Source organism: Diadema setosum, chromosome 21, assembly GCF_964275005.1.
Source record: "Diadema setosum chromosome 21, eeDiaSeto1, whole genome shotgun sequence".
NCBI lineage: Eukaryota > Metazoa > Echinodermata > Echinoidea > Diadematoida > Diadematidae > Diadema > Diadema setosum.
In genome coordinates, this window is record NC_092705.1 from 22,120,980 (window position 1) to 22,408,479 (window position 287,500).

Consider the following 287,500-nt stretch of genomic DNA (forward strand, 5'->3'; position numbering starts at 1 on the left):
ACATGATGATGACGAGGACAAAATGACAATGTTTATTGTGTTCACACAAAAATTCCATGCTCTGTGAGCTGAAAAAAAAAAAATTCGGCTCGCTCGCTGCGCTCGCTCGCCAAAATTTTTATAAAAAAGAAGGTAAGAACAAAACATGATGATGACAAGATTACAGTGTCTATTGTGTTCACACATGTAATTTTATATTTAGCAGGCAAAATGTTTCACGGAGCAGCGGCTGCAATATCTTTCGTTCTGAAGCGATCGCCAATTGGATCAAAAGAAGGCGCCACGGTTTCGAACATACGGGGGGGGGGGCGCAAAAAAAAACCCGAATCAAACGAAATAATAACAAGACGTAATGATGACGCGGAATATACAAATTTCGGCTCACTCGCTCGTACTAATTTAGAGTATTTTTTCAAGGTCCTCGGTTTGTTGGTATAAATCGTTATCTATAAGGCCGTCACTATATCTTGATATTGTAAGACTTAATAAGCAAAAAATGACAAGAGTTTCATGATTTGTAAACTGAAATACAAAAATTTTCGGCTCGCTCGCTGCGCTCGCTCGCCAAAATTTGTATAAAAAAAGAGAAGAAGATAAGAACAAAACGTGACGATGACGCGGACAAAATGATAATGTCTATTGTGTTCACTCATGTCATTTATATTCAGCAGGAAAGTGTTACACGGAGCAGCGACTGCAATTTCATTCGTTCTGAAGCGATGGCCGATTTTATCAAAAGAGGACGCCAACAGTTTAGAACATACGGGGGAGGGGGGCGCAAAAAAAAAGATAAAAAAACGTAATGATGACGCAGAAATATACAAATTTCGGCTCACTCGCTCGTACTAATTTAGAGTATTTTTTCAAGTCCTCACTTTGTTGGTATAAATCGTTATCAATAAGGTCGTCACTATAATTGTGAGATTTAATAAGCAAAAATGACAAGAATTCCATGTTTTGTAAGCTGAAATACAACACTTTTTCGGCTCGCTCGCTGCGCTCGCTCTCCAAAATTTATATAAAAAAAAGATGAGAACAATACGTGATGATGACGAGGACATATACAATTTTCAGCTCACTCGCGCGTACTAATTTAGAGTATTTTTGAAAGTCCTCACTTTCTTGGTATAAATCGTATCTATAAGGCCGTCACTATATCTTGATTAGAATTGTAAGATTTGGTAAGCAAAAAATGACAAGAATTCCATGTTTTGTAAGCTGAAATACAAAGATTTTCGGCTCGCTCGCTGCGCTCGCTCGCCAAAATCTATCAAAATTCATTACATTTAAATCACCCTCAAAAGATCCCTTTTAAGTGCTTGAAAAAGCATCATGTGGACTTTATTAAAGTCCCTACCGGGATGGGGTTGGGGTTGAACACTTTTTCAGAAATTAGGGCGCAATTTTCGTGCTTGCCCCGGGCGCCGTTTTCCCTAGATACGCCACTATTGCTGACAGTATATAATTTGTCGTTTCACACTGTCATTCCATAATCCATGTAAGGAAAACTTACATGTTACTCAATGACTGCGTTGTTGAATGTATCACATTCCGTTATGTATTGTAGTCCCATTATTGCGCACGCACACACGCACATGCATACACACCGTCAAAATTACTTTCCACAAGGTGCCCACCCCCAATGTTTCGACCCACCGTACGCCACTTTACATATATATACACACACACACACACACACACACACCACACACACACACATATATATATATATATATATATATATATATTATATATAGATGTGTGTGTGTGTGTGTGTGTGTGTGTGTGTATGTGTATATTGTGTAACATTATGTATGGTCTATCGTGAGCCCCCTCCAATATTGCCCCCCCCCCCCAATCCAAACTGCTTCCGGCGCGCTGCCCACTGGTTCCTTTTTTCCGACATGTTTGTTAATTTCAATAACAGATCAGCAGTTGCGGATCTTAACAAATTTTCATTTGTAGAGGGAGACAAACTGAAGAAACTCAAACCTGGGTACATCCCTCGTGTTGCTATACTCTTACAAATCCCACTGAAAAATATAAATACAACAAACGTAATATTCAGAGTAAGAATGGAAATAATTACTCTCTTTACCATCATATTGAAAAGAAAAGAAAATGACGCTGCGGAACACGTGAGCAGTCCCTTTAAGGTTGCAAAATCATACAAATTAATGTCATGTGTGAGGCTAAAATAAACTGTAATACACAACCAAACTTAAAGAGAGAATATAATAGAAATAATCGAATAAATAAAATGGAGAAAATTAAAGAAAGGTAGAATTCACTGTTACAGCTAGGTCACGTTTGCTCGCGATAATCCAGCGGTTTGCTTCCTAAAATGGCCGCTGTAGGGCTCCATGGCTTGCTACACTGTTTACGTATCTCTACACTCCATAAGATGGCCAACTCACGGTCGAAAAGTGAAACGCTGGGAGGAGTGCGCCAACTAGCGTTCAGCGGGGATAGACTTCGGCGGGTGAAGTTTTCAGGCCATGTACTGTGATGCCTGAGCATGCACTTTCGCGATACTAAATGTTTGTGTGAGACCAAGACAGGCTATTAAAGACAAGAAAGAAGGAATTTTCTGTAGATCTAGAGAATCATGAGTAAATATAGGATTGGTGCAGTGCAATAGCTACACCAAACCATCAACAGGTTCATCATTATTTCGATTTACAATTTCCAAGTTGGGTTGTATGTAGGTTCTCTTACTCTTATTATACAGACTATACAGTATACTAGCAGCCTAGTAGCACCGACGTAGCCGGGTTAGGTGGGGGGGGGGGGTATGGAGGAGAGTTCCCCCCCCCCCCCCACACACACACACACAGGGAGAACTTTTTGCACTTTGATGTTGTAAAACGGTGCAATTTGATGCATTTTTGGGCCCACTTTTGCGTGTTTTATCAACTTAAGGCGGTCCCACTGGTTTAAGTAAGGTAGCAGAATTTTGAAATAGATTATAGTCCTATTATTGAAAAATTTGCCCCAAATATGTTATCATTAAATAATTTCTAGTATTACGATGAATATCATGAACGCTGTCTGTTCAGTATCGACACAGAAAAAGCATGAAAACGAGGGTGTAGGAGAGGGGTATATCTCCTCCAACAGGAAGATGTTTTTGCATTTTCAGACCTGAAATTCAGCGATCTGGTGCAAAACCTTTGATGAAATACTTAAAATGTTTTTCCAGAGAAAAAAGAAAATTAATAAATGATGCAAGTAAATAAGGCGCTTTTTCCAGGGAAGTGTTAAAAGCTAAATCACGAAATTTGGCTCTTATTCCGCGTGTGCATCATCACTGTGTATTAGATGGGCGAGGGTGTGGGAAGGGGTGCCCCCTCCTACATCCGACGGAGATTTTGCGTTTAAGAGTGAAATAAAGTGATCTGGGCACAATTCTTTGTGTGTGAAAAATTGCCATGGAGGGGACTAAGCAATGGGAATGTGGCAAGATACGTCTCCCATATTCGAGGGAGCTTTTTCATTTTTAGAACTGAAATTCAACGATCTGGGCCCCGTTGCAAGAAAGTTGCAATCAATTGCAAATAATTGCTAATTTTGAAACAACCATTCTGATTGGCTCAGCAGGCCCGTAGCCAGGATTTTCAAGGGGGGGGGGGTGCGGTCACTAAAAAACGGACCTTCGGTACCAATACCAATGATGACACACACACACACACACACACACATACACACACACAATTATTGTATATATATATAATATATATATATATATATATATATATATATATATTCTTTGGACGACCGAACTACAAAGTTGTATAAGAATTTGCGAGCGAAGCGCGCCGCAATTGTGAATTTGACTGTTTTAATGACCTTTTAAAGTCTCGAGGAAATTGTATTTTTGTCTGTTGCATGCAATCACGTTACGGTATTTCATCTAGGAAATAGTAAAAACTCATTTTGCCAGGAGTTGCAAAGTTTAATTGTGTTCGAGACTCTGCGCGCGTAGCGCGCCGCAAAATTGAGAATAGTGATTTTTCCTGGTGTTGTTTTAACTTTATTTTTTCTATTGTATACCCGCGTTAGCAGGCATGAAGCCTGGTATGCGAGTTTGTCAAAAACGAAAATAAATAAGAAATTTTTTAAAACAAAATGAATTGTAAATGTGAACCATTTATATTTTGCATCCTTGTGGTAGGATATTTCCAGCATTTCCGAACTTTCAAATAATCATGTTAGATTTAATGATATTAAAGGTAGTAGATCCGATTCGCAAACATCTCCAATATCAGTCAAATGTCATATTAACCATCATGCTAAGTTATCTTTGTGAAATTTGGAGGTCAGGAAATTCAAAAATTAAACATCCGTTAGCCATTGGAAGAAGTTGAGTGCAAATTCAGACCTCAGGCTTAGTGCTCAGATGTTTTCCTATTTGATTTGATCTGTCTTACTGTGCACACTAAGATACATACTGGAATGGTTATTTCTTATTTATTAAATTATAGTAGCATATTGGTTACTAGCTGTCTCTAGGCATTTTCGAATTTGGGCTGCAAAGAGATCCACTACCTTAAGTTAGAAGAGAGATAAGAAATAATGATAAAATAAACAAACAAAAAAGAATGAGTTTCTTTTGTAATACTATCTGACAAACTTTTTACTTTACCATTTTACTTCATAGCTCAGCACTTTCCATTCTCTCTCATACCCTCTTACCCATTACATTTAAATGAAATACAACTAAAATGAGTTTGCGTGCCTGCATAATACTCTTTGGAAGTTATAAGTGAAAATGTTCTTAGGTTTAGGCTCACTTTAAAATGAGAACCCATAGAACTGTCACAACATGAGAAAATGTATAAGTAATAATCAACACTACATTTCCGAATTGGCCTGCAAAGAAATCCGCTACCTGTAAGTTAGAAAAGAGATTAGTAAATAATGATAAAATAACCAACAAAAAAGAATGAGTTTCTACCGCCGTATCCAGAACAGAGCCTGAAACGGTGCAGGCTCAAGAAATCGTTTGTACTATAATACGTCTTGAAGTACTGTGTGATACTGTTGACTCAGACTTGTACAAAGCTGTAAGTGAGAATTGTATTCCAATCCGACTCATTATCTGACATAATTTATGAAATATATCAATAAAGAATGTAGATTAAATAACGATGCGTCACAATGTTCGACTAACGCTCTCACAATGCTATCATACATAGGGTTTTTCACTGACTGTTTTTACTCCGGAGCTCTTTCAATATTCAGGCTTTTGTAATACTATCTGACAAACTTTTTACTTTACCATTTTACTTCCTAGCTCAGCACTTTCCATTCTCTCTCATACGATTTGATTGGAGCATGCATTCATAATGGAAAATAGTTGATATAATAATCTATCCCCAGGCATTATCATGCCAACATGTACTTATATATACATGTACTATATCTTTGTGAGACGTAGATATAAATGTCTCAGGTTTTCGATTATAGTAATTTCGAGGAAATTTCTTTAATTTTTATCATATATGTAAACTTGAGGCTATTAGATTTTCATCCACTTACCTCTGTTCCTGTGAAAAATGCAAGTGTCAACCTCAATGTCATCCACGAATCGCACGTACTCGGGCGGCCAGTGGAAAAAAAAAAAAAAAAAACACCGGTCACACGCGCCAAGGGCCATGGCATGCAGTGCCATATAATAATAGCTGCACAAATTGATACATAACATTTGTGTTTGTGTGCATGGGGACGATCCGATGGTTCATACAACAAAAGGGTTTCGTACAATTATTTTTAACATTGTTTAACGTACTCTTCCACATTTACGTAGCATATAATGTGTCTTTATATTTATTTGGATTGTTATCTTGAGAATTGCTAAAAAAACCGTTATTATGAAAAAGTGGACCTTTCAGAATTTGGGGGGGGGGGGTGCGTACGCACCCGACGCACCCCCCCCCCCCCCCCCCCCCCCTGGCTACGGGCCTGCTCAGGGTCTGCCCTATTAAGAAGACATGCATGCAACAATGATTTTGATTGGCCAGTGACAATCAGTTGCAAACGCAAAGTTTCTAGCAACGGGGCCCTGGCGCACACTATCTTTTGCTGGAATATCTGGAATTGTCAATCAGGGAAGTGTAGCAAGTAGGCCTATGTGGAAGGAGACAAAGGAGGAGGATGTGGGAGGGGATAAGCCTTATTCCACCTCCTATCAACACGAGGGAGACTAATTGCAGTTCAACGTTCTGGTGCACACATTTTGTTGCATTTGGAACACTGTCAATGTTCAAAGTGTGGCCACAGAGTGGGGGGGGGGGGGTGGATGATTAATGATAGTCATCATCACAACAATCACGATTACAAACCCTTAACCGGACTGACGCAACAGTTTGGGGGTGGGGGCTTGGGAGCTTGGTGGGGGCTGCCCCCTTTATTTTATCTATTTATTTATCTTTTTTGGCAGAAGAGAAAGGGATTGAATGTTTGCATCCCCGACATTTTTTTTTTTTGCATTAAATATAAGATGGGAGGGAAGTGGCAGCAAAAAATGTGAAGACTCTTCGTTCCTTTTTTGTTCTTTTTTTTTTTTTTTTTTGCTTGTCAGCTGACTTTCGGTAGAAAATTGCACGTCAAAAATATCAAGACCTTTTTGTTGCTGTTTCGCTTTTCTTTTTAAACGTTTTCGTTTTGAAAAACGATTTTGACACCGCGACCTCACTTTTAAAAACATAGCCTCGCCCTGCATAATGCAAAAATGAAATCAATAAAATAGTAATGTGATATTCATTTCTGTGTATGTAATAATTTCCTTATACCTCCTGCGTTTCTAAATTTTATTGATTTAAGTCAATTAAAGCAATCATCCCGAGGGGCATTGTTCAGTTTAATCGATGGTGGGTGGGCCAAAACATAAAAAAAAAAAAAAAAAAAATCTGTGCGAGAGAGCGGACTGACCGATCGGAGGGCGAAGGGAATGGAAGGGACAAGGGAGTCCATCCGTTTTCACGATTGGGGGAGGGGAACTTAGAGTTGAAATATGTGTACGAGGGTGTGGGAGAGGGGCCTCCCACGCTAGGAAGATATTGTATTTTTAGACCTGAAATTCAGCGATCTGGTGTACACTTTTGGTGAAATGTTGGATTTTTTTCTATGAAAAAGTAAGAAAAAGAAATATTCACAGATAATTGAATGACGTGCTTAAAGGGACTGTACAGTTCTGGTTGAGGTGGGGATTCATGTTTTGAACATTCCTAAGTGAGATAATGAAAACCCTCTTTTGAAATATGAAAGAGCATGTAATTTTAAGAAGGATTCAACGTTTATTTGATGAAAATTGGTTTTCAAATGGCTGAGATATCCCAAAAAGTGCTAATAATAAAAGGTAACATGCCACAACTTTATTAGGATCTCTTTGTTTCACCTTGTTTTTGGATATCTCAGCCATTTCAAAACCGATTTTCATCCAATAAACTTTTGATACCCCTTAGAACTGCATGCTCTTTGACATCTCATAGAGTGGTTTCTGAATAATTATTATCTCTCAAAACGTTAAAAGCTAAATCCTCACCTCGACCAGAACTGTACACACCCTTTAATCTCGTATCTCGTACCAGGGAAGTGACACCTCCCTGCTCGTACCGGCCTACTAATGATACGTGGAAGTTGTCAGGGGAAGGGGGACGGTGTGGGGATTAGGGGGTATAGCCCCCTCCCTAACGGAACCTTTGCATTTTACGATTGACATAGAATGATGCGCACTTTTTTGGAATCATTCGGAAAATAATATTGTCAATCCCAAAAGTACTCACAGAGTATAAATCAATGGATAACCGACAGCGATAGAGCGGGGGAATGGTAAATTAAACGAGGATTAGGGAACTTTTACATTCAATAGAATTGAAGTCATGGATCTGATGCAAACTTAAATGAATGAAACATTTTGGAATCTGTCAATCTAAATGTGCAAGGAAAAGGACTGAAGTGTAGCGGGGGAGGATGAGAGGGGGATACCCCCCGGCCCACGCTGGAGAGATTTTGCTATTTTAGAATTGAAATTTAACGATCTGATGCACATTTTGAGTGAAATATTGAAAAATTATAATCTTAATAAGAGGTTGAAAGGGAGCGGCTTCATGCACATGCTTACAGTAGGGCCCTATACACGCAATTTTTCACCCCCCCCCCCCCGCCTTCCATATCCCCGGTCCAAATCTTGGGGGGGGGGGGGGGGGAGGGCGACTGCCTCCATTCCCCCCCCCCCCCCTTGGCTACGCCGGTGCCTTTATATAATAGTCAAATAATTCACTCTACTTGTCAAGTATTCAGTTAAATAAAGAACCTATAATGTATAACTCTGAATCAATGTTGTGTATTGCCATAATTTTATTATGGATGTTTCAATCATGAAAATCCAAATACGCAGAATTCCAGTTTATATCGAAGCTAAATGCAGTGTTGAATAACAGTCCCTGTTATGCATGTCTTGCCTGAATGATCCGGGGAAAGTTGTGAAAGCTCTCTAGAGAACTTTTGATCGAATTAAATAATGTTATAGTCATGATGATAAGCTGTGATATTATTACCTGCTAAAGGTCTGGGTTTTTTTTTGTGTTCCTAAATATAAATATTTTTCTTTTAAAGAAAATGGCGAGAAATCAAAGTGAACGTGTATTGTGTCTAAGAAACGTATGTAATTAGAAATTTTAACCTACAAGAGGTACCCGTAAGAATATGTTTTAACTCCTTTTTTGTCATGTCAAACCTTTATCTTTAAAATATGATATGCCTTATAAGAATTGTAGCATGATTTTCAAGCGAGGTTATAGCATTGCTACAAAAATTTAACATTTAAGCGAACATGTGAAGTTGACAAAAATTCTTGCCATTTTCCTAAAGAGAGAAAAAAAAAACCTTCATATTTACAGAGAAAATAATATGATATAACAGTGGATTCTTTTGACTAGTTTTCACTCCAGAAATGTATAATTTCATTCACATAAAGAAGTAATGATTTGAAAGTAAGAGCGCTGAAAAGGCCTATAATAAAATTAAAAAAAAAAAATCCTAGGCTCACAAGCCTGCCAGACGTCTTCTGACCACTGGAAGTAGATCGATTTCAGTGCTTCCGACCCAGGTTCGATTATCCCCGCTCACCGCTAGAGAGCAGCAGCCACTTGCGTTTCACCAGCGGCCGTGTAAAATCGGGAGAGTTGACCATCAAAGTGTACGATGGCGAGATCGAGAGTAGATTCTCTTCGTTTGGCGCACTTCTACGCTCTTTGGTGGACACAGCTGATCATGATCTTGACATCTAACGTTAGGTGCTAGTAGATAAAGGCGTCTGTATTTCACCTCAACCTCTGCCCAGTTAACTTAGCTACTGCACATGTAAGTACCCAAATCTGACTGGATAGCTGGAGATGATTTTTGTGTTTTGTTTATTATCAGTTTGTTATATTAAATGTGTTTTGACCAGTTTTCGTCCATTAGAACTGAGAAGACACCACATTATAGTCAACGCGTGGGACTACCCACCTGTATTACTTCGGTAGCTCCATCATCCATGCTCCTGAATATTTCCGTGTAACATTTTTGTTGTTAGGACTTGGCTTAGTGTTACAGGCCTATAGAAAGTAGCGTTTGAACAGGATGTTTATGTCACGTCAGAGACTGAATGAAAAAAAGAAAATACTAGTATATTGGTTGTACCCGACAAACGTACAACTGTAACTAAATTGTAATGTGGACCGATGTGATGACGTGATGTAGGATACTTAATACCGTAGGCCCTATGTACTAGGAATGGAACTGACTACGGGACCTAGTGTTGTTGAAGCTTCCTTAATTAAATCTATGTTAGATTCTGATAATTTCAAAGATTTACATTTATTGGATACATAGTCATTCATTGGAGCGGGGAGAAATTCAAAACCTCTGCTCCTCAACGCACATATATATAAAGCAACGAAGTTGAAGTTAAATTCTATTAATTATGTTGAGACCGAAATACTACACAAGTCCTCTTTTTAGGTAAAACTAAAATACTTCCGTATCAAATGTGACGTGATGTGACGTGTCGTGACGTGACGTGACGTGACTCATGGTCCCTGCTCCTGCTATAATCAAATCTTTTTTTCTTTTTTTTCTTTTTTTTTTTACTTCTCTTTTTCTTTCTTTCTTTCTTTCTTCCTCTCTCTCTCTCTCTCTTTGTTGTTATTGTTTTTGTTGTAAGGGTCTTTAATTTTGTTATTATAACTAAGGCTTTTCTAACGTAAAGAATACAGCTTCATTTATGGCTTTAATACTAAAGGAGGTGATGCCTGATGGGCAATCAAATAGCTAAGTTCATTTTTGTACATTACAATTTTACTAATGTTTCCTTCTATTGATGATTGTAGCAAAGGGAAAGGTAATCCAATATAATTGAGTAACTGTTGTGATAAGAGTTCCTCTTTGCTCTTGTACCCCCTGCAACCCACCCCCATGCAGCACCCCCCCCCCCCCCCAAAAAAAAAGAAGAAGAAAAGAGGCAAAAAAACAAGACAAAACAAAAACCTCTCTTGTTAGATCTGTATGATATGTATTTACAATGTAAGTATAATTTAGACCCACGTACACAAACAGTCTATTTTACATCATGCATGGCTGGAAATGCTTGTAATACTTCAAACCATGTGGTTCTTATTATGGTGAAAAAGTAAAAAATATGCCTTGGTCTATGCTGCATTCTGGATGCCTGGGTTAAGGATTGAGTAAATGATATTTCTTTATGATGCTCCCCCTGAAATGCCAAGTGTCAATTTTATTCGACCTGATCAAAAGTGTTGCCCTCATTTGGAATGTTGGAATTAACCTAATATTATGCACAATGTAGTTCTTTTTTTTTTTTGGGGGGGGGGGGCTACTAAAGTAACTCTTTTCCAAGAAAGAATATTTTTATATCACATGTTTGCAACAATAACATGCTCATGTCATCCCTCTTCCCTTTCAGTCATATGCACAGACAGGACGGTGGAGGTGTTGTCATAGTAACCATGAAGAGGGCATCCAGCGGAGGGGATGGTTGTCCAGTCAAGAAGAAAGGTCACTGGAGTCTCGGCCTACTGGACTCCATGAATGACCCTGCTCTACAGATCTTCTCAGACGAAGAGGTTGTGGTCATCAAAGACAAATATCCAAAGGTACTGGTCAGTAGTGGGTGTGTATGACAGTGTACAGTCACTGCTTCAGCTTGTGGTGTCTTTGTTATATTAATGGTTAAACTTTGATATAAACTTAGCTGTAAAATGTTTTGCAAATAAGTCAAGGAGCATTCCATGCATTTTATTATTATCATTGATATTATGATTATTATTATTATGCTGCCTTCATCAAAAGATCCTTGAAAAAAATATTGTCATAATATCACTGGAAAATATCACTGGAATTTGTGAGAAAAATCGAAAAGCATTTATTAATTGTGTCTTGGCAAAGCAGGAATCAACTTTGAGCCAGCAGCTGCCAAAAGACCATTAAGACTGAAAAAAAAAAAAAAAAAATATGACAAAAGATGGCAATGATGTACTGTTGCTTTAGTCTGTTGCCAGTAGGTATACAAACGCTGCACACTGGCACTGGTCTAATGGTCCAGGACTATTGGACCAGAAACTTTTTTTCAGGAAAGGACCAGTAAAAGATTGAAAAACTGGGTTCTTACTGGTCCAACAGACAGTGGGACCAGTAGTCCCACAAGGGACTAGGACAAATGGGTTAGTGTGCAGCCCTGGGTATACTCCATTATTCCATGCATCAACTACTGTAAAATGAGGAATGTTTGTGTGCATTTTAATTTTGCAAATTTCGCAAGAGCAAAGATTCACGAAATCAAAATGCATGCGAAAGTTCTTGTCTGCACTATACGCATTGAATGTTAGAAAAATACAGTTCGTTCCAAGTCGCGAAAATTTCAAGCCACAAAAATATTGTTTTACAGTAGTTTGTCTATACAATTTTACTATGTTTGTTTCCCTTCAAAGATGCAAAATTATGTACATGCATTTTGAATGAATTTGTGGGTTTTTTTTTTTTTCCGGGTGGGGGGAGTTGCAAAATTTGAGTTACGTTGTAGGTGTGTAATTTTCACATTTTTTGAAGTAAGCAACTAGATTTTGGTATTGTTTCTTTTTTCTTCTTTTTTTTTTTTAGTGTGCATTGACTTGCATAGTTTGACAGCCCTAGGCAAAGCCACAAATGACTACTGTAAAACAATCAATGTTCGCATGCATTTTAATTTCGCGAATTTTGTGAGCGCCAAGATTCACGAAATTTAAATGCACACAAAATTTCAGTCTACACTGTACATGCATGCATTGAACGCCAGTGGCAATTCGCGAAAATTTCATGCCACAAAAAAGGCAGTTGCCTCCAATTCACAATTCATGTGCCGCGAATATAATGTTTTACAGTATTTGGTGGCAAGGGATTCGTAAATTAGAGAATTAGAGGGTAGGCCCTGCCTGGGACTGGTGGGTAGGCGTAGGGTTGGAAATGGATGTTCCAGGATTGATAAACTGGATGGATTTGACCATCAAAGATCTCTTTACAACAAGAAGAAATAGGGTTTGAGGGATTGTAGAGTTGACAATGCCGTGTTTACATTCACTTTGTTTGCAGGCTCGTCACCATTTTCTCGTGCTGCCCCGGAAGAAGATAAGCAGTCTTAAGGCCCTCAAGTCTGAAGATCTACCCCTCCTCAAGCACATGCATCGAGTTGGCAAGACGATCATCACAGAGTGAGGCAGCGCCCCCCCCCCCCCAAAAAAAAAAAAAAAGAAAAGAAAAGAAAAGTAAAGAAATAAAAAGAAACAAATGACTCGCGGAACAGCCCTAAATCAGAAATCGCGCCGAAGCCTTTTCTTTTTTTTTTCTATTCTTTTTTTTGCTTGTCAAGTGATGGACCCTGGAAGTGGCATGAGAAACGAAAAGATTGCACGGGGGAGCCTTTTTTTTTTCTTTTTTTTTTTCTTTGCTTCTCAGCTGATTGAACCCAGAAGTGGTCCAATTTTTCTCATTCTGAACCCCCCATAAAAATCCTAGTTATGGGCATGTGAGGCATGACACTTTTGACTTGGCAGCAAAACTTGCTCTTTTCACCTCGGCTGAGATGACTTATTTCCCAAGAAAATGTATAATACAAAATGTACAACAAATGCTGAAGTGATCAAAAGATTTGTGTGTGTGTGTGTGTGTGTGTGTGTTTGACAAGAATTCATTTTGTAATCTAATGTTTCTGTAGGAAGCTTTGCAGTGTTGTCTTGACTATACACTCTTTGTTGAAAGGGTGGTTGATGTTTTGAAAACTTGCATTATGAAAATGTGAAATATTACACATGCGCGTTGTTGATTTTTTTCTCTCTTCTTTTTTGTATGGATTTATTCAGCTCTACAGGTGAGAAGAAACTGGATTTCAAGCTTGGCTATCATGCTATTCCTAGTATGAGGTGAGAGCAAGTATAAACTATGATTATGGTCGTTAGTGTTGTTCTTTTTCTTTGTCCTTCCTGCCTTATCCTTGTCATCTTCTGTTTCTACTTCCACCTCCTTTTCATCCTCCTCTTCGTCATCAATTTTTTTTTCTCTTTCTTTCTTTCTTGTTTCTCACAATGTGTCATTCCTGAGGATCTCAAAAGAATCTGACTTGTTGAACAATGGACATTGAGAAATTACTTAAAAACTTAAAGCTATGATTTCTTGATGACCACACAGATAAATGAAGTGATGCAAGTGGGAGGTAACATGTTCAACCCTGGAAATAATAAGAGAAAAGACCAATAACTTGCTCATAAGTCCTCATTAGGCGGAGCAAATCATTTGGGTTCTCGCAAAACGGTCACTGTTACTCCTTTTAATATGTGAAACATGATTATAGCAGTATTGCTGCGCTCTTAACTGGAGAAGTGTCTTTTTGACCTCTGCCAAGGAGGTTATGTTTTTATAGGCATTGGCTTGTTTTTCTTGTTTATTTGTCAGTTTGCAAGATAACTCAAAAAGTTGCCGACAGATTTTGATGAAACTTCGATGAAATGTTGATAATGGTACAAAGAGCAGATGATTAAATTGTGGTAGTGATTGAAGAAATTTTATGAATTTTTGAAGGACATTTTTATCTTTTGGCAAATAGGGTCAATGAACTTAGGAGTTCAAGCAGCGCATACTTGAGGTTTGCATACACGCACTGAAGCTCATGCTCTGCTCAAGGCGCCGCGCAGCATGCAGGAAGCTGATGAGGTAAACAAAGACTTCTTTATCATTTGGGAAATTGAGCGATTTTCAGCATGCGTGTATTGGTGAAAATGAGCTGCTTGGCGGAGGTCTTTGCTCTCCTCGTTGGCCATGGGGTTGAAGGTCAAATGTCAAGTGAAAATTCTAGAATTTAATTCTTTTCTCCACATCTTGGAAATGGCTCAAGGTATCTTCATGAAACTTAATGCATATGCTTGTACTGCCTGACAATGATTCTTTTGAAAATGTTGGGTTCATGGGGGTCAAAAGTCAGGTTAAAATGCTAAAATTCTACTATTTAGTGCTAGAATTACACAATTTTTTCATACCTCGCAAATTACTCAATGCATAGACTTAAATAAACTACAGTTCGACCTCGATTATCCGGCCATGTCGGGACTAGCGCTCATCCGGATAAGCGAATTGGCCGGATATGGGAGACACAATGTTAATGTAGCTGCCGTCCAAGCTGCTGTCCCAGTGCACTGGCAGCTAGGCAGGTAGCGTACCCCGCAAACGGTGGTGTAATCTATGCTAGCCTGTGCAAAATTGTAGTCCCGTCTTCACAAAAATAAAGTATACCTTAATGTGAAAATCATACGTTTTAGCTTGTTAGATATTGAGAAACCTATCATGCATATCTCATGAAATTAGTGAAATAGATCCATGAAAAGATGTTAAAGTCACTGTTTTTTCTCAATTTTTGGATGAAAAAAAAAAAGTCCTTCACTGCGTGAATGCGTCCGGATAATAGAGATTTGCGGATAAAAGGAGGCCGGATAATCGAGGTCGAACTGTATGTATAAACATACATTGCTGTACAGTGATTTTGTTGGGAAAGATTTGGGCCATGGGTCAATGGTCAAGTGAAAATGTTAAAAATTAACGTTTTCCTCATACTTTGAAAATCTATTACTCAAAGTATTGTCATGAAAATTGGGTGTTACCTGTTATTACCTGTAGTGATTATTTTACGAAAGTTGTAGGCCAGGGGTCAAAGGGCAAGAATCAAAAGTCTAGTGAAAATTCTCAAATTCCTGATTACTTGCTTCTCTGAAACAAGTTTGCCATCCAAATGAAATCTGGTTCAAGGAATGTATAGTGCCACCAAACTTTCAAACATGTCGTTTCTTTTTCGTGCCAGTCATATGAAACTGTTAACACACATTGTCGAGATACCCTATAGACCTGTTGGAAGAATAATGTGAGATGGCAGAGGCATACCTGTCACCATATTGACATGTCTAGTTTGAAAATGTTGTTTCTTTCTTGTTTCTTCACCACAACAGCCACTTGCACCTGCACGCAATATCCCAAGACTTTGATTCACCGTGCCTGAAGACAAAGAAACACTGGAACTCCTTTACTACTGATTACTTTGTAGAATCAGGGGGTAAGTTGGTCTAGCTTTTCCCTGGGTAGAAATATACTTGTCCAAACTAGCTGTCTTTGTTGTCATATATGCAACACAAATGTATCCCTTGGGCCGACATGAAATCCCCCCTGTATGTCATTTCCAAGGTTCGAAATTGGCAATGGTCCGCTGGCCATTGGCCACCCAAAATCACGTCGGACTAGCTAAAAATCATAAAATTCTGAAGTTACTAGTCCATCTGGCTAGCCAAAATATTGCTTCAGTGTCAAAATTGATTCTAAGTAGTCCGCCTGGCTAGTTAAAAAAAAAAAAAGTTAAGTGCAACCCCTGATTTCATTACAGGGATGGAACCTCATTCATGTGGGATCTAGGAGTGAAAACATTGTAGCCAAAATCAAAAGATGGCCAGATTTTGCCATAGCACGCTTCCATGGCAATCTGAGTGAAATCCAGTGAGAAGTGTAGACAATAGAATGTATACAAGAAATGTATTTTTGCAGCTAGTATACATTTGAACACAGGGGGCTGCATCACCAAAAACTGTACCAATCTAGACTGACCCACATTGACCAACCAAATGCCGTTCTATCTCACATTGATGGACATGATGTACCGATACTCTACAGATGAACAAGCTATGTATTGGTTTGTTGGAGATTTCCTAGGCGTGGATTGCTAGTTAAAAACTAGTCAGTCTTGAGTCTAATACACATTTGGATCTCAAAGAAATAGATCACAATTTGACCTGGGGTTCTTGGAAAAGTCTGTGATTGTTGATTGCTCATTGGCTCACTCAACGGAAAAGATCATCTATAAGAAATTTTTACAATACCCTCATTTCTGCTGCCTAAAATGCAGAGTGCTGGTTGAAAGGTACATGGCACCTTCTAACATAACATATGACATTGATTGGTATGATACACGTATAGTCAAGCATAGCTTTGACTATTCCTTATTGACTACCGGTATACATGTATAGCACCATTTTCACATGACATTGTCTTTTTCATCTCTCTGCAAAATGGCATGAAATGATATCTTCACAGAGATTACTTGCAAGTCGTGGATTTATGACCCTTTAATCACAGAACCCTAAAAATATATTTTTAAAATCTTGTGACCAATGATGAGGTTGTGAAAGGAGATTTTCAACTTGCTCAAAAATGGCATGCAAGTAGACATCAAATTGGATGCTCCTGACACATGAGAATATATGGGGGTGAACATGTGAGAATTTTTGATTTGAGAAAAGAGACTTTGACATTTTTGGATGGTACAAGTGTACAGGAAGTTAGTTTTTGATGTGTGTGAAAGAAGTGGATTTAAAGCTCTGAGGTAGGCCCTGTCTGTAGTAAAGGGAGTATCAGATTATTATAAGACTTGATAAACTCATCAACAACATTATAGCCATGATCATGTCAAAGCATTCAATCCATTTACTGACTGTTAAAGGAATGGTACAGTTTTGGTTGAGATGGGGCTTGAGGTTTCTAGCTTTTTTGATGATGATTTTTTTGAAATAATGAAACCTCTTATTAGATATGAAAGAGCAGTTATGATTTTCAGAGGAATTCAAAGTTTATTTGATGAAAATTGGTTTTGAAATAGCTGAGATATCCCAGACAAAGCAATCCTGGGAAAAGGTGGGACCTACCTTTTATTAGGAGCACTTTGTTTTACTTTGTTTTTGGATATCTCGGCCATTACAAAACCGATTTTCATCAAATGTAAATTGAATTCCATTTAAAATTTTATGCTTTTTAGCATTTCATAAAGTGGCTTCTAAGTATCTCGCAAAAAAAAAAGTAAAAAAAAGTTAAAAGCTGAATTATCACATCAACCAATGCTATACTATCCCTGGGATAGGACATAAAATGGAGGTCCCATGTATGAGAGAGTAACAACTCATGCACGTAAAAGATCCTGCTTCATTCATTCATCGCAAAGAGCAGGGTGTTTAACCCGGTGAAGTGGTCCCACCTCACATCCAACTGGATCCCATGGAAGACCAGCTTAACGTAGCTGAATATGAGCTATCCAGCCATCTTCTCAGATGGAAAAGAACAAACAATGAAACAAACAAACAAACCCATCCCTTTAATTAAGTTTGTGAGGGTTTTCGTTCACACTTTGCCAAGTTGACAGATATATGTATTTCAAGCCAACTGGGAAATCAACCAACGTGACCAACATGCAGCTGTCATAGAGTATGGTTTGATATATTTGTACATTGTACTGTATTCTACTTTATGCAGAAATAATGGAGCAGCTGGAGAAAGAAGGCCGAGTTGACACGTCGGGCAAGAAAGGAGAAGAACTTCTAAAATCATCTCTTAGGTAAGACCAAAGTTACGTGAAGTTTTAGCATGAAAGTGTTTAAGTGACAAACTAGCCTATAATCTAGGCAGAGGATGCTGCTATTGTATTTGCTGTTACGCTATATGTCTGATGTGACAGGACTCTTTGCTAACCATACATCTAAGACAAACAGTGGAAGTAATTGTTTCCTTATTATCAGCTATGAATCGGCCGTTTTTGTATGAAAAACTGCCACCGATTCATAGTCGATAATAAGAAAAGAACGACTATTAAAGGTATTAGCCCACATTTGTAAACCTGCAGCAATTGGTCTCATAGTCAGCATGGAGTTTGGGTATGATTGCAGTAACACCTGTGCAAAATTTCGTTCCAATTAGTCCATTACTTTCATAAAAATAAATGAAAATGCACCGTAATCCGTATGCATGCGTATAACGCTCGCTAGCTCCGGTCCACGTACGTGTTACATGTACAATGTACGTAGCTATAGCCCGAGCTCGTAATTCGATTTTGGGTCGGGTTGACCCGGTTTGAAAATTGATTTTAAAACGATGATTTTCTCTCTTTTATCGAATGGTATAGACAAAGAGCGACAGGTGAGGTATGTTACTGTTATAACTTGTACTTGAAGTCATATTGGACCTGTTTAATGCAGTTTTGATTTTCGTGGGTTTGCAAATGTGGGCTAGTACCTTTAAAAGCAAGACGAGTGGATACAGTGTAGGCCGTGAATGCTTCAGGCACATTCACTGTTTGTAGTCTCACCACATCAATTAGCAAAGACAATTGTCTTGCCACATCAGATATTTTAGCATAACAGTAAAGACTGTAGCTGTATCCTCCGCCTAGATTATAGGCAAGTGGCAAACAAGCCTTTTACTTCTAGTGATGTTTCTCTCTCTCTCTCTCTCTCTACCATGGCAAATTTATCACAACACTGCAGTCATTTTTTTTTTTTTTGCATTGTGACAAGTAGGTCATGACAATCAGGTCATTTCTTATACTGCAAGTATCTGATCATGACCTTTACCCTTGTCATTTACTATTGGATTTTTAAATTTTTCCAAACAAGTACATGTAGATTATTATGTTGCTACAAAACCAGTCAATACATGTACTTCTCCCAAACCAACTATATTACTGTGGAACAAGTAAGCTTACTTCCAGAGAGCTAAGACGAAAACATATTTTCTTTATTCAATGCTTTAAGATTGCAATGATAATCAGTTGGTGTTTCGTGTTGCTGGTTTTTTTTTATTACCCATGAAGCATTTCTGCCTGAAGACCTTTTTAGAATAAGACCTAAAGAGGAGAAAAAAGGGGGGTGGAGACTTTTGGATGCATGTATGAAGTTAACAGTTTTGTGGCCATGTAATGTCTGTGGCTCAGTGGTAGACAGAACTTACAGCAAAGGTTATAGATTTAGATTGCATGCTGGCTCCTGTTCTTTCTCTTTCCCTCTCTTTCACATTTTTCGGTCTCTTAATAAGTGCACACCCTTCTGCCAAATAATCCTTCTTTACTCAGTTTTGACTTTGATAGCTGAACAAGGTAGACTCTTCAGCTTAGAAATGGTATATTGTCAAATGTGAGAACTGGTACCAATCTAATGCACATTGTACTTGTAGTGATTTAAAAGTTCTAAGGGGAATACACTGTGTATTTAGAGATCTAATGATAAAATTCTTTTGACTGACGTGTTGCCTTATGTTTCCAAATTTTGAGAGGACATAGATAAAAGAAAGTTGTTAACATCTGTTTATGCAAGTGGAGGTGAAGTGCATGTATATGATGGATTCCTTACTGCTCTCTTTAATATATGTGTTTGTTTATTTTTCTTCCCCTCCCCCCCCCCCCCCAACCAGGTGCCATATTTGCAAAGCAGACATGGCCAACATGCCAAAGCTCAAGGCACACATTGTCAAACACATCAAGACATGACAGAGGTACCCATTGCCAAACTTGACTCTCTCAGTCCCATAGGCAAGAATCTGTGTCGGTGTCAACACGGACCTTGCTTTTCAGCTCTCTGAGGAGTGAGGTAGATTGTGAGAACTATGTGGATGGTGACAGTTAAAGGTCCCATTTTCTTCTCTTTTTCTCTAAAATTATTCAATTTGCCAAGTCAAAGTAATGAATCATGGATCTACCATTTGTTGTTTTTCTGTAAAACTGTTACCTTAGTGCAGTATTTGCAATACATGTATGAGAGTCTCAAAGGAAAACATCAAAAAGTTGCCATCCCATGCAGAAGATTGTTTGTTAATGACCTCCATTGTTTTTCACCAAGTGGATGATATTACAAGTGATGTTAAAAAAATGGCATGGTTCATATTAATTGCGTGTATCATTTTCCAAATTGATTCATTTATTAAATTTTTTATCATCATCTGAGCAAAGAAATCAAGCAAGGGGAGGCAAGGAGAGCGTTGTCTTGTCTGTAAAGGTGGAGGAGGTGGAGCAATAGAGTTAACAATTCATCTCCACCTTGCCCTATAAAACAAGTGGACTGATTAGCAAGCGCACAATTAGACAGAAAGATCCGTCTGTCCGGAGGAGTCTTTTATTTTTTTTTGGGCGTTATCGCTCTCCTCCGTAGACAGACGGAAGGTTGTTCCATACCTCGCTGTATTGAAGCGCTTTTGTCTCATTGGATCTGGAGAATTGGGTGAGGTACCTCATCCTGCTCGATCGCGTCAAATTCACAGCCCTAGATCGGCAAATTTAAAGTTGTATAGCAAAATCAACATTTCAAGAATGCATTGCACTCACCAGGTGATTGAAATACCCAAGACTTGGTTGAAATTTTCATGACAAAAGACGCAACTACCAGCCCGTCGATACGGTCATAAGTATATCAGCTCTTCAACATATGAATCGCATTAGCCAATCACATGCGATGTACAGCTAGCGAACGGCGATGTTGCGATATGCATACAAATTTCTGCGATCTAACCTACAGTGTAGTTACTGTGAGTATTTCGATTGCACAATGTAAGAAAGTTACCCCAAATATTGCTGCATAAGGTGTCAAGTCATGTCAAACTTGTTTTTTGAATGTAAAAAAAAAGAGTTGTATGAAATTGGGTTTTTTGGTAACGTTTGGTCTGTGCGTGACCGCTGTTAGAGCATCAATACAGGAGCCAGTAGGATAGCCTCTGTGTAGGAGGGGATTCCGTGAAGCCAGACGCAGTCTCCGTGGAACATATCCCCGACGACCAGATACAGACTGATCTTTCGGTCAAGTGCACAATGTGCAGCAGATGCTGCTGCAATATGAGTTATAATTACAATAGATATGTCCTTTTTGCTTGGATGGGATTTGACTGCCAAATGAGCCAAAGTATTGCCGTGTTTATCATCTCGCTCATCACTGCAGAAGAAATTCTCGAATAAATGACTCTAATGTATCATTTGTGAGAGGTCTTCTGACTTTCCAGATATGAACTATGCTTTTGCCGAAATGTTTGTAGTCATACAGATATGTACAACCTACAGTACTTGTAATTCAATGGTCATGTGCTGAGGTGTTCAGAGTGAGGTAAAGCTAAAGAAGGAAAAAATGCCAAGAAATGGCGCAACTCTAACTGTAGAAGTGTGGATTCTACAGTCTGCATTATAAAATGTGAAAGAGCTCAAACTCATTGTGTTCAGTATGTCGTGAAATAAGAGTACTCAGTTTCCCATGTCTTTAAACTTGTGAGCTCGTACAGATTTGTTTCAACTCATTTTGTATCTGTGCCCTTTTGGTACATCAGTGTGCATCCAAGTACTTCTGCTTTCCCATGAAAACAGCGACACCTCGCTAGCAGCCATGAGATTTTTTATTTCTCTTGTACATAAGGATGGTCGGTCACAAAACAAAGCAAACAAACAATCAAAAAAAAATGGCTGATGTACTCGGATGGTGAGACCGACTGGTCAGTCACCGTGTTTGTTTTTTTTGTTGTTTTTTTTTTTTTCCGGCCTTGGCAGACAGGGTGATTGATAATTTAATGGTACAGTGCACTCTCATTGTAACTGGGCGTCGCCTGTTCAAGCATTTGCCTCTTGTGTATACTGTATTATGGTGTCATATTTCATTGCAATAAAATCTGACTTCATACAAGTTATTGGGATGTTGGATATCTTGCAATATCCAGCAGTATTGCTATACATTGTATAAATGATGATTAGATTGCTCATTAATGTCAAGTGACAAAGCTGACAAAGTGATAAAGTTATTGTATGTGCCATAGTCTGCAATGCATTCAGATCACGTGTAGTTTTAGATACTGTTCCTTTCGTGATGCTTAAAATCATACAGTGTTGTTTATTCATATTTGTTTTCTTACTTTTTTTTTGGGGGGGGGGGTGGTGGGTGGTGGTGTCTCACCAGCTTGGTAAGATCACATTCAACCTTTGAAAGTAAGAATGATTATGTAATTTGAGGGTGGACAGTTTGATTTTAAGCCGCTGTTGTAGATCCTAGTGTGAAAATGGAGAAACTTACACAGATAAGGCAACAACAACAACACAAAATTATTTATGCTTAATTTAGATCTTGACAGAAGTAGTACATTGTACTTCCCTACTGGTGTTCTCCTTATCAGAAACATTTCTATCACCCCCCCCCCCACATGTAGTTCATGTTATTTTGTGTTTTCTTATGATACATTGTTACTGCTACACCCTACAAATTTGCAAGAAAGATACAAAACATTTGTTCCTCATCCATCGTTTTGTGATAAGCAAGTATTAGTTATACATGTATTGTTATGTGTTAATTGCCAATAAATTGGTCAGTTTATTTTTTATTCTCTTTTGCTATACGTGTAGTCCTTTGTGCCAATGTTTACCACAGAAGACCAACTCCGTTCATCACTATTATGTACAGTACCTTTCTTGGTGCAAGTAAGCTTGAGCGACATGGGGATGAATGTCTATACAGTGTCACCGAAAGTGTGAGGCAATTCACAAAAAGACAGTCTAAACAAGATTTGATTGCTGGGGTACTCAGATCCTATAGTTAGATTTTTAGATATTTTTAATTCAATACTGTATCTTCAGTCATATTATTTCAACACTGAATTTGATGTTTAAGAATTGAAAAGAAAATACATCAACATGATGACAATTTGTAGAAAAATTAATTTTGAGAACAACATATTCTTTGAATGTGTGTGAATTGCAATGGATTCCAAATGGGCACTTCATAAAAGTACCAAAAAACAAACAAACAAACGTAACAGACAAAACAATTTCATTACTGTAGTCATTTTACTGACCCCAGTGAAATGTTGAGACCAAAGCATTGCTTAAAGAGAGAGAGATAATGTGGGTAATGACATTTTATCCAAGAGTGTATATTATATCAGGCAGGTTAGTAGGACTCGAATCCATGATCTCTTGCTTAGGAGCCTGGAGCCATAACCACGACACCACATTACTCCCACAGACCTGATTACTCTCCCAGTCTACAGAGTATTCCCAAACAGACCTATGTATAATGACAGACAGCACACGCAAACAAGATTTACTCTAACGTTTCTGTAGATAATGCTTTATTTGGAAGACGATCAACGTGGAAGAGCTACAAGTAAAAGTACTTGTATAATCACAGCGAAGAGGATTACCAGTCATACTACATTCTAAATTCAATCACATCACATGTTACGGAAACGAGTCAATCTACTTTGTAGGTGTAATTTTTTCTGACGGAAAATGATTCACAATAAATAATTATTTCATTAGAACAATACTTCATATTGAACTGGCAAAACATGGCAATATAAGAACAATGGAATGAAGGACATGGAACAGAACTACCAAAAAACAAACAAACAAACTAACATGGAGCACGTCTTTACTACATACAACAGTGAGGGTTTTTACAAAAAATACTCAGAAAGTCCAGTCTATAAAGTAACAGATTGTACGTCGCATTGCAGCTCTCGCATCTATCTTTTTTCATCTTTTTCTATAAATCTTTTTTTTTTTTTTGGATGGTCTGTAGACAGCATTAAATTTGCACAGAATAACCACAACGGCCAACATGAGTTAGAAAAAACAGGACGAACACACAATTCAAGAGACGGAAGGAAATAATATTTGCGCGCTCAGGTACACACGCACACATACCCAAAGAAGAAGATTACAAATTGTATAATAAGTAGCCTTCATTGAAGACTTACGTTTTTAACCAATAGGCAAGGAAAGGAAAAGAAAGGGTTATCACAAAAGTGCATTACAACTGGATTATTTTCAGCATTTAATACTCATTAGAGTGGTACTACAGTGCACCCCCGTTATAACGAAATTCCTGCTACAACGAAATAAAAATTAGGGCCGCAACCTTTTCCTCTGTATTATTATTATTATGTTGTTGTTGTTGTTGTTGTTGTTGTTGTTGTTGTTGTTGTTGTTGTTGTTGTTGTTGTTGTTGTTGTTGTTGTTGTTGTTGTTGTTGTTGTTGTTGTTGTTGTTGTTGTTGTTGTTGTTGTTGTTGTTGTTGTTGTTGTTGTTGTTGTTGTTGTTGTTGTTGTTGTTGTTGTTGTTGTCAACTGGAAGACCAAACTTACGAGAAAGGATCGTCAGAGTACATCATACGCCGCGCGGAAGACATGAACATTAACCACAATTAAGAGCTAATCAAGCCGTTTGTGATAGATCCTGCTACACATCAATATATTACATAACACCAACTTTTTTTTTCCATCGTAACCACTAAATACAATGTATAGGTACGTACACTCGAGACTTTCAACAGGGAAAATGTTTGCGAGAACGTCGAAATCGAGCGCTAATGATTTAACTGCTACTGTACATGGACACTAACCCTAAAACGGTTGGGGGGGGGGGGGGGTTGATTCAACCCTCCCCGGCCACAGAACAGCTCAAAAAGCTCGACCTGGTTAGGGTTAAAGCTATTATAGTGTCAGCAGGAAAAAACGTAACAAAACAAGAACGAACATGAACACGTAGACATAAAATCGATAACCAGCGGATATTTTGATCTGTAATACAGCGATACATGTAAACGAAAATATGCACCAGACTCGGTCGGATTTTCAATCGTCTTTAAGTGAAGTTGTCAAAGTGAGAATATCAAAACAGAGTGCTAATGACTTTCATACCGCTTAATACAAAGTTCTTTTAAACTGCCAGAGAAAAATATAAATAAAACGAGAAAAAAAAAAATGGACACGCAGACAAAACACCAATTTACAAAGGATATTGTAATGAATTGGTAATCGAAAATACAGTATTATGATGTTTGTCGACAACTGCTCACTCACAGGCACTCCGTATTCCATAAGCATTCATTTTTACACAATGGAAATATTAACACAATACGGAATATAAAATTCATCGTACTGTAGTTGAAAAAGCGACGAAAGGATCTGGAATTCTTGTGTCACAGTGGATAAAACCATTTACTTTCAGTAATAAGGTTTGTGGTTCGAGTCCTCTAACAGCAGCGATTGTGCTCGTACAAGCAAAGGTCATGTACTTAATACTCTCACTGCCTAATATACAGTGCACTTCGAACACAGTGCTATCATAACGAAGTTTCGGTTACAACGAAGTAAAATTCAGGGCCCAAAATTATCATCTAGATATCTTTATACACTTTATTTCTTCGGATCTAACGAAATTTCGATTTAACGAAAGAAAACTGCCGGTCCCGAGGACTTCGTTTTAACGAAAGCCGCCCGTCTTTATAGTCCTTACCAAGAAGAGAATTTCTTCGGTCCTGAGGTTGATTGCTTAGAGGCATTTACAGAATCGTAACGGTCATAATATGTGAACACACATAATTCAAATCCTAATCACGATGTTAACAAAGATACACATATAAAATATGTCGGTGGGCACATATCAATGCTGCATAATCGTCAAAGCGACTAACAAATGGCACATAACTCAAGAAATAATGAAAGTCGTTCTCGCTGTCAATTTACCTGTCATGTGCTTTCAAGAATTAGTAGTGGACAATTTCATGTGGTACGGTGAGCGGCACATGAAGAAACGAGGGATGTAACTGTTACAATGTAACATTGTAAATCGATCTACATAGCACAACGTGTTTCCATTCTGTCGAGAGGAGCAAGTATAGGTGGTTTTTTTTTTTTCTCGCTTATAGAATTCCTATCAGTATTTTTTTTTTTCCGGACTTTGCAGTCCTGCTGCTTTTTACTGTATAATGAAATACACACACTGATAAACACCAAGCAGTATTTGTGCTAAACAAAAATCAAAGCTATCTTTATGCTCTCTTGCGTGCGATTGTATACAACTTGTCCAGCAAGTACGACAATCGACAATAGTTGTTTGTCAAGCCCTTTTTTTCTTATACGATGTACACTATATGCTTCAAGAAAGTGCCTTGCATTTTAATCTTTATCTCTCAGTTCTCCTGCTATCGGTTTTTTTTTTCAGTGTGATCTCTACAAATAGAAAAGCATAAGGCTGTACAGCTTTAAGCGTAACGCCAAAATTATAAAAGAAAGAAAGTACAATGTATAGTGGTGTGTTTGTGGGTTTCGAGCTGTGTCTAATTGCAGCATCATACAGTACATACAAGGCGAAGATAGAAAATCATCACGTGGTCACCCAGATGGTTAGAAGAAAGCCCACCAGAGCTCCGGTGGCACTCAGGACGCGCATGGCGGTTAGCGAGGACTGTTTCTGCCGGAAGTGGATCACGAGGCCGACCTGAGGAAAAGAGATTAATAATAAAAACAGATAATATAGTAGTAATATTAGATAATGATAAATAGTAATATAATAGATGAGAGAAGAGACGCAATGGAGCCGTCCAACATCAGACACGAGAGTACACAGACATATAGAAGGCAAATTCCGATGCATTCATCACAGAGTGCTGACGAGTGTACAAGTGGACTCGGGATAGGCAGTTTTCTTTCGTTATCCTACACATATCAAAATTTCGTTATAACCGAACAAACAAACAATAAAAATACATAGAGAGGAAAATGTTGCAGCCTGAATTTTTACTTCGTTGTTACCAGTATTTCGTTATAACCATGTTCGTTGTAACGGGAGTGCACTGTATCGAAATATCGTTGTAACCGAACAAAATAGAATAAACAATATAATATTGTATTATACATAGAGTGGAGAATTTTGCGGCCTGAATTTTTAGTTCGTTGTAGCCGGAATTTCGTTATAACCATGTTCGTTATAACGGGAGTGCACTGTTATTGTACAAAAATACAGTCAGCCTCGCGTAAGTCGAATCTGAAGGGACCAAGGAAAATCCTTCGACTTACCCGGTACGTATAGTTCGACTTACGTTCAGTTCGACTAACACAATAAACTTAACACACGTTCATATCAATACTGGGTGGCATTATTATCGTTATTTTTTCTTTGATTTAGTTTCACCGTTTCTTAAAAGAGCTTTTCAAACCAGAGGTATCCAACCCTGTCCGGTAAGAAGCTCCACGAATGTTGCCTCGACGTTATCAAGGTATGTTTTGCCAGATTCTACCCTAGGCTTCTCAGGACATTTTTTTACCCCGACATTACCGCGACAATGTCGCCCCGACAACCATCGTTATTGACACTCTCGAGGTGTTATATTGCAGGGCGCTGCCAGTACCGACTGGAATTACATGCCAACACACAGTGTCTTGAATGCCAAGACGCCGAACTGCAATCGGATCGGATAGCGAGACATAACCTCACATTTTCGTTTGTACTTTCTGTCTGTATTTCCTTCTTCCTTTCTTCGTCCTTCCACCTGTAATTCTTCCTTTATTTCTCTCTTCATTCCATCCTTCTTTGCTTGTTTTCTTTCCGCCTCTATCTTTCCACCCTGTCTCTCTATCTTTCTTACATTCCTTCTATCCTTCTTCCTGACAACACTCACCCAGCCACCCTGATCGATGATCCAGCTCACCAGGCGTTTCCTCACAAACTTTTGCATCGCCTCTACCACCGTATTGGCCTTGCTTTGGTGGCCTTGCTTCACACACTCGACGATGAGGGCGCCAGTCAGCGTAAAGAGAGCCACAATCTTGGCCCATGTGATTCCTTGAAACCAGACCCGCGAAGGAGATGGTTAGAGAAAGAAAAAGAGGTATATTGGGAGTAAGAGATACATTATAGAGGGAGAAAATCGGAGAGAGAGAGGGGGGGGGGGGTGTGATAACGAATGAATAGAATTCAACAAACATCATAAGTTTCAATCGTGCACTGAAAGCAAAAAAAAAAAAAAGAAGGATAAAGAAAAAGAAAGTAATGGTATAGGCCTAACAGAGGATTTGGCAATCACTAGTCTTTGAATAAGACTCAAGAAATTGGTCTGTCGGGCACATCCTTCTTTTCCCATCGCTGTAGAACAGAACAATCTGAATGAGTGAATCTCATTGAATCTCATCGAATCTCAAGAAACGGTCTTTGTGAAGTGTGCAGCAAACTGATCCATTTAACTCGCAAAATAAACCACAAATCTTCTGCATATAATCATTACGAGAGTAAGAGAAGTATAATTTCATCCTCGTTTGAGTTATCGTGGAGATCAACCAAATTCCTAAACTATGAACATCATACTGCTATTACCAATGTTCATTTTTGGGGAGGAACGTCTGTGATCTACCACATCCTTGCTAGGCCTTTACGTCTTACAAATACGAATTGTAAAAACCTTTGTGAAACATCTCGGTGCAACTGTCATGAAGACATTTTGAACGTTGGCCGGGGACTGAAAGTTGAGTTGGAGCTGGTCCGTAATGTCCTCGTAGAGATACGGGAAACACTTCTCAAATTCCATGGCAACCTTGATCAGCTGCTTGGAGACATCGGACGGACCCCGTCCCGGTCCGGAGCCGCGGCCTTTCGTGGGGACGGCCGCCTCCTCGGTCTCGTCCCGGACTCGCAGTAGATCAAGCCGGTGCTTGCTTATCTGGCCCGGCTTGTCGTAGATATCCCTGGACAGCAGTTTGTGTTTCTTGAGCTTAGCGTACACATAGTCCCTGCAGATCACTTTGGTCTGGTTAACAATAACTTCCTCAGTCGGCCGGTCGTACAGGAGCCGCCGGCTGCGGATGCACATGTGCTCGTTCAGGCCGCGTGCCCGCGTGCATGAGGCGGTGGGTAGACTGCTTGACCCCGAATGAGAGGTCGTGCAGGTGGTCGCGACAGACGTCGATGAAGCCCGTCCTCACCCGCGTAAAGAAGTCCGCCTGGTTGTATTCCATCGACCTGTCACCTGCGTAGCTGCTGCGAATGAACCAACAAAAGCATAACAAACATGAAAACAAGGAAACCAAGAGGCGTAGCGATCACATTACTTGTAAGTATCGCACGTTCAGAGAGTCCACAATTTCTTGCTATTGATATTTAATATAATTATGAACATAGCAATGGGGGAGGGAGGGTGAGGTCCTCCAGGGATCATGGTGTCCAATTGTATACATTGTGACACATCGGCGATAGTATGGCCTACCTGCTAAGCTCGTAGAAATTTTGACAACGCGTTTTCAAAGAGAAGATCAAAAATGAGAAAACTGGCTCCGAATTTGGTGCCGATACCAAGGGGGTCACACCTACAGATCTGCCATTTGACAAACTTGAAAAAAAAAAAAAACACTTATTGATGTATGTACTCGGGCCTTTCCGGTTTACATAGAGGACGATTTTTTGAAAGGTTCTCTAATTTGGGGGCTCTGTGGTACCCAAGGGGTAACACGGTGACCATTTGTACAAATTATATACGATCAGGGCCCCGTTTTATCAAAAGATAAAATCGATTTTAAATTTCCTTACCGCACTGGCTGCCATAGACTTACAGTTGAAATCAACTACATATCAATTTAATTCTTCCTAAAACAAGGCACAACACTGGTGCTAATATACTTGTGAAGTTTGGCTACAAATATGACAATGCCTTTTCAAGAAGATGACAATGTGGACATTAGCCCCACTTTGGTGTCCGAAGTGGTTAGAAACGATCGCCCTTGGTTTACATTATTTCATTTCTATACTCCGCACTGTAGATCGCATTGTCCGGAGACTTTAATCGTGTTCTCTTAGTTCTATATGACGGGAATTAATTGTATAGATTATAACTTTGTTTTATCAACAAATAAACGTGACATTAGTGGTGGGCTATAAATGGGTGATGTTTCAAAATCCTAGGGTCCCTGCTTATTTGAAGCAGCTTATCGTACTGAGCATTTTGACATCTTTCATTAAGAAATCGGTTGAAAAATGAGATGGAGTCGGCCAAAAAACTGATTTGGGGGGGGGGCCCAAAATTACTGTCGCGCGTCGGTCAAAATATACACCCTGTAGTAAAAAATAATAAATTCGCTATCCAAAGGAGTATGAAGATGATTTAAGTGTCCAGATATATGTTTTTGAGGTCAAGGAATTGATTGCAAATGTCAGAAACCCTTAATATACTATAGAAAGCATTCAAATTCTCAAATTTTGCTTTTTTTTTTGGGGGGGGGGGGGTGTAGGGCTAAGGTTCCGGGCCCATCTCCGGTATTCAGTCACCTAACCTGCACTTTGTCATCTTCCAATTGTCACAGATTTATAAATTTAATGATAATGATGTATAGACAACAGTAGAATTGAGGTCAAGAAACTGATTGCAAATGTGTTTTGAAGCCGTAATTTCCTGTAGAGAGCATTCAAATTTTCTCTTTTTTTTTTGGGGGGGGGGGGTGGTAGTGGTGGGGTAGACTCTAAGTTTCATTGTATTTTCTGTCCATAAATGACCCATCTCAAATGTGTACAGATTATGATCACAAGTTGCAAAGAAAATAATTCAACATTAATTTCCCTGATAATATCAAAGGGAGAGTGGACATCCCTTTTTGTTAACTTCAGCAGAGTTTCAGCAGTGGACTATCTTTCCGTCTTCATCCTCTATCACATGCCAACATGAAAATAGGCAGAACATCACAATGTTGTAGGTTGAACAACTACACAGGCTTTCAGAAGCTGATAACAGATTCTATTTCAAAGAATCTCCACACTGAAGAATCTGTTGCAGTAACCGAATTCTGTGGACTTGTTTTCCCTACATATGCCACTGTTTCTCAGCATGGAGAAGGCAACTCAAGTAGAACCTGTTCAAATTCTTCCACAACTTCACAGAGATCTAGCAGCTTAGAAAGTGAATACTCTGACAGGGTTTCATGTGACCTTCTAGTTATTTCAACCAGAAGAACCAACATTAGCTGTTGAGAAACATCTCCTACATTACAGTACGTACAAATGCTGTGGCTGTGTTGCATTGCAACAAGGTCGCGAATATAGATTTGGGGCGCAGTTTGATCTTACACCACATGTAACATCTCTTGATACTCTAAATGATGAGGAGCTTGAAGATCTACTAACTAACAATTTGGATTGCGAGAGAGATCTTGCAAAGTTTGACTAGCTGGCAGCAAGATCCGCATCCTGCTCATGTATTCAACTGGAGTGTCATACGGAAGGCACACTTTTCAATATAGGGGATTTCCAAGCATGATCTCACTTCTACAAACTTAAAGGTCCAGTTTACCTTGGGAGCAGTGATTTCAAAATGTTCAAGATATCACATTTGATGCATATGTGTAGGTCTGTTGCATCATAAAACATCCTACCATATGAAGTATTGGCAATAAACCTAAAATATAAGGAGATATCAGTGATTTTTCTCAATAAACCGTAACTGTACACGGTTTAGTCTGGAAACATTTTAATTATAACTATTGTTCACATTTTGTGTATTTAACAACACTTAACATCGGTTATACGGATTCAAATTTCGACAGTGGTGTTTCTATCCCTAACTCACATTTTAGAACTATTTTAAAGCACTAATGCTTTCATCTGCAAATGGTAAATTATGCCTTTAACTAGATTTCAGTAACAGACCTGAAAATCATCTGACTCTCATTCCTACAATACTTCAGAGTAAGCCACAATCCGTGCATTGCCGGACATGCCCATGGAAGAGGATATGCAACTGATTCTGAACATCACTGAGGTTCAACAAGCGCCTTCAAAGTCGAAGTTGCAAGTGACGCTGCTGAACCAGATATTGTGGTCAATGAATTGAACCTTGTGCCTAATAATGTCAGACAGTGGTACCTCAGCTTATGCAAAAATGACAATGGAAAGGGCACATACATACACGTGTAGTAGAACATCTTAAAGTGTTGTGACCCTGACAATGGGTTACGTTGGAGATTATACCCAAAGCGACATGACACACAGACTGTAAATGTCTTGCAAATTATACCTGTTGCATGGGACCATGGGACCTTAGAAGTGTACCAAGATATTTGTGGTTCACAATTACCACACAATAATTTTGTTGATGCCCTGTTCCAATCATTCTATTGAGTAGAGAGGAGAATAATCACATCATTATGGCAAGCAGGGATATGCAAGTTTGTTAATGAATGGAACTTAAATACAGTATTTTTTTATACCAGTATGTGGTGTCTTAGTGTAACTGTTGAAGTTGTGAAAGCAGTGTTTTAAAAGATTTTTTCATTTTTCAAAATTTGGATTGCTTGAAAGAGCATAACGTACCCTTCCTATATTTACTAGTGTTTCTATCATAATTTTCATCACATAAGCCTGTGACTATGAAATTTTGGAAGATGGCAAAGTGCATACGTTGGGTGACTGGAATACCAGAAATGGGCCGAAATTTAGCCCTATGCCCCCCCCCCCCCCAAAAAAAAAGCAAAATTTGAGAATTTGAATGCTTTCTATAGTATATTAAGGGTTTTTGACATTTGCAATCAATTTCTTGACCTCAAAAACATATATCTGGACACTTAAATCACCTTCATACTCTTTTGGATAGTGAATTTATTATTTTTTCACTATATTTTGACCGACGCGCGACAGTAATTTTGCCCCCCCCCCCCCCCCCAAATCAGTTTTTTGGCCGACTCCATCTCATTTTTCAACCGATTTCTTAGTGAAAGGTGTCAAAATGCTCAGTACGATAAGCTGCTTCACATAAGCAGGGACCCTAAGGATTTTGAAACATGACCCTTTTTTACCCCCTGTATAGCCCACCACTAGTGACATTGCAAGAATCAAGAGAAACCCCCCCCCCCCCCCCCACAAAAAGGGGGGGGGGAATACATCTGCTCACAATTTGCTCCCGAGAGGTACAGATTCGTCCTCATTTTGGTATGGCAAAAAAAAAAAACACAGTTTTCAAACTACCGTAAAGGTCTATACCGTATGCCCTACTCCCCCCCCCCAAAAAAAAAAAAAAAATACAACGTGATCCTCCGTGGCAGCGATAACTTTATAAGTACGTGTAGTAAATCAATCCAAATACAGTTTCAGGGCATGGATGAAACTATAACTTATTACCCACATCGTAAAAAAAAAAAAATAAATAAATAAAAAATGATTTGCTTCAGCGGTCAAAGAGAAATGAGGATCTTTGTAAAGCATATCAGAAATCACTTCCCTCCAAGTTTTGTCCATTGTAGTTCCAAGAGCATCCAGTGCCAAACTTGGACGAAACGGACCCATGACATGCTTTACAACAATCTATATTTCTCTGTGACCTATTCACCAAATTGCATGGGATTTTCTGCAAAGTATAGGTAAGATGTTAAATCTTTAGACCCTGAAATAGCATTCAGACAGTTTAATCATATTGTAAGTTATCATAGAGGAAATCGCTTGTATTTTTCTCTTTTTTTTGGGGGGGGGGGCATAATTATAAATACTAAACTACTGTACTAGTATTTAACTCCCACTGCGGAGAAGTACTATGCTTATACGCTTAAACTGACATCGCTATAATATGCATGCCTCGTTATTTCAGAAACTTGTTTGCCCGAGTTTCTAGTTTCTCCCATCATCAATCGGGGCGTAACTTTTGGTGGACACGTCCACATACCAAAAGCGCAGTCAGATTGAAATGAACTTGGTTTGTTTGTCGCTCGTTTACCGGGCAAGCACTCGGGGTGAACAAGTTTGTTTTCAAATCATTGTACCATCATTCCGGCACTGAGCAAACAAAATACGGGAGTCATCAAGTGGTCGGCATTTCTCTGTTGTCATGCATATAGCTTTAGAGATACTGCATAGAGTTGTATTATTTAATATCATTGGCAGCAACGCAAAAGGGCATAAAGAGAAACCCATGACCGACGATAAAAGTAACAGAAAGACAACCTGATAGGTAAAAAACATAGAAACGTACAACTTCAAAAATGATTATCCCTCTTGTTTTACTGTTTTATATCAAGGAGGTTATAGGCGCCGGCTCGCCTATGTACCTCCTTGATATAATACTACAGTTTATACCACCCGGTCCGGCAGCGTACTGATCCAGATCCAGATCCATATCCATATCCAGATATATCACTAAGCTACACCGAAACAATTGCATAAAAATTGTACAATACAAACTACGAAACAAAAGCTATAGCCATGCTCTTTTGTTCAATAAAAAAGAATAACAAATAATTGAAAAATAAAACCCAATAATTTAGTATTAAGTATTTAGATGATAGTTTAATTCTGCGCTCATCAATGATTCCTTGTTATTAATATCATTATTAGATCATTATTTATTATTATTATTATCATTATTATTATACTATATAATAACATACTGTATTATATTCACTATATACATGTACTATTGTAACTATAGATTTCCATTCATTCATTCATTCATTCATTTATAAATGTCTTTCCCTTATGATTAAAGTACATTTGTATCTAGACTGATTACAATTAGCCCAAAGCAAAGAAAAAAGGAAAAAAAAAGTGCAAGCTCGCCTTGATAAGGTTGGAATAACTCGTTGAAAATCCTTTGCATATTGAAACTCAGGTACACACTCTTCGTTTTTTAGTAATCTTTATTTGACTTATATTATTTCATACAACAAAAAACATTCATCTTGAATGTATATTACACAATCTACAATCAGCAATGTATGAATAAATAAAAATTAAAAACACACACACGCACACGCACACACACACACACACACACACGTGTATTTTATATGTGGTTGGGCTGCTGAAACCCACGTCAAAGCAGATCAGAGAAGAGCGCCTAAATACACGAAGCCTTTTTTTTTTTGACAGCATAATAGATAATTTATTGATTTCGTATATTCTTGTAAAGGTTTCTAGTTCGTGTCGTGTCATAAGGAGTCAGGGTGTTTAACATATGTTACTGACTGTACAGATTAGGGAAAGTTCGTGTTAGTTACACCAAGGAGTCTAGTACAGTGTACCTCCTTGGTTGCACTACGCTGTACTCTGAGTGGTGTATATGTGTAGCGTGCTTCCCTATCGAAACTCAATTTCGATACAGCAGCTTCGGAGGATTTGAACCGTACATTACATACACTGACACACGGCAAATTGAAGACCGTATGCCGGCGGTATTGGTTTAGAAACTACATCATGTGCAGAAAAGGTATGCCAATCTGCGTTGGATTTCCGGGTAAAGTGAATTGCATGGAGTTGGCGTAAACTTCATTAGTTTGCGGTGGTCAAAATATTCAAGCTTGCGAAGATATGCCCATACCTTCGCAGGGCAGGGGTAAGAGAATATCGGCAAACTTAGTACAAGAACACGCCATGCACTACTCACCATTGCTGAAACTTCAAGGAATACAGTTTAAGCTAACACGAGTCAAAATGATTTTGATGAGAAACACGGTCACGCCATAGTTGAGACACCGGTGGTCTGTTTCAATCAACGGCGTGAAGTCCTATACAGCCGATGTAGGCCTGTTGGAATCTCAGTTTTGTTTTTGCCGCACGCAAGGAATAGTTGGTGTACTTCGTGTGTTGCTCCAACAACGACTCATATTTTCACACACAATTACAAGGGTCATCCCGTCGTCCCCGTGAAAGAGAACCACACGGAACCCACTGACTCGTCCGCAGCGCGCTCTCAGCGAATTAGCGGGAAGTAAGTAAGCCGATCGGTGGTGGTGTTTGGTTCCAAAGAGTATTATTATGGTTGGCTCGTAGAGTAGTGTGGGTGTATAGCGCGGACGTAAAGTTTGTACATTGCGACGTGTACCAGCAACCTTGCGAACACAACATGCTGAGATATTGCCAGCATATCCACCGATCTTTCTTCCGTGTTTATCTTTTGAAAGCTATTATAGTCTATCCGCAGCTCAAGTGACATGACTGCAGGCCTCCTGACACCCAGCGGAGTGTATAGCGAACTACGACTATGAAACAGACGCCATACTGTACTAGTTAATAAGACAGGACAAAAAGATAAAAACAGAATAAAACCAAACCAAAAAAGAACTAGACTTGGAATTTGTCAACACTGACAAATTAGGTGATCCGATCTGTTCGTAAATCAACGATTTGAGTCTCCTGATCCCAATAGGCATGACCATACAGGTTTCATCTGTGTTTAGTGGACATTGGCCGAGTGATGTTTGGATTCTCATTTAGAAAAAGTAGTCAGACCTGACATCTATGGTACACAATTCCGTATACACTAACGAAAATACAGAATGAAGTATATTTGACCTTTGACCCCAATTTGCACAGACAAGATGGCATCTGAGCAAAAAGTGGTTATTTTGTGAAATGATCCTTGTAACATGGTCTTTACGTGTGCAAAATATGGGAAAGGTAGGACATGTATTCACCAAGATACAGGATGATACATTTATGACCTTTGACCCTAATTTACATACCCAAGATGACGTCTGATCAAGGAGTTATTATTTTATGAAATAATGTACGTGACATGAACTAAACATGTGCAAAATATGGGAGTGATAAGGTCTGTTTTTCTTGAGTTATTGTAAAGAAAGTTGCAGAAAGAAAGAAGTATCTCAATACATCGAAGATAAGCTTTAATTTCAACCACGTTTTTTGACGTGATCCCGACATCGTATGAAAAATGGAGGGCACACTTTCGATAGCCCAAAGTCTCAGCTACAACATATTAAAATCTGGGAGAAATTCACCGAAGCATAAGTGAGCTAGTGCTCGATAAAGACAATCATGTCAATTTTCACATCTACAAAAATTCCCTCCCATAGAGATAACACGTCATAACGAAGATAAAGAAAGAAGTACATATGACCTTTGACCCCACTTTGCACAGCCAAGATGGCATCTGAGCAAAAAGTGGTTATTTTGTGAAATGATCCTTGTAACATGGTCTTTACGTGTGCAAAATATGGAAAAGATAAGACATGTATTCACCAAGATACAAGATGATACATTTATGACCTTTGACCCTAATTTACATACCCAAGATGACGTCCGATCAAGTAGTTGTTATTTTATGAAATAGTGTACGTGACATGAACTAAACATGTGCAAAATATGGGGATGATACGGGGTGTTTTACTTGAGTTATTGCAAAGAAAGTTGCAGAAAGAAAGGAATATGAAAATACATGGAAGATAAGCTTTAATTTCAACCAAGTTTTTGGGCATGATGCCGACTCCGTATGAAAAAACGAAGGGCACACTAACGATAGCCCAAAGTCTCAGCTACAACATACTACAATATGGGATAAATTCACCGAAGCATAAGTGAGCTAGTGCTCGATAAAGATAGTCATGTCAGTTTTCATTTCCAGAAAAACTGCACTCCCATAGAGATAACACGTAAACTGGTCAAATTTAACAATGTTACTTTTAATCCCTTTTTACGAGGTGATGCCGTCATCCAATCAAATTGTTGTTATTATATATCTGAAAGACCATTTAATAAGCTACAACATATTGAAATTTGGACGAAAATCAACTAAAGAATAAGTGAGATATGCTTGAATGAACTTGAAATTTGATGACGTCATTTTGAAAATTTACTTTTTTAACTTTATTAAGAAATTTGATATATTTTAATCATTTTTCCAGCATTGCCAACCCATGAAATGACATGTACAACTCATCAGCTTTCAGAATATGTAAAGAAAATGGGGGGTCACCGTCCATCCTGACGAGTAAAATCGGATTCAAAATTGGCGGGTTTTTTGCATTGTTGCACTGTATATCGCCATTGACGCGCGCGCGGAATTTCAACTTTGACGGGCCCGTATGACGTCATATTGAGTCGGATCGACTTGAAACTTGGTAGAAATATTCCTTGACATTTTACGCATCCGATAAGTGTGAAAAAACGGGGAATTTCTATTGCGTATGAGCTGTACGTGCGTATATATGCGCACGCGTACGCGTCCGTCCAATTTTTTCAATTTTTCAAAAAATGCTCCAAATGGTCTGAAACGTGTGCAAAAAAAATTTGAGCTCGATTTGAGCATACAAATATTTTAACGCGCGCGTACGCGCACGTTTTAAGAGAAAATATGAATTTTGAGAATATGAGTAAAATGCGCATAACTTGAAATGTATGTGACGTAAATTTCATTGAAAAATTCCATTCCATTAATGAGATATGAATGAAAATGTGTTTTCATATAATGACGTCATAGTGACGTCACGGTCGACTGATCACAGTGATACATAAAATTTGTCGTCTTTGGGACATGATACATATATGGTATGAGTTTGAAATTGATACTCTGAGAACTTTTTGAGTAAGTAGATACACAACTTTTGTCCAGAAATAAGAAGAAGAACCAACAAAGAATCCGTACAAATACAGAAGGTGATCCGAGAGGATACTCGGATCACCTAATAAAACAAACAACCAAACAAAGCATAACAGAAAAGAAACATCATTATATTGTCTGAGAGCTTTTAAAGTTCTGAGTGCAAAATCCGCCCATAAAAAAAATGACACGAAGGGTGATAATTATGTCGAACTGTACCATGCAATAGTCATAGTCTTTTTCTTCTAGTACAAATTTCAGGTACTTCGTTTAAATTAAGGCTTAGTTGTTGCTGCTAATGGGTGTGTGTGTGTGTGGGGGGGGGGGGTATTTTGACAGTGTATTTATTATCTGACATAATTTCACCTGGCTGATATAACTTTGAATTCTCTTTTCAATGTCGTTGCACTATTCAATATATTCTACCATGGACCTACCACACACACACAAAGTGTGAACCCCTCGGAATAGACCAATTCGTTTTTGGTAGTGTAATTAGGTGATCCGAGTATCCTCTCGGATCACCTTCTGTATCTGTACGGATTCTTTGGGTGTTCTTCTTTTTCTTCTTCTTTATTTCTCCTCAAAAGTTGTGTATCGATTAGCTCAGAAAGTGCTCTTCCTATCAATTTCAAATTTATACCATATATGTATCATGTCCCAAAGACGACAAATTTTATAAAATCAGAGTGATCAGTCGACCGTGACGTCACTATGACGTCATAATATGAAAACACATTTTCATTCATATCTCATTAATGGAATAGAATTTTGCAATGAAATTTACGTCACATACATTTCAACTTATGCGCATTTTACTCATATTCTCAGAATTCATATTTATCTTAAAACGCGCGCGTACGCGCGAGTTGAAATATTTGTATGCTCAGATCGAGCTCAAAATTTTTTTGCACACGTTTCAGATCATTTGGAGCATTTTTTGAAAAATTGAAAAAATTGGACGGACGCGTACGCGCGCACACATATACGCACGCACAGCTCATGTGCAATAGAAATTTCCCGTTTTTTCACACTTATCGGATGCCTGAAATGTCAGGGAATATTTCTACCAAGTTTCAAGTCAATCCGACTCAATATGACGTCATACGGGCCCGTCAAAGTCGAAATTCCGCGCGCGCGTCAATGGCGATATACAGTGCAACTATGCCAAAAAACCGCCAATTTTCAATCCGATTTTACTCGTTAGGATGGACGGTGACCCCCCATTTTCTTTACATATTTTAAAAGCTGATGAGTTGAACATGTCATTTCATGGGTTGGCAATGCTGAAAAACTGATTACAAGATATCGAATTTCTTACTAAAGTAAAAAAAAGTAAATTTTCAAAATGACGTCATCAAATTTCAATTTCACTCAAGCGTATCTCACTTATTCTTTTGTTTATTTTCATCCAAATTTCAATATGTTGTAGCTTATTAAATGTTCTTTCATTCATATAATAACAACATTTTGATTGAATGACGGCATCACCTCGTAAAAAGGGATTGAAAGTAACATTGTTAAATTTGACCAGTTTACGTGTTATCTCTATGGGAGTGCAGTTTTTCTGGAAATGAAAACTGACATGACTATCTTTATCGAGCACTAGCTCACTTATGCTTCGGTGAATTTCTCCCATATTTTAGTATGTTGTAGCTGAGACTTTGGGCTATCGTAATGTGCCCTTCGTTTTTTCATACGGAGTCGGCATCACGTCCAAAAACATGGTTGAAATTAAAGCTTATCTTCGATGTATTGAAATATTTCTTTCTTTCTGCAACTTTCTTTGCAATAACTCAAGAAAAACATACCCTATCACCACCATATTTTGCACATGTTTAGTTCATGTCACGTACATTATTTCATAAAATAACAACTACTTTATCAGACGCTATCTTGGGTATGTAAATTAGGGTCAAAGGTCATAAATGTTTCATCCTGTATCTTGGTAAATACATGTCCTATCTCTCCCATATTTTGCACACGTAAAGACCATGTTACAAGGATCATTTCACAAAATAACTACTTTTTGCTCAGATGCCATCTTCTCTGTGCAAAGTGGGGTCAAAGGTCATATGTACTTCTTTCTTTATCTTCGTTGTGACGTGCTATGTCTATGGGAGGGGATTTCTCTAGATGTGAAAATTGACGTGATTGTCTTTATCGAGCACTAACTCACTTATCCTTCGGTGAATTCCTTCCAGATTTTAATATGTTGTAGCTGAAACTTTGCGCTATCGTACGCGTGCCCTTTGTCTTCAAATGGTGTCGGGATCACGTCCAAAAACGTGGTTGAAATTAAAGCTTATCTTCGATATATTTTCGTATGTCTTTCTTTTTCCAACTTTCTTTGCAATAACTCAAGAAAAACAGCCCCTATGACCCCCATATTTTGCACATATTTAGTTCATGTTACGTACATTATTTCATAAAATAAAAACTACTTGATCAGACACCATCTTGTGTATGTAAATTAGGGTCAAAGGTCATAAATGTTTCATCCTGTATCTTGGTGAATACATGTCTTATCTTTCCCATATTTTGCACACGCAAAGACCATGTTACAAGAATCATTTCACAAAATAACCACTTTTTGCTCAGATGCCATCTTGGGGGTGCAAAGTGGGGTCAATGGTCAAATATACTTCATTCTGTATCTTCGATAGTGAATACGGAATTCGGTACCTAAGATGGCAGGTCTGACTCCCTTTTCTAAATGAGAATCCAAATATCACACGGCCAATGTCTCTAAACACAGGTGAAACCTATATGGTCATGCCTATTGCGATCAGGACTCGAATCATTGATTAAAAAAAAAAAATCGGATCACCTAATTTGTCAGTCTTGACAAATTCCGAGTCTAGTTTCTAACTGGGGGCTTCGAGCGTGCCTAGCAAGAGATAATTTATGCACTGACGCATAGCAACGCACCTGGCTCATTGCATATAGCCCACTGAAGTGCTTTTGTAAATTCTTTGGAAGCCCCCACCCCCTCAGTATGGCCACCATAAGTTACAGTTCTCTGAAGTCAGATTCATAGAAAATACCAAGTGCCGTTATCGCTGGAATTTGACACTGTCACTCCGATTGATCGATTATCAGGCGGTTAAAGACTTCGTACAGAAGAGAATTCACAATTGCCATCAATTTACCCCACAAATATGTTTTGGGTTCAGTGGATGTATACGATGTAAGCAAGAACTTATTAAGCAGGAGGGGTGAGGTTGAGATGTGAATTTTCGTCTTCCTCTGCAGATGCAATTTGTAAGATCGCCACTGCTGATCTATATTGTCGGGGAAAAGGGACCCACGGGAGAGAGACAAATTGAAGACATTCGCGATATCCATGGTTTTGCATTAAAAGTAATAGTCATCTATCTATCACACACAGTCATCTTCAAGCATTATGTGATACGACTGTTTAAGGGAAAATTCGGACTGGGTAAGAGTTAGTCTTATAAGAAGGAGTAAAATTCTTTGTGCAAAACAGCGAAAATGTGATCAAAATCGGATAAAGATTAAAGAAGTAAAGAAATGGTGAAGTTGTGCTAATTTTTCACAAAATAAAACAATTGAAAAAAAACTGAATTATACAAATGTGTGTCATCGCTGCACAGCTTGGATATACCTTTTTTTTAAATTTTGCATTATTTATTATTTTTTCTTTGTTCAAACGCAATTATGCTCCAGTCTAATATCCTAGTAGACCAATATACTTTTATCTGCCTGATCATTGTTTTAAAGTTATTCATTCAAAAATAATATTATGTTTACACTATAAAGGCAGAATGCTATTTTTTCTGACATAATGGAAAATTGTGAGGTGTTGACGTCATCAGCTCATGCTTTTGCATATTCATATCAACTTTTTCGAGAAATGTTTTTACAAACATTAGCGAATGACTACTTTACGATTTCATAACTTCGTCTATTGCATCCGATTCTGATTACATTTTCAGTGTTACTCTTTCTTCTCAGACCATCTTTCATCTGGTCCGGAATTCCCGTCACAGGCGACCACTGGTTACCTTTTTTTTTTTTTTTCCTCTTTATTTTGCTTTACTGATGTTGTTGTTGTTTTGTGTGTGTGTGTGTGTCTTTTTATTGTTTGTTTGTTTGTTTGTTTTGCTTTTGGTGTGACCCTCCCCCTTCCCCCAACCCTCAACCCCCTCCCCCATTCAGTGTCAAGTGTCAGTGAGTGTGGCGCAGTCTTGTGATACAGTCCCGATAGTCTGCTGCTAAAGGGGCTTTTCAGACGATTTTCATAATTTCACATCATGTAGTACATAAATCAACGGCTCCATGTATATAGATTTATGGAATTTATTGTGGTCCTTGAGCAGAGAATCAATACTATGAAAAGCCTAAAACAAATCACACTGAACAATGATGATGACATAGTAGGCTCACATATTTCAGAAATGTAGCAGTGTAATTCAACTACAATACCGCTTGCTTGCGAGTACACCTGTGTATAATCTATGCATGCCTTCTTTTGTTCTGCTTCCTTGAGGCCAGCTCATGCATTCTTCTGTTGAGACTGCCATGCCATCATCCTTGTTCATTGCAATTTGTTGTAATAATTTGGAAAACATTCTTATTTTTCATCCCAATCAATATAGACTCTGAAACTCTATACTCAGTGGCCCGAATTCTCAAAGGTGGAATAACTTTATTACACCGCTTATTCCGCCGATTTATTACGCCTCTTATGCAAATCAGGCCCTCGTGACGTAAAATGACGCGATTTATTCCCCAGAATCTATTCTCAAAGGTGGAATAACTTATTCCCCGGAATAACTATTCCGCGGAATAGTTATTCCAGCTTTGAGAATTCGGGCCAGTATAACTAATTTATACTTGTTCAAAGTGTATAGGTCCCCGTAAAAGGTATTGCTTACCACTGGCATCAGTGATTTAAATAATGTTGGAGTTGTCATATTATTTGATGCATATGTGTAGTTTGGTAATGTGTCACAGAATATCCTACCATGAAGAATTTTTATCATTATTTTTCTTGATAAACCATAATTGTAGACGTTTTACTCTAGAGAAATTTTGTGAAAACTATTGTTCACATTTTGTGTATTAATAAAAAAAAATGATGATTAAAGTTTCTACATTGGATGTATCTATCCCTAAGTCACATTTTAGGACTATTTTAAATCACTAAATCTGAATTTTTGTTTCCGCTGCAAGTGGTAAATAATGCCTTTAACAAGTAATATTGTGAGACCTGTATTGGACCAGTCAAGAGGAATAGACCATTTCGGTATAATTTATTTAGATTCCATGTGCACGATTTGTTCACATAAGTTGCCCTTAAAAACAATATAGCTTGCAGGAGGCTTACCCTACATAATATTATTAGCAACAACTCAGCGAGTTCCTGCCTATGGAACAGAATGGGAGGGAACATGCGAATGAAATGCTTCATTCTATACATCCGTAAATTGTAATGCATGTACAGTATAGAAACAGGTCAATTGATTCAGAATTAGTTTATGTAAGAGCGCCATCTAGTGCTGAAGCTTCGTTCGAAATATTTCTCATACAGGCAGTACAGTAACTCGTGTCTGTAGTGTAAGATAGCTGTATTATCCTAATACAATGTATTCAGTAAATATCATTCCTATTTATAGGACGACGTCCTAAAAAGTATTAACAACATTAATTCTCATTTACCCGTTTTTAAACAAAATAATGATTTATGATGGCAGATATAGTAAGTATGCACATTTTTATAATGAGTGTGTAGGGCCTACGTGTCTGTTTGTTTGTTTCATTGTGTGTGTTTATGCGCAGCTGTTGTAGGAAACAGACTCTGAATCTTGTCATTTCTTTTTAGTGAGTGTTCTGGAACGCAAAGGTCTCGACATTTAGACCGCTTTTGTGTTATTTATTGTTGTTCACCAAACCTATAACCTACATTTCCTTTAAGTTTTCTGAATCGGGTGTAACTTTTTTGTTTTTTGTTTTGAAAGAAAATATCCACATAATATTATAAGACAACTAACCTTCGCAATTTGCCGACTTATGAAATAAAAAAAAAATGGCGTATTTTAAGAATACCTTATCGAAGCCTGGTTATCAAACGAGTTCCACCATTGATGAAGAATACAGGCTAAAATATCTGCATTTTTTTCCGTATCAGACATGTTTATTATCACTGATCTCTATTTCACTCAAAGACTAAAACATACTATGATACAAAGAAGTAGACATTGAACCTCATGTAAGTTGACTAACACCACAAACCTATTGTTACTCGTATAGTGCTTGTATAATATATATATTTATATGTATATATATAATATATATATATTTGATATGTATCATTATAAACACACGTAAATCTTTCGTATAAAATCACACTTTCATTCGTAGCAAATATGTAATATTCATCACAAATCAGTATGACAAGACATATATAACAATAGCATAAAAATTTACAGAAATATCACATGAAAACGGGATCGGAGACACATCAAAATATAAAAACCAATCTGACGTGGCCTAAACGAAGTTTGATTTATATTCAAATCTACATCGAAAATGTGGTTATATCGATAGAATACTCATATTTTATCATACGTATATAAATATTACAATTTTATGGTGAAAATAGCGGATACAAAATGTAACAACATTTCATTTCGTATAACAACATTGTGGATGATCACACAATCTACACAGTACATCGATCACCGACAATGTTACAGTATTATCGTCTATTTCCATGTCGGAAGGGCAACATCGAATTTAAACATAAACACATGCACGGTTATCATTATTTGTTACACTACATAGTAATTAAGCAATCCGTCACAATTTGACACTGAAATACAGCTTCTAAATTGTCATATTGCTGTGGTTTTACGAAATGTCAGGTCATGAAGAAAGGAAAATATAGTTGGTACGGAATTGATGATTTGTATGTACATTATTCATGTATATTTGATTATTAGCATGCTTGTTGATTCATGAAATGAAAATTGAATAATAATCAATGTAACACTACCGCGGGTACACACATAAGCTTCTCCATGGTGAAGTGAAATACGAACTCATCCGATGATAGTGTTATCGAAGGAATCAGAGTCAAAGACAAGCCGAATTAGATCAACGTATAAATGGCATTTTGAAGGTTTCATTTTCAATTCTCCACTATGGACACGCGACTAGGCATTGTGCAGTATGTTTTGATAAAGATAACGTTTTGAACTTCGGAACCGCAATGTAGACTAAACAGACTAAACATTCTTTAAACACTATAACGCGCATTAAACTTTCAACAGAAAATCTTCTAAACCTTTAAACAGAGTTAGCTGTTTGTCGAGAAACTTCTGTTTAGTTTCTTTAAGCATGGATTTATGAACTGATTCAAATTACGACGCAATCCATTTACTTGAAGAAAAACACCTTTCTAAAACTCCAAACCCCAGGACTCTTTACCGTGTTTACTCTATCTAAACGTTTAGAGAGCGAGAGGGGAAATGGGGATCATTTTACAGGGTAAACGTTTTTGTATCAATTTATTGTATGCGATCTGCAATATTGATCCAGTCAGCAATCTTCATTAAAGTTGATTAAGAAGGGCATAAACACTGTCAATATTAACTATATCCTCTTCTGAAATTAAAGAAAAAAAAAAGAATGGTGGCTAATAATGATGACAGAAGCCGTTTAAGATGGTTGTTATCCCGAGAGTAATAAGCAGAAAACTATTGATGCGGACCGTTCTGGGGGAGCCAATAAAGATTCTGGGATCCTGATGTCCGGTGCCTCTTACGAGCAAGCATACTTACGAGTCATGTTTTTTTGAAACAAGCCTCATCACGATCAAACGTAATTTAACCCGTTGACTCAGGGAGATATGGATGGCTCATTCAGTACCCGTACTCAATGGGTGAACAGGGAAATCTCCACTAGAAAAGCAGGTAATCTATAATTTTGCTACATAGAATCAAGGAGGTTAGCGGCGGCTAACACCGAGCCCCGCCCACCACAGGTGTCATGTGGTCGGAGTTCTTAAATAGGTCCACAGCTCCATGACCTTGTCACTGACACATGGTTCTCTCTATAAGAGAAATCTTCTCAACTTGACAAAAGACTGTATAAGGTCGATCACTATTCAAAACTTCGTCCTGTAACTTCTTGATCACAAGCGTATAATCTTTTCACCTGAAAGCGACCCTGAACAAAGCAGTCACAACACTTCGCAGATCAAATAAACACGCGATCGATGCCATTCCAACATGTGCACACCCAGTTATTGTGACGTCATCTGCAAAGGAGGCTGATCCTGTCTCTGTTTGCTTTTTCGTTGTACTGTATTTCTTGCGGTATATCGTACAAAGTAACGGAGTATTCATTTTTGTTTACTTTGAGTATACCACGGTATACTATAAACATCAATATAGCATACTAAAAAATCGAAATATGAAATTACATCAACTCGATCACTTTGTACTGGTAGATGTTCAATATATGAAAAAAGGTAACATAATATTCATGAAATAGAAAATACACGCACAATTCTCATTTTCTGTCGTAGATGATGAACCCAAGAACATACTATGTGGATTTATCCATAATCCAGCAACGTCTCCCCTGGTTCACTCACTCTGCACATTGTCGTCAACGTTTCAACGGTTCATACCAAAGAATTATTGCTCGAAATATTAAAGAATAAAGCGATAAGGACTACCATTGCTTCACCTACAATTCGTTTGTTTCTTTTCCCCTGCCGAAGAGAGCGACTTGAGGATAAACCGGCATCGACGATTACGTAATAATCATGCTTACATACAGAACTATTACACTCCTGCTCCGAACAGTTAAAAAATGTTACACTGAAAAGTACAAATCGATAATAATGATTCTCAAAGATTTGAAGACTCGTTCATAGACACTCATTCAGAAGTACAATCACATATTGACAAGTTGATGTTTTGCTCCGTCCATTTTCCCCCCTCAGTAAATACGAATAAAAAGTGTACGTAGGCCACTGTCCTACACGTCTTCACTTTCGTTCAATCTGCAGCGCTCATCTCCTTGCCATAATCATTCTTCAACTTAGTGTTCCATCTGTCCCTCCCTTTCTCTTCTCTTCTTATACTCACTTTCCGTCTATCTCTCTCTCTCTCTCTCTAACACTTTTCCGCTTCTCTCTCTCTTTCTCTCCCTTCTCAAGCAGCCTTTGTCAAACACGTCAAAGTTGATAACTGTAAACGTTACCAACAATAATCTTGCACTCTACCGTTTCTTTCCTTTTTTTTCTGTGAAGTCCTGGAATTAACCATTTCATTAATGAAATGTTAGAATGTACCAAAATGTACCACTATGTCAAAAATATCAATACCACGTTGTTGTACAGAACAGCTTCGATAACAGACAATGCGATGCTATCAATAATATCGTTTCTCTTCATACATATACTTTTCTCTCTCGCTCTCTTTGTTTAGAAAAAAAAAATCAAAATTCTGTCTGTTATTGCTAGCGTGATTTGCATGTTCTGGCAGGACTTGTTAATGCAGCTAACTCCACGTCAAAAAGTTTGCAAAAAGAAAAGAAAGAAATAATAGATCCAGTCGCCTCCCAACGCCCAGAAGAGTTTTCTACCTCCATGCCGTGTTGTTCTACAAGAACTTCTTGTCCTCTGTAACTTGTCGGCATACCGCGGATGAAACCGGGGCAAATCCACCCTTCATGGGTAGGCGTTGCTTTCGTTTATAACGGAGAATCATAAATGTTTTTGTCTGATATAAGGACAAAAATAAAAACTTCTAAACTAAGATAAGCGAGGACGCAGTAAGAATGTTAATTCCTGCATGTCAAGGGCCTCTTACGATATATAACTGAATACATTCATAGATGAGTACAACTCATTTAATTCTCTCACAAATGTCATGTCACCTCAAATAGTATAAAGTGCACAAGCAGTGTCCTTTCTCGATAGGAATGAGAGAAAACAGTTCCGTGTACCGGGTGTCAAAATGTCATCAAACCTTTTCCCAGTCGTTGGTACACGCAAGAACACTCAAGTGTGAACAGACTTTCAAGAACTGTCGCGATTTCCCGCGCACTTTTTTCAGTTAGGTTTCTTAACGAGTGACTCGAGAATCCAAACGTACGAACTAACCGCCGTCGAATCGACTACAATAATTCGTTCGCATCCGTATCCATGGTTTTTTTTTCACAGGAACACCAGCCTTATTCAATGTGGCCGCTTGCTGGTTCGTTTGTCGTAACCAGGAAAGTGTATAGAGCAGTTCGACTAGTGAGAAAGTTGTCTGCTACTTTGTCGTATATTGTCGGGTCCTTTCTCATTTTTCCTCATCGACCTACACACGCCGCATCCTTGTTGTTGACGTAGTGCGCGAATTCAGCCTTCCAGTTCACCATATGCTCTGTGTACCATTGCTTAAACTCTTCTTTCCAAACTTTTTCCGACTCCTTGATGTCACCTGCAGAGAAATATGAATAACAAAAATGGAAAAAAATGTTGATAACATGTTGGGATGGACTAAGCCTTGTATGGCCAAGGCTCTCTCTATATATCTGTATATGGTGGTGAGCGAATGGAGGCGAAAGAAGCGAGCTCAGATAAATTGGACATGTTGCTCTTGGCTGGGCTCGCTTCGCTCGCCCGTTATAGCCATCATACAGCAAGAGGGTCTTGACAAAAGGCTAGGATGGACTGAGATGTACAAAGTTGGAAAGAAGACCTTTTGAAATTCGATGCCACGTGGATTGTTTGAATTGTTAAAATGAGATGTTCGGAATTGAAAGTCTGCAGTACATGCAGTAAAATTGATAACACATAAACGATAATCAAGATGAAGATGAGATAATGAAGCTGGTGAAAGTGTTATTGATAATGATACTGATAAGAGTAATAACAATGGTAATGACAGAAATGACAATTTAATAATGATTAATGATAGTGACAAACATAAATGCTGACTTGGTTCGATTCACCAATAATATCCTCTGTAGCGTCGAAAGGCCCTGACATTAAGATTATTTAAGGATTACTAAGGACCGATGTTTACCCTTGGCTCAAGGGGGAAGGGGCACTGTGAGTAAAGCGTTTTGATTCAAGAGGGATTCGAACTCGGCATTTCCCGATTAAGAATTCACTCTTTTTTCTTTTTCTTTTTTCATTGAGTTTTTATTAATCAAGTTAAGAGGATTACAAAAACATCACAACAAAATTCGAGATAATAAAAATACTACTAATAATAAATGATAATAAAATATTGTAAAAAATCAAAGCAAAGTAGCATAGAATAGAGTCAATAAAAGTGTTGTACATATAAGACTTCACTCTTCATACTCTGTCTACTTACAGGGAAATTTCCCTTCAATATATTTGTGGATTCAATATGTACAGAACGATTAGTTAAAAAAAAATCATTGAAAGTTTGACGAAAATCATGCAATACGTTCAAATGACATCAATCTTTACAATGGAACTCTACAACAATTTGTGATGAAACAATTTATATAGAAAAATGATTAAGAAAACATTTCACTATTGTCAATATCTAATGACAAGTACCCATTCCTTTGACTTGTAATTGATATTGTGTTTTCTTTTTCTCTTCATACCTTCTATAGAAGAGCGGGTGAAAACTCTTGCGGTATACAAATCAGTTTGCGAAATGGATATAGAAAGATTCCCGTCATAATATAGTGAGGTCGGATACAACGAAAAACCAATTTCAAATAAGCTTTTTTTAGGTGGGTCCCCACTAACCTCCATGTGTGAACCTATGATGATTCAAAATTTATTGCGAGATTAATTTCGGGAAAAAACAAACAAACAAACAAACAAACAAACAAACAAACAATTAACATTGAACAAGATCAAGGGGCTCAACGCACTTTTTTTTTTCTCAAAATTTAACAAATTGTAAAAATGTAACAGAATGTCTGATTTTCCTATCAAGTCTTACTGAATGCTTCGCTAATCTCTCTGCACTTAAGTTAATCCACTTTCATGCTTATAGGGAAATATCTTCACAGATCGAGAGATTCTGTTAATACGTTATCCTATACCTGTCTGTGTTTCAAGTTGGGGCAAGTAGTCCCTCCAGAAAGCGCATTTATCGACTCGGGGACCTCGCCCCGTCTTCGGGTTGCCTCGGACCAATTCCTCGGTGAGTTCGATGAAAGCCTGGTTTTCCGTTTCGTACAGCGGCCAATCCCCGTCCGGGTCATTTTCGGTCTTTTTGTTAGGATTGCTGTCGAGGTATAAAGGGGAAAAATGACATGGATTAAACAGATACGTATTGCGATAAAGTCAAAATTTATTGTCAGAAAACAAGAAGATACAAGAACACTTACGATGTAGTTGCTACAAGGAAATTTGAATAAAAAACCCCAAAGGTTTGAGGAAATTTAAATAAAAACCTCAAAGGTTTGATACTTGCTCAATCTTTATTTTCCATGTGCAAACAGAGAATTGATTTGAACATGATTTTGTGAAATAGATTACGTAACAAAACTGGGGAAAGAACCGACCTTCCCGCTATCTCAAATAATTGTCTAATCAAAATAATCATTCTCCGTCTTCATCCTCTTCTTCTTTTTCCTCATTATCTTCATTATTTTCATAATTAGCTTCCATCATTATCATCTTGATTTCTCCTCTTTTACTCCTCTTCTTTGTGTAGGCTTTTCTCCTTTTTTCGCTTCTTCATCTACCTTCATTCTTCTTCTGTCCATTTTCGTTGTCGTTGTTCAGCTATCCTTTCAAGTTAGCGCACCCACCCGTGATTAGAAGACCGGATTTTCACCGTTTGACACGACCTGACTGACACGATCATTAGATGAGGATTATCAATCAGATTTTTTCTTAATCCATCCTAAATCGAAATCCCTGGGTAACCATATCATTAACTTCAATTGACAAATATGTTTTCCTTGTTGAGGTGTTCGAGGTCGGTTGCCCGTATTTGAGCAAGACTCAAACAAACACGCATCCACAAAATACTAATGATTATACTCCGACATATTGATATAAAGAAGGACCTTTAATACGCGATTTTCGAGGGGAATAGTGATCTCCTTGTGAAACAAACAAAAGACGAGCTGAAGTCGGGATTGGGGGCATCCCTAAGTCGTGGAGTGGATGACAGAGAAGCCCTAGGAATATTTTAGCCTCCCAGGGGCGTTTGTATACGTGGAGAACGAACTCTCTCATTATCTTCGAGACTGCAACCTGTCGGAGGCGCTAGTATTGTGTCGGACTTAATATGGCGTCCTCAAAACACCAGTCCTCAGTCCTCTCTCTCTCCCTCTCTCGCACCGCTACCCCCTCCCCTATTCTCATCTGACGCCCCTCACCCTATCTGTCTCTCCCTCCCTTTGATTTTCTCCTATTTTCCGGTCTTCGGTTTTTGCTTTTTCTCTCTGTATTCTCACTCCGCCTTCCCCATCTCTCCCTTTTTGATAAACACACACACACACACATACACACAAGTTTCTCTTTCTCCCTCATCTGTCCCTTCCCCTCATATTCTCCCTCCATCTTAATGGACCCTCCCTTTTTCATTTGGAATACGAGCTGATTCTTTCATCACATGGATGAACCGTACTTAAGACCAATCGAACAGGGGAGGTCTTCCATCGACTCTGTGTTTACTATAGGTGCAGCCCTGCGCTTTATCGAGGGATGCAGACGACACTTACCCACGTTCAACTCGAGTGTCGTCGTCCCCCCCCCCCCCCCTCCCCCTACCCACAACCTCCCTCCCAGATCACGGACGATACCTCTTCTTGTTATACATGCAGACACGGGCGAATATACAAAAAGTGCGAGAAATGAGACTTCATCCCGTACACATTATCGAAGGTGTCAGTGAGCAATTAGTGAGAAAGGAACAATTAACAGCGATGGCCGCTAATGAATAATTTCATGTAATTACATGCTCATTGCTTGACGTGTACATATTAGAACTCTTTCTCTTTTCTACGATGTGATTACATAATCAATTTTCGTATTAGATTCTGTATTAGTAGGGACTTCCAATCGTCTTTGTGCAGTTGTAGTAGCTGAATCAATAAGAGGGGGGTCAATCTCCATTGTCTTTCATATTCTCCCAGGTACCAAGGAATCTTCAAAGTTGGTAAAGGATTTTGATGGAGTTAGGCTAGATGAAGTCTCGTCCCTTGCCTCCAGTTGCGATGAGATTTCGCTCCCTCCCCCCCCCCCCCCAGAAAAAAAAAAAAACCCTACTACGTACACTACGAAAAAACGCGATCCTTTCTCGTCCAAGGGACGCAGATCGATTTCCTACGTGAAACGGCTGTCCCAGTGATGATAACATCCCACAATCCCTTCCACAAATACTGCTCGGTATAGGTCCAAAACTCACTCAAAGGCTGGAAGTTGTCCGATTCACTGTAAAAATATAGAAAACGGAGGTCTTCTCCTCCTTTCTTCCAAATTTCCACTTAAAGGTTTCCGTGGAGGAAAATCAAGAGAAATGTGTTTTGACGCTAAAAATTCTCGACTTTAGCTTAGTAACTTCCGATGGAGGAACTCGCATGAGGTAAAAAAAAAACAAACAAACAAATAATGCCTCAAACAAACAATTTATTGGCTTTGTAGCCAAACATCCTTGTACTGTTTACCTAACAGTAATGATTGACCGTTCTTCTCAATACTGCGTACGTTTTATAGATCTAAATGGAACCTTACCGGTATGCCGCCCTTATGATGTCATTCAAGGTCCTGACCAATCATATTGGTAGGATATTGAAGAATTTTTATTTTGTTTGTTTCATTTCAATCTGGGAAGATGGCTGGATAACCCATATCCAGCTACTGCACTAGCTGGTCTTAGGGTCCAAATGGATGTGAGACCGGACTACTTCACCAGGTTTTGCACCCTGTTCTTTGTGATGAATGAATACGGCGGAATCTTTTACGTGTATGAGTTGTGATTTTTTCACACATGGGACCTCTGCAATCTTATGTCCTACCCGAGGGCGAGAGTGTTTGGCTCTTATCAGAGGGGGCCGTATGATTACGCACACCAGTGCTCAGTTAGACTCTGGAATCATCAATCCCGGGTACTACCCTTTGCATCTGAAGACAGACACGCTACTGGTGGAGCCGAAATCTTCGACTGCAGCTTGAAAGGATTCCGTACCATTTTGAATTAATTGTTCAATGACTCCTTTCCTCGGTAGGCTGTAAAATGTCTCTCTTATCCTTTACTCCGCATCAGAACATACCTAGGACCTCCCTTCCTCATCTTTACGGCAACTTTGCACCTTTAAGACCAGCGAGCACTTTTAAAGGTACAACTTTGCACCTTTCTGGTCTGAAAGGTGCAAAATAGCACCCGTACAGGAGTTACAATGGTGTCCAACGTTGAGGTGCAAAGTTGAACCTATTTTTCTTAGAGTGGTATACTATGACACACAAGCCATTACAACACACTAAATAAACAAGTGTTATGTAACGATCCACGCTCGTTAGGAGTAAGCTACGTTTTTCCCATGACTCACCCTGTTTTTGCGAAGTTCGCCCAGTAGGTCATGATCTTTCGACTTAGCTCTACCTCAGCGTCCGTGTAACCACGCTCCGGGATGAGAGGCATGCCGAAGATGTAAAGGATCTCATCTCCATGGAGTACCCCCATCCACTCTGGCCACGGAGAGGTCGAATCTCTCTCGAGAAACCTATAGTAGTAGACTGGATTATTGGCTTGGGCGTACGCATAGGCCAGATCCACCGTGGAGCAGGTGAAAAGGTAATCGCCTGTTGCGTAATCAACAGCGTCCCGGAGTATTTCGGGATCGTCCGGCGCTAACCAATCCGTGTAGTAAAATGCTATCGCGTCCTGTCCAAAACTGTTCACGTGGGAAAAGGAGTACTGAAGGGCATTGCGATATTCGTCTCTGTTGAGTAAACTCTCCTCGTCTTTGTTATACCCCGGCACCTCATAGATCATGAAGAAAAAGCCCTCGTTCAAATTGCTCCCGAGCAGGATTTCGGTGGACTTAAAGGACTGCCTCTCCAGAGATGTTCTTGGAATCTCTGGGATAAAGGTGCCGTCTACGACGGGTACGAATGAGAACTCGCAGTATCCGTCTGTCACGAATTGGGCGTTTAGAATGTCCAAATCCTGCCTGGTCCGGAGACAAGCGATCATATCCTTGATGGACAACTCATTGCCGTTGGCCCCCTCGTCGCAGTTGCAACCTTGTGCTAGGAGTTTTCCCCTGCGGATGCCTTCTGCTTCCGTTACCGTGGCCCAGGGGGCAGTGGCTCCCGAGCTTTGCATGATGGCCCTTTGGAACAAGTTTTGGCTGGACGGAGACAGCAAGTGGAGGGCCACACTAGCGGCGCCGGCACTCTCGCCGAAGATCGTCACCTTTCTGGGGTCCCCGCCGAACATCTGGATGTTGTCTTGCACCCACTGCATGGCCAAGGCCTGGTCGAGCAAACCTTGGTTCCCCGGTGCGTCTTCATGGCCCACTGCAAGAAATCCTAGGGCGCCAATGCGGTAATTCATGGACACAACCACGACGTTCTGTTCAGCGGCAAGGTAACGACCGTCATAGACGTCTAACGATGAGACACCGGAGAGATAAGCGCCACCGTATATCCAAACCATGACTGTAGCTGATTGTGGTCGCGGGTACGGAGTCCAGACATTCAGGTTTAAGCAGTCCTCGTTGAGTTTGACCGGAGAATTCCACATTTCTGTCCCTCTGAAGCCCTCGAAAATTTTATCAGGCAAATGCATGCATCCGTAACCAAAGTAAGTAGCGTTAAATGTATGGTCCCATCGTTGCTTCGGCACAGGGGGTTTAAACCTCAGTGGTCCCATAGGCGGCTCGGCGTACGGAATGCCCAGGAAAGCGTCGACATATACATCTGACGCGCCTACGGTTGTAGCTACCATTCGCTTACCCAAGACCCGCCCGGTTACGGTGGTTACGTTCAAGTCAGGTTCTTGGGACGTCGTCCGCCCGATGAAGAGCAACGCAGCGATGAGAAAGACTTCCGGTAACATGATGATGGTTTGGAGTAACAAGATGCATACACCTGCAGTGTGAATAAAATAGAAAATACACGGGATTAATCAGCGCGTCGGTTTTAATTAATGCACTCTTACAAAGGTACAATCACCGTATCTCACTCATGATCAATATGCTCTACTTACCATGGAAATGATTGTGATCTTAATAATTATTGGGGTGATGTAGAGGTGATAAGTGCTATGTAAAAATATGTTTCTTCCAGTGCACATTGACGCTACCGCAGTATCACGAGCTCTACAAGAACATTACATCGTTACTAATACCATTACTATCATCACTACTACTATTATTGTTATCTAATCATGGGGTACTCTTCATAATGCCCTCGTCTTCATCATAATATTTCTTGAAATTTCTTGTGTAGTGTTCTCTACCATTTCCAATTACCTGACATGTCTTCTTTTTTTTTCAACAATACATTGTACCCGGGCATGCAGAATAACATCCAAATGCTAAAGAATTTTCTCTTAACATCCCCCTAATTTTTGGAAACAAGAAAAACAAAATAAATACATAGATGGCAGAAGAGGACCAGACGTTTATCATAAAGACTGAACTTCGTTTCTTAAAACATTGCCTTTCCATGCGGACGTGTCTACGGACTTTTGATCACCTTTTATCGTCACAATTTATGCTCGCCTTCAACCATGATTCAAGGTTCCCTCCTCTGTAATAAATGCCCACTATCTACGAGAAATAGCAACTGTATGACTATCGGTAGGATGTAGATGGTATGACCATTTTCTTTTTCTATTTACGAAAACCAGTCGATGACTCCTTTGCCGTCATGCATGATTTTCAAACGCTTACTTTGTAAATTTATTTGCTGGATCTATCCCTTGTTCACGGCTCAAGCCTGAGTCATTACTATCCCCATTACCCGTTGCCATGGTCACCCCAAACGCTCCCGGGATGCCTCGGTGTGGATTCAAGAAAAGGTGTATTGTGAGGAGTAAATTGGTCCTCACGGCGGGATAACATACCCGATGGCTGGGATAAGAACGACTTTAACAGGGGCAGCTTACTAATGTTACTGCAGTACCTTTCTTTCCCTTTCTCTCTCTCTCTCTCTCTCTTTTGTCAATCCAAGACCACTGCCTTCTGCCAACCTTATCAATATTCATCGGAATCGAAAACTATAACGCAACGGACTTCAATCTGTTCATTTCGCTCACACTGTTGAATGGGCAGTTGTCTTTGTTCGCAGATAATGCTTCCCTCGTGTCTAGGAAAAGAACTCTGTTTTGTTTTATGACATATTTCTGCAACTTTCTTATCTTCTGTCCGATTGAAATGAAACTTCTGCCGTTCTGCTTGAATGATTGTAACCATTGCTTAATGTCATCCAAAATTGGGGGGGGGGGGGGGGGAGGGCGAATAAAATGCACCAAATAAGTCGCAGTATAATATAAGGCCCAGTCATCGGTGCAGTGATTTAATCTGAAACTTTACGGGCAGTAAGGCCCGGAGTAGATGGATGGTCGAAATTTATGGAACACAATAGTCGTGGTTAACTTCCAAAGTAGTACTAAAATAGATGAGAACAGGTAACTTTCACCTGTGTAGTTTCTATGTACAACCATGGAGGTATTGATATTTCTTTGGTAAAATATAGAAACCTTACTTCACGGCTTAAAAACACCCTCCATAAATGATTATCATATAAGCCAAATAAAGCAAAACAAGATAGCTCTAAACTTTATCGCAATTAATTGAAGAGACTTTCGCCTAGAACAATTAAAACAAAAGCTTTCATGTATTATTTTTTATGGCCATACGAAGCGGGTATTCTATGACTTGAAACAAATTCATTATAAGTGGGCGAATTACTGAACTGTACCACTTTGAATAGAACATCATCATTCTGATTTACACGGTGCCTATTAGTGGAAACGTATGCTGTTTGATTTCAGCAAGATCAGATTCCCCCACAAAGACACAACACCTTAAAGAACGAAAACATAAAATGAAAACAATCAAAGTGGAAGATTTAATTCCAGAAAGCACTAATAACTCATGTTTGATGGAGGTAATTGGTCAGTTTTACCACGGGAGAGGAAATTTAGTGGTGCTAGCGCATTATCTATAAATACACAAACAATCATTCAATTACAGATGCATGAAAGAAACGCGAAGAACAGAGTTTGCGGGGCATTTCATACCATTGTTTGTGGTTATAGCCATCTATTCTGAAGAATGTTGATGGTGGGATCCGCTATAATGATCACAAAGGAGAAAGAGTAAAAGTGGTTTACATTGACTCAAAAAGATCGATAGCATTGAGCCCGTGGATGGAGTTAAAAGAAGATGCGTGTCTATATTGTGATAAATGAAGTTCAGCCATTGTACAAATTCGTCCGGCCACAGATCGATTCCAAACAATGGAGCGGATTCGGAAGGACTTTATTTGACAGATAAGGGGAAGCCGCGAGTGTGGGAAAATTAGGAGAAAGACGTCTGAAAAAAAAAAAACAGCATCCCGACAAAGAAAGAAGTAAGAAAGATGACACACACAGTCTTCTCGGTAGGGCATATAGCTTTGAACTGAATGTGAAAAACGGTGGTCGGTAAAAGAGACTTTAATTTTGACACATTGGCTAGACACCCACGCTTATCTTGCAAGACGAAATACCAAGCTGAATTGAAAGAACACTATAGTTACTTCTCTGGATGGACTTGGAGGGTAGTAAATTGTTTTTATTCATATCATCAATTTCACTCGAAAAGCTTTCATTGTCAACAGAACTGGTGCGCGACAATACAATGCGAAGTAGTACAAGCTCTTTTAGGCCTATTACCTTAATGACGTCGGCGAGCGGATTATGTAGGGGCCGCGAGAGGTGCGAAAAAGTAGGCTTTGATATAACTAAGTTTTCTTTCCGCGGAACTAACCATTTCGCGCCTAATTATACAGACGCCGTAGAGTGCGGGAAATAAATGTATGTCATACAGGAAATGGCGGGGGCCGGAACCGGCTGCCTGCTTTCATGCATTGATGTCTGGGTGATTGCAATAGGGAAATATTCCTTGGTGAACGTACAACGTGAACCTGTAATACGAATTCATTTGGACAAGAAGTAGAATGCTGTTTCTTTTTTTCCTTCTTTTATACTTCCCATGGAGTGGAAGGCCACCTGTTCTCTTCCAGCAATGGTCCTTATTTTTTGAATATACACCATGGTCTTAACTTAAATTCAGTACAAATTTTCAACGTACAGCCGCGCACTCCCGTTATAACGAACACGGATATAACAAAATGTTCGTTACAACAAAGTAAAAGTTCAGAAAGCATTTACTTACCTTACTGTATGTTCGGTTATAACGTAATTTCAGTACCACGAAAAAAAAAAAAAAACCCTCCATATAGTCCCGAAGACTTCGTTATTATATAACGGGAGTGCATTGTATCAGCAGAATGCGTGATATGTAAGCTTGGTCACATGCACGACGTCTTTACACCATTTTACAAAGTAAAGGGAACTGTGGGAGATATGGGGCAATTCACCTCACATTGATAAATCTGTGTTGACATTGTTATAAACGTGGCATAAAGCTGCAAATCACCTAAAACCAATAATTTCGGGGTCAAAATATATCACGAACATGCATGGCCGCGTTGAGTTTTCACAATGTATATACACACACCGTATGGCTGCAGGAATATGCATTTTAACATTAATGTGTGTGTCTTTGTGTTTGTGAGCGTGTGCGTGTGTAGAACCTCAATAAGTTATCGTTATTCGGGAACAAATGGCTGCCAGTTGAAATCATCACGGAAAGATCACTAAACAAAACAAAATGGAGATGACAAACGGAATCACTATCCAATATTGTTCTGAGAATAAAGCAAGGGAAAAAATGATTTCAAGATCACAGTCACACACGCCAAGAGACATATCCAACAAGGGTCATCAGTAACGACTCGTGGGCAGAGAGATCGCCCGGTGGATTCATGCCGACTTCGCAGTTGGTCAACGTACTTCATATAGCCATTTCTTACCTATTTAAAGGAGACCAAATGCAGTCGGATCATGCACAGTCCAGTGTCATCCAGTGTTGTCCACTTGCAGAAATTATTCCAATCCGTTTTGACGGGTCACTCGTAGGCAATTATTCTAAACAGTAGCCATATTCTATAGAATATGCAGTTTATTATAGGCTATTACGATATAGCTGCTGGGTTGTGCGGGCTGTGCGGGAGAGTGGGCGTGCGCGAACGCCGCTAAACTTTCCCAACGCAGACGCCGAGTGAAGGGGGATCAACGAGTCTGCAAAGACGCAGGAAGCCACTGAAAACATAACGGTCCAGGTGAGTTCTACGAGTGCCGCCAACAACAATAGGGGAATTTAGCCTTCCCGCTTCGGCGACGGCCCATTCACGTCGCATTATCGAACGTCAAACGTGAGGTGAAATGGGCATTGTAAAAGAGAGGGAGGGAAAAAAAAGGAAAGAAGGATAACATAAGAGAGAGAGAGGGGGGGGGGTTGAGAGACTGAGGGATGGGGCAGAGTAGAGGGGAGAAAGGGATGGAGAGAGGTTAGACAAGGTTGGGGTGACTGTTAGTGGTATCAAACTGAAGTCAACTCCATACCGCGTCTTGACAATAATGGTCTAGCTTATTCTTACTATAACTGTCAGCGCTGAACATAAGCATTTCATGATTTCTCGAGCCTCAATTGATAAGATGAGAATTTGAAAGAAATTCTTTCTAAAATTCCATGATGACAATAAAGAATATGATGATGACGATGATGATGATAATAATTGCAATAATAATAAAAACAACAATAATGATAATAATTATACAGATGATGAAAGAAAGATATTTTTCAGAGGGGTGAAGGTTCAGGTGTGAGTTTATTCGCTTTGTCTCTCTCTGTCTCCCTTAGCAGTTGCGATCTTTACAAATTTAATTTGTAGATGGAGACAAATTGAAGAAACTCACACCTGAAGATGATAGTTGTTAGAATAATGATAATGATACCAACAACAACTAAGAGAGAGAGAGGGAAAGAGAGCCTTGAGATGTGGACGTTATGTCCAGACAAGGGACGTGACGTTTCCTTGAATAAAATTCAATTCAATTCAATTCAATTCAATTCAATTCTGATAAATTCAATTAAATTCAATTCAATTCAATTCAAATTTCATTTCCCAATATCACATTTTTGTTGTGGATACAAGTTCGAGGAAAACAAAACGTACAATGCATTACAACTTTGTAAAAAATGAAGCTATTTGTCGAAAATAATTGTGTTGTTGAAAAAAAAAAAGAGGCCCACGTAAAAAAGACAACCTTGTAAAAATGTGGGCCACTCAAATGAAGCTTTCTATATAAGAAGGCCAGAGCGCGCAGAATGTTTCTATCCGTCAAACCGAGCCGTCCTCAAGCGCACAGACGTTTCACATCGTGTCGTGCCGTGCCACAAAAGCTGTCCGTATACGCAAACTGGGCCTGAAGTGTCGCATTGAGTGCGTATACAATATGCATGACGATCACGGTTAAAATGAGTAAATTTTGATAAATGTCTTTTTTCACAAAAGGAATTGTCACAGGTCCTTCTATATCTATAACGTCTAATACGGCAACAATATTTACCTGACTATACTTGAGATATGTACACGAAAACAAGTAATATGATTCGTAGCCAGATGCTGAGTTAGTGCTATCAAAAAAGAACATTTCATTTTTCAAATCTAGGTAGATTAGCGTGCCGTCTAATAATTACATGTCATGAATTTTGACTTGAGAAATTATTTCGTATCATATAACACTGATCAATTTAGGCTATCATCAAACAATAATGCAGTGATGTGAGCAATCATGGCAATACCCAAAACGAACGTTCGATATGAATTCATTTTCCCCAATGTAAATAGGCAAGGTAGGAGATGTAAATTTAAAGGTAATGTACTTATAATAAAAATTCGAGAACAGAGAAAAAGAGACAGTTCTTCTTATCTAGGATGGCGGGAATTAAACTACCATTTTGTGTTGTCAGGAATAGCTTATTGTTACCTTTTTTATGGGGAAGAGCATGTAATAAAACGACTTTGTATGAAAGATTGAGCCATACAAGACTGGCGTATATCGGTAACAGTGATTTCCTCAGATTTTAAGGATCGGAGAATCGGATGATACAAACACAGAAGAATGATTAGATTAATGCGATTTAGCCGATTTCTTTGCAAAATATTTCTGCAGATCCAAATGGCGGAGCAACAGAGTCTGGACCAGAACTAATTCTTTTTGGGAACGACGGTAATTTTCCAGATCGACTGATGGGCGCCGTTTCGTTCGAGTAATACGCCGTAAATAAGTGATCAAAGAAACACCCAATCAGCTTACACTTTCAAGCTGTTTTTGAGATAGGTCCAGTCGTTACAAGGTATACCAACGTGTCAAATTAGGACGGCATGCAGCGAGGTTTAGATTCGTTGCTTATTATGCTTTGCGATAATAATGGCAAGCATAATGTTGTACTTTCTTGAATGAAACTGACTTGCCAAATTAAAACTACGCTGGATGCCACCTTTGGGCAACTCCTTTTCCTCCTCCGTAACTATGGTAACGAATCCTACACCAAGATAAATCTGTATCAAACTAAATGTGTAGTGCATGTAGTATTAAATGGAACTAGTCTCCAGAAAAAAAAAAAAGAAAACTGGTGTATACACCAGCGTAAGAACGCTCTGCAGATGTAAGATTCCTAACTATATTCCAGGTTAAAAAAAAGTACAAATTTTCTTTTTGATCTTCAAATTGTGAAAACCCGACTTTTCTTCTCAACTGTATATACTCCTGTTATTCCTGATCAGTCCATTTTCGATATTTCATACAAGCTGATAAGTTTGTTATTGTTTTCATTGATGTGTTTTGGGTATGTACGTTTTATGTATTGATTTGTTTTCCGTGTTGTCTAACAAAATGCCAAATAAAGCACGATGACAACAGTGTTCCTTTGCTCAGCATTAGAGAGATAAGATCTGAAGACTAGAGACGAGACAGTCGGATGGCCAACCGAACCGTGACATCGCACCAAACAGATATGAAAGAAACCACCGAAGCCCAATTGATGCAAGATTCCACAAGACCCGGTAAAGGAGCCTTGAGATTTGCTAGTGCTGTAAACCACGGATTCACTCTGAAAATTGTTCTCTTCTTCGACGAGAGCTCCAATCTCTTGAAGAGGATTACGTCTTCCAAAGCCGCTACTGTTGCTTCAGGGTTTTCCTCGAATAGTTTCGTTTACATGCCTTTACATTCCAAAGTGCAGACGTTCAAAAACTCGTACAGTGTCTGATGGCATGGGCAGAGTAGACCTTTCATATCTGGTATATCATCAGAACGCTTAGAAGCAAGACTATTATGATTAAAGAGCTCAAGAGTTCTCAAAGGTTTGGTTAGGATCGCGTGCAATTGAAATAATGCATGTGGGAAGCAAGTGATGTCACAATAAGCCTTCTTTAACCCACTGATCACTATGAAAATGCTTTGCCCCCGTATACAATAGGGAATTCCAATCTCTCGGAGGTAACTGGTTAATTGTGCTAAACTGCCATCGGCAACTATGCATGCGCAGGGTGAAGATACATGGCATTGTTGCAGTCGTTGTTCACTCTTCAAACATTGTGTGCCATTCATGATGTCCGGTAGCTTCTTCTTCCTGACAGCTGATGATACGGAAAGGAGAAGGTGTACGAACTCGAGACAATCGTGCGATTTACCTACCGCCAGTCGCCTATGTGTCACGATACGCGCGCCAATTTGTTTGAGCCTCCTTAAAGGGACTACATCACTAAAACAGCCAAAGAATTATGAATATGTGCAATGCATTTTGTAATCACTTTTCTACCATAAATCCTTCAGGTAATTTGTATGCGCCCACAAAAAAACAAAAAACAAAAACAAAAACAAAACAACAAACAAAACTTCCATAACGAAGATTACGGCCATTTTTCAATCCCTGGTAAAGTACTTTAGAATGCACCTTCCCCTAGACTGGGAATAATTTGTATGTTTACCTGCAACACATTTTGTTAATCGAAATGACACTTTACCAGTGATTGACAGATAATGTCACTAGCGGAATCTTAGTTCGGAAGTTTGGTTGTTGTTGTTGTTGTTGTTATTATTGTTTGTGGGCCTATCCAAGTAATCTGGAGAAAAATAGTGGATGTAATTATCAGGAAATACATGGCATATAATAATTTAGCAGTATTCTTTTTTGGCCACATAATGATTACAATATGAATCAACACAAGTCAACATAATATATATCTGCATTACATAGTCCCTTTAAGGTCTTTTTCATGCAGCTGTAAACAGTGATGTTGACAATCAATAAAGTATTCTCCCTCCTCAACCAAAATCGTCTACATCTGATCAAGCGGATTTTCTTCACATTCATGACTTTTGTCCCGATCTGCTTCAGTATCTTTGGACACAGTGACAGAACTCGGATTATAAGCTCTGTATGCATGCTGCATTTGTGTGTGAAATTTGTGCACGTTTGACTAATTGGCACAGAAAGTGTTAATAACAGAATCCTCTTCAGATGTAAATATCATTGAATCGCTCACCATGGCCTTGTATGACGTCACAATGGCATGTAAAGATGTTATAAGGTCATTTAGTGACATCGCAAGAGGCATCAAGATACAGTCCACAGGAAATGGAGCCTCTTCAAGTCTGTGTGCCCCCGATGTGCTGACCTGAAGAACAAGACGAGTACGTGAACTAAATCGTATAGTAATCGATAATCGATAATCGGAAGTGAGTAAACTCTGTCGGTAGCGCGTCTGCTTCATGATCCAAAGGACCCCGGTTCGATTCCCGGGTCCCACTGAGCAATGTTGTGTGTAATCATACCGTCCCCTCTACTAAGAGGCAAAACATTCTGTCCCTTGGATAGGACATAAAATCGAGGTCCCGAGTGTGAGAGAGTCACAACTCATGCACATAAAAGATCCCGCTTCATTATTCATCGCAAACTGAAAGTGATGTGGTCCCGCCTTACATCAAACTGGACGCCATGGAAGATCAGCTATTGCAGCTGAATATGGGCTATCCAGCCATCTTCTCAGATGGAAATGAAGCAAACAAACAATCACTATTCCAACACCTTTTCCGAACGCTATCAGGAGACACACGCATATTTTGATTCTTCATTCACCAAGTGCCGTCGGTCTTGTTCATAGACCTCTGAGGATCATTGCTGGTAATACATTCCATAATGCATTCACAGTGTTCTCTGTCATATCACACTACAACCCTTCACGTGGAAAGTGTAAAAATCGGGATTTCTTCGGATATGGTTAATAGCATCAATTTTGAAGGGAATGTCTTGTATGCGGAGAGCATGCAATAGCCATACATTATAAGGGCGACGATCCCTCAAATTGAATGATGCAAATACACATTAATGGTTAGATATTGATTGAGGGTGACATAGGTGGATGTTGGATAGAAAGCAAAATACATCTGTATCTGCCTTCACAAAACTAAAACAGTTAAGCTTGACAGTACATTCAAGGTCGAGAGAGGGCTTCCTCATATTCGCCACTTCCCAGTGTTACATCAATGACCAAACATGCCAAAAGTAACACTTGAACGCAGGGACGTAAAATTATTATTATGAGTGAAAACATTACGAATTCGAGAAACGCGAAGTAACCATTCGCCCAGGTACAGTGTGGTAGTCAGGGGCGAACGACTGTCAGAGAGAAAAAAAAAAATGATGCGGTTCTTTCAAAGACCCGGATAAAAAAGAAAACAAAGATGCGATGTGAGAATACCAGGACGTACTTAGAGGGGTCTCCTGAAACACTCGTAGTAAATTCTAGGCGCGCTGTGTCAAAACCAAGATCTTACCACTAGATACTAGTGTTTATTTCAGGCTTTACTGGAAAAGAAAAATGGTAACTGATAAGGGGACATCTTGTCCCAAATCGTCTTTCTCCCCCCCCCCCCCATCTCTTTCCCTCTTTCCCTCTCTCTCTCTCTCTCTCTATCTATCTATCTCTCTATCTCACTTCCATGTCAGATACTAATATATGTATATATATATATATATATATATATATATATATATATATATATATATATATATATATTCATATATCAGAGATAAATGAAATATATGCGTGAGTACATTAATAAGAAAGTAAACTTATTCTTTTATCTGACTGGTATAGTTCAGTCATGATTGTAGCAATAATCAATTTAATACTCTGTTACTCGGAAATATAAAAAAACAACAACACACATGCTATTGAGAGCATTCGGTTCTATGCTGCAGAAAGCGTGATATTTCATCCTTAAATTGTGGCAATCAATAATGAATCTCAAGTCATATAACTACCATGTAACACGATAACTTCAAGTACTCAAGAAATAATCCCTATAGGTTGAATGGCCATTCATTCACGTCATTCGAATGTTCGATAGAAATGGACACCTTCTAACACACAGCGCTCGCATCATTGTACTAAAATACTCCACGCACTCTCTCAAACAGAAGAGAAAATGGTTGACGAAAATATGCATACCTAACTCTGAAGCCGATTTCTAGCAGCCTTCTTTACCCTGATTGGTACTATACATCCGTGGATGATAAACAAGTAGCACGCACTTACAATTTCAATCCACAGAATAAGATCATGTTCCAAGTCTTGTAAATAGGACGGGAACATCAATGGTCGTCAGAACTTCTTTCCTAAACCGGCAAGAATTAAAGAGAGGTTTGTTCCAAGAGCTTTCATTATGACAATTCAGCCTTTCTTCTAAATCACAGTCCAATCTATGACCTTGCAGTGCTTGCTACGGACCAGGTACCAATCATATCGACAATACAAAGTACATGGAACGCATAATGTACACACACAAGAAATGGTGAGTGTTGATATACACAACGCCAATTCGAAGTCACGTGATCGGCGTCAAACAGCTTCCAGCAGCGTCGCTCGTTGTAGTATAGCGCTATGTCGTCTGCCCTTGTAATTCAATGGTCATGTTGTGTTAAACGTTCCATGACCCTGTGTATTCTGGTCTTCATTGTTATTTCACACAGCTTCACAATACTTCGGTAGACCGAGACTGTAACCTGCAACAGAAGAACTCTTTTCGTAAATTTGTTTTCTTTAAAAAAAATAAAGTTATAATTTCATACACTCCCACACACAAACACACTTTTTCCCGATAATCTTTCGCGATTTCAATATGATTACTTTCATCTTGAATCTATGATTATCATACCACAACTTTCAGTCACACAGACACAGACACAGACACAGACACACAGACAGACAAACAGACACACGCACACCCCATACGGACACGCATACACACACACACACATGATACATTTATGCAAATGCCAATCGTCCATTTCACATTTATATCTTTACCTTTTTGTTACAGATAAATTACATTTACCTTCACCAAGACAAACGGAGAAAGATATATAGAAAGAAAGAAAAGAGAGAAAGAGAAAGAAAGACCTAAACATATATTTAAAGAGAGAAAATGACAGAAGGGATAGGTGAGTGAAACAGCTGGAAGCAGAAGTGTTCTAGTAGCTAACATAAAAGAAGAGAATGAAAAAAAAGTAGCATCTTTACTACAGCGTGAGCGAAAAGATGAAACTGGATTTGGCGGCGTTTGCACACAGCATGCCTTTCACACGCGCGAAAGATTCTGTCACATCGTATATATAACAAGAACGCTGCTGATCACAATGAATCGAAAGAGTCTTATTGACAATAAATCGCTTGCGGCTGACTGGCTGACTAACATTCTGCAGGAGAGCAGGACTTCAATCAGCCTCACCCTCCTTGGCTCAATATTTACCTGTTTACTTACCGAGAAGACCTGGAACTCCGATCCACTCGTATCCATTGTTCCCATTTTTACCCTTTCGTGTTCATTGATCTCTCAATGTTCTTGATATATTATTTGGTCAGTACATACTGGTGTGCGACCAAAACATTTTCTACTTGATCGATAACTCCGAGACACCAAACTATTTTGTGTTTCATGATAATCTGTATCTTTTTTTTTTAAATTTCAATAAATGATATAACATTCATCTTGAATGTATATACAAAAAAATAAATACTGTCAATAAGATTATTGAAATATGCACACACACAAGTAATACACACACATGCACACACATATGCACACGCACACGTTTTCCGATAATCTTTATTTGATTTTGATACTGATCATTTATCATGAATGTATGCAACAAAATACGATCAATACAATCATTGAGACATAAACACACACACACACACACACACACACACACACAAACAAACAAACAAACAAACATCTAAACACTTTCAGGACAACTTCTGCTATGATTCTGCTACAACGATAGTTACCTAAATGTTACACCACAGTTTAGGGGGAATAAAGTGAGAGCTAATAAAAACATTTTTTTTTTGGTATAATCTTACAGGTTTATATCTGAAGGGTTTTGTGGCGAGAACTAATCCGAGTAAAATCTACTACACTTATGCTGCGAAATGATTGTTAATGGTTTGTTAATGATTGGTTTCTATCAAACAGATGACGGTCACATTTTGAAGTTCATGTCTGTTGGTTGGTTTTTCTGAAATCGACTTGCCGCAGAGAGAGTCTATTGCTATTATAGCTGATTTTACATACTACCGAGGTGAATGTTTCAGACTACACATTCTGACTGGACGCTGAACTGTACCTTTGTCCGTCGACAACTTTGATACCTCTATTGATCGAATGTAACTAGCGCCATCTTTCGCTAATGTCTATTACCTTTCTCGCACGCGCGACACCATGTCCTTTTGACCAGCGCCAGTTCACCGGAGATGCTAGCCACTTGAAATTTCTCTCCAAAAAGACAAGAAATCTTCATGTTTCATGCGATAGCTCCCCGACCGACCGACCGACCACCACCACCACCATCACCACCACCACCAACAACGACGACGACGACGACGACGAAAACAACAACAACCGAACAAAACAAAACAAAATAAAACCTCATCGCACATGCGTCCTTGTTATCTGACTGTGCAGCTTCTCATTTCTCCTAAAAAAAACCAACAAAACAAAACAAAAAAAAAAACCCAGCAATAATGACAACAACAAACAAGAGACCCAGGGGTCTCGCGCTCCCCTGAGTATCGCAAGTTTGGTGAAAATGCATTACGGCATTTTCAAGAAAAAGATGATAGTGTACAATTTGGGCCCCATTAGGACCCCTCCCCACCCCCCTCCCCTGGGTCCCAAGGGGGGGGGGGGGACCCCTGATTCCGCCATGAACAAACTTGAAACTAACAGTCTTTAATGTATAAACTCATAGTATTAAGAAGATTTTTTTTTTTTTTAAAGATTCCTTAACTTTGGGGGATTTGGGCCCTCTGGGGGACCCCAGGTGAGGTATGGTACCCACTTGAACAAATTGAGATCCTATCCCCCTAGGGATGCTTCCTGCCAAGTTTGGTGAAAATCGGTCAAGGGGTTCCCAAGAAGAAGATGAAAATGTAAAAAGTTTACGCACGACGCACGACGCACGACGGACGCCGGACGAAGAGCGATCGCAATAGCTCGCTTGAGCCTATGGCTCAGGTGAGCTAAAAACGTATACATCTTTGAGAAAAAACAACAACAAACAAATCCAGCAAAAGAAGATCCTAAAGGGACGTTACATTCCTCCCCCCCCCCCCCCCATATCGACCTATACTTTGACCAACCGTTTTTTTTCTTTCAATTTCCATCAACCGCCGATTTTAAGGGCTTAATTTTCAGTCTAATGAGTTATCTGCGTTTACTGATTTACGTTTATATCACGATTGAAGAAGTAGATATGACTGGCTTCAAGTCGTTTTAAGGTATAACGATGTGTCAGCACCATGATATTATGATTGTGATCGTTAATACTATTATACTAATATCCACACTTTAAGTCATGGACACTTTTCTTCACAGAGACATTCTATATACTCCTCGATCTTCTCCCGTTCACGTGTACAGATCAGGAGTTGGGTACAAGCCTAGAGATGAATGGATCTGTAATTAGACTGGTGGGGAATCAGGCAATGTCCTCTGACGTAAAGGCAACGGTTAAAGGAGACCTCCGGATGATTTTCAGACTTTTACATATGACCAACTATAAATTGGTTGTACTGGGTACGGAGTTTCAGAATTTGAAGTGTGTTGGGATGAGGAATAAGAATGTTTTAAAAATTTTTAACAAATCACAAATGAACAAGGAAGATGACATGGCAGCCTCAGAGGCTCAAGTGAGCAGAACAAAAGAAGAAAGCATGCATAAATTCTACACAGGTGAACTTGTCAAGAACGTGCTTTGTAATGGTATTACACTGCTACATTTCTGAAATATGTGAGGCTCCTATGTCACATCATCCTTGTTCAGTGTAATTTGTTTTGGGTTTGTTTTTTTTTTTCAGAATACTGATTTCGCTACTCAAGGACCACAAACAATTCTACAAATCTATACACGGAGCTGTTGAATTACGTACTACATGATGTGAAATTATGAAAATTGTCTGGAATGCGCCCCTTTAAGTTTTCGTAGCTCAAGACATAGCAAGCCGTGTGACACGAGCGTATTGTACTGGCTGACAACTTGATTCCGAAATGGGTCATTGCGTTTCGCTGCAATATCCATATCCCTTTCAGCGTGCGTCTCGATAGCTGCGCTGTGCAAGCTATATCCCATAACAGTGTATATATTTATTCATAAGAAGAGAGTTTGGGAAGAAGCGGAGCAAACGTGGTTAGTGACAAAGTCCGTATTTCGATTTCCGCTTCTCTTGTGTACCCAGTAATACATCATGGACTTCGTTTTGTTTGCCCATGTGTAAAAAGAGCGGTATTACATGCTTGAATTTTGATATTCATCTTATTGAATCCCCTGCCACTTTTCCCAAATTTTTAATGTGCTGTTTTTATTTGATCTTTTTTGTTTGTTTGTTTGTTTGTTTGTTTGCTCATTTGATTGTTTGTTTGTTTGTTTGTTTGTTTGTTTTTTTTGGGGGGGGGGTGTAAATGTATTTTAAGACTTCTACCATACATAGGCATCCTTTTCCTTCGATGAAATTTCCTGGTCCAATCTATTGCGTCAGTGCGTATATACGTCATTTTGCACTAAAATACCTGTACGTTTCAGCCATTAAAGCCACTGTTTACCATTAGGAACAGTGAAAAAAAAAAAAGGTTCGAATTCTCACATTTAATGCATAATATGTATAGTTCAGCTGTATCACAAATCATCCTGCCATATTAAAGGAGATATCACTAATTTTCTCAATAAACCATTACTGCAGAGGATTTATTATATAAACGATTGTAACAAAACTATTGTTCACATTTTGCATGTTTAAGAAACATAACATTGATTACACTAACATTTCTGCAATGGTTGTTTCTATCACTATCTCTCATTTTAGGGTTAGAACTATTTTGAAGCTCTAAAGCTGTTGGGTTTGTTTTTTTTTTCAGATGGTAAATAGTGGCTTTAATTCCCTGCCCACCCCACCCCAAAAAACCCCACCTGTAATCAACCATCAAACAATACCAACAAACACAGATCAGACCGTGATGATGTAAATGAGTTTCAATACACCATTTATTCAAATCATGAAATACGAAGCGCGAAAAGGAGAGGGAAACGTAGATATTCCATAATCTCACATGATAATCTGCCCAAAACCAATCCCAACCCTCCAAGAAAAACAAAAACAAAAACAAAACGAAACATAAATCTTCCATAGCTTGCATAGCTGGACATCCTGTAATAACGAGCCTATTATGGAGTGAGTTTCCGCTATTAACCTTTCTCGGTGGTGCACTGCAACCCTCTACGGTGCAGCGATCCGGAAAATCAAAGTTGCATCTATTTGGCAGAATCGGTCCATTAGTCAGTCCCGAACATTCAATGTATTACATTTCCTTTTTCTCTTTCTCTCTCACGATAATTACAAACAACAAGGATGGAATAATCTCACTGCACAGAATGATATAAGGCTTCTGAAACTATCGTACTGTCAGTCAAATAATGACGAAGGAGAGGTAAAACAACAACAACAACATCAACAATAACAACATCATCAACAACAACAGCAACAACAACAGCAACAACAGCAACAACTTCAGAATGTGGTATGATTATATAGTTTCAATCTGATCGACCTGTTCTTCAAATTCTGAATATTACTTTGAATCTCAAATTTTGTTTGCAACCAGTGAATTCCACTGTAATAAAGTATGGTATCATCTTATTACTTCCAAGAGAGAGAGAGAGAGAGAGAGAAAAATCGCCTTTAGAACATAGGAACATAACAATCACTGTAGTGAGAGGCATCATTTAGAATGCGTCAGAGTGATGAAAACAAAGGGTGGAGATACAAACTGGATTCATTAGATAATATTTACTCAAACAAATACACAAACAAATAAAGTATTTCATCATCATTGCAAGCGCATTGCTGCCGCAACCCCAAGCCAGCTATATGGTGATCGCTGGGTATCAGTTACCCTTCATTTGCATAGATGCCTTTGACCCAATTTATTATGCCCGACCTTCTTGGAGACATGAAGTGGCGGGGAGAAGACAAAGTAGGAGAAGATCAGTGGCTGCCACTTGCCCCTGTTTGGGATGCTGACTTTACACCAGACACACTACTTAACACCATTTCACTGACACCGGATAGCACCGGCGTACTCGCGAGCGAAAAGTTCGCATCATATCACTTAGATTCATTTTTCCCCCTTGAGAGTTGTCCCCTTCAATCTCAGCTGATGTTACCATCCATTCCGTGAGAAATTCAGAAACCATTTAACTTTCCTACGAATCTACGTGTGTCCGCTAGAAGGCCGTTGCGTGTCATACATGTATGTTACGTGACGCTTAATCTACAACGACCGTGTGATGCGGTATAAGCCTGATATGAAATCGAATGATATGGCAAGTAAACTCGACCTTCCAAATGAAGGTTGTTGATTGTATGAAAAACACCTTTTGGCATGTCCCTATATTTTCTAGGGGTGATGCTCGTTATTTTGAACGTTCGTTAATCCGAAAACGAAACAAGGCTCGTTATTCTGCTGCACACAAATTCCTGGTGCCCGTCATGTTCGTTAATTCGGAAAAAGAGTTCGTCTCATCTGAACATTGTGCCGTTATCCTAAAGGTTTGTTATTGTGCAGGTTCGTTAATCCGCAAATGAAAAGACAGTGCGTAAACCTATACTAACGAATCTTCGGAATTACGAACCTTTGTTAGATTAACGAACCTTCAAATAATGAACAGTATTTCATTTTCGGATTAAACAAACCTTCGGAATTACGGACTTTCGGAATAATGAACTGTAACCTTTTCTCTGGGACCTTTATGATGCCTGACAGAGAAAATAATGTCAGTACAAATTGTACGATCTTTGGTAAGCGTCGTGTAAAATGTTGCAGCTACGACAACCGACAGCACGGACTCACGGTTTAACACCATAAAAACCAAAACAAGCAAGCAAACTTGTTAGCAAACAAGCAAGCAAGCAAACAAACAAACAAATAATAATTGTCCAAGATTGTTATCCAGTGATGGACTTTCACGGGGGGAAAAATAAGAGTGTGTTGGCGAGGAATACTGAGCTGTCCAACGTCCGGCGACGGAGAGAAACTAAATAATTCTCATCATGCCCGTCATCGAGTCAACGCGCATACTAAAGTTCTCAAATTCCCCGACATTTATATTGCTCCAAAGATGTGTGTTAAGGCTGCAAGATTGGCGTCACCGGATATCACACATATCCGCGCGTGGTAGCTTGTTAATATTATTTTGGTCAGAGGCGCAAAATGGGTCACGAGAAAGCGCCACAACACTTTAGTATTTAAAGTATATGAAGATAACAACGATGTAAATATACATGTCTTCATTAACAATTCAATTTCCAAACAATGATATATCCGCAAATTATTATCCATCACATTACTGCTGGTCGTGTAGAAAAGCAGACTTGTGAAAAGAAGGGCATTTCAATTTTGCTGACTAGCCATATAAGAGATAATGTGACAAACGAAAGTACATAATTTTTTTTTCTTTTTTAACTTTTTAAGGCAGCCGTAAATACTAAACATGATAAGATTCTCTTTCTGGTTTCTTAATGAGAAATATGTCTTTATGGCGTATTAAGACGAATCTAGGTGCCTATAATTATATTAAGAAGTGTACACAGTCCACCAAAATCTTGCCCAAACGTCCACAAGAACTTTCCAGGCCTGCAATATCTCTAAGAAAATGACCGCACATATATCATCGTGTAGGAGAGGATTTACGATGATTATTTCACAACTCTCCTCGATCCATCCGCGCTCTTTAAAGAATTCGGTCAAAGCCAATCCTTCTGGCTAACAAGATGTCCTCTGCATCTTATGTACACAGCGGCATGTGGATACCCGGGTCCCATTACTGCCAGCGAGCGCGAACTTCCCGCTTATTTCCATACCACCAAACTCTCTACTTCCGCAGCTGGTGCGACGCTGGGGAATGTGTGGGTATGCATTATATGCATGACATGGCAGCTCTGTGTGTATCTACACACTACATACACACGCACGCACACACCCTTGCACCCATACGCTTACACGCCGTTCCACTGCTTGCGGGTGATTTTTTCTTTCTTTGTCCTCATAAAGGACAAGTTCACATTCATATGGATTGAGTGAATGCAGCAATACTCAGTATAACACATCAGTGAAAGTTTGAGGAAAATCAGACAATCCGTTCAAAAGTTATGACTTTTTAAAGTTTCCGCGAAGTCACTGCTGGATGAGGAGACTACTACAGCTTGTGATGTCACATGGGCAGAACGATGTAAGGAAGGAGGATTTTTACAAAATATATTTAAAAACACACACACACACACACACATTCCCTCGACTTGTCACGCTGACATAATATGCTAAAGATAATATGATTCTCCCCTGCCTTCTGAAAGAGGCAAGTCAATTGCTCTCTCATTATGCCAGAAAAGTGAAAAATATGTTGAATTGTCTTTATATTTTCTTTATATCGTTCTACACATGTGACATCGCAAGCTGTATTAGTCTTCTCATCCAGCGACGGCAGTACTGCGACTTTAAAGATTCTCAACTTTTGAATGGATTGTGCGATTTTCCTCAAACTTACACCAGTGTGTCCTATCAATACTGCTGCATTCTCTCTGTTCACATTATATCGGTGAACTTGTCCTTTAAGTCCTAACTCTTTGCTAATTTGCAGAGGGTTGTATGTAAATACGAACAGGAGTGGAGGCAGATTGAAGTCATAGTTTAGCAAGAAGGGTTAACCATACCGTCAGCTAAACATTATTATAGATTATTTCTGCATAAGAAAAAACAAGAACCTTCGTGTTTATATTTCTGGCAAGGTTATTTGGATCTACCGTGGGATTTCGATTGGAAAAAGGTGTTGCAATATAAGTTTCGTCAGATTAATGATAATAGAATAAATCACTTTAATTCTAAGCTTTTTCATCGAATATTGCCCAGTAAAGACAATTTGTTCAAATGGGAAATTTTGAATGATGATTTGTGTATCATATGTAATTGTAAAGAAACCACTTGTCATTTTTTGCTGAAATGCAAAAAAAAAAATATATATATATATATCAAAATGTATTGGAAAGTGATTTCGGTTTTAATTCGAAATATTTTCGATCTTGTAATTGATATCAACGAAAAAGTTATTATTCTCGGATATGATATAGGAAACAAAAAGATGAAATGAGTAAACTTTTGAATTATGCCCAATTCATTGTCTACAGGAATTACGTCAGAGAACGCAATGAAAAAAACAAATGCTTATAGGGGCTGTATAGTACTGGTTGAGGTGGGGATTCATGTTTTTCACATTCCTAAGTGAGATAATGAGAAACCCCTTATGATATATGAAAGAGCATGTAATTTTAAGAAGGATTCAACGTTTATTTGATGAAAATTGGTTTTCAAATGGCTGAGATATCCAAAAAAGTGATAATAATAAAAGACTACAGGCCACCTTGGAACTTTATTAGGATCTCTTTGTTTCACCATGTTTTTGGATATCTCGGCCACTTCAAAACCGATTTTCATTAAATAAACTTTTGATACCCCTTAGAATTGCATGCTCTTTGACATCTCATAGAGTGGTTTCTGAATATCTCGCAAAACGTTAAAAGCTAAATCCTCACCTCGACCAGAACTGTACACACCCTTTAAATGTATACCATTTAGTAGAAGATTTGAAAGCGGAATTAAGATTTTATATCAGTTTGAAGTACAACCAAACAAGATTTGATGATATTGGATTAAAAGAATACGTAACTACTTTGGTTGGTATCACTGATGTACCCTTTTAATGATTTTTTCCGTCAAATTGGTTATGTTGAGTGCCTTTTGAAAACTTGTGGATAAAGTGATTGTAAATATGTGAAGTTATGTGGAAAGTAAAATACCTTAGATGAGGAAAATAGAAAAAAAAATATTCTCATCTTTTAGCGCCACACAAGACAGAATTTCATTATTGCAAAACTTCTGCTTCATGGAATTACCTTACAGAAAACACAGAGTTTTTGAAGAGTATCGTGTGCAGGAAATATGGGCAAATGTATAAGGCCATCCACAACGTGAAGCTGTATTAAAAGCAGTCCACATCAAATGCGGTGGGAGGGCCCGGGCCACAGTGCCTTTAACCACCAAAAGGGCCTCTCTTTTCCAATAACACAATCATTTTGAACATTAGTTTTGCACGTATGTATATATATATATATATATATATATATATATATATATATATATATATAAAATAAATGTATATATATATATATATGTGTGTGTGTGTGTGTGTGTGTGTGTGTGCGCGCGCTAATCAAATAATGGAATAATGGGAATAAAATCTCATTTGAATTTGAAAAATACAATATACACAATCCATCATCAAGAACTGATTGATTATACACCCGGAAGCAACTGTACGGGATCATTCGATTCGATTAAACGGACTTCTTGAAAATCTGTTTTGGTTAGTTGAGATCATTGAAATACCAGATGCTTTGAAAAAAGACGCAACACATCAGCCATTCCTCAAAAGCACGACAGTGCCTTGGTAGTCGTCTGTCATGCCACTCTCCTCTATCGGCGGCATCCCTTCCAAACTTCGATAACGTCTGCTCACTGTAACAGTAGGTCGCCATTCGGTGAACCCCCTTTTACAGGTCTCTCTCTTTTCTTCCTTCGCAGTCTGCTTGTCATGAGCATGATAAAGGGAAACATCGCACTGACATACCCAGTGACATAATGTTCCCGTATTGACTGAACCTGCTCGGCTGGTTTGGAGACCTCAAAGGGAAAAGATTCGAATTTTGAAAACGGTAGACACAAGGAAATCTACTTGTCGGTCGTTGCCCCAGTCCGGGAGATTTCCGTCCAGGCCTTATCCATATATAACTCTGTCATCACTCTTTATTGGGAAAACCACTAAGCGTTATCAAATAGGTGATCGTATGCAAGATGTGGCATCTTCAAGTATGAAATCAAAAGCATTTATTTATCTATTCTGAGAGGGGAGAGATACCAGGCTTACAGGTGAGGTAACCGCAGAACATTTATAGAACGTTTCCCCTATTTTTTTGTTTTTGTTTTTGTTTTAAGGAATCCATAATGGAACAGGTGGCACAGCCTTTTTTCGGGGGGGGGGGGGTAAATCACTGTCTTATCCTATCTGGTTAAGTGCATGTATGAGATAGCTGCAGAACCAAAGAGGAGGAATGGAGGAAGTATACGAACAGACCCAGTCCCACTCGAAGCAGTCATGATTCTGTGACGTCACGCCCGAAGATAAAGTCGCCATATCTAAACATGTGATCCACCCTTTTAACATTAATCTCGCGGGGCCCGGCCGGTTTGCACATCGGTCTCGGAAGCGGAACGCGTATATCTCGAAAGCCGATAAGAGGAACAGAAGAACTGTGCCGGGAACGCCGCCTCGTAACCTGTCGTGTTCCTTGTGTGACGTCAATATATATATTGCATCCAGTGTAAACACTGAACAGTCCTCCATATTCTGGGTTTTGCAAATTGCTTTAAGGATCTTTACAGATGGAACACGGCAAATAGACACAAAGACAGAGAAAGAGAGAGGGAGAGGGAGAGATTTAGTATGGATGAACCAGGGAGATAGAGGGAGAGATAGACAAAGAGCGAGATATCAAAGCGAGAGAAAACACGACAGAAATATACTTTCCAGATATGATTGCATCGTGAAAATGTCTTCCGGTAATTGATGGACTAAATAAGCGATCGCAGTCAGAGAGCCTCAGGGCCCATTTCACACAGGTCACAAAGTCACGGAGGACATGAACTACCAGGAAGATGCAAACAAGGTGATGGAAAAAATATAGAACACAAAATGATACGACGTTTACTGAAAAAATGTATATAGAAAAGGGTTTCAGGTGAAATGAAGGACGGATATACAGTTATAGAAAAAGTAAACAATATTGAACAAAATGAACAAGAAGAACAAAAAAAAAAGAAGGAAAAAAGACGCAGAAAGGGAAAAGAATTTATGAAGGGGGAATTCTTAGAGTCCGAAAAGTTAAAGGGATGGTATAGCTTTGGTTGGGATGGGGATTCACATTTAAGATGTTTGCAAGATGATTAAAAACCACCTATATGTATATGAAATATTCTGAGAGGAACTGAAAGTTTATTTGATGCACCATTTGATGTAAATCGGTTTTCAAATGGTTGAGATATCAAAAAACAAAGATGCTTTAACCACCTTTTATTAGGACCAATTTTTTTTTACTTTGTTTTTGGATATCTCAGCCATTTCAAAACCGAATTTCACCAAATAAACTTTTAATTTCTCGTAGAATAAAAAATTGTATGATCTTTCATGGAGTGGTTTATAATTATCTTGTAAGAAGTTAAAGCCTGAATCCACATCTCAACCAAACTACACCGTCCCTTTAATATTCATACTATCGAAGATCTTCCGTACTTGACGTGGCTACTATGTCTGACAAACGTTCTCCCCTCTGGAAGACCTCAATGTTTAACTTTACCATCATTTGCATTCTTGCCGGGGCAGCACTTATAGAGAAAGGGGCACCGCTCACCACATGCCAGAGCATCAGGGCGAGTCGGCGATGGCGAGTAGGCCGATGACAGGCCGAGTTTGTTCTGCGTGTTAGTGTTACGCTTACATTGGCACGTAACACACCAGACAAATCTATCGTAGATTGCGAAGTGCCTTCCCGGAAAGGTTCCCCCGACTACCACCTTACCTCGTATATGTCGTGGGACCTTCGTGCGTTTGTGACACGCTGACAATTTGATCTTATTTACTTACATCGAGTCTAATACGATGATAACACAAGATGTTGATATTAGTTCCCCGTCTGTATACATCTCTCTCTCCCTCTATCTCTCATTTTTTCTCTCTCTCTTTCACTCTATCTTCCTGTCCCCCCCCCCCTCCCCCCGCTCGATCTCTCTCTCTTAAACAAGAACAAACATGCCAAAGGCTTATGGCGGAGGTGGCAGCCGTGTTTTAGATGTAACATCGAAGTTGCTTGTGTAAACTCTGCCCTCTTCGAGCAAAGTTTGATATCAAGCCTAGATTTATAGCAAAACACTTGAGTAAAATTTAATATTTGGGTCCTTTCTAATCTTTTTGAATCTTTGAAGAGACGATAGTGACGTAGATATCAGTCCTAAACTTTCATTTACTGGTTTGGCCTTTCCCAAAAATAAACTCAAAACAACAGATTTTGGAAAAAGATTAATCACATTCGAGTTAGGGAGGGGACAAAAATTACTAGCAGATACAATAATATATCTTATACAATGGGTCATATTCATAAAATTTCATTGCAGAAGCTAACCAGAAACTCATACTGTAAAAGACGGAGTTCTGTGCCCTTTGCATAGGGGCGGTCCTTCCTAATTTATCCACGGACTAAGTAGAGAGACTTGTGAAACACTCCGTGAAAGTTTGAAGGAAAATTAGAAAATCCGTTCAAAGTTAGGACTATTCAACATAATGCGTTCAAGATTTGGTAATTCCATGTGCTGCCTTTCATACGTGAGAACTGCAAATTCTTGAAATTACACTAGAAACAGAATCATTGAAAAGAAAACTCTACAAAAGAACTTTGCATATTTTTTTTGACTGAATGTATGACTATTGCCAACCATGTTAACCATAGCTATCGATGGAGTGTTTCATAGCACTGATACTGTTATCATCACCATGAAATCATTTCGTGCTGATTTCATTGCCAATTTTTTTTTACTTGTAATATCAACATCTCTCACGAATTGACAAAAAAAAAAAAAAACTTGTGAGAGCACACAAGGGCACAGACGGGGAAACTGATACAAACAGACCAGGTGTAATAAAGACAAGACCCAAAAAAAAGAAGAGAGAAATGATACATCAAAAACCTTGACCACACGACAGAGTTTTGATGGTCGACCAAGCCTGGTCATAACGCCTGTTTTGCGGTAACCTGTCAAGGTAGGGCTCTTTTTTGTTCAATTAAATAGTATCTTTATTGACACGAACACATGGTCACCGTAACGTCCCGATCCCAGGCACGCGTTAAACTCCACATGACCCTTTGACCTAACGTTATCATTAGCAGAGGAAATGAATAATTACTTGTAAAGAGCAAACACGAGTCCAACACAATTATAATAGACCGTCAGTCACAAGCAAATCAAACACAGAAAACGTGATAAAGCAGGCCACTTGGCTTAGTGCAAAACAATGAAGAGAAAGTGCATTTGAGTTGACATTCTGAAGCAGTTGCCTACGAGTTTGTGAAATTTCTCGTTAAGGACTTTGATCGTAACATTGCAGTCTCATCGCAGACGATGAAGGCAATAGATTACAGCAAGGAGGTGAGGGGAAACTTTACTCATATATAGCAACATAACAAAGTTTGAAGAACGTTCTTCACATTTTTGTTTCTCATGAACACTTTCAATCACCTTACTGCCTCTCTCTCTCTCTCTCTATCTCTGCCTCTCTATCAATCCATCCATCAGTCAATCAAGCTATCTATCTATCTATCTATCTATCTATCTGTCTATCTACACAGTTCATCCAGTTTCATTTATGTATACTTGTACATTATATATTATAACAGTATATTGACCTTGACCTTATCTTTCAACATACACACACACACACACATATATATATATATATATATATATATATATATATTCATGTATATTCATATGTAGTAAACAAATCGCTGTAAGTTTGTCGAGTAAAATGAAACGTCTATACTTTTAATTGTGTTGGCCATGGCTCCGTGGTTTGTTTCAAGGAGCCTAAAAGGTGCAAATAGTCGGCCTACTACAGTATACAAAGCGAGCTTAGGAATCATAGTCCACGCTCATCATAGGTATCACCGTATTGAAAGCCGGTCAGGGCATCCATGACTAACTCGTTTGTTCGGGTTTTTTTTTTTTTTTTTTTTTTCGTTTCAGCCTTCATTCGAGAAATATCAATATAGACGCGGTAAATTGGATTTTGATAGAATCACAAACCTCTCAGGCAGATTCTAGATCACTACCATACACGATGCAGAGTAAACGATATAATTCTGTTTCATTGTCTGAAGAGATAACAACTGCGCAATATAGTACGATTTGCAAAATCATATCCCTCTCCTTCTCTTTTCTATTTCTCTTTCTCTATCTATCTCTCCCTCCCTCTCTTTCTTTCTTTCTTTCTTTCTTTCTTTCTTTCTTTCTTTCTTTCTATTTTCTGTGAAGGAGATTATTTTGACAGGAAAAAAACCCTATTTCATGCACAAGCAAATGACGATGTGCCTCTATGTTTGCCCAGTCATTTTGCTGAACGACATATTCCCGTTTACGCAAAACATAATACTGCCAGAATTTGAAAGATGGAAACTACGAAGAATACATTTCCGAGTTTGTACTTTACCATATAGGGACAGGTATGAAGGAGTTGTTTCATTGTTGATATCTTTGCGATCTTTACTTGCATATGTGACCCACTACAACAAAAGGATCCTAAAGTCGCTGATGGGCGAGCCAAGCATGGCCCAGAAAAAAATTGCTATTTTCTGGCCTTTCCTTTGATCATTTAGCTTCGAAATTTCGGCAGATGATAGAAGATACATTAGACTACAAAATTATGTAAAAACAGAAATCCGAACGTTTTGACAGATTTTGGTGTTCTGACTTCAAACATGATTTTCTTGGCTCACCCGTCAGCGACTTTAGGATCCTTTTGTTGTAGCGGGTCACATATAGCTTGCCAATATAATCTTACGCGTCGTTTCATGATTGTTTGAGACGACAAGCAATAGAATACAGCAACAACTCGTCCATTCAGTTCATGATTGTCCTAATAGTCTTTGCAACTGAACAGACCAAGAAATGGTTCTGCAAGTCGTTAAAAAAGACAGGAAAAAGGGAATGAAAGAAAATGAAAAAGAATAAAAAGTGGGAAATTCACTTATCGTTTAAATGTGTTCGGACCAACTAGATTTGCACAATGGAAAACCTCGTGAATGGCCTTTAATTGAGAACTCTGACGTCATAGCCAGGTGGCTACCTGGCGGTAATTGCAGAAATGGAGGGAGCGACCACATGGCAAAACACGGGGGCTCTCCCGAAAGCAGACATCATTACTGGCGTATACGAGGGTGGCTCGAATCTTCCTGCGGGAGAGAAATGCGAGAGCTTCTATCTGTTTGTAACAAAATTTTGCCACGAGAATCAAACATGTTTCTTGAACGTTCCTTTTTATCCAATTGAGTCTATGAGAGATCATTCATGCACCTTTAATTACGGAGTATACATTCATTGCGTTTATTTTCACAATCTTTTTGGAGAAATTTTGGATGTTAATGGCATAGACTTTATTCTCTTTCTCGCTTTTAAACTGTAAACGTTAGCCTGTGCTAAAATATGGCACATGCGAGCATGACACGAAATTCTGAATCTCTACGCTATATACCAGTATTCGGGGCAGTAAATGAGGGCTTCCACATTTTATAAAGAGCGGGGCAAGGCAAGTACGGGAGGGACCTGGGTATTGTCAATTTCCTACTTCCTGCCGTTGCGATACTCTGCCAACAGTGTGTCCAGTATCTGACACAGCAGGGGGACACAGACTCCTCCTCCCCCCCCCCCCCCTTTAGAGTCATTGTCATAGCGCCTGTTAAGAAACATCTCACGTAAAGGCAGTCGTGCATATTACGATCATCGCGCTCTCCGCTGTGGATGTGACCACAACAATAATTCACCTAGGCAGTTAGTCGCCAAGTTTCTTTGCTCCTGAAAGCAAGTCTGAAGGAAGGCTGTACGCAGCTTCAGAAGGGAGGATGGTGAGAGCTAGACACGCGACCGCTGCAAAGAAAAAGTGACTCACAGAATGATACCAACTTAAAATGACACACAGACAACTTCGCTAGCTCCTACTATGCCTCAGAGCCAACATCCGCGTTTGCAAAAAGTTGTTGAAAAGATAAAATCCTATGACTCAGTAAACAAATATGGATAATCACATCAATTGAAGAAATACAGGCTATTGCCTACAGTTTGTACATTTCAAATGCTCGAGATATACACTGTATTCGAGTTTGCACGAATCATCAGTCACGAAAACTATAATTCGCTTGAATCAAAATCGGTCAGGAGTATTAATTCTGGTGTTCCAACGCGATCTTGTGCATTATTAAGCAATAAAATTGAGAGCTAATAGATAGGGCGCAAAAATCAACGCAGTGCGTGTAGAAATACTGTTCCATAAGTGGGAAAGAAAATATTCGATATGGGGCTGTTAGCATTTGCCCACGAAAGTTTGCTATACAAGTAAAACATCACAGCTATTATAGCTACCTTCTTCGACATGATTGTATATACCTGAAGTATACGCACGTATTTTTCGTCTGTTTGTTTGGTTGTTTGTCTGTTTGTTTGTTGAATTGATTAGTTCGGGAAGGTATCGCTTTCAGTGAAGCAAGGAAGAGTCTAAAGCTTGTTCAGCAAAACGATAGTTGAAAGGTGGGTCTCCCCTTATCAAAAATAAAGCTCGTCACTTTTCTCCGAAAAAAAAAAAAAGCTTTCGAATTCCGAAAACGACACTCGGCTCTTAAAGGGCCCCTGAAATCCAAATGCACGTTGATTTGTGTTGATGTATGATACCCTCAACATCACTTTTGCGGTGAAACGAATATCTAGAAACATTCCATATATTTTTAACGATTTTTTTTTCTTCTATTTTTCTTCAGATTACTTGGGAACGCCCACAAAAAATCCTTCCAAACCAATCAATATTAATATTCTTGAGATGACCTCATCTGTCAATCATTGCTAAAGTACTGAAATGTTTAACAAAAGACATTGGAATGCACCTTCCCCTCGACTCAGTATAACTTGCGTGTTCCCTCGCCATGTCTTTTGTTAGTCACATTAATATGACAGAAACATGCAAGTTAAGCTGAGTCGACAGGAAGGTGCATTCCAATGTCTTTTGTTAAACATTTTAGTACTTTAGCAATGATTGACAGATGAGGTCATCTCAAGAATATTAATATTGATTGGTTTGGAAGGATTTTTTGTGGGCGTTCCCAAGTAATCTGAAGAAAAATAGAAGAAAAAATCGTTAAAAATATATGGAATGTTTCTAGATATTCGTTTCACCGCAAAAGTGATGTTTAGGGTGTCATAAATCAACACAAATCAACGTGCATTTGGATTTCAGGGCCCCTTTAATTCTACTAGCTGCGATCATTTTACACCTATAATACGTATAGTATGGCAGGAAGGAAACGTTGCTGACACTGTATTGCTGACACTATATCAAGCTGTACCCTAAAGAAGTTTGTCTTCTGCCGGCTCTCTGAGTCTTCAAGTAAAACAACAATTGATTTTTGGGGCAACAACAACAACAAAAAGAAAAAGAAGCATGGATATGAAACATTATGACAACGAGATTGTGATGGCTATAAAATACGGTGATATTTCGTAGAAACGGAATCTACTCACCACAAAATTAATCGCCTGAAGACGGCTTGATGGTGATGAGTGGACACTATCCAGCGACTGGTCGGTGTGTTGACATCAGGTGTAGATGATACGCCAGGGGCGAATTGAAACTGGATGAGGGTCCCGGCGCACTATTCCTACGGCCGTAATCCACACGACTTTTGCTGCTTCATGGAATGGCTTCCTGATATCGTCCTCTGCTTACTCGCCCGGTAGTCTCAAAACGAGGTCGCGACTTTAGCGTCGAACAAGGAGCACGGAGACGCGAAGTGCCCTGCAATTTCAACAAAACGAAGGACAGATTTGTGGTAAAGCTCATGAATCATGGTTGACCGGGGTGAATACGTTCAAGAAGGGTTAATCAAGCTCTCTATCGCGTGATATATACGTTTGATGATATCTGCAAACCAAGCTTACTTTTAACCAGAAAGATAAAATTGGGTTAGGTATTCCATGTCAACAGTCATAGCCAATAATCCGACTAGAAAATTGCCTCGGCTGGCAGCTCCTTCTTCATTTCCTCAATTGCTTCTTCTTCTTCTCATCTTACTCTCCTCTCTCCCTCTCTGACTGTCTGTCTGTCTGTCTCTCTCTCTCTTTCTCTCTCTCTCTCTCTTCATCTCTCTATCCATCTCTATCTCTTGCACCATTGCAATTTGTACACACCTTGAAATGCATCCCGTTCTCCAGACAAATTTTTTCTACAATTATTTTTCTTCAAAAGATAGTTCTGCCTAATTGTCGCTCCATCGAATTACGTGTCTACCCCCCCCCCCCCTCCCCCCCGGTTTCTCTTTCTGTCTTCTATATCCCTCTCTCTTCTCACTAGCAACTGCACTCCTATACTCCCCAAATCGCAGTGGTTGGGTTGTAGACGACAGACAGGGCCCCCGGGGGCAGCCGATGGGGGTACACTTGACGACGTCTTTCGGTGAATTCAGCCCCTGTGACACCAGGGCAGGCGATCTTCGAGGAGAAACACAAGCCTGGAAATCGGAGAGATTGGGAGAGGGAGGTCCCCTGCAATTCCGGGAATTTGCCTGATCGTCTGTCTTCCTCAAGACATGCACTTTTCCCGCCACTTTTCCCCTTTCCTCCACCCCTATTACTGGATTGCCCTATTAGTCCAGGTGGATGAACTACGATCCGAATTGGCCTCAGTTTGCGTTCATGCAGTGCGCGCATCGTCCCGTGCCACCACCTTGCAGGTATACAGTATACCTACAGTGCGCGCCCGTCTGAGACTTTCAAAAAACCGTCGGGGAAATAATTCGCATTTGAGCATGGTAGTGTCAGATTGTCACCTCGCTACTAACAACGACGACGACGACGACGACGACAACAACAAGAACAACAACAACAACATCATCATCACCATCACAATTATTATCATCATCAACAACAAGAACAACAAGAACAACATCAACATCAACAACAACAACAACGACCAGGGGCCCGTTTCATAAAACTTGTCATCAGTGACAACTGCCACATTTCTGTGACAAATTTGCTCTCAGCCAATCAGATGCAAGGATTTCAGTAGCTTGTCACATCTATGACAATTTGTCACTGATGACAAGTTTTATGAAACGGGCCCCCAGAACAACAACAACAACAACAACAACAACAACAACAACAACTCGATATTTATGAACAATATCGATATCGTAAAGACTTGAGGAGAGATTTCAAGTCTGGCGGCACTGAACCAGATTTTTGTCTTCCGGGTAAACAAACAACAAATTCTTGTAGTTTTTCAGAACTTGATTTTCTTGTCGAACAGCGTATACAATGAGAAGGTATTTTTCTGTCATGACCATAATGACCTGATGTCGTTTCAAAACAATGTAAGTGGTGAAGAGAGTCGTAATCAAATCATTATCAAGAGCCTGTGTTGCATTTGATTTCATTGTTATTCTCAGGCCTTGGTCCTAGAGAGTTGAGACATTTTGACTGTAAACAACTGATAGTTTTAATCTTGACGAGAATTATTGAAACTGGCTGTAAAATTGATATTACGGCTTTTTGGCAATATGCAGTTGTGAAACCATGCCTGGTGATAACGTTTAAAGACCCGGTAGTGTGGAGAGTGGAAAGGCTGGCCCAGGGCCCTGTTTCATAAAGCTGTTCGTAAAGTTACGAATGACTTACGAGTGACTGGTGATCAGTTCTTGTGCTGAATTATGGAAATTCTGGTAAGTATAGCACATCAGAACTGATCACCAGTCGCTCGTAAGTTGTTCGTAACTTTACGAACAGCTTTATGAAACACCCCCAGATCTGATATATTCAAGAATCCCAGAAATAAACTGCGCACAGCTTTATCACTGATCTCTATGTAAGTACACACACACTACGACAGTCGAAAAATCTTGACTCGGAGTCGATCGTTGCTAATGAATGTAAGCTTCGATGCACATTATTCGCTGACGGGCTCTAATCGTGGTCTTTGAATGTAGCATGGTGGGCAGCGAATTATATCGATTCATGAATCCCCACCAATTGCCAACGGTACCGTTTCTTTAAACGGCAGTAATGCCTTTCACAATACTATAAGGATTAACATGATGAGGGCAAGTATGTAAAAGCAAGAAATGTATTTCAAGGGAAGGACAATCTTACGATGATATACGCGATATTTTCTTTTCTTTTCTTTACTGTTATTTTGGTTTTGCATTGGCCTATGTTAATGTGTTTTCTATTTTTCTTGTATAAATAGCACCAATGCCCTTAGATATACCCGTATAGAGGACCACATAAATGCAATGATTATTATAATTATCATTATCATTATCAACATCATCATCATCATCATCATTATCATCATCATCATCATTATCAAAACCACCACAAATATTTCTGCTTCAAGAGTATATGGACGGGGGCATTTGACAAAATACGCTCTATATGTCCTCTTCCGAACAGTGTTTAGTTTTTAGCAGTGATACTAGAACTGAAAGCGAATGCTTGAAGGCGCTGGAGCGTTTTTGCAAACATTATTTGACTATATCTCATCCACATAAGGAAATAAGTTGCATTCGTATGTTTATTTTCTCTGTGAAAGTATTCTGCTTTTTTTTTAACAACTCCTTTCATGAAGCTGAGAGAACAGTAACAGTATGTGACCGACAAAAAAATGTCTTCCCAGTTTCATACAAGAAGAAGTCATTCCCAGTAAAAAAAAAAAAAGTAATAAAAAATAAAAAGATACACAGTTGAAAACAGTAAGAGAAAACAGCAAACTATATTCTTTAGGCACTTCTATCTATGATTGTACAACGATTTTAACAATGAAATTGAAATGGCTTCTAAAATGAAAGGCATTGGTCATTGTTAGCAGTGACAGACCTCGATTTTCAAGTATTCCAAGAAATGGGTTTAAGTTTATTCTTTTACATCATACAAGCAACGCTAATTAGCTGATTAAGACGTCAGTCACCACCATCATATCACATCATATTATATCATATATCATATCATATATCATATCATATCATATCACATCATATCATATCATACCATATCACATCATATCATATCATATCACATCATATCATATCATATCATATCATATCATATCATATCATATCATATCATATCATATCATATCATATCATACCATATCATATCATGTGAAATCATATCATATCTATTCTATCTTATCTTATCCTATCATATCATAATATCATCATATCATATCGTATATTTGATCATGACTGCGTAGGGTATATTACAACTTTGTCACTCTCACTGTGGAAACGATTAATAGCATACGAGTTTCACGAGTAACAGAATGATCAGGCAGCAATTTCGTCGACATTATTAAAGGAACTAATGATCTGGCGGATTCGTTTTAAAATGGCATATTTTGATACGTGGAGCCCATAGTTATGTAATGTATGTTATAAATCAAGATTAGATGAGAGTTATACATGTTATATGTGCGGAATACTCTCTAAAAAAATCGAGTGGAAATATTCACTCTTGAAGGAGTGAATACAAAAAAAAAGAATGAATTTAGAGTGAAATTGGAGTGAATCTTTAGTGAATCCAATGTTCATTTTCACTCGTTTAAGAGTGACCTCAGGGATCACTCCAAAATCTTCGAGTGATCCCTGAGGTCACTCCAAAATGAGTGAAAATGAACATTTTCACTCAAAATTCACTCCAATTTCACCCTAAATTCACTCTTGTTTGTATTCACTCCTTCAAGAGTGAATATTTTCACTCGATTTTTTTAGAGAATAAGTAAGATTGATTACGAAAAAAACCAACAAACAAACAAACACTCACACACACACAAACACACACAATGATGTCTCCTTCCTTCTGCCGTAGAAAAGTTACTTGCCCTTTAACGTTCCCACCCCTCGACCAGTACACGAAGAAAAGAAAAATATCCGATGGGAGATATCAGCGGAAGTCATGGCAAAAACAAATTGAACATACGTTCCTACTAAGTGGAAGTTAGGTTCAATCTGTCGAATTACCGCCGTCTTGTCTGTACCCACATCATGTAGTGAATCAAGACACCAAATAAAATCAAAGGCAACTCTCGTCTCTTATGCACGTCACGTATACATACACACATATACGCACTTTACACACACGCACACACACACACACATGTAGTCTACAAGACATACATTGTATGCATGATGTCTACACATACTCCGATAAGCACACACATGAATATATCATACACATAAACCTAACACACACACACACATATATATACATACACTTGTAAAGCAAAATACATAAAGACATAATATACACAAAAATATACACATAAATGCAGACTTGCATGAATACATAATATACCAAAAGTTGACATCATATACAGTATACCTTTAATAGAATGGCCTGGGAGCGATAGTACACACTGCAATATTATCCACGTATGCGTCCAATTTTGCCGTCCCTTTTCTTGTAAACATCTACATGAATTCTCAGTTCACCGTCAGCGTGACTTCATCACTTTTTCTCCCCAAAGATCTGGTGTTTTCTAGAGATGAAAACACACCATTCATTCTTCCCGGGCAGTTAAAGGTATACCTCGCTGACAATCTAGCAGCGCTCGCAGTGTTGTACATTCATAGTTCGTCGCCTTGCTACTGGTGTTTCACTCCGACATTCAGCTGCGGCGCATAACTCTAAGCATAGCGCACACGGTTTCGACGACTCACGCGCGGACACGTCCGTGAGATGACGAACCGCGCAAAATGCTTTTTAACTCGAAGGTTAGGATCTCTCGCGCAATATTCCTCGTCCAGTCTAGCGGGGCTACCACTGTGCCAGGGGCACTGAGAGGGCAGCGTTTACTAGTATGCGTAACGTTGACGTCATATCACAGCGCACCCACCCCGCAGTACAACCATCACCTACTTGTATACTGCTTCGTTTACAATTAGGCCTACTTTTTTGACTATCACGACTGTTGCTGTCGCTATACTCCTTACAAATACATTATACTGTCTACTTTACTTATAGTTCGTTTATGGCTATCCGATGTTCTTCTTTTTATATAACAAATATCGCACCCTGATATCCTCTCATTAGGTAAATCATGAATAATCATCATCAGATATTTTCCATTCAAGACCATATATTACTCCAATGATGTTAGCCATGCAGTGCGAGATTTCAAAGAGAACAAAAAAAAAATGCTTCGAAGCAGCTAATACCATCGTTACTATTTTCGCTACTGTGAGAACCATGACACTCCGCGTAATGGCCATGTCCCTATCATTACTGTCATCTCCAGACTATCATCATCATCATCATCATCATCATCATCATCATCATCATCATCATCATTATCATCATCATCATCATCATTATCATGAAAATCATCGTAATCGTGGCAGTAGGTTCATATGTCATATGTATAGAGGACATCACACTTTGCTAGATTCTTTGTAGAGAGCTTTTCCACCCTAATCTGCACTAAATTCCTTGAAAGATGTCTGGAATTGAAATAGCCGTCACGGGGGCATCCGAAATGATATGGGCGGGGCATCATATTCGCCCCTTGGCCGTACCAATATCCTTGTTATACTCTATCCCCATAGCCCTTAAACTTAACAGACATATACATGTCCATTTTGGCAACAAAAACGAACGGGAAGATTTTGTCTGTGATCGTGACAGACACACAGGGTAAACGTACATGATGTATTTGTCATGAATAAGAAAGATATATGGCACAACAGTCTGTAATTTTAAAGTACTTCATGAGCGGGTAATCAATTCCTGCATTATCATAGGGCATCAAAACGTTTCAGTTGAGAAGTAGAGATTCCCCTTCTATCTTGCCCGTGAAATATGATCATGTGTGTGTGTGTGTGTGTGTGTGTGTGTGTGTGTGTTTGTGTGTGTTTCATGGCTAATAATCCTACACTCAATCCGATCATGTTATAATTGCTCGTGACTGGATGTATCATTACGGGGACATTGTGTTTTCTGTTGCTATTTTGTACGAGTATTTTTGCTGTTGCTGCTTTACTCGGCGAACCAAGACCAATGGCTCCTAACCTCTCCTCACCGCTCTGCGCTGCGAGCCTAGGAATCTCAGCTGCAATCGACCTATGCATTAGACTGTAGCGAACGATTCCAAACCAGCGTCCGCCTGTCCGCACTCACTCAGCGTATCAAAGTTCGCGTCGCGGATTCCTTTCGGCCCGGCACGCCACGGATGTTTTGGAAGGCAATCAGAACTACGCATCGGTCTGCCGGACGGGTGACGAACTGATCGCGGAATAATTACGGCTATCATTAGACGTGATATATTGGGGTCCTCTAAATGACAAAAGTTCAAGTGTGGTAGAGCGCCTTGCCAAATCACTGCTGTCTAGTTAGCCGTCTTATTTTTGGCTAGACAGATCCGATGAACCGGGGTGGGTATAGGAGGGTAAGGCATGCAGGTATTGGAATCAGACCCCCCCCCCCCCATTGCAACATATCTCCGCTGAATTCCAGTCTCCTGTAACACTTGATCGCAGTCCTTTAAATCCAACCAAGGAGCTTAGCTCCTTGATCCAACCAGACGTTCATTTAACGATATTTATGATAATGGCATTATGTTCGTCCATTGTTTTGAAAGGTACAAGTGACCTTTCATAGAACAGACCAGAACACTTTTGGAAGTGAAGATGAGAGATTATACCAAAGATAGATAACAAGGATACAAAGTAAACTAGTAAAAGTGGCAAGTACCCATCGCAGTTCATGTTTCTTTAAGTGTGACTCCAAGGTCTAGGAAATAAGTGTATTCTCTTAAAAGTTTATGGAGTTGTATTTTTTTCTTCTGTTAATGACTCGGCAGTAGGAATAATATCGGAACGTGAGTGTTACCATGATCCGTGAGTCTTTCCAATCATAGACTACGTTCTCATGGTTGACTCCCCCCCCCCCCCCCACACACACACACACACATCCCCACACCCCACCCTTCCCCATATTTTCTTTCCTGGCCGGGGCCCAACTCAGACAGCTTCCCTCTTCTTCGACCAGCCATGGAGAAAAGTATGACGACAAGGGGCCGATGACGGGTGGAAAGACATCCGATAAGTGTACACGTCATTGTGGCGCTCCTACAAATGGGCATCCAAGGACGCGCGAGAGACCGTGATGTAGCGAGTGGCGCTATACTGTATTATACGAGATACCACAGATGAACATGCCTTGGTCGCGCACCGCAGCTTCGCAAAATATGTCGATGCTATACCGAGGAAAGTGTAGAGGCTGAAAATGGGACTACCGCCACTCATCATTTGAAGTATAAAGGGCAGGAATGCCAGTAGAAGTATTGGCACAGACGGGGCTAACACGGGTGGAATGTAGACAGCAAGATGGAAATACGATTCTAATTGGGCTGAGGCAAATATCGCTCGTAATTACCACTGAGGAGCCTTTGAAGACTTAAGCTAAAGTGTGTGTTTTTGTCTGTTTGTTTCATTGTTCGCCATGTATTGCAAACTTTTTCGATAGTTACGTCATCATAAGATGTACAATTTTAGAACTCTTTCATTTTGATACAACGAGAGTTGAGGAAATATAGGTTAACATGTTCCCTAAAACAAGGGTTTCTTTTTACTTCACTACGGTTCCTGAATAAAACTATGTAGATTTATTCTAGCTCGAAATCTGCAAGGGAAAAGTGTTTTTTGAAAATTCTTAGTTGCTATCTTATTTCTTTTTCTTTTTAAATCGTTTAAGGATTGAATCCTACATCGCTTAAATTACATTTTGAAAGAACTGCTCTAGAAAGTTAACATATGCTGTTAGGAGAAGTACTTGAAAAGGTTGACCAATCTCTTTAAGAGCTGTATCCTTAGGAAAACATTCTTTAAGGAAACTTTTGCAGTGGTTCCGACAAGGATGATGCAGCAAATCTGTATAAAGATATATTGTAAAAAAGTTCTAAAAATACGTAAGTGTCTTTGAGTGAGGTCCATCATTGTTACCACGACAATTAGCTAAACTTGCGGAACTGATTTTATTTGCATCATATCACTGCTTGTTATGGTACTTTTTTCTCTTACTTTCTCCCCCTTATGACTTTCTACTTCATTTTCTTTGCCCTTACCGCAAGCTCTTTTTACTGAGTAATTTTACTTACTTTTTTATACAGATTATCAATCTCTCCATTGCTATACGCATTCCTTCCTATGTCTGTTTGTATGTAAGTCATTCTGTCTTTCTGTTGTCAGTCTGTCTGACTGTCTGTCGGTCTGTCGGTCTCCTTTTCTATCTTGTATATTTACGTATATATATTCTACTAATTATTAAACCTTTCGGAGCCCCGTCATACTCCTGGATAGCTCGACCCACGTGGGCCGCGGGTAGGCCCCTTGATTTGATGGGATGACATGGCGGCCGCTGATTGAAAGCGAAGGGTGTGACGTCATCCTGGATAGAGCACGTGTTTCTTGGGTCATCGCAGGGTGGATCCTATATACCCCGCGACCGACTCGCGAGTTATGCCTTGATGGCTGGGACTCGCATCCCATCAATCTCCGCCGGACTTTAAAGCAGCCGTCGCACACTTTGCACCATAACTAAAGGACAAACTTTTAATCTTGCGAGGAATTTCAATACGGCCGGCACAGTTTCTTTCTACCCGTAACTGTCGCGATGTCACATTGGCGTCACGACTCGTAAAATCTAAAGCCATCTCATTCTTCTTCTTTTTTTTTTCTAAGGAGGATAGAGGCATATTGGGAAGAGATAGTCAATGTCAATCTTTACATCAATCTTTAATAGCCAGTCTTTGCCATTCAGAAGAAGAAAGAAAAACGTGAATGTGATTTTATATTCAGATGAACACGAAAGGATACATCAACCTGTGTGCCTATATGCGGAACAACCTCATCATCATTATTCTAATCAATATAAATGTGCTGGGGGAGAGCTGCAAGTCAGATTCGTGGCATATGAAACAAGATATAACATTTTTGTAGGTCGATTGCTTAAAGCTTTTCGTCAGTGGTAGGCATTTTCTTTGTGTACATGATTGATACTACTCCACGTTAACTTTATTTGCTTCAATTCCATCACATATGAGCATAAGCTGACCAAGAGCTTCAGTTTTCTCCCCCAAATCAAGACTTTTATGAGAAAGGTTACTATAACACAATAAGTTACCAAAAATGAGAAAGAGAAAAACGTAGGCATCTACAATGACAAAAAAAAAATCGTTCCCCTTCACTGTACTTTTCTGTATACAGTCTGTAGTCGTCGCTCATCCTTTAAATGATAACTATAGAAAATTGATTTCCATTAAAAAGCCAAGAGAGCGAGAGAGGGGAGGGGGGAATAAACTTTAGAACGACAAAAACAATACTCTTTCAATCGATTACTCATCTTGCGATACAAATAAAACTCATTCCTCAAATTGAAAGGAAAGAAAAGAGTGATGTCCTCTTCTCTGTGCCTTGTAAACTTCAACAAAATCTTTATGTATCGTGAAAGTATGCTTTATAGTTGGATGATTCGTGAAGTTACCAGAGAACGTTGATCGAAGAAAACGACTGGTAATTTCGCATAGTGGAAACCGAATCATCGATCCCTACCAATCATTACGTGTGGAATGCCTTCAATATGAAATGATTTGAAACTAGCATTGCCACTGTGCTCGAGGATATAAGGAGACTGAGTAAATATTCATTCGTGATGTGTGCGGCCGTAAGAGATATCACACATGTCGTGATTAAATTGAATCAAACGGCGAAGTTTCTTTACGCGGTTTAACGAGATAAATTTACCCTGTTACACGCCACTCCGAGGCGAGCGCCGAGGCGCTGCGGGTCCGCTACCTTCCCCCTGCTGCACAATCAGTTAACTGATAACGCCACGGATTGGGTTCGCGACATTTCCGCTAGTCGACAACGGACGAAAGATGGCGACGGTTTTGTTGTTTCTTATTCTTCTTTTCAGGCAAGACTTTCTGACAGATTGCGTGTGTCTAGCTTTACAACAGCCAAACCTGGTTTTGACACGGGCGAGCACGTGGCAGCGTGTCATGCTATTCTCGTCAAAGCTGACCTTTTGTAAGCGGTATTAGTAATCACTCCAGCTTGGGAACCCCAATCACTTACTCGCACTCACACACGTACACACAGACACACACGCACTCACAAACATAAACGCACATACAGACTCTCTCTCACACGACGCACTGATCATACACATACTGTTACGCACACACACACATCACACACACACACACACACACACACACATCACACACACACACACACACACACACACATACGCGTCATTTTTTATGGTGGAAACCGATGACCTGTTTTACCCATAAGAATTTTACTACAAAACCGAGGACCTGCGTGTCAGTAGGTCTCTTGTCAACCAAGGACTCATTCGTATATTACCATCCAACCGAGGACTTATTACAAAAATACTAACAAACATGTACCCTACGTGCAAAAGCATGCAAAAGCAGACCGTTTGAAATGGTCTGCGTACCGAGGACGTCCTCGGCTCTCTGTGTGTCCTCGGTTTAAATGTAAATTTCGTATGTGTGTCCTCGTTTTACACCATGGGTAATAGTGCACACACACGCAAGCTGGCCACTCAGAAAAGAGACAAAAACTCAAACAATGATAATATGCATGTAGGGTTCTGTGAGTGATACATATCGCACACACACGCACACACATTCACACAAAAATACTGACATACTAGTATGTTCGCAACATACACACAGTCATACACAAACACACACAAATACACGTAAACACGCAATCACATACAAACACACCAGCACAAGAAAAACAACAACGCCGCTTAATAATCCGAATGTTGGTCACACTTTACACAAACACACACATACCGCATCGCATAAATGTCACAACAGTTGCTGGTAATTATACATTCCATACGTACAGACATACATGCACACACAAACGCGCATTTACACAAACATCTGCACACACACGTATGATATTACATATTATTCTAATACATCACTAGTCAACTCAGCCTGTGCTTCAGAACACATGGCCACTGATGTCAAGAAAGTTTGGACGTGATATGGTATGAGCGCCAAAATAGGACTCCTTGTCGAAAGCAGAGTACATGTATAATCTAAAGTCATTTCCTATTCGCGCTGAGGAGAAAGATATCCCCCAACATTGTTTTTAACATGTTGTTACTTTTGATGATTTCCCTCTCATAGATTGTCCTTATGCCTATAAAATGAAGTGCATCGACTTATAGAATATCAGAAAACATAAACGCTCTCAAAGTTTAAGAAACTCTGTAAGGCAATACAAACCAATGCACACATCACACACATACGCACCAAAACGAAGTCATATACACGATATAGGCACTATACTCACTATCCACGCTCTGACGAGAATCGGTGTGCCGCCATACAAGAACTAAGTGTAGTTTCAACGAAGTACCCGTACCCTGTGCCGCCGATCGGTGTTTTTTATTTTATTCTTAACGAAGCATAGCTCTGATCAACTAAATCAAGAAATGATTACCAGCTGAAATAAGCACTGGCAACGATTAAGATCGAGATCGTCATTCATAAAAAAAGGTCTATATAATTATATTTAAAACAAAATCCGTCCTCAAAGGTCAAACATTAGACGTGTTAGAACATACAAGAAGACAGTTGATAGATATATAGCAGTGGGCGTGAGGAGGGTTCGGGAAGACCACGAATGAGAACCCGAGTGGGCTAAAGACCAGCCACCCGACATACCATGGCACTGATACTATCGAGTGAAACTAATCCACCGATCTAAATTAAGTTCTCCCATATCACGTCATACCTATCCGTCTTCGATAGCTCGTTAAAGTCACACAACGGAGAGAAAAAAAAAACAACAAATAAAAATCGAACAAGATGTACTTATCATCAGTAAGAGTTCGTATGCGAGCATACACTTTTCTGGAGCTGTTTAAACAACAACAAAATCCCTCTTTCCTTCGGCTTATAGAACATGGTAGATGTAACGATGGTCATCAAAAGATACTGAGATGCAGTGGCAGTTAGTACTATATAAAAGCAGGCACAATCGGTATATGAATGGATAGATTAAATGAGATTCCAATGCACAATAGTGTATATAAATGCAACAAACACATACACACACACACACACACACACACACACTAAAATAGTTAAACAGTTTCATGTCAGATGATTGGAAAGATATGTATCTCCCATCGAGATGTTTGTAATTATGTGCCACCAAGGAAAAACGATTTAACAACTTTGCGAATATATTTTCGATGGTTCAAAAGAGCTCTCCTATCTATACTTCACCATGATATGTAATTTATTCAATAAACTCTATGCAAACAGAGAGGCCATTCGATTGAAAAAAAAAAACACCCCACAAATTCCCTTCTTGCAACGTTTTACATGTCATCCCTCCCCCTCACCCCCACCCCCAAAAAGAGAGAGAGATACCGAGCTGAAAAAAAAAAAAAAAAACAACATCATGCGACTATGGCATAATCATAATATTTCTACGGATGTTAATGTCGTGTCTTTTGTGTTTAAAAATGAAATGCCAATTAAAGTGTATGTGTAATTGACAGATATCGACTATAGTTTGAAAAATCCATTTCTTTATCTTCGATTATCTCTTTGGCGTTAGTTTCATTTCTTCAGTCGATGGGTCTTGGACACAGGTGACGTCAGAGACACGTGACACAGGCAGCTCATTATAGAGCTTCTAAGACAGGACTTCATGTTAAGTATCTCACTGATGATTAGATAATCGCATCTCATATCGTGTGTGTCATAATGACTCCTATCTCGTGGATATACATTCTAGACCTTAGTAACTATCACGCCTGAGTATAAACTTGGCTCAAGGCTTACGTTGAGTTATTCGGGGCAGGCAGCGGGTTGCCTAAAGCATGCAACAGAGTGAGCTCTTACGAGTGACCTCTGGTTGACCGCCTGACGAAATTAAGTGTAATTGCGCCCTCCTGCTTTTATTACTGTTCACGTTTATCTGCGAGAATTTGCCAGCTCCACGGTTACGCATTAGAAAACTACCACTAAATGCACATCAGCACAGCGTTACAAACACCGCTCTACACTAAAGGTATGTGTGTCTTGGGCGATAGGTGAAAGTACGTCGTTGACAGGGCAGAGTAGGGTGTTAGCTTGGTAAAAGCTAGAGGTCATAAAGAGTCATAGTGCTGTTTCTCTAACCAATCCTTTCGTTTTTCTGTAGCTAGATAAGTAGGCCTACTCTATGTCCTTACGATGACAAATCTGCATTATAGCTTACATGTATATAACCACGCCAAAATAACACACGCATACCAGCATCTATACACGAAAGCAGAAGTAGCTAGAAAGACAGATATATATCAATAGATCGATAAACAGTATATATGAAAAACCAAAACGGCAAATTCAGGAAACTCCTTCCTGCCGGAGGAGCTCGCAAGTCATAACTGTACATGCAGGTAGTCGCACTCTTCGTCAGCGGCCAGGGTGCGAAAAAGATGTAAAATTAAATCCGTTTCTGAAGCAAACGGACAAAATACGTTATATATATACGTTATATATATATATATATATATATATATATATATATATATATATATATATATATATATATATCATTAAACACATATGTTTTTATGTACAACAGAAAAAGAGAGAAAGAGAAAGATAAATAAAATGCACAGATAGATTAAATAGAGATAATAACGATAGATAGATAGACAGGAAGTTAGTCAAACAGTAATAGCATGTTTTGTAGACCAATCATTGCATACAAACTGACCATCGGTAAATTAACACACTTCAGTCCCTTTTTTTAACCCTTGTTCTTGTTTTTGAAAGTTTCCTCCCCCGCTATCAAATAGCTCTACCACTTCATCACGTTCCGTCCACTGCTTATACAACATACAATATGACATTCGAGCGGCGTGTATATATAACCGAGGCATAAACATCATCCTTTGTCCGCTGACTGTGAAACGCGGACTTCGGCGGCTATTTTTGTAAGCAAAACCAAAATGGTTCATTATGATGTCATTACAGAATGTCGTTTTTACCACGTCATAATGGAGTAAGGGACAGAGTGCCGGGCAGTTCAAAGTCAATTTGCTGAGGTAGCTTAAACAAGATGCGACACAAACAGACATAAAGGGAGAGTAAAAGAGATATAGAGAATGCCAGACGTATATAGAATAGAACAGAAAAGAATAGAATAGGATGACATAAACATACATTATAGTAAAATAGAATATAGAGAAAGCAAAAGAGAGAGAGAGAGAGAAAAAGAGATGGACTGACAGATAGTAAGAGGGAGAGAGATAGGGAAGGAAAGAGAGAGAGAGAAGAAGAAATCTATTATATTCACAAAGGTCGAAACGTAAATGGTATATAGAATTAATCGCACATTTTGGACAATTTGATTACACAGAATTTCAACCTCATACGTGGTGCATACAATCTGATTATATGAGAGTTCAACCTCATACTCGGTTCACAGACATGAAGACACTTATTTCTTTTTTCCTGCGGAGGGAGGGGGGGGGGGGAGAGGGGGAGCAGTATAAAATACAATTTATTTTTGGAAGGTCTTCTAATCAATTATGTCGTGAATGCTATTTGCGTGTGCTCCAGAGGCAGCATTTGTTAGTATAACAGAAGAGCTGATGATGACTTATTTTCGCTGTCATTCCTCATTTGTATTTGCCCTTGCTTTCCGTCGTGTATGAATCGGGGGTAGATCCAGGAATTTCGTAAGGGGGGGGGGGGGGGGAGAAGGGGGTGGGCAAAGCAGTTCATATTTCTGGTGCCACTTCCGGGTTTAATCAGCTGACAAGCAAGAAAAAAAAAAAGGCCTTAGCCGGTATTTTCTATAGTACCACTTCCGGGGTTAATGCCTGACAAACAAACAAAAACAAAAGGTTTAAGCGCAATTTTCTGGTGCCACTACAATCGGCTGACAAGGGTCGTCTTGAGATTTCATGCATATTTTTCTTTTAAAAAGAAATAAAGTGTGTGTGTGTGGGGGGGGGGGTTCTCATCCTGTTCCCCTTTCATTTTTCCCCTTTTATTTGTTTTATCCACACACACACAAAAAAAGAAAATTAAAGGGGGAGGCGCGCGCCCATTGCGCCCCCGGATCCGCCACTGTGAATTAAATCTAATGCAATAAGAGAATGAATATATCATACGCATACCTTCTTTTTTTTTCTACTCCACCCTCGGCTGTATAGCAACCCCACTGCGTTTTCACCGGCGCCTTTTCCTCCAAGAGAGCGAGAAATTGAGAAACCGCATCCGCGCACTTGCGAGATGTCAAGCACGTTATTCACAGAATGTCGGCAGATCCCGCTATCTTTGGAGTCTTATAAAGACCCTGTCGTGTCCGGTGAGAATGTCGCATCTGGGTGATGTATATCTATGGTTATCTATACATAGCGAGGTCTAGGCCTTCGCGAATGCAATTATTATGGATTAATATTTATTCTATCCTTTTAAGCCGAGGTTTTTTTTTTCTTTCTTAATCTCGATAGGGTGATCAGCTGGTGATGCAATGCAAGAGAGCACATAATATTATGTGAGTACATGATGTCACTAAAGTTCATTCTAGCACATTCCCATTACTGCACAAAATACACATTGATTAATACTATGGATCAACAACACTGCAGCTCCATGTTAATACACACATACTTTGTATATGCACTTATACTAAAAGTATAACAAACATCCAATAGACAAGCATAAATACATAACATCGTCCAAACTTAAGTATTTCAGATTATATGCTCTCTACTTTCTACCTCAAGTACACTCACACTCAAACACGGCATACACAGGGACAAGCAGACAGACAGACAAAACACACACACACACACACGTTACATAATGCCATTATATATATATATATATATATATATATATATATATATATATATATATATATATATAGATATACATATATTTATATACATACATATTTATTTATTTATGATTATATGCGTCTGTTTGTTCATATTATATTCCTTGAATATTCATATACATCCACATACACACACACCCATATACATATATATTTATACACATGTACTCATAATTATGTAAATGTTTAAATTAACGTGTATATATAAAAACATACAGAACTCGTGAAGAGGCTGTGAAAAAGAAAGCTTCAAAAACACCGAGATTTTAGACAAACTCGAGTTTTTGGGTTAACATCTTCAGAATCTTCTGCACTCTCATCGGATGTGTAAATAAACGAGGACTTGAGCCATTTTTTCCCTGTCATAACGTGTCATAGCTACATGTGGTTCGTCATACTTCGCGCGCACGCCATCCTTTGCGCGCGCGTCATTGTGGTCTTAGCTGCACGTGACCGGAGCAGTTTTTTTTTTTTTCTTTCGTTCTTTCTTTCTTGGCTGCCCTTGGAGCGTTTCGCCGCTCAGCGGATATGACGGGGTGGACTACCACGTGACGTCACTGCCGTAGTCCACGTGTCAACATTCACATGCTTATCAGTCAAGGTAGGATTAGTATATCCTCATTTACTGGAGAAACAGCGATAACTGTCTCAAATCTCTTTGGCCTTCCAATAACATACATCGGGAACGTGACTGTTAATGCCAGTTTGTATAGATAGAGAAGCAGGTTAGGCATTACATTTTTCACCAGGAACACGTTCGCAATAACAATTCTTCCTACCTAGCAAAACTTGATAATTTCTTTTTGTTTTCTATCTTTTTTTTTTCTCTCTCTCTTTGATCAGAACCTTTAACACTTTTCCGAAGTCTTAAAGCTCGTGTGTACTTTTTGCAATCCTAAAAATTCGATTAGATTCATAAGCTGATAAAAAATTGTCAGAGGCAGGTGTAATTCAAACCTTTCCTCGGAATAATAAATCTGAAAACTTCTTTATGATGGAGGGAGGAAGCTATGGATTTCCAGTGAATTTATTCTGAATTATTCTGATTTTTCTCTTTTTTTCTTTGGAGGTGTGTCACTCAAGATTTCATACACGATTTTTGGAGACATTATTCTTGAAACATGCAAAATTTCTTGGCGTCTGTAAAAGGGGTGTAATGACCTGTAATTCTAGATAGTAAACAAATTTTACACAGAAGACTATTTCACAGGGCTGGATCATCTCTGCCCATTCACAGAAAATCAGCTAAAACAATGCCGGTTTGGTTTTAGTGCACCGTCAATCTTCACGTTTATATCTTTTTTCCCTTTTGTGTATACGTATGTTTGGGTGCAAGTGTGCACAGGATTAATGGCGTCAGAGGCATCGTCATCCTATGAAAAAGCTGCCATGAAATAACTTTGTTTCTATTGCACTAATAGAGAAAAGTGGTATTATGCTTATATGATTAGCTCTTCCTTGATTGAATCTAACTCTGATCAACATGAGTTCTTGTCCATTAATCCAATTCTATATTCTATCTATACCAACATCATACATATCAGTCAAAAGGAACATCCTTTGTAAAAAATTTCTCGTCAAATAAGGAATTAATTGCACATGATTCAGACTAAATGAACATCGTGTATAGGGGAGTCGAAACCCTCATATTACGCTGAAGTTCACTTGAGGTAATTTGTACGTGCTCTGAGGTTATTCTAATACTAATATATCTTCAGGCTCCATCCAGCAGTGATGTGAGTTAATGTTCTCACATGCGACGCCGGTTCAGCAGCTTGGCACGGACGCGGTTATTAGGAGATCACCGAGGCGACGCGAAGAGTGATTCGACATCTACCGCAGATCACCCCCCTGTGCTCGTTATGTGACGGTAGCTTCACGTTCATCAATTCTTGCCTAACAGCACCCTGGTTTTGCCCTACTAGCACACTCCCGCGATATTGGTCCCTGGGGAGGATGGGGGGGGGGGGGGAAGGGATTACCACAGTTGGTTGATACTCGCAGTAAGCCCACCATATCAGGGACAATACACGCGGGGACTTCATAATCAATGCAGCTGGTGCAATCGTCATTTTATTACAAGGGTGTATTCATGCTGCTCTGAAAGAAGGAGGGGAAAAAGACAGCTGCATATCACCCTCTTTTGTTTACTTCGTGCAGTGCCCTGACTGTCCAGAGCTGTAAGATTTTGTGAACGTTCGTCCCTCCGAGGCATCAGTTTGCATGGCCTGGGACTGGCGGACGGCACTTCCCAATCTGGGTCACACAATATCCCCCCGAGTCGCGGGGCGCCCGCGATATGTTGACACTTAGGGCCGCTCTCGGGCGACGAAGAAGTCAGCCGGGTTTGACCGTTTGAAGACACCGTAGAACCCGGTGCAGACCTGGGGAAACTCCCCGCAATTTGCACAGTGAAGGACCGAACCTCGCGCCTGCTTTTCATGAACAAACGAGATTTGCATTCGCCACGAGAGGTTTATTTGTCGTCTCGTGTCACAAGATAAACGGCGTCGCCACTTTAGTGTGTTTACAACAAGGTCGATTTCGCTTTTCCGCCGCCACGGTCGAATGTCCTTGAAAGCGCTGTTCACTATATATAGACACACGGGGACCAGCGATTTCAGCTTACAGTGAATCCCTAAACACCTGCATAGCTCATTAGACAAACCATCTCTGGTGCAACAAGAATAGACAGGCAAGACCAAGTGAAATCAATCAAAGCCTACATCCTAGTCTTCTTGTCAATCCGACCTGTCTACCAAGCCATCCGATATCGTGGGAGGAGGTGGGGGGGGGGGGGGGGGGCGGAGAGGAGGGGGAGGAGGAGGGGGTCAGAGCGACAAGAAGGTAACCTGTGTCCTACTTTGATATCCTCTCAGCACTTGGAAACAGCAACATGGGACTTCATGATGTTAAGACAGGAGAGGGGTTTAGGGCCCTCAATTTCAGTATTGTTCAGTGACACTTACTCTCTGAAACAAAACGAGTTCATAAAAAGGTGTTCTCTGCTAATGATGTCACTTTTTTTTATAAACCGTTCAATATCATTGATATTAATGTTATCTTTATTACCACAATAGATAAAATAATATCTTTTCAGTGCATAATAAAAGGGCAAGATATACGTAGGGCTTACACATAGGTAGGCCTATATCTGTTTGAGCATTTTGTTATGTTGCGTGGGTACGAACGCGAAGGTAGTGTGTGTCGTTGTATGTATGCGCGTGTGCAGTGGCGGATCCAGAGAGGACCGCACCGGACGCACCCCCCCCCCCCATTTATTTTATTTTTTTGTTGAAACAAAAGAAATAAAAAGAAAAAATGGGGAGGGGTGCGTGCACCCCTCCCCCCTTTAATTTTGTAAACGCGCCCCCTCTTTACGGTATTCCTGAATCCGCCCCTGGTGTGTGTGTGTGTGTACATGTGTGTGTGCGTCTAGGTGTGTGTTTGTGTGTGTGTGTATTAAAAAGTGTGCGCGCGTGTGTGTGTGTGTGTGTGCGTGTGTGCGTGCATAAGTGAGTTCTAAGACTTCCTTCCCGTAATAGGGATAAATGCATTATATATTCATTTAAATATTCTTCCTCTGGTTACTATGCCTATAATATGAAGAAATATTAGCTTGATGCTATTAACAGTAACAACGAAAACACTACCAATGATTTTTGATAACAATGATGGTAAATCTAATTCCAATGATACATTCCAGTGCATAGACTTATTGGCGTGTACGATGTAGAATAAGTACGTCTTGCCGGTCCGATGGAGGTATTCATTGAGGATAGATTACAAATGATTTGTTGATTTTTTTTTTTCTTCCCAGCAAATTCAATTCGGCCACCATGTGTGACGGCCCTATTAATTCTCAAGGTTTAGAATAGTCTGGAGTAATAAGAATATTCAATCATAACCTGAACCCAAAACTGAGCTACTTGCACGGCGACGAATAAATGAATTGCCCCGTTGAGCTGAGGACATCCCGTGGAGTCGGGTTATATCGTGAATCGTAATGATTAATGTTCCAAACGGGGAGCAATCAGAATCCCCTGACAATTTTTTTTTTTCATTTTTATCATCATTCCTGTAATACAGAGGTGACTAGGCTCTACTGCTCCCTTATCGATAGGAAATTGTATTGTATTGTGCAGTGCATTGAATGTTTTGTGTAAGGATCAGTCTTTCATGTAATCTCATTTGAATATGCAGAAGTCACATTGTACTTAACTTTATTTCTATGTAAATGTCATATAATATTGTATACCTTCGTCAGAAATTAAATAAAATGAAATGAATGAATGTGATTTCGAGTACAAATTTTACACGGCTATACAGACTAAAAAGAAAAGGTGATAAGAGAAAGTTTTGTGAGATTTGACTCAACTCCCTCCCCCTCATCCCATCCTTTACGATTATTCCTCCAGTCTTCCCTATTAAAGATTGTAATCAAATTATATCCAACAGAGTCGGTATATTCGCTGTCAGGTGCAAGTATAACTCTTGCAGTCTTTGATACACACATTTTGCTGAGAACTCAAGATGGTGATAAAAGAAAGACGGACTCAAACAGTTTAGTAAGACTTCACTTATGTATTCTCCTGACCACCACCCCTCCTTTTTACCCCATCTCCTCCTCAACCCCGTCTTCACCAACTCTCCCCTGGGTTATATATTCCAGTGATGATGTGATAAAGTGTTGAGTAATGGGCTTTACACGGGGTAATACCTTATAGTCTGGTCGCCACGTGAGATCCGAGCAGGAGGCCCAGTTGGTATAGATTAGTCTCACTCCAATGACCAAGATGCATATTATCTTGAGGCAGTGAGACCGACCTCAACTCCAACCTCCTCCCTTCTCTCCCTTCCATTTCTCCATCTTTTTTTCACACATGTATCAATTCTGATACAACGGAGCTGGAATCTGACGATCATGCACATCAGAAACTACAACAATAAAGAATGACGAATACGGAGAAATCAAAAGCAGACGTTTGTTCTATTCTACAGAAAGTCAATATCATTTGCAATTTTCTCAGTTGTGGTGGATTTATGCATAAACCTATTAAAACATCATCTACACTAAACGCAAACTACTAAAAAATAGCAATCCAAGCCTGCAAATGAGGCTACTTTGTCACGACATTATTTTCTCAATATCTTTCCAGTTCTTTCCAGAACTCTCAGAGCCCAAAAACGACTAGCGCCCTCACAAAATATCGCACTCCGTTTTGGCGCCAAAAATACATTAGATCACCTTTAAAACGAATAGAAATTAATCAACCGAAAAAAACACAGGAAAGACAGAGGAAAGATAGTGTTTGAGCCTCTTCGCTTGCACAAGAAAAGTCTATCATCACGTCATCATACTACAAAACTAAATCTATTCATTGTCTGAAAATAATTATCAATATCTCAGGACTATTCATACATATTGAAAGAGTAGACCAGAAGACCTGCGGGAACCATCTGATCAACATCAAATTGGAAAGCTGTTAAAGGGACATTCCAGACAATTTTCATAATTTCACATCATGTAGTACATAAATCGACAGCTCCATGTATAGATTTGTAGAATCTATTGTGGTCCTTGAGCAGTGAAACCAATACTCTGAAAAACATTAAACAGATTACACTGAACAATGTTGATGACATAGCAGGCTCACATAATACTTGTAATATTTCAGAAATGTAGCCGTGTTAAATTCCATCACAATACCATTTGCTTAACAAGTTAACCTATGTATAATCTATGCATGCCTTCTTCTTTTGTTCTGCTTCCTTGAGCGCCAACTCGCGCATTCCCATGGTGAGGCTGCCATGTCATCATCCTTGTTCATTGTAATTTGTTATAGATTTTGAAAACAACCTTATTCCTTATCCCAATCACAATTAATTCTGACACTCTGTACTCAGTATAACAAATTTATAGTTGTTCAAATTTAAAAGTGTGAAAATCATCCTTAGGTTCCCTTTAAAGAGGTAAGTCAAACTGATAATGAGTTTATGTGAAGGAAAGCAGAAAAAATAAAGGAACAGGATAATGAAAGTTTAGGCAAATTCTGAAAAAAAAAGAAGAAAGTTAGCATTTTTAAAAAGTTGTAATCATCAAGCCCAAATTGGCAACTCCTGATGCAGTATGTCAGCTCACCTTCCATTTTCCCTAGCGCTGTAAAAAATAAATAAATAAATAAATAAATAAATAAATATATTTGTTATTGATGACGGAATATATTTTCTGCATGCGTCAGGGAACGTGTATAAAATAAAACTTAAAACGATTGTACAAAGGCATACGTTTAAATGGAAACTTACTCGATGGAAAAGTTCTTATTCTATTATGACAGAGCAAAATACTTGAGCTCGCATGTGGCATCACGGAATTGTCTGTCTGTGTTTGAGTTATCAGAACTATCAAAAAAAATTATTAATTTCTCAGTTTTGATCGGAATTTCTTTAAAAATATCACCGTCATGATCTTCTAATTTTTCTGCATTTGTTCACACTTTTCAAGGTGGAAATCCCCTTTTAAATGTTGACTAACGGAAAGGTTTAAATACTGCTCGTTATTCACCTGCTCGTATACTTTTGTGCATATCAACTTCAGTCTGGAAGAGATAGGGGTGTGGGTGTGTGTGTGTGGGGGGGGGGTTCTTTCTGCTCCGGGTATGTGTATAAGTGAAGAGGATGACGCAGTTCAGTGTATTCTTCGTGCGTGTGTGTGTTGATTATAGATTATGAGCAACGCGCGCGACCTTTTGGGTGAATTAACGCGTCACAACAAGACGAACGTCACAACGCCGTTTGATTGAATACCTAGCCAGTGTGTTCGGCTAAACATCATTTAACCCTCTCTGTATCACTGATTTGAATGTGCACAGATTTCACACACATCCTAAGGGACAGGAACTTAATATGGCACACATAGGGTTAAAGATGGTGGTAGCACCGTGGTATTACAGAGAACCAAACTTTGGGTTCCATTGTTGGGTTCGAATCCTGACCTAATCTTGTAAAGAGAAATGTTTTACGCACAATCCCCCTTTTCACCCACATGAAGCGATTCACTTCCTTGCCCATGCTTGGGTGGTGATAATAGCAGTCTCATAAAGGAGCGCAATAAATGAAGCCCAAAGAAGCTGAAGGTAGGGAACATTAAAGACCATTGGGAAGATGTTCTCAACTGAAAGGGACAGATTAAAAGAACAAGGATGAAACAATGGTTTGGAAGAACGGAAACTCCCTTTCAGACAAGGCACGCTCGGTCTCTATTTTTTTTTTTTGTCTCCTTTCCCTTTAACGTGGCTTTCATTCAATTACAATATAATTTTATCGATTAATTCATATTTACCATCAAGCCATTTTCTAACCCTACACTGTAAAAACATCGGTGTTAGATTTAACACCATGGGTGTAAAATCTAACACCGATCAATCTTCAATAGAGGACCACACCCACAGGTGTAGAAAATGTATTGTGACGGTGTTAAAAAGTATTCACCTGGCACTTCGTGGTGTTAATTTGACACTGTAGCTGGTGATATTTTTGACACTGCGCTAGAGTTAATTCATTAATGACACCGCATGGTGTTGATTTGATATTTAGTGGTGTTAATTTCAATGGTATAACACCCGTCCAGCTTCAATAGGAGACCACACCAACTGGTGTTACTGTGGTGTAAATTTGTTTACACATTTTTTTTTCAAAAATCAAGTACTTTATCGGAAAGTTCTTCATCGTCTTGTTGAAGTTCAGAATTAACAAGAAATTCAGTAACTAAGAAACTATCAAAAAAACAATTTTATATTTTGAAATGACACCCGGAGGTGTTAATCTAACACCATGAATGAGCACCGGAATTTTAACACCAGCTCGGTGTTTCATATTTAACACCGGACTTTTTGCAGTGTAATGAAAATATTCTCTACGATACAATAATTAATCTTATCAACTACGCATGAGGGCCAGAGATAGAGAAAGAAGACAAATAAAACGAAAGAACAGGAAAAAGAGTAGGGACAGTAGACCTATATTGTGCATAGAGAGAGCTGAGGGAGGTAGGAGAGGGAGAGGGAGATGGGGAGAGAAAATAGCTACTACAGAATGAAGGGTGGGGGAGGAGAGAGATCAACTCCACCGTTTCGTTCTGTTCCAACTATCTCTTTTTTTCCCCTTAGTTGCATCTTGGTGAACCAACGACCTACATCAGCTGAGCCAATTTCGAAAACGTGAGTGCGCCATCATGCGGTCACGTTGCTTTCCTTTCGACATTTTTGACGTGATATGTGCGCGGGTGTGATGACTTACTGTATTAGTACTGCTCCCCACAAAACATCTACACATGCAAAATTAACGACATCGAATCATTCGGTATTACCCACACTAGTGGAAGTGGCATTTATTGGTCATGGCCGCTGACGTCATAAATGCGGTAAAATTCTGTTAATCTGACATCAGTTCGCCTCTACTCATTTGCATTGTCGTTCCTGTCTGGTGGCAGCTACGTGCACACTGATCCAACGCACATGCACAAACATACCTAAACGCGGTTTGCGTATTTTTCTCGCAACAAAGCGGTGTTGACAGGATTGTTTACACGGAGCATTCGTATAGGTTTCCCTGAATGTAACACACATGTGACGACCAGAAATGAAAAGAAAAACACTTGACGGAATATAGTATCTGTATCGCTTTAAACGAACCTAATGCAATACTAGTAGATAGTACTCTCGCCCCGCTCTCAATTATTAACATCAAAGGCATACAGGCTGAATATCGTATACCTTACCTAGCTTTCTCTACTCTATCTTCTCCCTTACTCTCTCTAAGTACTACATAGATGTGCGCAGATTTGATTATATTCGAGCATCTTGCTTTCAAAGTTGAAATTTAAACTTATAAATTCATCAACTCATCATTATGAGGATATACGTTCGATCATACTAAATCATGCACAACACACATGTCACTCTTTGACGGTCAGTGATAGCCGAACGTGTCTTTCATGAGTATTTCTACAACAGGCACCCCTAATATCGGAGGCCAAAATATTGATTCCCCCCCCCCCCTCCTTTCTGACACCTCCCAATCGTCACCCCATTGAGATTTGATGACTCCTCGCGCTGATTCCACCTGTTGCTTCTTCGTAATCTCATTGACCCTATTCGGATTACAATGGGACTGGGGTGCGAGAAATTGAGCCAATAGCTAGTGGTCACGCCAACCATAATGACGGATCGCGCACTTAATCCTAATCATAACGTAAGAGATCATAACGTTAGATATTTCCAGGCTGATAGGCCTGAGAGGCTGTTAATGTCAGAGAGAGAGAGGAAAGAAAGGCTCAGTGATAAGACGAGGGTAGGTGGTTTGAACCAAATTCATTCGTTTGGCACACATTGATTTGTTTAGCAAAAGTTGCCAATATTTCTCTGATTGGTTTTGAGTTGTTTAAACAGAAATACACATAAGGGGCTTTTTGTATGACTTTCACATTGCATTTTGATAGTAATCTTTGGATATAAGTTCACGATTGCAATGATGATAAGTATTACATCAAATAAATACGTGATATGTTCGGCGATATCTTTTGTTTAAAACACTTTTTCGAAGTTGCAACTGGAATAATTCTATATCATTTAGGACTTGTTTTGACGTTGTTTTTGACGATTTGGGGTAACACTGCTTGTAATAAATCATGGTATATTGTAGAGACTATACGCTATAGAAGAACCCAAGAAATAGTCTTCGCTCGATACAAGTAAAAGCACGTGATAATTTTTGGCAAGACTGGACGGGAGTCTAACGATGAAACCGTTCCAACAGTTCCAACGAATGATATACAAAAATGTGCACTTGTCCTACTTCTCATGATGAACGTATGTCGTTAGATAAAGCCAAGTGAAGTTAAGGGTCTGGATGACTTTCTACGTGACCCCTGTACATGTATTCCGCCAAATTGGATCACCGCTTCTCGAATTCAGCGGACGGTAACTTAGGTTTGGAGCCCCGCGTTTGGGGGGAAGTCAAGGTAATGAAGAGTCCTTTTTTTCTTTTTCTTTTTCTTTTTACTATATTGCCAGCTGGACCTAATCAAAAGTAGGGCGGAAAACATCTGAACTGGAGGTCTGTCTCGAAATGAGTTATGAATCATGGGTGACATAAAACAAACAGCTGAGTGTGTAAATGGGACGAAAGGATGGAAGGGGGGTGTAGGGGGGTAGGGGTAGGGGTAATAGGGAAGAAGACGTACTGAACAAAGTCGGTCTCTGTCTATCGGCAGGGTCACCATGGACATGTTTGTCGATGTAACCCGTTTCACCCATCATCAGCTCTTGTCATCTGTCATAAATATGAATATAATACATGTATACGATAAAAACCTATCTAAAGCGACCACCTGCCGTATGCGACCACTAAACACACTCAAAGAGAAAAGCCATATTAACGAACGTGACTGTAGCGACCACTTGTCTATAACGGCCACTTTTTTCGTCTCCCTTGGAGTGGCCGCTATAGACAGGATTGACAGTATAATATATATATATATATATATATATATATATATATATATATATATATATATATATATATATATATATATATGTATATACATATAAAATATATAATATATATTATATACGTATATATATATAATATACATAATATATATGTGTGTGCATGTGTACATTAATTGTCGTTTGTTTGTGTTTGTCTAATTTATTTTTCTTTCTATCCCTGAACTGACATGTTCGATATGAAAAGGCATACGATTATTCAGGTGAAAAAAGGAATGATGTCGCAAACACGAGAAGAAAAAAAAAGACATCAGACATCCACAGCATTTCAAAAGACTGAAAGGTCTAGCATGGGCTCATAGTCATCCAACAGTAGATTAAGTACAGAATAGAATACTGACGGAATTAAATAAATATATAGAGATGAATATGAACCACTGAATTATCCTCCGATCCCCCAATCCTCCAATTTCTTAACCCACGTGTCGTTACAGAACATCATGAATGAGCGATCAAGATATGAAACGATTAGCAAATCTATATGAGTTTAGATAACTGACGTGCGCAGCACCACAACATAACGTTTAATAAGGTAATGATAAAATTGTACTATCAGATGGGTGTGAAAAAATGTAGAAAACCTCCATTCCCTCACGCGCGTATAACATTGCTTATTCACAAGACTACGCGCACACTTTGCTTTAGTATTCACAACCACTTGTGACAGTGTACGAAGCAAATGACTCGAAATGTCACGTACACTTTGTGACAACGCCGGCGATGAAGCGCCACACACGGGGAAAAGACGGGAGAAAAAAAGAACAAACTTGCCTACCTGATTGTAAATGAACGACGCAAGGCCATTAACACGCATTCCCGCTAGCGTTCCTCCTTCACTCTCCGTTACATTTTCTGCTCGTCTCTGTATACTAAGGTGAAACACTCCTCTCTTTTTACATTTTGGTTGGGGGAAAAAAATCCCGAGAGTACCTCACGATGGCGAGCCCATGTTGACATTTTCTATTTCCCTCGTATTTTCTTGCATTTGCAAACATTCGCTCTCACGCCAACGTCCCGCTCTTTTTGTCATCCAAACGCGAATGAGATTATGCGCTGCGGTGGAATCTGCGATCCCCGCTACTCACCGGGTTTGTTACACTGATATGATGCTCGTCTTTGATACAAAGACTCCCTTTGTGGGGGGAGATGGACCTTTACCACGCTAACATGCGTGGGAAGTATGTTTTGTGTGAATGTTAACACGGTGTAAGAAAGATGGCAGAGCTTCTGAATGGAAACTTATATCGTGTCTTTCATGGGAGACAGATGGCGAGGTAGGATGGATAACACGAAGGCTGTCACGAAAGCACGAAACTGAATTCAGAAGATGACTTTGAAAATACGACCTGGCGGAAGATGAAAAGGGAGATGACCTCATGGAGGAAAAGAAGACTATGAGATTTTAAATGATGGCGATGATGAAGAAAAGACAAAGAGGATGATAACGAATTAAGACGTATTGCGATGATGGTGAAGATGACGATGATGATAATGATGATGATGATGACGATGATGACGATGATGACGATGATGAAGATGACGATGATGATGATGATGATGATGACGACGATGACGACGATGATGACGATGATGACGATGAAGACGATGATGAAGATGACGATGATGATGAAGACGACGATGGTGACGATGATGACGATGATGACAATGGTGATGATGATGATGATGAAGATGACGATGATGACGATGATGACGATGATAATTATGATGATGATAATGATTATGATGATGGTGATGATGATGAAGAAGAGGAAAAAGAGAATATATTACTTAAGAATGATACACGAGGAAGAGGAGTGTAGTGAGAAGAAGATGGAGAGGGGAGAAGAGAAAATAGAAGGTCATGGAGGTTAAAACTTAGCATAGGTTGGAGCTCAGGTAGGCCACCCTTCCTTCCCCCTCCCCCCCCCCCAAAAAAAAAAAAAAAAATGGAACCAAGGCAAAATTATGAGGAAGAAATACTATTAACTCTTCAGCAGTATAGAGGGAACCAGAAAACAGAAGAATTGAAACTTGGTGATGATAAAAGGCATCTTCAGGCTCTCGACTACCCAATGAAATTGGGTTTAAAGGGATGGTATAATAGTATTGGTTGCTGCCCTACGTGCCTATGGCATAATGGGCAGTAAGTAAGTAAGTAAGTAAGTAATAGTATTGGTTAAGGTGAGGATTCAGCTTTTAACGTTTTGCGAGATATCTAGAAATCACCTATATGAAATGTTAGAGATCATACAGTTCTAAGGGGATTTGGAAGTTTATTTGTGATGAAAATCGGTTTTGAAATGACTTAGATATCCAGAAACAAGGTGAAAAAAGAGATCCGATTAAAAGTCGTGGACTGTCACATTCTTTTATGATCGCTTTTTTTTGGGGGGGGGGGATATTTCAGTTATTTCAGGACCAATTTTCATCAAATAAACTGTGAATTCCTCTATAAGAATTACATGTTCTTTCATATTTCATATTAGGTTTCTCATTATCTCGCAAACACGCACAAACACACACACAGAAAAAGTTGGAAACCTGCAGCTACATTTAAACCAACACTGAATACATCCATCTAAGGATCAGCATAAGAGTCAGAGTGGGAAAAGTAGTTTGTGTGTGTGTGTGTGTGTGTTAAAACCACTTTTGTCTGAAATCCCGCTGCCAGTATTATGCAGTTCAGTCGCATGAATATCCACAAACACTGCACTCACGTGTTCTTTTTATACATCCGAGTCGAGAGGTTAGCATCTTGTACGAGGCATTAGAGATTTCGAATCAAGGATTCAGAAGTCATTATCCCAAAGTATTATCCACTACATTATACTACAGTCCTCCCCAATCTTGACTTTGTAATGTGAACATGGCTGGAAACTTCAAGTATAAAACAAGCAAGCTATGGCGCGAAGAAGATGTCGCGAATACAAGTATAGCATTAAAATGATAATTCTCGACCAGATAGGTCTGGAAAGAAAGACTCAGATTTTACAAGTACAACAGTAAAACTTTGATCAAAATTATATCAATATTAGGGAAATAATGAAATTGTGAAGTTTTCCTAATTTGGGCCAAACGGTTCTGGAACAGTAAATACGTGATTATATTTACTCTCTCTCCTTTTTATATAGGTACGCTCTTTAGTAAGTTCCTCCCACTCGTTAGAAAATTTTGTCTAATGACATAGACATTTGTCTTTTTTTTTTCTTTGTTATGTCATATCAAACGTCATGTATACAATCATATTGCATCCATTAGGTTCGTAAATTTGCTCGCTTTAAAACTGGTAAACTCTGCTTATAAATTGATTTTCCTAATCTGAAAGCGCCTTCATATAGGTCTGGTACAAGGATGCTGAACGATCAGTGGGCAATGGGTCAGAAAAAGCGTGGATTTGTTCACTACCTACAGTGGCCCATGCACTCGTTCTACTGGAGGTATATTACTGTGTACGGGATCTTAAAGGTATTGTTTACAATTGGGAGCAGTGATTTTAAAAAAGAATATTCAAGTTATCACATTTGATGCATAAGTGTACGTCAGTTGTATCATAAAATATCCTACCATATAAAAAATTTTGCAATAAAGCCTAAAATATAAGGAGATATCACAATTTTTCTCACAAAACCACAACTGTAACGGTTTAGTGTATAGAAACAATATTATTGTTCACATTTTGCATATTAAATAATACTTAACATTGATTATAATGATTTAAATTTTTACATTTTGTTGTTTGTACCTCTAACTCGCATTTTAGAACCATTTTGAAGCACTAAAGCTGGGTTTTTGTTTCATCTGCAAATGGTAAATAATGCCTTTAACGTTTGTGTTGTTCATCTATATCTCGGTATGGGTAGCTTTATGCGTTTATGCGCATTCATGTAAACAGTTAAGTGGCGATGTATAATTTTGTTTCAATTCCAAGTATGTAGCGGTGAAATAAGCTGCAAAATAGGAATATGCCCAGTCGGGCGTTCCGTCAACTCTGTTATAAAAACACAACGATTTCATTCCATCGATATCCAAGCCAAAATATTCATTCCAAGTATTGATGGATGAATTATCACTTTGGAATGTGATGGCAGAGATAGAGAAAGGAGAGAGAGAGAGGGGGGTGGGGTGAGGAGAGCTGTTGTTTAACAATCCCATTCTACAGTATCGATTCAATGACAGATGATTGCTAGGATGGGGGCGTTGTGAAACGTCCCCTAATTATCACCAGTAATCTATTATCCTACTTTCACCATATCGACGCTGTTTCGCACCTGCATGCTTATGAAGCCACAAGCGCGGGCAAAAACAATAAGTGGCTCTACATGTATCAGCATCAATAAAACAAACAGGAGCAACTAAAGCACAGAAACAACGTAACAATGACAACCGGCTTATATCGCTATACAAATGGCGAATATTATGTATCTTTGTTAGAATACCTTTCACAGCTTTAAGGCGGTTGGAATGAAACCAAACTATCCATGTCGATGGAGTGGATGGAGCAATATTAATAGAACACCTCCCTGAAGTTTGATGAAAATCTGACAATTCGTTAACAAGTTATGGATTTTCAAAATTTTGGTGCAGTCATCCCTTGATGAAAAGACTATTACAGTCTGCGACGTCACGTATGTTCAAGGATTATATGTATAAAGATAACAGAAGAAGAATTCCACAAAATTCTTTTTTTTTTGAAGCGTAGAGTACACATTTTCCTCGACTTGGTGCTGACATGATTATCGTCATTCCCCCTGCCACTTTCTGAAAGAGGTAAGTCAAGTGCTATTTCACTTTATTCTAGAAAGGTGAAAATAAAATGGGTGAATTTTCTTTCATGTTCTCATATCGTTGTCCAAACATGACGACACAAAGCGTCACGCTTTATTTCCTCATTTTACATATTCATATATCTACATATATATCGGTTTCATTCTCCTTTAATTTACTGGATGATTTCCGCTAGCGTATTACACCAAAGTGTATCGTACAGTGAGGGTTAGCCTATGATGTGAGCTGCAAACATAAACTTATGCACCCCCCCCCCCCCCCAGCACACATGCACAAAGAATGCATAAAAACCGTAGCGTCAAATAAGAAAAATAAATCAAAGGAAAACAGATTGAAAAAAAAATGGTCAGTATACATCTATTAAGGTGTAGGGCCTATAGTATGAAAGTAAAGTCGAGAGCCCACTGTAACACAAGGCTTGTGGTTACTGTAGATTCCAACGGAAGTATTCATGATTACCTTATTAAGAATATAGATACAATACAAGGGAGAATAGAAGGACACGCATATTTGACCCATGCTAAAAATTTCAGTTCAGTAAAACTTGTTTCTCCATTTTTCTATTTCCGTATTTTTTCCCTTATAAAAGGACCAAATATAGAGTTGCGAGGAAAATGACAAATTTAAGTGACGAGCGCTGGAGGAGGATAATTTTTACCCCCTCCCTTGTATCCCCTGCCCTCGGGTACTGACGGGCGTAGTAACGAGTGACTGTCCGGTCACGGCGTACAGGTGGCACAAGGCCTCGCTGAGCTTACAGCCATATACGTAGTCCGTCCACTAATGTAAGTCAAATTGGGCAAAGGGTAATTGTACAAGGCACCAGTCATATTCAATCAGGCGCTCAGTTGCCGATTGGACGGAGGACCTGGCGGGGTAGCAAATGAGTAAAAGGGGGGGGGGGGAGCAGTAGAAGCCCCCATGCAGTACTTCGGGGTAGCAAACTGAATAATTTCAAGTTTTGCTGTTACTTGATTTTTCCTGTTTTTGCCTGTGTGTTTGTAGGATGTGGGTTGTTTTCTGTTTTGCTTGTTTGTATGTTTGCTTGTGTATTTTTTGTTATTTTTCATATTTTTTGACATATCAGTTTTCGATTACCGAGAGATAAATAGTAATTAGGTATTGATGTCGAATAAACGGACGTTGTAGTACGTGTACTCCTCTATTATATATGTAATTGGGGAAGGAGAGCGATCTACGTATAGTTAATACCTGTACTTTCATTCAATCTGTACAGAAGGAGATGGGTTAAAGTTTGCCGATTTGAGAGAGCGACGGAGACTTTGCTTAACTCTGTTGCCAGTCTAAGAATCAGTCAACGATATAGCGATTAAATGGTTTAAATTCTGCGACCAAAACAAATATGTTATGCATGAACAAGAAAGCAATAATGTTATCACAAGATTTCATAAGCATATCCCTTGTCCGTATAGGTTGGAATAATGATAATGTACCATCTCGCTAACTTACGCTAACTTACGCTAAATAAGATTTTTAACATTCATCTAGCATAATGATCACGTATACGTCTGACTGTTTTGCTCGATTTTTTTTTTCGGTTGAGTTGAAGTTGTACTTGCTCCGTAATCATGGCTTGAAACAAGCATTAGTTCAAACAAGAGTCGTTCTCAAATTTCATGAATCCTTTCCTTGGGGGATTTCAAAAGCATTGGTTCTATATGACATTTTGGTAATGTTAATGAAATAAAGGAAGAAAGAAAGAAAGAATAGATGAAAGATAAAAGATGATCCTATTATTGATCGGAAAACACCAGCTATGCCATACCCGTATTCATCTAATGCTGGTCTTTTGATAATTGTGATTCTTTGGGAGGTACGGAAAATAACATGGCTTGTCAAGACATCCACCCGTGGGCAATCATTGCTACTCACTTGTAGTGCCCAGGAGAACGATGACATGGATTGTTATAATACTTCTAATGGTATGTAAAGACTCGATACAGATTGCATTTTGAGAAACAAACCCCAGTACAAATCAGATCATAAGTGACTTTTCATAACGCCCACAAGTGCCAAAAAGCTCCCTTCTAAATCTCACAATTCATTGTAGCCCACATGCTCATCATTGTGTTAGTATTTGGTATCCATGTTGGTCGCTTTTTCACAAAGCTAAATTTAGCAACATTTTGCGTTAATATTCACACATGATTCTTTTATCCTGCAATCCCGTGATGAAGATGGAAGTTATTTTCATTGCTCACTAAATTATTTGATTCCATTCCAGGCTAGTCATTTCGATAATGGATGCTCCGCAACAAAAAAGAAGTGAAGTTAATCGCATGATGTGCAGGGACCTGGGGAGGGGAAGTATTTGAAATGCGTAGAAAATATCTTTTACAAATGGGTTTCAATCATTTTTTTTTAATGTGATGGATAACTGGTAGATGACACAATACGTGATATGTAACAAAGAATGAAAGAGATCATGTGGCTTGGTGACTGGATTTCAGTCAACCGACTGCTGCCAGAGGCTCATGTTCTCATAATACCATAAAAGCGAATGTGTATACTGATAATTACATCAGATTTTACTTAACGTGTGATTTTTTCAAGATATATTAATTTGTTGACCTAACGAAAGTATTAGAACGGTTGTTGTACGATGTCTTTTTCGGAGATCCTTAAAGTACAGCATTTCATATTAACTGAGGGAGGGTATAGTCTTGAGCGATGTAAATGGTTTGGTTAGCTTTGGCTTTATTTCTGTATTTATCTTTCTCCAAGTAAAGTGACAAATTAATTTACATTGATACAAAGTATGTAAAAATAAAGTGAGACGTGCAAATCAGTACAGTCTGTACAGGATTTGTTAATTTCGTATCAACACTATGACATACATGAAAATAGCAAAATTATAATGCATAATCATGATGCAAGAGAGAAAACACTGGGACCGTCATCATAAGCAAAGCTTGATGAGGCCCTACCATATACATTTACATTATTCTACTTTATTTCTATTTTTATAACAAATAACACTTCAATGAAAATTTGCGGGAAACCGAAGTGATAACTGAGATCATGATTTCACTTTTTTAACGGATTTGTTCGTTTGTTTGTTTTGTTTTGTTTTGTTTTGTTTTGGTTTTTTTTTATTTATTCACCGTAAAATCATAAAAATAACAATGATTCAATACAACTGGGATGTATCACTGAAGGAAAACGAATGGATTGCCCTGCTCAGCTCGACCTTCGTGGCTGTGCTGGTCTTCCGAGGGGTCCAACTTCACATGAAAAATTACAATAGTCGAAACTTCATACAGTAAAACTAATTATGCACACACTTACTTACACATAATAATATGATACGAACAAAAAAAAATTGATACATCAGTACAAAATCAACTAAAACAACATTACAAAAAAAAAAAACGCTTGTGAAAATGGTACCCCCCCCCAATACCGACTACCAATATACCTTCCCCCACCCTCAGCCCTCCCCATATAACATAATCATTAACATAATACAGAGATACGTGATCATTATCATAACATCCAGTGTAACACATAATTATTTATTGCTTTCTTATAAGGAATTATACGATGATGAAGATATTATATCCAAGGAAACAGTATTGCACATTTCGGTGGTTGCCTTCAACCCAAACGATCATTCTTCTTTTTTTTTTTTTTGACTGACACACATACAAACACACACACACACGTTCTTTTTTTTTTTTTACTAGGGCCTTGTCGTAGACTTTTGTTCCTATCAGTCAAGCTTTCCATGGCTCACTATCTCCCTTTAAGAGGGAGTGGCAGGGGTCCTATATACGGACACCATCCGTTTTCTCCCTAGACGTTTCCGCCTCTCATACCTGTCAAAGCGATGATCGACGTGCCGAAGATGAATAGATCGACGTTTACATTTTCATCTCCAGGTTTTGATCTACCAAGGATGTCCTTGATTCTTAAGAAAGTCAAATCTTTCCATCTATCTCTCTCACTCTCTCTCTCTCTCTCTCTCTCTCTCTCTCTCTCTCTATATATATATATATATATATATATATATATATATATATATATATATATTGCTATTGTTCTCTCAGTATCAACACTTGAGAAAGGGCGGCGAGACGCTCGAAAATTTGTGTGAAGAAATAAACCGTTGGTGAATACAGCATGAACTTTGTTGCAGCTTTGTTACTTATAATAATAATATGATATATATCTATACAGTATATATACTATATAGATATATATCACATTATGATATCATAGCTATAGCGACACAGAAAGAAAGAAAAAAAAGAAAGATAGGCAGGAAAAGTGAGTACAGACGCTATTGAAACCTTAACCTGCATTTGAATTTGGAGAATTTGGCAGGCACCATAAACATCTTTTCAAGTGAGGTATTTTTCGAAACTGTATAGCATGCAGTATATTAAGAATGAATTGAAGTCTTCGGATATGTCTGACATGCCACAGGCAGTAAGTGATGATCTGACTTGGTCTGCGCACACTCGCTCCTGTTCATTGTGTATTCACTTGTTTCCGGTCCCATTGATTGAGTAGGCTTGATTACGCGAGGTGAACGGAAGGAGGAGGGTTGGGACTAATGATTTCAAATATCGATAATTGTGACGGGGGTATTGAAGACGCCCTCTTCTGCGAAATTTCAACATTTTTAATATGCCAATTCGGAGTTGCGTTCCATACGCTTGGGCAGAGAGAGTGGACAAATGAGAAACACGACAGATTGAAACACAAAGTTGTATTAAGTTATGTCACAGACAACGCTTGGACGGTTTCTTTGTGTTGCAGTGAAAGAATATTTGCTAAACATTCAAAAAAAAGTTGGACTGTGTATGTGGGTCACATCTGTTTTGCAACTGCTTTCTTTAGAGGGTTTGCGAAATATAAGAAGCTCCCAAAAACTATCAAATTATTACTGGAGACTAACATAAAGACTGAAGCAAAAAAACAACTTAAGAACACAATTAACAATGGCGTTTGGAGTTTGCTTAAAATTTTGAACTGAGATTACAACGTACTATGACATAGTACAAAATCGCACTGTACTAGTAACTCGAGATTTGATTTGATTTGATTTGACTGATTGATTCCTTGTATGGCATATCACTTTACAATTCCTTATTTGATTTTCAGCAATATCATCAAACAAAATACTAGTATATCCGTAGGCCCCTATATGGTATATTACACACAATGGCTTTTCCTACAATTTCAACAATTTTCATTACATATACGTATGTGACATAATTACATGCGTTATAAATTACCACACAGGGCGGTTGCTATAAGCTAAAAGCTTGACTCTTTGGTAACCGATGATACATGACATTTATACAATAAACAAGGGGGTCCAACATGATCGATTGCGTTCAGTGGCACAGTGTTGAATATGGATTGACACATGTATGTATAAGCTGTGTGAAAAGGTAAGATATAGAGGAATAGAGTGAGAGAGGTAGATATAGATGGATAGATAGATCAGATAAATACAGTAGTATAGATAGATACAGATCAATTAGATAGATGATAGATAGATAGATAGATAGATAGATAGATAGATAGATAGACAGATAGATGGATGGATGGATAGATGGATAGATAGATCGATATATAGATAGATACATACAGATCAATTAGATAGAGGATAGATAGATAGATAGATAGATAGATAGATAGATAGATAGAAAGATAGATAGATAGATAGATAAGATAGATAAAAAGATTAGATAAAGACAGAGGGTAGATAGAGAGGGAGAGAGAGGGCATATAAAGACAGAATGCACATCTCAGGGCGCCACTTATCGATTGAATGCCTTTACTCGAGTTACAGGCACGCCGCGCGAATTATACAAGCCAGCTCTGTCGACTCACACCTTCGCAGCGATAAACATTGCTCTGTACACAGCGAGTTGGCGTCATATTCGCTTTGGCATACATGTATACACCTGTTCTGTACATAATCAGTCACTTTTGACAAATGTAGGGAGGAGATGGGGGAGAGAAGCCAGGAGGATTGGGGAGAGAGGGAGAAGAGATAAAGAGGGTGGGGTGGAGGTAGGGAGAGTCGGAGAGAGAGAGGAGACGGAGTGGTAGAATATAGACATTTTTTTTTTTAAAGTGGCAGAAACGTACAAAGTCATGACGAGGTGATATATATATTCGGAGACACGAGTATTGGTAGTCTTACAGTGAACTTTAATAAAAGATTAACCAGATCAATTACATGACATGTGCTTATTTATCTACCTATGTGCATAAACATGTGCAATTTACCTACCTATCTATCTACCTGCCTATCTATCTATCTATCTATCTATCTATCTATCTATCTATCTATCTATCTATCTATCTATCTATCTACCTACCTACCTACCTACCTATCTATGTATCTATTTTTTTTCTCTCTCTCTTTATCTATTTGAATAGATATATATTTCTTCTTCTGAACATTTTTTTTTCAGATCAAACACAAGGGAAGAAGGAGTAAAATGAACAGACTTTTGACAGGGATAAGGCATTCAGTGGTATTGAAGAGCTCAATGACAATTCATAGAAATGCACGCATGAAGTATATATCAAAGAAACGGGAATTCATTTTTTCTCCTCATACCCCTCGTCTTTTTGCCGTCTGTTACGCGACCCCAATGCCGCGACCCGTGCTAACTAGGTGTAGGCGCACTGGGCCGACCGAAAGCTGGTGGTATTGATCTGGGGTAAATTAATTAAGGCTATACTTAAAACAGGGAGAACTATATGAATGCACACGTCCACACTGAGCCAGTATTGATCAGTTTGACATGGTGGCAACCTCGGAAGGCTGGGCTCATTAACGAACGTGGTTTATTGAACTGAAAGGCAAAGAATGTGATGCGTGTATGTGTGTGTGTGTCTGCGTGTATATGTACGTGTGTGTGCATGTGTGTGTTTAATAAATAAACGTTTGAGCCATCCTTTGCGCAATCGTGCAATGTCCGTTAATGTATTGGGCATAAATTCCCCAACGAATTGCTTAAAGACCACATTACCCTTTATGAAATCGATACTTTAAGTTGGTGTACATCGCGAAATTGCCAAAATTAGGTGTATTTGCTGATATCTTGTGATTTCCCCCGCAAACGCATATCTATGTAGTTTTATTTCAATAAAGTTGCTATGGACATGTTTGAAGTGAGTGGTCTTTGAACAACAGCCAGTTTCACAAACGATTATTGTCCATCAATGTTCACAGTGCATATTGCTACTTAAAGTTGATTACTTCAGTACTCATAACAATGTATCTTTACTATAAGGTTTCAGTTATTGTTGTTTACTCTGTTCAATTCATATTGTCTTGTTTACATTATATCTGTCACTGTAAAGAAAGTGAGATGTCTGTTCTTGTCAAAGGAAAATGGAAATAAATTTGAACTTAAACTTAAACTAATGATATACTCACAGCAGGAAATGCGTAAATAAGCATCCATGTGATGGAGGTTATACGCGAACATTATGGGGAAAAGGGAATGGGGTGGGATGTGAATGTATCTGTGGGCACGCTGGTACTGCAGTCATGGCAGTGGAACACCTTTGACAATTATTACATCAGTTATGCAAGGGATGTTCTATTCTAGAAGGTTCCATGGTCGGTCCACCAATGTTATCACTAGTTTTCCTCTTTTCCTGTTGATTCATTTCCACTTACTTTTGAGCGTTATCATGTTCAGAATAAACTTCAGAATAAACGCAAAGAGGCGATTTTATAGCACAACAAGGAAATGATATATTGTTATAAAAATAGGGCATGTAAGATTATTATTATCACCATGGTCGACCACACTAAATACCCATTCTAAAATGCAAATGCTTCACAGTACGCACGCAAACATGCAATAATCTTTGAAATAAGAACATTTTGTCGTGGTGCGTGTTTATATGTTGATCGTTATAATTTTGTTGGTGCCTTTTCCTAGATAACTGCGCAAACACACGCATATAAACTTTCATATTGTTCAAAAGTCACTTTTTGTTGTATACATTTTTACTCAAAAAAAATAGATAAAATGAAATGTAATATAGGAGGCCTACTTCGGTATGTATCATATTATATATATATATATATATATATATATATATATATATATATATAAAGGAGGCCTACTTCGGTATGTATCATATTATATATATATATATATATATATATATATATATATATATATATATATATATATATTGTATATACATCATATACCTGACTATACTATACAATGTGCTTGTATAAATTCGAGTGGATGGAACCGTAAGTTTGAAAATGAGCTGTTTTGAACATGGAAAATAAATTGAATTTAGACCATCACATTCACGGCTAGGTATGAGCCTAGCCTTGACATTTCGTTTGCAGAATTAAGACACAGGTTTTGAATATTTCTTGGAGCCGAGAGAGATGGTGGGGGAGGGGTGGAGAGAAGAGAAAAAAATCTAACAGCAGAGACAGTCAGTGAGAGAGAGGGGGTGGGGTAGAGGGAGAGTGTCCATTTCGCAAATAATTTGCACTTTGCCACTTCTTCGTCATCCCCAAAGTAGGTCAGTTAAAACGGCGAGTCTGAATACGCAAATGTAATTACGGCGCCCCGTCACCCACCGTACTACTGGAGAGAGCTGCCGTCGAGCGTGTTTTGCATGGTCTAATTTCCGATTCTTGCCGGACGGTTGTGCACGTTTCCGAGTCATACAGGAATTACGCTAAGCGCAAACTTCCCCCACTCCACAACTCCCCATGAGTGAGGCTCAGCCCAAAGTCTGGTAATTCTCATGTCAAGCCAAATCTACGACTACTTTCACACCCATCTCATACCCAAAACTGACCAAATAAAGAAAAAAAAGATGAAAAGAAATTAGCTTCATGACCCTAAAGATTCCTCTTATGTGACTGCTAAACGAGCCGTCCTATCAAAATAAGACGAAATGAAAAGAAAATGAATATAGAAATGGACATTATGTTTGCAAAATAATTCCTTACATTATGTAGAGCGTTTTTCGAAGCCCCAAACTGTTGATGTCACACTACTGTCAATCACAGTACGTCCCTCTCCAAACAGATCTTTGGAAATGAGATTGACTTTGCTCTGCAATATTTTTTTATTGTCAACGGGTTTTGACCATTATGGTTTCCAAGGGTATAGTAGCTACCTCTCCCTCGAATCTTTCTGTTTCCGCCATAAGTATTTCAGACAAGTTTGTGTTGTACAATAGTTCGTGAAAATGTCTCCTGAAAATGAGTTTATTGATTCTTTCAACTCTTGTTTGATTCACTCCATCTCGCTCAATGCCTCCTCCGTTCTCTGAAAGACAAATAACAATTATTAAGCCATCTGACAAAGTTAAAACAATGAACTTGACGTTTTAACCACGAACGTATGATACACAGTGTTCACCGTATGAACCATGAGCTGGAAATACGCAATGCTCCTCTAAACGTTGGCCAGTCCATTTCTGTTACAGAACCACACGATGTTGGGAACAAATGTACATTACGATATACCTTTAATCCTTTCCGGCTCACTTCTTCAAAATGTCATCGGTATTGCAAGTAAACATGCGGATGATGGTAGCGACGGAGTCAACTTTGCATACAGTGCACTCCCGTTACAACGAACACGGTTATAACGAAATGCCGGTTACAACGAAGTAAAAATTCAGGCCGCAGAATCATCCGCTCTTTGTTCTTTATTGTTTATTTGTTCGTTTACAGCGAAATTGCAATATAACGAAAAAACTGCTGGTCCCGAAGACTTCGTTATAACGGGAGTCCATTGTATCTGATTAAAGTATCCGTGTGCAGTCCATCTGTGGCGGTTATACCAAGTCTGACTCGCTCCTGCGAAAAATCGAAGAAAATCGCACGCGTGGGGTGGCGGTATCCCTCGAACCGAGTGTGATCTTTCTCAAGACTTCATACTTCGAATGCCTCTATTTACCAGATACTGCAATCCCGCCCTACCAGATGTGCACTATCACCACAGCCTAGTTTAGTTTTCTTTGCCCACTTCACTCTGTAGCTATGTCAAGATCACTGTACCATGGTATTGCTGGAACGCTGTGGTATAAAATAGGGATGAGATTGTGAGTTCGAGACCTAGGAGTGCGCTCATCTGCGGATAAGATGTTTTACCTACAGACCTATGACTGTTATTGTTGTTGGGTTTCTTAAGGGATGGTACAGTTTTGGTTGAGTAAAGACTTCAGGTTCCCATCGTTTTTTGATGATGATTTTTAGAGACAGTGAGAAACCTCTTATGAAATCTGTAAGAGCATATAATTCTAAGAAGAATTCAAAGTTTATTCCGTGAAAATTGCTTTTGAAATGACTGAGATGTCCAGAACAAGGCGATCCTAATAAAAAAAAAAGTGGAACCCACCTTTCACTATAGGATTGCTGTATCTTACTTTGTTTTGGATATCTAAGCCATTTCACAACCGATTTTTCATCAAATAAACTTTGAATTCCTCTTAGAATTATATGTTCTTGAATATTTCATTAGTGGTTTCTAAGTATCTCGCAAAAAGCTGAGATAAGGTGTTGATGATGCTAAAGGCCTCTTCAGGAGAGCATATCCAAGGTTGAAGAGGATCATATACTGGGAAGAAAGCACCAAAACTTTTAATCGTCAATAAGATAATAGTCATCATCATCATCATCATCATCATCATCATCATCATCATCATCATCGACATCCATTATCATTACCATTACTATCTTCCTGTACAAGGTTTCATTGTCTTCTATAATATATTTTATGTGACATATGGGTTAGGAAATAAATGCGAGATATCTGTCCTGGGGGTGTTTCATAAAGCTGTTCCGTAAAGTTACGAACAACTTACAAGCGACCGGTGATCAGTTCTTGTGCTGAATTATGGAAATTCTGATATGTATAGTACATCAGAACTGATCACCAATCGCTCGTAAGTTGTTCGTAACTTTACGAACAGCTTTATGAAACAGGGCCCTTGTCTTGTATGAAGAAGATACTAAAACTGTCTGACTGTGTTATGGTCAGGACCGGTCTTACACGGTACATCGTTTGTATCATACTTTTGTGTTCAAACCATAATGTTGGCAAGTAACACTTTAACATGCATCCACACGGTTGATTTCCATTTACACGCACTCACACACACACACACACACACACACACACACACACACACACACACACACACGCACACACACAATTCATATAATATCGCTATTCATATAAAACCATAATTATGTGCTGATGTATTAGATAGCCACGGAGGTAGGAAGCCTTCAGTCTTCCTGTTGCATGGCAACGCCTTTCCTACCACTCGCATCATCTGCATCCATCTCATCTCGCATCCATCCATTTGTTTTCTCAATGACACATCATCTTCTCTCAAAGAAAATTTACACTTATTTTCCATCAGTACGTCCCGTTCGTCTTCACAGACGCCATGTTTACAAAAAAACAAATATAGCACAGATTAAAGTAAAATAAAATGAAAAAAAAAAAACTGTAACTAAACCACGTGTAGAAAGCAGTTACGATCTCTCAAAAGTATGGCAAGAAGAGAAAAAATGCAAAGAAGTAAATCTTGTATAGGTGCAATGTTTTGGATTAGTTTATGAAACTGCCACAAAACAATCGTATAGCCAGTTTGTTGAGATAACTAAAAGGCTGCCGTAGATATTATCATTATTTTTGAGGAGGGTGATAAAAGAGTTGTTTACTGAATACATCAATTAATTTTGAAAACGTTTAAGAAGCTTGTCTCATAAAAGTAACTGGATAAAAAAAAAAAACTTAAGTAACATAAGTTGATTAAACATATTAGACAAGAAAAGTTATTGTACATGTGTTTTCTCTCTGTCTGATCAGAGATCTCACACAAAAAAAAAGGACCCTTGTGTTTTTCTCTAGCTTTTAAAGAAGGAAATTTATCAAAAGACTTAAATAAGTTGAATAATGATATGTCCAAAGGTTCCAAATGAAGCAAACAATCGAACAACTTCTCCAATCGCCAAAGCTAACAAGTACAACCAACTCAGAAAGCCGGCAATGGAGGAAGAACACCAACTCACAAAACTTTCACAGATATGCACTTTTGCAATGCAAATCTTCCAACAACGGTGCCACCACCTGGCGGTGAAATAAGGGAAAAATTGACCGACGATACCACAAGGCATATATAGGTGTGTCCCTTTAAGGCCTCGTTTTTTCCGCCGGAGCTTCCGCTCGCGCTCGTTAAGGGCTTCTCAGCACGGTATCGATTCTGTCTCCAGTATTTTCTTGCCTAATAAAATCTACTCCTTCCTTCCGCAACTCACCTCTTGAAGTGTGCGGCGCGCAAGGCGGACGCGGTGGGTTACGAGCGCGAAGAATCGATATTCATTACGCCTGATGGAATAGTTTGCGCGCTGTCAAGTTCGGAACTTCTGCGCCGGGGAAGGGACGAAGGGGGACTGCGGTCAATGGCCGGTAAAACCGGGTCGCGGGGCAAGCCGATCCGAAAGACGGGGGGAAGACAGGGGATGCAGAAGACATGAAGACGATGGGAGGGGGAGGGGAAGGGGGAGGGGGATCCATGACGTTCAACGAACAGGTGCAGGGAGATAGTGACCAAACTACTCTTGAGGGAAGATCCGACACAGTTTCTTTTGCGAGGTTTGGGGGGAGTAATTCTTCACGGTTTGTCTTTGATGCTCAGTTTACAGTACTCGACTAAAACAAAACAAAAAAAAAAAGGAAAAAAAGGGGGGGGGGAGACAAAACTCATCAATCAGTCTGGGTTTTCCTTGTAAGCCCCTCTTCTTTTAGTGTTAAAGGGGAAATCTGGGACACACGAAAGTTAGTCTAAAAAGAAAGAGTATGATCTTAAAAGCACTACTGTAAAGGTTGGATCAAAATCGGATGAAAATCAAGGAATTTATGACAATGTGAAGTTTCATAATTTTTCACGAAACAGTTCTAGTGAACAAGGTATATGATTGAATGTTATGGATAATGTAATATTTTCCAATTCGTGAATAAATACTATGCATAATGAAATATGAAATCTACCCAAGTTGAACGATCGAAAACACAGAGTCTATCTTCCATGAAATTCTAATTACTTTCCTTAACAAGAAATTTAAATATTAACATTAAAAAATATTTAAAAAATGATGTAAGGAAGAATACATTTTTTTCATACAAACGTGAAAAAAGAGCTCGGTTGCCAGGCTGTGTGTAAGCGTATAGTAATATAGTTCGCCGCCACTCCATTGGTAATATCAGCGAATGGTGTCTCGTTCCTTTCTTAACTTATCTCCGTTCAGAACAAACAGATTCATTTTGAGTGAGTTGCACACCGATTACAGTGTGTGTTACATCTCTTTTAGTTCAAGAAACGAGTCATTCCAGTCTACCGCTATGGTGGCAAGATTGATCTTACATTTCGGAATTTCCAAGAAATTGACCTCGATTTTTTTTTTTTTTTTTTGATATTCGTAAGGAAGACAGTTGTTCATTATTCGGGTTCTAATAAGTCACATGGTGACAGATAAATGGTTTGATCGTTTAATATGTGTTAGCACACTCGATTTATGATGGGGTGAATATGACTTATCATAATTAGGACTCGTTGAAATGTCTGTAAATGGAAAGCATTTTCAGTCTGTTGTTGTTGGATTTTGGTTCCTGGAAGATTACTGCATGGATTTTTTTTTCCTTGTTTTTGATAAAATGAATTCGAACTCGAACTTACACCAATACCTCCTCAATAGATCAACCAATGTTAAACAAAATTTGTAAATAAATACAAAATGTATACATCGAAGAAAGCGCACTTATTGCTATGAAATATATACATGTCAATATAATTATATATGTGTGTGTGTGGGGGGGGGGGTGTTATACCAACAGACAGATATGTGGATAGATTTTAGCAATCGCCTAACCCTTTTGAAAACTACAAGTGCAATTTTAGATGGCGACAGGCGTATGAACGCTTATGCGTCCAAGGTATATGACACGGAATTTAAAAGTATAACGACCCTAACTATGCATAGTGGTTGCGACTGTGGGACTCTGTGTAAATATTCGGCGTGTGGGTTTATCATATTATGATATTCCCACAAAATGCTGTACCCGCGAAATTGGCTGCTTCGTAAAGTGGTCTGAATCCCCGTAAGAACTAGAGTCAATAATGTGCGGATTGAAAGTCAAATAGACCAATTATGATCTACGTCTTTTTCCCCCCTTTCTTTTCCCATTTTACGGTAAAGTAAAGCTCGAGAGATTCAGTACATCTAATCAGAATGGGGCTACCAGTGGTTGTTATGACATCAAACAAAAGTAGACCTAGCTCCATCACTGTTTGTACCCCTCCCCCCCCCCCCCCTCAACTCCACCATCCTCATCCCTTGATCCCAATGAGCTCCCATTCCTAATGGATTTCATAATATAAACGAGTCCAAAAACCTCTTTACATCACCATCATGATTACGGTGGATCTCAATGGATGTGTGTGTACGCCCTGCTTTCCTGCAGAGCAAATCCCTCTCCCCCCCCCCTCTCTGTATGTGTTGTTTGTCTGTGTATGTGTGTGTGTGTGTGTCTGTCTGTCTGTCTGTCTGTTTCTCTCTGTCTCTCTCATTTGTGTGTCTTTCCAGCCCTGTCCTTTTCTCCATCATTGCTCTGTGAAAGCAAGTTTGGAGAAATTTGATGTGTATCTGTGACCACGGAGATGGGAAACAGATAAGAGCGTCTTATCATATCAACCGATATTGCATCATCACATCCTTGATTTAATATGGAAATATACATGCCTATTAAAATACACATACTGTAAAATCAGAAAGGTTCGGGTGCATATGAATTTCGCGAATTCTCTCGAGTGACTAGATTCACGAAATTAAACTGCACACGGAAGTCCTTCTACACGATATATGCACTGAATGCCAGTGGCAATTCGCGAAAATTTCATGCCGCAAAAATACATTGTTTAACACCGTGTTGACATGACACAATGTGTGTGTGATCTAATATGATTTCATTTTATTTTGCTGTGCCTTTTTTAATATATTAGTTGTTATAAATGAAACAAGTGAGATGGTCTGTATTTTTATACAATTGTTTGTATTTATTTTTACTTCTATCATGTCAATACTGTGTGGAAAAAAAACAAACATAGTGCATGGGAAGGAATTATATTTCGCGCAAATTATGAAAATGTATATATGTATTTCCTTTGTACAGAAATAACCTGTTTAGATTATCATCCTTATATTATCTGAATGGAAATGAATAAATACCAATAAACAAACACCTAAAAATGTGTGTATCCGTGTGTATCTGTATGTAGTTGATAAACAGATATTGTTATTATCTACACATGCATGGGTGCTATTTTGGGGCTGGCTTGGAAATGCCTGAGAATGTTCGTACCGGACACTATATGCATACTAGAACTCCGCGCTCGAACAGGTTTGTACACGGGTAATCGCATCAGTGTAGATCGTTAGGTCCACCAATCGATACCCTACATAGACTTATAATTCGTCGTTCCCAAGGCGACAAACATTCATAGGCGCTTGATGTTGTTTACTGGGCAGCCGTAAAAACAGAAAGTCGTAAAAGGTCACATTTTTCCCCGCATTCCGAAAGTGGAAAAGTCATGATTTGATAAAAGAGCGTGCAGCAAAGTGTGAAATTTGAAGAAAAGCAGGCCGGGAAAAGTATAATAAATGTCAGCATGATTTATTTGTGACTGAAATCGTCAGAAAACAGCGTAGGTGTGAGATGATTGCTGAGACGAAAGCGACAATTTCTTGACATTTTAACCTGATTGCCTTCTTTTTTTTTATGAACATGATTTGAGACATCAACTGACAGCAGCCTTAAAAGACTGTAAACATGACGTATGCTCACACATCAACACATGTCTACATACCGCACATAATGTTTGCTACTGTGGGAGAAAAACAATTTGATAGAGCCATGCTTTCTTTCGTTTCGAGATATTCAGAAGACACAAAAGGGAGTGAAAAAAAAGAACCCACCGAAACAAACACAAAACAAACTAGAGAGTTAACTATTCGTGGCCAATCCCACAATCTCGGCTAAGATCTGGATTATAGAAAATGCAATGTAACTTGTTATCTGCATGAACTTTGTGATAGTACAGAGTTCTTTCTTTCCATATACCATCATGGCCTCACTCTAAAAACACAAATGTTGAAATAGCATTTAAAAGGGCCGAGGAGTGACAACATTTTCAAAGTGTTGGTTTTCCTGCTAGATTCAACATTTAAAATGTTATTTTAAAAGTTGGATGCAACACTTCAAAAAATGCTGTCACTCCTCGGCCCTTTTAAATGTTGATTCAACATTTGCGTTTTTAGAGTGTTCAAGCAATCGTGTCAAAACTTTCATTCAACGTCCTGATACTTGTCAAGTTCCCAGTGCAGCAAAAAAGGAGTAAATTGATAAAAACAAACAAACAAACAAACAAACAAACAAACAAACAAACAAACACAAACACTAAAAACTTGTGAGCTTCTTATTGGAATAATAGTGTTCTGTGGTGAGAAATGTCTAAATCTTATCTTGAACACAACGAGAGCCTGGGGACGAGAGGTAGAACAGCCTTTGCGCGATGAGTACATTCTATTGGTAAATTAGCACACTTCTTTGACTCTATATGTCATTTTCGTTTATATCTAGCGGCAAAGATATATATATATATATATATATATATATATATATAATATACTCAGTATTGTGATACGATGAGTAAGTGAGGTAGGGCAAGCATGCATGAAGGGGGGGGGGATGCCACTGTTCACGAAACCTACATCGGAAGAAGACATGCTTAAGTAAACTGTGACCAATCCCATAGACACCATAAATACATTACTGAAGTCGACCGTTATTCTGAACTCTAATTCGAACGACATATCACGTGTCAAAAGGCGAAGAGCGATGTCTTACGTTTCAATCTTTTCTGCTTTTCTTTTTAGATTTGTCTGAACCTGAACTACATGACACTTGAACACTTTGCCCTCTAAATCCCCGTAAATCACACCGATTTGTCACATTTCAAGTGATATGTATATTAAACTTGACGCGTCCTCTCGCAATATAACGAATAATTCATGAAAGATGATATCATACTTGTCATTAAAGTGCAAATTCCACCACGGTTGCGTGACGTCCGCAGACATTATAGACTCAACATACATTTTCCGAATCTTGTGAAACAACATCATAAAGGCAATTGTATGTTCATGAGAAATACTGTCAAACGTCCATTCGTCATCCTTTCGAATGCAAACAAACAAATTACATGAGATAAGGAGAACGATGAATGACACTGCTTTAGTTCTACACTGACCTACTGCATGATTTGTATGATATCTTTATTGGTCGTATTTTCCGAGGTGTATCACAGTTTTGCAATGAGAGAGAGAATTAAAAACTTACACGTCGTACGGAAGGGGGGGGGGAGGGGTAGGGAGTTAGAAACATACTTTTTACCTCTTTCCTGTTTCTGATGGGCCATATTATTTTCAGCTCTGGTAGTGTCTGGTAAGATATATATTTTGACTTTTGCATATCGAAAAGAATTTACCGAAAATTGTGCCGAGAGCTTTGTAAATTTTTCGATGCGCTTTTTTTTTTTTTTTTTTGGGGGGGGGGGCAATTCTTAAAAAGATTTTGCGAATCATTCGAAAGAGAATGATATTGTGTAAAATTGTAAATGTTATACTTATAAATGAAACCAATCATACCACAGTCCAACTTTTTGTCAAATTGACTGACAATCATTATTTTTTTCTTTGGTATGATGATGCAAGGCCAGTAAAAACATGGGGGAAGTTGGAGGTTACCCTCAACATGTCTATGTCAGATTGGGGAATTCATAGGCCCGAATTCACGAAGGTGGTACAAATGAAACCATGGTTTAAACCATGGACAAAAACCATGGAGCGCCAAGTGTCGCATGGAATATTTTGTTAAGAAATCAGTCATTTCGTCAATGAAATGATTATTTTGTAACGAAATGACAACATTTTGTTACTAAATCAACATTTCGTCCACGAAATGATAATTTCGTTAACGAAACGGTCATTTTGTCGACGAAATAATCAATTTCATAACGAAATATTCCGTGCGACACTTGGCACTTCATGGTTTTTGTCCTTGGTTTAAACCATGGTTTCATTATATTTTGTACCACCTTCGTGAATTCGGGCCATAAGACATAATTAGGTGATGTAATGCCCAGAAACTTCTCACATATCATAAGATATCCAGCGATCTTAAACATGGCACTCGCGTTCATACACCCACACGCACACGCACACGAGCACGCACGCTACACATTGCATATAAATGACTGTATAATGATTTACTTGATCCATATCTCATCTGCTACGGGGCAGAGCGGCGAATGTCCGGCTGAGTTTTACGGGCATTATCTCACTCGTAACCTACTAATGAAGGTCGGTCTCATTACCATAATTGCTGCCAAACAGAGAGGATCTAATCATCCACAAAAAGCCAGATGAAGTTTATGGATTTTGATGGCATGATTCACCAAAGCCACTTATAGAACGAGAGGAAATCTAAGTAAGATATCGCCCATTTAGCATATTCGCCCGTGCGGACATTGATCTGCCGGTTGGCGCGATTAGAAAAATCTGTTACTCGACAAATCACGCAAGATGGCAAGTGCGTTGAATTACAACATCGCCTATTACTAAAAGGGTACTAGTACAGGGATGGATCTCATACAGAAGAACAGACATCTCGACAGACAAAGAAACAAACATAAACAGATACATCAAAGCAAAGGTAGATGAAGATAAATGTACATGGATGGATCTTGAGGGACAGAAAAACTAGAAAGATTAATAGATAAACGCACAGTTTTCAGAGACAAACTTGTCAGGGTTAAACACAAACAGTACATCTTCCTTGTTTTTTTTTTTTTCCATTCTCCTCTTCTCCTCTTCTTAAAGCAATTCATTTCGAACCCTTAGATTCAAGGCATTTCATCCAAGGGCAACGGTGTTCCCTCCGATCATAATCATGATAATTTCTGTTTGTTTCATAACAATGTCCGAAGATACAGAAATCAATCATTCAAATCAAATCACATCAGGGGGGTATTTCATGAAGCGTTTTGGTCGGATATTTTTCTGGCAAACTGTTACAAGCTACTGAAATCCTTGCACCTGCTTCGCTGAGAGCAAATTTGTCCGACAAAGTTGTCGGACAAAATGCTTCATGAAATGCCCTCCCAGATTATACCAATTCAACCAAGAGCAGGTATTTGACGAGAATATGATTTAATGAGACGGGCGTGGGATAGAAATACCTTAAAGGGATGGTACAATATTGGTGGAGATGAGAATTGGGCTTTTAACTTTTTGTGAGATACCAAGAAAACACTTATGATATAGTACAGAGCATACCATTTTAAGAGGAATTCAAAAACAAAGTAAAACAAAGCGATCGTAATAAAGTGTGGGTCCCACACTTCATTAGAATCGCTCTTTTTTGGATATCTCAGCCATTTCAAAACCAATTTTCGTCAAATAAACGTTGAATTCCTCATAGAATTACGTGCTCTTTAAGATTTCATAATAGGTTTCTCATTATTACACCAAAAAAAAAATGTTAGAAACCTGAAATTAGGTCTCAACCAAAACTGTGCGATCCCTTTAAAACAAAGTGGGAATAGGAGAGAGAGGATAAAACAGATGTAAAAATAGAGGAAAGTACGAGAGCAAGGGAGAGGGGAGAGAGACGGAGGGAGAGATAACAAGGAGAAAAATGGATGAAAAAACAAGAAGGAGGAGGAGGAGGAGAAGAAGAAGAAGCAGGGGGCAGTCCCTACGGATGGCTATTATTGAAAACCCAGGAAACCTTCGGGATGCGGCACGGGAGAGGGTCGGAAACCAACCGTCACCATCCCGTCTGTACTCTCGCCCCTCGATGAAAGCTGACATGATCTATTAAACTTTCTCTCTTGTCAATCTCTCGTCCTAGCTCTCCCTCCTTCCCCCCCCCTCCCCCAATCCCTTTCTCTCGCTGTCTTTCTCCTACCTTACTCTGTTCCTCCACACCCTCTTCTTCTCCCGTCTCACATCCACGCGGGAAAGTCACCATCGATGAGGTCGAGTGTTTGCACAACATGTCATAAATTACCCTCAAGAATTCACATATATGACATTGCTGTGCTACTTCACCAACAATTTGCATGATCTTGAGGAAAAAATGTTTCAGAAAAAACAAAACAAAAACGTACACGCATAAAACGAATATAAGATAATATGTTGGTACCCGGTTGGTTAACACATACCCCACAGCCATCACCCATTGATTGCTGGATTTCGTATCCATAACTAATCCATGAGATTGAAGCTGTGATTTAGAGATAACTTAACCTACTCTTGCAGCTCAATTTATCTCCTTGTATATAATATTGTTTCTTCATCATCTCCGCCACCTTATCTCATACCTACCACTGGTTTTTGTCTCCATTCTAACTGATATAGTGGGGCAGATATGTGAAAAAGATGCTCAAACCCGGCGGAAAGTATGAAATTTTGCACATAGGGGTATTTTGGGGCGCTGATTTCAAAAATTGCCGGATCCAAGAGATCTGGCCACGGGGTCGGCCGCCATTTTGAATTCCAATATGGCCGCCATCAAAGATCCCTATCTTCAGTTCTGTATGACATAAGCCATTGAAATTTGATACATAAAAGCAGGGTGATATGATGACTTCAATAACAGACTTATTTGATATGTCTAACAAGCTGCACGGCAGCCAATTTTGATTTTCCTACATAGTTGCCATGTTGGAGTGATGAAAAATCTTTATCTTGGGTTTGTAAATTAGGCTACCTGATTGAACGCGCGTTTGTAACTGAGTGCGCGCTGCTGTATTTACATTGTGACGTCAGTGAAAGGTGCATTGTGCTTCATTTTTGCTGCACATTTTGGCATGCCCGTGAATGTTAGTCGTGATGTTTGTCTTCGCAGCCATATTGGAATTCAAAATAGCGGGCATTGCGTTTGTCAGACACATCACATTAGTCAATTTTTAAACTCATTATGTTAATATACTTGTTTGCACCTAACTTCAGCGCCACTCACCGCTTAGAACTCGAGATAGGGATTTTGAGCATTTCGTCGAGGCGGCCATATTGGAATTCAAAACGGCGGCTATTAGATGTTTGTCAGACATTTCAAATCAATCTGTCATCAAATTCAATATGTCAAAACGCTCTTGTGTACCAAGTTTTGATACCACAGGTCATTCAGAACTGAAGATAGGGATCTTTAAATTTGTTTTGTGATGGCGGCCATATTGGAATTCAAAATGGCGGCCGACCCCGTGGTCAGATCTCTTGGATCCGGCAATCTTTGAAATCAGCGCCCCAAAGTACCCCTATATACAAAATTTCATACTCTCCGCCGGATGTGAGCATCTCGACCAATTTTTTGCTACATATCTGCCCTACTAATATGACGCAGTATAGACAGGCATGTAATTGCGATTGCATATTTCATACGGAAACTGACATAAAAAAAATGCATATACCCTGTAACACAAACACGTAACGCATGAAAGCAGTTGAACTAGTTATTAAGCTGCTTATAGTTAGCTGGATTAAATTGGTAATGATCTAGAACCCCTATGCAAAATGTATCCCACCATAATGTTCACATTTACTTTCCTCATAATTGGAGGTAAAAAACTTAAAGGGATTGTACAGTTCTGGTGTAGACCTAACTTAAGGTTTCCAACACTTTTTTTTGTGTGTGTGTGTGTGTGAGAGATAATGAGAAACCTCTTAGTGTGAAAGAGGATGTCATTCCAAAAGGAATTCAACGTTTATTTCCTGAAAATTGGTTTGGAAATGGGTGCGATATCCAAAACAGAGCAATCGCAATAAAAGGTGGGACTCACCTTTTATTACTTTGTTTTACTTTCTTTTTGGATGTCTCAGCCATTCCAAAATCGATTTTCATAAAATAAACTTTGAATTCCTCATAGAATGCTCTGTACTATTCTATAAATGATTTCTTAACATCTCGCAAAAAGTTACAGGCCCAATCCTCATCTCCACCAATACTATTGGCTGTCCGTGAACCAATTAGGGTTTCTCTCTCTGTCCCTACAAATCAAAACCAACAAAACAAGCCAAATACTATACCATCCCTTTAAGAATGATTGCTGTCGTCTTAATGCTTTCCTTTTGTTTTTGTTTTATTTTTCTCGGAAATGCCATTCGACAGCATCAAAAGTGGGCGTGGCAGATGTTTGATTCTATTACCCCTAGCTGCTCGAAAATGGTATATATAGGTGCAACCTGTTTTCCTCTCGTCACAGAATGTTATGATCCATCGAGAGTCGGGATAAACGAGAGTCAAGGTGACAAAGTTATGACCTGTCTTCTTCGCATTTGCAGGCAGGGACGATAAAACTTGTTTATCGACAGAAAGACAGATGGAACGAGATCATTCGTAACATTTTATTGTCTAATAGGTCAAGGGTGAAGAGACAAATCACCCATCCAGAAGGGAATAAAATTATAAACGTGCTGACAGAAGAAGAAAACACTCCGCGTCATGAAATCTGAAATGCGCAGCCAATATTTCGACCTCGCGTAAACCAGATGTAATTGGCACATTGTGTTCCTCTTTTGATCTCTTACTTACCTCTAGAATTAGAAGCACATGTCTTTCCTCCTTGGAAAAAAAAGATAAAACACGAGAATTTCATCCAATTACAAAGATGATAAACTCAATAGTTTATGTTCTTGGAATGACTTCGTCACTACGATAACGAACATATATTTTTCGTATACTGTACATTGTCATGATTATTAAAAGACAACATGCTCTCATTGTGAAGACATATAAGGCGTAAATTTTCGATTTGAATTGGATCAGCCTTCATAATGTCAACAACGACAACGAAAAGCGCCAACACACAGCCATTCCACAGCTCCTTTCATCACAGCGAACGTGTCCGAGCGACAAGAAAGATTCTTTTTTTTTTTTCTGCGAGAAACGGAATAAAACAAAAACAAACACGAAAGGTCACAAACCGGAAGTACATGCATTTTTGAAATGAGTGGCAGCTGGCGGGCAGTGTCGTCTGAGTGCTCGTCATTTGTGGAGCAGCCGGCCGGGAAGGCTGTTTACTATCTCACGTCGTTTACATCATGTGTCAGCCGTGAGGGAGAGAGTGCAAGCGGGGTTATAAACATAGCCCTGACACTTGTCCAATTATCATCCACACTTCTTATGTCAGTGCGCGTGCGCTGCCTTCGCGGTGAACGCAGTCCGTTCGGGATTCCCATTCGTACGCATCTACGTGACGTCACTTCTTGGTCACAACAAGGAGGTGGACACAAGGAGCTAGCACTTTAAGTCTGGCAATTTTGAATGATTCGCCATAGAGACACGTGTCACAAATAAAAATAAATGTATAAAAGACATGGAATATTCAACGTTTTTCGTGTTTCATATCTAGGTCGACTATTCAAACTTAAATAATTCCAGTCCTGAAATTTGCAAGATGGGTTTTCTCCTCAAACTCCGCTCAGTAAAGAGGTCCTTAAAGAAAGACAGCTAACGTGTACCACTCGAAAATTTCACGTGTTTTCCGAATCTACGTCAAAAACAAAGTTGCAGTCTCCTAAACTTCAAAGAAAGTGTTTCCAGCCTCCAAATGAGGTGTATTTTGTAGAGGAATTCACCTTCATTAACCACACCTCATTATTAGATTTAACAGGTTTCTGATGGAGCTTATCTTTTATTTATCTATTTTCCTCCAGATTGAATTTATTATCTTTGGTACGAAAAAGCGACGAGTGACCCCGGTGAGTGGAGTTTGAGCCCCTTGCAAATTTGAAGACTGAAGTGCAACATGTTGTACAGATATAAAACAAAAGACACATTGAATCTTTCCAGTATCTTGTACATTTCTGTTATGGTGTTTTTCCCCCTTATTTCCAACACTTGTTAAATTAGAAAGATTACAAGGAACTGGTTCAATTCATTAAATTTGTATACCGCCAAAAAGGAAAAAAAAAATTAAACATATGGCGAATTAAGACGGAATTTTCAATTTTGACAGTATTGCTAATTTAAAGATCAGTTATAAAGTTAGCGATTTCGGTGCTTTAGATCATTCAGCAACTGACAAAAACATCACTTTACGACCAAACTGATGTTCAAACGAAATAAAGTTGCTTTTATTTTCAGTTAAGTGTACTGACAATTGAATATGGTACAAAATATGATTAAAAGACACAACACGAACCGACAGAGATATGATAATAAGGGGGTGTATAGCCGCAATGTCATTACACACGTAACACTACGTGCCTCGGGCAAAAACTGTGTCGCATCCGAACTACTACATTATGCGGTCAATTCTCCACATCCTGGTCATGCAAACGGACCTATAGAATGAAAGTGCATTGACAACTATTATAAAACACCCTCGGACTACGCAATCAATTAGTTAGACGTTCTGTGAATGCGTGTGGGGTATCGTATTGCTGCGGTTGAGAGAAAACTAATTCATCAAACCAATTTTGCCATGGTTCCACACGCAGTTTAGTTTGAGGCTGAGCTGTCTGGACATACGAGGGCGCTATATATTTTGCTGTTGTTGTTTTTGTTGTTCCATTCGTTCCCTCATCCGCATTGTAAAGGACCTGATCTAATTACCGTCTAAAGGCTCACCACATTTCTCTATACTTTCCTGGTAACCTCCGTATCACACACGTTGTATAATTCATGCAAACTTGTTATAATCAGTTTCTCCACAATTCCAGAAACAAACCGTCCATGTCCGATTCAAAGTTTTATACAATGCAGTTGTTCTTTTTTTTCCTTCGCAATAAAAGAAAATTAATGTCCTCTATCATTTCAACGAGTCCTGACGATTAAATATTCATGACAGTGTCTGCACCAGAGAATTAAGCAAAAAAACAAAAACAAAAAAAAAAAGACCTCAGAACCCAATGTTGCAACTGAAAGGGCTGGTATGGTATTGGTTGAGGTGAGGATACAGCTTTTAACTTTTTGCGAGATACTTAGAAACCACTTTATGAAATGTTAAAGAACATACAATTCTAAGAGGAATTCAAAGTTTACTTGATAAAAATCGGTTCTGAAATGGCTGAGATGTCCAAAAACAGAGTAAAAAAAAAGCGATCAGCAATTTCAAAACCAATCTTCACTAAATAATCTTTGAATTCCTCTTAGAATTATGTGCTCTATCATATTTCATAAGATGTTTCTTATTATCTCAACAAAAAAGAAATTATGATCAAAAGAAGCTGGAAGCCTGAAGCCCCATCTCAACCTTACCTGTTTCTCAAGCACACGTGATATGACATTTTATGCCTTCAACCATGAGTATGTATTTAACTCAAAGAAATTAAAACGATGACTTCTCTTATTCCTATACGTACTCAGCATCACCAATGAATTATTGGCCTTCAACATATGCAATGTATCATCATGATGTAAGGACCTGCCACTCTGGATGCTTTAACCTTATTTTACATGTGGGATGCATACACACAAAAATAAAAACTCGAACAACGCAAACGTGCTCACAATCCAATGTACTGTTGCATAATCTACCTGAATGAGAATCAAAGCCAAAGTATAAGAACCAATGGTTATGCTCTCTCATTTCGCAACTGGGTGGATGACGACACTACAGTCAAACAGTGTCTTGTCACATATGGCGAAGATTTTCATTTTTTGAGTAATAATTAGATATTCCATAACCAACATCTCCAAAAGAGAGAGGAGGTCAAATCAACGACCCTTTGTCCAGCATTCTCGTATATCTGTTGGTATAAGAACACGGTTCTCAATCCTGTTGATTTGAATCCAGCGTTTGCTGTTGCAGACCGAGCAACGTTCATTTAAAGAACCCAAGCATTTAGACAGACTATGATTACTTTGTCACCGAAAATGTCGGTTTTCGTTCTCGAAATGCTGCATGATGGCATTCCTGAGTTTTAAACAAGAGGCAAGAGAGTTTCTGACCAAAATGAGTTAAAGGGGTAGACGTCTTTCGCCATACGGTCGAGAGTTCACAAGCCATATCCCCTGGAGTGGCTTAAGATTCGGTAGCTGTGGAGTGATGGAGCTGTCTAATGATGCGGGGCCAAAAACATCCATACAGGGGCCCAGACCTAACCCCATCGTAACCCGGTCTCAAAAGATGAGCGAAGCGGTGGTTTGGTATCAAAACAGCTCCAGGGAGGAGGATCTTCGGCGCTTCTCGCTGTCCTCCCCCAACCCTGCACCCCTCTCCTTTCTGTTTTTTGGCGTTGCTCTTTTGACATCGGGAGAAATTACATTACGTATAATGAATAGCTGGCGTATTGGTATACTTGGCAGCATTAGACAGTAATCACCTGAACCTTTGACCCCTTTGCTTCTAATACATATAATTCCCAGCAGGATTAATGCAAAACACACCCGGCTCGCCCTCCCTCCCTCTCTTTCAAACATCATTGCAAACAGGTAGGGCGCACGACAAATGGAGATTTCCCCAATCGGTCTCCAGGGCAAACGGACAGGCAGCGTCAGAGTTCATCCCACCTTTCCCCCTTCATTCCTTCCTTCCATCTTTCTTTCCCCCCTTTCTTATTTACTTTCTCTCTTTCTTTGGTAAGTAAAATGTACCTGTTTGATACATTATTCTGTTCATCTCCTGCATATGACAAAACTGCGATTGGTCAGCATCATTCGGCCCAATGTTTCATTCAAGTGTGAGTGTGACTGGACGTGGTTTTGATCCTGCTCTTCGCAAGAAGTAGGATTTTCTATCTGCGTGCATGAGTTGTGTTTCTCCAACACGCGTGGGACCTCAGTTGTAGGCAATATGCGGGGGGGGGGGGGGTTATACATGTTTCCCCGAGTTATTAGAGGTTACAGTTTTTTCATTTGGAAGGTTCGTTGTTCCGATAATTCGTTATTCCGAAGGTCCGAAAATGAAATTCGTTAATCCGAGAGTTCAATATCTCGAACATTCGTAAATACGAAATTGAAATAAGGTTAGTTATTCCGAAGGTTCCTTCATCCGAAAATGAAAAAAAAAAATGGTTCGATATTATAGTAGGTACGCATTTTCTTTTTATTTTCAGATTAACGAGCCTTCGGAACGATGCACCTTATTTCATTATCGGACTAACGAACCTGAGACTAACGAAACTTCGGAATAACTCCACACAGGAATGTTGGGATTAACGAACTTCTTTCCGATTAACGAACATCTAGGTATACAGCATTACTTGTGTGCTTCGGAATAATGAACCTTCGGAGTAACGAACTTTTTGAATAACGAATCTTCGGAAAGACGCCATAAATGTTCGGAATAACGCACCTTATTCATTTTCGGATGAACAAGCCTTCGGAACAACGAAGATCACACTTGGCAGAGTGGACGGTATGGTCACACAAAACGTTCGTCAACCTCGATCCGTGGTCTCCTTGATCATAGATAGGGCAAACACGCTATTCCGAATGAGCCATCCCGCAGTCCTCCATGCCGAGTGACTGTCACACGAATGAATGAAATATCGAGTATATCTCGCCATAATTCGGTGAAATATTGTGCGCCCTCAGAAGCAATAACCCCGATAGTGTCCAAAGTTCTTCTCTTGGCTCGACGGGGAGAAAATGTTACAGATACATTTACAACGACTGCTGCATCAATAACTATATACAATAGCAATGACACTATTACCGTGACTATGACGGTGGTATATAATGCTACCACTAAAATTAGCGACATTTTTTTTTCTCTCTTCAATGTCAAGTTTATGGCAGTGCAACACTATCGCTGCACATGCTCATAACACGCGCACACGCACACGCAAACACACACACACACACACACACACACATTCGTGCATTCAAATATGAATACAGTAATATTTATACTGTCTGCTAGTGCATTTACTCGAATGCACCATACTTTATGCATGAGCTCCTCAACTGCATTTTGTTTTCCCCAAGGCCGAAACCCCGAGTTGAAAAGAACCTTGCACGAGGGCGAACTCGGAGTGAGAATACCACTATTTAGTCCAGAATGTTGCATGGCGGAATGTATACCATTTAGGTTTTAAAAACTATATATTTAGGTCTACTACATTTAACGATTTCCAATGTCCAAATCATATTTATTATGATAAGCACATAAGTCAATTTATTTGAAGTCACCTGCAAGGGTTATCTTGACGATTTTCTTAGAAACGAATTTTCTCTGAGCAAATGCTCATGGTTTTTTTTTTTTTTTTTCTTCTCCTTGGTTAACTAACAGTGGTAAAAACAGGCAATACGAATACAGCATCGAGTGACTATACTGTCACTACTACAACTACAACTATAACTAACTGAGAAGGTCGAAGGCGCGAAAACGCCTCTAGGTCGGAACATATCATGAGAAGCAGAGAAGTTGGGGAGGCTATCACTTTTTTTCCATATATTTTGTTAAAACTAATATCAATCGTGGTGATTGATGAATTTCCTTGCCCGTACAGAGCCCGAGTCTCATGGCAGTTTCCTCGAAACACGAGAAGCCGTAAGCAGCTTCGGGCTGTGGCGCCACATACACACTCCGACCGTCTGCGCTGGAGCTTAATGAAAACACTGTCGACAACGCCGCGCTGCAAAGTGGCGCGCTTTGCCGAGTATCGCTTACAGTCTTGACAGACCACCTGACTGCATAAAAAAGTCGTGTCAATATTTTATGATCCTGACTGCATGAGCTACGCGGGCATACAAAGTTCTTCCTTTCTTTCTTATGCCCCTGACTTTTAAAACATGAAACCTATATCTCAGCCAGTCGAATCAGAATAGTTCATGTATACTTGCGTTGGAAATACATATAAAATGAGAAGGAAAACTAGTTGTCCTTGAATCACAATCATTTCACTGTTATGGCTTTATGGTCTCATTTATCCAGGGTAGCCTCTTCATTGTTGCCACTGGATCCTATACCGAATGGTCCTGTCATTATTGTTATTACCACAGCTTTACCAGGTACCTAGTTTTCGTTTCAAGAGGGACACGGTGCATGGGATGTGGGCAAAAGATCCTGCCAAAAGGATCAACGCACGGGGAGGAAATTGAACCAAGACTTTCTATTTGCAAATCCATGGTCGAATCCACTGTACCATGACGTTCCCATGAATTCAGGTGATATGCGATAGCGAGTTTACGTTTTAAAACGTCAAACTTTCAATATTCAACAAAGAAAAAAAACAACAAAACAAAACAAAACAAAACAAAAGAGAAGGGTTCATTACCATGCGCCAGCATCCCAAAAGTGCGAGACTGCGCTCGCGTATCTGTCTAACCACTTACTAGGAGCCGCCGCTGTTTCTCGGGCAAAAACGCAAAGATCCAACCTTGCCGGTTTCACTATCAACAATGTGACAAATTGATTAACTTCCAAACGTGAGCTGACGGCTTTATCCAAACAGATGTATGCCTTCTTTTCGGTTCTTTTGGATTGTGCAAACTGCTTTTGTATTCATCATTCTTTCATCCTCTCTTGGATCAGTCATCATTTACTCACCGAAGGAGGAGAAAAAGAGGTTAACACCACAAAAGCACACTTCCATCTACGCGATGAGTGTACCTTGAGGTATAAGAATCTCCCCTTTCCCAACCCCCCCCCCCCCCTTGCTGGAAAGAACACAGTGTCCCAGAGTGTGAAAACCACACACAGTGTGAACCTAGTGTGAACACAGTGTGAAATCTCTTCACACTGTTAAATTCGAGTGTGAACACAATGTGAGTCGTCAATTCACAGTGTTAAACAAAGCATTACTATGTGAACACCCTGTGAAAAACCACACCACAGTGTGAAATCATATCACATAGTTTACTATGTGAACACACTGTGAAAACACTGTGGGGAAACTGTGGGTCTTTATGACCACGCATCTTTCTGTCTCCATTCTTCTCCGTCTTTTACCCTTCGTTCCGTCTGTACGAAAATATATGTTCCTCTTTCCCTCTACAAAATGTCTTACCCATCACCTCAACATGCAACGGCTTAATCGTCGGTCCTCTATACTTTCACACCAGCTTGATGCTCACACACGGGTCTTCGATCTTCTCACAGTTTCATGTCGAAAGTTACTTGACAACTTTTATCAGACAGAACTCCCTTTGCCGGGTGTTTTTATTGCCTAGACTAGCCAGGAAGCTGCAAAGAAAACGCCAGCAAGTGTTTGCCACTTAATTTTGCAAACTTTCACTTTTACTTTCACTAAAAGGTAGAGCAGTACCTTCGAAATGTACGTCCAGCAACCTAACAGCATGAACAGTGGATGTTTGTAACTGCGCTTTTCTAACTAGTCTCGGATTTCTGCGATCTTCGGAAATTTGGTCATTTGAACATGGCCACGATCATCTTTCTATGAATATCACCATAGACGTTACTCTTTCGCAACCAATTTTCTTCATCCTTTTTTTTCAAACTGTTACACATCAAAATCATAACTAATGATCCAATTTGCTCCAATTATCGTAACCAGTATCATTGCGAGGTTGATATTACTTTCATCTCTATAGTCATCATCATCACTGACTTGCCGTCTTTGACAGTGGCGTAACTACGGGGGGGCATGGGGGGGCATGTGCCCCCCCAATCCGCTGGTAAAAAAAAAAAAAATGAAAAAAAAGAAGAAAAAAAGAAGAAAAAAAAAACCCTACCAAAATGGTAATTCAAGGGTTGGTAAACTGCTTTTGAAATCGACATGAAAGGATGATCAAGAAAAAAGATATTTTTCTAAGATTTCTTTTAACCATATAATTAAAGAGGTATTATAGTGAAACATTGTTCAAAAAGCCCGGAGACGACAAAAGATTGTGATTCAGTGTGATTCCTGGTTGGCATTTTGAATACAAGCAGGATGTGCGCAGTGTACTCAGAACATCGGAATATCAAAAAGAGTCGCTGCAATGTTGCGCAATGTGATGTTTGATAGGTTGTACACATTTGCTATGAAAGCTTTATCATTGATTTTGCAGTGTTGCTTTACATACTAGTCTATATTTAAATGCCTTGATGATTGCCAATAATAAGACTTGACCTTGGCTATTTCCTAACTTTTCCATCTATATGAAACACACACACTCACAAACACAAACAAATTAGGGGATGCTCTATATAAAGTGCAGATTTTGGACATCCTTCTCCCGCTTGGTCACTTCGACGCCCCCTCGCTGGTCATACCTCCCCCAATCATGAACATAAACCAACACCCTTGACTACCAGTGGCGAATCCAGGGGGCTCACCGGGCGCCCCCTCCCTCCAAAGCGAAAAAATATATATGTAGCTACAAACGACAGTTTTTGGACTGTAAAATGTCAAAATTTTCAAGCTCGCTCGCTTCGCTCGCTCGCATTTAATCATTATGCAATTCTCCTGATGCTGCTGTCAGTAATTGCCAGCAGTTACGCCCGGTGCGTCCCCTCCCCTTAATTTCCAAAGCGAAAAAATATAGCTAAAAACGGCAGTTTTGGGACTATAAAATGTCAAAATTTTCAAGCTCGCTCGCTTCGCTCGCTCGCATTTAATCGTTATGCAATTCTCCTGATGTTGCTGTCAGTAATTGCCAGCAGTTGCGCCCGGTGCGCCCCCTCTCCTTAATTTCCAAAGCGAAAAAATATAGCTACAAACGGCAGTTTTGGGACTGTAAAATGTCAAAATTTTCAAGCTCGCTCGCTTCGCTCGCTCGCATTCAATCGTTAGGCAATTCTCCTGATGCTGCTGTCAGTAATTGCCAGCAGTTGCGCCCGGTGCGTCCCCTCCCCTTAATTTCCAAAGCGAAAAATATAGCTAAAAACGGCAGTTTTGGGACTATAAAATGTCAAAATTTTCAAGCTCGCTCGCTTCGTTCGCTCGCATTTAATCATTATGCAATTCTCCTGATGTTGCTGTCAGTAATTGCCATCAGTTGCGCCCGGTGCGCCCCCTCTCCTTAATTTCCACAGCGAAAAAATAAAGCTACAAACGGCAGTTTTGGGACTGTAAATTGTCAAAATTTTCAAGCTCGCTCGCTTCGCTCGCTCGCATTTAATCGCTATGCAATTCTCCTAATATTGCTGTCAGTAATTGCCAGCAGTTGCGCCCGGTGCGTCCCCTCCCCTTAATTTCCAAAGCGAAAAATATAGCTAAAAACGGCAGTTTTGGGACTATAAAATGTCAAAATTTTCAAGCTCGCTCGCTTCGTTCGCTCGCATTTAATCGTTATGCAATTCTCCTGATGTTGCTGTCAGTAATTGCCAGCAGTTGCGCCCGGTGCGCCCCCTCTCCTTAATTTCCAAAGCGAAAAAATATAGCTACAAACGGCAGTTTTGGGACTGTAAATTGTCAAAATTTTCAAGCTCGCGCGCTTCGCTCGCTCGCATTTAATCGCTATGCAATTCTCCTAATATTGCTGTCAGTAATTGCCAGCACTTGCGCCCGATGCGCCCCCTCCCCTTAATTTCCCAAGCGAAAAAATATACCTAAAAACGGCAGTTTTGGGAACATAAAATGTCAAAATTTTCAAGCTCGCTCGCTTCGCTCGCTCGCATTTAATCGTTATGCCATTCTCGTGATGTTACTGCCAGCAACTGCCAGCAGTTGCGCCCGGCGCAACCCCCTTAATTTCCAAAGCAAATATATATATACATATATATATATATATATATATATATATATATATATATACATACATACATATATTATTATGTATAGCTACAAACGGCAGTTTGGGGACTGTAAAATGTCAAAATTTTCAAGCTCGCTCGCTCCGCTCGCTCGCATTTAATTGTTACGTTATGCAATTCTGATGTTGCTGCCATGAGGTGCCCCCCCAATGTCTTGACCCACGGTACGCCACTGGTCTTTGATACAAATAACAGAAAAGCTAGAATACTCTGAAAAATATAACTGTATGTAAAGGGTAAGTGAACACATCTTATGAGTTCAAAAATTCTTTTTGCATTCTGCGAGACTGAATATTCTTATGTCAGTCATTGTCAAATCTGGATACGTTTTGTTGTTGTGTTTTCCTCGTCCATGCCCTTTCAGCCATAACGCCAGTTCAGTATTACCGATTCACGAAGAACATTTTTTTTATCATGAATAATGACGTCTGTTTTTGTTTTTCTAATCTATCATTCTTTGCAGGATGGTCGTTTCATCCTTATTCTGCGTTCTGCAATCAGTATTGGGTTGGAATGAACTTCTTGTTAATAATTTGTCAATTTCGGGCGATAAAAAGCATGACAAGTTTGTGTCCTGACGCCTGAAAAGACACCGTGTACAACATGGACTGTAACCAATGATCAAGCATAAAAAACGAAGGAGATATGCAGGAATTTCCCTACTAGCTGGCTTTCGTGGAAATCCCGACATAGCAAGTGGAAACAAAAAGGAAAATAGGAAAACACTCAAATAAAAGCGACACATTTTAGATCCTGTCTTCTTTTAACAGAGGGGCGAGTTTTAGGGCGGGGTCATTCGTCGTCTACTGATGTGTATCAAGAGACGCCATGCGATTCTTGTTCACGCCAAGCCACTCCACGCCATGGTTGATTGGAGAGAACTTGCTAAAGGAACGAACTGTTGGAAGGTGCGTGGTGGCGGAAAGGGAGATGGGGGGAGGGGATACGGGGAAAAATCGATGCTTCATTTTACGAGTTGGGCGCAGTGACGGCGTGAGGGGATTTGGGCAATCATCGACGTGATACTGTGGGGAAGCTAAATCGCTCCCCCAACGTGACACTACTCCGGAGGGAGAGGGAGCGACGGAAGGAGGAGGAGGAGGAGGAGGAGGAGGAAGGGGGGGGGATGGGAGAGGGGGAGAGGGGCAAAGAGGGTGCTGTAGAAAATGTGTGTGTATGCAGAAGCCATTTAGGCTCGCTGACCTGGGAATGTGGCAAGTGGTCCCTCGACTTCATTCTAATGCGCAGAGACGTGCATTCCTCGTTTGGGTCTCCACTCAAAACACCTTGGCTCCCAATGCCGCTTCATGTGCGGCGCGCAGTGACGGACAAATTCCACGGTGACGCGAACTGCGCGGGAAAACTGTGCATTTCGTTTTGTCTGTCCAGTCTGTCCGTGAGTGTACACTCACTTATGCATCTTTATCAACTAATTTTACGTGGAGAAAGTCATTACAAATCTCCATTTACCCTGCCCGCACAATCTTCACCACAGACAGTGATAGACGTCTGAGCAACATTCTAGTTCAGATGACTTCAACGATCGTTACTGAGATTTATAATTAATTAACTGCTGGTGCGCCCTATTCGTACATTGTGATTAGTATATCTGGTAATATTATTGTCACTTAGGTACAGTTCATAACATCTGCACAATAAAAGGCAATGGTGGTGCACGTGTTATGAAAAATTTGATAGTAAATCGGGTTAAGCCCTTTTTTTCAACTTTTTTTTTAGTTAAGTCCATCATCAGACAGAGCAAAATAAAACCTTTCCAGTAATGCCTCAATATATACCTCACTCGTTACATAACAAGGAATATTCTTGAAGTTGTGATAAAACATATCCCGTATTTTCTTGTCATTCTCTTTGCTTTTTTTTTAACAGATTTCATCGCAAATATCCCGAATTAACAAGAATGGAGTTCACTGTTTTACAGTCAAACTCTTCTTATATTACCTCACCATATAAAGTTTACACCGAGTGCTGAAGGTATTCGATGTATATACTGTTGCATTACGTCTAAATACTCTTACAGGTATTTCCTTTCTACAATTTCTGCGTCTGCAATTACTTATCAGTGATGTGGTTCAATATGCATTTCACGTCGTGCCTTCCGAAAGTCAAATTGTCTCAGAACAACAATTAAGAAAAACAAGAGTTGCAACTTGTCGAAAGCATTTTTTTTTTTGGGGGGGGAGGGGAAAGAACAAATATTTACTTGAGTTTTCTGAACGAAAGTTGTTGTTTTTGTACATGGGCGAGCGCGTATTTTTATTTCATTTATAAACTGAAATCCTAAAAATTGGTATAGATATAATATTCAACCGTTTGGAATACGATATGTCACTTGTTTTAAATGATTCCTCGCCGTTTTCAGAGACGGCAACCAGAACCCAGACATACCGTGTATACCAGAACCTTTTCCCCATTTGACAATGCTCGACTCAGGGCCTAATACAATTAGATGTCGTTTCTGTCATCCGAGTGCCTTGTAACCGACGAAGGGGAAAATTCTCGTGGGGCGTGAGATAGCATTACAGTAAATAAAATAAAGCGGGCAGTATTGATCGGAGCCTATCGGCCTGATATGAGATACGCCGTGCCGACTTCGGGCCAAGCCGGGCAGTGTGCCGTAGCGCGAACCGGAGGCTGGTGTAAAGGGTCCTAGTCTTCATGTGTGTGCGTGTTGTGTGTGTGTGTGTGTGTGTGTGTGTGTGTGTGTGTGTGTGTGTGCTTTCGTGTGCGTATGTGTCTGTGTGATGTGTGAATGTTTGGTGCTGGGGGGGGGGGGGGTGAGGTTGCGTCTGTGAGTATGTGTGTGTGTGTATGTGCAATGTGCAATCTTTGATAATGTTACGAAAGCACATAAAAACTACAAAGACAGACAACCTTTCAGGCCAATGATTAGTAAAAACTTCAAAATGTGCTTAAAAAGTAAATTCAGGGGGAAAACAAAATTCATTTATGTAGGCCCAACAAGCACCACCACTCACCACTTTCGAGAAAGTAAGCTCGGGCACTGTCGGATGGGTCAGGAGATAGCTATTATTACATGAAGTCTACTTCGATCGATGTTTTTTTGGTAAAGTTGATGAGTTTTTTTTTTCCCAACCCAACCCAACATCACCACATGATCGAATTATGATCATCACCACCGAGATGACTTCAAAGTAAATTGTCCCAGTAACAGCATTTGACACAATTTTTATACATTTGCATATCATAATTATACTGAGCGTGTGTCTCCATGTCCTCCTTTGTGTGTCTGAGTGTATGTATGTATTATGTATGTATGTATGTGTGTATGTGTGTTTATTACTTTGTCGCCACAATTTTACACTGTCTTAGCATGTTTTATATAACACGCTGAAAGCGGCGAGTGTGTATAGTACATACCTATATCTACAGTGGCGTCTTCAAGTTGACTCCATTTGTTCACATTGTGCCCCAGCGACTGTACACTCTTCTTTCATCGTCTCTGACGGTAGACCCCCCCCCCCCTCCACCCCGTCCGCTCTTTGATAAAGTGAAGCATGTCAGATGATGTACGACCTTACGACCTCCGGTGCCGTCTACATTCTTTTTTTAAAATCTTAATTACGTGATGCTAATTGTTTCTAGGCAGAGAAAAAACTCTTTTTCCTCGTAAGCGAATTGCTTAATTAAACACTCATCTGATTGCGCTGCCGCGGAGGTAACTGGCCTTCGTAGTAATCCATGCTAATCACTAAATGAGTAACAGTAGAGCGGTATAAAGTAAGAAGATGAAGAAAAGATAATATACATGATGGGCATAACTAATGATACAAGTAGGTCCTCCCGGTGTTCGCTTCGGGGAATGGTACTCAAGACATTTCCGCAACTTAGATTAAGTTTTCGAGGAAGAAGATGCGAATAATGCATTTGCCTATGGGTAAGACAGAAAGTTTCAGAGTAATTGGTTCATTGTACCTTTGTTATATTGTGTGCTTGTCTGTCTATGTTTGTATGTTTGTATGTGTGCGTGTGTGTGTGTTCGTGTGTTTGTGTGTGAGTGTTATTCTACTTCTTTTTAACTCTGTTCCAGACAGAAGTATAACCCGTGTGTGTGCCATATTAGACTAGCTAACCCTTCATACACGAGCGACGCTCGTTGCTCTATGATTAAATTAGCTTCGGTCTGCCCGCTGGTGTTTCCTGACGATATATCTCATGAATGTTCGTGCTTGCAAATCTCATTTGACCAATAATGTTAATGCAATCATACCAATTTCTTGTTTTATTCCTCCCCCCCCCTCCCCTCCCTCCCCACCCCTTCCACACGGTTATAAAGAATGTCGTCCCCTCCATACGGTAAAGGCTGTCTGTAAGCTGCGGGTTCAGACAACTCACTTGTAAGCTGGATCATTTAAAGGAGACCTTCGGATAATTTTCAGATTTTTACATTTGAACAACTATAAATTAGTTATACAGAGGACAGAGTTACAGAATTTGTGATGATTGGGATGAAGAATGAGAATATTTTCAAAATTTAGAACAAATTGCAATGAACAAGGATGATGACATGGCAGAGTCACCACAAGAATGCGTGAGTTGGGGCTCAAGGAAGCAGAACAAAAGAAGAAGGCATGCATAGATTATACACAGGTGAACTCGCAAGGAAGCGGTATTGTAATGGAATTACACTGCTACATTTCTGAAATATGTGAACCTCCTATGTCATCATTCTTGTTCAGTGTAATTTGTTTAAGGTTTTTCAAAGTATTGTTTCTCTGCTCAAGAACCACAGTAAATTCCACAAATCTATACATGGAGTTGTCGATTTATGTACTACATGATGTGAAATTATGAAAATCGTCTGGAATGTCCCTTTAAGTTAAACCTTTCTGTGCCAATGAGTCCAATTTAATGTGCACAAATTTCACACACATAGAGTATACCTATGGATAGGAGATAACGTAGCACACGAGGGGTTAGCCAACCCTCTTCTTTCGCTCCGACCAAGCAGCCATTTTGATTTACTCTTTATGAATCTGAGAGGAACTCGCTTGCAAATTCGACGAAATACTAATACAAATGGCATTGCCTGGTTAAATGAAATGACATTGATTTGCGAACTCCGAAATTGTGATCGCGCGCGTGCACACACACACACACACACACACACACACATACACACACGCACACGCGCAGCACAATCGCACAAAACTTTGCACAGATAACTTGTTTACCCTCTTCCTGCCCCCAAACAATGGCTACTTGGTAAGAGCTACTTAGCTCTTAGCAAGCCCAATTTGTCTTTTTTTTTAATTACTCACTTTGTGCTCATGTGTGTGCGTGTGTGTGCGTCTGTATGTGCGTGTTCGCGTGTGTCTGTTTGCATTTGTGCTAAAAATATGAATAGTTTGATGCTCACAGCTTGAGTACAGTTCAAACAGGTCGAGGAAAGCAATAATGCTAATTTTGTTTGAAAAGCCTTCCGTTGGGATCACTATCAATATACATTCTAAGCGAGGTTTCTCATCTAAATATTCATGGCTGTTCATCAGTCGAAATTTATGTTGGCCAACTGTCCATTTTAGCATGTTATTTTCTTCTTTTTTTCGCTATTCACGCAGAGAGTCACATCCCTGTTTATTCCGTGGTATGAATGTATAGAGTGCATGAAAACAGGACCCAGATCGTTTTTTCTTTATTGCTCAGAATCAGTTTGCGCGGCAGTGGAGTTTGTAGCACACTCCTATAACGCGGCGGAACTCATTAATGATATCCCCTCCCTCGATATGGTGTCAAGAACGATTCGCCTTTCGTGGTCTGACGCAGCATATTTCCATCTTTTTTCCAGATGACGGCTGCAAAAGATTAGAAAAACAAACCCTGATCCATTTAATTGACGGTGTATGGAGGTTTCGACATCCACGTTTTCCCCCCAGCATACACATCACCAGCGTCCACAAGTATATTCTCCTCTTTTCAAATCCGTTCCTAAAAATTTTTCGGTGTTGGCGTTCGTTTTCTGGTGGTTTTTTTTTTTTCGGACAAATGAAATGGATTTTTATGGCCATAGCTGGAATAATGTGACCCCGTAAGAAAAAAAAAGTAATACATGTTGTGAAATTAACAGACAAACAAATCACAAGTATACTATTAATACCATAACACCGAGTAAACAAGGGAGTGCATTCACAGAGACGAGAACATAAGTTATGTTCGGAGTTTAATCGACCAGCGGGACAGTCATACAACGGGTATGTGTTGCCATTTTCATTCCCATTATGCAAAGGGACTTTTGGCCTGAACCTAATAACTATCTGCTTGTTGATCGCTTTGTCACGGAGTCATTATGTCGAATAGAGAAAAACAGGGTTACGACTCAAGCCTCAAGAGTTTTATTTTGTGAGAACTTTGCTCGATGTACGGATAATCATTTAATTACAAATGAAACTAATATAACAATGATGATAATAATATGATACCTAATACTACTAGAAAATAGAAGTGACATACAGGTTATCAAAATGATGATAATAGTGACAATAAATTGATATTGAGTTGGCTAAACACAACAGGAGTAACCACCAAAAATACAGTCAGTCCCCTTAAACGTGGCGAGGCTGCACGACACTCGTGCTGTTACACACAAGCAGTTTAAGGTCTAATTGAATTACCGCCGCGGCAAACTCCATACAAACCTATACCATCTCGGAGCGTCTTCCCCTATACAATCTGTATATTATACACCAGGAAGCTGTGTGTGTGTGTGTGTGTCTGCCCGTAGTAGGATCTGGCGCTATTACTGTTCGTCCTCTGCCCGTTTCCGGGCCCCGGTAAATTGAAAATATTAATTTTCTTTTGTGTCCGTTTATTACTGGCAGGAAAGCGCATTAGTTGCATTTCCCGTAGCAATCCGAATGATTGGTGTCGCAAATCATTTCGGCCTTACTGGAGCTTCACGCGATCTCGATCCCTGATTATTACGGATTCTGCAGTCTAGTTGAATGGTTAAAATAGGAATGAAATTAAAAAAAGAAATACGTGCAAATGCTACTATGGTATAACAAATATATTGTTCAAGGTAGAAAAGTCCTCCCCCCGCAAATCCAGCATTCATAACATTCACAAAATTGAATTTATCAATGGACAATGCAAGCAGAAAAGTTGATTCATGAACAAGGACCAGATGTTTTTATGTAATTCAGCATGGGAGGCTAAAATATGAAAATATTGATGAGATTTCATCTGATTTTCTTCATTGTATTTTGATGTTTCTGATGTTCTCTTAGATTCGAATAAAAATGGTTGTTTGATATCTCCGCAAACTTTAAAGCATCGACATTTTGGTCACAACAAGCTGCCACTATGAGCTATGTGGATAGTTCAGAGATTTCTCCTGTTCTATTTGTGGATAGTGGATGTAAGTCTCTGAACTCCTACAAGATCCGAGTGTACTGGGATCTTGCCCAGAGGGTTAAGTACTTCATTGGACACACCTCTTTACGCGATGTGCCCCTCCTGTCCTTGAGCAAAGCCATCGGAGTTTTCCAGCTCCTTACCCTATCAAATAAGATTCTTCGCATCTTGTGTTTGTTTGCTTCGTTTCCATCTGAGAAGATGGCTGGATAGCCCGTAGTCAGCTGCAATAGCTAGTCTTCCATGGGGTCCAGTTGGATGTAAGGCGGGATCACTTCACCGGGTTAAACACCCTGCTCTTTGCGACGAATAAATAAAGCGGGATCTTTTACGTGCATGAGTAGTGACTCTCTCTCTCTCTCTCACGGGACCTCCATTTTATGTCCTACCCTGGGGACAGAGTGTTTTGCCTCTCACTATGATAGAGGGGACGCCTACCGTATGATTACACACAACATTGCTGAGGGGGACCCGGGAATCGAACCAGGATCCTTTGGATTGTGAGGCAGACGCTCAACCAACTGAGCTAACTCACCTCCCTGCACATCGCTATCTTAGGAAGATGTAGAGTTACACTCAGACGTATCAAGACAACACAGCCATTTATCCCACATTCAACATCCATGCCATTAAACGGGAGTTTTATAAGACTCCGTTGACGGAGCAGAAGTATCGGTAGGCAATATTGTGGAGGAATTTTGTTTCTTTGATCGATATTATATATGTATTTTCTTGTTTAAAGCGTAATATAACACTTGACATCCCCGATATCTTTATATTTTTCCCAAAGAAAATACTATTATGATTTGGTGAAGTATACTCAGCGCTGAAGGAAAATATAACTTCCAACTGTCAATGATGAGTTATATTATATACAACGATCGACACAGCAATATACATGTACTATGATTTACATAAATACACACAATTTCATTCTACAAAGTGTAGCAGCCAGATGAAATCGTGGTGTCCCTGTTTGCAATGTTAAAGGCACAATTCACCATTTGCAGATGAAGCAAAAACCCAGCATTAGTGCTTCAAAATAGTTTTAAAGTTATGTGAGTTAAGGATAGAAACAACCAATGTAAAAATGTGAACCAGTACAATTGATGTTAAGTATTGTTAAATATACAAAATGTAAACTATAGTTATAATAAAAAATGTTTCCAGACTAAACCGTCTACAGTTACGATTTAATGAGAAAAATAGTGATATCTCTTATGTTTTAGGCTTTATTCAAAAATTGTATATGGTAGGATGTTTTGTGATACAACTGACCTACTCACATGCATCAAAAGTGACATCTTGAATATTTTTTAAATCACTGCTCCCAAAGGTAAACAGGACCTTTAAGATTTCGACCTTACCTGTATTAGTCACGTGAATTAATTGTATGACCAATCACCAAGTAGCATTTATGTAGACCGTTTAATATAACAAAATATCCCGCGGATAATTGACAATCGAGTTTGTCGCGTGTGCGCGCATGTGCTTTTTTACGCCTGTGCAACTTTACACAGCCAACAACCATGTTGTATAGAAACCTATCGGATGTTTGAAAGGAGTAAATATTTTGGATTTTGAGCCAATTCGTTGAGAAAGTGTCTTAACTCTTGCTCTAAAAATAGCTAATAAAAAGATCGGAAATAATGTGACTTCAAGGACATTCGTTCATAGCGGTAAAACAGTAGTATCGCGTGTGTGTGAAGAGAATTAGTGAAGATCGCGTTTTCAAATAAAATGTAAAGTGGGGTTGAGTGAGTTAATAGTGAAAAAGAAATCTTTTCTCATATCCTTCATATCTAAAGATATTGGGATAGACGGAATGTTCATTTCCTTTATCTTTCGAGAGCTATGTAATCCCTATCACATACAGTTATTCCTGCATGGTACCACTTAATAATATGGGGGAAGTTTATCATGACGATATATTTTCATATTTATAGAAGATATAGAGAGGATGTTAATGGCCGACGAATGTTGATTTTTATTAAAGAAATTTAACTTTTAATTGAATAAAATTTTGGGGTTTATGAATTCATAGATGGAATTGTTATCTTGTAAGGGAAGCGGAAACGGGGAGGGGGAAGGGGGGTATGGGGTTGATAGCTGGGAAATCTTGGGAGACTTCAAACTAGCAGGATGTCTTCCCTGGAACCTTGGCCATAAATCAGGATGCAATCAGGGTAGAGCGAACCACTCGTGTTAACGGACGGCTCTCCCCATAAATCGTACCCCCGATATGATTAGAGGAGTGCCATATTATCTCGGCCACATCCAGGGATGTGCTTTCTTAAGACTGGCGTAGTCTCCTCCTCCTCCTCCTCCTCCTCCTCCTCTTCCTCCTCCTCCTCCTCCTCCTCTTCCTCCTCCTCCTCCTCCTCCTCTTCTTCCTCCTCCTCCTCCTCCTCCTCCTCCTCTTCTTCCTCCTCCTCCTCCTCTTCCTCCTCCCCTCCTCCTCCTCCTCCTCCTCCTTCTCCTCCTCCTCCTACTATTTTTCCTCCTCTTCCTCCTCCTCCTTATACTCTTCCTCCTCCTCCTCTTCCTCATCCTCCTCTTCCTCATCCTCCTTCTTCTCCTCTTATTCTTCCTTCTACTTCTCTTCCTCCTCCTCCTCCTCTTCCTCCTCCTCCTTCTCTTCCTCCTCCTCCTTCCTCACATCCTCATCCTCTTTATTCAGTCTTTCTTCTCCTTTCTCCCTTCGCATGTTTCATTACTGAGCTAGATACCAGACCCTCATCCTTCAGGTGGTATCATGTTCCTAGGTCAAACCCACCAAGGCACTCCCTCGTGATCCCTGCACTGAACGACAGTATTGCAAAACCATCCTGTGAGTTCAGATGGTTCTTTCTCCACACCCTTTTCAACTCTACAATTTCGACAAATAGTTTGAGATGCTCGACTCCAGATTGGAATATCATTTTTTCTACTGTCTCTCTGTAGTTGAAAGACCTTGTTCTTTTCAAGACCATTCAATGTTCCTTGGGTAAACCCTCTGCAAACTGGTAAAATCATTGGAATTCTTTTTATCTGATCTTCTAAAATATTCACTTCATGACACTTCATGGACTCGATCATATCAACATTGTAAAAGCCGTGAAAATTTGCTTCAAACTAGCGCGCGCACACACATGCGCGCACACACACACACACACGCTGTCGTCACATTGTCGTATAAGCAGAGCAACAAAATTAAAACAGCTCAGTGAGAATTCACTCACTCACAATGCGTAGGCAGAGAGCAAATTAGGAATTTTATCAATTCATAAAAAAAAAAAAATCAAATTTCGTGTCTTACCGAATGGCCATCTGCTAAACACAGTATTCCATCCCCATGCATGTGTTTATTGATAATTTTCCCGTTTTGATTATGAAAAGCCACTTTCCGCTCATAAATATCCCTTCAACTCTAGATATAGGTCTTAGGCAAAATGTTCTCGACAATAATCTACTCAGCTCCACAAAAGGGGCAGCGTCGGATATGCCGGTATACTCATCTTCTATGTAATATATGTATTGAAACGACAGGCGCAATGATCGGAAACTGCTTTTACATACAATACGGCGTTAGCTGCCTTGATTAAAGATTACTACCAATCATCTTGTGTGATTAAAAAAAAGATAGAGCTTAAAGGCATAATTTACCATTTGCAGATGAAGCAAAAACCCAGCATTAGTGCTCTAAAATAGTTCTTAAATGTGAGTTAGGGATAGAAACAACTACTGTAAAAATTTGAATCCGTGTAATCGATGTTAAGTATTGTTAGATACACAAAATGTGAACAATAGTTATAATAAAGATGTTTCCAAACTAAACCGTCTACAGTTATGGTATATTGAGAAAAATAATGATATCTCTTTATGTTTTAGGCTTGATTGCGAAAATCTTATATGGTAGGATGTTTTGTGATAAAACAGACCTACACATATGCATCAAATGTGAGATCTTGAAGATGTTTTTAGATCACTGCTCTCAAAGGTACACTGGACCTTTAACTCTGTTTCTCCTTTTCTCTATAGCTCCATCTCTCCCCCTCTTCTCTCTCCATTCCGCCAGTGTGTCTATTCCTTCGCTGTGTGTGTATCATCATTGCCAACGCTAATAGAATCAACCAATGAGGAGTGACGGATGAAGTATTGGCCAGACCTCTGGCGTTCATTTAGACGCGCTTTAACACGTCGGCCTTCGTGACGACGCGAATGACTGCTCGCTGTTACTCCACTCGTGTATGTGTGGTGATGAAGCAGGTTGGATGGATGAGCAGCATGAGGTATAGTTTCTCTTTTTTTATCACTGGCGGTCGACGGATATTGGATATTGTAAATACGCCGTGAATGCCACAAGTACGGCCCTGATTAGGCCCTACAAACATGGAATGCTCGAAGCGACATATAGCATCTGAGAATACGTTCTCATATAAGTCTGCACGAGCCGATCTTCGCTCAATCAACAGACGGTATACCCTTCTCCATCTACCCACTGGGTAAGGCCCATGCAGTATTAGACGACAGTACTTTCCAATAGTATTCCCCTCGCCTCTTGAAGCAACTCTCATCAAACATCTGCGTTGTACTCTCACGTACAACTTTTACAAGAAGACTCATCAATTCAACTGAGTTCCCCGCCATTAATCCTTGAAAAGAGGTAGGAAGTCACTTTGTGTAAGCATGATAAGAGAGAGAAGGGAGGGAAGGCGTACTTCAAATTCATAAACAACAACAACAACAAGAACAATAATAGTAGTAATAATAATGATAATAATAATAATAATAATAATAATAATAATAATAATAATAATAATAATAATAATAATGATAATAATAATAATAATAATAATAATGATAATTAACAATTCTTGTCCAGCGCATTAACTATCACATTTACATGAATAGCACAAAATGACTTACACATGACTTTCCCAAAATGTGAAGCGAGTTCTAACGAAATCAGCAAATAAGACGCGCGATTCATATTACCTGCAATTATACAATCTCACAGCTTCAAGTGATTCATAAGCCTTTAACACTCAAAGATAACTGCGTGAAGTGGATCGACGAATACTAGACCCGTTGCGAAATGATGGGATTTTGGTATGTGAGCACGTTGCAAATATACTTTTAGGGGATTCGACTAGACAACTTCAACGAACCTCACCTGCTTATCTAATTCTACACACACATACAAAGCACACTGGGAACAACATTTTTGTGGCCTTTTTTTTTTTCTTGTTCTTCTTTTGAGCAAACACAAAATGTCAACGAATTTTGCATAGTGTTGTTTGCGTATAAAATCCTTCTTGGAGATACAAAATAGTACTTTAATCTTCCCAACTATATGAATACAAACGTGTGTATTCAGTGAAAATATGAAAGTACGAAGGGTTAGAGGTAGGGTCCCTGGGTGGAAGGTTGTGTGTGGAGCTGCTTAGTGACTTGCCGCCATAAAGCGCGGGAACGTGACATGTCGCCTGCGCATCAAATCGTTTTCGTATGAATGAGTCAGTCATACGTGAAGTGCTCAGAATTTCTCCGCGGTCAAGGCACCGCCTATACTCTAAATCTATCGCCCGCGGAACTCACACGCTAGTAGGTCCGGTCCATTTCAATTCCATTCAGCTATGACGTATCACACCTGTAGCCCTACGTGAATATCACACTCAATGACATTTCACACACCAAGAAATTCTCCTTTGATATAGATAGAAGAAGAGGGCGACTTGTACTTCTTGTTGTAAAGATGTGAGTGTGTTCATACATTTTTTTTCGCAAAGCAATGGTCGACGGGAACACAACTGCTGTTGAGTTTTTGAACACCTGTGACTTAGAACATGGTGATGACGGAACAATAGGTGCATGTTTATTTAAAACCAATGTTGTTTGTTAGAAGGTGCATACTGCATGCAGAAGGAGCCAGTGCGTAATATGGCCGCCGCGCGCGTCAAGTGAATCAGCGAGCTCGTCTGTTGCGCAGGCGCCATCTATCCCAGTGATCAGGAATGAGCTTCATCATTACCCTCACGTATTTGTAAACGAAGAGAAAACACCATTGACATGACTGGAACGAATAACAACATTGTCCATGACGATAGGCCATTGATGGGCCAGGGACAGAATCAAGGTGAACTTAATGCTGAATCACCCCGAAAGCGGAAACCACGCTATATTTGTATATCAACGGTTGAATAATACCACACACACATGCACAAAACAAACACACACGCACAAACTCACGCACACATACACGCATATAATGGAAACAATGATCGCAAGACGTAATTCACAGAAACAAAAAAAAAAGCACAACCTTGTCTATAAGTTCAGCTCCTATTCATGTTCGTCAAATCGAGAGTTATTCGAATCACTGACAACGGGTTACAACAAGATCTCGATCTTTTCACCCGTCTGCACTTCAAACGTCCGCCACCTGCTAATCCAAACGACATATTGTTCAAACGTAATGCATCCCGCGGGAGTTGTAGAGCGATCGATCGATACGATACGACACAGAGGTTGCGTTATCGCATTTTTCCGTCCCCACGGGCATCATCTCCCGCCACCGACGGCTTTCGGGGGTTAAATTTTTAGACGTGTCTGCAGCGAAATCGCCTGGAAGGTCACTGCCACTTCGCGATCTCGACAGCTTAATGTTGTGATTTCCAGAACGCAGTTGACAGAAAACATCCCCGGCTAATGTATGACCCTCTCTGCCCATCGGCACACTCATCATCGCTTCTTCAACCGCGTCGCGACGCAAGGAGAATTTTTGTTTCGGCCTGAATGACTAGCATTGTGCGCTGGGCACGGGAAAATCCTTGTCGAGTACTGTTAAGATGCTTTTACAATACTGAGTGATATTACTCTGGTCTTTCAGTGTTGTCGAAGTTTTTTTCTAAAATGTGAAGACATAAAAGGATATATAAGATAAAAAAAAATCAGTGTAATTCAGCCCTTGTCACGCAAGAAATCTGACTGAAAGGTTTGCAAAAATTGCAAAAACAAACCTTCCAAAAGAAGGTCACTGCCATGTTAGGTGGGAAATGAAAGTTTCTGTTGGGCTGTTAAGTGTTGTGTTTGATATTACGGGAAATTGATGTCTTCTTCGAAAGCATGTACCAACGCAGGAATATCAATAGCACAAATTTTACATCTGTCGACTTCATAATATGATTATGGCACTGGTCACAAAGACGTGAAAAATAGAGGGCGGATGAACAAAATAAAAATATTCATTCCGTCGCTAAAAGATGAAATATCACTTTTGATTCGTTTTCGATTGGCAAGAGGAATACGGACGTATTTAAAACCCTTTTATACCAAATACGAATCAGACACTCGGACAAGATATTGTCGATTACTGGATATATTCTACTATGGTTGATATGCAAATATGCCATTGATGTCCGATAATTTAAGAGAACGTTTTTCATTTGACTACTTCTCTATCATACAACCAAGAGTACAACATTGTACCAGCATCGTATATAGGCCTACAGACCACTCCCTAGATGACATAACTACTATGAGTTTCATTCTACAAAGCTATCGACAAAAGTTGTACACTTGTATTATTACGTAACACATAACATCGTTAATTAACTCTGAGGAATGACCCAGCGAATGCGATCGTGATGGCATGAATGTAATCACTGTCACTGTGTTAAACAGTATTCTGCTGGAAAAGTCCATGTTGAACATTATGACTATTTTTGCTATTTCCGTGCTGCGCTAAATAAAGAACAGTAATGACAGAATAAGATGAGTACTCATTCAGCTATGTCAATGGAAAATTGCTTACACCAAGAGACACTGTTCTTCGTCTCTTTCTCTCTCCCTCCCTCTCTCCGTCTCTCCCCATCTCTTCCAACCTTCCTCGCATTAACAACAGTTTACAGTCACTGCGTACGGGCACAAGCGCGAAGAGCTGCGTAAATTAATTAAGCTCGGCGGAGCGATGGCACGCGAGTCAAGCGGAGCGAGCTCGACGAGATCTCGGTTCAATGTCGTCTCAATTACCGCTACTCCCGTCGCGTGTTGGCGGATGTTGGAGAACAGTCGTCCCCCATACAGCCACCAGGCCTACGTGCCTTTTCCCTTCCCTTTCCGTCTTCCTTCCTCCACCATCATTATTAACTGTTATTCAAATATACACGCTTAAAAATTCGCCGGCAGCGGGAGAGGTTCTGCAGCAGCGGAAGCAAACGAAATTCCGATACACAAAATTCAATTAAAGTGAGGAATAAAAAAAGAAGAAGAAGAGAACCACTTACCTCGGGTTCGCAGAGGTACGCTCGTTCGCCTCGGAAGCTTGGAGTAATCTCGCTACGCAAAGTGGGTTGTGTCTCCTTTCCCTGCTGCAAGACCCTTTTCGTCAGTGTGTGTTGAACTAATTGTGTGTGCGTGTGTGAGAGATAGAGAACGAGATGCGGTGTACTCTGTGCGTGTGTGTTAGATGGTGATGACTTTCCTACGCCTCTTGGTACATCGCGAAGACGATCGAGGAGCAGGTACGTATTAATAATCTCACTTGAATAATTTTCCTCACGTGAAAGGATTATCCAGCTTTTTCGTCCGCGCAACAAGTAAAAAAGGAACTCTGGCAGCGTGAACATACAGCAGCAAAATAAAATTGACAAACTTGTATGTTTCTTTTTTTTTTTCCTTTCGCCCTGGCTCACTTTTGTATCCCTATGAGCTACAAGCAGCGGTGGTTCCACTCTGTGCGTAATGTTTGAAGCGACAATGAACTCAAAAGACAAGAAGTAGGAAATCCTATGATTTTAAACAGTAAACCGGGAAGACAAACGTCCGGAATTAATTTCATAAGAGTTGCTCCACCGGGTGTAATCACATAACATTGATGATTTCCTCGTTAACTCTAATTAACGCGAAAAGATCCCGGCATCTCCTCGATGTAACCAGACACTCACGTACAAAGGAACGCTTAAGACGCTAAGGCCTGAGTCTAGCTCCAGAAAGATCCGTTTGATTACTGTGTCTTCTATCTCCACCTCCTCCCAATGTCCTCCTATCTTCTTCGTGGTCTCTTTCACTTTTTCCCTCTCGCTCTTCTCCAACCTATCGAGTTTCCCCTTTTCCCCAACGGACGGCAGTACACTAGCGCTGTCTTCCAAGGAGGGCTCGAGGTTATAGCGCCACCGTACGTTCGACGTGGAGCTGATCAGCGGCACAGGCGGGTGCTGACAGTTACGCGATGGCAAGTGGTTGTCGACGAGTCCGCGCGACACGCTTCACTCGAGGCGCTGCGAGGCTGGGCCCGGAGAGTGGCACTTGATTTTGCGCAATGAACCCGACTGTGAACCCCTTCTCTGGCATACCCGACTTTCAGGGGTGCAGTGTGAGAGCGGTACGAGTCGAGCGCGCGTGAGCTATTCGATCGTTTGCCTTGGCTCTAGGGCTCTCCAGTACTTTATATTGAGCGCGTTCCACCACTCGCATCTCTTTCCTCCCCTTCTCTCTCCCTCTCCCTCTCTCCCTCTTTTCCGATTTCCCTTTCCCTCTTTCCCTTTCTTTCATCCTCTCTACCCCTTTCTCTCTATTTGTCTCGCATCCACCTGCATCCCGAAATGCGTAATGACGAACAATAAGTCATTTCAACGATAGAGGGCGACAGCTTGAATTCAGCCTGAATTGCACTACCTCCATGGTTACCTGTACTATCAATTGATTTTTCCCCCAACGTTGTCTGCACCCGTTACTTTCGTCAACACAATCATTTTTCATTCATCGTAGCCGACACAAATGCTCTCAAAATCAACCGTAAAGCGTCTCATCTATGAGGAGACACAGTGATTTTTTTTTAATTTCATACTGGTCAAAAGATTAGTCACAATACTGTCGTGAAGATTCGATCCATGCCGAAAGAAATGCCGTGCCGCGATTCCGTTAAGATCATGATAAACAATGCGTCCATTCATCCCTTCGGGATCATAATTCTGCTACACTTGCATTCACCAAAAATCTTTGCAGAATAGCTGCCAGGGCCAGGGTAACGGAAAGGTTCTTTATTGGAAGCGCAGTGGTGTTGTAGATAAGTCGCTATAGACTCTTCAAGGAAAGTCCTTGGATTCGAGTCCTTCCTGGTGCGTTCAGCCTTGGATGGGATGTTTCACCAATGAAGTTCCATTTCAACTCAATGCACTATTGAGTACTTTCAAAGCGATTCCAGGTTCAGAGCTTAACTTAGTATTGTACGAGGAGAAACTAATCTAGAAAATATAATACTCAAACTAAATCAAACCGAACCACGAGTGCTTATAGTTATGTAAGTGTTACTATAGGGGAATTATACACACCTTATCAGACACGGTACTAACTTTTGGATTATTCACTATTAACTGTAGTGCTACAAACAGGGATATAAATATCAAGTATTCAAGACAGAACAAGAGAAATAAAATTGAAGAGGAAAAACGTAAATGGAATCTTCCAAGGCCAAAACGAAATTGAACTTGATTATGTAACTCGTAAATAAGGGAAAGCCAAGAAGAATATGCGATGCGATGAAAAATGGCGATGCTCCGCGTTCTTCATATCTTATCAACAGTACCACACATTAATTTATCCGTTGTAATAATCACGATGAGCTAGCTAATATTTATGAGACAATCAAATAAGGCAGCTATAATCTCTGCGTAGTGATCAATATCCTTGTTAACCCTTTAACAGCCAGTACTTTTACATCTTGTGTAGTAGAGTTGGTCAGTAAAGAGAGAATAAATGTGTACCGCATATGCGGTAAAAATACTCACGTGGGACTAAAATGGTAGAATTAAGTTACTATCGCGAAACGGTAGACTTAACAGCACAACAGCTATTTGGTGCTTAATTGCTGTTAGGATGTTTGTGGCTCGTCCGTCATCACGAAAACGTGATAAAGTTGCAAAAGTCTATTTTCTGGCTCTAGTATCATCGGATGCTCCAGATCCTAAACTTTCCAGCGATGCAAATCTTCTTTTTTTTTTTTCCTGTGGGTGCCATTCGACGGTGGAAGCAGTTTGTCATTCTCTGTAAGACTTCATATGACTGCTTGCAGAGCGAATCGCACGCGCGAACGAAGACCTCATACTCCGTATTGGGTGACTGCAGCGCGTCTGCCCGAAAATCGCAGCCGATACTCCCGTTTTCGAAAGACACTGGCTGATCAAAATCAAAATGCTGTGACCGTTGTGATTTGCGCCCTCTACACACAGACTACAGGGCAACTTTAAGGAGGAACGACCACACCTCACAATAATGTAATACACGCATGTGACTTGTCTCGTCCTTCACCGTAAACCATCAGATAAACTTCCCCGCAAGCGCTTTGGTATTTATGCGTACGAATAATGATCAAAATTATGCTAAATCTAAATGTTTAATGATATCTATTAAAAAAAGAGGTAATTTACATATTTGAAAACACAAGGTGCCATTGAAAGGCCATTGAAAGGCACTTCTCTGACCGAGTAGCCTAACACTGCATGCATGTTGCTGTAAGGAGCCGGTAGGCACCCTAAACAAATGCAATGTGAATAACTCTGTGTATGTGTGTGTGTGTGTGTGTGTGTGTGTGTGTGTCAAAACGACAATAGGTCAATATGGTAGGTTTACATGAATGGCTTCTTAGTCTGCCCTATGCTTATCTCGCGGTTCATTTTTTGTGTCATGGCAGAGCTGACGGGCAGTCGACAAATCGAAATATTTTATCGATCATGAGTTCGCCGTACCATTCACGAACACCGCAGAATCGCCCCCTTTGCGTGCACACCGTCCCTCAGTGAAGGAGGGATGATGCAACAGACGATCTAGCGGTCATAGGAGTCAAACACACACACACACGCACACACACACACACACGCACACACACACACATACACACATAAATATATATATATATAGTTGAGACAATGTAGATAACAGAAGATGTCGCATGAAACCGGCAGAGTTGTGAAGCTTTCGACCGTGGTCTTCCTCAGCTTTAATATCTCATGCGACATCTTCTGTTATCTACATTGTCTCAACTATAATTTCATTTAAGATGACAGAGGCGTGCGGTAGGAATATCAGCATCATGACACTATATATATATATATATATATATATACACGCGCAGACACACACACACACAAAGAACATAACTCATCAGCAGCTGTGCGTGGGAGATTGGCTTGGTCAATAATATTATGAAGACCTTTCTGTTGGAGCTAATTCGTCATTTTGCACAATACAACATTGATGCGAGGTGGAGGCGGATACCCGTGGTTATCCTGAGGTCATATCAAAGGTCAGTGCACTCTCGGGTATACTTAGCTGTTAAAGGACAAGTTCACCGTCATTAACATAAGGATTAAGAGAATGCAGAAATATTGGTAGAACACATCAGTGAAAGTTTGAGGAAAATTGGACAATCGATGTAAAAGTTATGAATTTTTAAAACTTTTGTGTTGGAACCGCTGGATGAGGAGACTACTAAGGCTCGTGATGCCATATGAGTACAACAGTATAAAGAAAATGTAAAGAAACTTCAGCATATTGTCACTTTTTTCGCATAATAAAAGAGCACTTGACTTGCCTCTTTCTAAAGACAATGGGAATAATATTACCCATAACATATGTCAATAACGAGTCAAGGGAATGTGTACTTTTTTCAAAAGATGACATTTTGTGAAATTCTCTTTATATTTTCCTTATACTGTTGTACGCATGTGACATCATACACTGCAGTAGTCTTCTCATCCAGCGGTGACTGCACAAAAACTTCAAAAATTCATAACTTTTGAACGGATTGTCCGATTTTCCTCAAACTTTCAATGATGTCTTCTACTAATATTGCTACATTCTCTCAATCCTTATGTTAATGAAGGTGAACTTGTCCTTTAATACCCTATGCAGTTCAGCAGCTTTCCACGGCACAGTCGTAACTAATAGGCCTATCCCTGTGGTCCGTCAGCAGTTTGCTTGTATTCTTCGCCATACGCTCATTGACTTGAAAACCAAGCGACATGTGGTGCGGGGGAGGAGTGGTAGGCTTTCATGGCAGGTGTTTTGAATCTGCGATCGACATCTCTAAACATTGACTCTCTGTTGGTGGGTCTCAGACTTTCTATGTCAGCTGTTGATCATTACGTCATCATTTCAAAATATATATAAGAACGGGTGCTAACACACACATGGATCTCTGATTGCATTTAGTGGGAAATTATACATTATGAAGATTTCTACAATCTTCGATAATGTAGCAAAGGGGGACTCATATGTTATTCTATATACATAAGGAAAATTTGTGTCATGTATGCAGTATTTGAAATGAAATGACAATTCCATCACATGTTGTTGTTATTCTCCCTCGATGAGGTCCACAAAAGTACTAGTATGTAGAATCTTTACAGATATTCTCGATTTAAAGGTAAAACATTTTTTTTTTTTTGTAAACAGATTATTCAAACGATAAACCGAAATCCACTCAGTCGACGAACAAAGCACAGACAATGCGAAAACTTTAAACAGTGTAACATTCAGTGAGTTATTCTTATCACGTAGGGCCTATACACAAACAAACACATACACATACATGCTCATTGCATTTAGAAGAAATCATTTAAATATAGATATGTTAAGGTATGTAATGACCTTCCCACGGATATAAAGATTTCCCGTAGTGTTCATTATTTAAATCTAGAATAAGTATGTTTTAAGGTCACTGCCCCGTTAATTTATTTTTTTTTTCTCTCTTTCTATTCCTGAATTATTTGGATTAGTACAGGTTATAAGTTATGATTTATTATTTTTCCCTTTCTCTTTCCCTTGTATCCTTTTGTGTCAGCTGTAATATGCGATGTTGTTTTTTTCTCTCTCAATCTATATGTACTTCAAATATCTCCATGTTTACAAGTTATGTATTTCATAATTTCATATTGTATTTGTATAACTTAAACTTGTTCTGGATCCCATGGAAGACCAGCGATGCCATGTTAGCATCGCTGAATGTTGTTGTTGTTTTTTTTAATACGGAAAATAAAATCAATCAATCAATCAATCAATCAATCAATCAATCAATCAATCATTCAATAGGCCCTACACAGCCTTACACACACACACACACACACACACACACACACACAGGTCACACACACACACACACACACACACAACAACACAAACAAACGTGCAGGCCATCACGAACTTCATATCTACTGGAGAAGAGAGGTATTTCCGTACTTCTTAAGAAATTCAATTGTTTATACGTATGATGTCTGGTTTTGGAAGGGAATTAAGCCTGTAATATTTACTCGGTCTACACATTGATGAAGAAAGTTCTTCGTGAGTTTATTTATCTGCATATCAAATACCATCAGAGAATTAAATCATTAAAAAACTCAAGATGTGTATGACTATGTTGAAATCTTTGTTACTGGTCATGGATATCAATTGCTTAATCCATGTATACCTGCAGCCAGATTCTGTTTCTATTTGTCCAATTATTCATTAAGTATTCATTATCCATCTAGGCCCTATCTATCTATCTATCTACCTATCTATTCATTCATTTACTTATCTATTTATCTATTTTTTGTGTATCTATTTATAGTTGTTTTTCTTTTTGCTGAAGGACGAGGTGGGTTTATTTTAGAGCAAATTAAGGTGACAAGAAATACAATAGCGACGGAGATAAAATAAAAGTTTCATAAAGAAAAGTAAAGGATTTCATGAAAGACAGAGACAGACAGACAGATAGACAGATAGAGAGAATCGTCTTGTTTTCCTTAGCCGGGTGAATCGAGTTCATCTTCGCATCTAATATTTTAACGTTTAGGTTTTGGGGGTTATTTTTAACAACAACAAAAAATGTGTCATAGATTTCCTGAAGGCACGGGAGAGAGAAAGCAGTCTAACACGAACATAACTTCACCATGTCATAATTATCATCACACATCTTACAGATGTAGGTAACATTTGTATCAAGCAGCTGTCATATATTGTGCTGTTTTGACAGAAGGGAAAACGATGTCAGATTCACGTTTTAACGATTTGCAAATTCAGAACTTAAACAATTTGTCGAAAATCCGAGGACTTTATATCTCGAAATATGATTATGCACTACATGTATGTATATACATTGTATATGTAATATATATATATATATATATATATATATATATATATATATATATATATATAATGCAATAAAATCCTTTGGACAATATCATAAAGCCTGATTGAAAAATTACAGTTGATTCGAATCTGTAATAATAATGCCATACGAAAATACAGTCGACCTACATAGTTTTAGCAGTACTCATAGTTCCGCGCGCGCACGTCGAAATTCAACAATGGTAACTCATGACGCAAGCGCGCACTCACTCCTTACAAGCGCGTTGCCCCCAGATACGAGTATGGTGCAGGTGGTTTCAATTCCTAATGCTTAGACAGGGCATACTGGCCAAGAACAGCAGACATGTGACGCAAATCGCAAGGCAGCACTGCACTGAAATGGCCCCGAAATGCACAACATTCCCCTTGGGCGTAATTACAAGCTTCAAGTCGTGATTACAATGGAGAATTCAATCGACAATTCTCAACGCTCAGTGACGGTGGGATTGGTAACAACTGAACACAGAAATCAACACGGCACAGTCACCAAGCTCCGCTCCATACAGAGAAATACTGACGGGGCCGGCCAAAGTACTGCGAGATCTTCTGTTAAAATTAAGAAGAGGGCGACACCGGAAAACTCGGAACCGAAAAGTTACTCAAGAGCTTCCACACTGACGAGTCCATGTTCGGGAAAGGACGAAATAAAAGCACTATTACCATCGGGAAAGAAAACGTGCCGGCCCAAGGTGGCGTCGGGGCGGGCTAGCGGTCGCGAGGAAGTGAGACAAAGCAGACAGCAGCAGGTGTGTTCCTCTCAAGTCTGCAAGCCCAAAACACCCCGACCGAGCAAGGTACCCCAGCTGTACAAGCCGAAAGGCGATGGCACGAAAGTCACGGACAAACATTACCAATCGAAGCACTGCGAAACTCATGGGAGATGCTCCACCACGGAAGAGAAGTCCACAAATAAATCAAGCAAGGTATCAGATAAGCATAACACAAAAACTGAAGAGCATGCTAAGCAATCACAAAATTCGAGGAAAAAGTCTTCCAAGCCACCCCAATCCCCATCTGAGTTTGATGTGAAGATGACGGCAAAGGTCTTAAAGACTCGGGGCTACCTCCTGGAAGGAAAGCTTGGCGAGGGGACTTATGCCAAGGTGCGGCGAGCCTACAGCTACCACCATAACTGCCGCGTCGCCATCAAAATCGTGTCCCGCTCGCGCCTCAACACCAGATTCAAGCAGAAGTTCCTGCCGCGAGAGCTGAGGATTGTCCGGTCCATCCGGCATCCGAACATCATCGAGCTCCTGGAGATGTTTGAGATCAACGGCGTCATCTTCTTGATCATGGAGCTCGCCCGTCATGGCGACCTTTTGGAGTACGTCCAGAAGAAACACGCACTCCGAGACTCGGAAGCTCGCGCAGTCTTCACCCAAATCATATCCGCTGTGGAGTACCTGCATACCAATGGTATATACCACCGCGACCTTAAGTGTGAGAACATTCTCCTCGACTGGGGCCCAACGGGCATCACGGCCAAGCTGTCTGACTTCGGATTTGCGCGCGAGTGGAACGAAGCCTTCAAACCGTGTTCGACTTTCTGCGGCAGCGCCGCTTACGCCTCGCCAGAGATACTGCAGGCGATACCTTACGACCCCTACTGGGCAGATATCTGGAGTTTGGGGGTGGTGCTATACATTATGGTGAGAGTTCCAAAAAATAAAAATAAAAAGGGGATTATGTAATCTGTTTCTTGTTTAGACAGATATGCATGTAAACATAACATGATAAATCGATTTATCATCTCGCACCAAAACCAGCAAATGGAAAAAAGTGAGTTTGAAATACATGTATTGACTTTCCGTTTGAAATTGGAATATCGGCCTCTCAAGACGTTCTACAACCAGTGATGTATAGTAGAAGCACTACAATAATATGACATAGCGGATAATAATTATTGTAACAATTATCTATCGTTTTATAATTAGCAGTAGGTATCAGCTTGTTATCATTGTTATTGTAATGAGTCTGAACGACCGAATTTTGTCGTAAAGTCTACATATTCAAAAAGTTTAGTAGATCTGGACAAACGTAGAAGAACGAGTATTAATTTTGGCATTTTGTTTCGCAGATCACTGGTCGAATGCCTTTCGATGACAGCAATATCCGCGAAGCCTTGGAAGACATGCATCACAACCGTCTCAACTTTTCCCGCCGAAGACTCGTCTGCATCGAGGTACAGCGGTTGCTACGCACCATCCTGACCTATGAGCCCAAGCAACGACCTTCCACTCAAAGTATACGCAGCAGCGCCTGGATGAGGGGGCGCTGCACCATGCCGCACCCTTCCGCTATCAAGTCGTCTTCGAGCGCGGGCGGAGGGATATGACGAAAAAAAAAAAATATGTGCGCATTCGTGTACCATTGGCACGACGAAGCGCAATGCGCGCATATCATTACGAAGCAGCTCAGCCTACTAAGTAGGTAGAGTTGGAAGCAAAGATGTTATATACGTATCTCTTTTTTGACATTTATTATGCTCGTTGGGAACTGAGAGTGGAATTATTTCATGATGCACTGTTGCTACGGTCTATCTCACGCTCGACAGTGGACTTACGGCCAATTCAACTTTCAGATTGATACATTATTTATGTATGAATACTAAAAATTTCAACAATTTATTTGTGATTGCCTGCATGTCCGCCGGGCAAATTCGAGACAAAACTCGATGATTGTCGTTGGTGAATAGATTGAAACAGAGTTTTTATCCCACAACAAATATGAAGTCTTTAACCCCCCTTGTACTGACGGACGAGACACCACGAACATAAAGTTGATATGCCAGTTTCGTACTCCTGACCTGACTTAAGTTATGATTACAGAGTAAACAGAGAAAATAAATTCTTCCCAGTTAACCATCATAGTGAATTTATATCACTACATTTACGCGAATTCATTGTGTTATAGTCATCAGACTTCATACGTAATTACACCGTATCCGGGCAATTACCCCCGGAGGGCAATTACCCCCCGGCCAAATACTGGTTAGTTGTAAGGTAAGAGTAAAGATTAGGGTTAGGGTTAGGTTTAGGGTTAGGAGTTTGGGTTAGGGTTAGGGTTAGGTTCAGGATTAGGATTAGGATTAGGGCCAGGGGAAGGGTGCGGGGTAATTGCCCAGGGGGTAATTGCCCTAGACCCAATTACACACATCAACTTCATACTTACAGAGCGACCACGGAGGTGTGCGCATCTCACCTCCGTGACAAACATGTACACACGCACACACACACACACACACACACACACACACACACACACACACAGCACATTTTGAGATATTGGCTTAAATGGTTGTCTGTCTTTGTAGTTTTTATGTGCTTTCGCAACATTCTCGAAGATTGCAGATTGCAAACACACACACACACATACATAGGGCCTACTCACAGGCGCAACCTCACTGATCATCCCCCATCCAAACATTCACACATCACGAATGCACACACGCACACGAAAGCACATATACACACACACATACACACAGACAGATATTATTGCCTCTAAGATGTTTTGTTCACTGCGAAACATATGAATTGTACAGATTTGTATGTGGAAAAGTTAAATTCTAATACACAATCCCTCAAGGTTACCTCATCAGTATTCTCCACAAGCGAATTTGAAGTTATAAAGACACTGGGATTTGCATTTTCTAGCTTAAAGGCATAAATAAAATAACAAAATATATAAGCCCCTCAAAAAAAGGGGATCCATAACATGCGGCACTGTCATCTGTTGTTCGTTGATGTACTATATCATAATCAGCAGAGAACACAGAAGTGTACACACGTACAAGAACAATTGAAAATGTGTTCACATCTTATTCATCTCAAAATTTTAATCGTCATTGTTCCATCGTCTGAGAATGAAAAGCACGCGCGTTGTAAATTTCTTCAGACATTTTGTGCGTGCCACGCCTGTGCACATTCCATTTTTATTTTACACAATGCTGATTAAATCCCTCAGTCTCGATCTTACCTCGGAATGCATGTACAACGTAATCAACATCACACCATGATACTGTAGTAGAGAACTGGCCATGTTTTAACCTTCACACACCGTTGCGAAGTACCCTTCTGATTAATATAAATATAAATCCGATGAAAACATAATTGAAGCATATGTTGACATACAAATGAAACATGAAATGGTCTGCTAATAATTGCATTTGTGGAAACAACGAAATCCTACTACATCTTTGTGCCTTGAAAGAATTCTTAACTGCTGTATACAACAAGCAAAATGTCATTGTTGTAAAACTTTGTATGAAGAAAATAAAACGCCTCTTCTGCTTTAAATCATATATTATGGAAAGGATACCGTTCACGTAGGTTTATAGACGTTCTTCATTTAATCTTTATAATGAATTATATTTCATTAACGGGTGAAACACAGGGGTCGACCGGGAGACTGTTTTCACAGATCTACAGGATCATACAAAGTGCACGTACAGTAGGACGCCATCATTCAATAACATATTCCCGACTCACAGAGCATGACTTTGATCTGTTGTCTACTTACGTTAACATTGTGTCTATTAGCAGAACACCGAAGACACTAATATGTTTGTGTCAATGTTTGATTAATTATTCTTTCATATATCCTCACAGTGTTGACGAACGTAGTTACTTCCACAAGGCTGGTAGAAACCATTAATATTCTATGCACAATTGATACGAAAAAAAAACAAAAAAAAACCAACCCGGTGCTATTACAGTCATGCGACATGTAAGACGACTTTATTACATTCAGGCCTTATACAACAATGTCACTTCAAACTGTTTTCCCGTTCATGTAAGTGGAAGACACATTTAATTGTAAATGTTGATAACTGAGGAACAGATCAATGTGATCCATCACCATTATGTGTGTTTAAAGGGATGTTACAATTTTGGTTGAGATTGAGAAGATTTTAACATTTTGCGAGATAAGTGGAAACTACTTATGTGAAATTTCAAAGAGCATACAATTCTCAGAGGTAGTATTTGCAATTCAATTGAAGAAAATTAGTTTTAAAATGGCTGAGATACCCCAAAACAAAAGCAATGTGGTCCTAATAAAAGGAGGGTCACACATTTTATTAGGATCTCTTTGTTTTTACATATCTCAGCCATTTCAAAACCGATTTTTATCAAATAAACGTTGAGTTCCTCTTAAAATTGTATGCTCTGTAAGGTGTCATATATACATGCACAGTGTATTTGACTTCTAATCATCTTGCAAAAAGTTAAATCTGACTTCCCATCTCAACCAAAACTATACCATCCCTTTAAGCTTCCGGTAATATTAACACAAGATTATCAAATTTATCATGTGTTTGTGTTTTTTTTTTCTTTCTTTCTTTAAAACTTACAAAAAGAGTGTACGGATGCAGATAAAAAATAATACAGATTTTCATTTTTAGATGTGATCAAGCATTCAGGAGATACAGTGGTAGTATTATCGCACATTATGTCAATGATTCAAATGCAATAAAAGCATGCTTTATAAAATCTGAAGAGCTTCAAATTCCAAACATTGTTCGAATGAAGTTTTAGTTGTATTATATCAACATTTCTATTGCAAACAAATCTCGGGAATACAATTATACAAATTGTACTTCTAATTCTAATCCCTAATTTGCTTTTAAGTCAGATTGCAATAAACTCTACTTTGAGACAAAATGTTATTCTGCTTAAAGAGTTGCAAAAACTGGAAAGTACTGAGAGGGGAGTTACAATGTAATAAGCTAAGAAGAGGTTACGGTAAGAAAAAAGTGTTTAAATTAATGCAAACTGGGGTACAATTAAATTCTAACTGGCCCAGTCGAGTAGTGCAATTTCAACTGAACATCACTCCATGGACTAACTACAAATGTATGCTAACGATGCAGACATACAACATCTCCATAATATGGAATACCATTACAAAATATAAAGTACAAGATTTTTCCAATACAAAAATGATTCTCGTTCTCATCGCCTTAAAAAAACATTAATCAACGAGCGCGAGTTGTCGGCATTTCGCACATTCGAAGTACACACATCGCCAAGTTCTTCCTGAATTACACAACATACAGAATTGCACGAAATACATATTGTACGTATGTGCCGAATGAGTGAGAAATGCAATGCAAAGTCATGAGCAAAAATACATTAGTACAAGATGTTCAAAGTACAATGGGCCCGTGGACATTTCCTTCATCACTTATGCTATCACACAAAGATGCTGAGATGTGTGAAATACACGTACTTTGCATGTGTATGATTTAACCACTGAGACTATAATTGATACAAAATTTCATATTTTATCAAATATAGTATCACTGGGAATCAAAATCATTGACATGGCTCTTGAAATGTAAAATCTGCCATAGACTTTAAATAAGTATGAATATGCACTTGCACAAATTTGCAAATTCTTACTATGATTTTTTAAAATGGGTTGCCAACTTTAGGATCAGTTTTAAACTTTGCAAGTCAGAGGCTTTTAATAATTATGAAACAGAAAAAGGCAATGGCATGTGGGGAAAAAAACAGGGTTCAAGTGAGTGAGAGAGAAGTTTTTTGTCTACTTTATGAAATACTGTACTAGCAATAAATAATGACAATTGTAATGAAAGATACAATATCACATCACAGAAATGTAATTTTGTGGACTTGATGAGATAAATTAATTTGGTGTTGGCACTGACACTGCAACTGTACACTCACTGAATACACTCACCCACTGAGATTTAATTCCAATCAACTTCACCACAACGGCTTCTTCTAAATACAAGTTTACATTGAGCTGATCTCATTTACAAAAAATATAGGTTGGCCCACTGGTTAGGAATATTAATTCCACTGGCATAAATTGATTGTTTTCTTTTTCCTCTCAAACAGAAATTGTCACAGCAATAAAATTGCACAGGAAGAGAAATATCATATATCCGAGAGAGAGAAAAGTGAAATAAATAAAGAAGTTACTACGAATATGATGCCTAACTATGTGAAACTGACATCAACCTTTGATGTAGGATGTTGAAAATATTACATTTCAAAATGAAGTCAAGCTTTTCAAAATAAAGTCAAGCTTAAAGATTAATGTTGAGGTGAGAAAAAAAAAAGAATTCTTTTAAATATTTATATCATGGACATAATAACAATTTTGCTGGTCAATGCAATTCATTTAAATTGCATTCTAAAAGTGGAAAACCCTAGTACAATTATGGCCACAAGGTATGCATTGACAATTCTACTTCTGAAGGAAACTTGAGTCCCAAGACTTCGAGACAAAGAATCAAACACATTATCCATGTTTACAAAAATCTGACAATGACCTTCACAGCATTTATCAAAGATTGTTGAAGATTTGGCTGGTCAAGCATTCAAACATTATCTGAATCATGACTGCAAGCTCTTTGCACAAGGATTCTTGTATCTCACTGCACTTTACTGCTAACTGTTGGTAGGTTTATCTACGTGTGTTCGCTTGAATAATGCGGAATTGTCGACATCAGCATGGCACGAAAGAGCAAAGTAAGAAGCCGATGTTCAATGTGACATTCATACAGGCTGGTACCCCCAAGGTGAAATATTTCCCAGCGTGAAATTTTTGTGCATTCTGCACAATTTGATGCCAGTGTACAAACATGATGCCAATGTTCTGTGTATACTGTATTTCGTCCATGAAGATTTGTTCTATCATCAGCACTGCGTTGGACTATCAGCGAAATTAATCACACATAAAACTCACCTTTTTCAAACGAGCAAGAAAAATTAATCCACTTATGCTGCATGCCTTCAAAAGCCAGTGGTCATTCATTATGCCTACTGTTAGAACCTTTGCAATTTGTCTTTTTTTAAATAATTTGCCATTTTTTCCCGACATACTAAAATAACTCCCACTATTTACAATATCGCACTACTGTACAATCACCACAGAGACGGACAGCTGTCATCATAATTCTGTGTGTTCGTCTGAAAAAGAAAGATATCGAGAGACAAAGAAAAACAAATGCAGCAATCACGCACAGTTGGCATACGTGGGGTTACAGAAATTAACTAAACTTGTCCTAATTAGTGTTACTTCATTAATGAATATGGGTATTTCTGGTCATACTCAGTTATATTTTACATCTAGTGCATCTGGCAATAAATGGATGTTTGAATACTTCATACTGTTTTAAAAAATTGTTTGAGTCCATGTATTGGCATCTCAGCTTTAATTCTGCCTGTCTTTTTTTTGTCTTTTTTTTTGTCTCTTCTTATGCATTGATAGGCATTATGCAAGCATTAAAGTCTTGAAACAGTTTCACCATTTTTGTTTTGTTTTGATTTTAACATCCCATGTTTCTCGCCTAATGACAAACACGAGAAATTAATGCATCTACAGTAATATTACATTTAAGATTCATGTTTGCAGGCATGCAACAACGTAAGAGTGGACATTTTTGTGGGGTGGAAATTTTGGCACATATCTTGTGACCAGAAACTAGTGCAAAAATAAAAACATGCAAATATTTTTTGCTTGTTATGCATACCACTGCATAATGTCTTGACTCCACAGAATTACAAAGATACGAAATTCATCGTACTCGGCAGATCAGGGTAGAAAAATTAAATTAAAGAAAATATTCACTTTTACAGTGGGTGTATTCAAGGTGGGTAGAAGCTGTCATTCTCTCTGTAAAGTGAATCAAATCTCTTGTTTTACGATATGAATTACTCACCTTTAATGTTCTCTGATGTTTCATCTTCTGACGTATCATTTGCTATCCTCTCGAGTAGATTTTTTATTTCGTTATCATAGTCAACCCACTCTGGAGCTATCCTTACAGCAGCCTTTAATTTAGGTTCCTTGGTAAGAGGATTATTGCACTGGAAAAAAAAAAAGAAAAGACAAATCAAAGGTGAAATATATGTCATTTAAACACTACACACTACTGAGCTCAAGTAGAGTACACTGTTATCTATAAAGTTGCACTGCAAAAGAAAGTTGTAGGCTAACATTTTCTTCCTTGCTTATATGTTTTGTTTTGTTTTGTTTTGCTTTTTCATTTTTTTGAGGAGTGGTGAGAGTACATGTAGATGGTTTGTTCTAAATGCGATTTCATTACATTGGGTGGTAGAAGGCACCGTTAAACCTTCAACCACCCAACGTTCCACCACCACGGAAGCCTTTAAAGATTTCAGATTATCGTTCACATTTTGTATATCTAACAATACTCAAGATTGAACATACTGATTAACATTTTAACATTGGTTGTTTCTGTCACTTGCAAATTGCTTTCAAATTGTAAATAATACCTTTAACTGCAGAATATTGAATTTCGGTCAGTTTTTGTACGCAAACAATGGAAAATTGTGAGGCAACAACATCTCAGCTCACTCATTTGCATACTCGTATCAACCAGTCAAGAACTGTCAGGCGAAAATAAGCCAAGCTACACAATTCCAGAACTTTGTGAATTTTCATCCAATTTTGATCAAATTTTCACTATTGCACTTTATATTTTACTCTTTCTTTTCAGACTAACATTAATCTGGTCTAGAATAGAACTTTGACCCTTTTTGTGCTTTATGAGTGATGATTGGTACAGAAAACACCATAGCATAGTAAACACTAGTCCCAAGCACTAAGTGGGTTAAGGGTGGCTAACGGGGATTTGGCAATTTCTGTGAGGGGAGGACACAGGCAGCTGAGGTGTGGAAGGGTTAACGGTGTACAAGACGATGCTCACCAAGTCTATAGTTTTGGCTCTAGGTTTCTCTGATTCATGGCACCACGTCTCACAGTAGAGCCACTCCTGTGGCAGACTTCTTATCGCCACCTGGTGGATCATGTTGTTTGGCAGGTCCTATACAAGACAGGAGAAAAAGGTTAGTAGTTACAGAGTTCCAGTTTCAAATTCTAATATATCTGACTGATCATCAGTTTCAAGTAATTCAGCCAGGAATAATATTATGCCTTACACTTTTATAGCAGGAAAATTGAATTTTCGCCAGTTTTGACAGACAACAGAAAATTGTGATGTGACGTGACATGTTTCTAGTGTCCCCTTATCATTTCAATTTCTTTCCCTAAGCAAAGTTGGACAAAATTAGATACACATTCAGAGAACCTTGCTCATGTTAACTTCTCAATTCTGTATAACAACAACAACAACAACAACAAATTACATGTATGCTTTTCAAAATGGTCGGTACACAGACTATTCCACATTGGCCATGGCAAAGCGGTGAGAATTGTACGCCTTCACTGTATTTTTTTTTTTTTTTTTTTTTAAGATCGATACAAAAATAATTGACAGAAGGTTGACAACATGTACGGATTGTTAACCACCCATTAAATATTTGTTTGGATGATGCACCAAGATTGATTCTCTTACCTGGTCAAGATTAGCTAAACTGTTTGGATCCTGACTCAGTGCCTGGTACTGCCCCCTCAGCCGATCACCTGCTGCTATTTTGCGGAATTTCACCAGGTCCACGACATAGAGGGCACTAGAAGGAAAGACGAGGGAGAATGCGTCTTTGGATACACCTAATGAACAGCTGCAAGAATTGTCCAGTTACACAAACTCAATTTAGAAATATTCTAGTGAGCCAATGAAAACCAATAATAAACCAAAAATGCATACTAAGGTTAACCATCTGGTAATCTGTCTAAATAGAAATTTTATCAAATGTCTGATATTTTCATCATATGATAGTACAAAGTATTCAAAGTATTCTTAAAAAAGAAATAAAATTTATGACAATGTACATATATCTTCACTAAACTTCTTTTTTTCTCAATAAAATAAAAAAGAGTAAGTTGTGTTCTCAGCAACAGATTATTGTCGTCATGCACTAGCCTCGCAAAACTGCTGCAGTTGCTACATTAGTACTTAAAACATGATTTCTGTATTAAAAGAACTTGTATTTAAACAGACGGAAAAGTTGTGAGGTGATGAAAACTTATTGCCGCTTTTAATTGCAAGTGTGGTAGCAACCAATATCACTATTCACTGAAAATGTGAAATTGTGTCACTTTCTGAATTTATGTCAGATTTTGACATGAATTTCATCATTCTGTTTGTCTGATTTCCCCTTATTTGTCAAAACTCCTTTTGAACATACTGTAGGAATTGCAATTCAGTAGTTACAGTTTAGTAATTGCATACGCTGTGTAAATACTAACCTAATGTGGTATTTTCTTCCTGCCAAATGGTTGGCCCAGTAACCCGACTTCCAGAAGCGGAATCCGTCCATTTCTCGTCGGCTGTCGCAGAACGGCACGTAGCCGTAGGGTGCCCCCTTAAGGTCAAAGTCAGCCAGCTCCTGCATGTCGGCTCTGACGATTTGATCAGCGTCGACAAAGATGATCTTCTTGATGTTGAGCGGGAAGAGGACATCAAGGAAGAGGATCTTGTAGCTGTGGGAGAGAACACATGCATAGCGTAATTTGGCCGTGGTTTGCTACCAGAATCTGAGGGTGAAAAATACTTCTTCTTTTTTTTCCATTTGGTACATTGCAGGCTGTGAGGCTTGAAATTTTCATTAAGCCAATTCTCATCAGCTTTTGTGTTCAAGATATTCGGGGGCTATACCTACTTTTTTTAAGCAATTATGTCCCTAATGACCCAGCAAAAAAAAAAAAAAAAAAAAGGCATTTCTGTAGATACACCCCTGTATTTACACAATGACATTGATAAAAAGATTTGGCAGAAGGGCATATCTGCAGATATACCCTTTTGCCATAATAAGTAGAAATATCCATTGCCATGTGCTAGAAGTGTATCCCTCTGGTAGGGGTTAAAAGTATAACATGATGGGCCTGCATACCACAGCAAAAAGAAATATTCTAAAAATGTGTGGTCTGTATAGTGTATACAATTCAGCAACCTCATTATGACCTTTGACCTGGTAAAACACGGAATTCCAAGGGCAGCATCTTCAACAACAACAACAACAACAACAAAAAAGAGTCTAGATTTGACTGTCATACACTAGAGAACCACAATTTCAACAACAATCATCACAAAATGCCATCTGCAGTGTGCACGCAAGATACTAACTAAAAAAATGAACTTTAATCCTACAAAAGGTGGAACACTGTGAGCAGCATCACCACAAACAACAGGGTCTAAATTTCAACATGCCAATTCATATGAATTTTTTGGAAAAAAAAGAAAAGTCATCAAGAAACGTGGATGGTCGAGCATGCATAAATACATAAAAGAGGCATATATATATTCACTTACCCCCAAATGACCCTCTGTTTCTCCGTCTGCTGATGTAACCACCGGGGCCATTTATACTGGACCAGTTCATACTCAAAGTTATATTCCTTGGCCATGTGTGGAATACTTTCCTGTTCACATAGAGAAATTAGATCCCATATGACTCTGTGTCAGTCTCAAACACACTATACTTTTTACAACTAGAAGAGTGAAGACAAAAACGTAAAATTATCTTACAAATCATTCCTTATTGTACCTGTACAATTTCATGAGCACTAAGCAATATTAGCTGTTCTTGACAGGGCAACACACCAAATGACTGGACAATAAAATACATAGTTTAGGACTTAATTCTAAAGAGGCTTTCGATTATTTTTGTTTTCTTTTTCACTAAAAAATGATAGCCGTAACTTTTGTCTCATATTCTACTCTTTAGCCCATTGAGTCATAGAAAACATGTTTCTGTCATTTGTCCCGTGTTTTTTTCATTGCTAACTCTTCATTCTTGGTAAACCACAAAGTAGAATGAGCAAAATTGTCCCTTTTTTTTTTTCATATGTAACACTATTTTGGTCGTATAACAGTTTGTGCACTGGCTGCAGAATTACCATAAGTTTCTTAATCACTACATAATTGATCCTTAAATTGGCAACATATTCTTCAAGCATAACGGTAATATTTCTCTGTAAAATTAATTGCAGCACTGCTCAAAAGAGGTGTTGAAGCATTGACTCTTGCCTTTGGGATGGCAACTTGAATACTGTAAAATTGGATATTTTCACGCTCCGCCAGGTATAAGAAGAGTTTCGCGTTTCTTATCTTGATTCCGTGGAATCAAGATATAAACGAATGGAACATATGGCAAGCAAATATATTCGCGTGCTTTTATTTTTGAGCTTCTTTGTGGTTGCGTGAAAATTTCCACTTTTACAGTAGTGCACAATGTAAATAGCATTTTGATGTAGTGATCCTCGGAGGATAAACAATTACAAAGCCACAACCACAGTTATTCTTTATGATCTGCAACCCTTGGAAGTTTTGACATAAGGGGCACCATACATGTACTTCCTATTTGCCTTCTCGGGGCCTGTTTCATAAAACTTGTCATCAGTGACAACTGCCACATTTCTATGACAAATTTGCTCTAAGCTAATCAGCTGCAAGGATTTCAGTAGCTTGTCACATCTATGACAACTTGTCACTGATGACAAGTTTTATGAAACAGGCCCCTGGTTCACTTGATTCCAAGGGGGCAATATAACAAAAGATAAAACAGAATTGATACTGGCCAACTTTTTTTTGGTACAGAGACGAATCTACTTCAAAGTAGCCAGACAGAAGGACTCATTCACTTTGCTGACCGCTGACTGACCTTGAAAGTTGGCGAGAGATAGTTCTTGAGGAACCAGAACTTGACCGGTGACTTGGTGTGCTTCAGAACACTCAGCATCATGATTCTGAAACAAACAAACAACAACAACAAAACCTATATACAGCTGCATATAAAGGAGAATACGAAACGAAGCCTTTTACAGGTGGCAGTTATTTAACAATTGTACCACTCAAACCAGCATGCAGGTACCCAACAGAATGAGCAGAACTGGCTTGACAGACATGTAACCTCCATAGGTGTTGACTTTTGCACTTCCGGTAATTCAGAGTTACTGTGTAGCAGGCACAGACAGAAGGTATATGCAGCAATCGCATCTAATTTGTCCCTTTTTATTATGACTAAAACATCATCAGTTCACAAGATAAATGCATTCTCAGGGCTTGCAACTTGACATGTCTTTTCCCCACAATGTAACAAATGCTGAGAAAATCTACAAAACTCTGGTTGTTTGGAGAAAGAGATAGTGCTCCCTGTTTTTTTCTCTACAATCAAATAGAGCTCTTGCTGTGCTCATCTTTAACACATTGTTACGGACATTAAACAGTGCCGCTACCATTTGAGTTTTCACAGTTATATGTGATAGGAGAAATTGTCCTCGTGCATAATGGAGCTATGCGTCCAAGGGAGGGTGCTCTTTCATATTGCACATAACACACCATACAACTCTCCTGAACAAATGGGATTCCTACCTGAGGAGTCTTTCGTAAAGGTGCCCTGAGGCCAGGGAGAAGATGTTGATCTGGCTGTCCCTGTCTCCTCCGGCATCGGCGCCCTCTTTTGTCTTGCCGCTGCCAGTCAGTCCCGAGATGGAGCTGGAGATGGAGTCCCAGATCCCTCCGCCGCCACCCCCGTCTTGGCCGTTCTTCCCCGAGTCACTGGAGAGAAGATCCTCGTGCTGCATATCTGGCTTCTTTTTCACCTGCCATCCATTGAAATTTGACATTTCATCAGCCACTGATTGAAATTTTACATTCCACCTGTCACCCACTGAAATTTGACATTCCACCTGTCTCTCATTGAAATTTGACATTCCACCTGTCTCTCATTGAAATTTGACATTCCACCTGTCTCCCCATTGATATTTGACATTCCACCTGTCACCCCATTGAAATTTGACATTTCACCTGCCACCTCATTGAAATTTGACGTTCCACCTGTCACCCATTGAAATTTGACATTCCACCTGTCATCCACTTAAATTTGACATTCCATCTGTCATCTCATTGAAATTTGACATTCCAACTGTCACCGCATTGAAATTTAACACTCCATCTGTCACTTCATTGAAATTTGACATTCCATCTGTCACCTCATTGAAATTTGACATTCCACCTGTCATCTTGTTGAAATTTGACATTCCAACTGTCACCCATTGAAATTTGACATTCCACCTGTCACCTTATTGAAATGTGACATTCCACCTGCTACCCACTGGAATTTGACATTCCAACTGTCACCCATTGAAATTTGACATTCCACCTGTCACCTCATTGAAATTTGACATTCCACCTGCCATCCAACTGAAATTTAAAATGTTGACTGCCATTTAAATTTGGCAATTCACATGACATCCGATTAAAATTTGACATATTGATTTTTCAAGAACTCCTATCATTGAAAATTAATGTTTGATATGCTTGATTGCTGATCTGATACACCACAGTTACATTACTCCTAAAACTTTTGACCAAGAAGTTTACCATTGGGGCCATACTGAGAAAAAACATTTATACCCCTTTACTGCACCAACTTTGCCTATTGGCACACATGACAAGATGCTCACTAAATACAAATTATCTACCGCTAAAACCCTTGTTCCCTATTACTGAACTGAGAGAATTTCACAAAATTTCATTTTTTGAGAAAAATACACATTCCTTGACTTGTTACTGATGTAGAGGTGATATTATTTCCCTGCTTTCTGAAAGAGAGATTAAAGTCAAGTTCTCTTTCATTATGCTACAAAAGTGAAATTATCTTGAATTTTCTTTGTATTTTCTTTCATACAATGTATATCAAATCAAAATATGCATGATTCACGGACTAGGTTTAAACTCCTTTTGTGAATTCCACTCTTTGGAGTCTGAAAAGGATAGATACAACTAGCTTACCTTCAATCTAACTATTTTGGCCTTGAAGCTGTTCATGACAACCTGCACATCATCGCTGCCTTCTGTTGAGTCGGTGCCTTCATGACTGGGGTGAGAAAAGAATCCAGTTTCTGGCATTTTTAACATGCCTGTAACTTGCAGACCTTGCTAACATTGAACAGCCGTAATCACACTATGCGAAACTACATGCATAGTTTGCTTCCCTATAATGTCCAAAAGTTTGCGCACACACTCACACTACCAATGAAACTATGCATGGTTACAGTGGTGCGAAACTACCCACAGTTTTGGTCTCTTACAGGAAAGAAGGACAAATGCACAACAGCATACAAAAATGCACAATGTGTGTAAACATCATGAATGGATCTATTGTCACGTTACAAACTTTTCAAAGTTTCAGCCGCATGCGGTCACACTACACAAATCGATGTGTAGTCTTATGAGAAGTGAAAAACTTCTGAAGTGCATGCAGGATAATTCAGTGGTAACTTCTTGTGAAGTTTGTAGTCACACTGCTTGAACTATGATAAGAAATACTGCACAGTGAAATTATGCATAGTTTCCCGTAGCGGGACCTTGCCTAACATGTTCTTCAAACAACAGAACCTCTCTATTGATCACGAAAATGACCATCCTGGGTCAAATGGGGTGTGCTCTTTTGGATGTAAACAGCAGAGGATAAAAGTTTGCAATAATATACATGAACATTGTGTGTATACCGTCTCATTGATCACTGATGTGGTAATTTGATCTGTATTATACTTGGCTATACTTGAAGTGCTTGCAGTCCTGTTACTCCTACTTTTATCTAAATTGAAGACAGTAGCCTTGTCCCTTCCTCATGTGGAAATAGATGATCGTAAGATTCCACGTAGCATAGAGGTATCTATCATAACAATACTGAGAAATAAGCATCAAAGTCTGCCAATTAAAAGAACCGATAGAAACACACACACACACACACACAGACACACATACACACAAACACACAAATCCTCACTATGTCAGGGGAACTTAAGCATACACTGAGAAATTCCTCAGAGTAGGCCTACAGAAGAAATTAAGATGAAAAAGAAATGACGGTTCTGGAGTACAATCTCTTACCTTGCCACTTCATATATATCTGCCGATCGCCCCTGGCGAAGTCTCAGCATCCATGCCCCAGGGTTGGCCTTAAGTTGCAAGTAGCCCTATCAGGGTATAAACAGAGAGAATGAAAGACCTATGTGTTGGAGTGGCACTGTCAGATGGACACTCAGCTTTGTGCCATCACCTTAATGTGTGAAACACAAACTGTATCATCATCTTTGCCAAACACCACCAACATTATTACCGCTGAACTGTCGCCATCAACATCAACATCAACATCATCATCAACATCAATGTCAATGCCAACATCATCAACATCAGCATCAACATCAACATCAACATCAACATCAGCATCAACATCAACATCAATATCAGCATCAACATCAACATCAACATCAACATCAACATCAACATCAACATCAGCATCAGCATCAACATCAAAATCAACGTCAACATCAACATCATCGTCAATGTCAACATCATCAACATCAACATCAAAATCAACATCATCATCAACATCAACATCACCGTCATCAACATCAACATCAAAATCAACATCAACATCAAAATCAACATCAACATTATCAACATCAACATCAACAACAAATCAACATCAACATCAAATCGACATCAACATCAACATCATCATCAACACCACATCAACATCAACATCATCATCACCATCACCATCAACATCAACATCATCATCATTATCACCATCATCATCATCATCGTCATAATCATCATGACCACCACTTTTGTCATTGTTTCTTTACTTAGCAAATTTATTCTCGACTATATAGCCATCTTCACCAAATCATTTACGTAATCGTCGTCGTCATCATCATCATCACCTTCACAACCTCATCATACATCCGCATCATCAAAATAACAATCATGCACATCCATGTCACTTGTGAAAGTCAGAATCCCTTGAGCCACAATCTCCCACTCACCAAGTTTGCCATGACTATGGTGTCCACCATGACTGGGTTGGCAGCCGTTCCCAGGGTGAACTGAAGGCCACGGGGCGGCTGACCCGTGTTCTGCTCGAAGCAGTGGCCTTCGAGCAGCAAGTACTCCAACTCGTACTCGGCGTGAATGCTGCCGCTGACCTGCCGCAAGAGAGAAACACAGATGCAATGAGAGTTTCTTGTCTGTTCATTTCTTCTTTTTTTTTTGGGGGGGGGGGAATGAAAATGTGAATGTTGATAAAAGAGTTTGACAAGTAACTTGAACATCCATTGTTACAAATGGAAAATTTTTTTGTTCAACTAGACCCTGCTAAATGAAAACAACTGGCAGATTATTACACATTTCTAAGGCTGTGAGTAGTCAAACCTGTTTAACACTTAAATTCTCCACAAATTTCCTGGTTTCATGAGATGGCTACATTGATTTCCAGTTGCATTTAGATGGAAATGAATACCTCTCCTGTAAATCTTACAATAAGATCATAATCATACTATGAAACAGGCATGAAACATAAAAAATTACACTGAACACAATAAATCTTTGAAACCTTTTGAAACAATGAACAAGTGTTTACTATCAAGGGTTTTCTCATTACCATAGGCATCACAAGTCCTTTTTTTTCTCAGTCTTAAAAACGAGGGCTACAATACAAGATAAGACAAAATTTCTAGTTTGACTGTCTTGCCTCAATGAGCTTGATGTTGTCCAGGTCATAGGGTGTCCTAACAGACTCCACCAGCCAGCTCTCTGGGGTGAGAACATTCATGGTCAGCAGGGTGTCTGCCGGCATGTCCGAGAATTTGGCTGATGGTCCGGCGGTCAAGCTACCATCAAATAAAAATGCATTAATGATGCATATGTCACACATACTAGGTTTTGGGGTGTTTTTTTTAAATCAATCATAGCCGACTTCATGGACAGCACAAGAGTTTGGCTCCTATCTCTATGAAGTGACATGCAGCTATCCGGGGGTATCCCACGTTAAGAGGTATAACATTATGGTTTGATTTCAGAAGCATGACCCCGTGTATCTTTGACATGCATTTGCACAATTTATGACAGCACACTGCTGAGTTGCTCAAAACATTACAACACAAATGAAAATACTTATGGCAATTCAGTTACAATGATAAATATCAGCATTCTTGAAGCAGTCCAGAACACAGGACACAGAAAAAGCAAACAATCTGTTGTTTTTTGTTGTGTTTTGTTTTTCTTTTACCAAAGGTTATGCAAGCTGTTAGGGAGTTCTCTAAATGACTCAACAAAAGCTTTTCTTTAAATGAAAAACAAGCACAAACAAGAGAAAACTGAACATGGCACTAGGCATTTCAGCAGTCACTTAACTTCCTGACAATTAGAGAAAGTTTATCTCACCTGCTATCAACTCTGAACGCCAACTCAGGTTCCAAGACATATCGGTAGAAGCTGTTCAATAATAAAGAACAAAAAGAGCTTGAAATTGCAAGGCTAATCAGTATAAAACAAAGCTCTTTCCAGTATGTGAATATTACCATCAAACACAAATGTGTCTTTTGTGTGACAGTGGGCCTCTGGTCTAGAGCATCTGTGGTGGATGCTACTGGTTAGGTCACAAATTGGCCTCAATCAACAGCTTCCACATATATGTACTAGTATTATAGCCTCTACTGTTTGAATGGAATATCCTTCTTGGTTTGAGTTTAGATGCAAGAAAGTGCATGTCTCTATTCATTCACATATTTAATCCACAGATCTTTAGAATGAGCTTCAGACAAAGTGAACTGAGAAACCAAATCCTGACGACCTACAACTTGTTGAGAAGATGTGATGGTTTCCTTGCATATACTGTCAAAATTAGAAAACTGCCAAAGGACTCCACACTTTACATACCACTAAAACCCAACATAAATGAGCATATGTGGGACTGAAGGACGACCATGTGAAATTGACATTTAAAAGAGACATTTCACAGAAAACAAAAAAATCCACAAGGCTTCAATGGTTACATCTTTCTGAAAATCCCATTACAATATGTTAAAATGGATACCCAAAAATATGGAAAAATAGAGGATGATATCCTTCACCCTCCCCCCCCCCCCCCTTAAATTCAGAAGAATCCACACTTTTGTGAAACAAGATGAAGAAACGACCCCTGCCTCCAATATCAAATTGGCCACTGACCTCTTGAGCGGCAGCTCTGAGAGCTGCGCCTTGGGGTTCATGAAGACGTTGATGTTGACGTTGAGGGCCTCGGAGAGCACCAGGAGGAGGTGACTCCACTTCTGGCTCTCACGGGTCAGCGGGTCCAGCACGGCCACAATGTCGTAGCTGGGCTCGTCTGGCTTCCTGGGAGATATAGATATCATGCTGGGGGGAAAAAAAAAAGATAAAAAAAGAAAAAGAAAATGAAGATAGCTAATCATGAACAGTTGATGCTTGTGACATATTTTACTTTTTGCAGTATCATAGTGCTCACAGCAGTTCCTATCATATCATCATACAGTATCAGTAATAAGTAAAGATGTCAGTCTTTTCAAATCACTATGTAAAGTGCATCACTGGTACTCCATTCTTGTCATCAATTAAAGCCACGATTGTGGACTGGATGAGAAGTAGGTTCTCATAGATGACTTCTGTGACCTCCTCACTTGTGAAAATATCTCTATGCGAAAATAACGGTTTTTACAGTATTAAATTTTTGACCGATTCCTGAATTGACACCAATGACGTTAACTATGATGCTGTCGACGACAACAACAACAACAAAAACACAAAATCCCTCCAGGGCCCCATTTCATAATAACTGATATGAAAGAGTTGCTGGAATTACAATTGCCATGGTAACGGCAAGAATCCAGCTTGCCTGATTATGGGATGTTGCCATTCCAGCAAGAGTTGCTTATCTGAACATCATGTTCTACGAAATGGGGAGCACGACTAATTGATTGGTTAAATCTCTGGCTAAAACTCAAAGGAGCTCTTTCATATACATAACAAAAATATATACATGTATTATCCAGTGTGCAGTGATGTAGTCCCACCTGTGCTGCTTCTTCCAGTACTGGGTGTCCTTCCGGGCATCAGACTGGCTGCTGGAGGCGAGGAGGGCATCCGTCCGCATCACCAGGTCACTGGTAGAGTCCTTCTTCTCCCCCTTGGCTACCTTCACCAGGCTACTTTGGAGCTAGGATTAGAAATGAGGACACCAATAATGCTAGCTTTGACAATCACAGGGATGTCAACCTTGCAATATTCTGACAGCTGAAAAGGAATATTTATGGTGGAGTTCACCCTTCCTGCAGCAGTCATGTATGGTGATACAAATTTGTAAAACCTGCCATACTTTTGGCCAAAAAAGACCCAAAAAATTGTACAAAATACTGTAAAAAAAGTAAGAATTGGTATCTCTGTGATCATGCACATGTATGTGATAATAAAATACAATCAAAACATTTCTGTTTTCTATTTTTCCACTCCAATTACAAGCAAGGTTTGCCGGCAAAGAATTTAACTAGATATTCAGGATGGCACTTCGATTTTTACAATCTATATTTTTTTCCCCATTAGTATGGGTCTGACATCACTGATGATTTTAACACGAGCAAGTGAAGATATTAGAAACTGGACAGGGGAAGAGGAATGAGAACTATGACATTAGCACACAAGGTGATAACAATTAAGATAATTATGACGACAATGATTGACAAGAAAATGACAGTGTGGGAACATTTGACAATGATGATTATGATGACAATGATAGACAATACAATAACATCAGAGGTACAAAGGATATTTACTCACTTTATTTTTCACATTAGTTGCAGAGTTACTGCTGATTAGCTTCTCAATCAGCTCAAAGTCTGCCATCTCAAACAGCTCTCCTGGAGAAAATGGTCCATATACCTGCAAAACATATGCCAAGAAGAAAATATAATGATGAAAGTGACGCATTGATGATGGTGAGTTAGGGACTGAAGCTTTGGAGATACAATGTATGTTACTTACGAAGCATTTTTCAATCAACTCTACTACTGATCAATGTGTTTATGCATATGTGACCCTGCATCACAAAAACCAACAAAAAGTCGCCAGACATGGCTTTTTAGTTAAGGGCAGATTTTGAAAGAGCAGACTCTGTAACTCAGATTAAATGGACACTCCTAACCTATCAAAATATTGGATAGAAAGCACACACTCTGGAAAAGTGTGACCGGAGAAAAGAAGCTCTGAAGAACAGGGCCTATTCATTCGATTAATCTTCACCAAACCGTGCTAGATGTGCAATGCGAATGTGACAAAAAACAAAACAAAAACAAAAACAGGATGTAAACCATCAGAGCAACAACAATGAAGGGATTATCAGATGAAGCTGAAATAAAGCATGCTTTTTTAACACCCTTTGCCCATAATTACTGCCAACTTTCAAAGCAGTAGCATCATTTTTTTTTTTTTTTTTATATATGAGAGTTGAAAGTTAAAAGTGTGCAATAAAGGGTTTTTAAGAAATGAAAAGGGACCTTATAAGACACACCTTATTCACAGTACTCTCCACACAAAAAAAAAAGTGTTCCAGAAAAAACTGCTAAAAACACTGTTTTATGATCCCAAGCTTAATCACAATAAAGAAGAAGATTTGCTCTTTCAGAAAATATGAAAAACTCAAAACTGGCAAAGTTGACCCATTTCACTTATTTTCAGTCCTCACACAAAATCAACGTGTGCGACTTTTTGTTTGTTTTGTGATGCACGGTCACATATGTTCATTAATGCATTGTTTATGCATAGGTTCACCATGAGACCCACTAGCTTCTACAAATGTTTTTTTGAGGCCCAGGAAGATTAAATACAACTATTTTTATTTCATTTGCTCTAACCGAGGACTGAGGGAACTGAATTGATAGGCAAGCCTTTATTCAATCCCCAGGGTCTCTTACCCTGCCATTGGCCACCAAGGCCCGGGCACCTGGATCCAGCCCCAGGGTGTCCCTGGCAAAGGCCTGCTGGTTTGCCAAGATGGGAGCAAAGGACTTCTGGTACGCCCGGCTGAAAGCATCCATGTCCATTCCCTGAGAAAAAGAGAAAAAAAAAAACAAACAAACCTGTAATCATTCCGGCAAGTCCCAAATTTGACATTTCTGTAGCTTTAAGTACGAAGAGAAATTCACATTACTTCCTCCAAGACATATGTTGGTATATCACAAAACCGAACTTCCGTCTGACAGCCAGTGCTGGTTCATATACAGTGTACCCTATAACAGCGGGTACTATGTATTCATTGAAATTAATGAGTTGTTGATAAGCTCGCTGGTTTAGTAGATATGATACATGTCTAGTAGATCGAGATTGTTGGTTCGAGACCAAGCCAAGTACATATGTATGTTTGCCCATGATCTTTTTCTTTCTTTTTTTTAAATCACGGCTACTACTGAAACACTGAATATTTGGTGCTTATTTACTTATCATACATCGATGGAGGGCAATATGTCAATCAGTAGCAGTAAAAACAACTCAAACAAGGCACCAAATTAGCTAATAAAGTTGGCTGTAGTGATAGCAGGTTTAAAGGGAACGTAAACCCAAAGAGCAATGTGAATTGAGTGAAAGCAGCAACATTAATAGAAGACATCAGTGAAAGTTTGAGAAAAATCGGACAATCAATGCAAAAGTTACAAATTTTTTTAGTTTTGGTGTTGGAACCTCTGGATGAGGAGACTACTAGAGGTTATGACGTATGAGTGGACAACAGTATAAAGAAAATATAAAGAAAATTTCACAAAAATTCACTTTTCCAGCATTATAAAAGAGCACTTGACTAGCCGCTTTCAGAAAGCAGGAAGAATAATTGCTACCCATAACATATATCAGTATCAAGTTGATGGAATTTGTAATTTTCATGAAAAATGAATTTTTGTGGAATTTTCTTTATATTTTCTTTATATTGTTGTCCACTAATACGTCATTACCTCTAGTAGTCTCCTCATCCAGCAGTTCCAATATCAAAACTTTAAAAATTCATAACTTTTGCATCGATTGTCCAATTTTCCTCAAACTTTCACTGATGTGTTCTACTAATGTTGCTGCTTTCACTCAATCCGCATTGCTCTTTGGGTTTACCTTCCCTTTAACATCTGTAATAACACTGTGCAAGCATCTACTCACATTGACATGGAATTCTTCTGGTGTCTTGCTCCCATCTGAGATGCTCTGATAGTTCTCCTCCTTGATGAGCTTGAAGATGAAGTTCTTGGCAAAGTTCCTCGTCTGTGTTTCCATGGCAGCGTGCATAGCTCTAGGCAGCCACAGGTTGGCAGCGTCCCCGGTGGCAGAGGCCGGGTTGTGCACAAAGCCCACTCGCACGTTGTTGGAAGATTTCTGAGAAGACATGCATCCAATTAAATCATTGAATGCCACAGGAATTGTCAAAAGGCTTTAGAAGAATAACATAAAATATTTGACAATTATTTTGTTCGTTTGTTGAAAGATGCCCACCATTTTTAAACATTTTTCGTTTATTTATTTATTTATTTATTTTATTTTTATTTTTTTTTTTTTGGGGGGGGGGTTTATGTATCAAAATCCACAGGATGGGCAAAAGCACAATGCTTGTGGGTCAAGGGATTTACTACAAAGCTTCATACAACCAAAAGCAGAACCCAAAATGTGTGTGAAAGTGTTTTTGAATCTCATTAACAAACAATGCCATGTGGGACAGTTAGAGATAAAGTGGATTTTGTGAAAAGTCATGTGCACCAAGAATGGCTGAATTCCGTTTTAATTGGGGGGGGGGGGCTACTATTATTTATCAATTCATTCATTTTCCCTTGCATTGTACGCGAGCTGTGCTGTTAAGTCATAACCATATACATTGTACATCTGGGTCCCATTCCAGATGTTAGAATGGTAACTCTTGCTGGAATAGCAACGTCCTGTAGTAACAGCCAATCGGGAAGCGGGATTCTTGTCATTACCATGACACTTGCCACTGCAGTAAGAGTTGCTATCATAGCAATGTTTAAATTTTTACGAACTGGAACGCCGTGAATCCTGATAATTTATGCCATCGGTTCCCCAAAGCTCACCACAAACTGGACGGCGTCTCGCAGGAACTGTCTCCCCTCGGCCGTCTCTGGGTCGGTCACCACCCACATGGACACTGGCCTGACTGCTTCATCATCTGTTATTTTTTTTTTTTTTTTGAAGTACAAATATGTCTTTGATAATCAATAACCATTTAGAGTTTAGCCCCAAACTTTTTATTTGACAGACTATCTTTTGTCATCACTATACTTCCAAAATCAATGAAAGTTTGTTTTGTCTTGGATAGTTCTTCTTTATATAAATCAAAACTTGTCCATAAACCAGTACTAGATGTCATCAAAATATGAGGCATATTGCTACAAAAGAACTTAATTTCAATTCAAGGCATGTTTTATCAGGAGAAAAAAAAAAAACAGCTGCAAAATAATAATTCCCAACTTCATTCTTAACCCAAACTTTGGTAATATTTCACTGGTCTTGCCATATACCAGTATCATCCCTTTATCAAAGTGTGTACAGAAGCTGATTGCTTCCTCTTGATCTAACTCCAAAAGTACAAAATCTTGAGAGAGACAAAAAGACAGATGGACAATAAGTGTACATCAGCATAATGTCTTTTGGACCCTTACTTTGTAGGTTGGAGAAATAAAATCAGATATAGATAAATTCAGTACTCTTGTCATGACATCAAGGGCAAGTGCAAATCAGTAAATCACAAGGTTACACAAGTTTTGGCTTGCCTCTACCAATGAAATAAAATGAGAACAGACAAGTTTTCCCACACATTTTAAGAACTGCACAAGACTAATCATAAATGATTACTATGATAAACCGATGATCCAGGAATCATGAAGGTAATGGCACACACACACACACACACACACACACACACACACACACACACACACACACACACACACACACAAATCATCTAAATTTGTAATATTTCTTTGAAATTCCAAACATTTCCAAGGCTTCTCTAAAGTGACATAATGGAGGACTTTCTACTCTGCTGCTCAACCTGCTTCCCTTACCCTTCTTGGTGAGATAGCGCATGGATCCAGCCAGCAGCCCTCCCATGTGATTGGACATCAGCTGGTGCTCCTCTGGAGGTGTCTCCATTGTGTAGGATGCTGCAGAATCCAATGTGAGAAAACATTGCACCATCTACAATTTGTACATTCGACTTCCAAGTATGAAAATGGTAATCTGGACTTCAAAAAATGGTCTCAAGGAAAAAGAGAAAATTACTTCTTTGCAGCCAGTGCTACAGAGTACTGGAGTGTGACATCATAGCCATTCATCGCCATGGAAACTGGTTCATAACAACCTAATGTAGCCCGAATATCTGTGAACAAAATGGTTGCTAACCATGCTCGAACAGAAGATCGTGACATCATCACTTTGGCACTGTGTAGGATTGCTCATGTTCTTTTGCATTTTCTCATACTTCTCAACATACCTCTGATTCTTGAACAATACTTTTTGTTCTTATCAATTTGAAAAATTCACACTGTCATTAACAGCACGTTAACAATCTAAAAACGCTATGTTGGTGTGACAGAAATTAAACATAGTGAACCTTTTTTTTTTTCTTTTTTAAAGTCATTTTTCTAATAGACCTCACTCCCACACTATGTAACTGCCTATCTTACTTGAGAGCCCTACGATATGAAATGAAATATTTGGCTCTGTCATAATTTTCTTTTTCTTTTTTTTTTATGTGTGTGCATGGGGAGGGGGTTTATCTGGACACCAGTGAGAAATCTATCAGCTGTACTTAAAAATCAAAAGTCCTTCTTTGTATATACACTCTTCTCTTTTAATCATAACATTAGTTTGGTTTGGAGACACCAATTCCATAACTCAAAGAATCCAAGATTCCTTTTTTGGCTGAGTTTGGCAAATTGGCAATGCGACCTACAGGAACCAAGGCTTACCTGAGACTGGAGAGAGATCGATGATGTCATTGTCCGACTTGAGAATCTTGAGATTGAGCCTCGGCATGACGTTGGGCCTAGTCATGGCATACTCCAAGAGGTCAGTGTGGTCACTCACTTTGTTCTGTGTAGAGGTCAGCGGGAGATATGACAGATAATGGTCACTTCAAAAACACACAGTTATTCAGCAATAAAAATGCCTAAAACAGAATTTTACTTAGCTTATTATGCCAAGTATGGAATGCTTAAAGGAATGATGGTATAATTTTGGTTGAGATGCAGATTCAGCTTTGAACTTTTTGCGAGATGAGTACAAACCACTTATGAAATATTAAAGAGCAGACAATAATAAGAGAAATTCAAAATTCACTTGATGTAAATCAATTTTGACATGGCTGAGATATCCAAAAACAAAGTAAAACAAAGCAATTCTGATAAAATGTGAGTCCCGTCTTTTATTAGGATTGCTTTATTTTGGATATCTCAGCCATTTTGAAACAAATTTTCATCAAATAAACTGTGAATTCCTCTTAGAATTGTATGCTATTTCATATTTCATAAGAGGTTTCTCATCTCAGAAAAGTTGGAAACCTGAATCCCAATCTCAACCAAAAGTATATAATCTCTTTAAATGCATAAACTATCTTCATCAATGAGCAACTAAATCTTGTAAGAGTTTGAGGTGCTACTGATATGTGATATTTGACCATCACTATGATCACTTGTATTACGTAAATATACAAGCGTGGGTCAAAGTATGGCTTCAGAGAAGATATGAAATTTAGATTCCTACAGAGTATTTTCATATTTTACCAAATATTTCTTTGTTACTTGTAATGGTAGATGGAACCTGGCAATTGCACATTCATGCATCTTTCCAAAATCACAATCAAATGTTTTTGAAGAAGAAACATTATGAGATCAAAAGGAGAATGTTCCATATTATCATTATTACTTGTCATTATAAACATCATCATTTTTATTGTTAGCATTTCTAATCCTTACAACAACTAGCAGTAGTAGTTGTAGTAACTAGTAATAGTGGCAGTAGAAGTAGCAGAAGTAGTAGAAGTAGTGGTAGTAGTAGAAGAAACAGCAAGTAGTAGTAGTAGTACTAGTAGTAGTAGTAGTAGTAGTAGTAGTAGTAGTAGTAGTAGTAGTAGTAGTAGTAGAAGTAGTAGTAGTAGTAGTAGTAGTAGTAGTAGTAGAAGTAGTAGTAATAGTAGTAGTAGTAGTAGTAGTAGTAGTACTAGTAGTAGTACTAGATGTAGTAGTAGAAGTAGTATTAGTAGTAGTAAGTAGTAGTAGTAGTAGTAGTAGTAGTAGTAGAAGTAGTAGTAGAAGTAGTATTAGTAGTAGTAGTAAGTAGTAGTAGTAGTAGTAGTAGTAGTAGTAGTAGTAGTAGTAGTAGTAGTAGTAGTAGTAGTAGTACAACTGTAGTAGTAGTAGTAGTAGTAGTAGTAGTAGTAGTAGAAGTAGTAGTAGAAGTAGTATTAGTAGTAGTAGTAAGTAGTAGTAGTAGTAGTAGTAGTAGTAGTAGTAGTAGTAGTAGTAGTACAACTGTAGTAGTAGTAGTAGTAGTAGTAGTAGTAGTAGTAGAAGTAGTAGTAGAAGTAGTATTAGTAGAAGTAGTATTAGTAGTAGTAGTAAGTAGTAGTAGTAGTAGTAGTAGTAGTAGTAGTAGTAGTAGTAGTAGTAGTAGTACAACTGTAGTAGTAGTAGTAGTAGTAGTAGTAGTAGTAGTAGTAGTAGTAGTAGTAGTAGTAGTAGTAGTAGTAGTAGTAGTAGTAGTAGTACAACTGTAGTAGTAGTAGTAGTAGTAGTAGTAGTAGTAGTAGTAGTAGTAGTAGTAGTAGTAGTAGTAGTAGTAGTAGTAGTAGTAGTAGTAGTAGTAGTAGTAGTAGTAGTATCGTAGCAGTAGAAGGTAGAAGTAGAGGACTTGCTCACCCTGTAAACTGCTCTCTGGAACTCTCCTGTATTCACAAGGATGCTAGTTACCACTGCCTCTTCAAACATGTCGGGATCGAGCTGCCAACAAACAGGTGCAAAGCAAACATGAAGAACTAATGGGTGTGGCTGACAACATCAACATCTGTTCAATGCTCAGGGTCTTCTGGAAAATCATTGCCATGAATGAAGAGGCTACCCTGGGTAACTAAGACCATATTATCATCATAATGCATGACACAAGTGTAACATGCTTCAGCTCCTTGAACAAATGAATATCATTCGTTTTGTTTGATTATGTAGTTAAATGCAGGAAAATACAGTGTACCAGCATTTTTAACCCTAAAAGGGCCGGAATCTGCCCCCCTAGGTCTTAGCATAGCAAAAAAAGCCTGGCCCTTTTAGGGTTAAAAGAGATTGCAATAGATGTACACATAGGGTGTACCTTGCATTCACATGCACATCCAGACACACACACAGACACTTTTTATGACAATTCTTTTTTGAATTTCACTCAATATCAGGCTCATTCTCACAATGAAACTAGTACAAACAAAAATATCAAACACCTGTATTTGTCTCACTTGCGCTGCTGAATCACATTTTTAAAAAACATACAATACAATGTTTTATGCAAATCATACGAAGCATACAAAAGTAATATAAAATCCTTCATAAATCTCATTATACAGAAAAAGTTATCTTAAACAGCTTGATCAAACTGATCAATATCTGCTTCATTACACAAACTCCACACTTGTAAATACAGCATTTCAAAAAACCTTGCTGTAAACTAAAATCTCATAATTATATTAATCGAACAAAATTCATAATTTCTTTTAACCTATTAAACACACACACAACCTACCTGATGACCACTGTAAACGTCATGCTCGTAACTTGTTTCATGTTTCCAATATTTCCTTGTGCACCTGTAGGTCATCATAATACACCTGCAAGTCATCATTGTACATGTTACATCCTTCTGCTCAAACCAAAATCAGTGGTTACTGGGCACATTAGGTAAGTGGTCGTGAAAGTCGTTCATTGCTTTCTAGGTGGTCAATACAGGCATGTGGTCACAAAGGCAGGTTTGGATGTATGGTATGAACACAGAGATTATTTCTCAACATGTCTTGCCTCAGCTGCTCACCTCATCCTTCGATAATGGCACACCGTTGATGAGAACCCGAGGTATTTCTCTTAGTGCTGTCTTCTGCAAGTATGCCTTGCCATCCTGGATAGAGACACAGAACCACAGAAATACTTCACATAAAAACATAAGCATATACCGGTATGTAAGCATACAAACACATATTCAAGCATATAGATAAGTATATTCATACAATTGTACAAACATATACACATACGTAATTAGTACATAGGCATATTTACATACATACTCAAACAAACAAACAAACAAACAAGAAAACAAACTCAAACACACACACACTCATAGATATATGTTAACATATGACTGGTCCAAGATGGTACAAAGTGACAAAGCGCTTAGCTCAGAATCGATTTGGGTCAAGGAGCTTTGCCATGACCCTCTGAGCCGTCAATATAAATGTACTAGTATTCTGGCTGCCGTCAGCATTTATTTCTCCCTTGACCGTCACGTTAATCATAACAATCATACGTCAATTCCGTCAATTTTTCTAAAAATCCACCTGTCTATGATCATCATAGTCTGAGTCCGGTCCCAGGATTGTGGGGATATCCTCTCCGGGGTACACCTTGTTGAAGACAGAAATCACATCCTCCGGTTGGATCACATCATCGGCTTCTTGGTGGATCTGAGGAAGAAGAAGAGAAAAAAGAAACACTGCGTTATTACAGATGGTTGACAGTTTTTCCCTTGTACCAACAAGTTCTGACGATGATGAGATGCATCTTAATGACAAAGATGGCCATGGTAATGATGATTTATACCGTCAGTGACAGACACATGTTAAGTATCTTATTGTCTCATAAAGCCAATGATTGCTAATCACTTGAGAGACACCATAGTCTGTTCTGACCAAATCTACCTGAAACTCTGAAACTCTGAAAAAGTCTTGGGGAGGGGGCATGGGGGGCCATAATCTCATAAAAATTGGAGCAATTGTCGCAGGAGCAAAATGATGTTGTATCACCCCGAGGACAGGGAGAGGGGAGCAATATCATACCCTTGTGATGAGGTCCATAGCCTTGATCCCATCATCCTCCATCAGGGCAAAGTTGAAGGCCCGGACCATGGCCACCCCGGCATCGTCTGCCCCATCCACATTGTCCTCGTCGTTGACCACGAAGACGAAGCCAAACCTGAGAGGGGCATCGCTGAGGTAGAGCATCTCGGCCTGGTCCAAGAGGATGGCGGAGTCTGGGCTTGTAGGGTCCAGGATCAGTGTCTGTTGATGGAGGGTAAAGGAGACTATCCTATCAGACCCATATGCATAGCAAGTCAGTGCCCAAGAAGTTTGCTTCATGGAAGGAAAGTACACTACACAATATTCACAGCTTTATGAGATTTATTTTCTTTCCCTTGAGAAGGGTGAATATCTGTGATATAGATGCACAATACTCAATTTTCCCGAAGATATTTAATGCAAGAAATAACAATACTATACATGGTTTATAAGCATAGTGACTTCTGTGAAAGATATCTTGATAGTGATAGTGTGAAATTTTTCAAATCTTTTGTGCCCTTCATATTTTTTTTCCATCCATTTGAAAATCACATACAGCTCAGTTAGCGATGTTACACAACCGTTTAGCAATATCTCTAAACTTTCTCTTTTAGTTCACAGATAAGGACTGTAACATGACTTGGGCAGTAAAACACAGACATCTTTGCACCAAACTAAGCGTCAAGGTGACTTGATAAGAGAAGAAAAGGGCTGTGACACTTACGATGTGGAACACATTCTTGGCAATGTGCCTCAGCATTCCCGGGAAAGTGGGCCTGAGGAACTCCTGGACCGAGGACGGCCAGGACCGGTACCGATGGTCACTCTCCAGATCATTGATATACTGACCGAGAGGAAAGGCAATGTACAAGCACAAACAATTTTCTTATTACGGAAGAAACAACGTAAACAATAAAAGTCAAAGGGTTGCCACACACTTACATCAGGGAGATTCTAAAGTATGATCAAGGTGTGTCTACTTGCATCGGAATAGGCAGTAACTATTCCCAAACCAGGCAAACTTGTAAATTCCCTTGTAAGGACATGATGAAATAATGAATGTTTCAGGGAGCCTTGTGCACAATCAGAAAGATAAAAGTATTAAAAACTAACTTATACAATGTATATTGCAAAAGAACATGGCAACATTGTTTTTATGATTGGGGTATCACCACAGGAAATTATCCCCTTTAAAGATTGTGCATGCTGAAAGACCAAAGAGAGTCAGGTTTTCCTTCTATATCATTGTTTTATGTCAGTGTCATAACATCAAACAGCTGAGCTTCTTTGATAAACAGAAATACATATTTCACCATAATATGTCTCTGAGTGTCAAACTTCTCTGCATAAAAATCATACATTGAAAGCACAAAATTCATTCTGACAAGACAAAATTTTGTGTGAAACAATATGTGTTTAACATTTGGATTTGCAACAAATTCACTGCATATCTAATTTAGGTATGGTTCAGCCAAGATTGTAGCACCCTTCAAGCAAATCTGTATTTAAGTGCTAAACAAAAGGACTCAATCAAGATCTTTATCTTATATGGTACATTGCATATGCCAAAGTCGTTTAATTTGTGCCTATGAAAATGCTTCATGTCCTTAACACGAGAATCTTCACACAAAGGCAGCTGAATTCAAACCAGAACACCAATAGAAACAAGATTAACAAACTGGCAGCTCAATAATACTCACAATGACTGCATTGTCACGGATGTCCACAGCATAGCTGTCCTGTAGAGACTCAATCTTGGTTTTCATAACATGGGCAAGGCTGTCTCCCTGTTAACAGACAATAAACAGGTACAAAATATGAAAATTCAAATCAAAATTCATCTTGCAAACAATAAATACAGAAAGCATATGTGACCCGCTACAACAAAATGATCCTAAAGTCGGGCGAAGTCAATTATTTGAAAATTGCATGGCATAATTTCCTAACCTTTTTGCTTTAAATTGATATATAACACATCTTATAAAAATAATCGGCTGCGGAGATATCGATGTTTAAAATAGAGCATGTCGAGACGTCTGGGAAATCACTGTTTCGAGAAAAGCACCCTAAAAGTTTTCAATGCAACGCAATCGCGATCAAGGGACACGCAAGTCACTTTTCACCTCTGGACAATAGAAGGCAAGCCCTAGCAACTCCCGAAATGCTCATTCAAGCACAGCGTCGGCGGTCTCCTCTCCGACCAATCAGTGAGCAGGATGCCAGGAGAAGCGGCTGGGCATAGCGCACCCCGCCTGCACGCACCAGTCGACTGGGCAGTGTGTGAGCTTCACGCTTCGGTTAGCGGCAAGCAGCAAACTGACCAATGAGATCACTCTGTTCGTTGTTATGGGCGGAGCCCATCTGTGGCGCTCAATCCAAATTTTGGAACCAGTTTCTACTTCGTTGAAACGCCAAAAAACATGGCCCAGAAAAACGCTATTTTTTGGTCTTTCCTTTCATCAGTTTGCTTCAAAATTTCGACAGATGATAGAAGATATGTCAGACTACAATAATATATCAAAATCAGAAAATCGTAAGTTTTGACCAATTTTCATGCTCTGACTTCAAACTCGATTTTCACACCTTCGACCGTGTGCGACTTTAGGACCCTTTTGTTGTAGCGGGTCACATATAAGTAATTTCTACAGAGAGGATCTCTGACCATCATGCATACCTCTCGCACCACTGTTAATGTGATGTGCAGAAAATGAACCACAAGTTCCACTTGCACATAGAAATAAAGATTCAAATGTCCATCGATGGAAATGTCATTGTAGCCTTTCTAAACCATGGAGTCTTGTTTCTCCTTTTAATGAGCAGTATTCTGATACACAGAAGTTACAAGAAAAACGACCACTTCGCTGATATCTTACTGAATACTTTGTACAAGACATGAAGGCAGAAGAAGCATATGCGTGCAAAAAAAAAAAAAACTCTTTGAGAAAAGACTACGTACACAACACACACACATAATCTTTAAGAAAAGACTGCATGTTGACTTTGAGATATACCAAATGAGACATACAATGTTCTTGATCTAAAACTTATGTGGCACAGGGACGTAAATATCACATGGCCTTCACGTTTCAACAGTCTTTGCTAAAATTCAAGCTATACTACTTTCATAGTGGAATTGCGACTGAATTCGAGAGGTGTACTTCACCTGAATCCCAAGCTGATGTAGGCCTTCCAATAGTCTTCCTTCAGCCTTCAGTAAATCAAGCAACCTGGACACATGTGACATAAAAGACAATACAGTATTTATCAGTTCTCATTGAAGAATCTACCCCTCTATCAAAGATAACTGCATGGAATGCAGTCAGTATAACAGATCACAGTTATCAACCAGAGATGCACATACCAAAGGCATCTCAATAAATTAACCAACAAATTATACCAAGGCATCACTGTATAAACATACAGGTACCTTGATGAAACCAAGTCATTATTACTGTAAATTTCAATACTTTATATGTATCGTCCAAAATCAGTTATTCAGCCATCTCTTATCTGGACTTCTCTATCATCTGAAGTAAAACATATTCACTCATTGAATCCGGAGAAAAAAAAAATCAAAATGAAGTAATTTCAAACTCAATGAAAAATTCTACAAATCTCACATGATTTAGCTATAATATTCCACTGGGTCAGCAGTTGCACATACATATACATGTACATAAAAATTGTTTCTCCCAAATCGCTTCTCCGGACAGGCACTGGTCCCAGCGTGGCTGGATAACAGGTTGGAATGTATAGCACTTTTTAACTATGTCATTATGTTCAATGTGCTTTACAACATATATTGGGGGGGGGGGGGGTGTCTAGGGGTTATCATGGAGCTAGCTATAGAACTTTGGACATCAATGCAGGACTCACATGAAAGGATCAGCCAGCTCAGTGTCGATGACAAGTCCGTTGATCATTACCATGGCATCCCCTTGATCCACATTGTGGCTCATTGCAAATATCTTGAGGGAATGATCAGTGCATATGGTAAACTAGAAATGTCGTTTTGGCGACTGGTATGCCTCCGCCATAATGCATGATTTTCCCAATAGGTCTAGATAGTACATGTGGACAATGTGTGATTACATTTTCACAAAATTGGCAAAATATTGAAATGACAAGTTTGTCACAAATGTCTTGAATGTTCACCTTCCTTGACCTAGGTTTAATTGGATGAATAGGAGAGCATGTATCTAGGGATTTAAGGACTTTAACTTGACTTTGACCCATTCATACATTTAGGCATTGAGTAATTTTCAAGGTACAGGTGTGGAGAAAAAGTGCAATTTCTGAATTGAATAGTACTGGTAGGTTACACATGCATACACCAAGTGTAAAAAATAATAACCCTGCTGGCATTGCATAAATATGAGGGAAATAGTAAAATTTTGAAGTGTTGCACTTGACCTTTGACCCCTGACCTTTGACCCCATGAACCCTACATTCTCTAGATAATCACTTCCAGTCAGTACATGTATATACTATGTTCCATGAAGATACCTTGAACAATTTTCCAAGGCACGGAGAAAAAAAAAAAGTTTTGATATTTTTACTTGACCTTTTGACCTTTGACCTTTGACCTCATGACCCAAACTTTCACCAGAGAATCTTAATTGGGTAATACATGTATACACGAAGTTTCAAGAAAATATCTTCAGGCATTCAATAGATATGGCGAAAATAGTGAAATTTCATGTATTTGACCCTGACCTTTTGACCTTTGACCTTTGACCTCATGACGCAAACTTTCACCAGAGAATCTTAATTGGGTAATACATGTATACACTAAGTTTCAAGAAAATATCTTCAGGCATTCAATAGATATGGTGGAAAAAGTGAAATTTTATGTATTTGACCTTGACCTTTTGACCTTTGACCTTGAGCATGTGCACCCAAAAGTTGATAGGCACAACTTCACCCCCTAATACACATACATGCCAAGTTTCATTAGGATACCTCAACAGGTTTTGATAGTTACCTTGTCCACAAAATTCATTACGGACGGACGGAAGGACGGACGGACGGAAGGACGGACGGACGGACGGACGGACGGACGGACGGACGGACGGACAACCCGAAAACATAATGCCTCCGGCACCACTTCGTGGCGGAGGCATAAAAACAGATTATTTCATACTTTCATAGTATTGACACTTTAGTCAGATACATACACATAGACTTACAAACATATGTATATTTGTGCATTCAGAAAGACACATAAATGAAGATATCAAAACATACATACAAACAAACATACTTACATACAATGAGGGAGGAAAACTGAAAAATCCACTCCTCAAGTCAATGCTAACTTCTTACAAAAGAAACACATTTCTCACATTTCTCCTAAGCATATATCTAGGACATATCATTGTTTATATATAGCGTCTGTGACTGTGACCACTCCATGGTATCCCACACTACTAGGTCTTTAAAAGAGAAATAGAGAGAAAAGGAAATGTCCACCAACCTTCTGGTTGTCCTTGATCTCCTTCTGGACCTCGCTCCTCACTGGAGTCTTCGTGAGTGACCGGGCCAGCATGGGGAAGTTCTGGCTGACCTCCCGCAGGACATGCAGTGCGTCCTGGGAAGAGGAGGACAGCACACGCTGGGCCGCCTGGAAGGCAATATCTGATGCAAAGGGGGGGGGGGGGTGCGCAGACATAAAAAAATGTTCAATCAATCTCTTGATTTCCAACTAGGCTCAATACACAACACGCTGCAACAAGCCACACTCTGGTGCATTACAAGGAATACTTACTTAGGCTTGCCTGGTTCTATTACAAGCACTTCAATTAAATATATCTTTCACATGGCTTTTGGTCACAAAGAATTGACATAAAACTTTGCAAATATTGAAGAAGTCTCCTTCGAATATCACTTGCTAAATCTTTTAACAATCATACAATGTATGCCCATTGAACAGTTGGCAGACCATTCTGTTTCTCTAACTTCAATTTTTGTTTTGCTTTTCTAATAAAGATAGTGGCAGCACAGAAATGCATAGGTGGGACTACAAGTCAAATGTCATTCATAAGTGCTAATAATCTGAGGAGGAAAAGGAAAACAAACAAACAAGCAAACAAACATGTTTCACTCACCTTGAAGCTGCCAGACTTTGAGGGGTACCATCTTGTTTATGTTATCCGTCAGATGCTGTCTAAACTGGTTCAGTTCACTGGAAAGGTCTGGATGACGCTCCCTGAGTGAAGACATTCAAATCGAAGATTCTTACAAATATTTGAATAAATTGGACTCTTGACTAAGCAATCAAAGTACTTCATGAGAAGAGAAACTTTAAAAAGTTTCATTACTGTGCAACCCAAAATTATCCCAGAGACCAACCTAATTTTTTTAACACACAACATTTTATCACAGAAAAGGAACTTATGGAGCATCATTGATCCAAATAATGAGGGCACTGCCAGTGAAACAACAATAAGCAGCTAACTTTTCGCACGCTACCCCTCCGCAGCAAGTTTGTGAAGAAATCTGACAAGAAATGTGGCTGGAAGGCTCATATATGAGAGTTGTCACTCTGCAGCCTAAAATGGCTAGAGCATGGGGGAGCAAGATCAATAACTATTTCTCATTTGATTCTTTATGAGCCATATTCACATGCTCGACTCATCAGTCAACGGCTTTCAAACTTCACATATTTTGCTCAAACGCATAACCGCACACAAGCCAATCGATAAACTGCAATATGCCACAGTACAGTACACTTAAAGCTTCAAGCATGATTCCATAGCTCACTCATGAATATAGCTTGCAGTGCTTCACAACTGAATACTGTAGAAGTGGTTTCTTTCGCGTACAGAAACTTTCGCGGTGTCCATGGGTATCGACTTTTTCGCGTGTGTTTAAATTCGCGGTCGGTAATGATAGCGTTGTAACGAGCGACGAGTTCAAAACATTTTCGTGTGATGTTAAATTCGCGGTTCACCCTCGAAGCGCGAAAATAAAACCACCGCGAAAGAAACCACTTTTACGGTAGCAGTGCTCCATATGGGCTTTACAAGTAAATTCTAATTTTTCTGTCAAGGTTACATCTTCAAAAAGTCATGCCTCCAAACGTATTAATTTATGAAAGTATGTGTCATCATGACCAAGAATGCAATTTTGCTGTCTAGTGTTTGAATACTGGCCACTTGCAAGAAAAATAGCCATAGCTTTGTAATACAAATTACATCACCACAGAGCTTGTAATGTTTTCTACAACTTTGCTGTATTGGATTTCTAGCATACACGTAAACACTTCCACAAAAAGTTGCATGGCTCTGAAAAACATGTTGTTTTCCAAAGGCGTTCATGCACTACGGTCACAGAATAATGTGGCACAAAAGCGGTTCACACTTTGGCACACATAGAGGTAATGACCAACTGTACACCTCCTACTCTGTCAGCGAATGTTATACACTCACTTGAGGGTGCTGAAGATGAAGCCCTGTATCTCGTCGGGTCCCTGGTCGGCGTCCGACTCGGCCTGCTCCTTCCCGTCACGCACCTCCGAGTCGTCCACGGCCTTGTACTCCGTGCTCTTGATGGCCAGCTCCACGCCATAGCCGGACAGACGCACCTGTTTGTCCGACGGCACCTGTCCAGGGTCATAGGTCAATGATGAAACACTCTCAGTCAAGTCTTTCTAGAGATACACAGATGGCCTAAAAATTTGCTGCACTTTCACATCTGCACTCAATTTTGTGTTCGGTAAAGATGCAATTTGCTATGAATGACAATATAATTGAATCAAGTAATAAGATTAACATGTACCGGGTACCTCAAATTATCAAAACTAATGTGCCAAGGCTAAATAGAGGTGAGTGATGAAGTATACTGTAGGTAAAAAGAAACAATTATCATGAATGAAACTCGACTTGACAGCAGCCTTTATGATAGTGAAGTGACATACAGTCGTTAATAATTTTGTTCTAACTACAAAAATCGAGTTGTCAACCACATTTTCGATTCTTGCAATGACAGGGAAGATAATTAACACCTATCACCACCTATATGAAAATCCATCCTTTAAACAGTCAAAACTTTTCTAATCTGAGATACAGGGCAGGGTGATTCATATGTTCTACAATGCACATATGCTCACCTGCTGGAAATGCCGATAGACATACTGAATGCTGCCCTCTTCTGCCTTTTGTGATAGAGTCTTGTGAAAGTCCCGGAGATTTGACCTCTGGTTGGTGAGGTCACCATAGAGAATGACCACCACAGACGAGTTGCCAGATCGCTTGTACTGATGGTCAGCACTGTAAATGCTAGATTTTGGCCTGCAAAGATAGAAAGTATGGTGACCAAGACATTAGCTACACTTAAACTCCAGACAGGGTGCCTTCTTTTACAGTCTTTCAAGAGGAAATAGGCAATTGGTTGTGCAATTCTGACAAGTCACAGACCATTTGTACCTCACAATATACTACAACTATTAAACATATACTCTAACTTGAATAGAAAATATCATTACAATTCAATGCCTGAATGACTTAAAATCAGGACCAGGCAGATTTAACACTAAATCAGAACATGATAAATACTTGGCTGACAGACTAAATTTATGAATGAATCAATCAAACAATATACATGTGTTTGAATGAATCCATATCAAACAATCAATGGATTGTAGAATAAGTATCTGTGCATGAATGCAAAAGATTGAAGGAAGGACTGGTTGAATGCATCGAACGACATGACGAATGACGAAATGAGTTATAGATAGGCTCACCTATCCCCTACTCCTGCAAAGAGTTGATCTAACTCATTCAGGCTACACGAGATTTGTCCATGAACGTCTACAAACACATCGCAGTTTGATGGTGCCGGCAAGCTTCTGGCAATCTGAAACAAGACAAGAATTTTAAAATTTTCTTGATTACAATTTGAATCATTATAAGGTCATTACTGACAAAACCATATATAACAGTACATATGAAAGCTTAAAAAAAAAAAAAAATGAAAATATTGAATCTGATTTTTCATCTGCAGCAAGATCTTGTCAATTGCAATGAAATATCTGAAATATGACCCGAGTAAAAACTGACTGTCTTTTATTCTACATAGTGACCCGCCACAACAAAAGGATCTGAAAGTCGTTGACAGCTGAGCCGAGAAAATCAGTTTAAAGGGACTGTACAGTACTGGTTGAGGTGGGGATTCATGTTTTGAACATTCCTAAGTGAGATAATGAGAAACCTCTTATGAAATATGAAAGAGCATGTAATTTTAAGAAGGATTCAACATTTATTTGATGAAAATTGGTTTTCAAATGGCTGAGATATCCAAAAAAGTGCTAATAATAAAAGGCGACATGCCACAACTTTATTAGGATCTCTTTGTTTCACCTTGTTTTTGGATATCTCGGCCATTTCAAAACCGATTTGCATCGAATAAACTTTTGATACCCCTTAGAACTGCATGCTCTGTGACATCTCATAGAGTGGTTTCTGAATATCTCGCAAAACGTTAAAAGCTAAATCCTCACCTCGACCAGACCTGTACACACCCTTTAAAGGTAGGGGATACCTTTTACAGAACTCCTAAAATGCAGCAAAACATTAAATATGAACCTCAGTGGACTTGTTTAGGCCACTGGTTAGAAATTTGGAAGTCAACAGTTATCTACAATTTGAATAATGCACAAAACTCAACTACTCAGTAGTTCTGTGTGTCAGCCACACTTAAGCCTTTTTGTTGCAGTCTTCTGTATTTTTTATCTATAAACACAAATCTAAAAGTATAAGAGCTGATGTAATAACATATAGAGTGTGTGGCAAGAATGTATATAGAAATGTTTGTAAGTTTTGATGACCTTTATTCACAAAATGTACATGATGGACACACATGCAGTGCATGGGTCTGCAAAGGTAGCCTAGTAATGTACTGGAATTTACGGTGAGCCCTGAAAAAATTCAATTCAAAATCTAACGGTCAATAAAAATGTACTAAATGTTACCTTCCACTTTCAATACTTTATGGGAGTTTCTAAAATGATACTCTCTTCAACATACCACTGTGTTTATGCAACTCTTCATTTAAGGCATGCAAATGGGATTCCCTACCTTTAAAGTCAAATCATCGAAATCTGTCAAAATCACCAAATTTCTGTTTTTGGCATAATTTTGTAGATTAATGTATCATCTATCATCTGCTGAAATTTCAAAGCTAAATGATTAAAGAAAAGGCAAGAAATTAGGGTTTTTCTGGGCCACGATTTTTTGACTTTCAACGGAGGAGAAACATGTCCAAAGATTTGGATTTAGCGCCGCAGATAGACTCCGCCACTAGCAACGAGGGAGTGATCTTATTGGTCAGTGTGCGGCATCCTGATTACTGATTGGTCGTGTGTAGACCACTGGCGCTAAGCTCAAATGAACACGTGGAGGTTGCTAGGAGCACACCTTCTTTGTCAAGAGGTAAATACTGTATTACCTCCCCTAGATCACGATTGCGTCAGAAGGGAAACTTTGAAGGCAGTTTTCTCAAAATGCTAATTTCCTAGACCACTCAACATGCTTTCATAAAATCATCAATTCATCAGTTATTATATGAGTCATATATAAATATGAAATTTAAGTGGAAGAGTAAGGTAATAATGCCATGTCATTTTCAGGTTATCGCCTTCCCCGACTTCCAGATCCTTTTGTTGTAGCGGATCACTTATATTAAAAAAAAAAAAACAAACAAACAAACATGAAGGTTCCTGGTAGATTAAGCTTATTGCTTCCGCAATTTAAAATCACTCTGCAACTTGCCTGGTGGTGCATCTCGATCTTTGGGGCAAAAGCGTGGATGGACAACGCCCACTTGAGCAGGTCCACCTCCATTGGCGAGAGGAGGCGGGAGGCAACCTTGATCGTGAAGTGATACCACCACTCGTCGTGCTCTGGAGCAGAAGGAGCAGTGAATTATCATAAACCATGTAGAACAATATCTTTCTCTCATTAATTGATGCAAAAACAAACATGCACACACACAAAACACATTCCCACACAAGCTTACTCACACATATGTAAACACACATACACACACACAATTCACTTGTACAATCATACCACAGAGCAAAGACACTTCATTCCAAACAGCAAACACTTCAACGTAAAAGTTGGTGAAGGTAAAAGAACTCTGTTGGACACTATGCACATCATTTTACACTTTATCTCTTAATGTTTTGGCAGAAAGCAGATTCACATACCTGCCAACATTTCAAGATGAAATATCTTACTCGTGGATTGCAAAAAATCTTATTTTATATGCAAACTGAAGTTAAAAATCTTACTTTCGGTCAAATCTTCAGAAAATACACATGAAAGGTATATCTAAATATTTTTCAAAAATCTGATTTCTCCGACAGAAAATCTGATTTTGCCATTTTTAACGTAAAAAATCTTACTGAATCTGATAAAATCTTACTAGTTGGCAAGTATGGATTCAGAATAAACAATTCAGAATCGGTACTCTAGTGACTGGACTATAAATAGGAACAAATGGATTTTCTGAGAACAGTTGACAAGTCTGAGTTCTTTATCATTCTAATAATCTTACTGAATTAAAAAAAAAAAAAATATTTGGCAGAAAGAGGGAACTGTGGAGTTCCTGGGTTTTCTTTTTTCGTCAGTAGCACAATAACACAATAGTATAATTATTCACTGAACTCATTCTTTGTCATCCTCACGTTTCACACTAACAAACGATGTCTGTGTTTTGCTATCATATCAACTTTTTCAATTCTATGAAATGGGCCACAGGTGTTCTACACGAGATACTTACTGGCTTCATCCTGATAGTCGGCTACCTGTTGCAGAAACTGCCAGAAGTCCGCTCCGCTCTTCTCTGCTATAAACTCGCTAGCCTCCATGGCAATGGAGTGGCCGGTCCACTTTGATTCCAACGTGGTGGTGATGACCTTGGACTTGAGTCCTTCTGTCGCCAATGGATGCACGCAGAGCAGAGCCACAAGGGGAAGCAGTCTTATCCAGAGTGCCATGGCTTTAAGACATACACAGTGTATGTGACTGGCCAATGAGTGGGTGTTTCTTTTTAGGAATCTGTAATTGACAGCTTAAGAGGGAAGGGGAAAGAATGCACATCAGACACACTCATAAAACCCTTGGGTTCTGACCATGGTAGATCCTCTTCATATTTACAATTACATGTATTTTCTACCTCATTTTGAGGTCTTGTACTAAAAGTGTATCATAAACTCTTTTACTCTGTGACTCAAGCTCCACAGAAGCTGATAAAGAATTTAGTATTTTCAACTATACAGTGTGCATACACTCACGATCTAAAATGATAGAAATGGCATCACGTAGAAAGGCATAGATTCTACTGAGACAAGTTTTTCTTCAAAGCAAAAAGGGAGGTGAACAGAAGATGAATCACCAAGATCACATCCTAATTTCATGCTCAAATGACCAGTTACTGTAAGAATAAAGGGCATATCATGTTGTATATCAAAACACAAATATTATCATGACATTCATTGCATTATCTAACCACAGAGTTCATATACAGAATGTATGTATGCTCTGGTCTGCACAGAAGTATTAATTCCAAAGTCATGGCTGACATAACCTCTTCATCAATATTACAGACTATGAAAAAAAAAATGAAAAAAGTCTTACAAGAAGTTGTTTTCAAAGTGAAACCAATGATTTATTGGAGCTCAGGGAGCTACCACATATGGGCAATTTCACAATATCTTCCACTAAATAATCTAGGCCAAATTTTCCAATTGAAGAATACAAGCTAGAAATACTTGTCTAAATGATTGATACATGTACATCAATTGAAAGCTTAAATGTATTCAAAGAAATCACAACTTTTTTAGCAAAAATAGTGTGCGCCAAGGTCAAGGTCACATCATCCCTCTGGATCAAAAGATAACACATAAGTTACATTTTACAATTACAACAATACCCAATTATTTATGTTAGATATTCTCACCGAAAAAAGGTTAAATTTTATTTCTACCACTTCTTGTTTTGCGAATGAAGAGTACTCCTACTACTAACATTTACTACTATTACTGGATCTACAAGTATAGTGAACTGTAAAGTGAAAAGAATAAGTGAAAAATAAAATAGCCCTTTTAATTACTCTACAGTCTCTCTAGTTGGTAATTAGGAGAGGATTCTATGAAGCCAGATGTACTAGTCTCCGCAAAGCATATCCCAGATGACAAGATACCAATACAAACTCAGTAGGCCTACAGACTGATCCGTTGGTCAAGATCTATCAGCGCCGGCACCAAGGTTTCAACCTCTCATGCCAAGGTTCAACTGTGTGCAAAACTAAAGCGTACTGGTTCTACACATAGCAGGTGGTTGAATTCTGGACAGTATTGTGGTCAAATAAGGGGCAGCTTGCGTTAGATCTAGACTGTCTAGATGTCTAGGCCTACAAAGTTAGAATAGTAGGGTTTTTAGGGGATTCAAATTGCAGGCTAGACTCTCCTGCTAGTCACCTTACCAATTCGAGTGCTGGTTCGGTTCTCGGATCAAGAGCTATTCCAGACTAAAGAATAAAGATTTAAGGGATGGTATAGTTGTAGCCAATAGTCGAGAATTCAGCTTTTAGATTTTTTTTTTTTTTGAGATAGAAACCACTTTATGAACTGCTAAAGAGCAAGCAATTCTAAGAAGAATTCATGAATCAAAGTTTATTCTATAAAAAATTGGTTTTGAACTGGCCGAGATATCCAGATCCAGAAACAAAGTGAAACAACAGCAATCATAATAAAAGGTGGATCCCACCATAATAAAATCACCTTGATTTGGATATCTCATTCTCAGCCATTTCAAAACCAATTTCAAAACCAATTAAAAATTTAGAGGCTCCTACAGTAGTACAGTACACTTTGAAATCCTCTTCTTAGAATTTATATGGGCAATTCCACGGTAACTGACGTTACGCGTAAGGATTTTCATGAAATTGTTTATGTTGTAGTTTTGTGAATGAAAGCACCTGGGGCTTGTAATTAGCATTGATGAATGAGTTCATGAGAATGAAGAAATAGGTGGAAAGTTTTTCTCTCAAACTGCATTTCTTATCACATAGCAAGTGAAAATGTGTCGGTAACTGACGTTGGAAAAAAGACATGGGAAATTATGGTGTAGATTTAAATGGAAATATCTCATGTCCCTGACTTCTAAACTTTATGTGTTTTATATGACAATATACCTAGGTTCTTAGGAACAGGTGTGCAAAATAATGTGCACTTTAGATATTTCCTTTGAGCACCATGCCAATTTCAGTGAAGGCATGACGGTAACTGACGTTACGTAAGTGACGTTACGCTTACATTTGCCATAGGGTTTACACATGGAAAATCATGATTAGGAATAGTTTTGTGATATTTTATAATTCTTACCTTTCAGAGTGATTTGTTTGATATGGAATCATACCTTGGTTCATCAATTACAAATACCCAAATGAAATGAAACATTATTCCATTTTCTTTGTGTTTAATGAAAACTTAAAGGGAAACATGTCAGTAACTGACGTTACGTAACTGACGTTACACATACTTTTGCTATGGGGTTTACAAAGAACTAATTTATTTAACAGGTTATTATGCTGCTGCAGTATACCAGTAACAATCCCAGGCATTTACTTAGCAACAAATCAAAACAAAATCTAAAGATACAAATGGAGTGGGGCCCTTAGAGGGGAAGCTCCCCCCCCCCCCACCCATGCCATAGCACAGGTGAGCAAAAATAATGTAAATGCACCAGAGGATATTCCTTGACATTTGTCTTAAGATTGAATGCTTATTCAACAGTTATGATTACACAGAGCCATTTAGATTCAGCAGTTCTAAGTATGAATATTGACATAATTAAGGTTTTTGTTTTTTGTTTGTTTGTTTGTTTGTTTTTTTTAATGAACAGGAAAGTTTCTATCTACATGTAGAGTACCCCACTCATAATGCCCTGCAGTACTACACAAAACACAGATATTTTTGTTTGTGAAAAAAAAAAAATCTTTCAGGTCATGGGGAAAAACCACATACAAACAAAAATATTCATATATATGTATGAAATCTACTGTGATACATTCTTTCTTCTTTTCTGTATTTTACTCCTTCTCCCTCGCGGCATTGTTAGGGCCACAAATAACAAAATGATCTCCATTATCAATAATGATTTAAATGAATAGTGTTACACTTTTAATATTTTTTTTTTGTGAAGAAGAAGCATGCTCTTTTGGTCAAAAGGGCATTATTTGTTTATTCCTTGCTTGAAGGAATGTAATTGTTTTTCTTTTCCTTTTCACTGGTATATCAAGGCTTGCAAATACATCCCAGATACCAAGAAATAGGACTTTGCAATGAAAGAATTCTAAGATCAATATAAAAGAATCTTCTAGTTCATAATTATCATGTATTACAAAAATGTCCCTGCATGAATGAAATAAAGTAATCAACAAATATGAACAGTTTTTTATTTTACTCTAGAATCGCCTCTCACTTTGAGCAACATTAGTGTTAAACGTTGAGCAACATCAGTGTTAGTTTCAAACAGTAATGACAGTACATGCCTTATGTCAGGCCTACTTATGTACCATTTCATGATGTGCCATATTAACTAAACCAAACATTTAAGTGCAAGCGAAGAAATATATCTCTTCCTGTATTTGCCTTGGGGTAGAAACTTCACTAAGCTTCCAGAAAAAAAGAAAAATGCTAGCAAAAGTAGTCATTAGTAAAGATTATAAAACTGTTGGTATACAGCTGTACACAAGCTTTTTGATAGAAAAAGGTGGTTACCATGCAACCACATCATTGATTAGGCCTACAAATTTGGTAGATTTATCATCCCGTAGGACTGTGAATATACTGTATAGTAATTTGAGAGCATTATATATTGCATGTGGTAAACCTAAACTTCCAGATGATTTAACCTTAAACTTGTGCTGAACTGAAAATCAAAAGCTCAAGCCCCCTCCACCAAAACATATATGATAAATAGATTTAAGAAAAAATGAACAAAAAAAAATATATATATATCCATGGACATACAGTGTACCATGGTGATGACATCATTCCCTATCAAAGGGATTGCTGCTCTTTGTTGATAACCTTCGACTTTCCAGATGTATTGAAATGGCCTAAAGTCAAAAAATTTGCTTAAGTTACAATTACTGTCATGGTAACGGACGTTACATACTGGTATATGACGTTTCGGTAACTGACGTTACACATTTTGATGTGTTCATTTAACTCTCCAGTATGCCAAGTATCCTTATTTTCTGGTATTGAAAGGAAGGCATATGGGCATACATTAGAAATCCTAAGTTACATCATACAGCTCACTTTCTTTGATGAATAAAGTTAAAAATTCCTTGTTTTTGGTAACTGACGTTACATCCATCATTGTCAAACTAATCAAAAGTTTTTATAAAATTCTTTAAAGCAACCAGCTTTTTCTTTCTATCATGTGGTAAAAGACTTGTCTGGTAACTGCATACATATAAAAGATTGTTGTTTAGAATACTAGTAAAGTGGATATACAGAGGGTAAATTATGTGACAATACACTCTTTCTTACCATTGAGTTATAGGCATATTTTGGCAGCCATTTTGAAAATCAAAATGGCCGCTTTTATTGAAAAACATAATGATTCTTAACACTTCAACTCAAGTATTGTCTGAAAATGTATGGTGTTTGAAACAAATATCATTTTGAATTTTTGGCATCTGTGTCCTACATACCGTGGAATTGCCCATGATGCTCTTTCATATACAGTACACGAGATGAGGTTTCTCATTATCTCAAAATCATCTAAAAAGTTGGAAACCTGGGGCCCCATCTCGACCAAAGCACCCTTTGAGAGCTCGAGAGTCGACTAAGTATGAAGACAAGAGTTAAGGGGTGGTATTCTGAAATCCTTCCTAGGAAGAAATTTCTTCCTATGTCAGGATTTTTTCCTAAGTGGTATTCTGAAAATCTTCCTACAAAATGTAAGTTTCTTCCTAAGTCTATTCCTAAGTTTTTTCCTAGACTTAGGAAGAAACTTAGGAAGGGGACAGGAGTATGCAAATTTCTGACTTAGGAAAAAGTTGGTATTCTAGAATGCACTTAGGTAAGAAATTTAGGAAGATATTTAGGAAAGCTCCACCCCTGTCCTAAGTACGTTGTTAAGAATAGCAAGCTGCAGACATCGTGAAAGGTGCGCTTGTCATTCGCTGCGTGCACATGTACGTTGATTCGCGAAATGAGCGTGAGAAAGGGGACATGCCGCGCACACGTGTACTGTACGAGCTGAAATTTTCGCGGTGGTTTTATTTTCGCGAATTTCGCGAATCGCCTTTGAACCGCGAAAATAACAACACGCGAAAATAACAACGTGCGAACAGATAAGCACAGTTAGACCTCGCAACCGCGAAATTAACAACACATGAAAATGTTCTCCTAGTAGCAATTCGCGAAAATATCTGTACGCGAAAATTTCAGCTCGTACAGTATTTGACCTTACGTCATAGTAATATGCGATTGTCATTGGTTGGTTCCTTATGATACGGCAATTCGTATTGGCTTAAGAGAGGACGTGGGCGGGGATAAGGATGCCCTAATTTGCATTAACTCTTTGTGTGCCACGTTCGCACGTCCGACTCGGTCGACGGCGTGCCAACTTCGCATATTCTGCTCAACAAACAAAGCCGCCAAGACCGATCGATAAACCGCTAATTACTGCTAATCCCGCGGCACAATGAAAGCGTTTCTTGTGCTTTCGTTCCTCTCATATACGACTTGCATTCTATGTGGTGGTCGACTATCGAGCGATGTTCCCAACTAGATTTGCTCCTACATTCTAAGTTTCTGTCACAGTTTTATGTGCAAAAGTCGTGCCTTTACAGTAATGTAGCAACTGGTTATTCAAAAGAAAGATTTTAAATAGATTCGTCATACAATTTATGTCGTAACAAAGCTTGGCATTCCTCTTTGACTTTGCCTACTATTATGCCCATCTTAACAGAAAATTGTAGAAGTTATACAAATCGTAAAAACAAAATTCTTTCCCAAAGCATGACTACCTTCGTGTCTCAGAATAACGCGGCACATAGCCTAGGGGTTTCCACCATGGCACACAAAGAGTTAATAAGTGCCTTTAAGAAGAAATTTCAGAATACCAATTCTGTCTTTCCAAGGCACTTCCTAAGTTTCTGACTTAGGAAGAAACTTAGGAAGAAACTTCGGAAGATTTTCAGAATACCACCCAAGGAGTTTATAAGACCAACATCCTACGCACGAATTTTTAATGTCCACACCGGCAATGTGTTTCAATAGTGTTTACACTGTCGTCCTAGATTTTAATTTCGACGCAGTGCCTGCTGCTTAACTAAGAAACACTTCCAGGCATTTGTGTCATGCTGTCACAGTATATCCTTGAGTTATACACGTAACCTAAACTAAAAAGCAGTTTGGGTTCTGTAATCCGAGTTCTTTCCAAATTCTGTGGGTTTTACTACTGTACCGGTACGCGTTCACCTCTGCCGCTGATCTTCGTCCGCCAATCACACACAGGCACGTCAAGCCAACACTGTTATTTTCACTAAGGATCTACGCTACGATCATTCATCATGCACAATCGCAGGGCGACTATCCAACAAAAATCAGAGAGAACGCATGAATATCCTCACAGACCTTTCCAAAATAAATCTGACAGTCACTTAATGTTCTTTTACTACCTTTGGACGCATTATCAGCTTGCGGCAAGACAGATGTTGTCCGGAGTATGGAACAGTTTTCAGTCCAATAACACCGTGAACAGCAACTTCACTTTCCTGTGTAACACATTACCGACCCATAAAGGCGCACCTCGTACCACCGTACAGCTGACTATTACTGTTTTTGAACAAACGTTGATGGGGCTATATCAAAACCGGCGTTTATCAAGAGATTTGGGAAACCTTTAGTTTAGCAAAAACTTACCATTTTGATTTTCACATACCAGGACAATTACCTGTGCCCTGTTGCATAAAACCCTTACCGCTGGACTTACCGCTCCTTTCTAGCGGTAAGTCTTCAAATTAGCGGTAAAGCTTATAATCCTTAATGCTGATTGGCTGTGATGCCTAATTTTGACAGTAGTTACCATTGATATTCAACGGTAAGTTTTATGCAACGGGCCACTGATATCTCTATTGAAATTTAATATCATTACTATGCATGGATAAAAGAATGATAGCACATAGTGTATCATAGAACGTACCCTGTTTTATTTTGGGGGTATTACAGCGTCTTACAGGTACTAGTAGATTCATTAAAAAAAAAAAACATCCCCCGTCTTATCGTGTAGGTGGTAATCCACAACAGAAAAAAAAAGATACAGGAGACATCTTTCGTAAGTTGTTGCATATTCTAAATCAAAACGTGATTCTTTTGGTACGGTCGGGTCGGAAGATCGGCGAAATGTTTTTAAAAGTACGTGTGTGCGATGGTGGTGGTGGAGGGGGGGGGGGCGGAGGGGCAGTTTATATAACGCTGGTGCCACTTCCGGGTTTCATCAGCTAACAAATGAAAAAAAATGAAACACTTCAAGGTCTTATCGGCTGGTAAAAGAAAAGGAAAAAAAAAAACCAAGAAACGAAAAACCTGTGTTTTCAAGCCGAAAAACAAGCAAAAAAAAAAAAAGAACAGAACAAAGCAAAGCACAACAAAACAAAACAAAACAAAAACAAAAGAAAGGAAGAAAAACAACAATAACCCCCAAAAATAACAAAACAAGCAAGCTTAAAGGGTGTAATTACTGAAGATATTATATTATATATGAAGTCAAAGAGTGGGACACATAGAACAATGTGTCGTTTACATCGTTTAAAATGGCCTTAATATTCCTCTGGTGCCACTTCTGGTGTAAAAAAAAGAGGGGTAACTAAGTAGTTACTCCTATAGGGTCTGTAGTCTTACACCTGATGTATTACGCCAAAAAAAAAAAAAAAAGAGTATTTGACGTCTTAGTCCCCCCCCCCAAAAAAAAAAAACAACAACAACAAACAAACAAACAAACAAACAAACAAACAAACAAAATGTTGGGGAGACGGGGGAAATTAAAATCGTTAGTCCTAAAATATATATATATGTATATTTTTTATGTTAGAAGATGCTGACTCGAGTGGCATGAACTGGGTTCAGTTCCCATAAAAATACATTATGTACCCTTACCCACATTATGTGATTAATGCATTTTGCCCCATTTAATTTAAAGTCCTGTGCAGTTGAAAGTTGATTTGAAAAGAAGGAGTGACATTTTCTTAGGACAACAATAAAAATTTGGATCAAAATAGGATGAAAAATAAGGAAGTTAAGACACTTTGAAGTTTCGTTAATTTTTCAGGAAACACTCCCTGAACATAATTGAAGGGGTCGGTGCAATAGTGCTAACCCACACTTTTGTCAAAATTGAGTTACATGCATTTTCATAATCCTTAGCCTTCACTCTAACCTCCGTGAAAATATCACGTTTGAATTCAACCTATAAACAAGATGGTAAAAAAATGCATGCATTCATGTTTTATTAATGTACAATGTATGGACTTTCCAAACATTCAACAGCGATTATCTCAAAATGACTATTGTGTGGGTTAGCACTATATTGCACCGACCCCTTCCATTGTCAATAATAAGAATGATTATGCAGGTAATGATGTGAGATGTCATCCCTTCACAACTCGCCATTATTTAGTTAGACATAAAATTTTGGAATTTCCATTTTTTTTTTTATTCAGACACATTACGATCCAGTCTCAAATTCTGATATATCTATCTAACCATTATTTTAAAGGTATTCAACCAAGAATTAACGTCCCTATTTTTCGTCATTTTTTTTTTTTGTAGGCCCTGCACGATCAGATCAATGAAAATTTGTGAGGTGATGACATCATCAATTCACTCATTCCAGAGTCGATGCTACGTTTTTGTAAAAATGAGGGGGGGGGGGGGGCAGTTTATATTTCCGGTGCGACTTCCGGGATTTAATCAGCTGACAAGCAAAAAGCAACAACAAAGGATCTAAAGGGAATGGTACATTATTGGTTGAGGTAAGGATTCAGCCTTTAACTTTTTGAAAGATACTTAGAAACCACTGGATGAAATGTTAAAGAGCTTATTACATTTATTCTAAGAGGACTTCGATCAAAGTTTTTGATGGAAATTGTTTTTTGGAAAACGATCCTTATAAAAGGTACGTCGGTAAAACCTTTTATTAGGATTGCTTTGCGTTGGATACCTCAGCCATTTCAAAACCAATTTTTATCAAATAAACTTTGAATTCCTCTAGCTTACAATTATGCTCTTTCATATATTTCATGAGAGGTTTCTCATTATCTAAAAAAGGGCTCCCTACTTTTTTGCCCCATACATATAAAGGGCATCACCACTACAAAAGGATGAAGGGATCCAGAGCAGGGGTAGATCCAGGAATTCCGTAAAGGGGGGGGGGGGGGGCGCTTTTACAAAATTAAAGGGGGCGCACGTTGCATAAAACTCCAACCGGACTTTTTTCCGGTTGAAATCACAAAATTCCGGTTGGAAGCTCCCAACCAGAGTTTTTATGCAACGGATTTTACATTCTTAGGTTAGCAACCTTCAAAAAATCTGGGGCCCGTTGCATAAAACTCCAACCGGATTTTTTTCCGGTTGAAATCACAAAATTCCGGTTGGAAGCTCCCAACCAGAGTTTTTATGCAACGGATTTTACATTCTTAGATTAGCAACCTTAAAAAATTCTGGTTGGGCAAATCCCAACCAGAATTTTCTAAGGTTGCTAAAAAAGTTTTATGCAACGGGACCCAGGTTGGGCAAATCCCAACCTGAATTTTTTAAGGTTGCTAAAAAAGTTTTATGCAACGGGACCCAGGAAGTGGACTACATCTAGGGCTGCAGTCAGTCTGCGCTCGAGCGCTCATCAGAAAAAGATTTGTCCGGTGGTCTAGTCTAGAAACTAGTCTATTTTGTATTCATGTTGGCCATATCTTAATCAGGGGTTATCAACAACAAATTTAGACAACATACATTAAAAAAAATACGTTTCAAATCACTTCAATCTTTTTCTGACTTATATGTGTCGGACATCGCCTAAGCTGTGATATCAGGTTCAAAAAATAAGTTAACAGCTGCTGGTTTTCAAGAATAGGGGATACCCTCCATAACAAAGCCACGTGCCTGCTTCAAGTGTACTACGTACGTTACAACGTGTGTGTGGTGGTCGGTTCGTGGCTGCTGTTCTTTTTCTTTGCCGCGCCGTACCCGGCCGTGCGTAGTTTATGCATAGAGCATGCAGCTACGGTGCAGCGAGCAAAGAAACTCCGGCTAGCATCGAAAGAAACAACAGTCAACAGGGGTTACCACTGGTATATCAGATCGATTCACAGAGTGTAAGTTATTATGTGATTCCAAGACTCTTGTTAGAGGGACATCGTATTGTAGGAATTGTATGCAGACTGGTATGCTAGAGTTTTTGCTTTGCATAATCATGACATGATAATGCTAGATACAGTAACAACAAAATATTGTACGTATGGGACTAGTGTCAGTAGTGATCTACGTAAAGTACGAGCGCGTTTTCCAACTATGAATACAGTCATTAGTATGATGACCATAAATACTACTACTAGTAATGATAATGGGGGGGGGGGGGAGGGTGGGGGAGGAGTAAAGGTATTGTCCAGGATTAGCCTGACCAGACACTGTGCTGCGCACAGGGTCTGACATACTGTTAGTGTTTCAACGTTGTAAACGACCGTCACTATTGACGGCAAAATCACATAAAATACCTTTTATTTTGTATGATTTTAAGAGTAATATAATTGCAACACTTACCTACAGCTAACTATACACAGCCCAGTCGCTGTACATGGTACGTCGCGACAGGGCTGTACGCGCGTGACCACCAACCACTAGGAGAGCGACGTAATCGTATCACGATAGCTTTGAATTTTGATACTTAACATCATTTTTGTCACCTCAAACTCATCGAGTATACTCTTCAATATTTACTCTACATCTGATGCTATCAGTATTCAAATGTACGCAATGAAACTTACCGAAATTGATCATCATATCCAGCATGTCCACACGGTACACAATCTTTCACGCCAGGCCTAACTATACACTTGAACACAGCACAGTCGCTGTACGTGTATTTTGTGTACGTCGACGTACCATGGAATTGCGCCAGAAAGTGTCATTTTATTTGTTCCACGGACTTATCGCAAGTGGTCTCCATGGACCCAGTGTGGCGAACTATTCTTCTGTAATAGAAACATGCATTTAACGTGAGTAAAGTATTCTGTTTAAAGGAGAAAAGTATACATTTTCCTAAGTTTTGTAGTTGTGTTGAGGTTCCTCACTTTGAGGCTGCATGCCGCGCTCGTCAGACGCTGTTTTCGCATAGCGTAACAGCGTCTGGTCGGGCTAACCTACAGCATATTTTCCTGATTGTTGAGTTGAATTCGGCGTTTTGTTGGTATCCAGACCTTATTGTTGAATTTTTCGGAGTATAGATCGTGCGGTGGCATCTTTTCCTTCGAGAGCTTCAAAAAATCAACAAACTACCACGCATGCGCATTCAGAAGTGGTTGCATTTTACCTACGCCCGTGCGTTTCATGTGTTACGTAAAACTTGTAGTAGATCCGCGCGTGCTGCACCGGCAATGATTTGACCTTTTTTAGTCGGGGTCATGCGACTATCTCCGACTACCTACGTTGTAGTATACGAGAGTGAATGCCATTCATATAACACGCAGGAAACAGTTAACGATAACAACGTCCGCGAAGGAAAAGAGGTGCAGCGCTGTCGCGACTGCGTGTAGTTAGTCCAGGATCAGCCGGGAGAAATGATTGTGTTGCCCCTCGACCCTACCACAGCCCAGGCCTGAGCTGCCCGGTGCGGTGATATACACATGAATAAACGTCCAATTACCATTATGACCACGATGACCATGATGCAATTAACTCTGCGAACAGGGGCGTAGCTGATAGCCGGCGCTAGCTGTAAGCTTTTGAGTGTTTGTAAATGGTAACGATTGTCCAGGGTCAGCCTGGAGAAATGATTGAGTTGCCCCTCGACCCTACCACAACCCAGGCCTGCCCAGTGATACGCATGATGCAATTAACTCTGCGAAAAGGGGCATAGCTGCTAGCCGCGCGCTACGCGCTAGCTGTAAGCTTTTGAGTTTGTAAATGTTAACGATTAACTCCGGGCGGGCCGCCGCTCCTTTTATTGTACACAGTTACACTGTGGGAGCCACCGCTATGCGTTGGCCGTTGCGGGCTGGTCGTCGCAGTTAGGTAACGATCATCTAGCTCTGTGCTGTGTGGAGCGAAGGACAAAAAATCTTGAAAGCTCACCTCCTCGATCTCCCTTTACCACCAAATCCCTTGAAATTTCTATCCAATATGGATATGTTATTGTTATCCTTAATCTGAAATTTTGGCAAAATTGCTGATGTACGGTATATCTTTTGAGATATCGGTATTTGTATTTTTATATTTGAGTCGATCGTTGGAATTCGGGAAAGGGTTAAGATGAATGAATAAAAATATGAGGAAATAACACTTTTTTACAGATCAAATTTTCTTTTTTTGGAAGCTAAGATTTGACATTTAATTTCACAGGTTTATCTGCAATCAAGCTCAAAATAACTAACATTGCAAGTTAGAGAATAGTTTCTCCTTCAATTTGCTGTATCGATTTTATCATTTGATGGCTTTTGAGGTGAGAATACTGAGATATTGCGAATGTCCTGCAACACTTCCCCAGCGGTTTTGCGTAAGCCCGTTATTTACTTTATGCAAACCAGGCAGCCTAAACCGCATCCACAACAAGAACTAGCTGAGAGTAAATTAATCCTAACTTAACTTAATAAAAGTCAGGTGGTGGCTAGCCCTAGTCAGTGTTACCACTGCTCCACCAGAAGGTTCTGCCAGCCTTTATACAGTGTCAACACATAATTGTCCAAGGACATTGGTTGGCATGAGGATGAGGGAATTAAAGATATATAAAGTTTTGGTACCTCAAAAGTTTCCCTGAGTTTCCTTGTCTTAGTTTGTGTTTCAGGTTAAAGTTCCTTTCATATAACTAACACTGTGAGACTTACTCGCCCCAAAGTGCTCTCATGTCTTAGTAATCATGCAATAATGGTTTTGTAAAACTTGGGATGACCCCTGTTTGAAAGTCAAGAGTCCTATCCACTGTTTCGCTCTGCTCCCATGTGAGGAATCTGATACTGATAGGTCTACCCCATTTATACACAAAGTTTTGTACAGGAGCACAGGCTCCTTGAGCACTTTGACTTTCAATATATGATGACATAAATGGTATCCCGGGGTACCAAATAAAAATCAGCCAATTTGTTGAATTATTCATTTTTTTTAAAAAGGTTGTACCCTGGATGCCAAAAAGAGGAAATTATTTTGGTGCTGGAGCTAGCGCGCGCTAGCCGCTACACTGCACTGCACTAAAGCACACGCTAGTGGTATCGCAGCTTCCATGCACGCATAGTATAACCTGAAGTTCTACCTAAAAGACTTCTCCATCAACACCGAGTCCTGGGAGACACTTGCCGCAGATCGCCCTTCCTGGCGCCACGCTATTGCTGTAGGGGCCCGTAGAGCAGAGGAGCAGCGCGTCAAGCAGGCAGAGCACAAACACCAGATGCGAAAAGCTAGAGCAGCCAACCCCAACAGTGTAGCCCCTACCCACTTCTGCCCTACCTGTGGGAGAGGCTTTCTTGCCCAGATTGGCCTCATCAGCCACCTCCGAACCCATCGAGCCAATTGATGTCATTGGTCATCCTCGAGAACGAGGGACGAACACACACACAGTATAACATGCAGTAGCATGGGAATGCTATGTACACGCACACACAGTGCATGCATTTTTCTCTGGCAGTCCTCGAGTGGACGTGAGGTGGTGCTACACAATTCGGTTACCCGGGGTTCTACGGTACCCCGGGGTAATGCGTGATGCATCATACAAATTGTATGCCCCTTTGATCCCTGAGTTTGTTCGTACAGAGATTCACTGCCCACTGAGACCACATACGCCATGGTTGAGACAGGCATAACTGTCATGGTAACCTTCTTGAGCATGGGAAATTTGGACATATAAACTGTATGCACAGCATGTGCCTTTGCACCACTTTTGGAGCACTGTGACTCTGAACATTGGAGACGATATTATACAGAGTCTAGAGCGCATCAGGAACGCTTTTGAACCTAGCCTCTAGAGGTGCATAACATAGAATTGGGTCTAGACTGCTTCTGGGGCGGATTGGATAGAGTTGAGAGTGCTTCAGAAGCGCTCATGGAGCACTGTAAATGGCCTCTATAGATGGGGTATCAAAGAAACGGTAACTCTCACAATGTTATATTTTTAATGTCAATTTTGTCTTTTGTTTTGTAGGCAGCTGTAGCTGACTGGCTGAGAATGGAAAATTTACATGTACACAACCTGCTTGACAATGCTGGTATAGTCTTACTGCAAGAAGTTCAAAAGGCCTCTGGCAATGACGTCCATTACATGGTGGAGCAGATTACTGGATACTCGGAAAGCAATGCAATATTTGCTGGAAAAGTGAGTATGGGATTGACAGTGGAACCACTTGTTTGATTTCAGGTTTTTCTCAAAATTTCTGATGCTGCCACAATCGCTTGTGACTGGTCAAAGCCCGCTCAAAAGGTTCACTGAATTTGTCTGGGTGTTCTGAATGTCTGCAACAAAGCAATTATCAATTTTTTTCTGTTTTTTCCCACATATATATATGTATGTATGATATATATATATATATATATATATATATATATATATATATATATATATATATATATATATATATATATATGTATATATATATATATATATGTATATCATCGCTGGGGTAACAAGACCTTGTATCTGCAATTTTGGTAAAAATGACTTTTTTGGATTAATGGTCAAATAATGGGTTAAGTGATGTCCTGTCCAAATCCCAACTGTCTTACTCCAAAAATGAAGCTGCCATGGCATGTCAAAGGAATGGCTATCCCATTCACCACTGTGCATTGGCCGCCATGTTTTTTGGCTCTCCTGAACATTTGACATTTGCAGATAGGAGGTCTTGTCGCCCCAGCGACGATATACACACATATGGACAACAATTCAGTTTATGGCTAACTCCTGATGGAGTGTCGCCGTTTATTTTGGCCAATGTTTTGACATTTCATATACAATGTATGCAGCACTAAAGTAGAGATCCATATACTCATGTATATGATGTGGAGTGCTAGAGTGTCAAGGTGAAAGTAGTTTAGTTGTTTTGCACTCATCACATGATGCTGGAAATGGAACTTAAAAATGCATCTCCACTAACTGGCAAACCCCTTTTTCCTGGACACCATTTCCCGCTGGAATAACCTGCCCTGCAAAGTAGTAAAGTCTCAAAGTAAGAAGGCATTCAGAGCATGAGTACAGGTTTTAAAACCACATTAGATATGAAATATTACTCCCCTCTCATCAGCTGCTAAGAATACCCTTCCTCTTGAGGAGGACTGTGGGGGAAAACAATAAGGTACAAGGGGCAAGATATATTTATATGGGGGAAAATATTGTTGGGTGAGAATGAGAAGGGCACTATGGCTTTAGTGGCAACTTATGGCCCTTACAGCAATCTCATCCGACAATATGTTTGGAATGTTAGCATGACATTTTAATACAAATGCCAAAGATCATCTTGAACGACAGTAGCATTTTCATGTTGTCTTTTTTTTTTTGCTGTCATTACAGAAGACAAGCACACAGCAGGACTGGATAGGCCAAGTGAATACCATGTTGACTGCATCAGCTTCAAGGTATAGTATATTAACCCTCTGCTGGTGTTCCTTTTGCTCACTCAATGTGATATTGCTGTATCTTTGGGGTAATGGCTTATTCTCATGAGGTTGGAGGGGTTGTAAATGTATATTGTGTACTAATGTCAAAGGCCAGAAAAATTCCTATTTGTTTACTAATTCATTGCTAGTATTTGACCCCCCCCCCCCCAGTAAAAACTTGGTCTCAAATAGCCCAGTTAGAATAGGGTTAAATTGGCAATATATATTTAAATATTTGGGTTTGCTCTCAAATTGACAAATTTGTGTGCATTTCCTTCTGACTTTATGTGCCTTCGGCCAAATCGTGATATTGGTCCCCTCTTTATTCAAATTTATGAAGTTCTTCCGTCGAGATGTTTTCATTGCAACTGATTGACAAATTGCCCTACTTCGACGTAAATAAGCACTGAATTGATCAGTGTTTTAGTAGTAGCCATGATAAAAAAATCATGGGCGTACATACTCGAGCAGGATTCGAACCCACGACCTCCTGATCACCGGACAGGCGTCATCTCCACTAGACCACCGAGCTTTCGCCCGACAGCAAGTGTTGGTTCTAATCCTTATAGCATGCAGCGGGTACTGCTTTGTTATTCAAATTTATGAAGTTCTTCCGTCGAGATGTTTTCATTGCAACTGATTGACAAATTGCCCTACTTCGACGTAAATAAGCACTGAATTGATCAGTGTTTTAGTAGTAGCCATGATAAAAAAATCATGGGCGTACATACTCGAGCAGGATTCGAACCCACGACCTCCTGATCACCGGACAGGCGTCATCTCCACTAGACCACCGAGCTTTCGCCCGACAGCAAGTGTTGGTTCTAATCCTTATAGCATGCAGCGGGTACTGCTTTGTTATTCAAATTTATGTACGCCCATGATTTTTTTTATCATGGCTACTACTAAAACACTGATCAATTCAGTGCTTATTTACGTCGAAGTAGGGCAATTTGTCAATCAGTTGCAATGAAAACATCTCGACGGAAGAACTTCATAAATTTGAATAACAAAGCAGTACCCGCTGCATGCTATAAGGATTAGAACCAACACTTGCTGTCGGGCGAAAGCTCGGTGGTCTAGTGGAGATGACGCCTGTCCGGTGATCAGGAGGTCGTGGGTTCGAATCCTGCTCGAGTATGTACGCCCATGATTTTTTATCATGGCTACTACTAAAACACTGATCAATTCAGTGCTTATTTACGTCGAAGTAGGGCAATTTGTCAATCAGTTGCAATGAAAACATCTCGACGGAAGAACTTCATAAATTTGAATAACAAAGCAGTACCCGCTGCATGCTATAAGGATTAGAACCAACACTTGCTGTCGGGCGAAAGCTCGGTGGTCTAGTGGAGATGACGCCTGTCCGGTGATCAGGAGGTCGTGGGTTCGAATCCTGCTCGAGTATGTACGCCCATGATTTTTTTTTATCATGGCTACTACTAAAACACTGATCAATTCAGTGCTTATTTACGTCGAAGTAGGGCAATTTGTCAATCAGTTGCAATGAAAACATCTCGACGGAAGAACTTCATAAATTTGAATAACAAAGCAGTACCCGCTGCATGCTATAAGGATTAGAACCAACACTTGCTGTCGGGCGAAAGCTCGGTGGTCTAGTGGAGATGACGCCTGTCCGGTGATCAGGAGGTCGTGGGTTCGAATCCTGCTCGAGTATGTACGCCCATGATTTTTTTATCATGGCTACTACTAAAACACTGATCAATTCAGTGCTTATTTACGTCGAAGTAGGGCAATTTGTCAATCAGTTGCAATGAAAACATCTCGACGGAAGAACTTCATAAATTTGAATAACAAAGCAGTACCCGCTGCATGCTATAAGGATTAGAACCAACACTTGCTGTCGGGCGAAAGCTCGGTGGTCTAGTGGAGATGACGCCTGTCCGGTGATCAGGAGGTCGTGGGTTCGAATCCTGCTCGAGTATGTACGCCCATGATTTTTTTATCATGGCTACTACTAAAACACTGATCAATTCAGTGCTTATTTACGTCGAAGTAGGGCAATTTGTCAATCAGTTGCAATGAAAACATCTCGACGGAAGAACTTCATAAATTTGAATAACAAAGCAGTACCCGCTGCATGCTATAAGGATTAGAACCAACACTTGCTGTCGGGCGAAAGCTCGGTGGTCTAGTGGAGATGACGCCTGTCCGGTGATCAGGAGGTCGTGGGTTCGAATCCTGCTCGAGTATGTACGCCCATGATTTTTTTATCATGGCTACTACTAAAACACTGATCAATTCAGTGCTTATTTACGTCGAAGTAGGGCAATTTGTCAATCAGTTGCAATGGTCCCCTCTTGTTCTGCGTGTGCGTCTTCACTATGTGCAATGTCAATGGAGGTTGAAAGCAATCACCGGTTATGACGAAATGAATGGCGGTGAATGGAGTGGTGGACTACTTCACGATAATGCTGCACCTTCAGTGAATTGTCCTGTTCTATCTAATCTTTCTCTGATATATGCAGTGGAATTCAGAGAATTGCCAATTTAATGCTGACAAAATGATAGTCTACAGCTTAATTTTGGTAATATTAATAAGGTCTTCTTTATCCAGGTAGCCTCTTCAGTGTTGATTGCCACTGCTCTAGGGTCCTGACATTATATTGCCCCAGTCTTGCCAGGTACCAGTTTTTTTCACTGAAGTGGAGAGGGACATTGGGGGTGGTAAAAACATCTTGGCCAAGGACGTAAGCACTGGGCAGGAATCGAGTCAGGAGTCTTATCCACTCTGCCACAGCACCCCCATCAAATCATCCACGGCTTGATGAGTTTACACAGACTTTAGATGGCTTTTTTCCACAAGTTCATATCAAGTTATTCACTTGAGCTGGCACTCTATCAGAATTGTAATTGTAGTTGACCACATTCTATTTTTATGCCTCCGCCAACGAAGTGGCCGGAGGCATTATGTTTTCGGGTCGTCCGTCCGTCCGTACGTCCGTACGTCCGTCCGTCCCGTTTTGTTTTTGTCGATATCTCAAGAACCGTGTGGTGGTTTTGCATCAAACTTGGTATGAGGGTATATCCCTGGGGGATGATACTTTGTGTGGATTTTAGGATCACAGGGTCAAAGGTCAAAGGTCACAGGTTATTTTGTGAAAAAGAATTTAAATTTCATGTTTTTCTCCATATCTCGCAAATGGTTCAAGGTATCTTCATGGAACTAAGTATATATGCTTGTACCGATGGGCAGTGATTATCTAGGGAAGTTGGGGGTCATGGTTCAAAGGTCAGGGGGTCAAAGGTCAAGGTCAACTCCTCAAAATATCACTACTTCTCCTTATGGTTATGCAATGCCTGAAGGTTTTTTTTTTTTTTTAACTTGATGTATGCATGTATTACCTGATATATATTCTGTGGGAAGTTTCTTGCCAAAAGGTCAAAGGTCAAGTGAAAGTGCTAAATTGCACTTTTCCTCCATATCTCAAAAATAACTCAAGGTATTGTCATGAAACTTACATATTTATGCATGTTCTACCTAACAGTGATTCTCTTTGGAACTGTGGGGTCAAAGGTCAAAGGCCAGGTTTCGATAATACTATTTTACCATTTGATACTGAAATTATACTTTTTCTCAATACCTTGAAAATTACTCAATGCATAAACTTGTAAAAGGGTCAAAAGTCAGGTGAAAATCATCAGTTCCCCCAAATACCTGCACTCTGACGTTTTAATCATTCATCCAATTGAACCTAGTTCTAGGAAAGTGAGCATTCAGCACATTTGTGGCAAACCTGTCATTTTAATATTTTGCCAATTGTGTGAAACTGTCATCACGCATTGTCAAGACATTGTACTATAGACCTATTAGGAGAACCATGTATTATGGCGGAGGCATACACCAGTCGCCGTAGCGACATTTCTAGTTCTTTTTATTTCTTTTTTTTTTTGACAGACTCGAGGGACTGTGTCTGCTGAGAGCCATTGTTGGCCAGTGCTCCGAGGAGACCTTCTTGAAACACAGTGTGACTTGGTCCCGTCTTCTCATATCCTTCTTCCAGGTGAGTCTTGAGAAAACCTTACTGCAAATAATGATTATTATATACATAAAGTTTTGCAAGCATAATATTACCAAGCTTTGCATCTGTGATGGGAATGCTAAGTCAGCGTAGCCTTCCGGGTTGGACGGTGGAAACAGCAGTCTCCCGCATGTGCAGAATACCGTTTTTTCCACATATAACATTTTTTTTAGCATTCATGTCACAGAACTAAAGCTCATCATTTTGAGAATTGGGACACGCACCTTGTAAGACAATTTTGCCAGTGGTTGAATTTGAGATCAAGAACAAGAGAGAAGACATGAGAAATGTCTCTCTCTTTTCAAGAGAAAAGTGAGCGATGCTTGCTGTGATGAAATGTGATGAAATAGGACCAAAAAAAAAAAGATAATGCAGACAAGAAAAATGTAGAGGATAGAAGGAGGAAGCAAAGTAGAAGGGTATGATTGAATGTGATTGATAACAAGGGGTGCGTTCGAGCGCTCTAAAGCAAACCAAATCGAACTGAACCAAAGCGTACTGTACCTAACTGTGCCAGATTTTCAGCGTTCGAGCGCTCTGTTGAGAAAGTGTACCCCATGAGTTATTTTTAGAAAAGGTCACACATTTTTTAGGAAGAATGTCGTCCACCTGGCGCTTGAACTGCTTACACCTGTCCCGAACAAAGAGAATGATGTTTTTGCATTGTGACGCATACGCATGATACGCGCGTGTTTTACAGCGAACTTTTGGTACGCTTTTGGAGCACATCGGGAAGTGGTCCACTTTTGGCTCAGTACAGTACGGTACGGTACACTTTAGGAGCGTTTGAGCGCTCCTCTGGTTTGCTTTAGTTTGCTTTAGGAGAGCGCTCAAACTCACCCAATGTGAGTTGACCAAGAGACCAAGTGCACTTCTGTTATAACAAAGTCCTCGGGATCAGCGCTTTCCTTTTCTTATATAAAAATTTCATTATAGCTGAACAGTAAAGTAAATAAAGATATATACATGATAATTTGGGGACCTGAATTCTTACTTTGTTGTAACAAGAATTCCATTTTAACAGTAGTGCACTCTAAGGCACATGATGGTGAGATGGAATCAGATAGGATGGAAGAAAAAAAAAAGTAGCAGTGGAAAATAGACATGGATGGAATGTAATAATGGTGGCAAACTGATATTTTGCTTCCATTCTCCCCTTTGCAGCCTCACCAGTCTCCTCCAGTGATAGAGGCATCAGCAGCGATTCTCATCGAGGTCTTCCGTTGGGCATCCCAGCTCCCGGATGTTGCCCGAGAGCTGGCCACGGGTCACATCCCTGCCTTCCTCAAGACCCTTGTGGATTGTGATGCCGAGGTGAGTTTAGCATCCCCTTCAATTCCCCTTTGCTTCTTCTATCCCTAGGCAGTTACCTGAGAACACCAAAATTAAGATATATGCATAGTGTCTGTGTCATGATACCATGTGTCAAACTTAAAAAAAAAAAAAAAAAATGGCTCCTTGCTTTTATGACTAGAGACAAAATACTAGAGACAAATATTTCTCTTGTGCCATCTTTAGTGTCCCCTTCTCTTTACAGAACAACTTAAGATGCTAGTCACATTCTGGTCCTAAAGCAAAGTGATTTAACCTCTGTTAACCTGTTGAGGATGGACTGATTTTGCTACAACATGCATTTCCCATAGACACCTGCCCGAGTAAACTCGGGACTCGTCCTCAATGGGTTGAACAGTAGATGGGGGGAGTTAGGATAAATGTTTCAGACATCATGTTGAAGATGATACTGGCTCTTTGCGCTAGTATCCATCATCTCCAGATCAACTCACCACGGATTATGTGTTTCTTTGCAGTGGACAGCTCCCAGTCTTCGCCTACTGTCAGCCTGCATGCGCTGCTTCCCAGGCCCCTGCGCCACCGTCAGCTACATCCTGGAAGATTTCATCATAATGCACCTGACCAATGGTCTGCCACACCTTGCGAGGGTAAGAAATATCGAGATGAGGATTTTTGTTATGAAAATTGTAGTGACTTAACTTTTTTAGATATGAACAGCCAAGTTCTCTCAGGTGAATGTTACTATTTCTTGCCAAACTCATGCTATATATACTTTGTATCTCTTTCTATTTGCTGGAGTAAAAATGCTTCGTGAAAATGATGATAATTCTTGCATTTGCTTCTTTAGCTTTTAAAAGTAAAATGTCTAGGATACTGTGGTTTACTGCATGTTCTTTGTACTGTTTTTGTGTTGTTACTACTACTACTACTATCCGCAAATCACTATTATCTGGACGCGTTCCCGCAGTGAAGGACTTTTTTTTCATCCAAAAATTGAGAAAAAACCAGTGACTTTAACATCTTTTCATGGAACTATTTCACTAATTTCATAAGATGTGCATGATAGGTTTCTCAATATCTAATGAGGTAAAACATGTATGATTTTCACATAAAGATATACTTTGCTGCTGCTGCTGCTGCTTCTACTTCTAGATCTGCTGCTGCTGCTGCTGCTGCTACTACTACTACTTCTACTTCTACTGCTACTACTACTACTTCTACCTTCTACTGCTACTACTACTGCTGCTACTACTACTATGTAGCTACTACTAACTACCACTAGTACTATGTAATTTCTGGTATGGACTAACTGCATGTGTGGGGCATGTTGTAAATTTTCAGCTGTCACAGCAGTGTCTCCCTCTACTGGCCAGGCTTGGCGGAGGCGGGTCAGGAGGGGTCAAGCACAGAGAGGCCTTCTTGGAGCTGGTCAACAGGCTGCTTCACACACTGAGGATGAAACTTGCTGACCTGTACGCTGACTTCTACGGTGGTGAGCAAAGTAACTGTAGAAGCTACTGTAAACGTCTATATTTTCGCACGATTAATTTTTTTTTTTTTCACTGAGCCGCTCAAAAACATATTTGCGCTGCACGATTGTCAACCCATTAATAAAGATGTACAGAGCATTTTGTGAAGATATTTTTGAGGGTATTAGAATTAGTGCTAGCTGAAAGTAGTGCAAAATGCGCAAAATTTGATGCACTGTGAACAGTTGTGTATTTACAGTATCAGTGATTATTGTTAGTTATACTCTTTTGGTTGTACATGACATTCACCACTTTGTTGTTGTTGTTGTTGATTGCAGTATCTTTCTTTGTGGTTAATTAGAGTTCATCTAATATTTAGAATTAGATTCAAATTCTTACTGCTTCAAACCAGTGACATGCAGATATGTCCATCATGTATACATATACGTGGGACTGTGCATTGTATGTGACCTTTCAACTGTAAAAATACACATCTGACAGATAGGTCTGTGTGGCTTGATTGATGTGACAGCCTGTCAGTATTGACCAGCCGGATTGTTTTCTATGAAGGGTTAGCTGCAATGTTTGCAATAAACAACACAGAGATGGTATAAATGAGATAGCAATGTACACAAATGGAGTCTCCTACACACTGATTCATAATTTTGCCTGTAATTAAATCCTGAGTATGTTCTTCCGTTAAACTCTCTAAAAAACTTTTCTCAGATCTTGATGACCCCAAGAGTTCAAACAGTAACGTGGAGCCCCTGCGTCTCCCGAAAGTCCCCGCCGAAGAACCAAAGAGAACCTTCCAGCTTACAAACCACATTGAGACGCTCTGCTGCTGTCTACAGTACATGCTCAGGTACCGCCATGCTCTTCATCCAGAATTCAACATAATCCTTGTTGCTCTGAGTCACGTAACTTTCTCCTGGTGCTTGCTGGTCTTAGAAAGAAATGTAGGCACTTTGAATGCACGTGACATGACCACTGTGTGTGCTGATTCATGGTTAATGAATTAGTGTGTGTTTTCATTTGCTCTGAGTCACGTAACTTTCTCCTGGTGCTTGCTGGTCTTAGAAACAAATGTAGGCACTTTGAATGCACGTGACATGACCACTGTGTGTGCTGATTCATGGTTAATGAATTAGTGTGTGTTTTCATTTGCTCTGAGTCACGTAACTTTCTCCTGGTGCTTGCTGGTCTTAGAAACAAATGTAGGCACTTTGAATGCACGTAACATGACCACTGTGTGTGCTGATTCATGGTTAATGAATTAGTGTGTGTTTTCATTTGAAAAAAAAAAATCACAATCTGTACACATTGACAGTCAATGTGTACAGATTATGATTTTTTTTTTCTTCAAAATCCAACAGGTAGCTTCAGCTGTGCATATGCTTCCTGTGAATTTCAAAACATGGCTGGTATAATCTGGCCAAGTACCAAGAATAGATTTGATTTGAAAAGTCAGACTGAAAATCTCTCGGTCTTTACTTTGTTCATGAGTTTATAGAATTAACAAAAGTAAAAAAAGATTTTATCAATATCTACAAGCTTTAGGGAAAAGAAAAAGAGCAGAGGAAAATGTTCAGATAAGAGAACATACATCCCCCCCTGCCCCCACACAGAATGATTTTACATCAATCCTCCTTTCACCATACATGCACAATTCATCCTAGTCTATTGAACTGACTGATTTCTTTAGAATTGTGTATGACATATATCCAAATGTTATTCATTTTTCTTAATTTTTTTGTAGATTACATTCACTTTTAAGTTATTTTGTAATACATGGGTTTTTTTTTGAGTTTGAGAAACTCTGGGCAAAATTCTGGCAAGCTTTAGGGTTGATAATAGAGTAACCTTAATGAATGAGAACATATAACTTGCATAGATTTGGACAAAAATAACAAACCAAATTTCTACTTTGGGAGAATAGATTATGCTCTCATTGACCAGGTGTGCCATTTCCTGATATCAGTATGAGTGTCTGTTCATCTGATAGAGTTTAGAATATCATTGTGTTTTTCTCTTGTTTTTAACCCCTCTTATTTCACAGTGAACATTTCCCCGAAGGTACCATGGTTCCACTGAAGGACATTCTTGACTTCATCTCAAAAGCCCTGGATGTCACATGCAACTCAGTCGTGAGTACATCATGTGGAGGCAATTGTTGTTTGTGGGTGTAGATGTTTTATTGTGGCGTACCTGATGTTATGATCTAGTAATTGTTGATGGATGAATTTTTACCCCTTTCTGTGCCCAGGTGTGTAGTTTAAAGCCACCATTTACCATTTGCAGATTAAAAACAAACAAACAGCTTTCGTGCTTCAAAATAGTTCTAAAATGTGAGTTAGGGATAGAAATAACCAAATCGAATGTAAAAATGTTAATCAGTATAATCAATGTGAAGTATTGTTGAATATACAACATGTGAACAATGTTTTTATTAAATTATTTCTAGAATAAACCATCTGTGGATTATTGAGAAAATTTGTGATATCTGCTTATATTTGTGGCTTTACTGCAAAATTTTTGTATGGTGGGATGTTTTGTGATACAACTGAACTATACTTATGCATCAAATACGCTAACTCAAACATTTTTTCTATCGCTGTTTCCAGTGGCAAACGGTGGCTTTAACTTGCCAAGCTTTTTCATCAGCATTCAGTAATCCATCCAAACTTGATCTCGTTGTAGAATTTGACTAGTAAGCTCAATTAGATGAAGCAATGTGCCTCATGTCCAACAGGAAGCGAGGCCATGGTGACACAATAGGGATTAGGGGGATTAGATAATCTCTACTATTTGTGACCCTGCATCACAAAACCAACTAACTGTCGCCAGACAAAGATTTTTAGTTAAAGGGACTGTACAATACTGGTTGAGGTGGGGATTCATGTTTTGAACATTCCTAAGTGAGATAATGAGAAACCTCTTATGAAATATGAAAGAGCATGTAATTTTAAGAAGGATTCAATGTTTATTTGATGAAAATTGGTTTTCAAATGGCCGAGATATCCAAAAAAGTGATAGTAATAAAAGACTACAGGCCATGCCTTTTATTAGGATCTCTTTGTTTCACCTTGTTTTTTGATATCTCAGCCATTTCAAAACCGATTTTCATCAAATAAACATTTGATACCCATTAGAATTGCATGCTCTTTGACATTTCATAGAGTGGTTTCTGAATTTCTCACAAAACGTTAAAAGCTAAATCCTCACCTCGTCCAGAACTGTACACACCCTTTAAGGGCAGATTTTAAAAGAGCAGACTCTGAGCTTTAAAATGATGCATAACTCAGCTCAAATGGACTCTCCTAACCTATCCATGTATTGGAAAGAAAGCTCACACTCTGGAAAAGTGAGAACAGAGAAATGAGGCTCTGAAGTACAGGGTCTGTTCAAGCACTTCATCTTTACTAAACCGTGCTAGCTGTGTGATGGATGTGACAAAAAACAGAATGTCCATCAGACTAACAACAATGAAGGGATTATAAGATTAAGCTGAAATTAAGCATGCTTTATTAACACCCTTTCTCCATGATTACTGCTAACTTTCACAGCAGTAGCATCATCTTTTCTTAAGTTATTAGAGTAAAAATTTAAGAGTGTGCAAAAGGTTTTTAAGAAATGATGAAGGGACTCCTTAAGACAGACCTTATTACAGTACTCTCCAAAAAAGTGCTCTAGAAAAACTGCTGAAAACACAATTATCCTGTCTGTTTTATGATCCCAAAACTTTAGCATAATAAAGAAGAAAATTTTCTCTTTTAGAAAGTATGACAAACTCAAAACTGGCAAGGTTGACCCATTTCACCTACTTTCAGTCCTCACACAAAATCAATGTGTGCGACTTTTTGTTTGTTTTGTGATGCAAAGTCACATTTGATTTTTCAGTAGTTGCCAGACACCTGTGCCAATCAGCAAACACAGCACAGTAGGGGATAAAAATGACTGTAGAGTGTAATGTTACGGGTACAGAGTGCTGACCGCTTGGCATTACTGGCTGCAATGGCCATTCAATCACACCATTCCATCATGCAAGAGCCAACTACCCCAAAGCCACCATGTGTCTTGTTTATTACCTCTGCCAAGGGAGGGGTTATGTTTTTATTACCATTTGTTTGTCCGTGTGCAAAATAACTCAAAAAGTTATGAACGGTTTTGGATGTAACTTGCAGGAAAGGTTGAGAATGACACAAGGAACAGATGATTAAAGTTTGGTACTCATCTGGAATTTTCATGGATTTTATGAAGTATTTTTGATATTTTGGCAGGTAGGGTCAATGAACTTGGGAATTCAAGCTGCAAATTTTTGAGCTTTTCACATGCGCACAAAAGTGCACGTGCTAGTTTCTGCGAGGGCGAGGCGCACCGTGCAGCTGGTAGTAATGACGTAACACAAGGTTTCTATGATTGGGAAATCGGGCGATTTTCAGCATGTATACATCCGTAGAAATCATTGATCTCTATAGAAGAAGAAGATCAGTGGTGGAAATGAGCTGTTTGGCAGAGGTCTGCACTCTCAGAGTGCTTCTCTAGTTGTATACCTTATCAGCTTGTGGGTGAGTAAGGTGCAAGTTAGCATGATATGAAGAGCATACATAGTTTATGTGCCCCTTTCCTGCAAAAGTCAACATTTCATATACACAAACCTAATTGAAATTATATATATTTATTGTGTACAGACCAATGGGATATCATTATGATAAAATCCTAGCCTCTTCCAGCGGCATATATCCAGTGAAATCATGAAATTTAATTAATATTCTTTCACTTTTTTGCTTTATGTGTGATTTTGGTGCAAACTTCTATCGGTCTGATCATCTGATTTTACTCTATTGAAAATCAACTTCGATATGGGGTAGAATTGTACTTGAATGCTTCAAATTCATGCAAGCAGGGAAAAAATAACTGCGATTCGTATATGAATCTTGTTGTTGTTGTTTTTGTATTTATTATGATGTGTTCAGGCAAGCCATGTGACAATGGAGAATTCCATGCTGGCATTTGTCATACCAAGAATTCACCAGGCTGCTATTCAAACTCTGACATCAGTTATCAAGAGGTACAGTTGTATGTAGTGCTAACTGTCATAAGATTTAGGATGATGTGAGGTACATGCGAGATATTTACATGTATATGGTTTGTCTCTATTTGTATGAACAAGTCAAGAGTAACTTATTCTTTATAGCTGAGTATGAAAACTAGTCAAACTCTTATGAAGTCTTTTTTTTTTTCTATTGTGATCAGTTTGGCCTGAAGAACTGATGGTACCTCTTGCTAGTCTGTAATACAATGTAGACAAACCCTTTGCAAACATTTCAAACCCTTTTGCTCCGATCTGCCCTTGAGTGTGAGGTGTGTGTGTACTGTGTGTGTTTCTCAAACCCTAAAATAATACTTTAATCCCAAGAATTTAAATCATTTATGATATTGGAGTTGCAGCCTCAGACCTCTTGTTACATGACAAGTTGAAAATTATGTATGTAGACAGTTGTTTTTTGTATCGCACATTGTAGGACTCTTGTTAATTCTTGCAGGTTTATCACATGCTTTGTGCATCTTAACATATGATATGTTTTCCCTGCAGTTGCTGTGCAAATCACTACAATGACCGTATCAACCAAATGTATATCAACGTTTTGGGATGGACCAATGAAAAGCGGCTGCACTTCAGGTAAAATATGACATATGTTTCTTCATAACTTTCATTTGCCATAAATACAGCATTTTCCCACATTCTGGCTCACTGTTTCAGATCAGATTAATCACAAATTTCGCTTTGATTCGGAAACAGCGCTCTACGCAGTACGACATATTCTTCCATAGTCCAGTGGCTAGAGGCGGCAGGAGCATCATCTGGCCTCGCAGAGCAAGCTGGTGACAAGCTTGTCGGTTGGTGCATCAACGACGCAAGTCCGGTGTCTGTCACCACTAAGGTGAGTGTTGGTTGTTGTTAAAGGTAAAACATAGTTTCCATAATTTAATATAATATATACTACTCAAAAAAAGTTAAGGACCACTTTTTAACGTACATAAAGATGTAGAGACTAAAGACAGAAAATGCATTTGAATCCACATTTGTACCACTTCACAATGGGCCCACTTTTCAGGATATGCAATAATGCGAGAGACATCATGCAACAACTGAAACCACCCATGTGTGAAATTGTTACAGGGTGTTTGAGGAGATTCAAGACAGCCATATTCGGGTATTTCTAGAAATACAGCACCCGGTTTGAAAATTGTATACACACATTAAAAAGTGGTCCTTAACTTTTTTTGAGTAGTGTAATATAATAATGATAATTTCCATAAACATAATTTTGTAGTCTAATGTATCGTCCATCATCTGCCGAAATTTTGAAGCTATATGATCAAAGGAAAGGCAAAAAATTAGCATTTTTCTGGGCCATGATTTTACAGCTTTCAACGGAAGAGAAACATGTCCGAAGATTTGGATTTAGCACCTCAAATAGACTCAGCCCCTAGCAACAAGGGAGTGATCTTATTGGTCAGTGTGTTGCATCCTGGTTACTGATTGGTCATGGCTTGAATGAACATCGACGAGGTATTACTAGGAGCATGCCTTCCATGGTCAAGAGGTGAAAACTGTCTTACCTCCCCTTGATCACGATTGCGTCGGAAGGAACATTTTGAAGGCGGTGTTCTCGAAATGCTGATTTCTTGACCACTCAACATGCTCTCATAAAATCATCTGTATATCTGCAACCGAGTCATTTTATGAGACTTGTCATATATGAAATTACAGTGGAAGAGTAAGGGAATAATGCCATGTCATTTTCAAAGAATCGACTTTCCCCGACTTTCAGATCCTTTTGTTGTAGCGGGTCACAATTTGACTCTTGTACGTTTTGTAGAACTCTGATATGTACATGTACCGTATGTGACAAATAAAGCACACTGCTTATTCGGGGGGGGGGGGGGGGGGGGGGGGGCGGGTGGAGGGAAGCACCTGTAACACAAGGTACAGCATGACAGAGAGAAATATGCATTTGAATAGTGTCTGGACTAAAGTAGATACTTGATAGGAGTAAAGTCACATGATTTGATAATGTATTCCTATAAATTATGTGAAAAAAACCAAACTCTGCTATTTGCTAAAATCTGATAAGTGTATTGCTAACTTTCCTTCCAGCTGGCTGCATCGGTACAGATGAAAAGTGACAAGAAAGGAGGGAAGCTAAAGGTGAAAGGTCAAACGGGAGAGAGCAAAGAAGATCCCCCCTTGAGAGAAACGATGGTCTATGCTTCTCAAAGGCTTTGTGTTGCTGCTTTGAAAGGTATGGCAGAAGTGAATGAAGAGGAGAAGTGAAGTAAATACGTAATGTATTGTGACATATCAGAAGTTATCAAAAACTGGATGTGTCTCAAATGTTAAATGTAAGCAAGACTCATTTTATTGTTTGAATCCATTTTTCAACTATGAATATTGAGCAATGTCAGTAGTCAATTCCATATGTGCTAAAGAATGAATTAGTGTCACTTTTGTTCTTTTCCCCTTAACTTTTCTGATTGTATGAGATGACCTTCAACTTATTAGATTAAAAAAAGTGCAGAGATGTGAGAGATTTATTGTGATTATTGTTGTAGGATTATAAAGAATCATGGTGATAGAGCTTTTTTGAAATTTTTATTGACAGTGTCCATTTTATCAAGAGATTTGCTACCTTTCTGTGAATATTTAAGAATAAATGTTTGTAATTACACTGGTCTCATGTATTATTCATGATTGTATAATTGGGAAATCTATGCCAGGGAAAAGACATGGTTTATGACAAAATGATGTTTCTCTCTCTCTCCGCTTAGCTCTATGGCACTTAGTATTGACCGGTGGAATGAAACTGAAGACCAACTCCTACGAGGTGAGTCTAAAGCTGGTGTACAGCCTTCTCAACCCAATCCACATCCCAAATTTAACTCTTTTGTGTGCCACCTCTGCGCACTCGACTCATTCGACTTCTTGCCAACTTTGCATATTTTGCCCAACTGTGCACAGTTAAAGCTGATCGATAAATCGCAGTATGCCACAGTTCATTGAAAGCATCACACAAGATTCCATTCCGCACATATATCTACATCATAGCAAAGCCTGCAGTTTTTCCCTACAATTTTACTGTACTGCATTTTAGCATAAACGCTTCTATCAAAAGTTACATATCTTTGAAGAACAGAAAGTTTTCCTAAAGTGATTGAGCATTGCAGTCTCAGAATAATGTGGTACAGAGAGGGTCAACACTATGGCACACAAAGAGTAATAGGGACTGTACAGTACTGGTTGAGGTTGGGATTCATGTTTTGAACATTCCTAAGTGAGATAATGAGAAACCTCTTATGAAATATGAAAGAGCATGTAATTTAAGAAGGATTCAGTACCTCAAGGGTATTCATTTGATGAAAATTGGTTTTGAAATGGCTGAGATTTCCAAAAAAAAGCGATCCTGATAAAAGGTGGGACCCATCTTTCATTAAGATTGCTTTGTTTTACCTTGTTTTCATCAAATAAACTTTGAATTCCGCTTAGAATGGTATCCTCTGTACTATTTCATAAGTGGTTTCCTGGTATCTCAAAATAAGTGAAAAGCCAAATTCTAATCTCCACCAATACTAAACCATCCCTTTAAAGTCCAATAACATGTCTGCTTCAAGTTGACTGTATAAACAGCGTAAAATCAAACAAATGTGATAACTGAAGTATCGTCCGAATCAGACATGATATAAAAAAGTCATGGAATATTGAAAGCTTCACTTGCTTTGCTGATAAGACACAAATTGCCAGAGGTGATGTCATCCCCACACAACTCTCCCTTTGGATTGCACACAGAAATGTTATTGCTATTTAAAGGACAAGTTCGCCTTCATAGACATGTGGGCTGAGTGAATGCAGCAATATTAGTAGAGCACATCATTGAGAGTTTGAGGAAAATCGGACAATCCGTTCAAAAGTTATGAATTTTTAAAGTTTCTGCTCACTCAAGGCTGGATGAGAAGACTAGTATAGCTTGTGATGTCACATGAGTACAACGATATAAAGAAAGAATAAAGAAAATTCAACAGATTTTCACTTTTCTCGCATAACAAAAGAACACTTGACTTCTCTCTTTCAGAAGGCAGGGGAAATAATATTACCCAGAACATATGTCAGTAACAAGTCGAAGAAATGTGCACTTTATTCAAAAAGTAAAGTTTTGTGAAATTCTCTTTTTATTTTCTTTATATGGTTGTACGCATATGACATCATACACTGTAGTAGTCTTCTCATCCAGAAGTGACTACGCAGATGCTTTAAAAATTCATGACTTTTGAACGGATTGTCCGATTTTCCCCAAACTTTCACTGATGTGTTCGACTAATATTGCTGCATTCACTCAATCCACATGTATATGAAGGTGGACTTGTCCTTTAAAGTAAAACATAGTTTCCTTATGCCTGCAGAAACTGTTGATCTCTGCTGATCTCTGCTGTGAAATGGACACATGTGCAAAAGGAATGTTAGAAAAAACACTGTGATAACTCCGTTTCTGTTGGGCAATAACAAAAGTGCCTAATTTGTAGCCAAAAAGGTACACAGAAAGAATTGCAATTTAGGAGCATATCCAATCATGGTTGCTGCATAATGTTTTATAATGAATAACAGGAAATGCCCAGTAAATGACACACATTGCTCCTTCAATGAAGTTGGCATACCCTCCGTATATTAAAGACCAGAGGACTATCAATTACTTAAAAGTCAGAAATACTGTAAATTGGGGAATTTTCGCAGTCTTGAAATTTTTGCATAACCAGAAACTAGCGCGAAAATAAAAGCACACAAATATTTTTGCTTGCTATATGTTGCAGTAGTTGATGTCTTGATTCCGCCGAATTAAAAACACTTGAAACTCTTCTATACAATACAATACAATCAGATCATTTATATAGCGCCCTTACACAGTCAATGACTGGTTTCACAGCACTTTACAACATTCAGTTACAGATAGGCATCAAAAAGGAAAGTCTTAAGATTCTTCTTGAAGACATCAAGGGATGGGGAAATGCGGACGCACCGAGGTAGATCATTCCACAATCGCGGTGCAGCCGTCACAAAAGCATTGTCCCCCGCTCTACTGATTGTTTTGGGTACATGGAGTAAGGTGCTATCTGCACTTGAACGTAGTCCAGGGCGAGCAGAACAGTATGGGGTGATCAGAGATCTAAGATAAGTAGGAGCTTTCCCTTGAAGACACTTGTATACAATTGTCAAGATCTTGAAAGCAATGCGCTGTGCGACTGGTAGCCAATGTAGCTGCTTCAGCAAGGGGGTGACATGATCGCGCCTACGGCACATGAAGATGAGTTTTGCGGCACGATTCTGTACCCTCTGAAGGCGCTGGACCTGCTGGGAATTGATGCCATAAAGCAGCGAGTTGGCGTAATCCAGTCTGGATGCACAGATGGCTCTGACTGCATCCTCACATGCTTTCTTGTCAATGAATGGTCTAATGCGAGCGATGTTGGACAGATGGTAATGCAGTCCGCGACAGAGATCCGTAACATGCTTGTCCATCTTCAGTGCAGAGTCAAACTGCACACCTAGACTCGTTGCTGACAGCTTAGCTCTGATAGGGATGTCTGAGATGGTAAGCGTGACATTCTCTAAACGATGACGGGATTGTGTACTAGCAATTACCACAAACTCAGTCTTGTCACAGTTGAGCTTCAGCATATTGTCTTTCAACCACCCCTGCAGATGTTCAATGCACCCGGACAGTGAAAGAAGAGCTTGTTTTACAGACTCAGGGGTTTTAGGATCCGCAAAAGCATACAGCGTCACATCATCCGCGTACGACTGGACATGCACACCGTCATACTGCTCAGTTATGTCTTGTAAAGGATGAGTGTACATGCAAAAGAGTCTTGGGCCAACCACTGACCCTTGTGGAACACCGTATTCCAAGGACTCAGGAGTGGACAATTCACATGCAACTCTACATCTACTGGTGCGGCCTGACAAGTAAGAGGCAAACCAGGAATGTGCGGTGCCTGTGATGCAGAACAAGTCAGATAGTCGACGGAGTAAGATGGCATGATCCACAGAGTCAAAGGCGGCCGAAAGATCGAGTAAAACAACAAAAGCAACAAGTCTTCTGTCCAAAGCTTGAAGGATGTCACTCTTCATCTTCAACAGTGCCGTCTCTGTGCTATGATCTTGTCGATACGCTGACTGGCAATCATTGTTCAGGTCATGCAGTTCCAGGTGCTCTGAAACCTGGGCCAGTGCTGCCTTTTCTATTATCTTTGACAGGAAGGGTAGGTTCGATACAGGTCGATAGTTCTTTAGATCATCTCGATCCAGGTTTGACTTCTTAATTAAAGGAGTGACAATCGCTTCCTTAAGACATGATGGGAATTCACCAGAATCTAATGACGACCTGACTATAGACACGATGTAAGGTAGAAATGTGTCCATGCACTCCTTCAGCATCCACATTGGCAAAGGGTCAAGTGAACAAAATTTGTTTGGAGATGAGGAGATAAGTTTACGCACCGTATCAGAAGAAATAACATCAAATTCAGAGAACTCGGCAACACCTGACGTTAGTCCACTGGCTGTCTTATCTCCAGCACTACATGTCGAATTTGCTGATGAGGAAACTGATAAAGTCAGGGTCTCACGTATTTTCACTACCTTCTGCTTGAAAAAAGTTGAAAATCTGTTAGACAGATCAATTGCTGAGACATGACATGGCAGAACCGATGGCTTTCTATTCAATAGAGAATTGAGGGCACGGAACACAGTCTTGGTGTCAGCATCACGCAATTGGTCCATGTAGAATGAAGACTTCTCTTTGCGAACAAGTCTGTCAAGGGTATGAATTTGCCTTAAGTACTTGGCGTAATCAGCATCACTGCGACTTTTTCGCCAAGATCGTTCAAGCCTGCGTCGGGTACGTCTGGCACAATAGATATTATCAGTATACCATGCTGGACGAGAACAATTTCTGCGCTTCCTTTCAGCGGCCGGGCATAGGTCATCCAGTACTTTAGTGGTGGTGGAGTCGTAGAATTCAGCTTGATCACTGGGCGAGCTATCAAAAGGAAACTGCACGAAGGCTTCTGCAATCCTTGCATTAAACTCATCCTTATCCAGCATTCGAAAGTTACGAGAAACAGATATTTCATGCTGTGACTTGGGTGTAGCTACATCCAGAACACAACTCACGAAATGGTGATCAGAGTACAATTTTTCATGGATTTGACATTTTTTCACAAATGACTCGTCATTGGCTCTCGAAATGATTAGATCAAGAGTGTGTCCACACTTGTGCGTTGGGCCATGTACATGCTGTTGGAGACCAGCTTCTTCAAGAGATGAGAGAAACTGAGTTACATCAGGCTTGTTAGGAATGTCTACATGTATGTTGAAGTCTCCAATTAACAGGAGTTTACCAGAACGTGTGGTCAGCTCTTTGACTAGCTCATCAAAATCTGCAAGGAAGTCACGTGTCTTCAGCCTGTAACGTGTGGACGGTGGAGGTCTGTAGATCAGAACATAGCTCACCATTTTTGCAGGGTCAGTAGCACAGACTAGTTCGTAAGTGTTGCGTTTAGGACCAATGTTGACAGTAGAGAGGTTAAGACCAGTTCTATAGATAACAGCGACTCCACCCCCATGGGTGTTATCTCTGTCACGTGATGCATTGATAAAGGTATAGCCTGAGGGTGTGCTCTCACCAATCACAACTGGATCCTCACTCCTCAACCATGTCTCAGTCAGAAACATGATATCAACATTGTTCTCCAGTATGTAGTCGAACAAAAGAACAGATTTATTTCTGAGCGAGTTACAGTTCCAGAGATGAACATTGAGTTTATCATACCTCTCCCTTTGAACAGATACCAGATTCTTGGTGTGTAATCTACGTTTATGGGAATGTACTGGTTCTCCACAAGCAGTTACTAGCACCGGAATTGTACTGTTATTCACTTGAGAGTATACATACTTTTGTTGCAGTCGACCATTTTGTGCTTCACAAGTGCCAGTCCTATTACGAATATGTCGTCCACCTCTCCTGCCTCTCATGTGACTTATACCTAGCTCCATGATGCGAGCATAAGTATCCGGGGGTAGATGCTGTGTACCAAGGCTGTGGCGAAGAGAGTACAAGGCTTGCCTTGTATAGCACACATTAGAGCCATTGGTATGAGAGCCTGGCTTCACAGCACAAGGTATTGAAGAAGTGCACTCATCCATTGTCACACTATTCATCCAAGGTCCAGAAAGAAATCCATCTATTGTAAGTGGTCTTGTCAATGGTGTGTAGCAAACAGCAACTGTCCCTGCTTCATGCACTGTGCTAAGACAGTGTGTAAAAAGCAGTAGCCAAGCAACCCAAACCTGCATGAAAATCATACCAATATTACTCCACAACCAATTGACCAAATGATGTTCAAAGTGTCCAGCCAGTGGACAGTTCCATGTAGAACCATCTGACACAAGATTTGAGGAAGGAAACAGTCAATGTCCCATAAAAATCAAACAATCACAGGAAGCAGAAATGGCAGCAGCACAACAGCGCCAAACACATTATAGTACAACAGCGCCAAACACATTATAGTACTTCTTGACCCGCCGAGGGTGAAAAATTATTCATGCAAAAATATCCACTTTTACAGTCACTGTAACAAGTTTAGTTGTAAACAGCATTACTCTATGGCATTTCACTCTCCAGGACATGAGCAAATTTGTAACTGCCCAGCTGGTTAGAATACAGAACAGCTCATCAGAGGAGCTCTCGGCCCCGTACTCTGACTCGGACTGCCGACGCTGGCTGTACCGTGTCCTCTTGGCCGGGGTGCTCGTGCCTCACCCCCAGGCCTCCTCAGTGACAAAATTGGCCGTCGGCATCTTCCGGAAGGGCAAAAATGACGCCAGCCTCAAAGTAAGATTAATCTTGCCTGTGATATTGGACACTGTGAATAGTAATTACCAAATGTCCTAATAAAACACCAAGCACACCTGAGTTATTACAAGGAAACTCAGTTATAACAAGCTCACTTTCAACGAGGTACCGCTTTTGATGAGGTTAATTCGGGGGTCTCAGTTTTCCACTTCTGTTTTAGCTGGTGCCTTTTTAGTGTGTTTACAAAACTTTTAGTATGTTTTTACAATACAAAACAAACAGATACTGGTTATAATTAGGTAAAATTTGCAGTCCTGGCAACCTCGTTATATTGGGGTTTCCCTGTATTAGAATGGAGACGGTAAGAACTCTTGTGTGAAGAACATTTCATCTCATTAGCTACCCTGTGGCTTCTGCTGTGACAAATATGGAGTACCAAGTTTTTGAAAAAGGACAAGGAAAGAATTTTCATAAATGGGCCATTTCAAATACTAAGACAGATATTTGAAGACCTGAATATAAGAACGACCCAAGTCCAATTTTTGGCCAAATTGAGTTTGACATCGGAAATTGTAGCTTATGCATGGACTCATCTTGTGTATAAATGATAAATCCTAATTACCCCCGGAAGTGCCTGAAATCAATGAGTGAAATCTTATATGAATGTAAGAATGAAGGACTTTGGTCATTCTTACATTCATGTTATAGCGCCCTCTCTCATCCTTCTCTCACCTCTATGGCAAAATATCATGTATATGATTCAAAGAACGACCCAAGTCCATCACACAAAATGGCCTCTCCACAATTAATGTAAATGTTAATTGTCATAATAATATATGTTCTAATTTGTATATACAATGTTGCCTTCCCATCACAGTTAAATAGAATATTATTGGACAAATAAAAAAGATATGAAGTTTTTTAAGTTTACTCGAAATGGTCTTCTGTGGACTTGGGTCGTTCTTATATTCAGATACTCATTTGAATATCAGATTAGTATAGTAATTAAGATCATTTAGTGTTCGTAATTATCTTCCTTGTTTTTTTCAGATGGTCTTTCCAAGGCGGCTGGGTGGGAAAATTTCAAAAAAGAAAGAAAACAAATCCAAGGTTAATATCACAAGTCATGTATCGGACATACAGATGATCACTATGATCATTAAAAAGAGCCACAAATTTATGAATGAGAAATCAGCTGCTGTATTTTAATGTCAATTCAACAAGCTGTATGACTTTTTTCATTAAACACTTAGTGGCTGCTTCTAAACACGTCAGCCGCTTTGTTTTAGCAAGTGGCTTTCCTGAGTTGGCAAAAATAAGAGTTTTGATGGAAAGAGGGAGTTTATCCTGATAACTGTTTGTGTATTTATTTATAAATATGGTCATGTAGGTGTCGAGCACGTGTACAGAAGCTGCGTTAATCTGCAGTGCCATCATCCACCCAAGGACTCCGGCAGTGCCACGCCCGTCTGCCAGTCCATTACTCCTCACTCTGGGGTCATCCATGGAGGCAGCCACACCCCAAACTCCAGCCGCAGTGGTTCCCCTCTCCAGTACACTGGCATCGGCAGCAGACATGCCTTCCAAGCTCCCCGATGCAGCTGCTCCCTCTTTTCCCCAGAGTTCAAAGAGCCCACTGGGACGGTCCGCATCCGCAACTGCAACTACTTCTGGCGAAGAAATGGCGGTGGAGGGGAAGAGCAAAGATTCTGAGGTGCCACAGACTGAAGAGAGGAGTGGAGAACAGGTGGAAGAGATGACAGAAGTGGACAAGGAGGAGGAAGACGAGGAAGATGTGGAGGAGGAGGAGGAGGAAGAGGAGGAGGAAGAGGAGGAGCAAAAGGAGGAGAAAAGAGAGGCGAGGGATGTCATGAAAGAAGATGGAGAGGACCAAGGTGGTGTCAAAGAAAATGGTGGAAGTGACTCTGTTCTCATCAGTGGTCTCTCTGAGGAAGAACTTATCCCAGGGACGAGGAAGAGGAAGCATGCAGATCCAGAAACTCAGGTTTGAAAACATCTTTCTCTTATAATAATTTTAGAAAATCAGGTGATGGCATGATTCGTGTCCTGAAAGACTTTTCTTTCAAAGCATTCTTTTCAACAGCAATTTACCTGATTTACAACCAAGCAATATGTCAAAAGAGTACTTGTATTGGAGCATACACCAATTTTTTTTTTTAACTTGATCTTTGCAATTTCAGCATAATAGCTCATAATAGTTCTGGGTGTTGTCATATGTGAAGAATAATCATATTAACCCTAACTCCCAGGCCCCCCTCCAGATCTTGGCCGTCAATTGCGCAATCGCGACCAAAATTGGCACACACATTGCCTATGACGTAATCTAAAGTACCACGAAGTTAAATTAAAAAAAAAGAAATTATCATTTATGCAATATTATGCTAATTTATGCATAATGATGCATGAAATCAGACAATTTGGTATAAATCACTATATAAAGCTCAAAATAGGCACATTTTTTGTGTAAATATTCTTTTTAGTGTCCTGAGCAAATATAAGAGAAAAAAATTGTGCCATCAGAAAAAATTTCTTAAGTATTTTATTGTTTTTTAAAGTTCTTATGTATTTCTTTTTTTTTCGACATTATGTTTCTCATTGTTTTTTTGATGAAACTTGTCCGCGACAGTGTTCCAAACAAGAAAGTATGTCATTAATTGATTTTAATCAATAAAACCCCAAAATAATCACGCTTTTATGAAATTTGCCTGTAAGCACAGTTTGCATTCAAATTGTACACGAATTCACGTTTTTGAGCAATTTTTGGTCTGACATGCACGTACATATTTATGCGCAACTTCGGAACCGTGCGCCTGGGCATTGCAAATTTGGTGTAAAAAGATGAAGTAGACTCGAAACAAAAAAGTCATGAAACGTCGCGGCGATAGCTTTTCGCGTTGGCGATACATCGCGCGGAACGTCGAGGGGGGGCCTCGGAGGCCCCCCCCCCATTGAAATATGGCATACATTGAGAGGAAGAGCCCCCCCCCCCCCATGCTTTGCAGTGCTTGATGTCAAATACATGAATGAATGTAAACAACAGGGAGAAGCAATGAATGGTCTTTTGACGTAATCAGACAGCAGTGTTTCAGACCACTGCTTCAGACTGCACTGTATCAGACCACAGTGCTTTAGTGTGGTACATGAAAAAACTCTGCATAGAATTGTGGAATTTGAATATAAAAATGACCTGTAGGATTGTAAGATTATGTCAGAATGTCAGCCTCATGTATGGGCAACAATTTGTTGAAATATAGAAGTACAATGATATGAAGCATTCAAAATGTAGCTGTTGTGTTTAACCCTACTCTGAACTTTTTATTTAAAAGCATGAGAAATGCCTTTGCTTTATAGTTTGTAAGATCTGAGCCCCTTCTGCCCAAGTGAAAGAACTGTATTGACAAATTTTAATTTTGTTGTTGTTGTTGTTGTTGTTTTTCTTCCCCATCATCTGCAATCTTAGACCAAGAAGATGACATCGGAGGAAGCTGTGTTCATGATTTCAACCTTTGTGGATGCGCCACCAGATTCCGACTGAGAGGAAAATGAGGATTAAATGAAAAAGAAAAGAAAAATGGATCAAATTGCTACAAGAAAACTAGAACAGGCTTACCACTGTCATCCTGCATGTTGCATGGTGCAATAAACCTTGCATAACCCTTTATGTGTCCAGACAGGTAGCTTAACTTGTGAACCTTTCTCTATCAGCATTCAGGAGTTCATCCAAACTTGACCTAGTTGTAAAGCTAGCAAGCCCATTCACATGTGCCAATGTGCCTTAAGTCCAACAGGAAGGGAGGCCATGGTTACACAATAGGGATTAGGGGGATTAGATAATCTCTATTCATTGACAATTAGTTTCTAGACATCTGGGCCAGTGGACAGAGGAAGGACTCCAGTATGGGTGCCAATGAGAGAACAAAGTACAGCAAGGGATAGAGATGACATCATGTAGGATGGCATGTTTTCTCTGATCCTATGTCTAAAAGTTTATTGTGTTTACAGTTTTCAAACATGTTCAAGGTTGTGTGGTATTGAGCCCCCCCCCCCCCCCAAGAAATTGCTACCATATGGACAGTCACAGTTGTTAAGAATGTGAATACATGATTGAATATTCAGATATTCATGAATTTAGGGAAACCCAAGGGGGTGGAAAAGTTTATTGCAAAAATTAGATCATGGTGCTCAAAGATAAAGTTTTTGTTTCCATTCTTCTTATTGTCTAAGTGTTTGGCAGTGATGTAGACATATCGTTGTGTGTTCGTTTCTTAACAAAATGAAGGGGTGTACTGAAGGGCAACATTATCTCCTCTTCGGGGGGGGGGGGGGGGGGGGGAGGGACTGGGATATTAGGATGCTCTGCTTGGTATCTCCCTACCATGTCATGGATGACAATGAACTCACTGATAGACATTGTCAAAGCTCATTCACACCTTATGCAACAAATGTTCTCGAGTTCCCCAAAATGCACGGCCAGAGGCTTGCCAAAGTTTTGCTCAAAATTTTGCTCAAAACAGTAGAGTCCAGTAGTGCCAAGTAGTATACAGATATTGACTGGTACGGGGTGGAATATAACATTCTTTGGACCGCCAGGGAGTTATATTTTCCCAAGGGATTATATTTTCCCAAAGCGCGCAGCGCTGAGGGAAAATATGATCACGAGGGAAAATATAACTTCCTGGCGTTCCAAAGATTGTTACATTCCACCCCCTACCAGTTGATATCTGTTATATTAGATGGCCTTGCCCTTGATTATGCTTTACAGAAGAGCCTACACTAACGACGCATAGCCTAACAGTTTATACGCTCATGTTAGCCCGACCAGACGCTGTGTGCGCGCTGTCGCGATTTTGTACAGCGGTCCTCTAACGACAGTAGGCCCTACTAACGTTAAGCTCAAGTCCAGTAGGTCCTAACGACGCTTTATAGTTATATTCAATAGGTTAGGCTCAGGTCCAAAAGATATCAGCAGATGTTCTAGGGTCTACTCACAAAACAATTCTAACTTTACTCTTAGGCCTAACGTTATGGCCTACTGCTGGGCAATTTTTATCATTTGACATTTGTTTCGTAGTACAGGTAGCCTTACAGTTAGATTCTAATGTTTGTTAAATGTTAGGCCTAATTTAGAACTAACGTTAGAATCAAATTGGCTCCCCATGCCCAGTGCATCATCTTTTTCTTCCCCGTGATTTTTAGTCAATTTGTCTTGTGCCAGGACCGGTATAGACATTACAACATTAGGCCTAGTACCTACCTTCTGTCATCAGGAATCTGCAGCAATTTCAAAATCAGTCTCCTTTTTACTCTGTTGCAGAGATGAACATTGTAGAAACACAGTGATTTGCAAACCAGTCTACTCGGTGTCGTAGTCCTGCACTTGTTCGATGTAACGTTAGGCCAACAGTTAGATCTAGACTAGTCTAAATAAGTTACGTCAATAAAGATGAATGAATTGTCCTCGTTCTAAGAACTGAACTGAACAAAATGTCTCGCAGACTATTAACTCGCTTGTTTTAGGAGATGTTTAGTGGAGTTAGAATCCTTATCCTCCAAATTCTTATCGAGCTCGTCGTCGTTTATAGACAAAACGGGGTTCCACTTGGAAGTGTGAATCCAAACTTCGCGGGCCGAGTGATACGTGCATGTAGTAAACGGTACATCGGTACGGTACCTACCCCAACCAGGCAAGCCTATCTAGCGCATGACGGTACTCCGCGTCGCGCCGTGCATGCCGTCTACTCTCTCACGTACATCGTGTGTGTGTGGGGGGGGGGGGGGGAACAGATCATATCGATCCAGACTGCAGCAATCGATAGTAATCGTTTGCTCGTCCCAGTTACCGATGTGGTCCCACACCCTTATATTGGTGTAATTGTTCTTATTTCAACCGTAAGAGGGCGACACACATGGAAGAAATATATTCATTTGACCAGTTGGTGAAATATAACGAGCTGGGAAAATAGAACATTTGCGATCCTCGCAAACAGTATCATGTGACGAGCTCTTGACCAATCACATACCAGAAACTGTCTAAGCCATCTAATATTACATAATATTGCAACTGATTGACACATTACCCTCTCATTGACATAGATAAGCACTGATTATTCAGTGTTTCAGTAGTAGCCATGATAAAAAATCATGGGCATACATACTTGGCTTGGACTCAAACCAAGGATCTCCTGATTGCTAGACAGGTATCCACGAGACTAACAAGCTTTCATCTGACAGCTAGTGCTATGTATTGAAATGTGCTCTGCAGGACCAGGTGGATTGAATAGCCATGTATGAAGGAGATCCATAAAATCACTAGATGGGCTTGTAATGATCAAGAACCATCAAAGCTCCTGGCTTTGTCAGTGGTCAGGAGAGACATGCTTTGTCTGTTAACTTGCTGTCTGTTTTGAGAGGTCATTGTGCTGGGTAGGCATCGTGTCCGAGACATTGTCCGAGATAGCCAACAACCCTTAGCCTTTCATAGGTAATGGCCTTTCATACAGGCAACAGAGAGTAGGTTCTCACAGTGTTTGTTCTGAAAGACTAGTCTGAATATTGCTGTCGAGCCAGATGTTGGTATGACATTATTGTACCGCTATAGCAGCTGCAGAAGTGTTTGTGTTTTGAGTGAAGACATAGTTTGCATGGACACTGAGGAAGCAATTAAATGCTGATGAACAGGTGCAAAGTGTAGATGGTTTTAAATCATGTGGGAAGAGCCAAGCAATGGTGATAAGGTGCCTTGCCTTAGGGCACAACCACTGCTGTTGAGGGACATGAACTGGGGACCTCATAATAAGCCAGTTCACAGTTAGCACTAGTCTGCAATGACCTCTCCAACCACAGACTTTGCAATACATGGAATAGTCTTCAAGAGAAGAGCAGTTGAAATCAGCCATGCAGGGAGTGTTAATTTACATGTCAGTGCTGCATGAATGACTTTTGTTAATCTTGCTGAAAAGAGTGCACATTCACCTGTAAATGCCAATCTGCACCTGGTTCATTTACAACGCAGTTATCAAGAAGCCCTATCTAGGTTTTGAATACCTCAGTTGTAAATCCATTTCAAGAGAAGGTCTGCAATGACCTTTATCTGCACATGTTCAGATTGTAACTGTGAACTGGCTTATTGAAAGTTACGGTCTTATCTACTGAGCCACATTGTTTCGATGGTAACAGACAAGGGCGCTGTCCAACATCATTATTTCATTCCAAAGCCTTGTTTGCTTTATGTGTGTATTCATGGGTATGTACATGTACTGCATTCGCCTTGTGATCACAAATGTAATATTTCCCGAATTGGGACTACAGTTTGTAGTAAGAAAATTTTGTTTGCCGTTGGATTCATGACCGAAAACTATGGTGGCAGAGTGAGCAGGAAGTGTTATCCCTTGTTAGAAAAAGAGTTAGTGATTCCAAAGTTGTAACCCATGGAGCGTGCATTTGTGTAACAGGAGCCAATCATTTTTTGTGCTTACCAGTCAACACTTGAAATTCATAAGAATAATTGGCTCGACAAAATATACCATGTATACAGTATAATCCTAATTTTTATCAATATGCATTTTTTTGTCGTTGTTGTTGCTCTGTATCATAAAGAGATACAGTAATGTGCATTTGATTGGACTATTGATTTCCATTACTGGCAGGTGCTTGTATTATAGTAGAATCAATTGCAACTCCAGGCATTACAGGGCTGTAGTACATGTTTACAGTAATTGATATTTCCAAAGCTACGGTATTTGTAGGCCATCTTCTTCCAGATTGTGAGTTAGCATTACAAGGCACGTGTCACCAAATGTATTTTGATGTGGGCATTACATCTCATGAAGATTATCATACAGCTCTTGTTGTGACTTTAACTTTTGTATTTACACAAACGTATTAGAGTTAATCCAATTTTGTCAGCAGCTGTGTGATGAAATATTGAATGGTAGCGGAGGAATACAGTGGCTTGTCTTCTATCATGTTGGTGCTACTTTGACTAAAGACCTGATAGCATGGCGATTCATAGGTGACCCGATTGAGTCAATCTCATTTGTTGCCCACCGCGGTACATTTGAAAACCAGGAATAATGCCCGTCAGCAAATATGTGCATCAAAGTGTACGCTCATCTTTAAAGGACAAGTTCACCTTCATTAACATAAGGATTGAGAGAATGTAGCAATATTAGTAGAACACTTCATTGAAAGTTTGAGGAAAATCGGACAATCCGTTCAAAAGTTATGAATTTTTGAAGTTTTTGTGCAGTCACCGCTGGATGAGAAGACTACTGCAGTGTATGATGTCACATGCGTACAACAATATAAGGAAAATATAAAGAGAATTTCACAAAATTTCATCTTTTGAAAAAAGTACACTTTCCCTTGACTCGTTACTGACATATGTTATGGGTAATATTATTCTCATTGCCTTTAGAAAGAGGCAAGTCAAGTGCTCTTTTATTATGCGAAAAAAGTAAAAATATGTTGAATTTTCTTTACATTTTCTTTATACTGTTGTACTCATATGACATCAGGAGCCTTAGTAGTCTCCTCATCCAGCGGTTCCAACACAAAAGTTTTAAAAATTTATAACTTTTGCATCGATTGTCCAATTTTCCTCAAACTTTCACTGATGTGTTCTAATATTGCTGCATTCTCTCAATCTTTATGTTAATGAAGGTGAACTTGTCCTTTAACGGCTGACTCCAGTTGAGACTCTTCAGTTGTGTCTGTACTTGAATACTTAAAAATTTAAAGGTCAGTGATAAAGCTATACACAATCTGTGAAGGGAATTCTCGCGTACATCCATGCCGGACCAGTCAGATCTTTGAAACTTTTTCAGGGGCGAGGATTCAAATTTATCTTACAATAGGTCTCATTTAGATTGATAATGAGAATTGTTGAAGATAATATCTGGGTATTACAGAGTCTACCAATACCAGCATTACAGTGCAACACGTGCACTTGGATTGCTTAATAATCGGATTTTAGTCTTTACATCACATTGGCATTTCTTGTTGTTTCCATGGTCCACAATCATACCTACTTATTGTGATGATATCTCTGTATCTACATGTGTAGAATCATGTTTCATGCTAAGTGAGTTATTTCTTTAGGTGTGAAAGCACACCTGATTAAACAGTTCTCCCATATATATGATTCTGGCAGTCATGGTCTTAACGTGTTTCCCAGTCCAGTTTCTGCTTGATTCTTGACATGTGCTTGAAATTTGAATGGTTTCACTTGAGGTCAGGAGGCAGAACCTACTGTACTTGTACACTGAAGCATGATTTTGATGGACTAATGCCAGCAAATTGTATGTACTGTATACGCCATATATTTCGCGAGTCTAAATTTTCGCGAATTAGGAAATCCCAATGATTTCGCAAGTGGTTAAATTCACAGTCGTGGAGTCCTGTACTGAACAGAGAAGTGTACACATGTACGTCACATTCACATCGGGATCAGAGTCAATATTTTCATGTGTCTTTAATTTCGCAAATAGCACCTGACTCGCGAAATTCGTGAAAATAAAAACCATGCGAAATATTCTGCGTATACAGTACTTTGCCAGAATATGTATGGCATGCGCATAAACTGTATAATATGTAGGGCCTATGGAGTATAATTCTCTTGTATGCTTTTGTACTTGGAGCTACATAAGCCTATTTGTTTTGCAGGACATAGAATTTGCTGTATAAAATGTCGTTTGCTAATTGCCGTTAGCAGGAGACTCATTTCAGTATCTAAAAAAGTCTGTGACTCTAAACGTAATGATTTTAATGACGATTTTGAAATGTGTGAGCCTTCTAAATTATTGTGAAAACTCATTGTAACAAGCATTCTGGTACCACGAGACTTATGTTGTTATATCAGGGGTCTGTTTCATGAAAGTCGTATGAGAGATTTTTCACTTTTAGACACACTCATGAGAGACTTCATGGAACAGATTTTACTTCTCTATGAAAGTCTCACATACACTGTAGCTACATATGAGGGACTTTGACCATTCTGAGATACAACTATGCAGATTTTTATGTGACAACTTCATGAAACAAACCTCATGTTTCGTGATATATCAAGGTAAACGAACTAAGAGCATTTTGCCAAAAAACTGCCTGTGTGAGAATGCAAGGCTTTACTATGATAGTGACCCTGTCAATGCTCTCTGTAGAATAGATGTACAGTTGGACAGGGGGAAATAATGTACATGTACACATGTACAGTTCGACCTCGATTATCCGGCCATGTCGGGACCGGCGCTCATCCGGACAAGCGAATTGGCCGGATATGGGAGACACAATGTTAATGTACATAGCTGCCGTCCAAGCTGCCGTCCCAGTGCACTGGAAGCTAGGCAGGTAGCGTACCCCGCAACAGTGATGTAATCTATGCTAGCCTGCGCAAAATTGTAGTCCCTTCTTCACAAAAATAAAGTGTATCTTTATATGAAAATCATACATGTTTTACCTCATTAGATATTGAAAAACCTATCATGCACATACTAATAATTATGAAATAGATCCATGAAAGTCACTGTTTTTTCTCAATTTTTGGATGAAAAAAAAAAGTCCTTCACTGCGTGAACGCGTCCGGATAATAGAGATTTCCGGATAAAAGGAGGCCGGATAATCGAGGTCAAACTGTACTTTAGAAGGATCATGAATGTCAAAAGCCCGTCACAGTTGAGATTAGTGTGAAAGCTCACACATATTTATGGTATTGATCAAAATCATACCCTGCCTGTAATAGCTGAATGTCATGCGCTGTATTGTACCATGTACAATGTATCAATAAAATTGATGCTGCTCTATGTTTTCGTTGTCCATGTATAATGCATATAGTATTCAGGCGTTTCTGGAACATCATGAAGCACACATACATGTAGATGTATTCTATGCCTACACTATTGTTTTCCAGCAATGTGTTGTGATGTGGCTCAACAGGAAAGGGCTTTTTTATTCCGCATACAGGACTCATCAACTCATTGACCGAGTGATCGTTGAATCTGCTACCACTCCAGCATCAGAACCCTCTGCTAACATTATTATGCCATCATTTATTTGGCATTAAAGAATTTCATTGTATACTTTTACATTGACCATACAGTTATTTGGAGAAACATCAGATGGAACTGGTCAAATCATAGATGTACACAAAATCATGACAAAATGTATGTAAAGAGCAACTTAAGTAAAATTTAAAACCCAATGCGTTAAAGGTACATTGTATTATGTATTGTCAACATGGTTTTAAGCTCCATTTTAAAGGCCTTCGCACGCCCAGCATGGTACACTGTAACGGCAACAGTCCGTTTTTGTTTTTGTTTTTTTGCCATGGTGTACCAATAGAAACCATATCTGGTTCTCTAACAATATCACTTCCCCACTGATAATTATGTTACAACTTCAACTGGTGATTTTGTTGCTCTTGATTTTACCAAAATTACTGATTTTTTTAATTTTTTTTATTTTTTTTTGATAGAACCAGACATGGTTACTTTTGGTTCTCCATAGCCAAAAATTGTACCATTGCCGTTACCATGTTCGGTGAGTGGAAACCTGTAACCAGGTTACAGTAGGCCTTTACATATACACTTTATAATTTGCAACACTCTACCTTCTGAAACGGCTATCAATGAATAGTAAGAATTGTAATAAAGGACCAAACCACAGAAATGTTACATTTGGGATAGGCCCACACATCTCGTTACTCCTCAAAGAAGACTGAAGTCATGGACAAACTCACACACACACAAAAAAAAAAAACAGCTGATATGAGTATGTAATTCTCTTCAAATTACTCATTTATTTGATAATGACGTCACGGTGATAAAACACCCCCGAGCAATTAAGAAATACACCTCTCTCCCTCCTATGGAAGATCATTAAAGCATTTGGCAAGTGAGAAAAACAATACAAAAGGTCATGATCGTCAAATCAGAAATTAAACACCTCACATGTACAACAGATACCTGGTACTTTAATGTTTAAAAAAAAAAATGAATAAATAATTCAAAATGGCTTGTAGAGAAATTAGGATTTCTTTACAGAATATTTGATGGCGATGTGTATACAGCATATGAACAATTTGACAATTATGCTCCACATTCACACTTAAAATACACACTCAGTGTATTCACCAGTCATAGCATCCACTGAATCATGAGTCTGTAAAAACATAATGAAAATGAATTTTACATTAAATATGAAAGGTCCTTTTTTTCACAATTTAGTAAACTTGCAACTCAGATATTATTAACTACAAGTATAGATGTAGTGATTTTACAATGGTAAAGAAGTACAATTTTGTACAATCAGACCTCCTGTAGCGACCAACAGTTACTACAGTATTACAGTTTAGTGTAGCCGTTAAGATAGGACTCTCATAATCAAACTTTTGGGCTGAAGAAAGTTGTTTGCTATATTCATTCATCTGTTCTGGTTTTTTTTTTTTGTGTGTGTTTGTTTTCTTTTTGCACATGAGCATGCTCGCCGATAGCAATCCAAATTTCACTTGATTCAACTTTGTATTCTACGTGTATTTGGTTTGCTCTTGAGACACAACTAATGTAAATATATGTAATGTATGAATATTTTAGTGTTTGTGTCCTTGTGGACAGCCATATATTGGAGAATACCAAACTCATCTAACCAAAGAGTATTGATTGGCTGCATCAAATGTTGCTATGACAGACAAGCCTTTCCCTTACACCAGGAAGCTGGAACAAGGCTGCCATATGAGGATCTCTTGTGACGACAATGAACATATTATGCAAACATTTGCATTCACAACAAAAAATACATGTGTAGTCATTTTCAAAGTGCACACAAAGCAAGTGCTACTCACAATGGTTAGGATGGTTTTAAAAATGTGTGTGTGTGTGTGTGTGTGTACGACAAGAGGAGATAGAGAGAGATAGTGAGAGAAAGAAAGAGATAAAGACTTAGGCAGATAGTGATACACAACACATTATTGGTCTATGAACTGACTCGACACCATTATTGGTCTATGAACTGACTCGACACCATTACTGCAAAGATTTCCACGCAGTGTTTGCATTATTGCAAATGCCTGCAACACACTGTAGCTCACACTCCCCCACAGGCCCACTCCTCTATATGTTCATTACATGTATGTGCTTTTGACAGTCGTACACTCATATACAGCTGTACTATGACGCGAGAAACAAAATTTTGAGATACCATGAGCTCTGGTTATAGTAATATCAGTTCTCAATCACTGAGAGGCCATTGTCATAACATTTCCACTCTCCAAACATTTCATTAGTTTTCTCATCGGGTAGTTGACCTACACATCACACATTCGCCTATGTAGCAAGCAAGTGTCTGACACATTTTACACTGTACATGTACACTTTCAAAAAAAAAAAGTATAGCTTCAATTAGAGTATGAAACCCACATATACATACATTTGGAAATCATTTATTGCTTCTACTTTGCTTGAGATCGACAAAATTTGTTCGCTTGATTTGCTGTGAAGGACACAAATCCACGGTTTGCAACCGCGGGGAGCACTGTAAGTAAAGAATGCATGCTTGACAAAAACTGTACAGACACTAAATGGCAGGACAATTTACCTACATGAGCATTACTTTGATGACCCGAGACTACAAAAGGCTTGGAAAAGTGTCCTTAGATTCTTTAGATGATGAAAATGCTATGGATGAGATTGATAATGATAAACTGAACCAGTTTTCTTTAATAAAAAAAAAAAATACGATTCTGACATTGTAACTACCATCAACATTGTCCTCTTCATTTATCTAAATTACCATTTAACTATCAATTTCACTGTTCCAAAGCATATGTTAAAACAATGGTTCCCTGTATTTCAGAAAAATGAAATCCCTAGAAAGTATTAATTGAAATAAGACTATGCAATCATTCCCACACAGTGCATGAATTTTCATGGAAATAGTGATGATGATGATGGGGGGGGGGGGGGGGGGGGTTGACAAGAAAGCCTACTACCATTTAACAGCAACAGGTTTACACATTCCAGTCACTGTCAAATACGATGACCTCATTCTGATCTTAGAAATGTATGAAAAGCGATAAAACATATCAAAAGTATTTGCATACATACAGTATTTAAAAAAATTGCATTGAAAGTAAAGAAAGGAAATCAAGTAACCTCCTTAACCCGTTGAAGACGAGTCCCGAGTATACTTGGGCAGTTGTCCATGGGAAATGCATGTTGTAGCAAAATCAAACTGTCCTCAATGGGTTAACAGAAACTTAATATTTGCATGCCCTTGTAATGGTTACTATCCATCTTGCTGCATACCACACTTTGTGAATGTCTTTCATACCAAATTCATGTTACACAGATGGATACTGGGGCATAACACAGCCTTTCCTCCTGGATCTCATTCAACTTGCCCAACTAGACACCATCTTTGTCTTGACGTTTATCTCAGTTTTTGAGAATGTTTGCAATTTTAGGTGGATTAGGATGATAAGAAACTTGTGACAGCAAGCTAGCACAAGTATCCTCATAATAACTTGGGCTAACTGCAAATTGTTGCAATGAAGTCAAATAGGATATGTCTGCTTCTTCATATCTTGAATTGCATGGCAGTCCAAGTACCCAGGTAAACAGTGTGGAATACATGTACGGCATACCACCATTTATCTTTAACACACCATGCCAGACAATCATACCAGTGCATTTGTTTCTACAAGCTCACTTGACTGCTCATCTGTCAGTCCTGAGGACATTTTCAGATTGACCTCAAAATATATACCAGGGGCAGATCCAGGAATTCTGTAAAGAGGGGGCACCTTTACAAAATTAAAGAGGGGTGCACGCACCTCTCCCCCATTTTCTCTTTTTATTTTTTTTGTTTTCATTAAAAAAAAAAAAAATAAAGGGGGGGGGGGGGAACACGCCCGGTGCGCTCCCCCCTGGATCCGCCACTGTATACCCAATGATACTGAACAAAAATGACATCACCAAAGACAGGATGAACAAATTATCTGAGGATTTTGATTTCTAGATGATCAAGATTCACAAAGTTATGTTTGCTTGTTTGCTTGCTTCTTTTCTAGTTTGCTGCCACTGTATGTAATAGCCATAAGCACTTGAAGAGCACAAAACTCTACTCAGGCCGTAGGATCACTGTGCCATAGAACTCTGCACATATCCTTAACGAAATACCCTGGATTTTTATCACAATCCAAGTTCGCCACCAGAAAATTTATCACCTGTTCCTTTCATCATCACCAACCTATCCTGAAATCTCATCAAACTTTGTTCAAACATTTTTTTTTTTTTTTTAATGGACAAGTAAAAAGAAAAACCACAAGCAAAAACATATCCTATTTGGCAGAGGTTGCTATACCTGTCTCAAGCTGGGCAATGATTTTCACCTGAACAGGTTGACTGATCTGAAGCTAATTATGGGCTACTTACTGCCTTGTGCAACAAAAGTTCACGCTGAAAACCCACATTTATGCCTGCATCCACACAAGCACTTTTCTGACTGAAGTCAAGACCTAATCTCAATAGCTTACCCAAACACATGTCTCACACACAGAGTAATAAAAGTCCATCATTGTAAAAATAGATCTTGTGTACGCATATTCTATTTACAGACTTGCTATGAAATCACGTTCGCCTTTGGTGAATCTGAGGTGAACTTGCATTTGGTGTATGTACATTGATTAAAAAAACCTACACAGGCAAACGACCACATGACCACATGATGATACACACACAATAGAATGCTCATGTTGTGACTGTTCCTACAATTATATGACACAGTACTGGCCATGAGAGAGAAGAGAGAGAGAGAGATATACATTCTGTACAGTACACACAAGAATAGTTGCAGACAACACTTGCATTATCGCTGGCAACTTCTTTGTACATAATGTCGATGGCATGTTGAGACGGTGGTACTCAAGTGGTTAACATGATCATAGCTTTTTGTTACAAGTGAGATATACAGTGACAAGCGTCAACATTAGTTAGGCACCAATACAATGTACATACACCAGTACGCAGGGGAACCTCATTATAACGAGGACCTACATGTAAAAACCATGACCATTTTAATGTACCGCATTATATTAGGTCCTTCACTATACCAGGGTACAAAAATAAAGAAATATCAAGAGTTGGGAGCTGCAAAAATCACCTTGTTATGTGAGGGTTTTTCTAAATCCGTCCTCTTCATAATGAGGTTCCACTGACTATTTTACACACACACATACATGTAGATATACACTGAACACATGCAGTCACAGTGTATTTAAAAGCCTTGATGCATACACACACACTTTTGTGTTTCACTATTAAACCCACAGGCCCGAATTCACGAAGGTGGTACAAATGAAACCATGGACAAAGACCATGGAGCGCCAAGTGTCGCAACAGAATTATTTCGTTACGGAAGTGGTCATTTCGTCGACAAAATGACCATTTCGTTAACGAAATTATCATGTCGTTGACGAAATGTTCATTTAGTTACAAAATGTTGTCATTTCGTTACAGAATAATCATTTCATCAACGAAATGACAGAATTCGCAACGAAATATTCCATGCGACACTTGATGCTCCATGGTTTTTGTCCGTGGTTTAACCCTAAAGGGGCCGGGCTTTTTTGGCTATGCTCCCCCCCCCCCGAGATCTCGGCCATCGGTGGTGCGATCGCGATGAAATTTTGCATGCGTGAGACCCGCCTCATAATCTACAAGATTGTGTCATAAGATTTTTTGAAACAATCAATTTCTAATTGTAATTAATTATGCAAATTAAGCTCAAGATGATATTTTAGCCTAATTAAAAGCATTGAGAGTCTAATTTTTGATCTGTAAATCTGTTTTAGCATATTCAACAATTGTACATCACAAAAACTTCCAAAACTCATTTCAATTCTTATGTATTTTATTGTTTTCAGAATTTCTTATGTATTTCGTTGTTTTTCAACTTTTGTTTTTTCTTTGTTTTTTTATTGGAAATTGTCCCTGACCACTTTTCTACCATAATTAGCACAAAATTAATCAATGAAAGTGATTAATTGTAAAAATAATCAGGTTTTTATGACTTTCATGACAGAGCACTGTTTTCCATAGGAAATGCACACAAAATCACAAAATTGTGCCCGTTTTGGGGCGACATTCCATTACAAAAATGGGCGTGGCTTTGCAAAAGTATGCGCGGACGTTGCAAATTTGGTCTCAAAAGTTGCGTGAGACTTGAACGAAGAAAGTCAAGAAGCCTCGCAACGAGGCCTTCTCGCGTTACAGAATTATAGCGCGAAACGTCGAGGGGGGGGGGGGAATTCCGCCCCCCGCCCCCCCCGGCCCTTTTAGCGTTAACCCTAATCAAGCTGGGCTTTTTTGGCTATGCTATATCTGGGGGGGGGATTCCGCCCCCCCTTCAGATCTCGCCTATGGAACGCGCAATCGTGCCGAAAATCAGCACACGCAACGCCCGCAACGTATTCTATCAAAATGTATGGTTGCTTTCTCCAAAAAATTTTTCTTATATTTCATATTAATTAATTATTGTAATTTATGCATAAAATCAGTTTTTGGCTCTAAATCACTTATTTATGCTCCAATTAAGCTAATTTCTTTTTAAAAATGTTTCTTGTATCATTCTTCTGAGACATAGGATAAAAAAAAATCTGTATCGAAATTAATTTCTCATGTATTTTATTGTTTTTTGAATTTCTAATGTATTTCTTTGTTTTTTGACCTTTTGTTTTTGTTTGTTTTTTGGCCAAAATTTGTCACAGACATTTTTCAAAGCTTTATTATGCTAAAATAAATTAATTTCGGCCATTCTAAGTGAAGATGTGAATTTTTATGTGAATTAATTGAAAAAACACAATTTGCATTGGATTTGTACACAAAATCACGTTTTGGAGCAATTTTGGGGTTGACAAATTTTTTTCGAACGGGCGTCGCGTCAAAACGGTACGCGTGGGCGCAACAATTCGGGTCTCAAAAGTTGCGCGGTACTTGAAAGAAAAAAGTCATGAAACATCGCGGCGGGAGCTTATCGCGTTGCGAAGATATTGTGCGAAACGTCGAGGGGGGGGGGCGGATTCCGCCCCCCCCGCCTGATTAGGATTAAACCATGGTTTCATTTGTACCACCTTCGTGAATTCGGGCCAAAAGGTTTGCAGTGTCTGCTTAGGCAGCACATTTCATGATAAAGCTTGCTTGCATTAATATATCAGCTGAGAGAAATAACATGACATTCTGCCATAACTTTGGCGGAATGAAGCATCGATGTTGGGCGAGTGGTGTGAGAACGTAAAACCGGGAATGCGAACACAATTTTTAAAATTTTTTCATCTTGTTCAAAGTCCACTCATTACTCTGCATTTGATATTCATTACAATTTTCTGAAACACAGAGTTCTTGTCTCCGATGGCAAGCTTGAAAACGATCTTCCAATTAGGGCAATGAAACCTGAGGGGTGCTGTAATCATGCACAATGCAAAATACTCTCTTGTGTGGTAGTATTAGCATGCATTAGCATGCTGATCCTAGCAATTGAATAGCAACATACTTGATATGATTGACACACAAATATATATGTTCACTTTTCTGTGATCATATTTGGGAATGTTCAGCAAATAGCTACAGAAAATTCAGTCTCTACAGATTTGTCATGTTTCTAGATTGTACATGTATCCAGTTCCTACTACAGATTTGTCAACTTTGAGATAGGAATTGCAGTGTACCTCACCTAAGTTGAATATAAAGGACTGAAGAAATAACTTTGACTTGGAGAAAATGAGGGATAAAACTCAATAGGATATCCAGAGAAGAGAACTTGAAAAGACCTTCAACTCAGGCAATTATTCAACTTTATTAAGGTTGAATGTAGATGATGCTGCTGTTATGCTCACAATGGAAAACAAAAAAGCATCGATTCATATGAACTGCACTCGGCAAAACCAAACCTTGTGTAAATTCATGACAGCACGTGTCTTCGATACATCCAAGTAGGTCTGAAAAATCACTGCACGATTGATACATGGAGATTTGATGGCCTGTTAACTGGAAAGTGTTGAGGTCTGCCAGAGTGACATAGACTGCAAATCAGTGATCCACTGTGCTTGATAATGCAGGTCATTTGCACTTCCCACACGCAACGGATTAACTTACGACAACTTGCCACTCTTTGCAATGCAGGGCCCAGGTTGCCCTGCGGCAACACCAATCCACGAGTGCCCTTGGAACCAAACATGAAGCTGACACTTGTTATCTTTATCACAAAAGAAACTCAGGCTTACCTTCCAGCTTGGAAGTAGGGTAATCACGTACCACTGTCACACAGATTTTGTTTTTTCCAGTCATCAACCTTTCCACATGTGCCTAAAAATTGATCACATTCATGAAAGACAAATTGTACATTAAATTGTGCTTGAGAACGGCTTTAACTCTGCAGATAAGAAAAAACAGACAGCATACATATTCTTGAAACAAAAAGCTAGGTGTGTTACACACTGACAAGTTTACTTTCAATGTTGCAGATTAGTCTGAGATATTGAAGACATTCTTTCTTTGTGTCCGAAGCTCGTAGGCATCTTCGGTTCCTTTGGCACGGTTGACTTCACACCTGGTGCTCTTGACTTCGTTGTCAAACTCCTTCTGGAGTTGCTCGGCTAACAGTCGGTCCTCTTCTTCTTGTCGCAGCCTCTGCTGCTCCTCACTCAGAAGCTCCATATACCTGAGGATGGTGTCCCCGGACTTGCGAGGCATCTTGGCGGATGGCATCACCTTACTCCCATTTGCCTTCCCATGATTCCTCGCTGCCGACTTTCTGTCAATGCTGGGGTTGTCATTGCACAGAGATTGTGACTTGCAATGAGAATTGGAGTCTGTCATGCTCTTGTTCTTGTCCAGACTTGGCTGACCGTAGTCTCTGGACGTTGATGCCATATCTGACTTTGAAATCAGTGAGCTGTCTCTACTGACGTGGCCATTGCTCTGGCCTACACTGGACTTCCCATTGTGAAATGAGAGGGCTTTGGAGACATTTGACGGTTTGTGATCAGACAGTAAGTTTGCATTACTTTCTTCCTTGACTTCTGTTTCACAGTCATGGCTTGCAAGCCAGTCACTGTAGGATATTTCAACATTGCGGGGTTTTCTATCTGACTTGAGTGTTTGATTGGGCTTGATTTCAGTATTTCCATTAGATCTGCTAGTTTTATTTGTGTCATGCAAACCAGGCTGTGCTTTTTCAATCTCTTTACTGTTTGCTTGCACACTATCTTCTTTGCCGATACGATGGCCATTTCCCTGAGATAATTGACTGCTTGATACACCGCTACTTGATAGAGATTCGCTGATCTCATCTGGCAAAAATGGCAGTGGGGGCACCCTGCTCTCGCTCTTTTCTTCCGACTTTAATCTCGAGTTCTTCGCTGCCTTGGCACTGATGGTGTCTCTCATGATACTCAATGTCACTCGCGTTTGCAATTTTGTGTGCTCACGCATGGCATATGTCTTGATGGGTGTTTGCACTACTTTCTTGCCATTGGGCTTGGCCAACCCATCCACTTCATCATGTCCCTTTGTGGTGAAGTTGTGATCAGCCTCTAGCAAATCTTTGCTTTTCTTCCCAGATGGTGTAGGTGGCTTTGGCACAAATTCACCCAACGTCCCACTTTTTCTCCTGTTGTGGTTGTGATCCGTACCCTCGTCGCCGCAAGCAGCATCTCCGCCGCCGCCGGCTTTGCCCATCCTCAACTGGAGCTCGGCGTCCACACGGATGTGGACTTCCTCGTCGCTGCAACAGTCCATCGCCGCTTCTCCCTGCAAGCACGGCGGCTCTGGGGCTGCAATGCCACGAATGGCGGCGTCCTCCATCCGCGCCTTCTTCAGCGGGGGTCCCTCCAGCTGACCGACTCTCCGTCCTCCTGTCTTTGTCTGCCTGCTCTTCTGCCAGGTTGTCCGCTCTGGCCGTTTCTGATGGGCGTTGGTCATCGTGGATTTGGACGAGGCGCCCAGCTGCTCACACTGCTTTTCCTTCAGTTCCTGCCAGCGTGCCTTCATGAAGGATGACATCCCGACAGACGGAGAGTTGCTCTCTTCCCTGTCCATCTTCTTCAGATTGCGGGGAGTAGTGAAGACGATTGGCGGTGAATCTGCTCTCCCATTGGCAAGTTTCCTGAGAGTAGGGGGTAATAAAAATTCTAAATGTAGGTACAAACGCCTTGAAATCACTACATACTTTTAGTGACGCTGTGGCAGTTCAAAGGCACATCCAAACTTCATCAAAATTGGGACAAAATTCAGGTGAATACAGCACAGAGATGAGTCCAGAGATGATGGTCAGCCAAATTTACAATTTGATACTTGTTTGGGGTGGAAATTTTCATTTTTGATCACTTTATCTGTAGCTGACTCATACCAATGTTAACATTCCTTCGCATAACCTGAAAGATTTAAAAGATATGTGCCCCCAATAAAAACTGTCAAACTACAATTTTGTATATCTGTCATTTTGCAATAGCTTGTCATACCCAACTCTAAAACAGGCATGGAATCCACAACAAGGAGGCAATCAACAGTTTGTGTCCCATGGACAATATTTCACAGTGTACAGCTCCCAATAACGGTGGTTGAGCTCAGCAGGGCCTCTTTAAAATTACTTAGCTTAAAAAAGATCACCATTTCTGCCAAAGTATTTGCATCAAACACAGCATTTTAGGGACAACTTTACCACCTAGACTTACTCCGAGTAACTGAGACTGAACGACACAAAAATGACATATGGGTACAATTCAATTTATTTCTGAGATACAATGGTGGTGCAATCTTACTTGTGGGCTGTCCGGGGTGAAATGTGGATGGGCTTGAAGTGATTCATCTCGGCTGAGATGCTGTCGTTGCTGTCGGTGCTGTGGGCCCGGATGTCCTCCTCCTCCAGTTGCGCGAGGCGAGGGGCCTTCAGAACGACGGGGGAGAATGCTCCTTTCGGTCGCAGAGTCTCCTCCTCCTCCTCCTCTTCCTCCTCATCTCCATGACTACGCTCGTCCTCAGCTTCATCCTTCTTGACCTCCTCGATGTCCTGAATCTCTGCACTAAGTCTTGGTATGGCATCTGCTTTTCAATATGACGGGCACATTTGTAAGAAGGTATTACATGTCAGGGTGCAGCACGGTTGTTATGTTAGATACTTTTGCTTCAGTCATTAACACACATGTAAGTTCTGTATAAAAGGAGTAGCAAATCCTCATTTTTTTTTTCATAACTGGTTGTTTCACCCTAGATGCATCAGCTACTTGAAATTACTGGTCAAAAATCAAACTTCAGTAATGAAGTCATAAATGTGATATCACATTTCAACAAGGACAGTGAATTTTGTGCGTGCGTGTGTGTGTGTGTGTGCGTGTCGTGAACTCTGCATTAAAAGGAAGAAATCAATAAAATATCTTTCCCATTTTCTCAATTTGGCATGTTCCTTACACCAGTGGAATCACCATAAAGTGGCAGGTGTATTGTTTGTCACCTAAATGTTGGCTAATCACATCAAACATAGGAGTTTCATTCAACCTGTTTTCACGAATTCCAGAGCTTTTCACCTTTTTGCCAAACAAACACAACTCATTCATTTCAAATGAAAATAGCAATCTTATAAAAATCTGTGTGGTTCGATAAAAATTAAATATCTAACTATGATAAACTGAGGAAAGGTTTTGGTGATGAAAAGTGATGACACACAAAGTCTGCATTGATGGTACTCATGCACAGTAGCTTCTAGTAAGTTATACCTATCACGCCTGAATTGAACTCAGATCAAACATCTTAATCTTTCATTAGGAGGTTATGGAAAACTTTGGGAAGTTTCTAATAGGCACCAACCTGAGAACTGGGATGATGTGGATGGTTGGTCCATGATGCTCCTTGGGCTTGCAAGCAGTCGCCTGGCGGAAGACTGCTCCCTGTGGCTGGCCGGAGACAGGAACGCCTCGATGCTAACACACTTGATGGAGGAGGAACTGTTCTTGCGAGATGAACCGGAAGACGACGTCAAGATGACCACGTTGGAAGGCTTGGGACTCGGGCTCTGCAGAGAGGTGAAGTAAGAGGGAGACGGTAACAAGGGGATGGCAAAGATATTTGCAATATCTAGACTGCATGTAGAGAAGGGAGACACAAATATGTCATATCAACTGTTAGCATCACTGAAGAGCATTTTTCTTTTTCCATAGGTACTTCAAAATCCTGTTACATGACAAAATGAAGACAAACGAAAATTCAGGCAATATTGTAGGATCAACGCTCGTTACTAAACATCTTAAAGTCACATCTCTATTTTTTCCCCTCAACAATCCAAAATTCATCGCTCTTCACTGTCTTTGTCATCTTTATTCTTCAATTCAGTTAAATACCAATATTTGCCTGTTTGTTACTGTACCAAACATAAGTTACACCAATTTACACATCGATCAGAATATGGATACATACACCAGACAAGGACTGCTCTGACATCTGCAGTCTCCTTGCAAATTCCTCGTCCCTCAATACCTGCTCTTTTACGACATGAACCTTTTCTCCACGATGAATCTGCAAAAAATGATGAGAAATGGTGTAACTGTTGATTGCCTCCTCCAATGACGTTAAAAAACATCCCACAGTGAATACAGCACTCTCCCATAGCAGAAAACATTTGAAAAACCTTGCTGAACAAGAATCATTCTATGTGATATGCGGTATGAGGAAAGACTAGGATCAATTTGCGACTTCTCTGCAGCCATTGAAGACAGCCAGCGCTTTCTTGAGCACTTTCCCTTCTACAAGTCTTTGTGTATCAAAGTGATATTACAGGCGCAATACCATGCAATTGATTATCATCCCATCAGTTAGGGCCCTCATGCATCAATACTGGTTATAGAGTGGGTAGCGAGAATCCTTCCATCTCATTGGTCGAGAGCTATGTGTTGACTTTTCACTGGCTGCATGCTGAGTCACAGTGGTAAAACATGTGATCGTGCACTGAGCAAGGGTATGCGCACTTGTAGCAAAGATTCACACACTAAGCAAGCGTTTGCACACTCAGTACAAGATGCCTATTGGCTAAAAATCATATATCCAGTACTTTTTTCCATGCATCCAGTAAATACCGGATGCATGGTAGTACTGGATGTAGGTTTTTCAGGCTCTCGTCCATGGCAAGCCAAAAGGAAATGCATCCAGTAAATTTGCCATCAGGTAACATGATAGAAAAATAGATTTTTGGCAAGAAAATTACCCATTCTATAACACAGCTGACGCACAAGTCTTGTTGTGTGTCAGTCAGAATAGTGTGCATGCGGTAACTATACAATTTAGCTTAAACCCACTTGGCTTCGCCTCATGGGTCAAGCATTCCATAGTTACCTGATGCACACAACTCATGATAACTACAGGGGTGCAGAGTATTCTTTTACCACTGGATGGGGATCCTCCTCAGCAAGTTTCCGGGCCAGTTCTGCATCCTGCTGCTCCTGGGTGAGCAGCTCCTCCTTTCGCCTCTCAAACTGCTGTACTTCCTGCTTCTGGAGCTCGCGGATGTATTCCTCGCTGCGCTTCACTGCTTCCTCCAGCTCACGACGCCGTTGTTCCTGGAGCTGAGATCACAGCACGGAATACAAGTTTTATGGGATTTCATTGAGGTTTGGTTGCATCGACTTTAAGGACATTGTAGAGAAAGAAATGCACCAGCAATGATGAAAAGAACAACAATAATAGTAATAGTGATGATGATGATGATGATCGTCAACTGTAAGTCTGATGAAGATAAACATGTCAAATCTTGCCATATCATGGACCTGACAGATAGATTCTTTGAACAGGACTAGTATTACTCTTTCATATACAACGTGTATGTCATTCCTGTTATCATTGTAAACTCAAGCAATGTAAGCTTGTCCACTTCATTCTACATTATTCATTCTTCATCATCCACTTCTAACTCAATACTTCATTACAGGTCAAGAGATACACAGTGGAAAAAGCATTTCTTTTTGTTGTTGTTGTTGTTTTTTTCAAGCATGTACATACCTCACAGGAATCAGAGTTACAAAAGTTGTAGCACCTAGCTTCACTTCATTACAGATCTTCTATCACTTAGTAGCAAAAAACATCGAACAATGGAGGAAGAAAAAAGCTTTGAACTCCCTGGGAACTTAAAGACTGTTCTGATATATGGTCAAAACAAAACCCTCCCTGAAATGCAAAACACAGCAAAGACATGCACGCACAATGTGTGCTCAATTTCCTTCAAAATACTACAAGACTACAGAATGCGAGAACAGTAGATACAAGACTACAAGAGGGAAAGAGCATTCAAGAACTTTCAACAAGCCTTAAAGTTCCCAAGGGCATGGGGATATTGTGTACCTAGTGGAAAAATAAAATATTGGAATGGGCAACAAACCAGATGAACAGATACCGTAATATAAAAATGTTGCACAGGTCTGAGTACTGTACATCAGCAGGAATGGTGTGCAGAAGGTACAAACATAACTAAGAAATGCTTAATCCACCAGGCAAAGCTGAGCGTGTTTAGGCTCAATTAAATACATTGTTGTTACTGCATGCACACTATTCCTACTGCTGTACGAAAATACATGTACATCATCTGTTTTAGAACAGGGGCATTTTTTTTTTTTTATTTGCCAGAAATCTACTTTTTTAATGATGCCACCTAAGGGCAAAATTACTGGATGCATTTCTATTTGGCATCTAAGTTTACTGGATATTATATGGTTTGCTAACCAAGTGGCATCTCATGTAAGCGTGCGAACGCTTGCTTAGTGCGTGAACTCTTGCTACGAAAAGGTCTGTACATTTTGTATACATGACTTGGCATTCCTTCCTTGCATTTGGCCTGTTTGTCCAGAGGTGTAGAAAAAGCATTGTTATATGCACCTTTTCAGCTTCTTTTTTGAATTCTGCTCCAATTTCTCCTGGCTCAGCCACTTGCACAGCTGGCAGTATGGGTTGAGTCATCAGATCTAATGATGAGAGAGAGGGAGAGAGACAAAGTATATTTTCATGCCTGTTTGAGGGTTATTCCAAGGAGCTGAATAGCTCCTTGGTTATTCCATCACAGGCATTCATCATCCCTTTTACGTTGCACATGGCACATTGCAAAGTGCATTTAGAGTGCTCGCTTATGAAAGAGTGAGCTGTTAGTGTTAAAATAACTTTATTGAAAGTCGACATCGAGATCAATGCTTCTCGACAACTGATTTCGTTAAAACTTAAATGTGATCAGAAAAATGTAAAATTGCTTGTGATTTTGGTGCAATTTGGTTTTGACTTTTATAGAAATCAAGACATCTAGACAGCCCTACATGAATATAAAAGGACTTACAGTTATGTACATTTCCTACTGCATGCCGTTTACAGGTACTTGACCTACACACAGTAGTCCACATTAAAAAAAATATACCGGGTGTCCCAAAAACAGCGGAACAGTGGATTTTCAGTACCTTGCGTTCTAAAAGTGATATTACTATTTTTTGACATCATTAGAAAGAGCATCTTCAAAATCATGAAATTTGCTTCAGAACTTTTTATTCTATGCCAATTTCTGTAAATGCAATCATTTTAAAATTTCGCTGGATTTTTGCGATGTGTGAAATAATAATTTGGGTGCAACACGTGTTCCATACGGTGAATTGTGTAAACTCGTTGATCCATGTCAAAAAAAAAAAGATACAGCTTTCACATTGGGCGCGCACTCACACACACAGACACACACACACTGTTTTTTTCCTGGCCCGCGCCCAATGTGAAAGCTGTATCATTTGTTGACATGGATCACCGAGCTTACACAATATTCACCGTATGGATCGCGTGTCGCACCCAAATTATTATCTCATAGCATACACAGTCACAAAAATCCAGCGAAATTTGAAAATGACTGCATTTACAGAAATTGGCGTAGAATATTAATAAGTATTAAACCAAATTTCATGATTTTGGTATCATTGTCTTATCGCTGCGGAAGATGCTCTTTCTAATGATGTCAAAAAATATATCACTTTTAGAACGCAAGTTACTAAAAATCCACCATTCCGCTTTTTTTGGGACACCCGGTACTAGGCGGTAGGGCCTAGTTCAGAACTAATAAAATAGTTCTGTCCATTGTAGTAGAAGTAGAAAAAGCAAATGCATGCAAGAATAACAAATGATTCACTTTGAAATCTCTAAATTTTATCAATGTCATGTGATCATGTCATGTTCATGTAAATTTAACGTTACATCCCTGGCACTGACTGACAACTTATCTGAATTCAATATTATTTTTTATTACTATTTATCAGTGATTATTCATTGTAAATTTACACGATTGTACATGTACATGTACAAGTGTAATTACTTACTAGGTCCACACATCAGAAAACAACCAAACAAAATAGAGAATAATGTCTTCACAGCTTAGCTGCTTAGTTCACAACCTGGATAGTGATGCCGACAACAACACTCACAACCACCGTCGCACCGACAACACACTCTACATAACACTCACAACATGATAAACCTAGACAACATGCAGTCAAGACTTGTCACTCAGCTCAGAAGGAAAGAGAACAGAATTTACCAAGCACATCGTCCTCTCCTTCTTCACCCGTTTCCATTCTTCTTTTGCACAATTCAGGAAATGCTTGCTGAATACTCGTCCATCTGCTCTTGTTGATCAGGAGGCCAGCTCGGGCCTGTTTTCTCGCCCAGCTACTGATTCGCAGACGACACATCGGGCAAGTCAGGTTAGCCTGCTCGACGTTCTGCTTGAAGCACGGCATGCAAAGCTCGTGTTGACAAGGCATCGTGACTGGCTCCACCAAAATGCACAGGCATATTGGGCAAATGCACTCCGATAACTTTAGAGAAGACATCTTTTGTACATGTTCAGCGTTCGTCAAAAAACAATATAAACTGTACAAGTTAATAACAAAGCAGTGTCAAGTACGTGATCTCTCTCTACTTAGTGAGGAAGGTCCTATACATCGATTTCCCTGGCTGGGACCTTCGTAGCCTTCCTTGTACACACAAGTACCTGTCGCAACAAGTCGCCATACTTGAAGAGTGTATGATTCAACGCGTGCGTAATGTGGTAACACACAGTGCACTGTATTAACTACGGTGCCCTCGATCATAATATGTTGCATTACGCATGACCTCTGGTGGCGTGCACAACACACACAAAAACACACAGACAGGTATGGCGCGCTATATGCCCAATATTAATTCCGATAAACTTAGTTTTTCGACCGAAAAACTATTGTACAGTCGATGAACTCTGGGGTGGTATTCTGAGGTCGTAATTAAGTCTTTAATTAACTTCGTGATTAAGTCGTGAAGTTAATAGGCCCTTAATCATGGGCAAAATCGGTATTCTGAGGACGTAATTAAGGTATGATTAAGTCCCCTGTAATTATCTTAGGTCCCTCCCATCTAATTGTTATTCCATCCAATCAGACGCGTTGTTAGAAGCCAAAATGATGATTACACGCGCAAATATGCCCTCAATGCGCGCTCCTGCACGCCCCCTGTAATTACAACCCAAGAGCTCAGTGCGCACACTCCGGTATTTGATTACAACCACTCACCTACGCACGCGAAGATCTTAACCTCTTTGCTCACATAAAATGACAAAATTCCTCGAAGATCGGCTATATTTCTTTTTTTCTCTGAATTCTACGGATACCATGATAACAAGATTCAACCGCTCCTCGGTTACCGAAGACGGTAAGCATCGTTGTGGCAGAGAAAACACGATGTAATGTGTGATATCGGAGTAGTTAATGACACTCTTTGGTATCATTAAGTTTTCCATTAACTTTCATACTTAATTACACCCTCAGAATACCGATTCGTAATTAACTCTGTGATTAAGTCCTCTCAGAGATGCACGCGCATTGATACGCGCAAACGCGTAGGTCCTTCCCGCCAAAACGCTTGTTGCTATGGTAGTTAATATATCCCCTACTTAATCATGCTCTCAGAATACCAATTCGGTAATTAAGTGCTAATCAGACACTTAATTAGCTCTCAGAATACGGCCCCAGGTTTTCGAGGGAAAATCTGCTTATAAAGTTTATCACGATAAACAGAATTTATCGATAAACTGAGTTTCTCGCTTGATAAACTAAGTGTTTCACTTGATAAACTGAGTTTATTGAAAAACTTAAACGATAAATTTTGTTTATACGATGAAATGCCAAGTTTATCGATAATCGATCATGGTTATTTCAGTTTTGGCGAAAGGGGGCACTACGGGGAGGGGGGGGGGGGGGAGGGGTTAAACCCCCTCCCTTGGGCTGCCCGGCAAAATAAAAAAAGAAAAAAGAAAGAACACTCAAACAAACAACAAATAATTAATCAATTATTTTAAGACCAAAATGAACAATTTTTCTTGTCTAAAAGTTGTCAATTTCACAACTGAAAATGCAAAATTTTCGCCTCTTACGGGATAAAAATTGTAATACACTAACAATATCATCGTATTATTATATCTATACACTCATATTTACTTATGAGTAAATTAGTGTATAGATGCTGTAGCCTCGCGTCCTCGAGTATGCCCCGTGGAACATACCTTAATACAGTAAACCCTACATTTTTCCTATTCTATGCTTTCTAGTATAGAATGATTTTTGTTGCTCGAACAATGCGATTACGGTTTAGCTTTTAATGAATACATTTAAGAGACGAATGGCAAAGTGAGAGGGGCTCGCTCACTCTGTCCTTACTTATAGTAAAATGAATAGTTTCCATAAGTTATGATCATAGTCCTTCGCAGTGATCTTTTACTACTACTGAGTATGTTTGATCCCCTAGAAATTTGATTTAAATGCTCTATAAATGAGACTTTTATACTCTGTTTCTACAAAAAGTCCCTGCCGTGGGAAGGGGTATCCTCCTCCCACACCCTCTCCCTCGCCGAGGATCTCACACTGTCCCATAATTTTTATATATATATATATATTTTTTTAATGGAACAGGACCCCCGTTTGTTATGATGTAATCAGATTCCTTCGCAATGATTCTTTCCACTGTTTACTAGTAATTCTCTACAGAAGTAGTGCTTTTAAATGCTCTATAAACGCGATTTTTGTACTCCGTTTTTACAAAAAGTCCCTACCGTGTGTGTGTGTGTGTGTGGGGGGGGGGGATCCCCCTCCCACATTTACTTGGTTTACTTACTACAGTACTTGGTTTATTTGGGTGTAGAGACGTAAAGCATCTGCTTAACCCTATAAAGCCCAAGCTATTTTGACCCCTTCCAGGCCCAAGGGGGGCACATTGTGCCCCCCTATATAACTTCTTATAATATGATGTATGACCGTCATATTTGGCACGTGGGTAGAGCATCTCACACTCTACATGACCCAACATTCGAAATTTCCAAAGGTCATCCACTGAGGGCGCTAATTACCAAAATATAAAGAAGTACATAGGAAATACGCTAAAATCATGTTTTTTCTTTGTATTTCTTTATCCCCAGTATATATGTTTTTATTTTATATCAATCATTTTCATATTTACCACAAAGGAAAAGCAAGTCAACTTTCACTATTTGTTATGGTTGAAATTTCTCAAGGTCAACATGTGGGGGCGCTATTCATTACAATATGAAGAAATATATGAAATCTATCATGTATTGCTTGGAATGGGTACATGATATTGGCATCACATTTCATATTTCCAAAATATTGAAATTTTGAGTTTGCAGATTGATAATATGATATGCAAATGATATTACCGGCAAAGCTTGTGTGAAAATAACGCAAAATAAAAGGGTAGTCTTTGGAAAATGCTGTATTTTCGATTATTTCTATTATATCTATTGTTTGATGCCTATGTCACATTAAAAATAAAGGAAATAATAAGAAGACCATTTCAGGGTAATTCACAACCATAATTACTTCACAATTGGTCCTTCAGCAAATTACAGCCAAGAAAACCCCCATTTCATCCATTATTATATTGTTGACTGAACTTGGAACGGCAAATCATGCAAAATCTGACGAACATGGTTGTCAGTTTATGGTTGCCATGGCAACCAACAATATTGGACATAGCTAAATTATGCATCAAAATATTCGTAATAAGATTTTAGGAAAAGTCACCAAATTTGGTTGAAATCGGGTGAAGGGTGTAGGAGTGGCAAACGAAAATATGGTAGGGGGCACAATGTGCTCCCCCCGTGGGCTTTATAGGGTTAAAGCATCTGCTTATGTGCCCCTCCCTCCCCTCCCCCCGCCCCCCCCCCCCCACTCTCAGTCGCTTCGCTACCTCGCCAAGGATCTCACACCATTACATGAATGTGCCCCCAGTTGAGATTTGCCCCCACCACCAAAGCCAGAAGTGGGGGCCGAGCCCTCAGGGCTCAGGGTGTTGAGCTTTCGAGTCACCTCCCTGCATTTCAACTGAGTTTTTCGGCGATAAACTCAGTTTATCTGGATTATTGGGCTAATAGCGCGCCATAAACAGCTAGGTCCGTTCGGAGATCCCCCCCCCCCCCTCCTCCCCGTTCCCCCAAGCTGTGTGCCGAATACAGTACACATTATAAAATCAAACGTAGTGTTTACACACACCTCAGCTGGTTGCGGATACTTCGTACATGACTGTCCTCTGTATGGATCGAGCGTACGCGCGCGCTGTGACCAATGTTTTGGCGCGTCGATTACTGATTTTCCGATTACGCCGCGTTTGTATTGACCGATTCTGTGACGCGCTATGTGTATTTTTGGCATGGGCGCAGCCATAGTGGGTGTATCAGCCGACCCCCCCTCCACACTCCCCCACCCCTCTCCCCACATTAGCACACGCGCAGAATGAAAAACTTCTTTAGCCAATAGGCGTCTCGTACTGAGTGCGCGAATGCTTGCTAGTGCGCGAACCTTTGTTACAAGTGCGTGTAAACATGTTGCCCGGGGGTGGGGGAGAGCAGGGGGGGGGTCGGCTGATACACCCACTATGGCTGCGCCCTGTGCCGTAAAATGTCTGCTGCCCTCAACGAACCCGAATCGGTCAATAGGCGCTAGCGGGAATAACGAAATCACAGGTGTACTTATTCCCTGAAATTCCGAGTTTTCATGTTTGCTTACTTTGCGAATAAATAGGTAATAAAAGTATAGGTAATAATTTCACGACCATTAAACTCTTTACTTCTGATACAATATTTTCCATACTTAGATACTGTATCAAGCGATTGATGTGTTTAATGACGCTGTGAACGGACAAAATAGCATAAAGTGATCTCAATGTTTTTCGATTAGGCCTATATCAGAATCGCGTGTAAAGATTAAAAAAGAAATAAAGCGATTAAGAGAAAAGAATTACCGTCACCATTAGGCACACTTAAATTTCATTCATATGATTTGATAAAAACGCGAATAGCAAGGGATATGAGAAAATACACCTGCAAAGGATGAGATATATAGACAGCTAATAATGACTGCTTGTGGTCTAATAGGGGACCTAGTGTCTGGTATATTATTACATAATCCTGTCGTTTGGAATGAACAATAATACAAGTTGTAGGCTAATCTGTAAAAGCCATTATAGTAATCATGCACATTGGCTCCCATATAGGCTCAAGATAATTCCGCCGCGCCAGTGTATTTCTAACTATAAGTGAATATCAGATGGAGATGAATTTGAATACAATAAAAGGCTGTGCAAAAAAAAAAAAAAAAAAAAAAAAAAAAATGAGCGAAAGTCGTAACACGTTTGCAGCGCGTTCAAATTGAAGATCCATGTATACTGATAGATGATAAGTAATTCTATATGTCACCATAGGTCCGTGGAACAATTCAAAGTTGGTATAATAGTTTTATTCACACTCAGCACGTGCACTTACACACACATACATATTACTGTATCCCAGTTTGGGGCAACTGTAATCAGTCAAACATGAATTCATTACTGAAATTACAAAAGAAAGGAGTACGCATTTATGTACAGGTATATAGTCAATATCTTGCTCACTCTGCACCACTGTTTAAAAAAAAACTGGGTATTTTGAAGATTCATGACTTATCATCATTCATACTGCAAAACTTGGGTTTTCTTACTTCCAAAACTTATTAACTGTAATATATCAGAGATGTTTAGTATAAACAGTTGTATCCATCATCATAACACCCACATATTATGTAATGATTTTCATTTGTTCAAAGTTGATTCGGCTTACACAAAAAGATCTCTTTGCTTTAGCTTTCCCATTGTTTGGAATTCCATACCAAGTGAGATACGTTCATGCTCAAATTTACGGTTATTCAAAAAGTCTCTCAAATTTTTTTCTCCTAAACACTGATCATTCAATGTCTCCATTATTTCCTCCAGTTGTTTGTGATATGATCGTGTTCTGTATTGTGCATGTGTTAATGTAATTTGTTGATTGTGCCTATATTATGTTGTATAGAGGACTTTTCCCCCACAAGGCCTTTGGGCCTTTTTTCAAGTTCTTTGCATGTTTATTTCACATTTCACTTCGACTTTAATCAAAGGTGTAATTTCAGATTGTAAGAAAGAGTTGATTGCAGTAAGTGCATTGTAGTTGTTGTATCTTTTACTTGAAATGGAAATAAACGCAACGAAACGAAAACGAAACGAAACGAAACACACACACACACACACACACACACACACACACACACACACACACACACACACAAACCCAAACGCACACAGGTGAACGAGAAGTGACAACAACAGCAACTCACTTATATTTGAGGGTTTGAATTTTGGTGAGAATAGAATGAGAATATAGGTATCCATTACGTTCAGCGCAAATTCATTTCATGGCCGGCGCCACGTTTTCAAAAGTGTGTGTGTTTGTGTGTGTGTGTGTGTGGGGGGGGGGCACTTCCGGGTTTCATCAGCTAACAAGCAAAAAAAAAAAAAGTCTTCAGCGCGACTTATGGCGCACTTCTGTGTTTCTTCAGCTGAAAAGCAAAAAAAAAAAAACAAAAACAAAAACAAAAACAAAACAAAACAAAAAAGTCTTCAGCGCAAAACAAAGGACTTGTCGCGCTAACACTTCAAGGTTTTAGCATTTCATCTCTATAGTGCCACTTCCAGGGTAAAAAAAAAGAAAAAAAAGTGAGGAGGGGGGCCCAAGGTGGTGACACCCTTTGTATTCCTGTGTATGGTGCAAAAAAAAAAAAGTGGTCCTCCTCCCCCCCCCCCCCCCGTTCCGCCGGCCCTGCATTTATCCGACAGTGATCGATTGATATGAAAAAACAAAACAAAAAACATAACCGATTCCTTGAGTAGGTACCTTATATTGTAGAGTAGGTGCCGGGGGATGGGAAGAGGGGAAGAAAAAAGAATATACACTGATACAAGTACAAAACATTTCTAACGTTTAAAAACTATAGTTATGCACACATTTTTCAAAGTGCGTTTCGCGAGCGCGATGTCTCACTTTGCATTGGACGCCGGTATTTTTTTCCGAGGGGTGAGGCTATTTCAGGAAAACGTGTCATATCGAATTGTGGGATGGCCGATAGGCATATAGTTTTGGATTATTATGCCTGTATGGCTTCAGTCATCACTATTTAGGAATATTAAATGTTTTATTTGCCGAATTGAATCTTGGATTTCAATTACTCCGCGTATCAGCCTTGTCTTCTTCATTCATTACTATAATCGTGATAATAGGACCTATAACTGCCACCGTTTGCCTGCATGTGCATATAATTATCTTTTTAGCGATGATTTGGTCAGTCTGTATGGTATAGCGCGTCTGCCTCCAGATCCAAAGGGCCCGGATTCGACTCCCATGGCAGTCTAACTGAGCAATGTACGTTGTGTGTATATACTCTCTCCCTCGGACAGGACTTGCAATGAAGGTCCCATCACGTGCGAGAGAGTCAAAAGTCACATTTTATTGTAAAAGATCCTGCGCTCGTCATTCGTTCATCGAAAGTGAGCGGGGTGGTATGACCCGGTGAAGTTGTCCCGCCTCATGTCAACTAGACACCATACATGGAAGACCGGAAGGCAATGCAGTTGATGGGTCATCCATCAGCCATACGTGTTCTCAGATGGAAAGTAGAAAGCAAAACAAACAAACAAACAGACAAACAAACAAACAAACAAGAAAACAAACAAACAAATTAAAATAAAACGCCCTATACTCGGATATAGCTTTCCGACAATAATTGACGTGTGTGTCTCGATGGGCTGTATAATAAGCTAGACCCCGTTTACAGTGCGAGGCTCGGCCGCGGCCGAGCCGCGGCCGAGCCCAGCCCCGCTTCAGTGTAAACGCGCAAAAGGCCAAATGCGAGGCCAAAATTGGCCTCGCATTTGGCCTCGCTCTGGAGGTGGTCTCGGCCGCGGCCGAGCCGCGGCCGAGCCCTGCCTCTTCTTGGTGTAAACGCAAACTGGGCCAAATGCGCGGCCAATTGCAAGGCCAATTTTAGTCTGGCTTCCAAACCCTCTGCCTGTATCTTTCGCTATTCAGGATATTAACCCCCTCAACGTCGAAAACTAGTATAGTTTAAGGTGATTTTGTCCTGCAAAGGATTTTTTTTTTTTCTTCGGCAAAGGCCTTTGCCCGAACGGCGACTTCGTCGCCACGGAATTCATTTGGCAAAGGGTCTGAAAACCAGACAATACCAAATTGCGTTTGTTTACAAGCAGAGCGCCACTACGACAAAATATTGAAAGGTTTGAATCAAAAGCGCGGCCGAGCCCAGCAGTGTAAACGGACAAAATTGCGAGGCTCGGCCGCGCAATTGAGGCCGGACTCGGCCGCGGCCGAGCCGCGGCCGAGCCCGGCCCCGCACTGTAAACGGGGTCATAGAGACATTGGGGCGATCTGGTGGGTCGAACCTCCCTAAATTCTCGGAGACGTCTCCGCGATGTCTCCGCGACGTCTAGCCGAGTCTCTGGGAGTCATGCACGAGAGAATCGAAACTGTTCATTTTAAATTTCGTAAAATATTTCTGACTGTCTCCATCCCAGCTGCATGGTCGCGTGGAGACATCAAGCGACGTCTCCTGAGTCGTAGCCAAGTTGCGGAGACGTCTGTAACATCATGGCCGTGACTTTGCGGAGACACATTGGCGACTTATCGGAGACATTTCCGTGACTGAGACGTCATACCTTATTTTGGACACGTCTCGAAGACGCCGTGGAGTCGCCTTTTTTGTTTTGTTTTGTTTTTCGGGTTGCAAGTGGCTTCGACTGGATAGCAGTGACGTCTCCTTGTATCACCCAGTGAGATTGTAAGCTCTGTGAGAAAATCAAGTGTGTATATAGTATGTGGCATGTTTTGTTGTTTTCTTTCGTTCGCTTATTACTCTCTAA

General features: G+C 39.4%; 6 protein-coding genes and 1 pseudogene across 6 annotated transcripts; 3 read left to right on the plus strand and 4 right to left on the minus strand.

Annotated features, from left to right (window-relative positions):
- The first annotated feature begins 9,241 nt into the window (after positions 1 to 9,241).
- LOC140244156 (aprataxin-like) lies at positions 9,242 to 22,697 on the plus strand. Its single transcript, XM_072323785.1, has 7 exons — positions 9,242 to 9,366; positions 10,970 to 11,159; positions 12,631 to 12,749; positions 13,398 to 13,457; positions 15,528 to 15,631; positions 17,869 to 17,950; positions 19,798 to 22,697. Exons 2-7 carry the CDS (start codon positions 10,974 to 10,976, stop codon positions 19,871 to 19,873), a joined length of 627 nt encoding a protein of 208 aa, XP_072179886.1. The 5' UTR covers positions 9,242 to 9,366; positions 10,970 to 10,973; the 3' UTR covers positions 19,874 to 22,697.
- Positions 22,698 to 24,468: 1,771 nt separating this feature from the next.
- On the minus strand, positions 24,469 to 35,756 carry LOC140244541 (bcl-2-related ovarian killer protein homolog B-like; annotated as a pseudogene).
- An 11,880-nt stretch (positions 35,757 to 47,636) lies between these two features.
- LOC140244257 (cholinesterase-like) lies at positions 47,637 to 165,034 on the minus strand. Its single transcript, XM_072323895.1, has 5 exons — positions 164,867 to 165,034; positions 84,653 to 84,926; positions 54,015 to 55,560; positions 50,553 to 50,737; positions 47,637 to 48,955 (listed from the first exon to the last, which is right to left on the minus strand). The coding sequence occupies exons 3-5, from the start codon at positions 55,526 to 55,528 to the stop codon at positions 48,825 to 48,827; spliced, it is 1,830 nt and encodes a 609-aa protein (XP_072179996.1). The 5' UTR covers positions 55,529 to 55,560; positions 84,653 to 84,926; positions 164,867 to 165,034; the 3' UTR covers positions 47,637 to 48,824.
- A 7,010-nt stretch (positions 165,035 to 172,044) lies between these two features.
- On the plus strand, positions 172,045 to 174,609 carry LOC140244542 (testis-specific serine/threonine-protein kinase 3-like). Its single transcript, XM_072324166.1, has 2 exons — positions 172,045 to 173,398; positions 173,827 to 174,609. Exons 1-2 carry the CDS (start codon positions 172,100 to 172,102, stop codon positions 174,082 to 174,084), a joined length of 1,557 nt encoding a protein of 518 aa, XP_072180267.1. The 5' UTR covers positions 172,045 to 172,099; the 3' UTR covers positions 174,085 to 174,609.
- Positions 174,610 to 179,220: 4,611 nt separating this feature from the next.
- On the minus strand, positions 179,221 to 214,638 carry LOC140244962 (UDP-glucose:glycoprotein glucosyltransferase 1-like). The gene is made up of 36 exons (XM_072324569.1): positions 214,370 to 214,638; positions 213,355 to 213,485; positions 211,329 to 211,441; positions 210,696 to 210,876; positions 210,016 to 210,188; positions 208,693 to 208,793; positions 208,062 to 208,222; positions 206,462 to 206,553; positions 205,749 to 205,812; positions 204,286 to 204,372; positions 203,310 to 203,429; positions 202,586 to 202,807; positions 202,088 to 202,213; positions 201,568 to 201,651; positions 200,415 to 200,495; positions 198,468 to 198,591; positions 197,562 to 197,660; positions 196,569 to 196,663; positions 195,649 to 195,861; positions 194,424 to 194,555; positions 193,291 to 193,392; positions 192,531 to 192,673; positions 191,671 to 191,856; positions 190,885 to 190,935; positions 190,193 to 190,331; positions 189,489 to 189,647; positions 188,548 to 188,633; positions 187,444 to 187,528; positions 186,022 to 186,251; positions 185,312 to 185,396; positions 183,961 to 184,070; positions 182,898 to 183,131; positions 182,104 to 182,218; positions 181,456 to 181,572; positions 180,445 to 180,592; positions 179,221 to 179,692 (listed from the first exon to the last, which is right to left on the minus strand). Exons 1-36 carry the CDS (start codon positions 214,584 to 214,586, stop codon positions 179,673 to 179,675), a joined length of 4,626 nt encoding a protein of 1,541 aa, XP_072180670.1. The 5' UTR covers positions 214,587 to 214,638; the 3' UTR covers positions 179,221 to 179,672.
- A 14,016-nt stretch (positions 214,639 to 228,654) lies between these two features.
- On the plus strand, positions 228,655 to 252,884 carry LOC140244400 (proline-, glutamic acid- and leucine-rich protein 1-like). Its single transcript, XM_072324039.1, has 18 exons — positions 228,655 to 228,681; positions 229,012 to 229,182; positions 230,371 to 230,435; positions 234,376 to 234,481; positions 235,664 to 235,813; positions 236,308 to 236,439; positions 237,134 to 237,284; positions 237,988 to 238,126; positions 239,321 to 239,408; positions 242,238 to 242,332; positions 242,858 to 242,944; positions 243,065 to 243,206; positions 244,427 to 244,571; positions 245,098 to 245,153; positions 251,001 to 251,210; positions 252,222 to 252,281; positions 252,562 to 252,724; positions 252,793 to 252,884. The coding sequence occupies exons 1-18, from the start codon at positions 228,655 to 228,657 to the stop codon at positions 252,882 to 252,884; spliced, it is 2,079 nt and encodes a 692-aa protein (XP_072180140.1).
- A 17,050-nt stretch (positions 252,885 to 269,934) lies between these two features.
- Positions 269,935 to 279,090, minus strand: LOC140244534 (uncharacterized). Its single transcript, XM_072324160.1, has 7 exons — positions 278,772 to 279,090; positions 277,091 to 277,176; positions 275,608 to 275,787; positions 274,646 to 274,744; positions 274,040 to 274,244; positions 272,998 to 273,277; positions 269,935 to 272,342 (listed from the first exon to the last, which is right to left on the minus strand). The coding sequence occupies exons 1-7, from the start codon at positions 279,064 to 279,066 to the stop codon at positions 270,701 to 270,703; spliced, it is 2,787 nt and encodes a 928-aa protein (XP_072180261.1). The 5' UTR covers positions 279,067 to 279,090; the 3' UTR covers positions 269,935 to 270,700.
- Positions 279,091 to 287,500: the final 8,410 nt, after the last annotated feature.

Excerpts from the sequence above, each read along its gene's own strand:
- LOC140244156 (XM_072323785.1), top strand. The coding sequence starts at position 10,974 with ATGCACAGACAGGACGGTGGAGGTGTTGTCATAGTAACCATGAAGAGG. Across the intron at positions 13,458-15,527 it reads CATGCTATTCCTAGTATGAG|CCACTTGCACCTGCACGCAA; the intron begins GTGAGAGCAAGT and ends TCACCACAACAG. Across the intron at positions 17,951-19,797 it reads CTTCTAAAATCATCTCTTAG|GTGCCATATTTGCAAAGCAG; the intron begins GTAAGACCAAAG and ends CCCCCCAACCAG.
- LOC140244257 (XM_072323895.1), bottom strand. The coding sequence starts at position 55,528 with ATGTTACCGGAAGTCTTTCTCATCGCTGCGTTGCTCTTCATCGGGCGG. Across the intron at positions 50,738-54,014 it reads GCGAACTTCGCAAAAACAGG|CAATCCTAACAAAAAGACCG; the intron begins GTGAGTCATGGG and ends ATACCTCGACAG. Across the intron at positions 48,956-50,552 it reads CCAACTTGAAACACAGACAG|GTGACATCAAGGAGTCGGAA; the intron begins GTATAGGATAAC and ends ATTTCTCTGCAG.
- LOC140244542 (XM_072324166.1), top strand. The coding sequence starts at position 172,100 with ATGCACAACATTCCCCTTGGGCGTAATTACAAGCTTCAAGTCGTGATT. Across the intron at positions 173,399-173,826 it reads GGGTGGTGCTATACATTATG|ATCACTGGTCGAATGCCTTT; the intron begins GTGAGAGTTCCA and ends TTTGTTTCGCAG.
- LOC140244962 (XM_072324569.1), bottom strand. The coding sequence starts at position 214,586 with ATGGCACTCTGGATAAGACTGCTTCCCCTTGTGGCTCTGCTCTGCGTG. Across the intron at positions 191,857-192,530 it reads TACTGGAAGAAGCAGCACAG|CATGATATCTATATCTCCCA; the intron begins GTGGGACTACAT and ends TTTTCCCCCCAG. Across the intron at positions 190,332-190,884 it reads GCGTTCAGAGTTGATAGCAG|CTTGACCGCCGGACCATCAG; the intron begins GTGAGATAAACT and ends ATTTGATGGTAG.
- LOC140244400 (XM_072324039.1), top strand. The coding sequence starts at position 228,655 with ATGGTTGAGACAGGCATAACTGTCATG. Across the intron at positions 242,333-242,857 it reads CTGACATCAGTTATCAAGAG|TTGCTGTGCAAATCACTACA; the intron begins GTACAGTTGTAT and ends TTTTCCCTGCAG. Across the intron at positions 245,154-251,000 it reads TGAAGACCAACTCCTACGAG|GACATGAGCAAATTTGTAAC; the intron begins GTGAGTCTAAAG and ends TTCACTCTCCAG.
- LOC140244534 (XM_072324160.1), bottom strand. The coding sequence starts at position 279,066 with ATGTCTTCTCTAAAGTTATCGGAGTGCATTTGCCCAATATGCCTGTGC. Across the intron at positions 277,177-278,771 it reads AGGAGAGGACGATGTGCTTG|ATCTGATGACTCAACCCATA; the intron begins GTAAATTCTGTT and ends TCTCATCATTAG. Across the intron at positions 272,343-272,997 it reads TCACCCCGGACAGCCCACAA|GAAACTTGCCAATGGGAGAG; the intron begins GTAAGATTGCAC and ends CCCTACTCTCAG.